Source organism: Ptiloglossa arizonensis, chromosome 12 (genome assembly GCF_051014685.1).
Source record: "Ptiloglossa arizonensis isolate GNS036 chromosome 12, iyPtiAriz1_principal, whole genome shotgun sequence".
NCBI classification, from domain to species: Eukaryota; Metazoa; Arthropoda; class Insecta; order Hymenoptera; family Colletidae; genus Ptiloglossa; species Ptiloglossa arizonensis.
Window position 1 is genome coordinate 6,702,405 of NC_135059.1, and position 244,795 is coordinate 6,947,199.

Consider the following 244,795-nt stretch of genomic DNA (forward strand, 5'->3'; position numbering starts at 1 on the left):
ATCGATAAAGACCTAATTACAATCCGTGCCAATCCGTAAAGTTCGCTAATAACAGACCCGCGTCTCGAAATTGATCGAATATTACGAACAATCCGTAATCGAATTTCCTCGATCGCGCAGCGTATAATTTCGGAAACACAATTCTCGCGTAAAGTTAAAGAAATTAACTCTAACGATATACTTGAGGCGTAAGAAGCATCGATTATTATACTCGACCTTATCGAAAACGTTATTAAATTTTTTACCGGAAGGGAAAGATAATACAAAATAATTCGAGTGAAAATTTTTAAAATCGAATCTTCGAAAACTCGGTCTGTAAAATTTACATTCCCTTGCCTCTCGAAAGAATATTTAGAATTTAAATATTCGTTTGCTTTACTCTATAAGAAATTCGAATCTTGTACCTATTCTTTTTGCACTATTTGAAGTTCAATTACTAAAAAGTTGCGTTCAAGATTGTTTTGATAAAAATTCCTTGCTCACAGAGAGAGATTTTTGCGTCGAAATATTCTACCTTTCTATCGAATTTTCCTTCGATAATTTTAATTCGACAATTGAAAGTGAGATTGTCACAACTTGGAATAAAATCGACGCATCGTTCCTTTCGAAATTCAGCTTCCGTAACCACTTTTCCGTAATCAACGTATCCTTGTCACAGCTAATGAGTATTTCGTGCCAATTAATAACTACCTTCGTGAAAAAGTTGCACCAATGGCGAATTAAGAAACAAAATATACTCGGTAGCCATTCGCATCGACGAATCTCTAGATCTTCGATTTCACCCGTATCAATAAGAAGCCAGAAAGGTAGCAAATATCCTCGCCGGTTGATACGATTAAATTAAAAGTGCACTCGAAACGATTTACCTAATTGCTAAAAAATTCGTTGCAGTTTAGTATCAACCGGGGCACGAGCAGGTGGTGCTTGGTATAATCTTTAGTGCATGCGCCCTCGTTCGGTCGATCTAATCGTCAACGCAACCCCCCACAAGCGCCTCTCGTTAATAACATTAAAATTCCACAAGCACTCGGGCCATAAACGCATTAATTCGACGCTTGTAACCGCAGAACGGGTTTACAGTAGTCGACAATGACAAGAAGATGCAGCTGCGACGTGCCAATTCGTCCCGCGTTAAAGCCCCTTCCTACGCGTCGAATAATCATTAACCGTTGAGCGTACTCGCGTCTCGGCGTCTCGGACTTAATCGAATTTATATTCTCGCGTACAGTGCAACGTCCCTCCCATTTGCGATAAAAGTGTAGAGTAAGCTCGCCGGGCCCCGTAACGTTAATAGCGGCATCCTCCATACTTTCTGACCGTGTTTCCACGTCTCTTTGTAATTTACGCCCGCCCGGCTGGCTGCCGCGAGAGGGGTCTCCCCCGTAAACGACCAATAACTAGAAACGAGCTGTCGTAGATCAGAGATATACATCAGCCGGCCGCGGTCCGAAAACGGCGAAATCAACGGGGCCGCGGCGGCGCGCTTAATTTCCAATTAATTTCACGGGACCGAAAAAATATGCGAACAAGGCGCGACTAACACCGCGTATGCGTGTCGCCATACATCACCGGCCCCGGCCTACACAGGCTCACCCATGAGGCATTAGCATTTATGTTTCACAAATGCGACAACTTTACGGGTGCTTAAATCAAGCGTCGCGGAACGCCGCGATCTGCGGACACGGTTTTCGATCGGTTACCCGATGGGAATTGCGAGACCTGGAAAGATAAACCCCTCGCGTTTCTACCACGGTCCGCACGAGTCCCAGAAACGACTCGGGAACATTAACTGGAAGTGAATCAGATTGCGAGTGGGTGATACGCAACGACGGGACTCTGAGGCCTGTTCCGATACTATCGACGCCTTTACATCGGTACTTTCGTACAGAAACGTTTCGAGCCGTTCTTACGGAGCGTTTCGTATTTACTTATTCGTGGCTATGATTTCGGCATCGATACGTATCAATTGGAGTTTCCAGGGCGCAATCGTCATCGAGAGGCGAATGTTCGACGACGTTTCAACGTCTCGCGACATCCTCGATCGAGTGTATCATCCTTGTCCCCAAAGAACCGAATAGCACCAATTGCTTACGCGTTTTATTTATTCGGAGATATTATCGTTCGTTTTAACAAATCGGATTATTTACGAACGAATTTTGCACATTGACGTAACAACCAGCTTCTGCTCCGATCTACAGTTATCGGTCTTTTTGTAGAGAAAACTGGATTGCGCGTTATTGGTCGAATGTGTTATCCTTGTCTCGAAAGAATTAAATAACACGAGTCGTTTTCGCGATCGTTACTCCGTTCGATATCTTAGTAACGCGCACAAACTGATATTTTGAAATTAAAAAGAAGTCCGTGGAATAATATTAAACGAAAATTCAAGGTCACTGGAAGATTAACCCCGCCCCTGTCCAATATGGCAATATGCAGCATTACCTTAAGAAGGGGGTAGTTTATGACAATACTCATGGTCAGATAGCCATTAAATTTACGTCCGGTGTCATGAATAATCGCTACGAAAGTTTCGTCGTTTCCTCGTTGATCTCCCAAAGATTCGGTAGACTATGCGCACCCTACCGATACCGTGGTGCGCAAAATTGATTTTTAAATTGAATTTTCACGAGGACGAAACTTCGTAAGAGAAAAATCTTATTCCACATTTACGGCCTACTTTTCGACGAAGTGTGCTTCTGGATCGTATCGCGAATTGTGTACACCGGGTGTAAGTTACGATTTCGGGTCCTCGATACCGTGTTTATTCGAATAATCGACGCGCCGGGTTCTTAAAAACCAACATTGTAAAGTAACAAGCGCGTACAAAATTCGAAGTATGGTTCCAACGGTCGAGCGAGAGAATTCGCGGCTCGAATTCGACGGCCATAAACGTAGATTTACGGTGCTGCACCACGGGGAAGATGGAAGAATGTGTATCGGCCTGGTCGCCATGCTTATTCCGCTTAATGGCCTTTAACGACATTCGAAATTACCCTCGTATTTCAAAGTGACCGAATAAACAATTATAAGCTACTGCTCCGCCGCCACGAGGCGAAAGAGTCGTTCCGGTTGCATGTGGAGGCGGCGATTTCTGCAGCCATTCGGATTGCCCTCCTTAATTGCAGTCGGACTGCACCACGGTCGAACATCTAGATACCCGAAACGATCCACAAGTTAGACGTCTATGCACGCAGAATATTCACTATCGTTGAATCTTATGGACCGCGAGGAATTTACCTAAAACACTTACGTAGAAAAATGATAACGACGGTGCAACACGCTGTCAAGATAATCGTGATTACGTCTACGCTTTAAGCGTGCAAGATCTACCGGAGTCTCGATTGCTTCTCGCTTCAACGTTAATTGTTTCTTTTTTTTTTTTACTCTAAACGGTATTGCTCGGACAACCGAGCTTAGCGATTAGAACGATAAAGAGTCAAATAAAAAGAGAACTACAATTTGTACATACTTCGAGTAGTTTTATATAGATTTTAGCAACCACCTCCAGATTCTTGACAAACGTACAAAGTTGCATTTTTCACGCCGACTACTGTAATACCGATATTTCGTACCGACTGTACCGATATATCACGATATTTCAGTTTTTACATATATTTGCGCAACTACCTTTAAACTCTTGAAAAATGTACAAAGTTACATTTTTTTCGGTGGACGTATCGTGTACGCGTTAAATCTGCACCGATAAAATTGAACGCGGTTGCGCCCAATACGGGACAATGTTACGCGATATTTCACGATTCGGTTGTTACCGATCTTTAATCCTCCCCGTAACAGAAACGACCGCATCCCGTACACGTGGAACCCTGTCTGGAACGTCTCTCGTTAAATCATACCCCGAAAAAAACTCGTTTCGCGACGAAACGGATATTAATTCGTTAAAAAGAGCAAACCTGGCGACGTCCACCCTCTTTAAAGTTTCCCACGCGTTCCCACCGTGGCATCGATAGTCATTACGATCGGTAGAATACGACAAACTGCAACGATCCGCGAATTTTAACGACTGGCTCCCTTGTTCGCGATATCGCGGCCACGAAACGGCAAGGAATTTGTTTAGAATCCGCATTAAGCCGACGCAGAAATAACACGGACGTCGTAGACCCACCGGACGGCCACCGAAGAAGATGCCTCGATAATAGCGCAAGTATGTTTATGGTTATTTCATTACGTTCGGATCGTTTTGCCTCATCTTACACGGCGTAGCGAACAGCCTCGCCTGTTGGGAGGTCGATTCCGAACCGACGAACGCGAACCTGGTGCCAGATAGGGATCGTGATCCAGCGCTTCGATATCGGTACCGAACGAAATCGATAATCTTCGGTCCCACGAGGAACTTAATGAAGTGGTGGGCAAAAATTGCTTGTTTCAATTACCCACGCAACTTGGATCATTCGGCGAGAGATTTCGTTTCCTGGTGTACCGGTGAGTTCGATGTTTCTCGATCGAGATTTTATAAAAGAAAGCACTCGTTCATTAAAATGTTCGAGAACAAGTTAACAGCGATCGATACAATAAACCTGCAACTAACGATAGATAACAATTTCCCGACGCTGTCCACATTCCCCTATAATACGATACTAGATTCCCTTCGATCCAGGAGTCGTCTTTCCAGCTCCACGCTGTACTCGATCAACTAGAACAATTTGAAACTATTCGCGGAACACCTGGTATTTTCGAGAGAGTACAGAACTCAATGTCGAGGCGTACGATAGCATGTGTCGAGATACGAGATGGACGCATCGAAAGTTTTCTTTAATCGTCCATAACTCGAAAACTAATGTTTTTTACTTACGGTGTGTAGATTTACTCTCTAAAGAACAGTATACGTAACACGTATTATTGAAAACACCCTACATACGTACGTGTACTTTACGTCTATCTGGTTACAATCTCTAATCGTGTGTTCCGTTTTTATTTTCACGTGGAAAGCATCGGTAAACCTTCTCAAACCTCGTCAAATTTCACGAATCTACTTTGCCCCACCACTGTTCTCGTTTTACAATTGAACCGTTTAGAATGAAATTCATCTCGTGATCTGATCAAACTCTTTGACCGATATTAACGTCGATCGTGTCAAGTACAATCGTCCCGTGTTGTTACTATCTTTACTCGCAACAGGTGATCGCGTAGACCTCGTAGATACTATCCAATGGAAACTCGTACGCTGATGATAGTAATGCGCGGAACCGGTGGACCGAAGTGTGGTAACGGGAAATAATGGCTCGATCCGATTTTTTTTTTTTCTCTCGTCCGATCGAAGATAGCGACGTAGCCGTGGGTCAGAAGCGTCTGCAAAAATGCCGACACGCGGCTGGAACAGCATCACCTGTTTGACGGGTCAATCTCAAGGAGCGTCGATCCCCGACGCGGCGTTTTTAGTACCGTCACCTTGGCTTGATCGGCAGTTTAATATAATGCGTTAATTAAAACGCTGTCTCCATTAAGCTTGCAGCATTAATTACGATCCGTTTCTTGAAACAACTTAACTCCTTTCAGAGGTGCCGCTTCGCGCCGCTGTTGGTCGGTGTTTCTGGCGATTCAAAAATCCGATGATCCACGATCCCATTAATCACGACTCGCTCGAGGCCGTTGGGCGGGGAATATTGAAAAACGCGTTGAAAATGTTGCAGCGCGCCACGGTACTCCGTAACAACTATGAAATCTGTTCTAAACTGTCCGCGTAGAGCTCCTAGACCTCGATTTCACATAGGCGAATGAAATATCTTTGCAGGTTCTGAAGTATTCGTCCTCTCTGTGTACGTCGACGACGATAACGATACGATCTCCGTTGTACGAAATTTCTCTAAATAATCTTTCGTATCGATCCGATTCAACCTGACACGACTCGAAGGTAAAAGTTCAGGATGCGATAAAATATTATAGAATAAGAAGAAAAGAGAATCGTCTATCGTTCAACTGTGAAAAAAGTCTGCCCGAAAAAATTGTATTAAAAATATGGAAAAACTGTTGAATACTCGGATCTCGATTGTATCCTCTCGAGAACATTTTTCGTCGAGAAAAATATTGTCATACGCGGCCCGGCATGCTTTACGTGCACACTTTCGTTAAAACCGGACCAGGTTGGGAGAATTTCCTTACAATATAGTGTACGAATACTTTATCGATCCACCGTAAATGGAATTCTGTACCGGATATCAAATATAAGAATAAAAATATTCACGAGCTCGCAGTGACGATAAAATTCCATCCAATACGGACGTACAGCCGTAAAGGAATCAAGTACTCGCGAACATCAATTTCGCACAGAAAGGTACACAAAATGTCCGCCTTCGGCGCGTATTTCGAGCGAAGAGCCCACGGTCGACGAAGGGCGTATACGCGAACGAAGCGGACCGATCAAAAATCGCCGACCGTATTTCAAGGCGAAATGAAATGATCGCCACGTTAAATATTTATACACGGCGGTACACAGGGCAGAAGGGCCGGCTGAATCGAATCTGAAATTCGGTAATGCCTCACTCAGAGCGGACCAGCATTCGCCCGGAAGCCGCGAATTATGCCGTGAGTCCGGCCCGAACCGACGCCGCGTTACGTATTACCCTGTATCACGTGCAAAACCAGGACTGCAGGTGGTTTCCTGTGTGGTCCGTCGTGTGTGTACTTTTCGCGAACGTCCCGGCCAATTTTGTCCCGCGCGCTACAACATTGATATCGTTCGCGCCGATTTTAATTTACATGCGCGGCTCTCTCCGTGCGCGACTTCGAGCCATGTAGTTACATCGATTTTTTCAAGGGTGCAGACGGGTATTTACGATCCGGCCAGACGATCGGAGCACGCGACTCGATTTCAATGCTGTGTAACGGAACCGCGAATTTATGCTCGATCGGCTGTCACGAACACTCCAAAACTCGAATTACTCGCTGACACGATGATTCCGTGAATGAGAGACGGTAACGGAAGTAATTTCTTGCCCACCGTACAACCCGTGTGTTTTCCTTTAATCGAAACCAAGACCAGGTTGACTTCTCCGGCTAACGAGAAACGTTCGTATATTTTTACTTCGCCCAGGGCGTAACCCACTTATACGAAGACGAAGATTTTCATCCTGTATGATACTTCCAAGAAGAAATGAAACGAAACAACTTCTCGCTGTCTTTATTCATTGAATTTAAATCAGGATACGAATAAAAAGTTAACTGTTCGATCGTAGAAATTTTACTCGCCGTCCTTTCTTCGAATCAAATTTTCTCCGTCTTTGAAGAAAGAGATCACTTTTGAAGAAAATTCTAGAGAAAATACACGCAAATTCGTACAGACTCGATGACGTGGGTTTCGGAGTGACGAAGATGATTAATTCGGGAAGATGAACTATTTGAAATTACTAAAGTGTTCAAAAACTATTTGAACACTCCAGAAATCGATGCTGTCTAAATACTTGTCTAGAAGAAAGATTCGTTCTGCAGTCGTTGCACCGTTGCATTTATTCTTCGTCGCTCGAAGGGCTCGTTTTCGAACGAAACTGTGAATTTATTTTCGAAAGGAACTGGATCGACGCGAAAATTCCAAAAGTAGATTTTTCCACGAGCGAACCGATTGGTCGTCGACGCAACGATCGAAACGAAACGTTTGGTAATAAAAGGAATAATTTCAGGTACACTGTACTCGCGTGTGTTTCCCTTATCGAGACGAGGCCGAAACCAGTTCAGTTTGAGCACGGATCGCGTAAATATGTTGCCGAGATTGCCGCTATCTTCGTCGTTATCGTCGAAAGGAACAGTCTTCGATTCGTCTTTCACGAAGGAACAGCAAGAAAGGCCGCGATAATGGCGGTCAAGTATTTTTCACTGAAATCGGACAAGTGGATCACGATCGTGCTCAAGATTACGCGAGAAATGCGTGCCTCTAAGTTCCAATTTCCTATTACTTTACCTTCGATATGCTTTTATTCGAAGTGAGTTTCGATTCTCGTTCATCTTTATTCCCCAAGATATTAATTTAGATTATCGAATATCGGTACAGAATAATGTTGTCTATAAGACGTTCTTTCGAGCTCTTGCCCGTACCATTACCTAAACTGCTCGATATACGAGTGACTCGAAGAATTGTTCGAATTTGACAGATTATCTCGTTCGAACGATATAGCCAAAGAATTTCAATAGTATCATAGAAAAACGGAAAATGCAGATACGGATTATTTCGAGAATCGTTTGTTCCTTCAAATTTTTCGTATTGCACTCCAAAGTTGCATACACGCTCGCATCGATCGCTCCTTGCCTACTGTTGAAATCTCCGAAATTTTTATCAGATTGTGCGTCAAGAGCAAAGAAAAAGGCGACACGGTGAAACGAAATTGCTGCAATAATTCTTAGTATCCCGAATCGTGCCAACAAATACCGAGTCGTTCTTTTTTCGCCAAATTTTTCACGGTCGGATCGGAATCTCGATTCGGATCTGGATTTTTTATCCGCGGATGGGTCGACGAGATAATTAATTCTAACGATATTGATAAAATTCGCCGTCCACATTCCGGCACTATCTAAAAAATTCCCCCGGGAACGAACCTGACAACACATCGCACGACTAATTACTAACGACCGTAGTAATTTAGAAAGTGCATCGTGTGTGGCACCGCGTGTTCGTCCTCCCGCTATCTCCGCTTTAAACTAGAAACTTACCGCTAATAACAGCTTTCGATGCGACGATAAATAAAATAATCGAAAAACGGCCTAAGCGCGGTCAATGTTCACCAGAAATTTGCAAATCTGAAGCGTAAAGGCCAAGCGTTACCGATTATTAAAATTAATACACGATTCGATTAATATGCAAATCTATACGGATACCATATTATTGAACACGATAGTTTGAACGTTCAAAATTCGATGATTTCAATTTCGCGCGTTAATTTAAAGTTATTCTTAATTGATTGGCAAAGTATTGCGGGTCGTTGTATAAACTTAAACGTACCTCGATTTCCACGAACGCTCGGAAAGTAACAGAAAGCGTATCTCAAGTACGTGAACCGTTAAGGTTCGAAAACATTGAAATTTTCCTACACCGATTCGGTAGTGGTTCGTTAAGGGGTGGTCTCGAAGAAGCAATCTGTAATGCGTTCGAAATGCTAACATCGGTGACCGAATCACTGTTAATCGAAGCTGGAAGCAAAAACGGGGGGAGAGAGAGGGTAATAAAAGGATTAAGACCTATATATAACCAGTTCCCAGAAGGTGGTACACGGAGGCCGGGGTTCACGTAAAATCTCACCCTGGGAGTTCATAAACCCCTCGGCCAGTCGAGATAAACCAATAAAGCAGCGCGATAGCCGGCGAAGCAGGTGCAACGTGGGCGGTGAGTTACCGTGCGGGTCGCAGGTCACCGCGAAGCCAGCATCTCCGGCAATCCTTCTCACACACTGCGCTCCCCTTTCACCTTCCACGGCCTCTCTCGTAACATCCTTCTAACGACGAGATCCTACAGGAAACACGGGTCGACTAGCGTACGCGTAGACCTCGACTCCCTAGCGATGGGAGCAAGTCGATGCAAGACTCGAGCCACCGCGCACAGACCTGACCTACGATCAATTTTGGACGTTGGTTTTATATCCGATAGAAGAAGATCGAGACTGGAATCTATTACGGACATTCGGTTCCAGTTACAGAAACGTTGCGTTCGTATCGAGCGAATTTTTTACTAATATTGCCTAGTAAATTTTGCTATCAGATTATACCATGATTAAATATCATTTTGACGTTCGAAGAAGAAAGTTAAAACAAACATGTTTCTTTTATATTGTGGTGCATTCTATGTTTCGATTCGTTCTTAATATTTTTCCGATAAGCTCGAAATTATCATCGTTATATTTCACGGAACAGCGCGACAATTCCCATTATTGTCAGCGATAAATTATGCTCCCGATACTTAAGACATCCGTGTTACGAAGCAGTGGGTACTTGAGCCGGGACAGCGACGCGCGAATCTATCCTTGAGTCAAGAAATAGTACACTATGATAAAGTAAACGCGAGGATAGTGTACAAGATATCGCGATCGAAGGTCACGGTAGATTTCAAGAAGATTCGAATTTCTGCAATTTCAGGATACCGAATCGTTGATAAAAATAACGAAGCAGGTGTGCCGGAGGAGATATCAAAAACATCGACGTTTATCTTTTCGAAAATCTACCGTATTCCTGTGCCTGTCGATATTTTATCGACCCTCGGGCGGTTATATAGCTTATCGAGAAATGCAATTGGAAATCCAGAGGAAAACGCACCGAATGCCCATCGCTAGATGCAACAAGATACGGGAAGGGTGGTGCCTCTTATAGCAAGTCCTAACCAGGACCTTTGGGCACGTGATATTTTATCGAGAAGTCTCGGTAAGTACCGCTGCGACTTGGGGACAATTTACGCTGCAAAATGTAATTTTTCGTGTACGAGGTAGTCTGCTAAACAGCAACAGATACAACTTGTTCTTTTTTCGGGAGGCTACGTCCGCGCGGTTATTAATAAAACTCGCGATATTTCCCGAATTCTTATTCGATATCGATAAATGCAAATAACCGTGCATTAAATTTCCCGTGTCCCGTAACTCCTCTCGTTTTCAGCTTGCCGGCCCGCAGAATCGCCCGAGACACCACACCGTGTTCCGTGAATTAAGCTTAGCAGAAGCGTATTAAACCTTTGCGGTTGACTTTATACGGTATAGATTGCCAGCAAATCTCAATTATTTATATATCTATTCAGAAGTAAACGGTAGTAAGACAACCGCGTATTATTTTATAGAATATCTATGAAGGTAAGTATACAAGAAAAAGTAAATGAGAATTTAATTACACGATTACGATAACGATAATTTCTTACAAGCTGCAACATTTAACGAGAAACGAGAAACAGGTGAAAATGAAGATCCAATCCATCCTCTCGATACAAATGTGTCCTTCAAAATATTTCTACGAATTTTGTGCAGATGCAACGAGTTCCCTAGTCGGTAAATAAAGTAATAACAATGTAATAATAATAATAATTATTATAATGATAATTTCTTACAAACTGTAACATTTAGCGAGAAAACTCTTTCTTGAAAGAAAACTGAATACTCCGTACTTCGCGATGCACGGTGCATAGTCTCGAACAATCGATACCAGAACCTTTCTCACCCCAGATGCAATTTCGATCACCGAACCTCTGTTTCGAGCAACGTGCCCCCTTTTGTACGTTGGAGCGATACTTTCTCGATCGAAACGGTACCGAACAATTTCAAAATTTCGTTTGTACGTCGACAAGAAAGGAATTTCTGCCCTCGGAACCTGCTTTCCAATTAACGTGAGCCTTAAGTACGGTCCGGCCGCTTAATGCAATTTTAACACAATTAACCCGACCGTATCGATTGAGACAGATGAAAGTAAATATCGTCGATAGCGATCTGGGAGATATAAATCGACCGTGACGATTCGATTGCCGGGGTAGGATCTCTTCTCTCGGTTCCCAGCAGATTAAATTAACTCGGAGAGGCGGCCGAGGGAAAGGATACGTAAATCGTAAGATTCCTAGATGCCAAAGATAACTTTACATCTGCCGGTCGATTGCGATAATTAGGCTGCCCGGAGATTGATCGAAAATCGCATTCAATTTCAATGGGTCGGATCATTACCTAATTAAGCGAGCGTACTCGATGTTTGCTCTTATTACGCGAATTAATTAACCAGCGAATCGACGTAGCGAAACCCTCTTCGTGTCTTCGCGAGCTGTTAGATACTTACAATATGGGGAGCAACGAGTCAGTATGAAAAAAATCCTAGCTCGAACAAAGATTCCTTTCTTCTCGTTACTTCTTACTCGTTAAAAGTTAAAAGTATTTACTCGATAAAAGAAAGTGAATCCGACAGCGCACAATGATATCAATCTTTCGAACATTGCACATTTATACTCATTCCAAGAAAGAATTCTATTTTATTCTTCCAAGACAATATTACTTTATCGAGAAACTAAGTTAATCGAAGTACTCCGACAAAGACAATCGCTCTTCGTGTCTATGATTATTTTGACTTCGATGATCTAAACCTGAACGAAGGAATAGTTTCGTGTTCGATAAATTTTTATTTGTCTTCTAAACCAGAAGAGCCGTTACAACATTCGAATACTATTTCCCATTGTACATCTCGCTCGATCACGCGTCATTGAATTTGTCGCCCAAAGTAGATAAGAGACGTCAGTCGTCAGACACTATAGTTTCATCGGTACGGTCCCTTTGCCTACAGAATATTATCGACAGCAACTACTCGATGTTGTCGATCGCGAGCATCTCGTTCGAAAGGGTTTTCTCGTACACGGTCAGCCTAAACGCAATGTACCATAGAAAGCTGGTAACTTGGCGAGTCTAAGGAATGCTGTCGGATTCACTTTTATCGAGACAAACTCTACATAATCACAGTTTCCAGAAACTATAATTTTTACGCACAGTTCCGAGAATTTGGAAAACTGTCTTCAGATCACAAAACCACCTCATAGATCTTAGAAAAGCGGAGTGGTCTGTACAAAAATTCGAGGCGACCGTTTGAAAGATATCTCGTTCCATTGTTAACTCCCAAGTTCGTACTTTCAAATAAGATAAAAAATATCAAGATCGCTCGAACCGTTCGAGTTTTATTCGAAAAGTAAATCGACCGGTGATGATTGGGACACCGTTTAGAATCGCGAGCGATCGTGAGAGCAAAGCCCGTACGAGTTTCGGGTAGCGTCCGCGCCACGGTCGGGAATCAATTAACTTCGAATCAACGAGCGAAAACCACGGGCTTAGCAAATGAGGCCGAAAATAAGGGAGGGCGCCGTAAATTTCACTCCGCGAGCCTGGAATTCCGCGCTTCTTTCGCGCGGGGCCGAGCTTCTTCGCGAAGATTACCGTCTCTCCTATCCGGCCGGGACGAATTACCAATTTCGGGCCGGTGCCGCGGCCTACTAAATTAAATTTTCACGTGACGGCGACGGTGGACCGATCATTAAAAGCGAATTTAGCCGAGATTGGCGTCCGGTGAAAAGCACCGTAATGGCGCGTGTGCCGGCCTACACACGATCGAAAAAAAACCGAGGGGCGAGGTCTTGACGAAAAAGCTGGCGAACGCGTAGACAGGGGACTCACTCGCCCCGGATCCGAGAATGAAATTTACATTTATGCAGACCGCGGCGAGTACGCGAACGCGCCCCGTAGCCTTGTCGTTCGTCGACGAATTGCCCCCGTAACGCTCGTCCCATGGTTTTTGTCCCCGTCGACTGCCCGTCCGAGAAAAACCCGTACGGTCATTTTAAATTCATTAGGCGATTCTGAACGCGACTTAAGCGCCAAAGCAGGCATGAAGGAGCCGGACCGATTTACCGCCGCTTTCCGGCCCGCCCGCCATGATTCTTTGTAATTATTTTCAGTCTTGTTCCTTCGGTGCCGGATCAAAGCGTGCACGGGTAGTGTGAAATCTCGAATGGCGGGCTGCATAATGGCTCTAAAATTCGCTGGTAATTACCAGCGGTCCACTCTGGAACCGGGTGAAAAAAATTTCAATTTACGAAACTCGGAAAGAGCTACGTTCAGGAGTAAATTGTTCCCAAGTACCGCTCCTGTCGGGAGTGTTTACCATTATCAAACCCTCTCGATCCGACGGCCGTACCGGTGAATGGATTGCACATTGAATCGGGGGACCGGTCGACGCTGAAACTCGATAGAAATATCACTTTGTTCCGTAATTAACATCGGGAAATAAACCGATCGCGGGTTCGCTCCTAAAGTTTATTAAACTCGGCAAATTGGATACTCAAAACGTGGCTGGTGTACATTGAATTGAAATTTACACAGAGACTCCACCGACACTGAAACCGGTACACGAACCGAACGAGCCGCAGCTGCGAACTGACGTTGGATATTAAATCTTTTCGAATGCAAGTTAAGGAGAATTTCGACCAAAGACGCGTGTACGAACGTCGATGTATAATACTTTCGATCAAATTTCAGCTTTCAAAAATAAGAGAAAGAGAAGACGTTCGAAGTAAATGTTGAAAGCTGAGAAAAATTTAAACCATTTCTTTAAGAATAGAAATCGAATTGAACTAGTCTCGCGAGCGATTCTCTTCCCTCGACTGTTTTCTTCCTAACCCACGATTGTTCGTTCGTCTCCGTTTTAACGTAATCGATATCGTTTCGATGGTTCCGTGTTGCAGGATCGTCGTCGTTGGAGCAGAGGACATTAATCGTACGAAAAACTAACGAGCAGTTATCAATTCCGCTGTACGCTCCTAGCAAAGGGTCTCCAAGAAACGATGCCTAAAAGTAACGACCGTAAAACATAAAGGCGCGTGGATGTAATTGATTTAATTCCTGCCCGAGGGGCAGCAGCTGTTACAACAAAGTTTTCATTTACCATCTGCATTCATGGACGCGCAATCTTCGAGGGGGGAACTTTAATCGGCCCGACCGAGAAGCAAAGTCGATCTTTCCGCCAAAGTTTTCAACATTTTCTCTTCTCTGCCGCGTCAGGACGAAGAAGCTTTAGCCAGAACGCAGACATTCCACCGGCCGGGTTTCTTTCGTGCGTAATTCGCACACTGAAATTGCCTGCTCTAATTCCAGGGTAATTGCTCTTTTCTGTTCCCTGAAAGCAACTGGGATTCCCTTTGCATTCCGCTAAAACTGCTCCATGCCCAATTAAACGCGGAGGGGGGCGAAGGGTGGGGTGGGGCACTAATTGAGACGTAGCTATTTGCGGGTATTCGGGCCAACCCATTATTACCCTGGCCAAATGCGTTTATAATCGGTCGATTTTAATTATCGCGTAGTAGACCAATCGCACGATATATCATCCGGCAACGTGTGATTCCGAACGGACGTATTCCGTCTCTCGCAGCCTCTAAACCTTTGCTCGGTTCCACCGGTTCGTTCGTCAGCCATTACGTGGATTTTCGTCGTTGATCAGCTCTCGACCGAAAGTTCGATCGAATACTTCCCACTTCGATAGCTACGAAATTTCGATAATCGATGTAACTCGCGACGAATGCCAAAAGTTTTAGACGAATTTGAAATACAGTGAATTCAGGTGCAGAAATTTTTAAATCGAATGTGCCAAATGGAAGTACGAATGACAAGAACTTGGTACGAGTCAGAGTATTTGGAAAGGGAGGGGAAGGATGATGGTTAAAGACCAGCGAGAGTAAGATGTGAACATGCAAAAGAGTATTGATCAGAAGAAGAGGATAAAGTGCACTATGCGAAAGATGCAACGCTGAAACATTGGATAGAAGCATGCGTGGAAACAGAGAGAGAAAGTATTTCGTAGGAGAAAATATTGAGTGGAGAAAGTTCGGGAAAAATGATAGATCGATCAGGGAAATTAGATATAAGAAAGAAAGAGAAAAATGAAGCTCGAATATTATAGACAAATACCAAAGAGAACTTCGCTAGCTTTAGCATTGTTTTCTTACATAGGCCCAAAGAATGCACCGATGAAAATTTCCCGTGAAACTGTGCCACACCCTGTACACGCTGCAGCTGTACGAGTAGTATTGATATATTTCTCCACCGACTCCACAAAAAGTAACAAACTATCCCAAGACTTCAGTGGCCACCATCTTCCTCAAAGAAGTCCCTTCGGGAGTCGATGCAACGCCTTCTAAAAGTTCTCTTCGCACTGTTCAGCGTAATCCTTGTCCCTTTCTGTATTTCATCGACCGTCAACTCCTTCGAGAGCTTCGTCTTCGTTCCGAAGAAGATGAAAAAATCGCACACACGTCTATGTTAAGAGACCACTATTCATTTCCCTAGAACAAGCAGCAGGACGGATGGAGATTCGGCACAGAGGGGATTGGGAAAGAAACCAGACTAGGTTGAATTCAACCATCTCTAATTCCACGTAACTATTATGACATGTAACGGCGAGTGTACAGTGATCGACCAGGTATTCTAAAATCTACTACCGTAGTGTCCCGGGAAATACTAGATTGTTCGATAAGTTTTATCGAACGAGTCGACGGATCTATACGAAACTTCGCACGTGTTCGTCGAACGGTAGTACCATCTTTAAAAAAATAAAACGACGAACCTATTGATATCTCCGTTTCTCATCGAACGACGAAACTCGTCGAGCAACTCATTATACTCGTGACTCAGACGCAACGCGTTCGAGACCGTCAGCTGCACGTATCGCGTGAAACTCATCGTTAGCCTTCGCAATGGCAGCGAGAGTTCCCAATTTCTCCGTAACGCGCATCGAGCTCGCATCATCACCCATGGTTGCCATGGTTGCGTAAAATTCGACCTCGTTCGCGAGCTCGGAGAGACGATCCACGCTGACATTGTAGCGGGATCCTTAAAGAATACTCCGAGCCGAGAGTCATTTATCCACGTAACTCATTTTGGCAACTTCCCTGTCGGGGTTACGGACTCCTCGTCGTGGAGGGGCTGGTATCGAAACGGAGTCGGACGTCTGGCGGAGCGGAATCCGCGCACAGGATCCGCGACCGTGGCAGAAATTATACGCTTTCGAGTCGCGGCGCGCGGTGAGCCAGAAGAAAAGACGAGGGGGAGGAGGGGGACAGTGATAAATCACAAATTGCACGAACTCGTTGCGGTCGAAGACAAATTGGCTCCGGAGTCATGAGCTACGCAGCGGGTAATAATATAATTATAGGACTGCCGGGCTCTTTCGACGTTTCGGTTTCAGCTTCTTGCCCCGATCTACGCGAGACGCCGGCTCGCGTAAGCGCGGCTGATTTACAGCCGGCATTTTTTTGCCGCGTCGCTGTTACGTAGATGGATTTCAATAATATCAGTAGTGCGAAGGTGACGGGGAAAGGCGACCGATTATAAAGAGGAACGAGCCGCGCGTGACATGCTTCTCGACTGCGTAACGACCAACGCGAGGAACGAGCACATGTAATTGTCGGTCCTCGTGGACTTTCATTACCTTTTATTAAACCACGCGTCACGAGCAACGCGCGATGTTTAGGAAAAGGAAACGTCTTCATCTCGAGGCTCACCGGACGACGATGCGATCGAAAAATAGAATCACGAGGAAGGAACGATTGCTCGATGCGACCGTTTAGGGCGGTAGGTGATTCGTTAATCGGTCATCGAAACCTTTCGGGGATCGAAGGGAATAGCGCGTTCGGCACTCTGCGATTTAGAATCTTTGGAATCTAAGATAAATCCGACTTCGAACAAACAAGTCCGTTGGAAGAATCGTTTCTATCGAATCAGCCATTTTGTAAAGGCTCAATCGCTACAGTCGACGCTCGCGCGTATCCTTTGTAAAACACGACCGATTCTCGTCGCGGAAAAATATTACTACGAATACTCTATGGAATCGAGATCGGTGAAACAGCTGGAAATATATTTTGAAAATTTCGACCCGAATGCATTCGACCTGGAATGTGAAAATCGTTTCGACGAACGAAATCGTTCGGTCAAAGAGAAGAAGAAAGAGAACCACGAACCGATACGTGAGCTTCATTTTGACCCAGAGTTCCACCCGGACTTCCAACGAAAAAGCAACCGTCGGTGGTCGTTAACGTCCACAATATCCGCATTCTAACTTCACCGTCTTTACACGGGTCAAATTACTAACGACTTCTTCGGCGAGCACCGCGCCAATTGCAACGACACTCGAATTGCGAGGTCCGTTACGATCGGAGTTGACGAAGAGGCCCGGCCACGAGACACCGAGCGTAATTTTTTGCCGGGTGTTCCGTGCCCTTGTAATTTCCATTCCCAACAAATGATTCGCGGCAAGAAATCGTCGTGCGGGGCGGCCGGGAATAAAGAAATGAAAAAACGTCGAGCCGTAATCGGGAAAGCAAGAAGAATCGACGCGGCTGCGAAGCGGACCGAGGAACGCGGAGCCGCCGAGTAACGCTGCTGAAGATTGCCACACAGGAGGCTGCGTAGATAAGCTCCGCATGCAAAAGTGGATCATTACACGGGCATAAAGGCGAGGCAACGAGGGTACAGGCAATAAATACTTCAATCAGTGGCCTCTAAGGCGTCAGTTAGCATCGCGGCGGTGCGTCGGGGACAGCGCTGCGGCGGCGACTCGCAAAGACCCCGAAGTCCTTCCACTTTCCGTTTCGTGGCTAAAGTATGCCCGCCCTCTCTGACAGCCAGCTGCGGCTGTTCTCCAAACGGTCACCCCTTTGTCGTCGATCTGCATAACTTTTGGTCGTCAGGTCCTAGCCAAATGCCACTTTTGACGGCACGGAAACGCAAACTGTTCCCTGCAACCGGAGTATCTTGCGGAAAGTGAGGGTAACTTGTCGGGGAATGGGGGAAACTTGTACGAAATGCAAGTTTGAAGATGACAAGACGGAGACCAATGTCCAGCGAAGGGACGTTCGTAGAAAATAGAACCGAATTGTTACCAGAGTTAACAATTTCGAAACTGTGTCTAACCAGAATCGATCGAATAGAGAAATTATCGAACGGTGTAAGTATATCGGTAATTTGTCTCCTGAAAGTAAAACGTCCTTATCTACTATTGGACCGGATGCAGCAACATTGGGAATTTGTTTCATCCTGGGAGTGGAAGATCCTTACCTACTATCGGACCGGACGTAACCGTTAATCAAAGTATCTACTTAGGTTTTCATATTTCGATCCGTAACGGTGCAATAACTGTATCGCCGATAATACGAACAATCTAACAACGATCTTGGGTATGTCAGTCAGATTCCGAACTATCGTACAATTTTTCCCAACTCCGACTATCCCATTCGTTAAAACTGGCGTGTATCTAATCGCGTACCGTTCACTCCCAATTAACTCTCGCATTATCGCCGCGTTACCAACAACATTAACGAACTAATTGAACATTACATGGCCGTCTCGCGTTCCCACGAACGCCTATAACTCACCCCGAACAACAACCGGCTTACCGTAATCATAGTTACGCGAAAGGTGGTTCGAGCGCAGCGGTAATCAAAGTATCGAACCGAGGAACCCCGAGAACCGGTCCTAGTTTCTCGATAAGGCGACGGCGATCGGTTCGAGAGCGTGGCCGCGAGCCGCGAGCCGCGAGCCGAGCGCAATCCGTTGATAAGGAATCGCTGGAAGTAGCCGGGGCATATCGGTTCGCGGGACGCCAATTCGACGCCGTTCGATGAACAGCACCGACGGGATAACCTATCGGCGTCGATCACTCGCGTGACCGCGAAGATAACACCGTTCGATGCCGATAAATCATGTCAATTATATATTGTTTATGATCCGTTCCCGGTTGAGCGGATCCGGAGATCCGATCGGATCGCGCGCGCGGCAGACTGGGCTCATAGCGGAAAGGAAGGCTTCCTCAGAAGCAGCGTGGAGGCTAAGGTCGTTGTCAGACCCGCTGATAATTGGGTGAGCAAAGCGACACGACACCCTTCGAGCGCGCCGGTGGATCTGCGCCGTTGTTGCGGGACCAGGACCATCGTAAAGAGTGGCTGCCACCATCGGGGCATCAGGAGCCCTCAGTCAGGGCCTCGTCCGGACAATAAATCTGGCCGTTCGGTGGGTAATTGGGTTCACTCGGTGAGATCAATCCGATACTGTCTGCCTCGTGTCCGTCTGTCCATCCATTCGCCGCTTGGCTCCTCTCTTTTCTCCGTCCCGTTGTCCCGTGGTCGCTCGGTTCTCCCTCTAGCCCGCTGCCCGCTGCCCGCTGCCCGCTGCCCGCTGCCCGAGAGCCACGTCCACGTTTACGTGAATGCTGAGAAGGAATTCCAACCGCCTGTCACCGCCCGTTCCTCGCGATTGTTTAATTATTTTTATTGCTTCCTATGGGCTCGCCGGGATTCTGGACTCTCCAGCGGTTTCGCCGCGATTAGAGAGGAACGTTCCACCGACTACGATTTAATGAACACGATGCTTTTTAACGATTCGGCCGCTACGTGGAAATACTGCTATCCGTACGAATTAAACGGAATCGACGACGATGACATCGTTTCTTTTTTTTTTTCGCGAACGCGGTGGAACAAGTATACGGGGTTATGAGATATCTGGAGTTGTTTGTTGCAAGATCTGGAACGCGTGTTCTGTAAAAGGCGGGCACAAAGCATCGACGAAACTCGCTTGTTATGCGCCGGTTTCATTCGAATCGAGCCAAGATCGTGTCGTATGCAAAACGTCGAATTTCCAAGGTTCTCTCTTCAAGGGCTCGCGGCCACTCGAGAGTTGCAAAGACCTGCCGATCTGTGGGAGTCAGTTGGAGTCTGGCTATAAATCTGAATAATAAATGAGTCCCGACGGCCTCTAAGAAGTCTCCGACTCAGTGAGAAGACGTTCCTGAGGGTTTAAAAGATGAATTTACGAGTATACCGTTCATGAAGCCCCGCTACGAAATAAAAAGCATCATTGACTCTCTCTTGCTACGAAAAGAAAAAAAAAAGAAGAAAAAAAAACGATACACGGATGAGGGGAATATACCTCCCTGCGATGCTCAACATCTTGGCCTATGCCTTCTCTCGTAGAAGGTTTCTTCTTCTTCTAGGAAAATTTAGATTTTAACGTCTTTCACGATCGCGACAAGTTAGCAATGGTTTTCGTCTTCGTATCCATTTTAACGTTAGAACAGGTCTTACTGTACAAGTAATAGGTAGTAGTAGTAACAGGTCGTTACTACACAAAGATTCATCGAGTAATATTTCTTTCTTCTTTCTTCCTTCTCTTCCCTTCGTCTCGAAACTGTCTTCGTGCACGCTATATTCAAAGTACTCTCATTTGGCCGCACATGGTTATTTTCTCCGCTGTGAATCGCATCAATCAAAACCACCACTTTTACGTCATGCTGGCTCCGTTCGAGAGACGAAGAGCGTGGCTCTGCGGATCACCGCGCAAAGGCGAGGGATAGAGCCTTGGATAGCCGGACCCTACGGTGGGGATAGCAACTCACAATCAACAACCTGTAGTCCGTCTCGTCTGCTCTTCGGTAGCTGTATCACTTTTCCTTCTGGCCTCTCTAACCCGTTACTGGCCGTTACATGTGCTCCTCGAACGACCCAGATTTTCCATTTCTATACTATACTACGTATGCACGTCTGGTCTCCTCTTTCTACCATTAACCACTGTCTTCCTCTTAATATCCGCACTAGACTTTTTCTCCTCTTCTATTAATCTTTTTACGTTTAAATAACAACGCAAACGTTACAATCTCAACGAGTTTTATAATAATTTAGAATATTTGTTGTCTACGATCGAATAAAACTCATCCTGCAAAGTCTATTACGGAAGGTCGGTGGCTCGAATAGATTTTCTTAATTATCGTTCGAAACTGACATCTATTCCTTTTTTATTATCTTTCGTTGTACTTCGAAAATTAATCTTTATTATATATATTTACAATCTGTAGATTTTCCACGTTCTCCTCTCACGAAACCTTAGTCGCGACTAGGGTTGCACGTCTCCGTGCACTAACCAGTCGAGAGTCGATTAATGTTTAACCAACGATTAATTTAAACGATACTTTAATTTTCTCTTTGAATGCTTCTCGAGTTCCTTAAATTTTTCTCAAGCTTACGAAATCTGAAATTTTCCAACAATCTTGCGTACTTTGTCGACGAAATAAACTCCTGGCTCCATCGTTGTCAAAGGACAGTTGTCTTCTATATAGGATCTATTGTTTCAACATCGTCCTTTCTCCTTTGTTTCATTATCTAAATTTCCAGCGCTCCTTGTGTTATCTCACCGTGTAACCGATGTCAAAGAATCAGAGGACTCATGTTTCCGAGAATTCCCCGAATTCCTACGAATCGACGAAAGGCTTCTCCCCTTCCGAAAGGTTTCCAAAATTCTAAATCCACCCTGGACCATCTCTCGGTTCGAAGAAATCGCGCCGACACCTGCCTTCGTCGAATTGGGCGTGGAAGAGTGTACGAATTTATTTATGTCCACGGACCTCCCTAATGAATTTCCATCCACGGTGTGAAATTTCGTCGATTCCATAATTGGCTCATCTATCTTCCCGGTTAAAATCGGCGAAGCTAAAAAGCGAGCTACGGTTATTATCTTCTATCCTCTTCACGACTCCCCTTGACCCTCGTAGATCGCAATTAACCCTTTGATAGAAGTGTAAAATTATTCGGCTCGCCCAGGAAAGAAATGGTATCCTCAAGCACGTGTAATTTGAAGAAACTTCTCGATCGAATCGACGAAAGATAGTCGTTCGAATTAAATCGTAGAGATCTGGTAATAACAAAGTCCAAATTGCGAAATACCCGACTTCTCTTTCCAATTCACATTCGCGTTAGTTCTTAAAGAATAAAAACGAACAAGTTCACGTGTAATCTATCCGTTCTCCAGAACCCTGATTCCCAGTGGTCGTAAATTTACAATTATCGTCGATAAGAGACATCGGTTAATCGTTCCGAACAGTGTCTTCGAAGCAGGTTGTCTTTCGTTGGTTTTCGACTGCGGCAAGAATGTGTTGATTAATCGAATACTTGGTAAATTATACGATCCACTTCTCTCTCGAGTCTTCCCTTCGAGTTTTTCTTGGAAATTAGAAAAATTGGAAAAATTCCAACGCATCGATCGGCGACCGTCTTGCCTCGTGAGTACAGGGTGTTCCAATCGTCACCGGTCGATTTACTTTGTGAATAAAATTCAAACGGTTCGACTAATCTCGATGTATTTTATTTTATTCCAAAGTAAAAACTTTGGAGTTAACAACGGAACGAGATATTTTCCAACGGTTGCGTAATTACGTCTGAATAATTTGCAGGCGTTCTTTCAGCGTGTACACACCCTCTTTGTCTTTCCGTTACAAAAGTACTTCTCGTTTTCGAAAAACTTTGCAAAGCACGTATACAAAGGGCGGACAGACGAGGCGAGTTCCTCCCGTGGGGAGCGTCGCAGCTATCGATTGAAATTCACCGATAGCGATCGTTCGAGGCTAAAATTCTCACGCGTAGAGCCCGGAGGCAATAAGTGTTCCAAGATGGTGAGGACGGTAGCGGTGCGGCGATGGCGCGGTGTTACGTGCCCGGCACGTAGACGACGCTTATGACGCGTATCGAAATGGAATCCACGCAACGCGTGAATGGAACGGCGCACGGAGCCGCGAACCATCAAACGGAGCGAAGGAAGCCGTGCTGCAAGGTGTATAAATATGATGGGGACGGCGATACGGTGGCCACGAGTGTTGCCGATCGTGCGGCATGGGGCTCCCGAAGCCGAGCATCACGAGTACTTTTGTCCCGCGCCGACAACGGTTACCCACGTAACTCACGTCACCGTGTCCCGCGATTAGATCTTCGCTGTTCTTTCATTTTTTCTCCCGTTACCGCCACCGCCACCGCCACCGCCACCGCCATCGCCATCGCCGCCACCGCGTCGTCCTCGTCGTCGTCGTCGTCGTCGTCGCGCGTCCTCTCCGCGCACGGGAAACAGCGACGTCGGTTTCGTATGCCGCGTCCATCGTTCGAGCTCGTAGATATTCATAACGACTCGTAACGCATCGTCAACGAGCACCTTATTATTCCCGCCTCCACGAAATTCGAGCTCATATTTCAGAGCCGCCGTTGGGAACACGAGGCGCGGGGCTTCCGTGAATGGGAATCCAATGACCCCCATCGACAGGGGAGGAATCACGAAAACTGATTAGACGAAGAAACGCACGCTCGGAGAAACGTAGTCTTGCGAGTAGACGCACACGCGGTGCGTTTAGAAAGTTTTTAACCAGCGCGTTACGAAATTTGATCAATAACTTTACAGAAGAGCCGAGCGAACAATTTGATTCTTTCTTGGTTTTCGATATCGATCTTCCGGATCACCCGGTGATCCCCACGTTCGCGAAGCTTTTGAATCACTTCGGAGGAGAGATTGTACGCAAAAATACTCTGTTCAACGAGTTCGTGAACAGAGTTCGTACCTTGAGAATATTTTTCCGCGTTGTCGTTCGTTCCGTTCACAATTGCACAAACGTCGTATTGTAAACGTCGATCATCCGTACATTCGATAATCGTCAAACTCCGGGATCATCCGGTGGGAGTACCGATAGAACGGTATTACCAACATCGAGAAACGAGAGTAAGGGAAGTTATCTCGACAGAGGCACAGGTGTAATTAGCCGTAGCTTGTATACCGATTGTAAAAATACATCTACCGCCGCGTACGCGTACCGTTGCAATACTAACTTAGTAAACCCAATTAGTTAATCGGGTATGGTGTGGCCGTATCGTAAAGGAGGGACCAACGATACGTCGAATCGTCTCGGCGCAAACGTACACCGGCGATTACCTACGGATACAAACCGAACGTGGCCGTACCGAAGTGTCCCCGCGCGCGCATTTTCGCATTAACAAGCAAATGCCTTGGCCCGCAAGTGTAACGATAACATTAACCGCGGTAATTGGCACAATTATCGCGGACGTTACCATTCTCATTAGTTTCTTGTTGGGTAAGAGCCCACGGCCGAGGCATTAACGCGACGACGTTTATCGCGTTTCGAGCGAGCGTCCCCGATGGAATCCACCGTAAGAAACACGAGTGAATTTCGTAGGCGTGCTTCCACTCTTTTCACGGTCCTTGCATACCGGTGAGGCGCTTTCTTGCGGAACGACGAATATCGCCGGCTCGTGCACCCCGCTCGGTGTTTTGCTCTTTAGGAATCATTAGCCTCGGCTTTCGCGGCTAATTCAAATTGCGATTCCCCGCCAATCCGGTGCCTCTCCTCATCAAAATACCGGACACATGGCGAACCGCACCGCGAAACCGGCAAAAACCACGAATTAACTTTTACTACGGGAAAAAGGAACTCGGCTCGTTTTGCGCGATGCGTGCCGCCTCTGTGAACCAGTTGCGGCCGCCCTCGGTACCCGGAGACCGCCCCCCTTTTTACGGATTTCCGCCAACACGTGAAACGGAATGTACCATTGCGATCCCGCTAACGGTGAAACGCGTAGGCACGATTTTGAATGTTAAATTAGCTCGTCGAGGGATCGGGTTGTCGGCTTGACGGTAACCCTCGGCTCGAAACGCGAGGTATCGAGGTACGGTGTATCGTCGATTGTCGCGACAGAAACGCGAATCGAGTTGCTTCGAAAAAGTTCTTCGAACCGCGAAATATCGAAGATGAGATAATAGTACGTCGGAAGTACGTATCCAGGGAGTGAAACTGAAATAAGTACGTTAAAATATATTACGATAAAATAGGTAAGACTATTTGTATACATGTGTAAGGGTTAACGAGGAACGATGCTCGAGTTCGGTGGAGACGTTGGGGCGATCTATTGTATCCGCTAAGTAAGCAGAGTTTAGGGTTCAGAGAAACTGTAAACAGTTTTTTGATAAGCGGACAAATCGTTTTTGGTGTGTAACGAGAACTATCGATAGAATAAAGCAGATATACGGATACAAACACCAAAACTGACCACAGTGAATCTATCTAGTATCCAGTATCTTCGAATTTTTTAAAATTTTTCACTCACAAAGAAGGATATTTCTGACAAATAACGGGAACTCGGAATTTCCGTTCTCTAGAAATAACTGAATAACTTCTCTGAAAATGATTGGACCTACAACTCTTATCGAAACCTGTAAACGCACTCGAAAGATCTTTTTCCCACCATTTCCATATCTCTTCGCCCAACTCGATGTATAAATTGCGGTGAAACAAATATCTCCGTTGGATATTAAACGTTTCAATTTTCCTACGCGAATAAGATTGCATTCGCGTAACATCGTGTCCCTATGCGAATCTAACGTATCGATAACGTTCGAAAAACAATGACCGATCGTAATAGCCCTCTGGTGGTTGCAGTCAGTCGAGACGGTATCGTTGCACCGGTGCAAAACCTTCTGGTAAAGGAAGCGTGGGACACGACGCGTTGCCCGTTTCGATCGATTTCCGTGAGAGGGCACCACAAGATTGCTCGAAGTCAATGGTGTTCAATGGAATGCACGTAACCCCTTACCACTTCCACCATTGCAGGCTACCCCCACTCGAGAACATCGGTACTCACGCGTGGCACGCTCTCCACACGTGGATCGCGCGTTTCTCTGGTCGTTGGAGCTCGGAGGGGCTCGGAACCGTTCGTGAACCGACGCCAACCACGTGCACGGTTTTAGCACGCGCGCGTCCCGTGCGATCCGTTCGAACGGTTAGGGTGAGGAGTCCCACAATGAGTATTTAGACATCGTCGTATCGTGCAATTAAGGCGAACTTCTCACACGCGCAACCGCTATGAATCGCATAATTACTTGTACTCTTCGCCGCACCTCTTCCCGTGTATCCGGCACGGTATTTCTCAATATTGGATCGTAACACGCGACGACACGTTCGTTGAAAGGGAATCTTGCGATAATCGAAAATGTTACGCGATTTTAATCGTTCTTATTAATACCTTTATAATTGATTCACTTGCTTGTATAATTTAATAACACGAGAACGTTATCTTCGAACATTAATTATTTTACCAAAAACATTAAAACGTATCTCGACTTGAAGATACATCAACCGTTTGACTCCGCACCGATAGCTTTCTCCGAAAAATTACGCAGAACGGATAAGACACGTAAAGGAAAAAAGAAGGATTTTACCAAGTATAAAATCCCATTTGCCAGCTCGTAATGCGGACCGTCAACGACAAAATAGCATTTTTTTCAAACTTTTCTCCGCAAATTACACGCGATACCACGGCATTTGTAATTTCGTTCGGTTATTACAATCAATTTCGGTGATTTTTGCGCGGGGAATTACGGCCCGCCATGGAATCGCAGTTCGTAAAACGCTACAGTTAATGTAATTAACCCGACCGCCACGGTTTTAGAGGATCGGAACTATAGCACCGTAATTGCTACGAAATTACGAAAAATAACGGTTTGCTGGGGTTAGATCGTAAAATTGAGCTAACGAGAAGTGCCGCGGCGAAAGAGCGTTCATCGCGCGCTATAAATGCGCGCGTTTAATTTTCGACCACACAGACGGTTGCCGCACTGTGTTTCTAAGAAACGAACGCGTTTAAAGTGAACGACTACGAACAACTCTGACAAAGGGATTACGATGGCTTTTAATTGTCGTCCACAATGTTCGAATACTATGTAACGAGTACATATGGACAATACCAGATACTGATAAAAATTTGTAAATAAATTATAGAATCTCTTCCTTTTAAGTATTTTACAATTTCTTTAGCGATTACGTACATTTGTATGATACCTAACATACGAAAGTTTTGATTTAAATTTTGTAATACAACGAGACTAGTTGCGATCGTTTGATCTGCACTAAAATAGAGCACGGGGAACTGTGGTTGTTCAAGCATCGAAATTTTGAAAAGGCGATTCAATGTACAGGGTCCCAATCGTCACCGGTCGATTTGAATTTCACGCTATTTTTAAAACGTCAAATCGATTAACTTGAAACTTGATATATGTCGTCTAGATGGATGGGAAATTAATCGTGGGAAAGTGCACGATGAAAGAACACGTGCAAATTATTTAGGTGTGTTACGAAAAATCGCGATCTCAAATGCTAACCATTCGGGAGATAAAGTAAATCGACCGGCGATGATTGGGACACCTACAATATTTTTTAACAGGGATCTGCCGATGTGAGTTTGGCCTGCCATCTACCGGAGTAGGCATGAAACAGGAAGCTACATCTCGTATGTTTGAATGATAATTTCAACCTAGAGCATATCAATGCTCTACATTACCGATAACCAGTTAAACGGTCTTTACTAAGAAGATAAAATTTTTCTATATTGAATTGTGTATCTACCTCAAACGTTATATGTTATACTTTATACTTTGTACTTTATACTTTATACTTTATAATTTATACATATGACGCTACACATAAAAAGTATAAGAATAACGAATAATGAATAACGAATTAGGAATGGCGAAAGACAAGTAACGAAAAAACGAATTACGAATTACGAATAACAATACATTAGAATTGCTATTACCCAGCTATTGCTCCCGGGGAAATCAAAATGATTACACCTACCGAAAAATTCGAGAGACTCGAGGAATCTTTTACCTATTGATATCTAATAACTCCTGATCGGTATTATTACTCTCTTCTGCTTCCTATCAGGACATTATCCAATTTCTATTTCTCATCGTCTATGCTATATCTCGCTTGATTTCTGAATATTGTAAAATAATTAATTATCATCACATTTAGTTGTGATTCTTACACCTAATATGTCTGAAATTTGATTCCAGTGAATGTCGATAACGTCAAAAGTAACACAGGATACAAACGAGGTATGCATGGAATACACGATTTATCTTACGCAAGACGAGTAACGCAATCTGAAATACCGACCTCGAATGGTATCAGAGGTTCGTAACGTAATCTGTATTCAAAGATGTTTGGTAGATATGAATTAGATACTAGAGGTATCTGCTGGCGTTCACTTATCATTTTAGTGTCACATCCATTTTTATCGATTCAGAAAAGTACAAAGCAGAAACCCTAAGAGCGTTAAGAATTGAAACTATGTATACCGACACTTCATTCAAATATGTATGATTGAAATTGGAATCAACTTATATTTGGCGGGGATTCTGAAAATCCATACGAAACTTTGCTAGGAACATATACACAAAAAGGAAAGTTTTCTTTGTTTGTTACGTCAGATAAATAACTTCGTAGATTGATAAATCGAAGACCCTACATTCCAATTCATCTTACAATAAAGTAAGATCGCAGCCATTCGCTCATATTATTTACTATGCAATTAACAATTGGATTACGTTAATAATACGATTGTTACTTACATACTGAATAATATAGATTGCCCAGGTTTCACCTCTTGGAGGTTGCTGCGGCTAGAAACCCACCCTACCTAACCACTTTTTACACTATGTTGGATCGATAATCAAAGAAACAACAACGAAGAAAGTTTGGAGACGAATCTACTCGATAATGGTTAACCATGACACAAGAACGATGCAGAATGGAACACCATTTTACAAGAATTAAAGAGAAATGTGAAATGAGACATACTTAAAAATTAATATCAATTATTCCTACCTAGACAAGTACTTGTACTTAATAGTAATAACCTTCTTACGTAAAGCTTAATGTATCTAGTTAAACACTGCAGTGTTCCTATAAAGGGAATTACCTGCCTAAGTGGCCACTACATAAAACTTTTAAATTATTTCATTTGCATTCTACCTATACACATATCTACAAAAATATAGAGAAACATTGTACATGTTTCCATGTTGCGCTGGTCATTGATACCACAAAGGTTTTCCTGAAACATAAATTGAAAAATATTAAAATCAATGGCACAAGGCATGACTTTCCATAAATGCTGAAATGCGAGATCCATTCGTAGATACTTTCACCACTTTTGTCCTAGATCTCTGCAACAAATACTTGTTTAATGGATTAGTAGACATACAAACACAAATTTTACAGCTGTAAAGAAAATTTGTTAGTAAACATAATAAATAATTATGCATCGACTGATTAGATATTTTTCATGAATAATAGTGAAACTGAAATCGAAATAATGAAATTGTAATATTCTTAGACAAAAATTCGTGAAACATCAAAGATTAATATATTATGCGAATGAAGTTTGTCTCAGTGCGAAAATAAAAGAAGAATAGATGAGAAAGTACTTCGTGATCAGTAGACAATATTTGAAAACTTTACCGATTCGTTAAAAAAATTTGTATTACTTACAATTTACATACTTTTCTCTCATCGATTTAATTATTTTATTTTACTTTTTCACATGCAACAAATAGAATTTGGAAAATTGAAAAGTATACTTTATTTTAAATATTACTTAGCTACGATATACCAACGTTACGCGAAAAGATTCTTAAAGTCATTGATATTGGAGTAATCATATTTTACCGTATTGAAATCTACATTATTTTCATTCAGAAAAGAATAAGAACGAGTAGACGGTAGAATCGATTCTGCTTGAAAATTTACTATCAATATAAAATATCGAATTGCAATTAGTATACTTTTTCAGTACAAGTTTCTTATTTTTCATTAAATTATACAACGATCGCGAACAAACTTTGATCGATGAAAAAAATTTCAAATATTCATAAAAATATACACTACTTTGTTATACCAAATTTTTTGCAAGACAACTACGGTTAAAAGAGATACTATATACCGTAACAACCATAATAACGAAGAGTCCCTACTCTAAAAGTTATAATAATTGATTGAATTTATCATTACAATTATTTCAGCGATAAAATAGTATTCTTTAAATACGTTAAAAATATTACAAAGATACATATATATGATTCAAAAAATTATGTAATCCGCCAGTAACTTATTAGCTGTATTTCCAGTAACAAACACTCGATTGGGAATATGACAATTACAACAAAATGTGTAATCGACTGACAATAACGTCAGGTTCGAGGCATCCACGAAGAACCTGAAACAAAAATCATCTGTGAGTGATCATTCATGAAAATCATCATACTTCCTCAGAAATGGAAACAAAACCGTGATCGGGTCATTCTGTCGCAACACTAATTTATTAAATAGAAAATGAAAAAATATTCCCGAGAGCAGCTAAACAGACTGCTTTCTTATTCGCAACACTAATTCATTAAATAGAAAATGAAAAAATACTCCCGAGAGCAGCCGCACAGACTGCTTCCTTATTCGCAACACTGATTTACTGAATAGAAAATGAAAAAATACTCCCGAGAGCAGTCGCATAAACTGCTTCCATATTCGCAAAGTTAATTTATTAATTGTGAAATGAAAAAATTGTCAATAAAAATCGCGGAAGGGACTGTATCATTCGCAACACTAATTTATAGGGATTGTATGCAAAAATTTCCAAGAGCACCCATGTAGAGGTGCTTCGTTCTTCGGACGCAATTAATATTCATAATTCGCAACGCTAATTTCAACCACGATCAATTTTCATTCGCGACACTAAGTTCAACCGCGATCAGTACTCATTCGTGACACTAATTTCAACCGCGATCAGTACTCATTCGCAGGATTAATCTCAACTGCGATCAGTACTTGTTCGCAACACTAATTTCAATCGCGATTAGTTCTCATTCGCCACACTAATATCAAACGCGTTCAGTTCTCATTCGCAATACTAATTCAAACCGTGATCAATTTTCATTCGCGACACTAATTTCAATCGCGATCAGTTCTCAATCGCGACACTAATTTCAACCGCGATCAGTACTCAATTCGCAGGATCAATATCAACTGCGATCAGTACTTGTTCGCAACACTAATATCAAACGCGTTCAGTTCTCATTCGCAACACTGATTCAAATCGCGATCAATTTTCATTCGCAACCCTAATTCAAACCGCGATCAGTATTCATTCGCAGGATTAATATCAACTGCGATAAATATTTGTTCGCAAAACTAATTCAAATCGCGATGCGTCACCAGGTTACTGGCTCGAAGGGCCAGCGTATATGTATGCACATGTATAATATGCTGTTATGTGCATATTCCAGCTGAAAAACACACTAACTACTACATAACTACACGCAAGTACAGTGACAAAGTAATAACAGGAATGACTATCCATCCTCGAACGAACATTCGAAAATGGAGAGTCATTTGTTGCAGCCCTCTCTTGAGACAGTTTGTCGAGGCCTCTTCGGCATATCAGCCTCTTCGGCATACCAGCCACTTCTTTCTTCGGGCGGCACTGCCCGATCTGAAACTCCTAGGCCCAAGATTCAGTGCAGCACGCGTGCGACCGTGCAAACGATTCCAGGAATCGTTGGTCGTACAATGCACGCGTGACGAATCTCGAGCAGAACGTTCGTTTCGACGCCTAATGTCGCGACCGCGTCCGCGAAAGCTAAGGGAAAGAAATCCGAAGAACAGAACGCAACGCCAGAAGAAACGGCATCTTCCGTTTCGACCAGCTTCGCGAACGATTCTTCGAATTCTCCTACAGGTGCAGGTACGTCACGCGAAAACGCGCCTACCCGAAATCAGAATGTGACGACCTGCCCTGGCCAATACCTACTTATATTTAACACACATACCAGACATCAGTTACCTACCTACCTAATCCTATATTTAAAACGTGGCAAAACATTCTCTCAAACACAATCACTCCACGATTCTCAAGTATACCACCCGGGTGCAATAAGCCTAACCTAGGGAGGCGTCCCCGGGACCCCTCCAACACCCGAGCTTATCAAATATCATTCACGCTCTAAGGTACGTACCAATTTCCTGAAATCGGTTGACAAAGGCTAGCGATCATTGCGTATATAGTACGTATCGCGTACGAAAACGTAGCATTTTAATGAATAATAGTTACCGACTCGTGTCGTGTATTCGTTCATTTTGTAAAATGTATAACATTATCGTTGTATATTGAAAAAAATATATATTTAGGTAAGAAGGTAAACAATTGTAATATAAATACAATAAATGGACATTTGATAAATTGACCATTGCGAATAATACGTCATTATAGAATATCATTTAATGTAACACTTTGATATATTTTCAAACCGACGCAATTCCACAGCCTAACCACACACACACATGTGGAAATTACGTCGTGCACGATACGCTAGCCAATGTCAACCGCTAACACAGATTATTATTATAAATCTTACAAACTAAGTCATCGTGCCCATTGCTTTCGCTCGGTCAAGTAACTCCTGGGCACTTGAACGAGTTCAGGCAATGGACACGGAAAAGTTATACTGAAAATCCTCAACTAGAAAAAGTTATTAGTAACTGTAGCGTACAACGAGATAGTATTCTTTCATTCGTTCTCATATTATTTTCCATTCAAATAACTTATTCTTTTATATGTAAAAATCAAAGAAACTTGGAAAATTGTATTCAAAAAGCAAATTACTTTAACGAAAATTGCGTTATATAGAAGAAAAAACTAATTAATTAATAGTAATTATTTTGCAAAGAATGTAGTATAAAAATTTACTTTATAAATCATGAAATTGAATTGATTAAATTATTTATTAAAGCATTGAATTTCCCTTGAGCGATTTCGTCGTCAAAGACAACTTTTTAAAATATGTAAATTGCGTGTAGAAAACATGTAACTTTGACTCAGAAATCTACTCGTCGCGAAATGTCTTCTTGTACATAAAATTCGACATCGTATTTCGTATAAGATAAACTATAATACAGAAATTTTCAAATACTCAAGAATATCATCATTGATATTTATGATAATGTCGGAGGGAATCCGACTTCTCCACTAATGAGACAAAAGTCAAAATATTTTTGCATTTACTTTATATTATAAATATTCATTTTTCGTATTCGCGATGTACAAGAAGACCCCTAACCTGAACTAAGAAATATACGGTGAAACGTTACTGCTCACGAGTATATTGTAAATATACCCGCGGTCACTGTACTTGCCAAGGATAAGAAACATAAATACAACCGGTCTCCCGTGTCGATTCGGACCTTTCGTCCTACGACATGTTTGGGGACCGGAGGAATACGAATGGCATGCGACTCACCGATCGCAGAACACGAACCAGGAAATACCCCTAGGGATGAACTCCAATGATGATGATTTACCAAGTCGTCGTGGATGTCCCGGCCAAATCTCGTCGGGGAAGTTGTCGAATCCATGGACGCAATCCCAAAATGCGGCAAATCTGTAAAAACTATCACAAAACGTTACAATCGGTACTCAAAGTTACGAAATGGTTTTAATTTTAACAGAGAAGCATTACACGACATAGCGAACATTGAAACTACAAAAGCTCAGATGCATGCATATACGAACAGAGATGATATATACTTACATTATGCTCTCGCGGAGCATCGCCCGGTACTCCTCTTCGGTGATGCACTGACTCTAATACCGGTCACGAATAATTTTGAAAATTCTAAAAAAAAAAAATGGAAAAATAAACGAATAGATATTAACGCGACCGTACATCGTAGTCGACGAACAATACTGATTCTATACTCGCGATTTAAAAAGTAAAAAGAGCCACGACGCTCTAGAAAAAATTTACATTGCACGAGAAACACTGAATCTAGATATGCGATTTAAAAAGTAAAAAGAGCCACGACGCTCTAGAAAAAATTTACATTGCACGAGAAACACTGAATCTAGATATGCGATTTAAAAAGTAAAAAGAGCCACGACGCTCTAGAAAAAATTTACATTGCACGAGAAACACTGAATCTAGATATGCGATTTAAAAAGTAAAAAGAGCCACGACGCTCTAGAAAAAATTTACATTGCACGAGAAACACTGAATCTAGATCGCGTATGCCTAAAATCTCATCGAAACTCTACTCGGAGCAGCTGTGCTCCGAAAAACAATAACAACTTTCTACGCAGTAAAATTTGACTCTATTGGCCGCATTGCGCGCGGCCATCAAAGTTTCTGAAAGAAAAAGTGGTTAATAAAAGGGGCGGGGGACATTTAGATCGAGTATTTGTTATGGAAATACTGCTCTTTCTCAATATTTAAATTCAATTAAAGTTCAAGTAATGTTCAATTAAGAAATATTATTACAAATGGACTTTCATCATTAGAATTGTAAACATTTTCATTCTTGACGAATTGTGAGTATATCCCGATTTTTATTAATATTTAGAAACTCATTGCAAAATTCAAAGTTCTTCATTTACTCAAGTTCAAATAACACATTAATATACGACCGCGTATTTGCTATATGTAATCAAACTCGTATCTAGAACTCGTATGCTAACGCAATTACAATGATTTCATAAAGGTAAATTTAAGAATAATCATTTTTATTGCGCATAAACAATACTAAAATATACTAAATCGCGAGCGAAATGCAATAATATATGAGTCACTCCAATATTTCATCCACGTCTTACGATAGGGCCAAAAGGTTAAAATTTAATTTTAAATTATTATACATATCAACGTCAAAATAGTTTAAATTAATCTTTTCTTATTTGCTCCTCGCACTGAACGACATTTAATTCACGGATACATATAGCAAACAACAATTAAATCAATGTAAATAGAAATAGAATGTTCACATACGTATCACCTGTTGATCGTACCACTTCGAAGATTTTTCCAATAGTCCGCCATTTCCGTTAGAACTGATCCTAAAGTGTCATGGCGCCGACGTCGCGACGCTAGCGACCTCAATTTAAATCAGGAATGTCTAAGCAATAAATTTGAGACACATTTATTAAAGTGAATAAGACCGTATTATAATTAAACAATATAAGAACTCAAAGTATCTTGCGCAAAATTGTAATTTAAACCGAAAATACAGATCGATAGTTATCGATTAGTACTAAATAAAATGTATAAAAAAAGCTACGAGTCGCGAATTTTGTTCGCGACGCAGATTGAATTTATAATCAAAAGTATATTAACATTGGATAATGCACGAATACATAACAAACGACAGTAATAATACCGATTAAGAACTATTGGATATCGATAGGTAAAAGATACGCACCTCGAGTGTCGCAGACTTCTCAAACCACTCGTGTCGTTCGGTAGTTGTTATCCTTTTGACTTCCCCGGGGCAAATGGCCGACCCTCGCGCCACGCGACGTCACGTAGACAAGTGGTGCGACACTAGCGCCACTGTTTCGTTCGTAAACCGCTAACCGAAGCAATATATTTTAAACACGTTTATTAAAGTAAAGAAGGTCGGATTATGATTAAACAACGTACGAAGTCGAAGTATTTTGCGCAAAATTGTAGTTTAAACGGAATGTACAGCTCGATACGTATAGATTAATAGTTGATAAAGAGTGTAAAAGAAGCTCTAAACCATGAATTTTATTCGCAACGCCGATTCAATTTCGCGAATTTCTAACGGAAAATAATACATTTTAAACATGGCTATTGAAGTAAATAAGGTTGTATTATAGTTAAACAATGTATGGTTTTCAAGTATTTTATGCAAAATTGTACTTTAGTCCAAAGATGCAAATCGATACGTATCGATTTATATTAGATAAAGTATGTAAAAGAAGCGCCATGATGAGAATTTTGTTCGCGACGCGGATTGAATTTATGATCAAAAATATGTTAATATTGGATAATACGCGGATAAAAAGCTAAAGAGAATTGTAATACCGATAAGAAGCTATCAGATATCAATATTTAAAGGACACATACCTCGATGGTCGCAGATTTTTTGAATGTAGAATATCTCGAATTTTTCGACGCGTCTTATCCTTTTGACATCTCCCGGGCAAATGGACGAGTCCTTGCATCATTTGGCGCCAAATAGCCGAGTGGGGGAGGGTGCTCTACCAACTGCAGAAATTTATATTTTAAAAATCGCAGTATAATCACCTATTACTTCGATTATCGATCAAAATTAATTTCTACTTATGAGATATATATTATTAATTTAACATTTGTTTACTTCTTGTAATTTATATAGTATGCGTAAAAATTAAATTTTTTATTTAGAAGAGACAAAACTCATACATTACTTTTCTAAATAGAAAAATCATCGCGGAGAACAATTGTGAATCGATAATCGATATGAGTTACTTCGACAATCTCTATTCGACTTTACCGATAAATTACTTCGCAAAGAAAGATTGTTACATAAATAAATGCGTATTATCAGAACAACATTTGGGTCATAAACGCTAATAAGAATGGTTATTTGGAATAAAAATTCATTGAAGTGGTCGACGACTACAGATTGGGTTATATTCGTCATTGGAGAGTTGTTTAAATAATTATACACAATATCCTAGCATAAATAATGGCTTAGACTATTATTTTGGTGAAATAGTCTTTCTTTGCGAAGGAATTTATCGGTGATGTCAAATAGAGATTGTCGAAGTAACTCATATCGATTATCGATTCACAATTGTTCTGCGCGATAATTTTTCTATTTAGAAAAGTAATATATGAGTTTTGTCTTTTCTAAATAAAAAATTTAACTTTTACGCATACTATATAAATTACAAGAAGTAAACAAATGTTAAATTAATAATATATATCTCATAAATAGAAATTAATTTTGATCGATAATCGAAGTAATAGCTGATTATACTATGATGTTTGAAATATAAATTTCTGCAGTTGGTAGAGCACCCTCCCCCACTCGGCTATTTGGCGCCAAACGATGCAAGGACTCGTCCATTTGCCCGGGAGATGTCAAAACGATAAGACGCGTCGAAAGATTCGAGATATTCTACATTCAAAAAATCTGCGACCATCGAGGTATGTGTCCTTTAAGTATTGATATCTGATAGCTTCTTATCGGTATTACAATTCCCTTTGACTTTCTATCCGCGTATTATCCAATATTAACATACTTTTGATCATAAATTCAATCCGCGTCGCGAACAAAATTCACGTCATAGCGCTTCTTTTACATACTTTATCTAGTATTAATCGATACGTAACGATCTGCATCTTTGGACTAAAGTACAATTTTGTATAAGATACTTCGAAATCATATATTGTTTAACTATAATACAACTTTATTTGCTTCAGTAGGCATGTTTAAAATGTATTATTTTCCGTTAGAAATTCGCGAAATTCAATCGGCATCGCGAATAAAATTCACGGTTTTGCGCTTCTTTTACACTCTTTATCAACTATTAATCGATACGTATCGATCTGTACATTCCGTTTAAACTACAATTTTGCGCAAAATATTTCGAGTTCGATGTTGTTTAATTATAATACGACCTTTTTTACTTTAATAAACGTGTTTAAAATATATTGCTTCGGTTAACGGTTTACGAATGAAACAGTGGCGCTAGTGTCGTGTCGCCAGTGGTATGATACTTCATGATCAGTTCGAATAGAATTCGTGAAATATTAGAAAAATCATTGAAGTGTTAAGATTAACAAGTGATACGAATGTGACTCTTCTATTTGTAGTGTTTTCGATTCAATTGTTACTCGTCGTATGCATAAGTGATTTTATTATCTGTCAGTGTGAAAATTAAATAAAGATAGATTAATGTAAACTGTGTTGTTGTCTATGTATCGAATAATTTCAAGTGAAAGTTTAACCTTAAAGTGGTATAATGATAAAATAGAATGACATTGTCTCGGTATCTTTGTGTTTTCTTTCTACTAACTTTCTACTTAAGTGTCACTTGACGATTGAGTGTGTCTCGCATGTAGATTGAAATACGATTTTAATAACCTTTATTTTCTTTTTCGGAAATATAAATTTCAGTGATTGGTAGGACTACCCCCACTGGAGTACTTGACTCCATGTGCCGCGAGATGTCGTCACATCACTCTTACCATGGCGCTTCAAGATCAGTTCGAACGGAATTCGCGGACTATTGGAAAAATCTTCAAAGAAGTAAATTTAACAGGTAATACGTGTATAATTATTGTCTTGTATTATCTTCGATTCAATTATTGTTTGCTGTAAGGCTAATGCGCAGAGCAAGTAAAGAAAGATTAATTTAAACTATTTTGGCATTGATATGTAAAACAATTTAAAATTCAACTTTAACCTCACAGCGGTATTGTAAACTGTCGATGGAATATTGGAGTGACTCTTATATTATTGTATATCGATCGCGGGTTAGTATGTTCTAGTATCGTTAATACCAAATGATTATGATTGTTCATAAATTTATCTTTTAAAAGTCGTTTTAATTATGTTCGCGTACATGTTTCAGATACGAGTTTGACTACACGTAGCAACTGTGCAGCCATATATTAACGTGGTACTCAAAGTAAGTAAGAAACTTTGAATTTTGCCATGAGTTTTCAAATATATTTATAATATATTTATACTCACGATTTCGTCAAGTACAAAAATGTTTACAACCCTAACTATAAAACTCCATTTGTAATAACACATTACAATTCAACCATTAATTGGTATTAACATTTCTTATCACAAAATGAAAAAACCTAAGGAAAACAGTACTTCTTTGACAAATATTTCGTGTTATAAATAAAAAGGAAGTATTTGCTTTACAAAAACTTTACTTTAGAAATAAAAAATCAATATTTTCTTTAAAAATATTCGATTAGAATGCTACCCTCCCCCACCCTGCCCCCTATAAATCGCCCTTTCTTTCAGAAACTTTGATGGCCGCGCGTAATGCGGTCAATAGAGTCAAATTTTACTGCGTAGAAAGTTGTTATTGTTTTTCGGAGCACACTTGCTCCGAGTAGAGTTTCGATGAGATTTTAGGCATACGCGATCTAGATTCAGTGTTTCTCGTGCAATGTAAATTTTTTCTAGAGCGTCGTGGCTCTTTTTACTTTTTAAATCGCGAGTATAGAATCAGTATTGTTCGTCGACTACGATGTACGGTCGCGTTAATATATATATTCGTTTATTTCTCCATTTTTTTTTTTACAATTTTCAAAATTATTCGTCACCGGTATTAGAGTCAGTGCATCATCGAAGAGGAGTACCGGGCGATGCTCCGCGAGCGAATAATGTAAGTATATATCACCTGTGTTCGTATATGCATGCATCTGAGCTTTTGTAGTTTCAATGTTCGCTATGTCGTGTAATGCTTCTCTGTTAAAATTAAAACCATTTTGTAACTTTGAGTACCGATTGTAACGTTTTGTGATAGTTTTTACAGATTTGCCGCATTTTGGGATTGCGTCCATGGATTCCACAACTTCCCCGATGAGATTTGGCCGGGACACCCACGACGACTTGGTAAATCATCATCATTGGAGTTAATCCCTAGGGGTATTTACTGGTTCGTGTTCTGCGATCGGTGAGTCGCATGCCATTTGTATTCCTCCGGTCCCCAAACATGTCGTAGGACGAAAGGTCCGAATCGACACGGGAGACCGGTGGTATTTATGTTTTTTATCCTTGGCAAGTACAGTGACCGCGGGTATATTTACAATATACTCGTGAGCAGTAACGTTTCACCGTATATTTCTTAGTTCAGGTTAGGGGTCTTCTTGTACATCGCGAATACGAAAAATGAATATTTATGATATAAATTAAATGCAAAAATATTTTGACTTTTGTCTCATTAGTGGAGAAGTTGGATACCCTCCGACATTATCATAAATATCAATGATGATATTTTTGAGTATTTGAAAATTTCTATATTATAGTTTATCCGATACGAAATACGATGTCGAATTTTATGTACAAGAAGACATTTCGCGACGAGTAGATTTCTGGGTCAAAGTTACATGTTTTCTACACGCAATTTACATATTTTAAAAAATTGTCTTTGACGACGAAATCGCTCAAGGGAAATTCAATGCTTTAATAAATAATTTAATCAATTCAATTTCATGATTTATAAAGTAAATTTTTATACTACATTCTTTGCAAAATAATTACTATTAATTAATTAGTTTTTTCTTCTATATAACGTAATTTTCGTTATAGTAATTTGCTTTCTGAATAGAATTTTCCAAATTTCTTTGATTTTTACATATAAAAGAATAAGTTATTTGAATGGAAAATAATATGAGAACGAATGAAGGAATACTATCTCGTTGTACGCTACAGTTACTAATAACTTTTTCTAGTTGAGGATTTTCAGTATAACTTTTCCGTGTCCATTGCCTGAACTCGTTCAAGTGCCCAGGAGTTACTTGACCGAGCGAAAGCAATGGGCACGATGACTTAGTTTGTAAGATTTATAATAATAATCTGTGTTAACGGTTGACATTGGCTAGCGTATCGTGCACGACGTAATTTCCACATGTGTGTGTGTGGTTAGGCTGTGGAATTGCGTCGGTTTGAAAATATATCAAAGTGTTACATTAAATGATATTCTATAATGACGTATTATTCGCAATGGTCAATTTATCAAATGTCCATTTATTGTATTTATATTACAATTGTTTACCTTCTTACCTAAATATATATTTTTTTCAATATACAATGATAATGTTATACATTTTACAAAATGAACGAATACACGACACGAGTCGGTAACTATGATTCATTAAAATGCTACGTTTTCGTACGCGATACGTACTATATACGCAATGATCGCTAGCCTTTGTCAACCGATTTCAGGAAATTGGTACGTACCTTAGAGCGTGAATGATATTTGATAAGCTCGGGTGTTGGAGGGGTCCCGGGGACGCCTCCCTAGGTTAGGCTTATTGCACCCGGGTGGTATACTTGAGAATCGTGGAGTGATTGTGTTTGAGAGAATGTTTTGCCATGTTTTAAATATAGGATTAGGTAGGTAGGTAACTGATGTCTGGTATGTGTGTTAAATATAAGTAGGTATTGGCCAGGGCAGGTCGTCACATTCTGATTTCGGGTAGGCGCGTTTTCGCGTGACGTACCTGCACCTGTAGGAGAATTCGAAGAATCGTTCGCGAAGCTGGTCGAAACGGAAGATGCCGTTTCTTCTGGCGTTGCGTTCTATTCTTCGGATTTCTTTCCCTTAGCTTTCGCGGACGCGGTCGCGACATTAGGCGTCGAAACGAACGTTCTGCTCGAGATTCGTCACGCGTGCATTGTACGACCAACGATTCCTGGAATCGTTTGCACGGTCGCACGCGTGCTGCACTGAATCTTGGGCCTAGGAGTTTCAGATCGGGCAGTGCCGCCCGAAGAAAGAAGTGGCTGGTATGCCGAAGAGGCTGATATGCCGAAGAGGCCTCGACAAACTGTCTCAAGAGAGGGCTGCAACAAATGGCTCTCCATTTTCGAATGTTCGTTCGAGGATGGATAGCCATTCCTGTTACTACTTTGTCACTGTACTTGCGTGTAGTTATGTAGTAGTTAGTGTGTTTTTTAGCTGGCATATGCACATAACAGCATATTATACATGTGCATATATATACGCTGGCTATTCGAGCCAGCAACTTGGTGACGCATCGCGATTTGAATTAATATTGCGAACAAATATTTATCGCAGTTGATATTAATCCTGCGAATGAGTACTGATCGCGGTTTGAATTAGTGTTGCGAATGAAAATTGATCACGGCTTGAATTAGTGTTACGAATGAGAACTTAACGCGTTTGATGTTAGTGTGGCGAATAAGTACTGATCGCGTGTTAAAGTATTATAACGAATGAGTAGTAATCGCGTTTTGAACTAGTGTTGCGAATATGTACTGATCGCGTTTTAGGTATTATAGCGAATGAATAATGATCGCGGTTTAAAGTAGTGTTGCGATCTATCTAAATGCGTAAAATTTACCACCAGGGACATTTTCAGGGTCACAAGGTAGGTGCCCAATATACGATTCTCTCGCAGCTTAAGAAGATTGCACCGTATTGTTAAAATTGTTATTCTTAATTTAATAAATGATGGGCTAAATTAGTGTTGCGAATAAGAAAGCGCCGCGTGTGGTCGCTGTCGGGATTATTTTTTACTTTTTGTTTACTAAGTTAATTATTCGAAAGAAAGAATGATCCAATTATAATTTTGTTTGCATCTTTGTATTTTCTTTCAGTATTCCCAGCGGATATTCTATGTAAACATTTCTTTATTATTGTCATATTACAAATTGAGCGACTTATATATTTCTGTGGTGGATACATATAGAGAATATTCTAAATTCGCAGCCAATTAGCTCGGTACTATCCGCGACGAAGAATTATTGTTCGTCGCGAGTAATACCGATTACCAGGTCTCACCACGTGGAGGTTGCTGCGAGTGGAGACCCGGAGAGAGATAGATGGAATCAATGTTCCATCGATCTCCCTCGATACGCGGTACAAACGAAATTACTAAACTCCAGAGATAGAAGGAAACAATGTTCCTTCGATCTCCTCGTTTAGTTCTGCCAAGCAATTAGATTATGGAAAAATTAGGCAAAATTGAGAAAGACGCGACACGAACCGTGCAGTTGGTCCTACTAGGTCTATCCCGTTTCCCCTCCGTGGTTCCGATTCCAGAGAAAACGAACGACGCCTACCACTCCCCTAGAGGAGTGCCCCGTTTCTCCATCTTTACGACGAGAGGGTCTTATTTTGGAGACTTTCGCAGGGACCGGCAAAAATGCCTGCTCCTGTGCTCGCAACATGCCCCCTCTGGAAGCGGACACACCGGAAGAGACGGCAATAGACCGTTCGGACTACTTACACGGCCGGCCACTTACTTGTACAAGAAGCAGTGGTGACCGGACCGAGGAACGAGGAAGCGAGCAAAATTAAGCTAAAGATTGGATAATTGCTTGGCAGATCACACCCTTAAAACTAACTTATTCTAACTGCAGAGATAGAAGGAATCAATGTTCCTTCGATCTCCTGGTTTAGTTCTGCCGAGCAATTACATTGTGGAAAAATGAGGCAAAGTTGGAGAATACGCGACGCGAACCGTGTAGTTGATCCTACTAGGTTGGTCCCGTTTCCCCTTAGTGGGCCCGATTCTCAAGGAAATGCGCGACGCCCGTCCACTCCGTGGAGTGCCCCGTTTCTCCCAACTCCGCGTCAGGAGCCACGCAGAGCGTGGACCTGACTCACGGAGGATGACGAAGAGAGGGTCTTGTGGCACAGGGGCTTCCACAGGGACCGGTGCGAACACCTGCCCCTGTGTTCGCAGCATGTTCTCTCAAAGCGAACCCACCAGAAGCGACGGCGATCAACCGTTCGGTCCACCTACACGGCCAGTCACTTGCTTATGCAACAAGCAGAGGTGGCCGGATTGAGAAACGAGCAAGCGAGCAAAAATAAGCTACAGATTGGATAATTACTCGGCAGAGCACAGATGTTCGTACATGGTGGCCTTAAAACTAACTTAGTCTAATTAAGCTAAGAATCCTATGGCGGATGCGACGAGGAGTCCTCTTCTACCTAAGTGAAACCTAAAGTCAAGGCGTGATAGAAAATAGAAATGAAGTTGGTTAGTGATTAAGTACAGTCATGTAGTAACAAAGAAAATAAACGAAGCAGTGAGAAAAGAATAAATATGGCAAAACAAGTACAAATTAAAATCAGAGAACAAATAAAAGAAATCAAACACAGAAAAGAAACAGAAAAAAAAAAAAAAGAAAGGATTAAGAGTATGGTCGCCAGTACTGACCACCGCCTATCAGCGGTCAGTACCGGTTACCAAGAGGGCAATCGGTGTCCAAGGCCGTCCGCGGAGGTCCAGGTACCTAAAATCGAGATGTCCGTCCACCTCGGAGGCTCCCCATGGAATGAAATTTAACAAAACCGTCGACTCCTTATATATCCATCACAAGGTCATTTACCGTTACTTCGATTGTTATTGTTCGATCTAATCGAATATTTCAAGAAATTGATGGCTTTTCAGCCATTCTTTATACTAGGACATTATTAATAATTGTTTAAACTATGGTCCAACGACGGTTGTTAATAATTATGATAAATAAACATCAAGATACTGTGATATCTGCGAAGGCGAACAGTTTCGGCGAATGTTTGTTCATTTCCACGATTGTTATTAACATTTACGCATGTTTCTAGTATTAATCGAACAACGTGCATCTTATTTATGCAATAAAAATGATTAAGTAACTCATAGAAATTGATTTAGATCGAGATTCAAAGTAAAACGTGTTTCGGAAAGTTTTAAAGCATAGACAGTTACAATTGTTTATTAGATACGTTAATTTAACATTTGTTTAATTCTTATAATTTACACAATACGCGTAGACGTTGCATTTTTTACTTAAAAGAGCCGAAATTCAATTAATCGCTTTTCTAGATAGAAAAATCATCGTGCTGAACACTTGTGAATCGATAATCGATACGTGTAGCCTTGACAATGTCAGTTGGATCTCAACGAAAAATTCCTTCGCGAACAAAGAATATTTCAACGAAATGATATTTTAAGCTATTATTTATACTAGAACATTGTTAACAATTGTTCAAACTATGGTCCTACGACAGTTGTTAACAATTACGATAAATAAACATCAAGGTATCGCGAAATCTGCGAAGGTGAACAGTTTCGGTGAATGTTTGTTCATTTCCGCGATTGTTATTAACATTTTTGCGTGTTTCGATTATTAATGTTGCAATATGCATCCTATCTGGGCATCATAAATGATTGATTTGCCTATAGATTCCTTAGGTGAAAAACTAAAGCTCGCTGGCGAGTCGCGAATGCGATGGATATTTATCTTCGTTTATTTTTTGCGTAGAAATTCGGATCGAGAAAGCGCAAACAGAACGAAGAAAGAGTTTTGTCAGCTTTCGGCTATAGAATCTACCTATCCCGTTCGAGGGAACGAGACTTGCGCGTTGGCTGGTCTTCTCTTTGGCTTGGCTGTCGGCGAGGTACACCTAGTTCCATCAGTCACGTGGAGAACTTCCGCGGCTACAGTTCGCCTATTCTATTATTCTCCCTTTTCTCCCGTGTTTTACGATTCTTTCGTGTTATGTTCCGCGATACGAAGTGATCGGTCGACCAAGAAGAGAAATAGCTGTGTTAACGATCAATTTGGCGAAGATTCTGGCAAACGTAAGCAGTTTTAAATTCATTGATATTTTTTCAAATATCGTTTTCCCGCCACGTTTTCAGACGAATTATCGATCTTCGATTCACAATGTCGTCTACAATAACGATCAAAAATACGTGTCGAGTAGATACAATTAGAGAAAATAATTGCTCGGTTGATTGTAAAACAAATTCTTTTCGTCAGTAATGATAACAGCAAAGTATTATTATCAATCGTTTGCAGTTTCCTATTCGTAGCGTAATACGTAAAATTATATTTGTAAAATAAATCGTAATGTTAGGTGGGTTCAGATTTCGAGGTTCAAAGTTTGCACTTTACCTTGTTGAGACATCGGGTTGCTTTCAATTATATCACAAAGGTTGCGAACCAATCTGTGTTGATTCAACCGGGTTTACCGCATACCTGAACGTTCGATTGTTCTATTAGTACTGGGTTGCAATGATAACACGGATGCAGTTAATCGAATACACACGTCTTACCATTAACGGTATAATAGCAATCAACTAATTAAACAGTTTTGTTGTTGAACACCATGCAACAAAACCATAATATCTTCTGTCAAACCCTTGATAAATGTAATCCTAAATTATCGTCGAAATTTCGTACAATTTCTACTTGGTTTTGAGATTAGGTTCGTACGAATAGTTTAAACGTATTTAATATTGAAAGTAATTTTTCGATAGGATTATACATTTTGTAGATAGGAACTATAGTCGGATCGAGTTTCAAAATTCACTTTGTACTCTGTTCTGTTTTGTTCTAAAAACTTTGTATTGCAGGATATTACAATACTGTATTAATCCAACGTATACGTACACTCATCCATCAGTCGTGTACAGTCAGTCGCACGAATCTACGTACATTCGTTTAATTTAAAAATAAAATAAACGAAGACCATATGCTGTTATGCGATTTTCATAATCGAAAATCGAATAAAATCTCACTGCAACGACAGGATCAATTTTTTTTGTAAACTTTGCTACACCCGTTGTTTGGGACAAATTTAATTACACAAAGTTTATCGTGCATACGTGACCATTTCGCTAGTTTTTATGTAATTTCATTTACGGATTTTAGCAATAACCTACAGTTTGCTAGTTCGTGACCAGGAAAACCTCCAAATTCTAATTAGGACTTGAAGTCTCGGAATTTCCTCCTGTTCCCAATATGCGATTCACGTATCGTAAATTCGTTTATAAGATTTCGCAGAACGTACTTGAATTTCAGGAAACAGTTCAGAAAATTACAGCCAGGAAATTATTATTTTGTTTGTTCAGTTTTTATGAAAGGAACACGAAATTATTTCATTCCTTAAATTTAAGTTGATGTAATTCAAACTTTTTCGTCGTTTACAATTTTTTTTTAAACATTAATTCTGCAAGTGGACAATTTGAGAAACTGTAGACTCTTTATTTTGGTCAACGTTCTGAAATCAGAAAGTTGTTACTAACAGTTGTTGTAACATTAGAAAATAGGTACAAAACGTTGCTTGCACAAATATTTCTAACTTCGAACGACAAAGAATTCAATACCTCTGGCAATCGATCGAAATTCTCGTGATTTTTAGAAAGTTGCAATTTTTTCGGTTGTACGCAGACTCTTGCGATCGACTGTATGCCCATGATGAGTTTGAATGATACAAAACAACGTGAAAAGAAAAGTGACGCGTAAAAGAGAATTTTATATTTCTTTCCGTCTGAAAACGTTTCCGTTCTCCTTTTCGGAGAATCTCATAGTATATGTGTGGTACTTCCCCGGGTCGTAATTTCCAGAAATGTTGTACTTAAGGAGGATTTCGTGATACTTATTCGGGAATCATACGTCAAGATCGCGTCCGACTCAGAGACAAAAAAACATTAAAACCATGGAAACATTTTTCTGGGAAGGAACAGTGTAGGAAATAAGACAGTAGAGAAATCTTTACGCAAATTGAAGTGTTTCGACGCAAAGAAAATAATTTTACAAGCAAAAGAGCCGTAATGACTTTAATTTGGTCTTCTCAGATTGTTCTCACTTTACATACTTAAGAAAGTTATATTTGAACTATAATCGAAATGCGTAACGTTTGTAAGAAGTCTTCGTTAACAAATTTTCGTTTCTATTAGTTCGAATAGTTGTTCCTTTGGTAGAAGTGTATCGATATCGTAATAACAGGAATGGAAAAAACGCAGCATCGCGAACAAAAACATTTTTCAAACGATAAATTTATATGAATCTTATTATTTCGTATCGATGCGAGAAAGTACATCTTTAATTAAATATAATTACGAATTGCAAGTTAAAATATTAATAAAGGGTAAATATTTTCAATTAAAGTGTCGCAAAGTAAACAAAGAATCGTCATCGGTAGCGAACGTACTTGTTGAGAATGAATAACTTCGTTTGAATGAAGCGCACTAAATTGCATTGGAAATCTATTTATATCGCGTTTACGATCTCTTTGACTTCCCATTTTTACTCTTCTCGTTTGATTGAAACTTCCATGGATTACGCATCGATGGCGAGGCGTTCATCAGCGCAGCCTATAAACCAGCACCGACACTTCAAAATTTTATTGCTACCGGATAATGGAGGTTTCGTTGAATACAAATAATGCTATAAAAACGAAATGCACAAGGGAATTTTAAACTTAGTAGTAAAATTGAAAGAAACAAATCACAATAAAGGAAAATAGAAATTCTAACAATTAACATATAAATGTACAATCAGAATCTTCGGAAGAAAGCTCTTTTTTCTTCTTATCTAGATCTTCGTCTACAATGTTTACCTTCGCTGTTATAAAAATGACAAAATTCTACTCGTATGTATTTAAATTAATCTTTAAGTTGCATTCCATGCAAGTACAAACACACTCGTTTCTTCTTTTTGTTCAAAATTGTCAATACATTGGACTCCCTTTGTTCTGGAAATTGTAAACTGTTTTCTAGGTTTCATTGTACTATTGATTATATCAATTATTGAAGAGGACCCAAAAGTAGAATCGAAACGTCTCAAGCGCTTATATCGACTATTTCATCTTTGTATTTATTCATGACTAGCAATGTCGCGTATTCTATTTATTGCATTCACTCCATAATAAATAAATGTTAATAATTTCGCGTTGATCTGAATCTGGTATCGCAATAATTATACGTATATCGTTAAATATTTGCTCACGCATTCACAATTAACGAATCGAATTACCACTTTCTTCGATAAATTCCAAAGTGCTTTCAAAGTTTGAGGAAACTGTTTGTATTTGACAAACAAAGACGCTGTTTCCAAGGGTGTCGCGTATAGCTGTTAAAACAATTCGAGCAGTGAAATTCGATAAAGCTCTATTAACGCTGTAAAGACTTGAAATGGGTACTCTATTAAATACATCTTTGAAATAAATTTCTCGAAACCAATGAATGCTATCGAGATTCCCTGATATAATTTAATTAAAACGAGTAATTTTCGAGAAAATAGAATTGCAATTAAATATAAAGAGGTATACAGAAATGGATAAAATTTTATTCGAATGAAAAACGATTAATACAAATAACGTACGATTTATTCGCAATGCTTATTCGATCGGACAATTATATTTTTATTTGTTCATTGTGAAATATTTCGAATTCTAATTTTCTTTCAACGAGTAACGCGTAAAAAATTGTTCATCTTTTATTTGCCACGAGAATTTTATCTAGATAAGAATTTTGTCTATATCCGAGGCGATGCAAAAAAATACAAATAATTTTCGTTTAAAATAAAATTTTCCCTACGTATAATTTGAATACTAAGAATCTCCTTCACACACTGATACTATGCACTTTCACCAACGTTGCTGCCACTTCTGAAAACATTGCAGGAAGCCTTCTAGTAAGAGGCTGTTAATCTCCTCTTACGCTGCGTTGCATTACGTTCTCTTTAACTATGTCAACATCATCAAATCTCCTCCCTCTTGGCTTCATTTTGATTCACGGAAGTAAGAAAATGTCACACGGTGTGTGATCTCAAAAATAGACAAAATTAGGCATCCTGGGAATTTTTTTTTCAAAAGTTGATCTCCATCCTTCGCTGCAATGAATCTTAGTTCGAACCAAAAGAGATACTTACCTTTTCGATCATTTCTACAATAATTAAACGGCTATTAATAGTCAATATTTTAATTATTGATTTTTATTTATTCGCTAAGAAATATTTCATTGTACAATTCGTATTCTAATTTTTATCCGTCGAGCAACGGGTAAAAAGTTCTTTAAATTTTCTATTTATTATTCAAATTTTCGTCTGAATGAAAATTTTACTCACTTCTGCCATTGAAGATGAATTTAATCGATCAGTCTAAATTAAAAATTAAATCACAACCTATATGATATTTAATTTATAATTAAATATATATTTAATTCATTACACTTTTACATACGCGTGCACCGTGAGTTAGAAATAATTTTCCTTTGTCTTCTTTCAAGCTTTTTTAATTACGATCAACGTATTCGTATTACGTGTGCAATGCTCAGCCGTCTCCCGTTTTTCGTATTCTGCTGTTCGTGTCGCTAGAAACAGAATAATGCCTTAGCTAACAAAGGTGTTTCTGTTACTTGCACAACGCACATAGAATGAACTATGAATGAATTGTGTTCGTTTCTCTTGGGGCGGTGTACCTCTCATTTATTGTCTCGAACCTCCAATAGCATTTAACAATACTCTTCCCTTATCTGTGGCAGGTGAACCAATATTCGATCCCAGACTAACGAATGCAACAAGTTCGAAAATGCATTAACGATTTATGTGTACACGACTCCTACATCGTAAATCTGCAGTCGTCTAAAAACAAGAGAAAATAGAGCACATTGGTTGTTCGACAAAAGGGAAAGAAATTGAAATTGAAAATAATCGCAAGCGTTGCTCAATAAAAATACATAGGTAACGTTTTAAATTTGTTAACAATAAATTAATGAAAATTTTTCGATATGGTAGTACAGTTTCTTTTCTTTTTTTTTTCTCTAATTTATGTAGATGTCTATTTTTCGATATACATGGTGCAGCAATGTGTAATAAATTTCGTGCCCAAACACCATCTGGTGTATCATACATCTTGTCCATACTTGAGCCATTGTTGCGCTGTCCATAATAGCCTTCCTGGTTCTTCGGGTGTTTTCAAAGCACATTGCGTGCATCCGAATAATCGAAATTTACTTTAAAAAAATTCACTTCCGATCGATTGAGAAGAATTGCCCGGTTCATCGCGTGTGTTGGTTAACTCGAAGTTTCGAAGCTTCGTTTCGAAAAACAATGGCAGCGTTTGCTTGCGTCAATTTGCCGCAGCGTTAATGGTACCGTAATCAATTTATCCGACAGAAAAAATTCATATTAATCGTTGCGGTGAAATAAATTACGCCAACGCGCGACATATTTTTTTGGAAAATCCAACAGAAATACGTTTCGTTATCATGATTGAAATAGACTTTTTCGATTGTAAAAATTTTAATAGCGAGCATGCACCGATTATTTACTATTTTTCGACTCGAGTGTCATTAACTCTTCAAAATTTACGCATTTATTTCAATTTTTACCTTTCCACCTAGAAACTCGAGAGACAAATGAAAACAAGAATTTACGACGACCGCATAGATCGACGAATTTGTAAAATTTGACGCAAATAACATAGAAACGTTCATTGACATTGAATAAGGTCCTTTATATCTGCCGAAACAGTGCATTGTGACAGAATGGAGTGATTTGTCAGGAAACAAAACTCATAAATTACACGAATCGCTTCCGATACGATCGTTCGAATATTGGCAACTCTGAAACCAGATTAAAATGTTTACGTACTACATTTATATTTATATTATTTAAGCTCGCTATCATTTTGTCACTTTTCATTTGTTGGGTCAATTCAAAAGCAGATTTTATTACCCTTCCAATGTAATACCTCGTCATTCGTAGTAATTAAAAAATAACAAATATGTCGAATGCTTGTTGGGTCGAATAAATAATGGTTGTAGGTAACAGCGATTACGTTGAAGTAATTGTATACATTTGGAGTCGTCCATTGTAATTTGAAATACAATCGGTTCTTCTTTCGTCTCTTTTTACATATGTAAAAGATTTTTACATATGTTTGTAGCAGAGTGTACGTGTGTATGTTTATGCAACAAAATCAACGTACAACTATTTATTCTTGACGTTTTCTCGATTGGACAGCCGAATTGTTATCGATCCATTGCGATATATTTCAATCTACAATTCAAATTCTAATTTTCGTCCAACGAGTACGGATAAAAAATTGTTTTTCTTTTATTTCGTTCGAAATTTTTATCCAGATAAATATTTCATCCATTCCCGATCGGACTCAACGAGCAAGGCTTTGTCTAGTAGAATCTGCTTCGAACGCAAGATTGGATATTGGGAAGATTTCCTTTATACGTAGGATATAACGTTTTCCTTAATGCACTTGGATCATTTTCTATAAAACGTCTAGATACCTCCAGTGGAAAAGTGTTTATTCTATGTCGTCGCGAAAACTTACCGCGAGAAAGTTTTTCTTCGTTAGTTCTCGAAGGTTCTTCGACGAATTCCAGTTGTTGATACAGTTTCCACAATCGATCTATTTCTTGCGTTGCGAATCTACGAGGAAGTAGCTACAGTTTTTTTAGTGCATTGAGCACTAATAAGGGTAAAATGAACACGTTCGAATACAATGTATTGTGTAATAAATGTCAGCCACAGAGGTTGACCAAGTTTTACGATGTGATCACGGAGCCTCTGTTATTTTCGGATCGATTGAATCGTTCAAGGATTTTAGATTACAATCAGCCCGTGTTTAGCAGAAATAGAAAACACAACGAGGCGAGAAAATTGGGGTTCATTAGAGTTTAGAAATTTTCGCTCTTCTTATTATCGATAGCTAGCGAACGTATCCCGGGAGCTTTCGAAGGACAAAATAGAGATAAGTTTAACAGTTCTTGAGAACCAATGTGTCTGGGGATTATGGGTCTGGAAGAAACTTTGTGTCGTTGTCAAAGTTCCGTCCACCCACCCGAACACGGGATAGATACTATAGCATATCGTTTTTAAAGATGCTGTTGCGTCTCGACGGTGGATTCATAAAGCCAATATCTTTAGAAACTCGAATTTTCACGAGAGTGACCGATAAATAGAAATTACCCAGCTCTACCTCTAATTAGACACCGAGACGTGTTTTCAAAACAATTGCAGTAGATTCGTAAAGCCAATATCTTTAGAATCTCGAATTTTCACGAGAGTGATCGATAAATAGAAATTTCTCAGCTTTACCTCTAATTAGGCACCGAGACGTGTTTTCAAAACAATTGCAGTATCGAGATCCATTACTTTTACAAAGTTCGAAACCCTTTTAATTGCATTTGTGACTCGTTAAAGCTAAAAGAAGCAATGATAATACTCGACGATCGATCCGAAGGTCAAATATAATTGGTAACTTTTTAAGATTGGATTGGGATGTATTTTCTATTCTCGATCGTGGTTTTTCTTCTCAAATCTAAGGTGAGGAAAGAAATACACCAAGTGTCATCGATCGCGCAAAATAACTACATTGATATAATGTTTCGTAAGCGAAAAGTAATTCGGTATTAATCACCAGAGTATATTTCCATTTGTAGTTTTTCTTTAACTTTGCCTCGAGTATTCTGGATAATAATTATCACCGCTATTTTGTCATCCAGTCGATTTTATTTTTCGTCAATATCGAATGCAATTGTACGATATTTAATGTTTCAATCGTATTGATACTACGAACATCGAAAAATACATAATGGCAACTTACTTCGTTACCTGGTTTTGTTAACGAGTATGCCGTTGGATCGGTCCCATTGCTATCTGTAACGATTCACTAACGCAGATGTGCGGATTCCTCGCTGAAAACCGGGGCAAATATTTTCTTTACACGGTGTAGAAATCGAACGTGAAATAAAGGTGTATCGAACCAGTTAGTAATTGGAGAACATTCGTGGATCAAGCGGCTGAAATTCAACGCGGTTCATTTTTCCGAATTCGTCGGGAAAAGCTTAAAGTTTGAGGAAAAACGAAGAATACGAGGTTTCACGTTTCCCGGCGTGTGATTTAACTTGAAACGACATCGCGCGCATTCGCGACAGAATTTCATAACGCAATCTCGTCACGCAACGTGTTCGTTCGCATGAGTATTTCATGCATACGGCCGTAATATCGTACATGAAAGTAAGTAGGGTATTATGATTCATGATTTTTCACACCGTGCCAATATTTTCACGAATCTACGGAAGTTACCATGCATCGGAACTACCGAGGCTGTCCAATAACCACGGCCATTTACCTCTAATAAGGTACAATATTCGAACGATGTCAAAATCACATGAATTTTTTACATAGCTCAAAAGTATGTGTTGAAAATTATTGATCTTCATTGTATAGAAATATATTAACAGATGAGTGATAGTAAGCTGTCGATAGATAACAATTAAAAAAAGTCATGATAATAATTAAGAATAATGGTAACGAATGATAAGAATGAGATCATAAATGAGAGTAATTATTTACCACATTGATGATGATTTTGTCGATAAGAGGGAATAAAAGGGTAATCGAAACAATAGTAATTTTCACAATGACTGCAGCGAGCGAGCAATGTTTCTTTCATACGATTCCTTTCTTTCTTCTCCCTTTTGTTGATGTCTCAAGGTTAAAACAACTTTCAGTAACATTTTTGTGCAATTTTGACATCAGTTGAATAGTGTTCTTTTAAAAGTCTTTATACGTTTTTCGAAACCGTTAATATATTAAAAAAAAATTCCTTTTTGAATAGACAATATTTTTGGTACACCCAGCAATCGCTGTTAGCTAACACCAAACAAAACAGGGCGCTTGAAGTTTCATAAATTGTACAAATTATTCTTTCGTTTTTAGTTTACGTCAGTTGTTTCCTGCTCGTTATTAATATTTGTAACATTTTTTTTCTTTTATTTATTCGTATGTTTATTTGTACAGTTTGTAATTGGTATTGGAGAAATTTGAATACATGATTCTACATGTTTGCAGAATGTTGTATAGAACTACATTGTATTTTGTGTATGATTTGTTGGTGTAGTTGTAGTTCTTTGATGTGCCTCTTCAGCTTTTTTGGGGCTATTGCTGTTATTATACATTATTTTTATTTTTACTGTATACGATTTATATTTTCTCATTTTAAGGTTGTATATTTCTTGTAAATTATCGGTTGAAATTACGACTCATTATTATTATTGTTGTTACTTTAATTATCGGCTAGTAAGCTATTTGAAATCTTACGAAAATAATATACATAATTTGCGCGTTGCGCGATTGCAATACGGTCGAATTTACGGTACAACCGAGGAAGGGGTGATTTTGTGTGTCAAAGTTAATTAAAAACGCGGAATAAAATTTCTCCTTACAAGGCTTCGTGTCCATGGAAATTAGTTTTGAAAGGTCGTTGAGCACGCACATGCTTAGCTAAGTTTGTTTCAAGTTTGTCGACAGACACTAACCGTTATCGCTATCATGTTTGTAATACAAACGTAGTGTGCAACGTCTGTACAATTTTCACAAGCGACCAGATATATCGACTAAAATTTGGTTCCCGGTGTGAAACGCCAGATCGCCACGTACGGTTTTCCAAAGTGTGATTATGATGAAAAAAATATGTACGGGTCCACTAACAAGGAAATTAATCGCGAGTGGCCAAGTTAGGTGGTTTCGTGTACAGACTACATAAATTATGCAAACGAAACCAAAGTGGGAGATAGATTTCAGTCTGTCGTGTACGTGTACAAAACATGAAATTACATTCCTCCGGAAGAAATACGATGATTAATTCGCAATCTGCCCTGTCGCATTACAATTAACGAGGATCATTATCCAAGTGTTCGGGGTGCTAAAATATACGAGATACGTATTGGTTCATCTGTGTCCAACCTCAAATTTAAGGGCTGTAACAGCCCCTCTAAGATGGAGAATTGTCGTTCTACGACTGATGAGTTCTACCTCCATAAACGTCAAATATCTCGCGGATGAAATATTATTTTAGGAGAAATAAAAAAAAAGTACTATTTCGTATAGAAAGTCGTATAAACAATACCCTTTAATGCTGGCGTATTTTTTTACTCGATTTAGCGAGCACTATACACCCTGTAAGCGTCTCGAAGCCATTTTTTCTTTTAACGCGCTGTAAATGTTATACACGTTGTTATACCGGTACGGTAATAATTGGAGATTAGATCTCACGAGACTTATACAATCTGTTTGTCGTGAAATTTTCTATCGCGTTAGGATTGAAATGTCACTTGACCGATGAGTGTAAACTAACGTATATATTCGACACTTTAGTGAACTTAATTGTAAGCGTTTAAGTGCCGTTACAGTATTTCGTGTATACCGAACTACGCATTATAATTACGTGCTTTCCCGTATACTGGCCAATTCGCTCCTTCATTCAATTACGCGACACTATCGCGTTAATATACATAGTATGGCGAGAAACCACGCTCTGCAAGTTCGAAGTGCATCATCAAAACCCAAACATTAATTTGTGGTAGAAAGTTCCGTTGTGCATGTAGCTTCGTAGCGGTTAAAATGGTACATGTGTATTTACGTCTGCATTGGATTCAAATGGCATTCAAACTTTTCGCGCGAATGGACAACTTATTTATGTTTAAATTTATAATATTCAAAGGTATGATTTGAACGTACATTTTTCTTATTCAGAAGTATTATTTAAACGTACGTTTCTCTATTCAAAAATATTATTTAGACGTACATTTTTCTATTACAACAACGATTAATCCACAAGGAAAACATAAATGAAAATGCATTAAGGAGGTATCGTCGAATATACTACATTTTTCTGTATACATTGTTTATGAGTATATATATAGAATGTTAGTATTTCCAGCTTTTCATCTTATTGTATCCTAAACATAGAATACATTTGAATTAGTTTGAAAGGATTTTCTCCAAGAGTTCAAAATGTATTTGGCTCGCTGATATTCTAAAATTTTTCAAAGCTTATCGTTCGGTAGGTATACGGCTGCTCGTTGAATCCCACGGTTAAATTTAACCCATCAATTTTACGACATATAGATGGGTTTATCCAATGATGGAAGAGAACTATGGTAACACTTTCATACTACGATTCAAGTTAGAAATATCCGCCTGCTTTATAATAAATATAATTATTCGTTATAATAATTTTACTAAACAATTTATTAGAACGTTTTCTTTTTATCTAGACTTAGTATTAGAAATAAAAGTATATAAACTATACAAAAATTACATGTTAATATGTAAACTCTATAAAAAAAATTGTTACAATGTTGTGTTTGAAAATTGTTAGTTTAACTACTGAAACGTGGTCATCTACTGCCCCGATTCTGTTAAAACTTTATCAGTTTTTAGAGCGGTCAAAAGTAAGGGATACGTATTTATTTTTAGTTGCGGCAACCTAAGTTTAAGGGATAAAAAAAAAACTTTGGGTAGGTAGTTTTACTTCGCCAATATTACCTTCAAAAGTACATGGGAATGTTAAAAAGTTTTTTAAACAAGTTCTTTTTAGTTTTCTACGGGAAATAAGATGCTTTGCACATTAGTGAATAAATGATTAAAGAAATCAAGAAGTTATTTTCTTCGCCTTCGTTCTTAGCATTCTTAAAATGTAATACAATGAACTGTATTTATTTTGAATTCGCAATTAGTCGCAAGTATCTTTACTTTGTAAATTTCCTTTAGAAACGATCTTTCTACTCGTTAATTTTTTCTTCCTGATATGTGAAACATTACTTAAAAATCATCACTGTACATCCAATAGTTTTCAAGATTGCATCGAAAAGCTTAAACTCTCGAGGATGGTTTCACCTTTTAAATTTGAGTTATCACAGCTACAAAATATACATATTCTTTATTCTTGCCTGCTTTAGGAACCACTAAAATTTTGTCGCAGGAGGGAATGGAGGACGAACACTTTGCAGATGTTTCTCGTTAGATGTACCATTTCGTACGAATTAGTATCTGACCACTACTCCGTCTATCCTAACCCAGTGCTCTGATTTTGTTTCATCGCTTGAGTAACTTTCAAAGCCCTTGTTCGAACAATGTATGCCACTTTGAACCGAAGAACTTGTTCGTTACTGCTTCTGAGCATTCTTTTCTATCACCAGAAGTAAACAAGTTGTGAAAATGGTCGTTCTTGAAGGTCCCACCCTGTTTATTCGGATAAATTGCTAAGTATTGTATGCATTCGGAGTATAAAAACATGCAGCTTGAAAAACTCTCGTCTAACCTCGGATTTTGCTCTTCTCTTTTTTTGCTCCTTTTCCCCTCTCTAACCTCTCCATCTATCTTTCCAGTGTCCATCCGTCATTGGGGATCTTCTTCACCCGCTTTCCCAGCAGTATCTCAGTCTCCATCTCATCACACCTATTTAACATATGTTCGTGGGTCTCCTGTTCCAACCTATTGTACATACACGTATCCTACACTTCCTCTTTTCTAGTTCCCCCGAAAACCTATTTTCTTTCGTTTTATTCCCTTCCAACCTTAATCTCGCTACCCCATTTGCTCCTTCCTTTTTTATCTCGCCTTCCAATACCTCTGCATCCTATAATTGACGATTGTATCGAGCGAACAAGGTAGCGATGACACGCGAGAAATTCGATACGAAGACATAATTTAGTACAAAGTATCGAGAGTTGTCGAAACATCTGGCATTTGGTATTAATTTCTGATACCGATACTCTAGTATTGTTTTACAATATTTGCAACTTCTCTTTCAAAATTATTGTACCGTGTAATTATTTCAGTATATTCGAAGGTAAGTGGCATACTTGCAGTTCGAACTCACTGTGAAAGAATAATGCTTAATGTTAAAAAATACTAACAATCGATGCATCTGTTTCTATTATTGCATCGTTCATCCGAATTTAACGATTGTTGAATTTGCCTTTTATCGTTTCAGATAAATGTCACCGTTGTTAAATTTTTTACTTGAAAAAAATTATACAAATACGGCAGTGCGGTAAATATCATTTATTCTTTAGTAGGACAATTTTTGCGAGCTTTTAATACGGTCCGGTAATTCTTCGTGAATAATTTTGTGTACTCAACGAATACAAAATTCATTCGCTCGAAATCAATGAAAACGACTGCGAAGTAACGAGGATAGAGATTTTTTTTTATTAGAAGGAGAAACGCCTTAGAAAATGTTTAGAGTCCGCTGCTCCATTTCTTTTGTACTTTGTAATTATTCTTTTCGTGGTATGTACATTACTTTCTAGTTACAGTGGGTATATCTTTTTATCGGGAACGTATCCAGCGCACGTGCGACTATGTATTCATCCGCTGCATTTCAGTGCCGCGGAAAATTCTGCAAACTGCTTCGAGGATCGCGATGTTAGCATAAGAATTCGAAAAGCTCTCGAGGGAGAAAGGATTGATGGGCAGTATTCAGCAACGCGCGCATATGGTAAAATCGCATTCTTGTCATAAACAGATCTTCTCGTCTTTTCTTTCACGCAACTACCAGGAATGTTTTATTTTCTATGTACACTAGTTTCGAGAATGCGTGTTCTACCATACGCTTAGATTTGGAGCAACACGATTAAAAGAAACTCTGCGCAAGAAGTAACTTGTACAATTCGATAGCACAATTTTGCGTCGTATTGTTTCTCTCATTACTTCACACGTTCCGATTCCTCTCTCAATCAGAAATATTTGCACGGTTGGAGATCACATGGATCGATCAACGAGGCATTTTTGCGGTTAAAAATAATAAATATATACTCCATAATTGTATGATAATACACTTTGCATAATTTGTTGCGAGATGAGACTGAAAACAGCGAATTATTTCTCTACGAAGAATTAAGAAACATGTGCAAGTTTAGAACGAACTTGTGAAAGAGCAGTTCGGTAATAAATAATAAAGATAAAAAAGGAAGAGTCGATCTTTTCTCATTCTTTCGAAATATACTTTAACCTATATTTCTGAAACACCCTGTACATTCTTCGAAGTAAAAAATATCGTAACAAAGTCAATATTAAAGGGATGTTTTTTTACGAATATACACTTACGTTAACTTTTTCATATCACCGGAACTAATTCTCCGCGATGTTCTTATCAAACTATTATAGTTAGCGATGATTGTCATCTGGGTCGGTAATTATGACGACAGAAATGAATGTTTCTCCTAGAAGAGGGATAAGGAAGAGTTTTTGGGATTTCGTTGGAGATCTACCGGTTAGACTCATCTGTAAGGATTACTTAACGGACCCTAGTTTTCGAGGCCAAGGTATACGTGAGCGGAAGGATTCTACTATTCAGGATGAGTCACGTAATTGGGATGGTCCGTAGTTTCGATTTCGTTCGAGATAGAAAAGAGTAATAGTGGGAGCATTTCTATAATAAGGTCCGCCTTCATACGACCCTACTTTCTTCCTAAGTGCAACTATGTACGTAGCGAAAATAGTACAATTGCGCCTTTTTCCTTTCAAATTACATCACGTGTATTTTATAGTACAAATCGATTTCTGTGTTCGTTCTACTATTTCTGCGAGATACTTTCAATTTCTTAAGGAGCGTATACACTGGTCTAGATATCTTCGAAGTAACTTTTGCAAATTAAACAAGACAATAATTATTAAACACAGATCATCGAGGTTTCGAGCAGATCCGAAATTCCCGATTAGAGTATTTTATTTCCATCTGTGTAATGTGTATATCGTTTGAACCAGAATAAATGAGATACGAATGATACGTATGTATTACACTAGAAGAATGTCGAAGCCATTCTAAATTTAATACGATAAATGTTGGCCTGCGTACATCAAAAATTAAATTATTACATAACCGAGGCAGAACGACAGTACACTTAAGATATGTGTATAAACAGACATTTAGTTCGAATTAGTGAACATAACATTTTCTTTGTTCAAATCTACAGAATCACTTTTAGTTTCTGTTACTCCGATCGATTTATTTAGCGGATATTACCTTAGGAGCGATTTATGCGATTCACAAATCGTTCTCGGTATAAATTATTGCAGGTTATTGTAACGCATTCTTTCGTTCGATGCAAATATTCGAAATGACTCCCATTTGCATTGATTTGAGGTCTTGGAAATTCGCTCGAATATCATTTTATTAGATTTAAATCCAGCGAGCATGCGCGTACATGCATTTTATTAATAATGCGAGGTTGTATCCGCATTAACGTCCGCATCAAGGAAGTGACCCCTGCGTTAACGTTGACGGAAATAAAAAAATTTGGCACAAAAATTGCAGGAATCTTCTAAATTTGGCAAAAACAGCAAACGAAACGCGGCATTCCGCGAAACTTTTTGGAATAAAATTCATGCAGCGTTAAAATTGTTTATAAGTATCTCCCAATTTAGAAAGATACATTTTTTCTATTCTATCCTTCCCAAAAGTGTACATTTCGCGGATTGTTTTTTCTCGCGAATATTATTATATTTTTGAATTCTTCGCGCACGGTTTTAAAAAGTTGCACATAATTTGTTACGAGGTTACAAGAAGAGGATCGAGGGGGGAAAAATATGAAAACTTGTTGCAACGCCTCTCGGATCCACTGCTAGAGGTTTCCTAGTTCCAGTTAATTAACGTAACTTCGTCAGTATCGAATTCATTTATACAGGGTGTATTACACAATTAAGGTGGCTCGTAGCTTCTGTTTTGTTGAAAATGTAAAAACTACTAGAAGGAAATTTTTTAAGGTAAAATAAAGTTTACTCTTCTACAGTCTCACTTTGTTTTTAGCTGCAACGGAAGTGGTATTACGATATTGCGCTTTTTTTTTCTTTTAAATTTCACCGTGTGAATTTTTTTCTACAATAATCGACTTTTCTGTTCGTTCTGAGTGTAAAAATATTCGGACCAAATGTACGAAAACGAAACGCTTTGCAAGCTGTACTCGCATCGATATAAAATATTCATTTTACAAGATACGGGAATTACTGAAAAATTCGGTAAACAATCTCGCTTAATTCCACCGTATTTCTTTCGAAGAATAACAGATGGCAAATAGGCTACTTGTTAATCTTTGATAAAGAGAGTTCGTTTCACCGATCGTGTAATATCTTACAATTAGTTGCGAAGCCTAAGTGCCTTTTTAGAACTAACTCTGACCAAACTAATTGCAGACTCTCGTGGTCGACAAGTGAACCGAAATAATACCTGAACTCTATTTAACAGTTGGAGTACTCCTATGTTCCAAACAATGTCCACGATATTTGTTCAAACCGTAGTGTAAAATGTAGAAACATTCGTATTTGTTATTTTATAATTTTACTAACGAGAGTAATGCTACTTAAAAGTTTACAAGTATTAAAGTTCGCGTCTTGTAAGCGCTTTAGAGAATCGTTGTAACTTTGAAGGGCCAGTTAGCAGTAATTGTCATGGTGTTCAACGTGTTAACCATCTGACCGTTTGTTTCTGTGCTCTTTTACCGATAATTGATTGGTAACGAGCGATTTGTGATTTCTGATCGTTTGACAAGTATTTTCGAAAGAAAATAAAAAGAATTGTAATCTCTCCTTCGCTGTGGTCTTCGCATACTCACTTTGGAGAGGTGCTACGATATTTGGCCGTGCATGATGCTGGACGAAACTTTGACGACGATACGGAATTCCCTTCAGGCTCTAAATTCTTTGTGTCGCAGTTCAAGAATTCTTAACCTTACCCTTCGATAACCCTAACTGCTCGACATTTGTACTAGCTGTTAACATTTGTAAGAAAAAGAGCGATATTAAATATTACAAGGTATTTTACTCTAAATAATTAAAAATGAACTTTATACTTTTAGTCTACTTTCAGTAGAAAACACCCAAGACCCCAGACTTGACCCAGACCTAACATCAACTTTTATATACGCATGGAAAGTTCTCACCTAAAGAGATTTGAATTACTAAACTTTTAACCCCGTGTCTAATTTTCACAGTAGTTTCTAATTTTTCTTGTCAGAAATGTTGTTCACGTTAGCTAACTGGTTCTTAAAAAAATTGGAAAGACGCAACTTCAACCCAAAAAGTAGCAGAAATTCTGTGACCGCATCATACACTCTGGTAACGGGTGACGTTAACGACGTTACTTTAAATGAATACACGGTAACGAAGAGATACATCGCCAGAGTACGTGTAACGATAATTTCGAATTTGTAAAGAACATTTTTTCGAGAAAAATAGTGTAGGTAATTAGTTAGTGCGCATTTTCAAATTTACGACATCAGAAACTTAAAGTTTTGGATAAATCTTTAAACAAAGAATGGTTTCTTGATAAAAATTTATATCGACCACTGTAGCGTTTTGTTTCAAACTGATTAATTATTTTACGAGTCGAATTACTTGGACGCGATTTTCTTTAAAGATACGGTAAACATTTTTCTACATTGTTCACATGGGACTACTAGAAGGATTTCGGCATAATAGAAATTTGAATATCGTTGCCCATATCAAAGCGCAAGGAGGAGGAAATTTGAATCCGCAATTTCCTTTCCGAGTATGAAACTTTATTTTACGCATCAGAAAACTCAGAAAAGGATTCTTCTGTTACAAAAATACCTATTTTAATATTTTATCAAATTTGTGCACACTGTTAAACGCAACATTGAACGCGCATCGTTATTGCATAACATTGAAGAAATTAAACAAATAAACACTCGCTTTAATTATACGACCGACGTTATATTGGGGGTTGCACTATTAGAAATAAAATAATCTCTTTTTCATTCATATACGGACTTAAAAATACAGAGAAAAATTTGATATTCCCTGTATTGTTTACTTCCGTCCACTCGTTTTACGATATTATTTTATGAAAATCCTACGCAGGATACCTAGTATGCATGGTTTGCGTTAATTGTATCGAATGAAAACCCTTTTACCATACTAAAATATCCTATTATTTTACAACCTTAAGTTCTACCGTGTAAGCAGTATCAAATAAATTTAAATTGAAAAATAACGTAACGTATAATACAGAATATTAATCCGTTAATACTATACCTATAATTAATAGGTATATACTATGTCTATTAATTATGGGTATAGTACTTATAAAATATAAAAAAACAAATGAAATAATTTACGTGCAATACTGATTTTGAAAACGAATTCAACGTCGTGTTAAATCGTCGAGTTGATGAAATGCTACTTCATACTTTCTCCTAGTTAAAAAATGCATTTACAATCAATTATTTCCGATTTATTCTGTTAGTTTATTATATACTATTTCCATTATATTTTTTTCAAACGAGTGTGTTCGCATCGAAAGAAAAATATATCTGTTGATTTATTTCTCGAGAAATTCAATCTTTGGTGTGGTATTTTTATCATTATTCGTGTACTTACATAACGGTTCCGAATTCCAATCGATGAGCCACAGACTCTTCTAAAATAATAAATACCATGCCCGGTTGTTTACATGACGTGATTCCATATGAGCCCGCATGATGGAACATGGCTTCGACCTTTATGACGGCACACGTAAGAAATTGATTTTATTTTTCGCAGAAACTCTTACTCCCCTAATCGAATCGCCAATGAACGTTGAAAATATTGCAGCGAAATTTGCTTCGAAGTGATACATTCTGAATTATTTTTAACCATCGATCAATTGTACGACGAACAAAGAAGGAACTATGTAACGATTCCGGTTAGGATTTATTATTTCTATACCTCGTGGGCATATTGTCTCTGTTACAGCTTTCGCAAAATCACGTATACCTATATTTTTTATTCGAACGAACCCGTTTTGAAAATTCACGACCAACTCGATCTCTTTTGTAATTATTGTACAAATCTCTCGTCCATACGATTTTCAGTTGTCGGACAGTTTTAAGTAACGATCGAGTTAAATGACAGCTAAGCAATTATTGGGACCTGTTTCGGTATTTGCAATATTTTAGAAATGTAAAATAAAAAACGGAAAACAAACATTATATTCGTATGGCTATCGTAAAGGCGAAATGTTTTGAATATTTTGAAATTTTTTCCATATTGTGTTTCGAAATGAATAGTGGCACTCGTGACCACGTGTTTAGCAACAAATTATACTTACACGTATGTGTGTATTGAATAACATGTTCAGAGCGTTCATCGATCTGATTTCTAATAAGAGATAAAAATAATAAATTTTCTCTTTCGAGGAACGGTAGTTTAGACATTATAAATGGTGCACGTGACACTTCCACTGTGTACAGATACAAAACAAACAATAATAGGTAGGAAGTAACATTCTTCTTTTTGTATCGACATTACATACATCGTAGATACAATTACAAGCAGCACAAAAATATTAATACTTTAAAATATGTACTATCAGATGACAAAGAATCGAAGCAATGTAAAACAGAGAATGATCGTTTCAATGTACATATATGTACATACATATATGTAACCCTTTAAGGGATCGTAAATGTTTCATCGGTATTAAAGCAGTTTTAATCAATCAAACGTCGACTCAGATAGTGACCAATCTCGACTGGCACGATTGTGAGAAATCGGACCGTTGTTAATTATTGTTGAGCCAGATTTATGTCGCGCAATTTCCCTTGGTAACTTAAGCAAAAGTTTTGTCACTAATATTTTTCCGTTAAAATGAGTCTCTCGATCGGAGAAATTATAGAACAATTCTGGAAAAGAAACATCGCGAGCTAATTAGGTTACACGTTTCTCGCGAAAAACGTATTGTCGAAAATCGTAATTCATTCGCGTTAAGGAAAGTTTGCATTTCTGCTTTTTCGCAGGACAAACGACGAGACACTTTTTCAGCCATTTAAAATAAATTCGAAACCGTAGACAATAGATACTCGTATAATGTTCGGCTATTTGATCGTGAGAACTTTCCAGTATGGAAGTTTCAAATGTCTACAATTCACAACGCAAATACCATTTCGAAGCTGACTGACAGCACAATGCCCGAACCGGTGAAAGAACAATATTAGTGTAGAAAGGATAGCGATACTCTATTCGTGCGTGCCGCAGTACTCGAGTTATCGTCGAAATTAAGCCTCATCGACGAACGGGAAATCCGGGAAATCGAACAAATTGAATCTTGGAAAGAAATTTCATGAATATCGAGTGAAATCCATTGCTTTTCTATAAGTCTGAGCGTGGAACGAATTGAAAATACAGCAAAATTGGCGATCGACGTAAAAAATTTTAAGATATCTATCGTTGAGCTATAAGTTTCTAATCAGCGTGTCGGACGATGTTTGTTTCACAGGATGACCAGTCGCAAATCCAACGAAACAGTTATCAACAATCGACCAAAGTGCGATAACATTGAGTCTACGAGGTATTAATGGTTACATTATCGGAGATTTACAACGGACAAACTGTTTATAGACGATAAACCCGAGCGATTATACGTGCACCAATTTCATGAAACGTTGCTGGATCTCCCGTAAGTTCCCGTGACTCGCAATTCGTTCGCGGAAATTCTCGCGCTATTGATTCTACTCTGTGCACCGATAGCTACTCCCTTGTTGCTGACAGAAGCGGAGATCTATCGATAAAGCAGGCTCGTTGACATTTTGTAGCTACTTTCTGCACCGAGCACTCTTCCAAGTGACAAGAAATGCAGACGATCAGTTTGAAAGTTATTCTCTCCTACCCCGAAGAGATTAAACGTCTTACGGATGATAAATGAAACGAATGAAACTCTATTCGTATAAACAGTTCTGGGAAAACAAACTAGACGGAGACTCGTTAGGTTGGATAGGAAGTTTCGAAAACAGTTAAATCACAAGGCGTGTATAACGATTAAAGCGCAACGTTTTCAAGGGCAGATTTATCTGCGAGTGATTTACACTTCGTAATATTTATTTTTGCGCGACGCAAGAGAGCCAGTACCGTGTTCAACGTTCCGAAACGGAATGATTATTTTCCAAATAGAACGAACAATAAATTTCCACGGTCGAACTCTCTTTGAACTATCTGTCGATTGACAGAGAAACATGTGTTGAGCGTCGTATGAAAATATGTAACATTGAATGACCTTGAACACCTCATCTTCTTTTACAATCAGCTTTTTCTACTCGCGATATCACGTGTTAACTTCCCAAATGTAATTTTTACCGACGCAACGTATTCATCGATGAAAAAAATTCCACGTATACATATTCGTTAACGGTGAAACGAATGAAACAAATAAAGTGGCCTAAATATTGAGTCGAAACCTTTGATAATTTAGTCCAACAATACGCGATTATTATCGATACGTTAAATTTAATTTGGCAAAAGTTGACAACATTTTCTAGTTATTGTATTATCGAAAGATTCCAATTTTATTATAGATTCGGTACCATTTTCTTGGTAAATAAATTCATAGTTTAGCGAAGTAATTAAAAAATCTTATAGTTTGCTTTGTTTCACGTATGTAAGAAATTCTTGTGGATAACCCTAGGCTACGTATCGAAACATTGTAAATACGATTTATCGAGGCAGAAAAATCCAACGGGACACAACAGTCCAATAATTCTCGTATGAGCGATCGTTTGTGGAATAAGTCACGGATGAAAAGTCGAAATCAAACATGACGGATACTGGGTTATTTCATCAACTCTAATACACCGAGTAAATATTTTCTCAGGACGCAAAAGGTATCGAATAAATCGATGCGTTGTTTCGAAACAACGAACAATATCGGGACCAGGTGTTGCTAAACGTTTCCGATGTCACGAACAATCCGACGAGAAAATCTGACGTTATTATATAATCGAAATGGATACTTTATTTCCAGTGTTTTCCGTTCAATGGATTGACATAATCGGAAGAGTTTCCCGCAGAATATTTTCGAACGAATTATCCACGATGTTACGTATCTCGTCTCTTCCACTGTGAAAACGAATTGAAATTTCGCACAAGCCGATGGAAAAGTTTCGATATAGATTTGCTGCGTCTCAACGTTTCCATTTTTCTTTTTTCGTCGGTAAAAACTGTTCTATAAACCATACGTGCACTTGTGCCTCGAATGGCACAGATGGAACTGAAAGGGGTGGTCACAAATCTCTTCCTAGTAGAACTTACCACCCTTCTCTGGCAACTGAAACGGGTGGCTACAAATCGGTTCTTACTTGAACTCTATAAGATATTTGGAAAGGGTGAAAGTGTAGAGTTCAACGACGCTATCAGCCCTCGTTAGGTTGCGTACAGTGGGTAGAAAAACCTCGGATTTGTAAACGACGGGAAACTTTTCAACTTCGACGCGAGAAACTTTTATGTTTCGACTTGTGTCGTCGTTTCGGGACCCTCTGCGTATTAAGGTAGCATTATTTCGCTCGCGTTCGACGTTTGTGTTTACGGTGCGCAATATTAGAGCGCGAATCTTAACGAAATAAACAACATTAGAATTTCAAAGGGAAACACGCCTCTTTTATTTTCATTACGTCCGTACCTGCTGCTCTATTAAAACAATTCCTCATACTCCATTGAATCCAGACAATACCGGTGTTGATTTCTTAAATTTCTTTCTCTTCCACCAGAGTTCCTTCTGCCCTTAAGTCGTAGACTATTCTCGGAATAAAAGTTTGGCTACGTGCCCGCTGAGAATGATTAATGCAGCAATTGTCATAAAAAAAAACGATGTTCGAAGCTCTAACTTCTGGAAAACTTTCTACATAAATATTCATATTATTGTTATATCAATTCCATGAGGGGAAACGTTTACCACTACTGATGTACAGAAGAAAAATGTAATTGAATTGGAAGAAATGAAACTATCGGTGAAGATTTCGAACGAAACGTTACTGCATCGGTAAATTACAATGTTGAGTTAATTCAAAGTTAACGGTAATTAATTAAATATTTAAATGCAAATTATGTACTTAAACCTAGATGAACGAGTTTTTTACCTAGAGGTTTTAAAAATAGTTGTTACGAATCGAAAAGAGATTTGTTCGCATCAAAATCGTTGGTTCGTGATTGAATTATGAATTGGAGTAGAATTCAAATTGATATAGATTTTGAATATTAGGTAGGTTTCTCTGCATTGCATACGATACGAGGGGACCTACTTCCTTGATAGGTCAGGCATGCCAGGGTAGGATCGTACTAGGGAATCCTAATTAAGGAAAAACCAGTCTGCAACTCCTCTAATCCGTTACGGTTGACCTTGTAACCGTCTATCCACCTGATCTTGAAACTGGGATTGATACATCACGGATGCAGCCAAATAATGGTTAAGAAATACTGATTAAACTTTTCATTTCTTCGGAGCATTGATCGGTCACTGTATGTTTCGAAACATGAACACCCTAGGTAACGAGGTTTTATCTAACATTTTAATTAAGATAAAACTCGGTAGTGAGTTTTTTCTTCTCGTACAGGGTAACCATTAATTTAATGAATGTTATACGATTCTTATACGAAGAAATACTAGGTAATCAGAACCACGAAATTAAGTAAATGGATTAACTAAATTGGGTGAAAAAAGACAACCGCTGATGAAAGTAATTTTAATATTAACTAACTCTTATATAAAGTTATTCTTGTAACGAGTACTTTTTATATTGGTAATGTCATTACAATTACGTTAATTAAAATTGTCCTTCCCTTCGTCATTATCTTACTTTAGTAATACCTTTAAAAAGTGTGCGAAGATATTCTCAGTTATCGAAGCCATTTAATCTTGAGATACAGGTATACAAAATGAACGAGTTAAGTAGATAAAAATAAACGATCTAGTAAGATAAAATCCTAACGTGCGATAACTCGAAACAGAAATTGTGACGAAATATACAGACAACGATTCGACGAACGGACGACACGATGCAACGTTGACAAAAAAAATGAACCAGTTGTGACGGTGGACTCATAAAACGAAAGGATACAGCTACTTGTGCTGCGGATATTCGAATTTTCGTTTGTAGTTCTCGACTCTCGTTGTCACAAGACCTAAATAGAGACAGTAATGCGCCAGCCTTATCCGCGTATCTTTCAGATTCACGTACCTCGTGACTTTACAACTTGCGACACCGTCTGCAAGCGACACGCAGAGTTTTCGCGAGCATCGCTCAAAGATACCTACCTGTACCTCAGGGTGCTTGTTAATTTAAAGCGGTCACTTAATTAAATACAGTGACCATTGACATTTCCAATCGACTTGTTGAAATTAACCGATCGGCGTGTTTCGCCGCGCAGCATCCCTACAATCCCCTTTTCTTGTTTTTATTCATGTCTAAGCTTACGTACAGCTATGATCATAGAACGACTAAAACCTGATAATCGTACAACGAGAATTTACCGTATAGTGGTATTTGCTCCTAAATGGCCTTGAGGGGTAAAAATATTTGTCTTCCACTTCGATCCTGAGTAGTGGAGAGGTACTGTGTAACCGAGGCTCCTTGTTGAATCTCGATACTTGCATTTTCAGCCAGATCTCGTTGCAGTTATCGAGGTTTTATCATTTCTATGTGAAAACAGTGCATACGGCGTGGATTGGGAAATTTATTAAAGTTCTCGACAATATTATTTCTGAACGTTCTTTTTCTGAAACTGGCTATACATTTCTATCGATCGAGGGAAACGTGTGAAACATATACAAATTCTTTAGGAACATTACAATTTGAACTCTGCAATAAATATTTCCTTGCACGGAATGCTGACACTTCTTTTCTTTAACTTTTCCACATTGCAGCTATTTCACGAGTGGAATGTAATTAAATTCTTTCGCCAGTGGCACAGGTTTTGGCGTAGGTTTCACGATTCTGATTCTCATTTACATGCATTTGGAACAATAATGGTAAATTTCTTTCGAAATTTGTCACGAAGGTTGTAGTTTGGGTAGATTCAATTTATGTACAAACTAATTAAGGGTCTGTGTTTGAATCCAATCAAACGTATTGACAGTTTGTGTACGTAGAAATTGAAAAATCTAAAAATACCGACACGGTGTAGAATGTAATTTATTATTATAAATTAATTACGCTGCGGTGCACGATGTTTCCGACATATTTCTGTAATAAATAAGTTGACTTACCAGCCGTACCATTACCGCATTCGCAAAGAAAAATACGGATCTCCCGTTGGCAGGTTTTCAATTTTCCAGTTTGCGACTTTTCAACTGCAGTGTGATATGCCGTAGAAATGTTTTTATACGCCGGCACGAATTGCTTTGTCAAAACGTTTCGTGTCTATTCGAATCGTTTGAGGCAACAGTTTCCTGTCTGGCACCATTTTTAGTATCATGAAATAGTATTTTCCTGTTTACCTAAACTTAAACGCCATATATCGTCGAACAAATAAGAAACGTGTTTTATCATAGGGATAAATTTCTATGGAATCATTTTACTAGAAAAATATTTATTTCGTCATATTTTCATACGACGTTGTTTTACAAAACTATTAGTTCTTACAGTAAACGTATGCCAATAGTATTATTGTAATACATTGAAGTACTGGAAATGTAATACTATAGAATGAAATAAAAAAGGAAAACGTAGATTAACTAATTTGTATTAGGACTTTTATAAACGATGAAGGAAATTTAAATAGCGTCGTCGAAGGTTGAAGAAATTTGTATAAAAATTAATATTTAATAATGTTTTAGTCTGGGGTGATTTTTGTCAAAATGAATGTTTGCAACTGATACTTAAGCTTGGGTTGGATACAGTTGCACGCATCAGCCTGTACTTGATAGATTTTCCTCTTCCGCTAGATTAACTCGCGTAACCGTATACCGTATTAAATTCGTTGTATCGTGTAACGTATTCGGAGAACCGCTGTAGGAATTTAACAGGAAATTCAATAATCAAGTGCAATTTTGTAAAATGAATGTAGAATACGGTAGAAAGATGTTTCGTATTTCTGACAGTATAGTGATTCAATTTGTCGGTGTATATGTATATACATGACTGGAAAATTGTATTTCTAAAAATCGATACCAGAAGAGTCTACTTACGATGAAGAGATCTTGATCCCTCGGAGAGCGGCGGTTTTAGATAATTCAAGCTTCACATACTAAATAACGGAAGGCGGTTCTTGAATGCTTGCAAATTGAGTGGTTACATTACAACGGTAGGAAAGTGTTTCAGTAAACCTAACTCACACGGGGATTCGAAAGTTAGCGGATCAGCGAGTTGAACGTAAAAGAGTAAAATTGGAGAACCGGTAACGACGAATTTAAAAGAAATTAAGAAATATAATGTAATAGTTATTCAATCATAGGAATAACAAGGATTATAGTCCAAATGCGTGAATACTTTGTACCACATGCTGCATTTCATATTGCATTAGATTCGTCTGCACTTGACCGTAAGACCTTTTGTCTATGACGATATCACAAAAACGATTCAGGGAAACACCTACTTCCCATCTGTACTCAACGATGTAATAAACCATATTTATTGAAGGTTTATGGATTCGTTAAAATGATATCACCAGCTGATTAATATTTTACGAGAAACGCTTTACCCGAGTAAAATTTATAATTCGACCAGTTTTATTATTGAAAGTAACCGCGACGGTGGTCATTCGATTTCATGAATATTTTACAGGTACAAGAAATTTACTGGTGGCGAGTAATTTATAAATTCGATGATTTCACAAACGATCCACGATAATGGTATTAAGTAGTAATTCTATTGTAATCATTTACGTTCTGAAAATATATAATTAAACCAATTTTAAGAACATAAGGATCTATAATCCTGATAGGAATTATTAATTTATGATTCAAAGAAGACCAAACTTTCATTCAAATTTATAGAACTTAGTTTCTCCTGTGAGATGGCAACCTTAGTTTCACGGCCGAGAGAAGGTCTAAGATTAGTGGCGATTTGTTTTAACGAGGAAGTTTACAGTAACTTTGAACGTTATAGCGGAACATGTTCAACACATCAGTGGACTGCTGAAAAATTTTACTCACTTCGTTTTCACCAAATTTTAATTCACGAAGTAAAGAGAACCTTCATCCTACGGTCAGATCTCTTAACTATTTAGTAAGGTGGATTGAAAAAAAAGAATAGATAGTGTCGACGACTCCTACTATCAGATCATTTCATAAATCTGCTCGTTTTGCTTTACGAACATTTACCGAAATCCCAAAACATATATAAAGATAGTTCTACACATTCAAATCGCAGAAAGTTCACCAGTTCTTTGTGTCGGACTTTCAATAGGACTGCGATATTTTATAATGAAAAATGAACGTAAGGAAAATTCACCTTTGGGATTGTCTACTTTGTGAATATAGCGATGAAGAGCAAACTCCACAAGTTACTGTGAATATCAGAAAAGTTTATGGCAACATTTATCCTGAAACGGAAACAACTTGAAGAGAAACAGAATTTGAACAATTTGTGCATATTGAAACAATTAATACTCGAAAATTAATTTAGAAGAAGGAATCGTATAAGAAAATAACCACATTCTAGATGATTAATGACCCTGATTGTGTATACTCTATTTTTATTCAAAAAGTGGAAAGACTCATGAAATGGTTTAATACCTTCCGGCAGAGAAGCTAATTGGTACGTGCAGAATCGTGCTGTTTGTTTTATAATCCAGAAGCTGCTGACCTCATCTTCGGCAATCTCAGCATTCGTGAGAGATCGCGTCCCCTAAAACATCCTCATGGCTGGAGGCACATTGATCCGACTTCAATTACATCGTGCTTAGATTTACAATTCCAAAAGTAGAAGGCCTTAAGCAATCAGTCAGTAATCTCGAAGCGTTTCAACATCGCGTATGTCAGGAAATGTTAAACGATCACCCACAAAACTTGAATGTATTTTTAAAAAATCAAAGTGTTCCGTAACTTGTAAAAGACTCGTGTTTATGATTCTTTAACGTTTGAAATTTTTAACAGCCTCGGTAAGGTATTTTTATTTTATTTTATTTCTTGCGTGTAACTATCAAATGTTCACTTGCATATTGATGCTCAATTAAGGGAGATAACGACGGTACGGAATCGAAACCTTTTTTTTTACACTTTTGAGAAATTTAATTATTTAAAAATTTATTCCTAAAATATTATTTTGAAGTTCAAAGAGATATATCGAATATATAGAATATTTTTGAGAGCGTGACAGATTCAATTTCACCACATGGCAGGTTTATCAGATATACTATTTATCATCCAATATGTGGCTTCTCATTTTTTTTTGTTCCCATATGTTTAAAAAAAAAACGAGAAATTTTATGTCAAAAATGAAATTTGTATGAAATTATTACCAAAAAAATATTATCTCGCTGATGCTTCAAGCAGCCAAAAACTTGACAAACGCAAAATAATGTTTATTTCAAAAGATTAATTTGGACGATAAATAGGTTTAAACGAATTTAATATTTTTTAATCATTATTATTCTTCCTTAATTGCTCGGAGATATAATATCTAATATTGAAAATTAAAAATTAGAATAAAAAATGAATTAACGAGCTCGAAGATAAATTGTAAAAAGGATCTACTTTTCACCCTGGCACTCTGGTTATCCCCCTTAATGGACTTCGCCTTAATTTAAATAAATGTCGCGATATGAGGTTTTATCACGGGAAACGTTTTGACACCTGATTGTACGATAAGTTAAGTGTGAAATTTTACATTGTTCTAATATTTAGGAATCGTCGTTTTCAAATTTCATTTATCTCGACCAAGTCATTCACTCGCTTTATACTATTCGAGAAACTGCAATTTACCGATGATTGGATGATTAATGCGAGAAGTAATTTTGCAAATGATACTCGAGTTACTCGAAGAAAAATGAAGAGATACGAAAAGATTAAAGATACGTCGCAGAGAGGAAACATCCATCCGAAGTGTGGCGTTCGAGCGAATTTACAGCACATCGATCGATATTGACAGATGCAAAGGAATTCCAAGCCCTTCGAGTCCTAATTAGAATTTGAAGTGTTTTACGGAACGAATGCATAGAAACATAAAATCTGGAAAATAACGAAGAAGTCACGTTCCTGCCATAAATCTCGTCCTTGTCACTGTTCTTAACACGTGTAGCACAGTAGAGATACATTCTGTAAAATGTAATTTACTTTTATAAAGTAAAAATTTTTAATTAAACGGTATAGACCTCTTGAAGTACTTTATTACGACGTAATACTTTACTGTTACGATAAAAATATTGATAAATTCGCAAGAAGAAAGTTTCACATTCGCGAACACGTCGTTGTATTTGTGTTTCTAATAATTAATTTCAAGGAAATCATTCTTATTGTGTAACAGGTTCGAGTTATTGTTCAGTATTACGATTTAATTATGATAAATATATAAATTCGCTAAAAAAACGGATTCGTTGAAGAAACAAACGAAAAAGTATGTGTGAAATATTTCAGCTTTCAAGGGAAGACACTTTAAAGGATCACCAATAAGAAAGACATCCTGCAGCGATAGCAGCAGCTTTCAAAGCTCAATCTTTTATCATTGCGTTATAAAATCTGACCTTTTCAAACCAAGTGCGTTTAAAGGGTGATTGCCAATTTCGAATTATGCGATTTTACTTCACGTTCTCCTAACTAGATATGTTTTACGTAGATAATACGAAGGTTGACATTTCAACGTATTCAAAATTAATATTTTGTCTTAAAAGAATTGGCATGTCCTTGAAAATGTAACACGAAACAATAGATTCAATAGATATTCTTATAATACAAACATTGAATGAATTGAATTGTATAAAAACTCCTACGTAATGGGTATACTTATTTACAGTGTTATGTCATTTAAGGTTTAGTTTCTAAAATGTTTATTGATGCTGAGCTCGTTCATTCGACTACCTTTCCATTAATTTCTCTGCGAAACGATCTTGTTCATAGTCTGTTACATAAGTAATATTACGTTAATAGCTTTTACGTAACGAACATTCCGTGATTATTCCGCGCGCTACGAATTTATTAACATTACCTTCACGGAAGACTCGTGCAATTTCATACACAATCTTTGTTAGATTTAAATTAGCGCAATTACGTTTCATGGATGAATTAAAAAGTTAATCAACTTAGCTTAATTGCTCCATTATAGAAATTGAAGAAGCGGAACGTAATTCTAGGGGGTGACACATTTTGGAACGTTAATTCCCTAAATCGCAACTAAACAAACAATAATTTCAAGCACGACGCTGTCATCGCTCTTAACAAAACGTACCTGTATTCGATTGATCATCTTCGATTTTTATCAAACTTGTTACACAAATGGAGCATTAAAGACCATTAATCGTGTACGATTTTTTTATCATTTGATATTTATATTTAAAGAGTGAAAACTATCCTCAAAGTTGCGCATTGAATTACCTATATTTGAACGTTTCAAAAACGACAAATATTTAGAAAGAAGTGATCTTACCAGCTGAAATTTGCATCCAGACCTCGTGAATTCTCGACAAAAATTATATTTATTTATCATGTTCAACATGTTTTTCTATGTGTTATTTTTAAAATGTTCAACCGAATAAAGTATTTCATCCATTACTTCGAGGATACTTTTATGGAAATATGTGTCTAAAATTTTTCAGAACTGTGTCCGTGTGCCAAGTTTCACAAAAATCGATGATCGTCATTTGGATGAAGTCCCTTGTTAGTTTCATTTCATCGATCGACTAGCACCTATCGCCCTGTATACAGCGCACGATTTTCAGTTAAAGCGTTCCGTAGCCAACCTTCAAACGACTTTGCTATCCGTGTGTGAGACATCTTGATCTCCATCCAATGCCAAATTGTAGGAAATGCAGTCAATAAATACCACTTAATCTGTTCCTGTAAATGGGCCGAGTGATTATCCCGCGAGAAGGATTAGAGTAAAACCTTCTTTCCCGTGAAACCAGGGCTCCTTGAATTACGAAGGAAATTGTGAAATACTTCAACGCGCCACGTTCACCTAGAAAATAGCACGTCGATGATTTTTATCGGTACTCTGCTTAATTGTTTCACGACAAATGCCAAATCTTTGTAAAGTTTCGGGCAAAATAATTTTTACCAAACGCACGAAAATCAATACTTTTTCAAACCGTGATCTTAGCTTGTTTGTGGGGGATCTGCACACTGTCAGAAGAGAAGAAGAAGGGTACGATACAGTGAAATAAAAAAGTGTTTTCCATTGTATTTTATTCTTATTAGAAGCATCAGCTGGAAAGTTTTCTCTTGTCAGTGGTGAAAATGTAAAAGAAGAAACCGAGTACTAAAAAGCTTAAAAGTTTCTAACGGCAGAAACTTTTTGTATACCTTTATCAACATGGTTTTACAGTTTTAACATTCTACTTTTGCTGAAAGTGACATACTTTGTTCGACTTTTTCTTTCCAATGTGGTTCCAATATATTCTTACCTACAAGGAAAGTAACACAAATTTTTTAATACAATTCAGTGAAACGAATTCGGTTATTAAATGATCCCACAGTAAATTTCGTGTAAATTCGTTAATTTTCTTCACATTTCTTTTGACGTATTGCACTAATACGCGCCAGTATAAACACATTAAATTAGAAAATACGAAACCATTGACATTAAATACAATTCTTCTAATCGAATACATCTCTAAGAAGATGTTTTTAAAATGTGTGAAAGAAATAGTAATTTAATTCTACTTTGAAAAACAATGTAGTCGCTGTTGCGATCGGGACACTTTTCATTCGATATTGGAAAAAATCATTGTAATTCTGTTCGTCAACAATACCAGTACTTCGCTGTGAAAAAATTCCAACATGCAAAAAGACATTTCTGCCTCGACGGAGAATAAAGAAGAATGTTGGGTGTAGTAGAAGAGACTGACGACGTCTTGATGTAATTATCTTCACTTCATTCTTCTTCCGCACAAATTTCCTCGCTCTTTATCCGCTGTCTACCGAGCTTTCAGTGGCAAAGCGTGCCACCGTCTTGGAAATACGAGACTTTCGGGTTTTGCTGGAGGCACTCTTTCTCACGGTTAAGTGCATTGTTTCGGACGTTTGCCGAAACGAAGAAATTACAATTCTTATAGCAACAGTGAAGAACCACAACATCAACGAACAATGTTTACACATTCGTCCATCAACACGCCGCGATGTACTCACCGATCCACGAATTTATGGAGACATTAATGAAAATTATCGAGTTGAAAATATTCAAAATATATACGTACACAAGATCGATAAAAAGGATGCCTAAGTAGGAAATATTAATTAAAGTATTCCGATTCGTTCCGATGAAGTAAATGCAATATCATCTGATTGAAAACGTGCATCACTAGCCATTGAAGACTTAATAATTGACGAAGATTGTTACGAAATTTCGTTAAAGTACCGATGGATTATACGGTTTGATGTTGAATAATTCATAAGAAACCATTCCAAAAAAGGAAACGAAACAAAAGAATTCTGAAGAGCAATTGGTACGATTCGTTTCGGGTTTGGAGCATCGAATTAAGAAAGGTTATAAAACTGAATTGGAGTTTCGTCCACGTTTTACGAGTGGATCATCAGTAACGCGGAGCCAGCAAACCTTGCCATAGATATGACTATAGTTTGACCGACTGTAGCTTTAGAGCCAAGTCTAAGTAGCGAGATAATAATTTTAACTAAAACTGTCTGGTAGCCAATACAAGATCCAGAAAATTTTCACGAAGACGAGGAGTAATTAATCGCCAAGAAATTAATTTCGATCACCTATATCGAAACTTTTTCAATTCGATGTTCTGGACGCGGAACAAAGCGTATTAAAAAATAATCCAGCGAAGGAGATCGATTCTTCTAACACGAATCTCTGCTCGTGTCGAAATTCCCCGACCCTTACCTCAAAATGAAACAACCGAAGAAACTCCAAGGAAACCAGCAACTCTATCAACATCCACACTACAACTTTACAACTCCTTTACGAGGCATACTGAAAACTTAATAAAGGAAAAATTGTACAATCAACGGAATGAGAGATAAACACGGCAAGCTACGCGACTGCAGGGATAAAGCAACCCTAAGTAAACTTGGTAAACGACTATACGAGGAAAGAGCGAGTGAAATGCAACCGAAAATCGGACACACCAATTTTTCTTACCGTCACTTTAATTTTGATTAACTGGAGTGGAACTCGAGTTCATTTCAGTTACCAGAATTAAACATTAATTTATTCTAGTTACGTTAAAATGAATGCACAACTGAAGAAATTGTAAGAAAATATAGGATGTAAATATAACAAAGACACTTTTCAACTATACTTTATTGGGTTATAATGTTAACAATTTGCATTTGTTGAAAGTTTCTTGTAAGAATTATTTACAGCAAAGTGAAGAACGTAACGAAGAAAGAGTAACGTATTCGAAGATAAATTCTTCGTAACTAGAAAAAGAAGCAGTAACCGTTCACAAGCTCAAAAATCGCTTTCACCTCGAACAAAGTTAACTTTTTCTATTCCTATTGACTTTTTCCCCAATTCATCGAGTAAAACATACTTTCTACATCCCGAATTCGTTTCCTTTAACACTGTACGTGTCTGGGGGGGAAAATTCTATTGACGTAGTGTTGCAAATCTCATTTGTACAGTAATGGTCCGGAAGCGACGATATTAGAACGAAGTATTCGATAAGAGGAGCGAAAACGAATTATAGACGCACTATGGCTTCGTTTAGAGAACGAAACTAGAAACGTAGTGTGGACTATACATCGACAGTGACTGACCGAGATTTTTAAATCATTTATGAATAATACGATGTTCCAATGAACCGAGTTTCTTTACTCTTGTTTGTACAGTACAGTATTATAATAATGTTACAATGTCAATGACCTCGAAAGCTTGTCGAAAACTGATTCCGATAAAAAAGAATCCTTTGTCGTAACCATAATATTTATCTTCTCGTTAAGATAACCAATATAAATGAAACTTCTGTGTACGTATATTGAAGATCAATTATTAACACGCAAGATTTCGTTCGCGAGAGCCATATTTAACATTTACATTAACGTATATGTTTGAAAGATAAAAGAAATATACGAACGCAAGTCCCGAAGTGTTTCTTTTTCATCGTCATAATAAACATGTTCTTAAAGTTCGTTCCTCTAACTTAAGCAGACGCCATAAAATCATATTTAAAAATATGAGATAATCTTCGTTTTCTCCCTCTGCGCTCAAAGAGGTGTTTTAATTGTGACAAAAATAATTTTGACGAATCACAAATACGTGAAAGCAATTATACTTTCACATTTGATAAATTGAGAGAGGTCATCTCGGAACATTTTGCGCGATCTAAATGTCATAACGACTACGCAGAGGTTTTATGGAGGTAATGAGATTTCAGTGAACTCATTTCGCTCAATTTACGTACTCTATAAAAATTTGTACGTCATACCTTCCTCGGCAGGAGAGCAGCGGGACTGTGTATTTTTAAAGAGAGTTCTCGTGTTTGTGTTCTCAGAGAAACGTGGGAGGTTTTTCGCTGTCAGTGTGGAGGGAAGAAATCGATCCAAAAGGCAGCATGTCACAATATCGCCGAACAAACATCAGGACGTCAATGACAGCGGTAGGTGCAATAACAGCACGCTGAACGTATAGGATAATTTACCAGAGATAGAACATCTAATTGTCTTTGTTTTCTCGTTAAAGGTAGGAAACAGTGTTGAAAGTACTAACTGAATAGGACAAGTTTTTCAAAAAAATCATTCGTCTTCGAAGCAACCGTGGTGATCGTATTTTAGTAAATAATTTTTTAATCGAACCATGTGACCTTTTCACGGACCACTAACAAATCGTTTAATTATTTCATAAATAATAAATTATCATATATATATATATTTAGTGTAATAAAATTAGTAACGAAAATCGTGACTGATTTAAAAACAAAGTACATGCATATGGCAGTTCAATGATTAATTTTTCTTTAAATTTCTAGTCCCATATGGAAAAGTACGTACGATTCCAATTTAAAAAATGTCGATAATCTTAAATAGCCATGAAACAAAAGACTCTTTGTATTCCCTTAAGCTTTGCCTTCTACACTTTTCAAACAAAATACTCGTCCAATTTATTTCTGGTGGATTATTCTGTGTTGGTGGGAAATAAATGGTCGATAAAATAAAATCGTGGTTTACTGTATTGGTATGGCCACAATTGTGGAACTTTTTCAATTGCTTTTCTATCGTAAAAATCGTATGACAATAAAGTTTCGAGACTAATCTATTTGCTGGCAGTGTGTTAACATTGCAACTCGTTCATGTATATACTCGGTGTAATGGAGACCCTCCTAGACATGTAAACACAACTTGATGGTCGTCGCGTGTCTACTTCGTTCTGTAGGTGAACGAACCTACTGAACCTCAGAAACAAATTCGATTGTATGTTTCTCAGAACATGTTGAATAGTTTTCAAGATGAATTATCACGTATTGCATAAAATAAGAACGTAAGTAGCAAAATACCAAGATTAGAGATCAAAGAAAAAGTAATAATCAGTGTGTAGAGTCATTGAAAGCATTTTATTGTTCAACGCTCTCGATCTTAATTTTTCAGTCACCTTTGAAATCATTTTAAAGTATCGAATAATTATGCGAAAACCCACGGACAAATGTACATGCACAATTAAAAATGAAAGTATCATAAAAGGAACAGCGCGAGAAAATAAAGTTGGAGAATAATAAGATCTTATCGGGAGTAATATTTAACAATGTCCGCACGCTTGCAGAAGTAGAATTATGATAAGACTGATAACAAAATTACGGTAATGCGCGGAAGAATAACCAAAAGATCACATTTTCGAAGTTTTCGAGCGTATTTTGAATTCAAAAAGAAAGAAAAACACCCGAAGAACATTCGTCACTTGTAAATTCGGAAACTTGTAAAATCAAGAATCAAAGTAAACATACAATTTGTACATTTAATTCTACAAAGACGAAGTAAATTATATACCGCATTCGATGCCGTTTAATATTAAATTACACAGGACAAAAGATTTTTTGTTATACTTGAAGCTTAGCGATGCACGTGACTGAATGACAAATGCGTTGAAAACTCTAAAAAGAACTTCTAGTTTTTGTCTCGCGAAGAATACTTAATGCCAGAACACGGTAGGTTATGTTTAAATTTTTATATGGGCGGGTGCGCGGTCAGCTGGCTGGAATTTAAACATCGTGCCCCGGAAGTCGAACATGTAAATTTTAACCATTTGTATCTGGGGAACGGAACTAATTATTACAAAATTGTAAGGCATATTATTCCTTATTTTAAATCTTGAAAAAATATTGCACAATTTGTACATTGACTTGTTTCGAACTTCTATTTAAAATTACTCGATTATTAACGGTGTCTTTGCCTGCAATATTCGTGGACAATTATCAAAGTAGACAACTAATGGTACTCGTACGTTAATTTACCATTTCCCCATCGAACTTCGAAGATACGTATACGGTCCGATACAAATAGTAATACGTTCGCTGTCGGTAGCTCTGGTGATAAGATTGATAAAAAATTAAACGTCAGAAAATTGTTTCCAATACCTCTTACAGGCTTCGTTCCGTGGGTAATGATATTTTGTACGGGTCTTGTTTGTTTAGGACACGTGACAAAAATCGAATTGGAGCTGGAGGAAGCTCCGGACGATGTTGTTGCCGACGGCTCGATGCCGTCAGAATTGGACGCTACCGCCGAAATCAATTCCACCTACCCGGACGGTGAGTTGAACATCTGACACTGACCCAGAGTCTGCGACACTCGTTCAAGATCTGAAACTTTACGCGGTCCGTAATTTTATCTGTCTCGACGATTGTGAATCGTGAAACGCCGATTAATCGACCAAACGAATGGCCCCTTTAAACCTTCCTGTGTTTTTCGTGCTTCAATGAGCCGCGTTCAATTAAGCAAACGCGGCGAAATTTGCATTTCTATGGGTATTCCATTGAAGTTTTTCGCTTGGAATGTTCCGAGACCCGTTTAATTACAAATTAATATACAATCCCAACAACAGGGACTAATTTCGAAAATAACTTTCTAATGGTAACAAGATGTTAATTCGATTATTTGTAATAATAGAATTATAAAATTCAGAACTTAGAGAGTGTAACAGTACTCAACGAACCGAGTAAGAATGCGGAATCAACGTACAGTTGCTCGCAGAAGTATCCATCCCATAAATATAACATAGTTTATATATTTGATAAATTTTAAAATTAAAATTACCAATTCTAATTCACTTTAGTAGAGACCTTAATTAATATCCTTTAGCCGAAGATACATACAATTGAGAAATTATTCACAATTTATTTAGCCCGATATCAATATTTATTTTGTAGAAACCTAATTAGAATAAATGAATATCCCTTTGACTTTATTATGAATTTTAATGCACTATGCATAAATTGAATTAATTTTCTTTCAATGAAATTCACGCCTATCTTGTTCCATTCAATTATAACTTTTTTCATATTTCTTTTGCGAATAATCTATGTATTTACATGTACCGTAACTTATCGTAGTATGTTAATCGAGGTTACTATTAAAGTAAATTAGAATTAGAAACTCTATGAAACTGGATAAATACGTAAAACGTGTTATACGTATGAAGTGGGCGGATACTTTTGCGAATAACTACAGTGGAACAATTAACCTTGTCAGAGTTAGGTAGGATTTTTGGTTTCGGAGATATTACTTGCAGAATTTGCTTCTTTGGTGGTACGAGTCGTATTATAATATTATAAAATAAAATAATAAATGTAACAAGTGTATTTAGTTAATTGTACAATCAATTATTCTTCAGTATTGCCATACGACTTGAACGAAGTCGGTAATTTGTTTGAAATATTGAACACGCGTTTCATTTTGAAATAACTGTGAAACATTTTGCATAATATGCGGAGAGCCTGCATCGCTGCTTACATTCGCGCGTTAATAACTCTTTGTCGCTTAATAACTTCATTGGTAAAACTGTTAAATTTAGAGCGTACTTGTGATCGAAGTATTGAACCAATAAAGTGAGCGGAGCAACGGTTATTTCTGGTTATCACATTAATCGAGTTTCTTCTCTTTAGAATGAACGCCTGCTTTTCATGCTAACTACGTAAACGAGCTTTGGTAGCGCATAACGTCTGACCCATGTGATTTGATTCTCCTTCACAGATACCACAGTATACGTGCACACAATGTGTTTATAATTGTTCAGTATGCGTTATGCAGTAACTACAGCTGCGTTTCCAAGGTCAAATTATCTTGCACATCCATATTAACGAAAAGAAAAGACTAAATTGCTCTATTCGATACAGTAATTAATTTAAGAGGTAGTAAATTAACAGTTTTTAAAACTGGGTGTATTTTCGCAGTAAGTCGAACGTGTCTCGATTAAAATGAGAATGTTTAGGCGATACGGACATTTATAATGTCTGGGTAGTCAGCTTGAAATAATCGTGAGCAAATTTTGTAATAGGCATTCCAGGGCCAGGAACAGTCGTGGTCAGAGCTGAAGAAGCTCTGATCGTTATTTTGGTCCTCTTCCTTTGGGCCGCGGCGATCGCTTTATTCTTCAATCGATGGGGAAAGATCAGAATGTTGGAACCGTATCAGCCAAAGTTTCAACAACAACACAGACCAAGCTGTACCACGATCGAGCAGAATCAACTTCAGGTAGGTTTACCGCTTCCCACGATTTCCGTTCGTGGATTTTATTTATTTAATACTTAGCTAAGAAGCGAGTGAAACTCCATCGACGAACGAAAAGATTAATGCGTGATAATGGAAAGTGAACGAAACTCGATGCCCAGGTGCGATAAGATTTTACGAAGTAATGAATATAAAATGAAAGAAACGAAGTAAATAAAAGGAAGAGATTTACAAAAGAAAGTTAGACGTTCGCGATTAACTGGCCGAAATGATAGCATCTGGAATGAGTTTTACTATTCAAAGTAATATTATTATTAAGAGTAATAGTATTGCTTACGTTGACCACGTACATTTGACCGTTTCTAACTTTCATTTACATAGTTGGTACTCGAGTCTCGTCAAACTTTAGTTTGATATACATAGGTATTTAACTATGTTATTAATTCTAAGCACCACGGTAGTTACATTACGCGAATAAGAGATTCATTTGTTTGAATATTCGAATCAAAGCACGACATCTATTCTAATATTTACATTTATTTTAAAACCGGAGTATGTTATGTAATCTTATCGTCGAAAGAACGTTGACAATTTATTAAAATATATATTTCCTTTGCTGTGCAACACATCCCAGAAGAACAATGTAATTTATTGTTATACGTTCATTAGTATCGCGCAATACTATAAATATTTCGCAAAAATGGTTGCAGACGTTAATGAATAGCAGTGTGGTAAATTATTTTTACAAAGGTGTGCCGGAAGTAAATTGACAAAGAATTTACACTTCGTACGAGTAGGTGTTTATACGTAAGTACACACACAGTTCTCGATTTTGTACAGTCTCTTTGACTTACTTTCTCAACCAATTATATTTTTGTTTATATCCGGCCAATCTTTCACTCGTGCTACTTGAAACGAGAAGATTTATCGGTTCTAAAACTGTCAGTTATATTTCCGTCCAAATTGGTCCATAATGTATTCAGTTAAATTAAGGTCAAGGCTTCGAAGTAATCACGAAAGCTGTTTAGTATCATTTTCATTGAAAAATCATTTTACATTTAACAGGAAGGTTTAAATGAAATCAAATTTTGTGTATTGCATCACGATATGTATTGTTCTCCCATTGAGTTGTTTTCGGTGCAACGTAAACTGCCCATCCCAGATACTAAAAAACCAATAATTTTCGTACGGTTTCTGCAAACAATGGGACCCTGCAGCAATGCAGTTTTTCGCGGTCGTCCTGATCGCGATAAGTTGTCTGCAATTCCAGATTTCTTTAACCGTGTCCATAATTCTTCCAACAGGGGACGTTAGAATGCACGTCGAATGCAAGTACAAATAAATAATGGTTAACGAATGGACACGTTAATCAAGTTGTACTTGAACGTATGCCCTCCAAAAAAAACTTCCAAAGTAGATTATCTCGAAAACGAGGCATTGCACGAACAAATTATATTGTACACTTTCAAATTATTGTTCTTATAGTCCACATTTATAAAAAAAAACAATAATATCGCAGTACGATCGTATTACAGTAGAATCTCCCGTACCCGTACCAATCAAAAAACAAATTTCAGTCGATTTAGGAAAATTTCGAATAATAAAATAATCGCTTCATTTTTTTGTTTTCTTGTTATATTAAAAATTCATTTATTCGAATAGAAATCGATAGAAGGGACAGTTTGTTTCGATAATACTTAAAGATCCCATATTCATTTCATTGCTAAATTGCATAGGTTTTTGAACGTAAGTAATCGTTTAGATAAACTTTGTCGTCGATTCTTTTTCTTTTTTATTTTCACACTACTAAATTTAGGTTCAAAATGAGTTATCGATTTCGATTCTTCGAATTGTGTACCGTTTTTCTACGAATTCGTTCGTTTTCACTCGAGGCATTTTTTTCGGTGACCTGGTAGTTTCGCCATTTTCCTTATCCTTCCTTTGATAGCAGTCGAGGAAAATGAACGAATGGGCTCCTGGAACAAATGGGAACGGAAATCGCCTCGTTCGATCCTGCGGTTTCGAAGACAGGACTTACGAGTTCGATCGGCAACTGGCCGAGAAATTATATAGGGGTCCACACGCTCGAAACCTCTAGTATCTTCAATCAAGGGTTCGTGGCAGCCTGGAAACCTTATCCAATACGATCCCGGTCGAAATGGCAGCGGACCGTTCGTGAAATTGGCGACTCGAAGAATCCGGATACCTTCGTTCCCATCGACGACAGGCATCGAAGCAACGGAAATGTGCGATCCTAAAATGGGATCTTCTCTCCCCCGTGCGTGCACTCGATGGTGTTCCGGTATCGATGCGTTTCCATTTTTTCTTTCTTTGAAATTTCGTTAAATTTCACAATTCAACGAAAACGAGTCCATTACGATGGCCGAGCGATCAATAATCCGCTTATTACGATTGTCGAGTAATCATAATGGAACACATTTATTAACCATTATTTACGAAATTATACTCATAAACGATCTATTTAACGGGTTAACGAAATATTGACAGAGGCACCGAACATTCCTGATTCGACGAACCGAACGAATTATTAATTGAAGAGGAGAAGGATATGGAAGAGAACTTTTGCAGTTCTTTGGAACGAGTTCAGAGATCTTTATACGTGTTTAACGATACGAAACAATTAATTTTTACCATTGAAGAATGTTTTCTAAAATACGGGTCGATTCGTTCCGAATTATTTCTACGCAATTACTCTCTGACGTTCAAATCGTATTAGTACAAGGTAACTGTTACCACGGCCGAGGCAATAATTAATGTAGACATAAGATAACTATCGAGCGTTCTGTTATCTCGACACGATCGATCTGCGTCCAGGTTGAGATTATTATTGTACATTGCAGCACGATCTCCACGATCGTCATCAAAAACTGAAAGACAGAAATCTATTTTCATATTCACCGCGAAACGTAACACAATTTCTGTTGTATAAACGAAGAAACATATTTTGCAAGACAAAGTGGATTCTACTGGATATCTACGGAAAGATATATTTTTGCTCGGGGAAACTACGGATTGAATGTTAAAAATTGGACGAGTGAAATCGTGCGGTGAGAGTATTGCGAGAACAAGGCCGACAAGGAGAAAAATTGGCGGAAAATTGTAAACAGTCCAATGGGATTCGGATAAGATGACAGCTACGTTGAGAAATACGAATCCAAGGGTCGAAACATTTATGCATCACTGACACACTTGTACAATTTCAATTGTTAAATATTTTTCTTTCATAGCGCAAGCAATTACGTTTAGTTTATTATTGACGCAGTTCGTGATGTATCCATTGTTAATTCTCCGTATTGTAACAAGATTATTTTGCAATTTTTCTTACAGTTACACGGTACAACCACTTGTAATATGAGAGTTCCAAGTTGTCCTTTCGTATAATATATTTTCAAACAATATTTCATTTTCCAGTTCTTGCTTCTATGTACATATAATTTCACAATGCAAAGGTTAGTTACATTTGGTTAACAATGTTGTCTTTGTGCGTTGCTCGTAATTCGATGAAAGTGAAGTGCTTTATCGCCATTGGTAAATCATTTCGAAATTGCCATAGATTAAACGTACAGTATCATTTGCATAGCAAATGGAACCGAGCGGTGCAATTTACGCGAAGAAATATTTTGTACGAAAATCACTATTCGTATTCACTCGTGAATATCAGAACAGAATTTAATACGATACTGAGCGTAATATGCGATCAATTTATCTTTTATGAGGTATTGTTTTATCGCGCCATTCCGTCAATACTTTTCGTTATTCCTACTGTTTCTCCGTTTTTAAATTTCGTTCCGCTATATTTGTTTCGACTTTAATTCACTTGTGTCGCAAAATATGCGAAATTTCAAAAAAAAATTCGATGGTTGCCTCTCGTTATTTAATTCACCTTAAACGACGACACACGAATTTAGAATATTAAAATATCATGTTTCATTCTGCTTTATACTTTTCAGATAATTCTGTGTACAGACAAAATTTTCGTTTATAGTGTACAATTGTGTTCGCAGTTTTAAAGAACATCCGATAAAAATGATGAAAACAATATTATAATCGGCAACCAAAAAATGGATTCCTGTCACCATGCGATATTCACTACTGTGTACAGTTTGTCCAGTCTTTTACAGAGTGATGAATAATGTGATTTATTGAAATCTAGTATGAATATCAGCTTTGCTCGATGTGACCGAGGAAATTTCCGGATTATACGCCCTATTCATGTTCACCGATGCTCGTATGGTGCATTGCGCGTATGGGCGTGTGTCATCCAAAGAGTTATGTAGCACACATCCTCGCTTTGACCGAATAGCTCGTAGAAACGAAAACGCAGTCCGATGCTCGAGATTTATAACTGAGCATAGTGCACCAGAACAAGTCTTTTTTCCCGTTGGTCTCGTCATAAAACATTTTCACATTAAGAGACCAAAGCGAGCTTTTTCATAATTTCTCGGTTTCCTAAGGAACTTTTTCTTTAAATAGGTTTTCTTTTAATAGGTTCCATTCGGATCCTTTTATTTAAAAAATTTTTAGAATTTCAACTTCGTTTAAACGAACAATACGAATTTACAAACGTAACGCGATCAGAACATTTTCTAAACCCTAATGCATTCCTGGAGTCTTCTTTGACGTTCGAAACATTCTTTGCTAAAAGATCTTAAGTGTACAGTCGAATGCTAGAACGTTAAAGATAAATATACTGTATTGTTTTATACATGCGGAATTAGGCCACCATCTGCTTCCGATACAGCTCCTATCCTTCTTGGATTAGATTCGTGGAACTTTGGAATAGTTTCCCGTGGTGTGTTACCCTATTCTTTTATTAAAACTTCTTCAAGTCCCTTTAAGGATATCAGTGGAAGGAATCTACTTCTCTAATCTGTTCTCTCGAAGTGTCCCATAGTGGTTTGATAATATTTAAATCAAGAAGAATGATCAAGTTTATCTTGATGCTCGAAAGCCATGACTGAACTTTTCTGGCTGCGAAAAATGGCATCGTGGGGTAACACTATCTAGATTATAATATAAACCTGATCATCCTAAAGGCGCGATAACTATCTGACAGTAATACGATCATTTGGGGCAATGATACCAACTGAATATCAAAATATGATCGTCAAAATCACACGTTCAACAGTTTCGAGCAAATAATCCCCAAGAATACTTAATTTGCAATGTAGAACTAATGTTCGTATTATTTATCTCAATCTCTGTATGTTAACATTCGCAAAATGATCGACTGTGTTGTTTTGAAATTTTCTTTCGAAACCGCCGCTGGTGTTAGAATATATTCACTCTTTGTTCTATTTCATTCCGGTAACTCGCTTTCAAACTATCGATTTTACAATGAAATTGTAATTTTGTTATCTACGAAACATATGGAACGGAACATTAACCACACGGCCGTGCTCATTACGTTCGAGAAGGACAATGTTATTTTTGAGATTGTCGCTAGCAGATCTCCGATTTGTTATGTTTCTCAAAGGACACTGATACGGCTGGAAATTATCTGCCCCCTTTCCCTACAAAAACCCGCATGCTCTCGATGGCAATTGACGCATCGTAAACCCGCACGCAACGACCCAAAGGGGATCCCTAATTTATGAGCCAACTTTTGAAAAACAAATCCGAACTCGTACGCAACATCTGTTTGCATGCAAAACGAACGCATAGGGCGCGTAAGCGTTGCTTGAAAATTAAAAAAAAACCCTCGAAAATTCGGGAGATCGCTATCTTCGTCTGGAAAACAATCTTTTTGATCATTTAAATCACCCTACGTCAAGTGTCCAATTTCTCCGATGAATCATCTTTCTTTCCAACCACGTCGAATCTTCGTAGATCCCTGAAAACAACCTTCCTATAATCCTCACTCCGGTGCAATTGTACGTAAGCAAATTCCGTGCAAGTACCTACGTACATTTAACGTGAATCAACCCACGAATCACTCCTTCCCTTGTTCGCAGAATCGTCACGAACCCTGAGAAAAACGTTCTCGCGATTCTCACTCTCGTGCAGGTACCTAGACTACGAAAATTTAACGTGAATCAGTCCGCAAATCACTCGTTCCCTTGTTCGCAGAATCGACGGACGTTCTCTAAATGTAATATCCTCTGCGGGGACGAATTAGTCTACGTGACGGGACAAACACGGCCGAGACAGAACAGCGTCTTCATCGGGTCCAGCGCTTCCCTGCTGCCAGGCTGTCAGGGTACACCGCGTCGCACGAAGAGTGCATTCGATCTGCAATCGTTGTTTCTGCCGGAGAGCATCGGGCAGGAGAACGGTGACGCGGGGACCTCGAGAAACATGAAATCGGCCGGCGAAACGACGAAATTGTTGCAATGCGATCGAAGGACCAGCGTCGGCCAATCGGAGAGGAACGACGCGGTCGTAAAGTCTTTCTCGCGGGACAGAGGGATGAGCGTGTGTTACTCGGACGCCTCCCAGAGGTCGTGGCATCGTGATCGCGGTATGAGCATCTGTCAGTTCGATAGGATGGACGTTCTCGCCAGACCGTTGCAGAGAGACCGCGGTGGAAGCATTTGCCACTTCGACAGGATGGACGTCCTCGCCAGACCGCTTCAACGGGATCGTACAGGTAGCGCTTATCACTTCGATAGAACGGACGTTCTGGCCAGACCGAATCTCTCCACGGTGAAGTCGTTGCTCAGAGAGAGACGCGTCAGTGTGTGCAACTTCGCCGAGAAGGACGAGGAATCCGCTCGAATGGATCGGCGCTCGAGCATCGGTAATATGGATAAAATCGAGAGGGATAAAACGTCGACGGAAAACCAAACGGAGAGACAAGGAGTGTTCGCTAAATGCACGCTCAAGGAGAAGAAAACCGTGTACCATCATCTCGATCAGCCATCCTGCAGCAAAACATCCGACATTGTGTTCGGGTACAAGGCTACCTGCGTGTAGCCGGGAATCGTATCTGTCGCAAGGAGACAATAAGTTGGACACTTTTGTTGCTTCCGTAACGAATCGACTGTTTCAGGGATGATGATTTATTCCAAACGATGCCGAACCACACCGTTTCTTCATCGTACGCAAGTCGAGACTCGATCGGTGGGTAAACATTTTATTTAAATACAGGGGGAATAATACGCCGTACTCGGCTACGCTCGTTCGTGTTTCGTATTCGTACGATCACCAGGGCTGATCACCGCTTTATTAATACTTCGCTTTTTATTCGTATACCTACGCTCGTAACAACGCGTTTCGATGAAGGGGAAAATAAACCGTCGAAAATCGGTAGGACGAGTGTTGTAAATTTTTGTTATCGATTAGGTATACCAGTCCACGAGTGTATATTTCTTTTATTCGATTCTTTTAACGAGCAATCGGGTCGAAAATTTATGAAAATATTCATGGGCGATGTACGGAGCGATTCATCGATTGAATTCAACTACAATAATTTGAATATTTCGACGGCTGCTGTTCGTTGAAAATTTTATGGAGATTACGATCACCGCCGAATGACGTATCGTGACCAGTTTTCTCGTCGAAAATACAAAACGCATCATGGTGCAAGCATAGAAACTCGTATTCGTTCGAACATCGTTTTATCGTCGAAGTAGTTGTGCTGCAGTCTAGAAATTATTCGAAGGTAATCGAAAATATAAACACGGAGAGTGCGAGAACAGGGCAAACGTTTACTCGATGTAATTATTATTCTTGTACGAAACTTGGGGGAAAATTTCACTTCGAGTCTCATTGAACCCGTATTGCGAACGAAGCGTTTCAAAAAATCCGTATCGCTTATCGTAAGATATCGATAACCATTTGTTTTTTTTTTCTTTTTAAATAAAAGCACGAAAAGTATCAGGCAACCCTAATCTCTCCTCGCTGCAAAAGACAGTGAAGAACATAATTCAGAAGAGAATTAATTATCGAACGATAATTTTGATTTGGATTTATTAGAAACGTCACGTGCGCAAAATGCATTTGACGAGTGAACTTGAAATGTTCCCTTAATTGTAATTAATCGAAACATTTTAGAGTACGATTTCTCACCATTTATTTTAAGATACGCTATTTACTCGTTCGTCGATTCGGCGACAATAACACGGCAATTCCTCGATAATTGATCGTTAATTAGTCCTGCTCCTGTTCAGTTACTGATGACAAGTAGCGATTTTATTTCAGAAATCTACATTTTTTTATCTCGAACTGAGACCAAGGTGGGTACACAAGCGATCCTTACATCTTTGTGTTTTTCATTGAATTTTTTAAGAATATTATCAATGCATCGGCTAGATCTTCCTGATAAAACCAAGTCCAAACATGGTCCCGTTTGAACCGTTTTTACCCCGTTAAATAAATGAATAATTAAATATACTTCGAACGAGATCCTGTGTAGACTGATTCGCCATTGGGGGAAAATCTCGTAAATTTATTGTTAATATTCTCGTGCGGGTATATTATCGGAAATATATAAAAAATTTGAATTTTCATTGGCGGATGAAATCTATCCCAAGCGTATGAATTATTGCTCTCGCCTACGGGCGTCAGAGCGCTGTATAAACATAAACAGTGATGAGTACGATTCCAATATCGAGGGAGAAATTTGATCGATTAACGAGGAGGTACTGTATCTATTTGAATGTAAATTTTTTACTTATTCCAGTTGCTAATTGCAATCGAAGGTGCTTGTAATAAATATAAGCGATCTACCCTACTGTTCAATCAACGCCAGTGAATTGAGAGACCGTTTATTTTACGTACATGTACGTTTAATTTCGATTGATAAATCTATTAAAAAATATTTAACTTCTTCTCAGTATTGAAACATTTCCACCGAATGTCTCGACTCATGTTTATGATCGATGTTAAAGGCTACACCGATTTACGGACATCTTTGGAAATGTTGAGATTCGTTACGAATATTGTAATAGCTGCAAATTGAATTTAAAATTTGATCCGTTAGCACGGAAGCCATCACCAATTATCGTAAATTGCATAGCGCAATACTCGGGAAGCTCTGGCGCATAGATTGCCATCATGCGCATTGGAACGATCGTATTGTACATTATGGTTACTTAAAAACGTAACAAAATATTGTTTTTGCTCGAAAATCTTTCAGTACGGACACGTTCTCTTTAAACGCTCGTGAAAAATATTTGAAAACAAATTTATTAAACGAGAAGAAATTTCTTTTCGCGAGGCAGCTGAAGCACGTTTTCCTAGAATTCGTAGAAAGGAATTTTTAAAAATGGATGGCACGGGAAGAAACACGGAATAATTTGAAAAACGATGCTCTTATTTTATTACCAAATGCGAGCAGAAGGAACGGACATAGTATTATGAGGCTAGTTTGCGTGCACGTACAGTGTGACCTAATGTTATAGGATGCATCGAAATATGCGTATCTCTCGTGCCAAAAGCAATCGAAAAGCTCCTTTACTATTTTGCAATACGAGGACTGGTTTCCGAGATACGGGCAATCAAAGTTTCAGGGTCCAACTTCCGGCACGCACAATTCAAATGTCGAGCAACCGAGCACGCAGCCGTACAAGCACTCGTATTTACATGAAAGCGGGCAAATATACGTTCGCGTCATTGCATCGTTAAGAGGCTGTTCAGACTTGCACCGAGGGCGGAGCCGAGTCACCAAAAGCCACATTTTCACCCGTGTGTTTCTGTCTCGATTGCTCACTTGTGCCACACGCTTTTTCTTTAAACAATACCGTAGACTGTTTTAATGATTCTCTTTATTCGTATACGTAGATTCGCATTCGACAGCCGTTAAAATTCTGTAATCTTCTAGTCCCTCGATTACGTTTAAACATATTTGATTAAAATTTCAATTCAATTTAATTAGTTAGAATAGAGGGGGAATGAGGATATGGCACAGGTATGGATTCTACACATCGAAATAAAAATGAAGTTCGTATAGACGATTATATTAGATTTGACTTTATTTTCAAGTTACAGATTATTTTGCGTTGCAAGAATTGTTCATCTATTCTCGGAGATACTGTTCGAAGCGACTACCACCAGTTTCTATACAGGCACGAATACGCTGTAGCATCGATTTCCGGTTATGTTCGAATAAGCCGGGTGTTGTATGGATTTGACAGCAGCCTTCATTAACAAATCGTAGTATTTCAATAATATTAACTGGAGTTTTGTAGACTACTGATTTTAAATGTCTCCATAGGTAAAAGTGAACTGGATTTAGGTCCGCAGAGCATGATTGCCAAGAAATTATCTATTCGTTTCCTAAAAATTCGTCCGAACTCGTGACGATATTGTGCCAACATTTATATTGTGTATATCTTATACACGGAAAGAATTATTACAACATAAAATAAGCTGTAACTTGGAAACAAAAGTCATATCGAGCACAAGATTATATAAACTTTTATTTTTATTTTTATAACTAGAATGTATACCTACGGTATTTCCAATATGCCAACAGACACCCTGTGTATAATGTATGTATCTTATTAATATATATTTCGACGTCATAGTTGGTTTATAGTATCACTGAGAGGTTTATAAAACTTTCTAAATTCAGTATTGCAAATATAATCGCGATATTCCAATATTGCAACATTCAGACAATATTTCTACAGTGTTACGTGCCAAATGGGTACTCGAAATTGAGGAAGCTTTATATCTTTGCATAAAATGTGAATTTGAAATGAAACTAACAAGTTGTTAATATCGGCGAAATTGTACGTTTTAAATCTGAAAAATATATTGGAACACTTGCTTTTCACGGTACTGGGTGTGTGTATTCCAGCGCTCGAATTATCTGACATTTCAACGGATTGAATCGTTAATTGAATATTGAAACTTTAATTGCCCAGAACTCGAAGATCGACCCTACGATTTTCAAAATATTAAATGGCTTTTAGATTTTGAAAGTTGCATATTTCGACTACCTGGCTCGGGATGCCCTGTATATTGTTCCTTGTACCATGCATATTGTATGGAAAGCATTTAAAAAGAAAAACCAAAATGTCGATTAAACGTTGACTCAGCAATGTCAGATTCAACGTAACATGGTTCCACGTTAATAAATATTTTGGTAATACGGCAATATTTAATAAACTCTTTCGGTCACGGAACTCTGTATCGATGCCATTTATTTCATATAATTACGAGTATGGTAGCAGATGCAAATATATATTTTTATAATCATTGAACATGAAACGAAATATCGATACGTTGCATTTTATCAGTTTCATTGAACTCCGCGAATGGAAAATTGTATCACTCGTTGAAATTAGTTCACTTTAATTTAAATATATTCCGTGCAGAACATATACGGAGGAGAATGAAATTTAAAAACAGAACAAACTATCGATACAACGTAAATTTCAGAAGGAGAATATCTCGCGATTTTATTACACCAAAAATGGTAAATATTTATTAACGCAAGTACCGAAAGGGTTAAAGATCACTTGTAACTTTGTAATAGTAGTAGATGGGACCTGTAAAAAGAGGATACTATTTTTCCAGGAATTGTATCGTTACGTGGTAATAGAGAAAAGATATATTTAATAATACGTATCAGTACTAATGGACTTATGCTGTTAACTATCGAAGAACGTTCTATCAAAAACGACGTTGACAAGAATTAATTGAAAATATCAGTTACTTCGATATTGACCAAGAAAATCGAAGCTGATACCTTAAGATATTTCGCTCTTAAATGCAAAGTGGTATCTCGACCTTAAGTGTGCATGTACTTACTATTGTCACTTCTTGCAATAGTACATTAAACGTTATGTAAGGAAAGCATCGTAATTTGCATGTTAACTGTGTTCTATGTTCAACAAGAAAAGACATCTGCATCGCCAAGTACGCTACCTAAGTACTAGCTAAGAATGGACCTTTTCCAAACAGAAATTAATGCAGTTTACGCTGTTATAATTCATATTAATCGGCCAGCAGTTTAATAATTTTCTTCATTTACTTTGCATACGTTAAATCTCGATTTAACTTTTCCTCCGACATCAGCAACCTCATGGGAGCAAGTTATAAATTCGAATAGAAAAGTAGCTTAAGATGAAAAAAGAAATAAATATTAAATCTAATACAAATACCAATTAACGCGCCGTGTGGATTTTTGTAGTCGAAGTTTTTACTTCATTTTTCACTAGAACTGAGATTGCTTTTCAATACATCTACGTGTACATTTGCTACTCATAATATTACAAGCAAACGTGTGTTATTACAGTTCTGTATTGCATTTGATATGATTTTTCGAAATGTCGAAAATTCACAGTTATTGTGGGATGAGATACAATTCAAATAAATAGCTTTATGGACTTTTTCACTTTCTATTTTATCTTTCGTTTAATGTACAACTCGTGGTTGTTCAATTCGTATATCATAGATTTGACAGTCGCGTCTTATAATAATAAATACATTATTCCAGCAATATAGTATTCCTTACTGAATATATTACTGAATATAACTGTTAAGTTAAACATACACCTGTTGCGTGCAACGACTATCATTATTATTGTGTATTGTTAATGGTACGTTCACTTTTTATGGTTATTAATTACATTGTATAATAAATAGATTTAAGAATACTCAGCCAATTGCACTTTACGATGAAATCTTTAATGCAAGCGGATGATATACAGAGGAGTAATGTTTGAGTATAGCCAGCCCAGTTTATTCTTAGGACGATTGGTATTCGAGTGCAACGGCCTCAGAAGATGCTATCGATCTAAAATTAGTGTCTTCTGAAACAAAAGTATAAGGTCTTCGTTTAATCGCAAAAACGATACGTGAACGACTTTACATAAATCGAACGCAGATGTACAGACTCCTTAAATTATTAGTATTTTACTGTCACGATCGAAATTTCATAGTGCAACAGAAAAATTACATCGTAATCTTCTTCGTGAAACATCATTTCTGAATAAATTCAAATGTCATTGATCATTTCGAAATCACATTGACTTATCGATAATTTAAAAATTGATTTCATAATTAAATTATGATTATTTCCATGTAGCGTAGATTCGAACGTAGCAACGTATTAATAGTTTTGTTATTATATATTATCATTCCCTCTTACGTATATTGGACTGTTGTTTCGCAATAAGGTTACTAAAAAGTATACTTTAATCGAAATACTAACGCAACATTTGATATGTAATAGTTTTTATACACCATAAGTACTATATATTAGTATTATATCGTACAATAATGTTTCTAATAAAATTGTATTCACGTTCCAAATAATAGAATGTTTTTTAACAATCATTTTCTCGCGAATGCATGCAGAAAGTGCCACACCATTTTACTTTTGCAACTAATTCATTGGTATTCGAGTTTTTTCAAATAAAGTCGAGTAAAATATTAATCAATTTGAATTGCAACTGATTAAAAAAACCATTTAATCGTTCGTTCTACATTGACTTTTTTATTTTAAAATAAATATATATTTACTATCATTTCTCTAATCTGTAAAATTACATCGATGAATCTATTCTCCATTGAATCGTTTTTTCAATTTAATTTCGCTTCAATTAAGTAGATACATTAAAAACAGTTTACGCAGAAAATAGAACGAACAACTTTATTGCAGAAATGTAATTAGACATTATGTGATAATGTACCTATTTTATTCGATAGAGTACGAAATATAAAAACACGTTCTTTAATAGCCTAAGAGAAAATCTTTGCAAATATGTTTCGCGGTTCATTGTACAGGGGCCTACTATTATTAAAAGAGGACCTTTTGTGTGAAAGGATGAACGACAATAATTATTTCCTTTTGGTACGTCGCTTTAGAGGCAGAAATGACAGGGTGGAAATTAATTCGGCTTTGCAGTAAAGTAAAATAAAGAAAAAGTCGTTTATCGATTCTCGATCATTCTTTCCACATTTGAAAGGGCGGAAACATAAAAGGAACGCGTATATGGTATGCTGGAATCCGTTGTGCGAGAACCTGAAAACAAAAAGAAAGAACTGTAAAAATATTCACCAAAGGTCACGTCGTTTTTGAAGAATGACTTCAGCATATGTATTTTTAATAGAGCGAAGTCTCATTGTTAAAAAGTGTCCAATCCTCTACCTCTCTTGTTAACTTTTCTCGACTCCTTTACTCTTTACTCTGATAGATTCATAGAAAGTTCAATTATTTCCCAATTTCTCTCTTTACCTCTCCAACCTCTTCTCTACGGTAGAGATAAATCGTAAATACGATTCTATTCTTCGAATACGACCAGTAACTCTTATAGTATAGTTTCTCGTAGATGTAAGAACACTTAAAAATTTCGATAAAGTACAATATAATATTATATACCACTTAAGGAGACCACTTGTTAACGCACTCGACTCGTTTAACTTCTATAAACATTGCCATCGGCATCGAGCAACGAATCGATAGTTACAATGAGACAGAAACAATGCATGCTCAGGGATTATTCGAAAATTTGTTCGTCGAGGCTCTATAGCACCCTTGTACAATATTATGTTCACACGTTACCTCCTTCGAGTACTAAAACATTTATAGATTAACTTACAAACGCCTGTACGAATAAAGGATACTACATATTTTGAAAGTGTACATAGTTTTTATTTGCTAACAATCCAAGACGATACGATCCAAGAATGGTTCATTTTACGATACCATAGTTCCTAACTCGTGACTAATAATTTTGATAAAGGTTCCCCTTTCTTCACATCTAATCTATTAATTTACACGACTGGAGGTTCTGACGAATTATTATTCGGCAGTAAATAATAATCTATTCGTAATCTACAATTTCTTTTGCAAATTTCACAAAGCTGCACAATCGAATATGTATGTGTTCCATATTAATGGACGCTCAAGTTTCAAACGAACCGCCATGACTCGATTCCATGAGGTGTATTGACTCCTGCATATACAGTCCTATTAGATAGGACCGACCAAAGGAATAATTTAGGAGTCTACTTTTGACAATAAAATTGTTATGATTTATGAAGGTTGAATATTACGGGCATCATGCCGGTGACGTGTCCTCCTTTTAAAGATTATTGAGGATAATGTGATTCAAGGGTACGGTGAGTTAACACCTTGACACCATTTCGAGCTTAAACAACCACGGAGGTTAGACATATTATTTCCTAATAATAACATACTCTTGTAAATAACAAATAACACGTGTCGTGGTATCCACTGTCGTCGTGTTCAGAATTGGTCGTTTACAATTTGAGAAAAGTTTCTCTCGTCTTGTATGACGTTAAGTGTATTTTTTTAAGAAATGTTTCAAATTTGAAAATAAACAATTATTCAACAGAACATTACTGCGCGTATTAACGCGCAATGTTGTTCGAAATTACTTCGTTTATTTGCTCCACTGAATGTCAGAAATTAGAATGTGTAATTTTAATAATCAAAGGTTAAAGGACAATTGCCGTGCCACTTAGGCATAATTAATGGGTATGTCACGGCAGAACGTCTATTTTGGTGGACAGTGTCCTAAAGTTATACCATTCATTAATTACACCACGTCGGTGCCTGCAATTAAGTCGTAACCGTATGACTAGGTGCACAGTTATTCGTAACTAGCGGAAAATGCTACACGGTTCTCGTTCGAAACCTCGAACAATTATAATTTAATTTGGAAATAATTGTTTAGCTTCGAATCGAAAAGCAACCGACAAAAATTTGGAAGCTTGTAGCGAATATTCACGCACACCTCTCGACTCTTTTTAAACGAAGTTGTTTCGTTTACTCAACGACGGTAAACAACTCGTAAACACTCGAATAGTGCTAGTTTTAAGCGGATAGTTGTTTCTTTGGACCTTGAAGGGTTACATTATACAAAATTCAATGTTATTGTGTCAGCCAACGAAGAGGGAATAGTTTCCACGCTGCTTTTACGCGTAATCATTGAAGATGCACTCAATTCGATTACTGATGCAGATCACCGTCCTGTCGAAGTGGTAACTATAATTGCATTTTGCATCCACGTTAACGTAAATCGTTACAAGCGATTAGAGTGTTGGAACGTTGGAAATATATTTCTTTCAAAGGTGATCCTATAGTATTATATTAATATTCCCTTCACAGATTTTTTGTCAATATAATGGAGTCTCTTTTATTTTCGGCTGATCTTTATTTTAATTACGACGTTGATACTCAGAACGAACGGAATCAAGGTATGAATGATTTCTGTCGCAATAGAAATCGATGCTTTCATCTCCCTGTTTCGTTTGTTCGTCGAAAAATTTGCAATCTCGTGACAGCGAGCTCTTCTCTGTAGGGGTGAGATTATTTTCGCGCTGTCATCGATTCCGTATTTACAATAAAGGAAATCTCCAAAGTTCAACATCTGTACTTCGTTAATATTACATCAAAGGTAACTCAATTGTAAGCTTTCGCTTCTCGAAGTTCTAAGACTTCTCGAACAATAAAGGGTAAAATTATAAATATACATATCGAACGATTGCAATCATCGGATAGTAATTTCTTCATCCTATGCGAAAAGATGCGAAGTAAACTTAAACATTGTAATATTTTCAGTCTCTATAAATCCTATTGCTATTGATACAATACATGTGTCATAGTTGATAACAATATATTATCTCTTTACTTAAATAAAAAGTAAGATAACTGTCACCTAAAAGCGGGAATTACTGTACTACTGTTAGTAAAACGCTTGCAGTAGATAGAAACAGAAACCAGTGTTCAATTGTTCCCACCGGAAGTCGGAGGTGACAGAAGTCTTCTCTCGCAAGGACCATTGCTGAACTTTCTGCTATCTTTTAGGTGTTCTCCTTCTTTCAATTCCTTGACACACGTGAACAGTGATCTTGCGCAAGTGAGAGGATTAAGGGGTCACGTTACTTAATTGGAAAGCCACAAAGGCTATTCGAACATCCGGTCACTTCCTTTACACTCCAGCGAGTCTGACTCGCTTCGTATCATGGTTCCTCGCTGGGTTCTTCGTCGATAACAGGCTGCTTCCTTAAACAACCCCGTAACACTCTACTTTCTAGGTTTGACTGACCCGAAGCCTTGCGTGAAAAATAAACAGAGTGAACGAAAATATTCCAATTCTAAAATACTGACGTCTTCAGAAAGCTCAAGTCCATCCCCGATACAAGGAAGAGAGTAGGCAAATATATACACAGAGCTGGTTGGAGAGGTCCGTACACGGTCTGGTTCCACTCTGAAGATCATACAGACCTGGTCGAAGTTCAAGAGGGTGGATAGTAAGCTACAAAGAGGATCTTGAACTAATTCCAAGCCGGTACGTACTAGTCAAGGAATTATATGCGCGATGTCCACCCGTTTATCCGAGAAGTGAAATTCAATTCCAACTCCGGTCCAAAGTGAAGAAAATTACCGAAATACGTAACTACAGACGATCAGATCTGATCACAAAATTGTCACACGAATCCAAACACTCTCGTCTTTTTGGAAAATCTGCAATCCAAGTTAAAACTGTCGTCTTTTTATAGATATTTTATCAATTACCTATCTTCTCGGTTCGCGAGCGATACGTTCTCAAACGATGTTTATTTTTATCAATTGTAATTTAAAAATAGTTACCATAACGATATCATTGTAATCACTGTTGCAACGAAACGCAATAATTGATCGGGTTAATAAAAGGTAGAAGCGATTCTACAAATTATTCTGCAGCCTGTACCAACTTGAATGCCGAAACTTTAATCGTACAGTACACACAATGCCGATATATAATTCTATAATTCGCGACAATTTTAATAATTTTCTTTTCGCAAAGTGTTGTGAATTTTTATCGGTTAGAATTATCCGTAAGACCGATGGAATCGCTGTTACAACGCCATCTCCGGATCGCACTAGCGAAACGGTCGATAAAAACGATCGATGGCGTCGCGGCACTTGACATCGGAGCGGGAGTCTAATTCCCGGAATTACTTTTTGGGGCTTCCTACCTGTTGGCACAACCGTCGGTGTGCTGGCGAGTACCAACAAACCAATAGCGCCAACGGTTTCTCTCTGCTTGCTTTTCAGATATTCCTTGTAAGCTTTCCTTGTTTTAATGCTGTTAGCTCGTCACTCGCTACTTCTGTGCTTAAACTTGAACACCACCTGACAAACTTAATTAATGCTACATTCTCGCGCTCGGTGTAACGCGACCATGTACGATAAGTTACAAAATTACGATCGACACGTTTCAACGACAATTATTATAGGGTCCAATGGACGATTTATTACAAATAGGTCAATAATCTAAGAGATTGGTTGGTTTTCACGTTCAACCGTAGACATTGAAAGCAACCGATACATTTGCAAAAGATACAAGTTTATTTAACGATAAATTAATTCGTTATTTAACGATAATTAATATTTAACACCGGTTGTAAGAAAGTAAATTTTATCTCATAAGCGTCAAAAATTGATTAATATTTCTATATCGTGCGTCAGAACCCCTCGTGCGAAGAACCATGGATAAGTTTGAACAGAGAGAAATGTCCAGTATTAACCGTCTTGTGATATTTTAAGATAAACAGTATCGGACGAAGTTTCATCCTTACTCTACGTAAGTGTTAGTTTTTTTAGGTGGGAGGGTGGCATTAGGAATATTTCTTCTAAACCGACGAGACTCATTTATCAGAACCATCTGCCAGGACCATACTTCGAATCCACGGTAACGCTGTCTGCTTGGTGTATTTCTTACGCCTTGGTAGTACGGCCGAATGATGGATGATCGTCGACACATACATATATGGTCACGAGGATCAGAGATCATTACGTTTTATCGACTTCGGCAAAGGGATGATCACTGTAGAGAAAAACTCCCCTATCCATTCAAGTCTCGTTACTTTTTTGATCGCGATCTTCCCACTGGGTTTCGCTAGGGTTAAAGTGGAACTCGATACTTCTATTTTTAGTCATATCTCGGTGTTAAAAACATGCTAAAAATTTTAATAGTTTTATCCGTAGAGAATAATCCAGAGAGTCTGTTGTTGAACAATTTACAATTGAACAACTTCACGTCGACGAATTTCTTGTGTCTTGCGATACTACGAAGTTGCATCATAATTCGGTTAATTATAGTTTCGAGTGCTCGTGAACCTTTAAAAATATTTCCGTTATAAATTACGAGAGCGTACGGTGTACACACGGCTCGTAAAAACTATGAGATCAAATGTTATTGCAAACATAAAAAATTGAGAACTTCTATTTCTTGGAAATTACTTTCCACGCATTGAAATCATCACGTGGAAAAATAAACAGTCGAAGGGATGATTAAAATTATGTTATTATCCTTCGACAAAATATTCGAAGCAATTGTAAACTGATCGCGTTCGATCCAAGTAGAGATTGATTTTCGCAGAATTATAATAAAGTTTTTGCATCGTAAAACGTATAAATAAATTGGTTGGTCTTGTACCGTTCGACTTGTTTTCTACACGACTATGAAAACGCTTGAACAAACTTTGACGCGTAAGTATGCGAAATTTATACGTTCAGATTGACTCTAGAAGCTATTGAAATTGTAGAAGTTCCGGAAGGCGATCCACAGATTAATTTTCGTCACCACAGTCTGGTCGCGAAAACGGATTACTTCCAGGTTCACTTTGTAATAACACCATCGATAGTTAACTAACTTGTTACGATGGCTATAAAGTACCTCCTTAAACCCTGAACGCAAACCAAAAGATACAAATTTCTTTCAACGATCGAAAGAAAAATTTTTATTAACGATTAAAAACAGGTAGGAGCGCATTCGTAAAGCTGAGATACAGGTTTTTAAATTTCGTTTGCCGTTGGACTAACTTTGTTTCTTTTCAAGATGCTGGAGATCTTCATCGATTAGTATCTCTTCAACGGCACACGGTCGAATTGAATAAATCTTAGACGATAAAAGAAGAAAGAAAATAAAAAACTTTGCAATTCTTCTTTAAGTTCAAAGTTTGAATTTTTTCGATCGAAATGACATTCGAATTTTTTTGATCAAATTGCTTCGCTTTCGACGTTTGAAGTTAAACGTTCCAGGATTATCGTTTCCTCGAGAAATTGGAGTTGAACGCATTTATAAAATTCTCTTCGTTTGAAGTCCGCTCTTCAAACAATTGCTTGCGCATCTTGAACGCTTATTTCCTCTTTCGCATCGTTTGAAGTTAAATTCGAAATCGATTCGTTGCTGATTTTTCTAAAACGATTTTCCAACCAATTTCAGTTATAAGCCCGATAACATTCTCTTTGTTAAAAATATTTTTTTTAAACAATTCTTACACATCTTGAATATTTGAAGTCTTTTTTGAAACAATTCTTGCGTCAAGATTTAAACGTTTATATCCTGAAATCGTTCAATATGTCGATGTTATACCGTGTTATGGAACAGTTGTGTATGTATGTACATTTTAATAACAAATATCGTGTAATATCCGCGTAAATAATTCCCTTCTATGCTTTTGTGTACCAATTGAACGTTGACGTTGTATTTTGTGCTTTCATACAAGTTGATTCAACGTTTAAACCGCAGGATAGTTACCCATATTATACCCTGCCTCAATGGCGCGATGATAATGTCAGGAAGGGATACTCGTACAACGATGCACCATTTAATATATAAAATAGTACATAGAGGGTAAACCACGTAACATGTCCACCCAATATATTTTTGTTACCAGCAGATTGATAAAACTTTTTCACCACGAATTTTATAGCTTGGATCTTTCAAGGTGATATCATTAGATATTTCACGCGCGACTTTTATTTTAAAATATTTAGGATCGAAATTCTTTTATGTTATGACGTAAATAGAATACTATGCGTTTTTTCTTTTTTACTCAACACTTACTGGCCATTGAAACAATTTTGAATATGAAAATTTTCTAACATTTTTCTACAAAGAGTACACGATAAAATGTGTATCCTCGATATATGTCAGATAACATCCTAACAGCTTCAAGTAAATGGGATGAAAAAATTCTTGCATGCATCATTGATTCTCATATTTTGGGAAATGGAACGTAAGAAGAGTCGAGATGAAATATAAGAAAACATCGCAAAAAGGCATTCGAGTATTCGAATTTACTAAGCTTCACTTTGAAATTCAATTTGTACGAAACTTTCATTTGTAACTCATTTTATTATACGACCGGTTTTACTTAAACCGAGAACCAAGAAAGGTTCGAAGTAAGAGATACCACCGGACAGATATACGTACGTAGAGAAACGGAAAGAGGAAGAGAGATTTTAAACTTTATACCGAAAATGCTCGATCATTGTCAGTGGAGCCAGTGTTATAATTTCTTCCACGCTAAAAGAACCAGGAAAAATCTGAATCGTCGAATTACCGATCAATCGACCAATTGAACAATTGTCGTTGAATTATCAACGATCGAATTATTTCCGCCAAAGAAACATTTTTCATGCCGTTTGTTACGCCCCTTACGATACTCCCGTACATTATGGATAAATGATTAATTGGTAGTAAATTTAAAGTGAAGTACATCGATGAATTTAATTAGAAAAGTATCTGAATTGGAAAAGTAAAATTTAGAAAGTTTCACTTTCTACGTATTATATTTAGTTTCGGGTAATTTAGGAAATAAATGCAATCTACGCGATAAACAAACGGGATAATTCTACTGAATGGAATAGGCGCAGGGGATTATTCCGATGCACTTTCACTACCTGTATTATGTAATCCCAGTAGTGATCGTTCTAGGTCGACTTCCACAGAAAACGATCGCTTCACGCAGCCGACCACGAGCGCAAAGTAGCCTCAATGTAATGGGTCAAGTTTAGTCGTCGGCCTTGCTGATCAGTTATCCAAATATCGGGTCAAGGTTATCGGACGTCAGACGAATGAACCCGGCTTCTTGTTTGGCTCACGTTTTTACTACCAATCCGGGTAACGCTTTATCGCTGAATGACTTGCGATTTCCCGGGTTCTCGATGACGTTACAAGATGCAACTCGAAGTCAACACGTGCACGCTATTTAAAACAACTCGATGGTAAACTCGCATCGTGACTTGTCGAAATAAAACGCGTATCACTCGAGGTGTTTTTCACGTTGTAAAGAAACGATTTTTACGTGCAACACGTTGACCAAACGCGTCCAAGTGGCAATGAATATTGTTCGATGAACACGAAGAAAACTCGCTCTCGTTGAGTTACAGAATACGTGAAACACGATTCGTCGTCGAATCCCTCAGTTGACACGAGATATTCCGCGGTTCAATATTAGACAAACTTCATACTGTCGTTCTTCCAACAGGGACTATTCAGACTGATGGAAATGTATTCCTCGTAATCATACAATTACCCAAGGTCTACAAAGTGATCTTCGCGATGCTATGGGACTTCTTCCTGTAACTCCACATTATTTCATCATCTTATTTCAAGTTACATCGAGTTTGAATCAAGATCGTATATTGGGTTGTTCGGAATCGACCGTGAAATTAATATTTCTGAGCATTTTTAAACACTTTTTGTTACCCTCCATACTCGACAGACTTTAAACAGTCCCGAAATAAAAGGACGATGGAGACACTTTGATGGTTTTCTTCGATCATCCGTAACTCGAAAACTAAGATATACAAAGCAAACGTTCTAGGGGTACTTCTCGTTCATCTTAGTGTGTAAGTTCCAAAATGGAGAATATATAATTTAATAAAGTGTTTATACACTCTAAAAAAATCGTGTTTCATTTTCACCAAAAAAAAAACGAAATGACTTTCCGAACGACTCAATAGTTAGGGTTAGACTGTAAGAAAACTGTTACTGAACTTTGTCAATCCACCACAGCACAATCGTCTTTCTGTATATTTTACGGTGAAATGAATACATTAGAAAAGATAAATTTATTTATCATTGAAACGAAGCATCGTGGAATAGAATGGCGAAATTTAATCGAGGATTTTAGGAATACTCCAAACGAGCCAGGATAAGTTACGTACGCGGGGTGAATGTTCCCTGTAACTTCTCTTTTTTTTTTAACAGAACGATGTATAAAGGTTTACATCTTCTCTTTTTATTTCAGAGCGAACATATAGACTCTCGTTAATAACGGCTGCGCGAGCTATTTCTCGAAACAGCGTACACTATTCGTTCCTGAATGTTACGTATCCGTATCCACTATTATTGCTATTCCTGTTGCTACGCCCAGGGTCATTTCTACCGTTACTGACAGTAACATCGACATTGGCATTATCATAGTCATTGCCTTTGCTACTTCCTTTGCTATTCCGAATACTATTACCATTGTTACAGCTATCGACCTCGCCGTTGTTCTTTGCAACATCTCGTTATGCGAAGACGCTTCTTCGAGTTCGGTAAACATAAATCGAAAGTGCACCTTCGAGAATTGAAAATCAAATGGCAGAAAATTTGTAGTAAAACTCTTCAAATTTTTTTCCAATCGAAACAAGACGTTTATTATTTTTTACGATATTATTTAATTTTCTACTAAATTTAGTTTCTCTAAATGATGGGTTATAATAATATTATATATTTGGCTTTATAAATTGTACTTAAACTAAATTTTTCTTCTCTGCTCTCACTCGTCACACACTCTCTTAAATTTGCTACTCTCACAATACAACGTATTCTTTCACTTACACAATACTGCCAACCCTCGATACACAAAAATCACTGATTCATTGTCAACTCGTTCTTTCCATCCTCATCACATCGATAAATATCATCGAACAGTTGAACAGAGCTTTTCACTTCGTGAGCAACTTTACAAACTTAAATGCATCTTTCTCCATTCCTGAATTGTTGTTTTTCATGATTTTTACATCATTTTAAATTTATTTCTACGTCGATGTTTTGTCAATAAGGTATTTAAATTTATAATATTTCTCGAATATTGTATTATTATTCGTCGTATAGAAATATTCTATTCCTCGTATCGGAACCTGTCGTTCTTGTAGTTCGAAATCCCAAGGTCCTTCTCCCATCCAAACAACGTGACTATGATATTCTTGAACAAAAAATTCCATACGTCGCACAACGAGCGACTGTTTCGTGATGCAACTGGGAGGATCAATCGCCAGTCGGTTACTTAAAAATCTGCCATCGGTGGCGAAAGTAACATATCGAAAAATTCGATCTGCGAGCGAGTGTCGTGTGATAGTTTTTTTTTATTTCGATCGTGATGTTCAAGTTGATAATTTTCCTCGATCGTATCGTTTGAGCGAAAGAAGGCCTCGAAGTCTCAGCCTAGAGAAAATGTCACGTGTCATTGTTGCAATTACATTTGTTAAGTACATAGGAGAAGGGTTTAAAAATTTCATGCGCCAATGACTGTGGGGTTTTTCGATCGCGTCGTTGCATAAAAGAGAGAGAAACTTCGAAGTACGCCGCACAGGCAAGTGTCAAGTGGTAGTTTCTTCGATCGTGTGATTTATGTAGAACACCAGCTGTAGAAGATTCAATCACTTTTTTTCGATCGCACCGTTTCTGCGTGGGAGAGACTTAAGGGCTCGGATTGCAGGCAAACGTCAAGTGGTATTTTCGTTGATCCTTACGCCATTTAACTAGAAAAATGCCCGAAAGGATCGACCTGCGAGCGATCGTCGAGCGATACCTTTTTGCGTCTAAATAAGTTTCTGATGACTGGCATTACTACCACGAAAAAGTAACCAATGAGCAAAAAGCACGGATTTCTCTCATCGAGAACACGACTCAGGGGGCACTCTTTACAACTCCCTACTGTGCATCTGTTAGCTTCGCGAGCTCGGTACAGCTACGTATTCTCCCGAAGGAAAATTTCGTTTCCAATGTGGGACAGCGTTCATTGCTCGACTATTGCACGACATTATTGCTATTTTACGATTCGATACAGATAATCCGATTCATCTAGACAATCTGATTTCTCAAATTCTTACTTTGAAAGAATCCTTGCACCGCTCCAAACGTGTTGGAAATGTCCTGTTTAAATCGACACGATGGAATATCTCGTAAATACTTGATTGAAAGAAAAAGAAAGCGAAACGTATCATTCACTGTACGTGTTGCGAACAATACTCGGTATATGTCCACGAACCAACATACTAAGCCTCGTTTGCTTTCCACTGTTGCAACTAGCGTGAATTAACATCTCTCGAAATCCATGACATGCTCAACACCAGGAATACCGAGGATAATTGTCTTTGTTCCCCACGGGACAACGAGACAATTTATCCCAGTTACGAGAGATTTCCTTAAATTCCTCACCTCTGCGTACGAACCGCGAATACATACAACCACGCGGAAATACGTGAACGTTTAAATAAAAATGTAAGCACGTTTTAATACTTTAATGACGTACCACAGCGATAACATATCGAGGCAGTATTTTTTAAATTGTCCTCGCAATCCGAGAGAACGATAATTTTATAAGAAAATGTACATAAGTTCGTCATCTCTTTCCTGTGAATACAGTAGAACGTCTATTATTATTGTAGAATTAATCGGAAGATTATATCCTTTTAGATATGCGGTCTGAATGACCCAAATTTGCGAATGTGTCGTAAAATGACCGAAATTTTATTAAATAATCGAGTTCTAAGTACAGAAATCGGTTCGGTGATAGTTTTGCCTACATTGTCTTAAACTTTTAACATTTCTTTTCTTTTAACACGTTCCCAAGAATTCTTTGCGAAACGATTCAATAATGGTAACAAGTATCTCTAAGTTAATTAAAACATTGATTTCTCGAAGAGAAGTGTATTATGTATGTAGCTAAAGCCTCGAAACTGGTTTTGATACCCATTTGTTGATTCGTTAGTTTTATTAAAGTCTAAATACAAAGACAGAGAAAACGTAGAACCGAGCCACCGCGTTTCAGTTACATCCGTCTCGTTTAAACTTAGGTTCGTCAAACTCTCTCTTCAGTTTCATTAACATTGTTCGATACTTTAAAAGGTCGGTCTCGAACGAATTATCGATTCATCGATGGAAGCGTCTGTACAGCTTGTTCGATACTGACAAGTCTCGATCCCATTCGGTAGAATTTATTTATTATTTCTCAAACATATTGTAACCGTACGAAACGTAAGAAATCGCTATAACAATATACTAAACCGTAGACGTACAAACATTTCGATTCACAGACGAATATTGGTTGAACGTTGGTTCGTGCTCAACGTCAATCGTTTGCCAGATCGTTGCTATTTCTACTCCAGGGAGTTCTTTAAAAGTTTCCTCTCATCAGTTTCGTGGAGATACGAAAAGCACTGTCTCGAACAACGTTCGAAGGTTGTTTTCACGAATCCTTGAAATATTCGACGAAATTAAATTTTCATTCCTCAAATCTGTATTCGAAACCATAGAAATACGAACGTTTCTATCCTCGAAGAAACATTGGTTCGTGATCGATATCAATGGTTCCTCGTTTACCGCATCGTTGCTACTTCCACTCCAGGGAGTTCTTTAAAAGTTTCCTCTCGTCGGTTTCGTGGAAATACGAAAAGCACTGTCTCGAACAACGTTCGAACATTGTTTGTAACCTTGAAAATACTCCGCTTTGCTCTACGAATAAAGAGAGATAGAGAGAGAGAGAGAAACAGGAACCAGTCGAAGTAACCCCTATCCGAGCTTCGCGATCTTGTTGCTCTTCGTCGAAACCGATCTTCGGGCATCTATGGTTGAAGGTGAACGAGTTACGAGCTATCGTGGGACCGCGATCTAGTACGTATGTACGCGATCAACGCTGAGAAAGGGACTTAATCGAAGTGAGCGGCTTATAAGAGCGCGGGCGGACGAATATTTCATTCAGTTCAGCCAACGTGATCTAAGTCAAACGTGTAACCGGCTCGCTTATCCGACCGTATCCTTATCTAACGCACGGAACTGTTTAACTGTTCCTCGGTTTCATCGAACGTCGAATGGAATTCCATTTCAGTGCAACCACGACCGGGCGGTGTTACATCGAGTTCGGCAAACAGTGAGAGTTTCGGATCGGGAGAGAGAGAGAGAGAGAGAGAGAGAGAGAGAGAGAGAGAGAGAGAGAGAGAGAGAGATTACGTTTCTCGCCAATGGTGGAAAATTGTTTCGTTCTGTTTCGTCGTGGTTGAACAATTTTCATACCACCGCGCGAACCTCCGCTACATTTCCAGACGCACGAGTCGCTTCGGTATAGACGAAAGAATAGGCGAATTCGAGCGAGAGGAATCGCGGCCCATTTTATTTCACCGGTTGTGCAAAATTCTTCCCGCCCGTTAGATCCTGCCGGGGAATCGCGTTTCCTGAAAACGGGGTAACGTATACGGGGAAAGTATAAATACACCGTGACACCAAAATCCGAATAAGCTCCAATCGAACACGTGGTAATTAATTTCGGTCTCCCGTTGCAACCACCACGGTATCGTTATATATATATATATATATATATATATATATATATATATATATATATATATATAAGTTTACTTTGCGCGACACCGGTGATGAACGTTAAAAGTTCCTAAATACTTCTAAACGAGTGTACCGTGTTCGGTTATTTCGAGACACTCGTGTTGTTCCAAGTACACATAAATATATATACTTATGTATATACCACATATGGTACAACCCGTTTAGAAATATTTAGGAACTTTTAACGTTCATCACCGGTGTCGCGCAAAGTAAACTTAATCGATAAACGGGCGACGGAAATCGAGACTGTTCGAATCGATAAACTCGGAGAGGTATTCTTTATTGGCTCGTGTTCGTCCGAACAAAACGAGTGGAAACGATGTCGCACACCGGCGAAACAATGCGTTAGAACCTTCCGGAATTTCGCGCAGTTATCGATCTCGTGTCGTGGTTTCGAAACAATATATATTTTTTAACGCGCCCCTCGGAAACGGTACACTCGTAACCGGTATTGCCGGCGGCCAATTTCGGGAGGAAGAAACCTCGAACGAAGGGTGTGGCGATATACTTTCGTGAATGTGTCCACTACGATTCGAGGAAAATTCGATAAGTTTATATCGAGTGTGGAGATAATCGAAAAGACACCGAGAATATAAAAGCGATAACGCGATTCGATGCGCGGGAAATAATTCATCATATCGGGGAATAGTGAAAGTAGCTTCTCGGGGTGGGACTAGTTTTGTAAGAATATCTTTTTTCCTAATATTAGGAAAATTGGAAAATTAAAAAAAAAAGAAGACAAAATTTACAAAATTAAAAAAGAAGGAAAAGGTACCGAAACGTAAGCCATCGATACAAGATATATACTTTGTTTACGAAATTGATAAAAGAGAAGAAAAAATATCGAAACGTAAGCGAGCTCGCTCGAAGGTTATCCGCTATGTTATATATACTTTGTTTACGAAATAGAAAAAATTACAAAATTAAAAAGAGAGGAAAAAGTACCGAAACGTAAGCAAATCCACTCGGTAGGCCTACCGAATGTAAGTTATATATACTTTGTTTACGAAATTGAAAAAATTGGAAATTAAAAAAGAAAAAAGAAGTACCAAAACGTAAGCGAACTCGCTCGAAGGCTATCCGCTATGTTATATATACTTTGTTTACGAAATTGAAAAAATTGGAAATCAAAAAAGAGAAAAAAAGTACCAAAACGTAAGCGAACTCGCTCGAAGGCTATCCGCTATGTTATATATACTTTATTTACGAAATAGGAAAAATTACAAAATTAAAAAAAGAGGAAAAAGTACCGAAACGTAAATGAACCCACTCGTAGGCTACCCGCAATAAGTTCAATACACGAAGAGAACGAATGGTAACGATTCGCGTGCGAAGCGGTAAGATCGTGCCATTTGTTTGCTCACGCGTCGACCGTCAAAATTAAAGTAACGACCCGGTGAAACGCGACGCGCGAAACGACCAACAGAGATTGCTGAACTCTTCGATCGCGCGAAATTATTCGACGGGAAGGAATGCGAATCAATTGTCTTTTTACGGAACGCGTTGAAAGACAGAGAGAGATTCTTATCGAATGAAATCATCCGGCGTTTAAAACCGTCATTAGCCATTGATTGCATTCCGCGCGAAATCCGTTTGCTCGGTTTTTCACCACCGAAAACGAAACCCTCGATCGCACGACTTAGGTTCACGGTGTCGTTAGAAACGGTCCCATTGATCGATCAAAATTCGAACGAAATCGATTCCACGAACGCTAGGAAATCTAATCTCGCGTGTTCGAAACTCTCCTATCGCGATTTGAAAATCTAAATGACAATTACAGACGAAATTAATCGTTTTTATCCTACCTGGTAGATCCCAGACGCATGGATACTGTATCCAATAGAGCGAGACTGTGTTAAACGAACCGAAATAAATTAGAATACGAGTGCACTGGTTTAGGAAGAATTCAATTCGGAACTATATCGATTCACGGATGAAACGGAATTTGTTCAATATACGGTAATAGAATTAAATAAAACGATCCGTTGTACATAGGTACTCGATAGGTACAGTTCCCTCGGAGGAACCGTGTTACCTGAAACCGATTTTAAAGAACGAGAAATGTTGGAACACGGCAAAAACGTGAAATTCGTGTAGAGTCGTTGAATCGTATGGTCGAGACGTTGGGAAGCATTGAGAAATTAATAAAGGCCACATCCGAAATATCGTCAGACCGGACTTTAACATGACACCAACGGAAAGGTAATTTTCATTAAAACGATAATTGCCCTTAAAGACACACTTTAATATTCCAAAGAAAGATGTTAACGTTCGATTCAAATTTTTCAATTCTCACGAATCGAATCGATATTAAAATCATCGCCCGTTCGAATTTCTCACGGCTCGTGCCTTAAAAGAACATAATCGATTCGTACTGACAATTTAGAACGTTTCCGTGCAATGCAATCTCTGTAATCGCGAAGATCGTTTGGTACGATATCCGTGAACGTTTCTAACGTATCTTGACTTTAGCGAAGAACGTCATTCTATGCTGAGCTACCATCCTATTGATTACGCGAAGGTGATCAAAGTGAAGAATGTCTGCGAGGACATTGAAAATAATAACACCGACAAGGAGAATACAGTTTTCGACGACAAGAACGTCCTGCGGCAATATTCTTCAAATTCGAAAGGAGTACTTGCACAGGTGAATGTGATATTAATAATTGTAACGTGTAGGTTTCTATTGAGCAATAGAACACCGGAGCAACAAAAGTAAACCATTTTTTAGTAATCTAATCTAGAAATTTTACTAATAACAAAAACATGCTCTCTCTAATAAAATGAGAAATCGTATCGATTCATCGAGTAGTTCGTCTTGAATAAATTCTTGAAAAAAATCATTTTTTCATATGGACCCCCTTAAAATGTACATTTAAAATATATACTTATGCTTCGAATAGTCTATTGTTCACAATAATCCACCACTTTCCGCACTGCTTTTAATATCTATATAACGTATCGATAATGTACTTCTAGTGTTTGGTATCTGGTGCAGTTTTGTTGTTGGCAGCTGGTGGTGGAATGCCAATTGGTTACAGTGCTATTCTCTTACCACAATTGGCAGAAGACAATGGCACAATGCACGCAGATCTAGAACTTAGATCTTGGATAGGTATGTACACATTTGAAAATCAATTTATTACGGTACAAATCGTTTCTCCGATAATATTTCAAATCGAAAGACACTTATAAAATTCAAATTTCGATTATTTCGAAAGTTATGTCAACGCAACTTCCGTCTTCTCAGTTACAATTTTTATTACTCGCAACGAACGAGAACTGTAACAAAATTTTGCTAGTAACTTATAACCTTCGATTATCTACACACGTTCCCTAAATACGGAAAATATAACAATTACGCGAACAATTATAAAAAAATTACAATCTGTACGAAGAACATATATATTTACAAAACGCAATTTTCGAGACTTTCTTTCACCGTTTGCATATATTTACAAATAGTATTTACCATTTAAAAGCAATGTGCGACCTTATCGATTCAATTTTCATAAACTGCCGATACATTCTCGGAATAAATTTAGACGAGAAACACATACACCACGCTAGCAAATCTACTTAAAGAAAATCGTAAAAAGTTTCGTATTTGCCGGCCGAAGGGTGTACCAGGTATAAATAAATCGCGGTTTGGCGTAGCCGAAGAAAGTTCAAGAACCAGCTCACAGGTTCAAGGGTGCTTTGCAATCAGCGTAGTGCAGATTACTACTGGTTAAACCGTCTAGCTATTTGGAGTCCGCCGCGTGTTGTGATTGACCTACATACCGTCGATTGGGTAATTTTTATCAATGAGAGTCTCGGCCAAGTGTAATCACCAAGGATTTCACCTTGTCATTGAGAGATCTTTTTTAAGTGGCATAACATCCTCGCGGGGCAATCGCGGGATATTACACGATTAAATTCCACGGGGAACGATGTTGCTTTTTATTCGTCCGCGATAGTGTACAAATACGTTGCCCGATGAAACGTAAATCCCGTTTAAACCGATTACCTTTGATAAATCTAGCCGCGGACCTCCATATTTATTTTACAGCCACGGTCCACAGACCTAACCCAGACCTAACCGAGACATAATCCAGACCTTCGTATTTATTTTACAGCCTCTGTTCACAGTCTAGCGACACCCATTGGATCGCTGTTATCCGGTCCGCTCGTGGACGGCATCGGTAGACGTTGTTCTTTACAGTTGTCGGCTGTACCGCTATGCGCTGGTTGGATCATTATGGGCTTCTCCAAAAACATAACTTCCCTTCTAATTGGAAGAATTGTATTAGGTTTCGCCGTTGGTCTAATGGCCGTGCCAGCTCAGGTACGGTATAACAGTTTGTTACTTAATCACGGTGATTTCATACTTGGGACAGATAACGAGAGAAATGGATTTTCCAGGAATTGAGCTACTGAGTACGTTTTGGCACGAGACTGAGAATCAATGGGAGCGAGTGAGATACGGTTAAAGTATGGTTGGAAGTAGCTACGCGACAAATGACAAGGCAGGAACCGTGACAGTTTAACGAGGCGTTACCGTACACGACCGTTATTACGACTTCCTCGACATTTTTATATTTTCATATCTATTACTTCGCGTACGACGAAGAAGCACGATAACGATTCTCGAAAGCAGGATCTTCGAATAAATGTCGAGTACGGTGGAACGTACGATCAAAGAAAAATAGAATATGCGATATAATAGAAAATAAAACGAGTGGTAGAATATTATTAATCGCAAGCTTGCGAAACGATGATATATTTTTCATACTGTAATTCAAAGAAATGGATCTTTCTAAAAATTGCTCACTTAATAAATACGTAAATTTTAATAGTTTGCTTAACCGTGGGAGTTGTTTTCGAAGAAACATGTGTGAAATATTTTCGTAAAAATTGCTTCGTTCGAGCATTTCGTAAAGATCAATTGTTATCATGTATAGGTACGTAAAACACATTCGTCGATCGGTTAACCGTATCTCATTCGCCCTCGCAGCGATCAAATTTGATCTACCTCCCTGTCAGGTTGTCATAGCTCGGTTCCTCGTTCTTCTTACATTCGTGGCGCAGAATCCGCTTGATAATTTTGCGAGACTGTTTTGGAAACACAGCCGTGTAAGTAATTACCTTCGAAACGTAAGCTATAAAACTGATCTCGATAGGTTTTGCTGGGCGAAATGGCTGACCCGGGACTCCGTGGATTTCTAACGGGCGGCTCGCTCGCGTTTTATTGTCTCGGTATCCTCCTGGTATACGCCTTGGGAGCCTCGTTTACTTGGGACACGGTAGCTTTCTGCGGTACTGTACTTCCTGTTATAGCGCTGATTGCGTTAACCCTGATCCCTGAAAGTCCTGCTTGGCTCGTGAGACAAAAGAAACGCGGGAAAGCCAAGAAAGCTCTACTCTGGCTGAGAGGAGGTAACATGGAGCAGGTACTGTATGTGTGCTGGTACCAATTACAGTTTCTATCGTTAGATAACTAAGCAGCGTAACGAATAATTTTTTATTTCCTTTCTGTTCTCCGAATCTATCGTGTCTCGACGACCAAATGTGCGTGTTTCGTTCGTAAACTGAAGAACTAGAAAAAAAAACACCCCCGAATGAAATTTAGATTCAGCGATTAGAATTTTTTTTTTTAACGCTTGTCTCACTTTGGATCAGAATTTTACGTCGCGTAAACCAACGACTAATAACGTTACTATCGTGAAAATGCACTTTACGAACGAAAGAACCGGATGCAGCTCGCATCGTGAACATCACTCAGGGGCATTCTTTATAGCTGCCTGCAGGACATAAACGGTTAACAGAAAACTTTTCAAAATTCAGTCTTTCGAGCTTTGTTGTAAATTCTGTTTGGAGGAACAAGTTAAAAATACAATATATAAGTATATATAATAAAAGTCGTACAAAGGTGAACAACGTATGGTATAATTGATACAATCTAAACAGGATAAATATTTAAGTAGAGAAAATTTGGGAATGGTTGTTAAATGAATTGAAAATCTTGATACCTCGCTCCTAGACTAAATTTTTCAGTTCATTTTGAAATAATTCCCTCACAATGAAAATTCATTTACTGTCACTAAATGACTCGTCTTAATTATGGAATGTTTCTCGTTTTATTTGCAATCGGGTACATCCAAGAAGAAATACTTAACAAACGGAATTGTTAATCGATAGAAAATTATATTTTGCGTCACTGTTCAATCGTAGAATGAACAATTCGTTACGAGAAATATTCCACCTTGTAGGTTAATACAGAAATAGCAACTTTAGAGGCTCGAGCAAAAACAGATTTAGCACAGAAGATCACGAGCATGTCGTGGCTCGAACAGGTTTCTTCAGCAATTTCCACGATCCTTGATCCAAGCATTCTAAAACCCCTGACAATCATCAACATCTTTAACCTTCTTCAACTAATCAGTGGAACGTATATTATCGTTTTCTACGCAGTAGACCTCGTCGAAGATATTGGTGAGGATAGTTTTTATGCACGAAACTAATACAGAGATGTACATTATTCCCTCGCTAATTGTTCTGCAGTTACGGAGAGTTGGTAGCAACTTTTTACCACGATTCGATCCTTTTCATCTCGGTTCGATATTGTCTCGGTGTACATGCAACGTTAATGAAACTGAGCAAGCATCTTTATATTTTCCATTGTGCCTACCTGAGAGTATTACCAATTAATTGACAATTGCTATTAATTGTAGCTAATTGAAAGTTTTTCAAAATGATTCGAATAATGTGAAATTAAAAACAGTCCAAACAAACTGTACTCGTTTTCGAATTCATTCTCGCAAAGAAAAATCTCGCTAATCCATTGACAAGATATTCATACGTATATCGTGAAATAATTGAACATTTTTATTTTCGTTGGTGAATGAAATTCGATTCACCGTTTATTAAAAATAATAACTTACCTGCTAATTTGTCTCTCGTGCTAACGAGTAAACAAAACCAGTGACTGGTAGGAACGATTTCGATTCAGTTACCTAAAGAACAATCATCAATCAATTAGCAAAGGAATACTGTACTCGAACAAATAGTTGCATAGTCGATCGCATCGTATCGTTTTCAGCATAAAATTCCATGTTTCTTTTTTCTGGTCATGTGCAGGCGGTGACACCATAAACAACTATTTAGCGGCCGTGATTACAGCAGTGATCAGACTTTTGTTCAGCTTTGTAGCGAGCGTTTTGTTACTAAAAGTGGGCAGAAGAAGCCTGGGAATGCTATCGGCCCTTGGAAGTGCCGCGGCCTCATTACTTCTCGCAGGATATATGTTATCGAAGAAAGAATCGTCCAGTCTCGATGTAAGTTACCTTTGAATGACAGTTTTTGTTCGAGTAACATCCTGACCACTGTTCGCAATAAATTTCTTCGAAAATAAAAATTTATATATTTTCCATTGTATCGTTAAATAGGATGGGCCAGATTTTTTCGATGAAAGTCCACTAATAATATTTCCGTAAAGATACAATGAAAAATATAAGAAACATTCGTTTGCATTAGTTGATTTCTATTTTTTCAAACGATAAATGAAGAATGATAAACATTTTCGATTCGCTCGTTAGAAATTGTTACACTTTGAGGAAATACCAAACACGGTTCACTTTAGGTATCTTTTACCCCACTATCTCGTACAAATTTGTTTCTGTATAATTTTTGTGGTATATTTCAGATCTACGTTGTCGGCATCTGTTTGCTGATATACGTGGGGGCTAATACTTTGGGGCTGATGGTACTTCCAATTTTAATGGTCGCTGAATTACTTCCACAAAGAGCTCGTGGTATCGGCGGTGGCTTCAATTTTTTCCTTTTCAATTTGCTCGTATTCGTGGTTACAAAAGTTTTCCCTACGGTACGATGACAATTACATATAATATAAAAACTAAGTCTGGCTCGTGTAAACTATCTGAAAATCTTGCAATTACTGTTATTTTTAGAAGTCCTTGTACCATTTTATGATTCTTTACCATTGGGTGTCTTCTAGTCGCTATTGTTCAAGGTTTCAGAGTGCAAATTCCCTTTAAGAAGCTATCGTATCAGTGATACTATTTCAATGTCTCCCAAGACGCATCTTTATCGCTTAAAGCCAACCACAACGTTGGTTAAGTAAATGTCGGACGCGTTTTCTCCAAAGGGACACATAATTTGCTCCTGAAAATCTCGAAACGGTATCCTTGCTTTCAACTGTTACCGTTTGTTTATTCTGTATACTCGTATATTAATTATTCATACTCACACAAGATAATTCATTTATCTTGACCATCTTAATATCGTGGTTGCTTTTAAAATTCGTTAAAGGTACGACAAAAGGGCAGTGAAGATGTTGTTTGTTTCAATACGATAAACTGGGCAATACTTGTCCTTTCAATTTATTATTCATCCACATATTTTCACGGAGATGATAAGATGCTTGAAATAAATGAAGCACCCTGCACTATCTCTATGAATATAAATTTTTAATTTTATTCTACAAATTTTTCAATAAATACATTGCGCAAGATAGTCATAAATTTATCACGAATTCTATCGATTTAAACGAAAGAGAATTTTGAAACATCGATGGAAAGTAGTTACGCGAGTAAAATGTTGTACATACGATGAAATAGATATGAGTTGTCTGATTTTTTATTTACGTGTGAAAAAGGTGAGCGAAGCAGTGGGTGTTACTGGAATTTTCACAATTTTTGGTGCTGCCGCACTTTTGGAAGCTGTATTTATCTACGTTGCTTTACCGGAAACAAAAGACCGCACTCTTCAAGAAATTGAAGATTATTTTCAGGTAAGTGTCCTAATAATAAATACTATTCATAATTTAAACATTTAATATCAGGTAAGATACCAAATGCCACGTTAAGTATTACAAATGTAAATTACATAGTTACATAAGATTTCTCTCTTTAACTTAAATTGTCACTTTAAATAAGGAAAAGAATATCCTGTTAGAAATTATAGTGAACTACGATTAAAACGAAGCTTGTTTAATTTTAAAATCCTTCAAGTAAGTATATACGAGCATAGAAATTAACTGTTTCGTTACAAATATATAATAATTTCATATATCAAAATTCATATATTTTTTTTCGTAGTTAAAAGAATATATTTTATTATATAATACTGTTAGCATTTAGTACACTTCGTTAGAACATTTATTTTTTTCTCAATTGTTGTTTAATTAAAAATCTTACATGTTTAATTTCTTATTACAGCAAGATAATTTACTTTGGGTGACGCGATTAAAAGAAAGTAGAAGAGGCGAACCGTTTATCATAAATAGTGCTTAAAGCTGTACGAAGTGTGAATAGAAGATTTATATGTGCATAATTGTGATCAAATGAATGTTATATAATTTTATATTTTTGTTTGTTTATCCAGTATATAATATTTGCTTATACCATCTAATTTAATTAAATAGGGCAACGATTAATTTATTTTAAAATAATTGAATTGTATAAAAGAACTGTATAAAGCTCTGTATGAAAACAACAGAATATATAGCGATTATCATAAATGTTATAATTCTCACCTTTACTCCACCTTGCTTGTTAATTCCCCAATAGTTGATACTACTTTCAAACGATTAACTATGTTCGACCAAACCTGAAGTAATTTTTCTAAATACTTCATGAAAATCTGAATCGTGTATTATATAATATATAATATATTTGTTTGTATTTCGGTACATAAATTTCTGTTTCTTAGAAACAATAGTAACGTGGTATCGGATTTTCCGTGTCCGTTTGGACCTGCTTTGAGCGCAGATTTAGAAGAGATATCGCGTGTGAACAGACCTGCGATAAAGTAAACACTTGACGCCGATCTATCGCTAGGTTTCGTGAAAGGCACGAGTGTCCCTTTACAGGTGGTCTTGCAAGACGACCGAGCGTGGAAATGCATGAGAACGAAAGGAAATACGTGTGGTTCGAAGAAAATGAAGAGTGTTTGGAAAAGACGAACGATTAGGATGAGCGAACGTGACCGAATGTCTGAAGTGAGAAGAATTGAGGATTAGAATGAAACGGTATGTAACAGTATGTATGAGTAAAAGTATGAGTAAAGACGTAGTAAGAAAGAAGAGTTGAAAAGACGTAAGCGACGAAGACGGTAAAGACACGTGCCAAGGGCATCAAAACGATTAGCTTAGTTTTATACATAGTCGATTTATCTTTGGTGAAAAGAGAAACCTATTACCAATACCACGTCTAATACTAATGACACTGTAACATATAATATACATAATATACATAAATATACACCAACACACCGCACGTGTACAACAAATTTTTGGAGGCTCGTACGGAGATCAACAGCACTGCAACACATAACACGGAAAATACAATTTTTTCCGAAGAAATCGATCTAATTGATCGTCACAGGCTGTAGTATTAAAATTTTACGGAAGTATGAAATAAAAAGAAATTGAAAAATATGGTGATCATCTTTTTATGTACATTTAACAAAAAAATAAATTCTCCAATTTACTTAGTTTAACTTTACAAAGGAAGAAGGAGAACATAAAGAAGCAGCTCGCTCGCTTTATTGTAAAACATTTTTGCATTTGCTTCTTTTGCTCCGTACAAATGTAATTACATTTGTTAAACTTTAATATCTACATAAATATACTGCGAACGTAATTTGGATGCACACTGGCGTGGAGATTGCAATAAACGCAAAATTCAACGCTTATAGATTTCTTTATATCAAATATAATTGTACAATCGTTCGAAATGCAAACAAAGGAGAAACATTATCATTTCTTGCATACCTACACACAGTATATATAGTATTTATATGTACAACTACTTCATGACTTCAACTTATTCGAAATTCGTGTTAGAACTTTCAAAGGCACATTCTTGTTCTGTTTTAACTTCATCGATTTATCTATGACTTTTCATCGAGAAAATCAAGTTGCATTAGGAAAGTTCTCTCCGTTTGAGCGACTTAAAAATTAATATGTACAAAATTGTATTTTAAAACAAGTTATTTCTGATTCTGTTCTCAATTAATTTTGTTCTCCTAGAATTGATAGAGAAAAACTGTACAGCAATAATTAAAAGTTACACTCACTTTTGAAAAGAATTATACAAATTATGTTTGTGACATCGATATGTAAATCATGTTCAATTACATGAACAGTAGTATTCAAATTATCTAGGTTCACATAAGACATAGAAATTATGCTATGTTGCTTGAAAATTATTATGCAAATTCACTCTTTATAGACATCGTAAATCACCTGAAATTTAACGAATAACATTAAATATATAACATCGAATATCATCTGTTGCATAAGTTACAGAAAATCCTAGCATCGGTCATTTCCTATACACTGAGAGTAAACGATTAGTAGACTGATTCGGGATTGAAAAATAACAACTTCTTTGTACATAAACCTGGCACGGTTCCTTTTATACAGGACTATTCTACAGTAAACGCAAAACAGGAATTCCTATACGCCAATGTTTGTGCGTAAGACTTCGTGTTGACACTCCATAAATAATTGGATTCAATCATTAACGGACTTTGAATCAAGTGGTTTATCAAGATTTCTAGGCCAGTACATTTCACTTTTTGTTTATCATCAAATATGAACACAGTTTGCCGGTTGGATAGTCGCGCATAAGTTCTATAGATAGTTGTATAGTCAAAAAAATTAATATACAACAATCACGTTACCTATATGAATGCTTTCGAGCTTTGCCGCAAGAACTAAACTTCTTTGCCCTGATAACGTTACATTAACTACTAAGTAAATGATCGACGCGATAAAATGACCTCGGCGAATGATTAAAATCGAATGAAATAAAAAATATACATTAGACGATGTCGTTAACAATCTTACAAAAACTGTTTTACCAAACTGATGTACAACGCGATGAAGTTTACAATGGGGTGTTCGTTGCGTTCATTTCTAATAAAAGATGTACGTTTACGCATAATTTTCTTCGTTTTTTAACAAAATTACGTCTTTGTTCGATCAAATAGCTTTTCGTGCTCTATATACATCCGCAAGGTAGTAAATCTGTCTTCAGTTTTCACGAAATAATTCTCAACTTGTTTTGTATTTCGATACTCTGGTATTTTAAAAGGCATTAAAAAATTGCTTAAAAATATATAAAAAAAGGTTCGATAAAACATCGATTCTTGGTTAAAGAGGAAATACCTATACTTTATATATAGTATTCTATATATATATATATATATATATATATATATATATATATATATATATATATATATATTAAGACGAGAAAAATCTAATTTTATGCAAGTAGTAATAGCATCGAGCTATTATCAATTAAACAAAACGTAATCTTGTTTCAAGAATGTATACAACGGCGTGACGTCGAAGACTTTTCAGTCTGAGATTGAAAATTCTATTCAAGGATCAAAATTAGATCCTCCCCTTCTAATCTCATTCCCTGAGAGACCTCTAACACCTTGATCTTTCCTGCTTTTGGCGCTTGTACCACCATTTCCATCTTCATGGCCGATAATACCACAAGTGGTGCCCCTTTTTCGACCGTGTCGCCCACTTTCACTCGAATGTCGATCACGGTGCCAGGCATAGGTGCTCCGACTTGACTTTGATCTCCTTTGGCAGCTTTCGGATGTACGTGAATTTCCTGATTGAGAACAACAAAAATATCTCATTTAATATATTACAAAACAGACGATAAAGTCCCTCGAGTGGGTACCACGCACCATTCACTTTTTGTAACGTTCTCTAACGACGAAAAGTAAACACTATAATTTTACCTTAACGGCTTCTTTGTCCTTAATGAACACAGATCTGAGCTGACCGTTCATCTCGAAGAACACTTCGCGTTCACCCTGCGGCGTGAGATCCTCAGCAACGGCTAGTGTCTTGAATGCCAAGGTTTTACCCTTTGCTATAGTTACATCGAATTCCTCGCCGACCTTTGGCCCCGTTAAGAAAATTCTGGTCTCGAGTTTATCCACCGGTCCGTACTGTTCCTTGAATATCAGATATTCGTTCGTAACTTCGGGATAGAGAGCCGCCGACATGACGTCCTTATCCGTAATGTGAGGATGAGATTCCTTCAGGGACGTCTTCAGGGCGTTGAAATCCATGGGCGCCAAAGTTGCACCGGGTCTTCCTTTTATTCGTGGCATATCTTTCAGCACCTTCGATCTGCAACACGAAATCACGTTAACACGAATCTCTTGTAAACGGAATGTTTACAATTATTTTGTAAGAGCACAGTTCTTTTTTCTCAATACGACTGTCTAATAATAGAGAGACAATACAAGAGAGAAAAATTTGAAAGATCGGACAAGTTCGAGGAAAGAATCTTAATATTCAGAAATAAATACCCGATGACAATCTGTGACACAAATTTGTTGATTTTTATCGACGAATATACTTTTTATATCTTCAAAACGGAACGAAGATTTCGATAAAATCCGAAGAGCTGCAAGACAGATTCTGCGGTGTAACGAGTGCCCAGAAATTAAAGATCGCGTTTAAACGTAACGATAGACGAAAAGAAGAATGTTTGATCGATTAACTGTGACGTCTACGGTGAAATTAAACTACCTAAGAGGTTCAGGGAATCCACCATACGGTTCACCGATGGCACCCTGTAGGAACTCGACAACCGATTTCGGGAAGGACAGTTCCTCGGCCTTGTTCAGGACATCCTCGGCCGAGAGCTTATTCTGGACCATAAATTGAGCCAAATCGCCGACAACCTTCGAGCTTGGTGTGACCTTGATGATGTCACCGAGCAACAAGTTGGCTTCTCTGTAAGCCTTCTTAACGTCCTCGAAGAATTCCCCCAAACCGAGAGAGTAGGCTTGGAATTGTAAGTTGGTGTACTGGCCGCCGGGAATTTCGTTCAAATATACATCCGCGTTTCCGGATTTCATCGTGGTGGTACACTCGAACGGAGCATACAGTGTTCTCGTTTGTTCCCAAAATGCGGAATACTCCGAGACATCGCTAAGATCAAATTTCGTGTCGTTCGGTGTTCCTGTAATTCGAGAAAATATCGTTAGACGTTACGTTCAAATTTAATCGATCGTGAAATTAATGTTTCTGATCATTTTTAAATACTTTACATTGCCCTCCATCGAATATTCGACAGACTTTAAACAGTCCCGAAATAAAAGGACGATGGGGACACTTTGAACGTTTCCTTCGATCATCCACAATTCGAAAACTAAGATATACAGAGCAAACGTTCTAGGGGCACTTCTCGTTCATCTTAGTGTGTAAATTCCAAAATGGAGAATATATAGTTTAATAAAATATTTATACATTCCTCTGTCTGTCGCAAGCTCGAGGACAAGTTACGACAATTGAAGAGGCAGCATTGTGTTTGTAAAATCAAAATTACGCAAATGCTCGAAAAATGACGAGAATACCTCAACACCGACAGGAATCTTACCAATGAGACACGCGACGATTGCGCCCATGGAAGGTTGACTGGTCATTCCGGACATGCTGTCAACAGCGACGTCGACGACGTCGGCTCCGCTCTCCGCGCAAGCCAACATTGACGCCACACCAGCTCCAGCAGTGTCGTGGGTGTGAATGTGTAACGGTATATCAGGATGCTTCTGTCTGATGGCGTCGATCAGCATTTTGGCAGCTTTCGGTTTCAAAAGTCCCGCCATATCCTTAATCGCCAGAACATGAGTACCAGCCTTCACCAACTCGTCCGCCAAATTGGTGTAATACTTTAAATTGTACTTAGTCTTGCTTGGATCGCTGACGTCCCCTGTGTACGAAATCGCAGCCTCGACGATACCGCCCGCTTTGCCAGCTGCCTCCATTCCTAAAATGGGTCCACGATTCGATTTAATTCCACTTTCGATGTTTCAATCTAAATGAAAATATCTTGACCAAGCTTTATATATCGGGCTATGTACAGTGTCTCTCGCATTTCCACGAAACTAACGAGAGGAAACTGTCGAAGGGGTTAGTTTGACTTGTTTCGAACTTCCATTCAAAATTACTCAATTATTAACTATGTTCTTGCTTACAATATTCGTGAACAATTATCAGAATAGTTAATGCTCTCGATCACTCTATTCGATGTTTCTGTGCAAAACTTCCTGCCAATCGACACTACAACTAAAGGGGTCCATTTGACCTGTTTAAAATTTCACGTTGAAATTACCCGATTATTGGCCCAATTGCCTATTCGAAACCGTATACAAAAATCATGTCTTGTACGATAATGCAAACTTTTCCAAATAATTTAATCATTCGAGATTTCGCACACAAAGTTTCTCACCATAAATTATCGGTAATTAAATCGATTTGCGACTCGAAATGAAGATCACTCACCGATAATCAAATTCGGTAGATAATTCAACGAGTCGAACACTCGAAATACATCCATCCCGGTCTGCACAGCCAGTTCGCAGAACTTGAAAACCACGTTATCCGGATAATTAGTGTAACCGACAGCATTGGCACCTCTGAGAAGCATCTGGAAGGGAATGTTCGGTATGGCTTTCCTCATGTCCTCCAATCGTTCCCACGGGCACTCGTGTAGGAACCTTAGGGCGACATCGAAGGTGGCACCTCCCCAATTTTCCAGAGAATAAAGATTATTGAACTTCTGGGCGACGAAGGGAGAGATCGTGAGAAGATCATGGGATCTGACGCGTGTTGCCAAAAGCGATTGATGGGCGTCACGGAAAGTGGTGTCCATCAGAAGTAGACCTTTGTGTTGTCTGATTGCCTTGGCGAAGGCTTCCGGTCCCTTCTCCTTGTAGATGTGACGGAAACCTTTCGGCGGTTCCACGGGTTCTGAAAAATTTTTGGATGTTTGTTTAAACGTTTGAAGCATCGCGAAACTGTATATAGTTTCCACGTGCAGTTATTATATATGGTAGTAAGCTTGCATGCGCGGTCTCTGAAAGAAGTATCGAAAAAGTTTCTCTTTCCGTTTCGGAAGGAATAGATACCTACGATATGAGCAGTGACGATTACGGTTAAAGCGTTTTTTGATTGTTATTTTACATTACCCCCGACAAGTGCACGAAAAAAAGCACCGTGAACGTAAGTCACGCTAATTCTAACTACGGCCGCGGGTAACACTGCCTCGTAGGATTTTCCATCTCGTTTGTTCGATTGCAAACATAACCGATCTCTTTCGATAAACGACGACGGAACGATTCGTGGAAGTAGCGTGCGTGTACCGAAATCACGCTGACATTTATAAGGGAAACCGACAATTAGAAATATCGTTGCTCCGTAACGAACAAAAGAACTAACGTTGAAACGTGTGTCGAATTTATATATAAGATAGAAACAAGATTTTACTGTTGAAAATAGTTAAGGTATTTTCTGTCCGTTTTTTTTCTTTTATCAAAATTTGGTGAACGACCTGTTTTGGTAAGTGAAGCGATACAGCGTAAAAATTAGTTTTCGGCAGTCTCTACTTTTACTACATTTACGTGTACTATTTGAAAAAAAAATAGTAACCAAATAAGTATTAAATTTGCTTTAGATCAGCTTTAGAAAGCTGCTATATAGACAGGCAATATTCATAGGAAAGACCCAGCATCTTCTAGAAATTGGTGTCACATCAGGTGAAGTAACAACCTGTGAAATACTTTGGAGACCCATATTTTATATTTAACCACCGAAATCGATCAATTTAGAAAATCTTAAAAACACTTAGAGTATAAGATATTGTAGAGCACAGACTGGGAATAAACTTGAAAAATGTTAGTAAGTTGCTAAGAGAGCTGTAACTTTGAAAATATTTTCAATTGCGTATACTCTAACAGCTTGTTAAAGTACATTTTTTAAATTCCATCTGTTCTGTTTTCGCAACGAGCGTTAAGAATGGATGGAATTTATTCCTGGAATGTTTGTCGATACTGATGGGATATCTGGAACGCATAATATTTTCTAGAATTGTTTTAATTAACGTTTACCGTTAATAGCGCTAATGTATTACTTCATTCTGAATTTATAACATTGAATTTGACAGCAAAATGGAAAGAAGGCTCTAGAACCTTTTTCGAGTCACGCGACACATGTTTCCATTGGATACTAGGTCTCTACCTCATTCGTGACAATATATTAATATTTTATTCCTGAAAAATATTATCACCTACCGGATATATATTTTTAAAAAACGTTAATTTTTACTTTTGAAATTTCGATTTAAAGCACTCGTTGAATCTTTATATTTTTCTCGGTCTTAATTTACTAGTAAATATTTTACCCATTTAAATAATACTGTACTTAGCTCTACACAATATGATACCTCAAAATAATATAGTTTTTCACTAAATAACGTGGTAAACTAGACATACAATTCCGAAGAGTTCAATTGAGATATTTTTAATTGCTTCTTTACTCTAAGACTAATTTTAATTGTTACTGTTTCGGAACGTATGTTTAGTCAACTTTATCATTAACTATTGAGTGAATCAGCCATATGATCAGTTTGAAATTGAAGTACATTCCCTGAAAGGTTGTATAGGAAGCTAATTTGTTCTATTTTCTAAAGATTCCCAGAAGTTAATTATTTTCGACTGGGAATGATTGTAAGTTACGCTTAATTTTTTTTTTTGTTAAAGACGTTCACAAAAATGGATCGACTTCACTTCAAAACTACTCATATAGCAAACAATATTCTAGTTTGTACCCCGACGAAGTTGCTCTCGGTCTTATAAACTAAATATCAATCATGAATTATGAATTTACAAGAAAGTCCAATTGTAACCAATTAAAAACCTTTAAAATGGCGAATTTAGTTCATAATCCATGCCCCGACTTTTGTTGGATTTTGAATTGTGTAAAGTAAAAATATAATGTCTTAAAGCAAAATAAAAGTGAAACGGTAATACAGTGTAAGCGTACCTGGTACGTCTGCATCATTGTTCTCTCCTGCAGCTGCAAGCTTAGCAAAGTCTAAAAAAATTGCCAAACGAAAAGATAAAAGCATGCGATAAACAATGAGATATAATTACGAGAGGTAATTAATGTCTAAAAAATACATAAAGAAAGTTATTTAACAAAAGGAAAATAGTGATGGAAAGATTAAGATTTTGAGCTAGTACCCTATAGTCGAGTAGGTGTTACGAATTAATGAACACAAAAAAAGAGATTTTAAATTACAAATACTCGATCGAACTGTGCCCGAATAAAAACATAAAATTACACTATCTAAAAACGTAAAATACCATGCCGTGTTAAAAAATAATGAATTTTGCGTGTTCGTGTACATACATATATGAATTGTGTGCGTTCAGTGCAGTAACGCTATCTCGAATTTTGAAAATATAAAGAGTGATGTAACGTGAAATTTCTAATGATGTGAACCCACCGCAATTGTTTCTAAACCCAGGAAAGAAGCACGAAAAACTGTTTTACTACTAATAAGCCAACAGAAGATGTTCCGTAATTTGTATTGGCAATACTTAAAGTTAGTAATATATCATTTTTGCTTTACTGTAAAATAAAACTTCATTACTGTAATAGTAAACTTATTTTCTATAATTTACGAGAAAAAAATGTGCAAACTCTCAATAACGAAACTCAAATTTTTAAATAATTTCCGATAGCAGCACAAATTCAAATTGAGAATTAAATTTAAGACAAAAATATAAGTAAATAATTTGAATGATATTCGATCGATATCTAACAATAAGATTAGAAAACTGCTTGAAATGATTATTCGATAAGATGAATGAATGTATTAAATGTGATTATTTAAAGGTTTCCATGATGTAATATTATTATATTTTACGATATTTCTCGAAATTTGACGTAATGTTTTAGTAATAAAAAATTTGGGGTCGGTTCAGACTTGAACAACCTAAAGCCACATTTCTGTTTGCAATACAAACTTACTTGAAACAATTCTTAAATACATTACAACTGAAAATTAATTATGGGTGGTAAAAATAATACAATTCGTGTAAAATTCAACAAATATATACCCGTTAACCCGTCTTACTGAACTCTGATTGTTCTCGTATCATTAACTAACTTTGCAACATTTTATTATAGATAAAATCTTTTATTATGAATAAGATCGTCTTGTACTTCCTGTTCTTCTAACATACGATTCTTCGCACGAATTCTCGGTAATGTTACAAGAATAAATAACACAAGTAGGAGTGTGGCTTTAAGTGGCTGTGCTCGATGCTTGTCACAAGTATGAACGAAATCTTACGAAGAGGATTTATTTAAGGAATCGTGCTAGTTAACGATTTCTCTTCGATACATAATAATCGGGTCAAAGAAAGATATGTATCTGTATTAAACAAAATATTTGTACAAGCCGTACCTTACTGTATGAAACTGAGTTTAACCTTTTGAGATCCTTCAATAAGTACTGGTCCGAGATATTTTGTTGCTTTTTTCTACTTTTCCAAATGCTCCCAATACTAAATGTTAATAAAACAATTCTATTAAGATAATACGTACAATAACTTGGACAAGTTATTGTTGCTTTCGCTAGAATTTTGAACATCATTGTCCAATTTCGCGCTATTTCTCCTTGAAGAGAATCGCACAAGTATTTACTAACGCATAAAAAGAGTCAAGTTTTTCTGCAAACACAACTTAAAGAGTAGAACGTAATTCATGATAAAACTGAAAAGGTGATGATTCCCTATAAAAAAAAAAGTTAATCGAGAGCGTGGAATAATGTTTTTCTAAACGAGATCTGAACAATGCGAGAGATTTCGCAAGTGATCCAATAATATGTTGTATTTTGAACCACAAAAGGTTAAAATGTTTTAAACCGATGTTTCTAAAACTATGTGTCCTATGGAATACTGACATTTCGCGAAAATCTCGTAAATTATTACGATCAATTCGATAGATCGTACGTGAATCGAAGTAAGTCCTGCGATGTTCGATTACAAAAAAGAGAGTTGCTCCTTTCTAAATTTACGTAATTTCTTCATTAAGCTTACGCGACTCTCTGCTTGTAAATACGCTGACCATTGTCAATAACGAAACTCGATTACTCTTTCGTTATCGATGACCCTATTTCTTTCTGTCAAGATTCGATAACTCGTTAAAAAAAAAGAAAAACTTTCGTCTCGGCGTAAAAGTTGAAACGATCTTAAAAATTGAATACTGTTACTCTTGTACTCTCGGTTTCTTCCGTTAGTCCCGATAAACGGAGGAGAGTAGACGATCGGTCGGTGTTCCATGGGTGCAATAATTTCGAGAAACACGGTGCTACGCAGCCATCAGTAGTAGCGACACCCCATACACACGACGAGTGAAGGAAAAAATCGGACCCATCGATATCCTAATAAATCTTGCATAAAAGGCGGGGATCCTCTGTGTGCCTCCGATATCCCAATCATGTGTGCACGTCGCGGAAACCAACGTTAGAAGATGTTCGAAACTCGACTTCAATGTCGCGGATAAATGCGAATCGATAAATATTGCTCACGGTCGGAGCTTGAATACTATACCTAGAGCAATTTGGGGTATGTGCGGCTTTATTTCCGCCGGTTTCGCTTCCGTTGCCAGCGGTGTGCTCGGCCCGTTCACAAGGACGGAGCCGAGATAATTCAACAGTTTCTGGGCACGATTCTGACTACGCTGGAACTGGAAGAGCTGTGGATTCTCGTCGATGAAATACGTGTCGACGTTTCCGTTGAGGAACTTTTGGTTCTCCAACACGTTCAAGAGGAACGGAATATTCGTTTTCACACCACGGACGCGAAACTCGCGTAGAGCGCGGTTCATTTTCGCGCACGATGACTGCAAGTCAGCTGCGTGGGCGATCACCTGAGAACGAACGAAATCCTCCGTATTAAATTCCGTACGGGACAATTGCACTGCTTTTTACACAAGTTTAATTTTCTTACGTTACCTTAACGAGAAGCGAATCGTAATAAGGCGAAATTATGGCTCCAGCGAACGCGGATGCACTGTCCAACCGAATACCCATACCTTCGCCGGAACGGAAGACTTCGATTCTTCCGGTGTCCGGCTGGAAGTTCTTCGCTGGATCCTCCGTGGTTACACGGCATTGTATGGCGAAACCTTGAGGAACGATCTTCTCTTGGGTCATGCCCAACTCGGGTAACGTCATACCCTCGGCAATACGAATTTGAGATTGCACCAAGTCGATCCTGAAAGAGTTATCTCGAATTAATCGGACGCAAGCATTCGATCGGCTAGATAAATAAATGTATTTTAAATCACGAGACCTTTCCAATACCACAATACCGTTCTAAATTTACTCACTTTATTTTAACGATAAATTCATTTCCCGCGAAATCTATTACCTTTCCGATTTATTATTGTACATTGTACCGATAAATTATTGGGTTGTTCGGAAAGTCATTTCGTTCTCCAAAACGGAGAATATATAATTTAATAAAACGTTTATGCACTCTAAAAAAATCGTGTTTCATTTTCACAAAAAAAAAAAAAAAACGAAATGACTTTCCGAACAACCCAATATTTTTACACACATTTGTACAAACTGTACAAGTCCAAAGTCTACGAGTATATTGTTACAAAACATGTAACGGTCCACAAAGGATTCGAAAAAAGTATACGATTACGTTTAAAAAGTAACCAATCGTAAAAATTTCATATATCCACGAGCAATATAGAAATATTTAGAGTCATTTAAAGTGTTCCTATTTAAATGGTCGCCGCTCTGTATGCGTTTACGCGTTTCGATAATACTTGAAAATTGTATCAGTGCGTTCTTAAACTCTTGCGATTACAAGGGACAGTACTTTCGATTCATTTGTTTTCATAATTTTCTTGTTTCTTTCTCGATTCAATTACCCAGTAATTTCTTCTGTTACTGTGTGCTCCACTTGAAGTCTAGCATTGACCTCAATGAAGTAGAAGTTTCCGGATTCATCGGCCAAAAATTCGACGGTACCAGCGTTCGAATAACCGACATACTTCGCCAATTTCACAGCATAGTCAGTCATCTTATTCCTAGTTACGGGATCTAACTTTGGCGCAGGAGCAATTTCAACGACCTAAAAATTGCATTACAATCGTCAATGTTCTTAGAATACATTTCACGGTCGGCTATTTGCCGCGACGGAAAGGAGGTCGTTGTTCTAAATGATTTTTGCAGACCCATTTTCTCCGCACAACGTTTGCCGGTAATTCGACGAGTGGGTTTTTCTTTCTGGAATTTTTTAATTACTACGCAATTTCTACGTAGCGTGTTACGTACATTTACAACGCTGACCTCGTTTTGCGAAAAATACATACATATGGACGCGAAAACGGCTCGAGCGATCGCGAAGCAAGTTTAAACGCCGACAACTAATCGAAAAAGGTGTGCGAAGAATGAGAATAGAGACGTTTGTTCGTTCACTTCGAAGCGAGAATAATTTCATTGATGAAATTCGCGCGTAACGAGGAAAGTTTCGCGCAAATCCTTGAGAAGTTGATTATTCGTGAAAAGACGCTTGACTCGGAATTGTTCAATTTTCCGCGTTAATAACGAAAGACGCAACGTTGGAAAATAATATACGCGAAGAGTGCCTCGTGTTGAAACTTATTCATCCGTGTTTATTTTAAAATCTTAAAAACTCGAAACGCTGAAACAGAGTGGTAAGAAGAGAATTGCCTCAATATTGATATTCTTATTTATTTTCATTCCCGGTGTCAAGTTTGGTGAATAATCAAGAGACGCGCGAAGCAAAAGTGGTGTAAATAAAAGAATGTTTGTGAATGACTTTAATGAAAGGATACTTAGCCCTCATCGCGTACTGACCTTTTGATGACGACGTTGTACGGAACAATCACGTTCGTAAAGATGAACGACGTTGCCAGCTTTGTCCCCCAATAATTGAACCTCGATATGCCTCGGTCTCTCGATGAATTTTTCAATGAACATGGCTCCGTTCCCGAAAGCGGCCGCAGCTTCCGACATTGCGCGTTCGAACATTTCTCGTACTTCTTCCATTTGTCTCACGACTCTCATGCCTGGAAAAATATATGGAGTAGCGTGCAGATCTCGGCAAAATTGCCTAGATTAAAGAAATTTACATGTTACAGAGTTCTTAAGTGGTGCTCGTTGAAGCTTTTGCGAGCGAGTGTCTTCAATTTACAAGGTTCGAACTTTACGAAGTTTGATGATTTTCTGAACCCTTTGGAACAAAAAAGTAACAGTAGTGCTGTACCATATTAAAACGTCATCACAATTTTCAATTGTTTTCAACCGTGACGTTGTTAAATAATAAATCCTCGTCACAATTTGCGTCGCAGTGTCAAGGTTTTGAATTCGTTACGAGTTCAGTAGTTATTGCGGGAATTTAAACGCTTCTGTAGAAACGTGTAACGAAATTGTTTATAGTAGATTGTAGAGATTATATTAGCTTAGTAACTTATTTTACGGTAAACTCTTTTCGCGAAAGAATGGTTCTTTGTAACATCTATCCGCACGGAAGATAAAAATCGAAGAGAAACAAGCGTGTTCGACATTATAAATCTAACGCGTTAACCTAGTTTTCATTTAGAGATAAAATATAAATATAAGATGAAACATCCACTGATAACATAAGACGAAGTTCGAGAAATTGGACCGTAGTAAATACAGGTACGGGCAAAAATCATCGCGTAAATATAAAATATATTGTATGCGTTCAATTCCGTGGATATTATATGTCTTTCCGCGTAAACAACTGTAAAATATTAAAGAATAATTTCACGATGAATTTATATGTGTATACTTATTATTTAACGACGTAAAGGTTGTTCAATTCTAACGATCGCGCTTCAAATTCGGTATTCGTTGACAAAAATATTGTGCAACTCTCTTGATAGTTAAGCAGATTGCACAAAATTCTTCACCGTGTTTTACGAATAAATTATTGATCGTTTCGATTATGTTTCAATTTCAATACTTTGTCTCGACTGCAAAATTCGATACATTGTCGCTAAAATTTCGAAAACGTTACCTCTTCCACCTCCTCCGTAAGCGGCCTTAAAAATAACCGGAAGTCCATGTTTCATACAAAACTCTACCGCTTCGTCGGACGAGGTCACTGGTCCATCTGTTCCCGGAACGATCGGTACTCCAGCTCCTATTGCAGCTTGCCTCGCGGCTACCTGTTTATTTATTACGAAAAAGATATAATTTTTTGTCAAATAATCTGTTCGATGAAGTAAAATGAACGCGAATGTTCGTATAGGAACACAAGACGTACGTATGTCACCTTACGTTACAATTCATTGATTCGATAATCGCTGTTTGGTACAAAGAGAGTTGAACGTATTAAAAATAATCTTCAGTGTGAAATTATACTGATAAATGAAACGAACAAAAATTGAATTCGGTTGTACGTTGAAAAAAGTAATCAATGAATTTACTTCATTTGAAATACAATATACACCATGCGCTCTAGAAAAATATCGATGGTGATGGAACTGTTTAAACAGAAAGAATCAGTGAACAAATAGCAAATGATTCTTACTCCATTTTTTCAAAATTGTCGAACAATCGTAGATATATTTTACACGTGTCTACATATCGACGGCGCAGGACGAAATTTTCAATTTCGAATGGAAAACAATTTGAACTCTTCGAACTCTTGTTTAATTTTAAATTTCTTACGATTCCGATCACGGTGAGTCGACTTTCGTCGCATCGAAAGACACATTGAAACTCAATTTTTCACGTATCTATGAAATAAATATCCAATTGCTTGCACCGTAGATCACTGAAAGATTACTCGTTAAGAAGTTAAAGGAACTTAAAAAGTTACAACTTTTCTTGTACCTTGTCGCCCATTTGTTGAACAACTTTTGGACTGGGACCAATGAATCTGATTCCGGCATCGATTATGGCTTGCGCGAAATCCGATCGTTCGGACAGAAAACCGTAACCTGGATGAATAGCGTCGACGTCGTTTTCCTTTGCGATTTTTATAATTTCGGGAATATTTAAGTAAGCTTGAACAGGTGGGAGGCCTTTGCCGACCACGTAGCCCTCGTCGGCTTTCTGCCTGTGCATTTGCATTTTGTCCTGCTCCGAATAAATCGCCACCGCACGGATTCCAAGTTCGTTGCATGCTCGAAACACACGAATTGCGATTTCACCTGTAAAATATTAAATTGTACTCTTTCTTTATAATTTTCGGATAGTAGTGTCACCGTACGAATACATTTTTATTGCAATATTATTGCATCAATTCAATGTACGCGCAGTAGGTGATCCCACACGTAACGTGACAATATTTCCAAAAACAATTCGAACTCTTTGATGACATAAATAAATGTTACCGAACAAAGTTGAAACGTTTTATGGATCTCACCCTTTAACTCAACCCTGAACTTTCTTTTTTGTATACAAAGGTGTCGAGAACGTTTCAAGGTTAATAATATTGTTTTTTTTTTAATTGAACAATGTACATATATTTTTCAATATACATATATGTACAGATCACACTTGAACGTATTCAATGACTACAATTACTCAAGGTCGATCAAGGTTGCAGATAAAGAAAACGTAATGCTATCCTTCCTATCGGATTTATTTCTAACATTCTGATATTATCTGCCTATTATCACTCGAGGAAATGTTCGAAATTCACGTGATACTCGTAAATATTTCGCGAACCACATTAATCAATGGCGAAAAGATAATCGTGTCGCTTTAGCAAGAAGATTGATATACCCTAATTTTCATTTCGCACCTGTGTGAATATATCACTCATCATTTGCCATGTGTTTAAATTACATTAAGTATTATTAATACGAATAAATGTCGAATTTATTCCAATACAAAATATTCTCGTAAAAATTAATCAAGGAGAGTTAAATCGAGGCCTATCCATTTCTCAGGAAATACATATTTCGTTCATTATCTTCTCTAGTAACGAAGCAGAAATTTTAAAAATTCAACACTATTAATTTGATTATCTACCAATACAAGCAACGTTGTAAAATACAAGAACTTTGTCAAGCAAGGAAACAACATCCAAATGTTTATAAGTTTGAAACTAACACAACGAACGACTCGTCGACTGATAAGAAATAGATAATATCAAAATGTTAAAAATAATTGCGATTACAGAGATACAACCAGCTTGTCTCTGTCTGCAGTCTCGATTGAATTTGAGTATTTATAATCACACAATTCGACTATGCGTATTAAAAAACAAACGGTTTCGGTTTAAAAGTTGGCGACCTCGAAATCTTTTTGACACCTTCTTGTGAAACCAAAGCAAATTAAGTTGAACGTTGAGTTATTTAAAGCGCTCACAAGGGGATCGAAAACATTTTTTTACATCACCAATATTTATTATCGATAAGCCAAACCAATACGCTTGAAAGTATTCAATTGCCAAGATTATATGTTGCTCACCCCGCATACGATTATAATATATAGTATATAAATATATAACTATATTAACATCTGCTATTCGATCCTGTCCTATAATTTACACATTATTGAAATCGTATTTCATCCATTGATTTCAGTTAACAGCTCGAGACTGTTAATTAAAATGTATATTCTGCTTATCAATAATGAATATGAATAAAATCTTGTCGAAATTTTCAAATTAATTAGCAATATCGGAATGAACATCTTTATGCGCGTTATTGTTTATATTTTTATCTTTCGTCGTTTGATAAAAACATACGTGATAAAAAAAAAATTACCTCGTAATTGATAATGCATCGTTCGAAGTGCAACGGAGCAATTATCGCATTATCCGTTCAATATGCTTTTATAATGAGATTACGCACATATTCCGCAGGACGATAGAGAGTTTAAAATATTCTAAACTAATGGTAGTGAGATATAACTTTTTCCTCGTATAACGAACTTTTATCAATTTAACTGTATGGTTTATAAGACGTAGAAAATTATTAAATTTGTATTCCTGCCAATTTTTATTTTACCTCCTTTGAGAAATAAACCTTAAGAGGTGTTTTTATCCTGAAGAATCTAGTTGTATTCGATAAAAAGAATTGAGGTCTCCTACAAACCAGAATAGTTGAAAAAAATTCGAAATTTTATGGAATTCTCTTGTGGATGAAATTTATTATAGTAGACATTACATTTTTTTTAAGCAACGACATTGATAAGACGTTGTAGGACAATTATTTTGTAGAAAAGGTAGTGTATAGTTACACGTTCTTTTTCCAAGTACTAGTGCAAATAGAACGCGAGTTTATTATAGTTATAGTCGATTGTCACTGCAACTATTTACTAGTTGTTACATTCTATGAACCCAATGTGTCTTATCTTTTATTTCAAATTTCTACCACATTGGCGTAAGCATTGCTAAATTTTGTTTGACGCGTTAACAATTATGTAATGTAATTGTTCACGAACGTTTGGTGTAATGTTACATCAACTCTGTACACTGGCTTGTATCTTTGAAGGCCACTTCATATTCTGCGTGTGATTTTATTATGATAGCAATAAAACTTTGGCCTATTGCAGTTATATAAGTACTTGGAATAAGCTCCATGTTCACACGACATTTTTCCCTAAAACGTCCTTCACGAGAAATTATCAGGGTCTTTTACGCTTGTCATGAATAAGTATTCATATTGTTTACAAACCGGTAAAAAGTCGATTCGAAATACATATATATATGCACGAATTGACTTTACAGGTTATAATGTTAAAAAATCACATTAGGAGTCACGTAATTCATACATAATTTTACGTACCGTGTTATAAAATTTCGAATGAAAACACTGTTTTATAAACAAAATGAAACGAATTATGGCAAAACCTAAAGGATCTTTGAAGGAAACTTTTTATAAACTATTTTACAATTATAATGACGATCCCGTAAATAGAATGTGCAACCTTACAAACTTGTATTCCAATTGCATAGATTTCTTCTTTGGTTCGTGTGAATCGTTTAAAATAGCCTTGCTTGGCTACCTACATCTAAATACGGTATTACTTTCGAACAATTAATTTGTAATAAATTTCGGTTACAGGTGAACAAATTGATTCAGAAGGAAACAATTATTTCAACTCCTACAAATAATTGTCAGCATCGCAGTATTGCCCGTCGTCTTGCGATAAGACGACAAATATCTGTACAAGTGCAGCAATTCAAACATTCATTTACAGAATCGGAAAGTACACTGACAATCTGACAGATATCACTAGAGTTAAATATACTACAAGAATACACACGATTACATCGTGTTAAGGAATACGGTGTAATTAAGGAGAGTGCTCGCTCGAGTGCCTCATCCTAAAGTAGAAAAGCCGCAGTTTGATTAATCGTGCGGCCTTGTTCCATAAAATGTTACAGTGCTTTTGAAGGTAGAACCTGTATAATTTATGGACATGAATTCATTCGAACGTTTTTCGCGATATCTGTTACTATAATCAAAATTACAATTTCTGAATCGATTATAATACATATTCTATTATGTGATTATCGATACATTACAGAAAATATATTTTTAAGGTATTAAACCGAATGTTTGCAAACAAAATAAGTTCAAAGATGTCGATTAAATATTTTTGAACGGCAGTGTACATATAGTAAATTTTATTACGCACATTTTTTCCAAAAATGACCTTAGTAAAAAACGATCGAAACATTGTACATGTCCGTATCCTCGAAAAAAAAAGGAAAAAGAAAACAAAAATTTAGATTAGCTACACTGCAATGTCGCTAACTCGCTAATCGTTGCTGTTTCTATCTCGTTAACTGTCGTTCAGTTGTTCTACCAATTAACTGTATTGCCATTCTACTTTGTTGTTTCCATGCTTATCACTGTCATTCTCAAGAACATTTTCAGAACACCTCCTATTCTCGATAATTATACAGGAAACATTTCCACTCCTTGTTCGAATACTTTTCAGAGGTTAAAATATAAAGTGACATGTAATTTATATATAACATAAACTTACATCGATTATAATTTGTTACAATGTTACATTGGTATCAACACGAAAAGACGTTGTTATTCTATTGATTGAATATCAATGAACATAGTTATCGGAGGCAGACATAAGTAATTGAGCACGTATTGCATCATTTTGTGTTATCATTCGTCTCAGCTCGACAAGTCAGTCTGCTTCTTGTGATTTACTCCTTTTACGTACGTGTGAGCTGCCAAAGGTCATGAGCTGAATAACTATACTCTGTATAATGGTGCTAACCGCTTTGCGAGGTCAATGTCACCTGATATTGTGATACTACATTTTCAGAATTTGTTTCAATCGTTGCACGATGCATTGTGTCTACGTACACGAAATTACATTTCCAAAGATAAAATATAGTATACGCGTGAAACGTCATTTCAAATCAATCGTATTCAATGAGTATTTGTAATCAATCGTTACGTCCAAGAACGCCTGACTCTGAACTCCGATAAAAAGTAATTCTGTCTTTAATTATCGATAAATATATTATCTAAATTTTGATCTTCAAGTAACATGTATAAATTTACATATTACTGTCTCTGTATTAGCGTGCAATACCTAAACATTTTTATTACTCACGTGTCACCCACCCCCTCCCCAAGATTTAAAGTAAAGACTCCCATAATGTCTCGGTTATTTTTTCATAGAACTTCTATGCCAAAAGAGACATCCAACAGTCTATTAACAATTAAATAAACACGACTTAATATTTAAAATAACTACTTATTCCGAAGCAGATGGTCGTACGATTATCGAATAAAATTTTTCGATATTTATAGATGTGGTGTGTCTCCCTAAGAGAGATAAACCTAAAATATCTCGTGGCGCGCAACTTGGGGGAGCACTGATCTAATGGATGAATCATGTTCTAGACTACCCCATTAAATTTCACAATAGTGCCACTGAAGGGAACAGTTTTTCTCAAAACGTCCTACTCGATAAAATATTGTCAAAATTTTCTATACCGGTTACGAAGTCGTACATTACCGTCTCGCGTAACTTTACAATTTCTATCCGATTCTTAAGTATTATTAAGAGCATTGTTCAGGTATAATTTAAAATAAAAATCGTAATCGTATTCGGTTTTACACATTTAATCGTGTTACGTTACGAACCATTTGTGACTATTTCTCTCCCGCTCTCACTGCGTCTCTACTCTCGTTACGAGTCTATACAACATCAATCGAATTTCACCTGGCTCCCTCTCATCGTGTCACGATTCGTGTCTATTACGCGAGGCGGTACCGCGAACCGTATAACTTCGACAAACGAAAAATAAACAATAAAACTTACCTCGATTCGCAACGAGCACACTCCTGATCGGCTTGTACTTGACATCGGTACTAAACAATTTTGTTGAAACTTTGTACACTTGGAGTACATTTCTGTGCCTGATCAGCGCAACCCTGGCTCGCGAGGCGTGCATTTTTATCAATTTTATCGCAACGCACCGTCACCGAACGCGTCGATTGCACCGCGCTCGGGGTGTTTTTTTTTTTTTTTTTCGAAAAAAGAAACGTTTAAATGAACGATTTATTTAAACGAACGAACTTCGTTAAAAATATTTTCACGTCCGTATAAGGGAACTGCTCCCCTTGTGTTATAAATATCCGACTTGTGTAAAGAAACGTGCTTCAAATATATATGAGATGCCTCGAAATGTTCACGTAGAATGTTTATCTACGAGCGGCGCGAAATTATTCTGTATCTTGTTACAAAAATATCTCTCCGTCCCCCCTTGTCGGGCAATTTATCGCTTCGTACAGGGAACGACTTTTGTTAATCAACAAACGCTATCTCTTGGCAAACTTGTTCCTAATGCCGCGCAGAGTTTACTGTTTCCCAATGGTTTCGCTAAAGCTTCAATTCGTTCCTTATCGGTAGTCCGGCACGGTGCGATTGTTGGATTTCTGAAACAAACAATTTGAATATTTCAGGCAGGTGGAACAAAATTTTCACAACGAATTTTAGTATTCGAAACACTAACGTTCGACACGATTGTTCGAACATCTACGTATTGATGGCTGTATTGTGAACCACGATTATTTCACATAATTTTTCATTAATTACATCGTATCTAATACATCAAATTTCTTCCATATATGAATGAAAGCATATACGATATTAATAAAAAGTTAAATATCTTGAAAAGTATTAATTTTATCGACATTACAACCTTTCTATACAGGATTACAGGGTGAATCGAGTTCTATTTAAAACACAAGTGCAATTGCACATTACAAATGCACCGATGTACTCGTGAAAAAAGTTTCTATCTTCGAATTTTTTCTATCTCCAATAGAAACAGAGGCGTACACGATGTATATGTATATGCAATACACGTGTGTGTGTGTATGCATATGTTTATGTAATGTACGTATTGTACTTCCTTGCTAACTGACCCCAGACAATGTTTTGCTTACTCATTTTAAGTGCGAGCAAATCTATCGACTCACGTGTCTGTCTGCTGCAAGTAATGACAGTGATATACTTGCATACACGTGAGATCTAATTTCATTCGCTGCGAAACGTGTTGATAATAACCTAACAATTACCATTGACCCGATACAGTAAGTCCTGAAATGATGCGGTTTCCTAGATACACACGTGTGTGCCCCCACTTTGCCCTTATACGCAATACGTATGTGCGTATGTGGCGAGTAGTTGGGTAAAACGAGATACTTAACATTGTAGATTAGAAACGTGCTTCTATCTCGCGTAAAACGATATCAATATTTGTTATAATATGTAGTAAAAGATATCGAAAACGAATAAAGATCATTCTGTGCGTAAAATAAACGCGTAGTTAGCCAATGTATGTAAAACAACATCGAGCGAATTTCTTTAACGAATTTTCGGTGAGTTTTATTGATTTCTTAGAGTTTTCGACAATTGAAGGTGAAACCGAAAGTATCGTATTCCAATCAGCTTTTATTTGCCTTTTCAGATTTATTTTTACGTTTTCAATATTTTGCTTGTTTACAAAATGTCGTGCATTTTTCGACCGATGCACAATCTATCAATTGATCGCAATCCATCGAGTCTTCCTTATTTTAATACAAATTACACAATGAATGGTTGTAATGGAAATTGAATTTATACAATCAAGGTAAACGCATTTAGGTAAAGTTTTTGTACAACCAACGTTGAATGATTCAATTTCAAATTCGAAAATTCAATTTTATCGTTTGAAAAAATTGTGTCGCTAATTAATAATATAAACATCGAAAATAAATGTCCTTCTTGTCGAAGTGTGTCATCGTTCCAGATGGTGTTTTCATCCAACCATTATGCAACAACGGTACCGTATGTTGCGAAATATTTCGAAGAATAAGTGCCTGATGCATTATTGTGAATTTCAAAAAACGAATAAAATTAATTTTATTCATTACAATTAATCTTACGACGTAAATAAAACTCAATACTTTGTTTAAGTCGATTCAAGCGGTCATTTAGATATTGAATATTTATTCAAATCGTTCTCGACCATACCTTTCGATCATCTTCGGTAATTACGTAACATCTAGAATTATTAGTTAATATAATCATTTAATAATTCAACTTAACTTACGAATATTAACTTACGTGAGTTAAATTAAATTAAAAAGAAACTCTCGTTATACATTTTGATGGCCTAATCGGATTGTTAAATTTTTTGTGAACGTTGGCTCAGTAGCACGTGAGAAATATTCGTTCGCTACCGTAACATTTGTATCGGTTTCCTTATCACGGAAATCGTTCCGAGTGTGTTGACAAAAACATAATTTTAAGAAACGTGATTCCTACCTCTGCAACGGTTACAAGATTAGAAATTTTGCACACTTCTGTTATCGCGAGATTAGAAATCTTTTCTACGTTAAATACCAAGGTGAGAACAAAAATAGTTGAAACACAATCGGTAGAATCGTTTCGTCAACCATGATTGGAATGTTACTAAACTGATTTGGCCCTGCGTCTAGTTAATGACACGAAGATACAGTCAAGGACAAAATTAAACAGACTGGTGATAACAATAACGAATGTGTGATAACCACGGTTTTTATACTCATTATCATAGATTATAGACGTACTTGCGTTCAAATTTTTAAATAATTTCGTCGAGTGATTCGACGTATTTCGAGCAAGGGCATTTGCAAACCGAAGACGAATAAAACACTGCGAACGAAACTAAACGGACTTTGGTCTTCGGGTGAGGCTGTTAAGCGTGGGCGACAAATCGTAAATTCAAACGACACCCGCAGCCTATCGCAAGAGCAGGGCCACTTTGTACAGGCGAACAGGTGTGCAGGTTAATCGCCACACAAGGGCGGCTAATCGTTAGGACATTATCGAGATCGAATAATCGATCGTTAATATTCTCTTCTTAATGTTCAAATTTTCGTTCGAAATGTTTTCTCGGAACTATTCGGTTGTTCGGAAAGTCATTTCGTTCTCCAAAATGGAGAGCAGATAATTTAATAAAATGTCCATACACTGAAAAAATCGTGTCTCGTTTTCACCGAAAAAAAAAACGAAATGACTTTCCGAACAACCTAATAAAAATAATTAAAAATTATTTACGATCCATCATATCGCAGAAACATTCGACAGATTTATCTACATTGCGTACAGACAGTGATACGAATAGTTTGAAATTCAATGAATATAATTAAGCCTTCGATAAGAGAAAAAAATCAAAAGATAAAATTTATAACCAGATATGATTGAATACCGGATCTTGAATCTTTAGGCGACGAATCAAATTTTGTAACTTTGAAACTGTATATTTAACAGAAAAACGGAGTCATGTGATTACAAAATATTGTTATATTGCTCTCTTTAACCTAGAGGTCTATTTTAATACAGATCGATAAAAGTGGCAGTAGTAAATAACGTATAATCTAGTCGATAAAAGTATGATGATTCAGTTAAAATGTTTAGATAACTATTATCATTTCTTTAATAAAAATTCGTACTCTTAATCTTCCAAACGTGTCTCGAAATTCTTCTCAATTGAGAATCTTTGAAACAGCAACACTACAATGAATCGTAATAAAAAAATAAAACGGTTCAAATATTATTCAATTGTTACAAGCACATCGATAATGAAATGCTTTCAATACATTTAACATAAAATATTAAGAAGATAACCGTAGAAGAGATCGCAAAAGAGTTAACTGTATTTAAATGTTCAATCTGAAAGACTTTTAACGTGCATATGTACGCATCGACATTTATGCGAGTAAAAATGTTTTAAAATTCAAACTCTAACGAAGAGAAATATTTACAGAAGCTTCACCAAACGAAAGTCTGATCCCATCCGTATTATAAGTCGTAATACAAACGTCATACATTTTGAGTCATAGATCGTTTAAATAGATCATCGTGATACCGATCGGTAAATGTTATTTGTAACCAAATAATCTTATCTGTGTGGAAAAATATTTTGGACTTACGGCGTTCGATTGATTTGCAAGTTAAACACAATGACGGAACAGATCTGAATACGAAGCAACTCGTTTCTCGACCTTCGGCAGCGTACTTTGAATCAGTGATTCGTCTTAGTAGTTAACATTCTTATCCAATACCCGACTCTTATAAATAAATAAAGCATGGTTAAAGTCTCCTAAAATATACCGTGTCTGTTGCTCGAGAAACGCCGAAAGCGTTCATTGTGCAATGTTCATTGCACAAATCGAAACGACGAAATATTTATAACGAAAGTACGATGCGGTACACACAACCAGGTTTTATTTACCAATTATAGTTGAGCTCAATAGGAAACTTTTGCAGAATACACGAACTCCTCTTTTCGTTTTAGGCTTTTTCAAAATACACTTCTAAACTTTTTATTTTTAATTTGAAAGAATAACGAGGTTCTAGAATATTTACAATGTGTCGAATCGTAATATATTCGAAGCTGTTACAAATTACAAAATGAATTCGAATTGTAATATTTCAAGTATTTTTACATCTCGTTTCAACTTCCACTCGAAGTAATGTATTATCTCGGATTAACTCGTGTAAACCGTATTGTAGAACATTTTTTTGAGCTTAGAACGCCAACGATTTAACCGAAGTCCATCAAGAAAGATATTTGATATTGGAACCTTAGTAACAACTTAAAGATCGTTATGCAACCCTCTTAGAGAACGTCTGCGTTAAAATTCGTTGAGGTCTTTAATAACTTAACTTTTTCGCGTAAAATTTTCTGTACACTTCAACCGAGAAGATCGACACAGAATGTATGTCCAGTGTACACAGATTAACGACATATTTTGAACTACATTACACACATCTTACAATCCAGCAAACTGATAAGTATGCTCGAGGTTATTGAAACACCAGATATTCACTAAATACATATCTAGTTTCTGTGTTATTAACTTTGAAAATATTAGATACTCTGCTTGGCGATAAAGTCACTTGAATAAGTGATTGTCGGTCTGGTCGAGCTAATTTTTCATTGTAATGTAGTTGGAAATAGGCTAACAATTTTTAGTCGTACTGAATGATAACAATTTACATACACGTATTATAGCCGTACAATGTATATTATTATACATGTACATTCTGAAAACTTATTAATCACTTCGGTGCAATTGATACGATATTAAACGTATACGTAAAAAAAAGGAAAAGTATTGTAAACGTGATTATCGATAGACAAATTAAATAGCATTATTTGAAAAAATTAATTTTACATTGTATTCGTATATTTATGATATAGTAATGTTTCGCTAAAGTTATACTACGATTTCAATTCGCAATTATGTAATTAAACGTGCAATAAAGTTGTTACAGTACTTCGAAGCTTTGACTTTCGTTGCATTTTGTTAACCGATAAGAAGTCATTTACACCAATGATCGTATCTAATGTGCAACTAAACTTCAATGAACCGATAAGAGAAAACTTGTATCCTTTCATCCTTTAAGGTCGATGTCAATTAATGACAGCGATGATTTTTATCGTTCTTTGACATCGTGCATTTTCTGGAGCGCTTTTCTTATGTAACACGTAGACTATGAACATCGTGCGAGAATCATTTGCAATTTTATTGCATTAGACTACGCACAAGTCCATGTTCTTCTTACGGAGAAAAAAAAAAACATCAAACTGTAATGAGTTTGCATAATTCTTTTCGCTAAAAATAAAACCGAATTCGATGACAAAATTTGACGCGCGTCCATCTAAAATTAAACAAACAAATTCACGCAAACAGTTTTGATTGTTTTTAAATAACATTGAAATAGTGTGCAGTAGTATTGCACGTAATCGGTATTTCAATATTATTGAAGTCAAATTAAAGAACATTATAATATTAACAAAATTAATTAATTAATCGAAACTACATTTAATGGAATAATTGTTTCATTGTTGTGCTTTCGTATCATAATTATCTTATCAAAGAATGTTGTATTTTACCTTCTACATTGTAATGAATCAGATTAGCATTTCTGAAATAGAGTCAGATACTTCTGCCAAAATACACAGATGCGCAGAGTTGCGTTGTGAGATTGAATTTTCTAGTTTGCCAAACAATAATATTACAAAGAAATAATTCGGATCATTACCCTAAACGAAAATACAATGCTGACTGTATCATATTTCGACTAGAATTATTACATAAGCAATCGTTAAATCTTTTAAAATGTTGGTAAATTAATCATTCAATATTACGTAACATGTTAAAAAATAAATGAGTATTTTTAGATCTACAAAATCATTGACAATTTGCAAAAAAATTCTACGTAGTTTATCAACCCCTTGTAATTCTTTAGACCAACTCAAAATTATACATACATAAAAAAATGTTGTAAATATAAATATTTAGAACATTTGTAAATAAGATAAACTACACTTAGTGTAATTTTTGAATAATTTTTATTCAAAAGTGTACTTTCAGTCAAAAGGCTGTCTTTGAACTGAAAAAGGAAAAAGGCTCTATGGGATACTGACCAATTGATGTACGATATCTCGCTTATCGTTATTGTTACTGCAAAATTGTACAGAACAAAAGTCGTTGAAAACTATATTTGGAAACTTTTTCGTTGTACTATATGTAAATTTTCGATTCAATCGACAGCAACCGAGATATCAGTTCTTTTCGTCTTTGGTTCAATCCTAAATAATGAAACCGAGAACGCGTTTTATATTGGGAAATGCTAAAATAATCATTCCTATCGAACAAGATTTTTTATCCCGGTTAACGCTAAGTAATTGAAACATATAAATCACATCTAAGATGTAAATTGTATTATTATACAAAGTGAGCCGTTCAAACCTGTCGTTAGCCGGCCTTGAACGCGTGTCACAAAACTGATTAAATAAGTCTGACACAATACACAGTATCGACTTCTACGTTTGGGCAGAGATCCAAATTTCGTCACAATTCTATTCGATGCATACGCCATGACGAAACCTGAGTTCGATTATTATTTCATAATAATCCAAATTACCTCGTGGAAGCTTCAAGGTTCAATGCACAATCATTCTCGAACTTATGGAAACGATAGAAAAAATGTTCAAAGAAAAACGCGGCAAGGTTGCGTTTCAATTCACGTGCATATTCTGCGATCAAAAAAAGTATCCTCACTCGATGTTTAAAATCATAGATTTCTATATGCAATTTGAAAAGAGATCGTTTCTTACGAAGTACGAGTCATTAATATAACATTATTCTCTTCTACGTTTTAATTTTGTGAGGTTACAATATGTTGTTATTGTACTATTTAGTATAATCAGTCAGTGTATCATATGCATTGCAGTTATAAACGAGCGACAGACTTTTCGTGCCTGGTAGAAATTTGTTCCCCACGTTTTCCACGTTATCGAGGTTACATAACGTAAAAAATGGAGAAAATATTATTGAGAGAAGTGAATGATGAAGGAATAAATTTTTTCACTTTTTCTTTCAACGTGCTTGAGGATCGAAGGTCGTACGACTATTGGTTATCGTGGCATAATTGTGCATAATCATGGAGAATGTATTTATTGGTCGGTTATTCAATAAGCCATCAAATAACTGTTGAAAACGTCACGAACAAACATTAGTAAAAATTAAACAATTTTCTTCTTTGTTTCATTACAACTCTCTTGCAAGTGCAAAATATAATTGCACGCTAAAATTATGATCGATAACTTCGCCTGCCAAAGGTTACCAATATTAATTACTTTACAAACTGCATAAAAATCGTGTAAGAATGTAAAGTGTGTCCATTGAGTTTCTTTCTTTAACTCGTGGTTGTAGAATATCGAAATAATGTTTGAAAAATAAAAGTGATTTCATTTGAGTTTCCTAAAGGCGACAAACGATGGAATTAAATTTTCCGCTCCCTACAACTCATCGAAAGAAAGAACTCCGCCGCGAAGCTCCACGTCTGCAATTGGTTATTCACAATGGCTTCAAAATCTTCGATCAGAATAAGAAATTACGACGTGTACTTGTACACTGTGCGTAATATCATAAAACGATCGATAAAAGATTAGATCATTGCATACGAGAGATTCAGTGCACCATCGTGACGTTGTATAACAATTCGAATGTGAAGATTAACGTTTTAATCTGAAAAATTATTTTAAAATCCGTTCAAAGGTCTACGATCACCTACAATTGTTTAACAACTTTACAAACGGTTAACGGATGACAGAAACTACGAGTTTTAAGTAATTTAAATGTTACAAAACTGTACGTATTAAATTTATACGCAAAACGCCTTCTACCAGTTAACAAAATTTCAGGTCAGTGAAAATTAAGGATGAATGAACGTGTGTATTGTTCAAGTTATCTGTTCAACGACCTAGAAAATAGATAATAGCAAGTCGTCCAATGAGCATCGTACTTACACGTAGAAAATAACGTTGAAATAAAATCGATTGCACAAAATTAATTTTAAGGGGCAATGGTTACTAATGCACTGAATATTTAACTGCTAAAAATTTGATATTTTTAAATGCGATACTGTGAATCTCTATCTGCGGAATTTCCCAAAGTATTCAGCTTTCTTACAGTTCGCCAGAGCCAATGGAAAAACCTGAGAGCAATTTCGATCAACCTAAAAATCGTACGATCGATATGAAAAAAATCTCTACATCAATTACGCAATTGCTGAACGTCTGCCGGATAATCTTTCGAACTACTGACCTTTGAACTTCGCTGTAAACACTGACCTCTTTCCGTTTTAATTGTCAAGAAAGAATACGGCACAACGACGCAAATACGATCGTTGCGAATGCTATAACGCGGCGAACCATCGTTCATTTGCGTCGAACGCCCCCAGGCGTTCGATTCGTATATCAGAGAAACGTAACTATCGGATTTCCGCACGTGGTGCGTGCCAAACGTACGAATCGCAGCCGTCGAAACGGTTCAAAGAACGAGGTAATCCGTAAATTTAATATCGTCGATTTTTAGTCGAGTGATTATCGTTTCTTCTCTTACGTTTAAATTCTTCAATGGCTCTTTGTTCAAAGAGACGTTTTCGGTCTGTGAGATATGTACTGGTATCGAATTCTTCCATTTATAATCGAACATTAATTAAACATTATAATTAACGAAATAAGTGAATTAAAGTATATAAATGTATTTTCCCGTTCTATAGTTAATTACCAGTTAGCACCGCTTAAGAATAGAGGATAAACTGCACAAATTTTTCTAGACTTCGTTATTGCTCAATATTACAACTTTCGTGTCAGATTTTACGTCAATCGATCTCCTAATTTACAGAATCGCTATGTTATTTATTGCTATTTATTGAAACAAACTACATTAGCATCGCTAAGGATAAACCACACATGTGTAACGCGTAATCGTCTCATGGAAAAATGAATCTACATTTCAAATCTACATAATTGCGAAACATGCGGAACAAAGGTCTATTTTCGGACCAAACCGAAGCACAATGGTACTACTAGCTGCACTAAATTCCTCAAAAATAGGAGACTGTTAAATGAACTCTAGCAGGAGTAAAATGCAATGTTACGAAGGAAACTTATACTAGTGATTTTATACAAATATCTACTTCAAATGGTTTATCTTACCGACGCTGTAATTACTGTCATAGTTACCAGAATTGTTAACAGCTTATGTGATAACATTTATCATTTACCAGTATTCGTTCTATGGGAAATATAAATTTCAACAATCCATGTTTTCCTTAGATTGGAACAGTAATTTCCCAGAATTTATAAGATATCAGAAATAAATGAAAAGAAATTCGATTTTTCATTTTTTTTTTTACTCTTTTATTACTTATATATAAAAATATTTCCTGTATCTCAATATTCCAAGATAGCATTAGTGGTGTGACAAACTTTAAAGGTTACTTTCATCCCTTTACATTCAAGATCCTGCAATTAAAAATTATACATGGCTCTTTCTTTTTCTTTTTTTTTTTTTTTTTTTGGTAGCTCTACAATCCTATAGAGTTTCAACTTGGAGGATGTTCCTCGTTAATGGAGGACGTGATGATTTTTCGTACGATGATTCATACAATTATCGATTGATACAATTGTTTGAACGATACTTGTAAAGTGTGCAGAGTTGTTGATTAGACTGTCGCACGATGTGACTGCCTTGAATGACAGTACGACATTGACATACAACTATAGTTGCAACTCGACGTACGACACATTGTAAGATAAATCGTTACGTCTGTGCCCCCTATTAAGTATATTCCTTCGTAATACACCATACACGTTTCGTGATCACTTGTTAGACAGTAGATATGTACTAGTAGTCCGCGCGCACGCATTGTTGTGCTTACTCAGCGGTGATCGATAATTGTTCAACGACTGTTATTACTCAACAGATTTCAGACATATGTTCGATACATGACGTTATTTCGAAGCTGACACCTAAACGAAAATGTATCACGAATCCGAAAAAAAGAAATTAATTCTCGATCCACAATTAATTTAAATTTTTGTGTTCATTTTAATGGGCAATATACATTCCCATTAGTCGTGACTGTAAAAAGAAGTTATAAAATGCATTAATATGCATAATAATTAAAAAAAAGAAAAATATATATGCGGCACGGTAAGTAGTCACGCAGACAAATTGTTTTCCTTGAAAACTTGAAATCCCCTACGGCGTATAGTTTCGAAACCATTGATTTATGTGGGATATACTTGCTACTAAACATCTGAGTAAGTAGGGCACACACAACCCCACTCTTTTAAGTATAGTGGTACAGAAATTGTTGTAATCTCGAATAAGCCTTTTTAAAATCAACATTTGTTTGAAACGCATTTTCATGTTTCACGTAGCAGAGGTAGTGTACGATCACTGTGATTCAACTATTTGAAAATTGTTATTGTCGTATTCATAAATGTTCGAAATGATGCTCATACACGTATAAGCATCTTTCAGTTCTTTTAACGATATTATTTTATTCAACGAATAATACAGTTTAAGCCACTGTCGCTTGAAATGTTTCAAAAAATGTTTCTCTATACACCAGTAAATCGAATAGAAATTATCGTCAGAGTAAATTCAGATACACTGAAAAAGAATTTTCTGAAAATTCTTATTCATAGTTTCTAAAAAAAAAAAAACAAATAACTTGTAACACTTCACATGATCCTCCCTATATATCCGTCTCTCTCAAATTTCTTTATCGATAAAACAAGTATTATTATTTGAAAATTGAATCATTGAATTATATCTGGACAACAATAATTATAACAATAGTGATAGAATTGGTCAGATACAAGCATTGTTTGAACTACGTATGTATGTATTTAAATGTTTCGGTATTTAAAGCTTTCAGTCCTCTTCAAAGGAAAGACATTTATAAAAATTAAAAAGAAAAATTCTACCGAAGAGAATCTAACATTTTAGAATCGAAACGTTTCAATCGTTATTTGTATCTAACCGATTATTATTTGTATTTAAAAAGTGTACAGTAAGAATAGCCACGTGAAATACTATTTGAACGCAATGAACATTAATTATGAGATTATGCTTGATGCACCGACGCGTATGCGCGTGCGCATCGTGTCGTGTTCGTGTGCGGGTGTACATCTACATGCATATACATCACTTATTACGCGAGTCCATTTGTTATGTCAATGTAATACACGTTATTTACATAACCTGTTCCATGACAAACGCCGGCGTGGTTTTGTTTTCGTCGGGTGCAGATCGATTCTACGTTTTCGTTTCTTATCAAACGACTTCGACTTTGCCATCTATCCGTATACCTACACGTAACGATGTACCAGTATTGTGGTACTAAAAAATTCTCTGATTCTATCCTCTAAGCTTATAGTACACGATAGCTAATTTTTCTAAGCTTACAGTACACGATACCTAATTTTTCTAAGCTTACGGTACACGATAGCTAATTTCTCTAAGCTCATTGTACACGACAGTTAATTTCTCTGAGCTTGTAATACTGAGCATAAATTCTTTGAAAACTCTAAGCTTGTATTCTTGTTAAAAATCTTGCCTTGATTCAGTTGAAGTCTAGGCGCGAAAAAAAAATTGAAGTACTCGATTCGTTCAAAAATGTGAGAAAATAAGAATGGTTTAATTATTTGAAATAAATATTAATAAATTTATCGTCGAGGAAGTAGAGCCTACCACTTCGACAAGAGCAACGATACACCTTGATATACGTATCAAAAATCGAAGCTATTCTCGACCGATCGACATCAAAGATCACGATCTTTAACCTCATATCGCGGCATCGTAAGATCAATGACTATAGCGATACACCGGGTTATTATATAATTGTCCTAAACGTGATTTGAAGGAGACCGTTTTGGCAGCATTTCGTTCATAAACCACACTTGTTATTTTGTAATTCGAGGTGCACGTTAATGAGCATATCCCTTTCATTGAAAAAAACATCTCGAGAACACTTAGGTTCGGAACGATGAAAAAAATTCATTATAGTACGGGTCCTTGGAAACTGAGTTCACTAAGAAATTCAAATTTTTGATCAAAAATTTGTCGATACGATGGTTCAGATTCTTCAAACACGGTGCAATTCGAAACACATTCGTCCAAACTCGAAAATCGAGAAACGTGTTGGTAGTACTGACTACAAATTTCACACCTGCGCAATCAAATCCAATTTTGTGACAAAAAATGTTGCAATTGCACTTTTGCATTTTCTTACAGATTGTCTTTGAAATATGTTCCTAACACTATTAATGAAAATTTGTGAAAAAAAAAACGAAAAACGTCGAATGAATCGAAATTTCGAAATGCAAAAAATATCACGAAACTAGAGGAAAACGATTTAGTATAAAGACGTCTCCGTACATACGTACAAAATAACAAACGTTTAACTAAATATTTAATACGATTTTGCTATTAAAAAACCAACAACTTTTTAACACGATAAAATAGAACAAAGCTCCCCAAAGATAAAAGAATTTGGCAATACGAAAATTTTGATGAAAAGAAATTATACAGCCCTGATATTGTTAATTAAAAATAGGAGTTGGAAAAATTCTGTTGTATGTGTTCAAAACTTCAAACGCATTTTTCTTGAATTCAGATTTTCAAAACGGTTGACATTATCTTATCAAAATTAAGGGGCGATTTAAAATGTTGTGTAGATCGATCAGACGCCTCGCCTTCTTCAGAACTACGGAAAATGCGGTATCTTCATATAAGTTCGTCTTTAAGTACGAACTAAGTAATATTGATAAATAAATCATTATGTCGTCTTTAAAGCGTCATTATTCTACTACTTCGTACTTTTAATTTTGTCCAGTTCAAGCCACGACTGTACTCGTACGGGTTAATAATATGATTTTTATTTCTCGACCCAGTGGGAATGTCGGAATCGTGTTATCGTCGGGGCACTTTTTTGTTTACAGTTGGATGCTCAAGTGACAAATTTCTTTGGATGAAAAAATTTACGTAACTTGATGAAATTTGTTACAGAGAAGGGTGCAAAATTTGATTCGTAAATTCGTGATTCTCGTATTATAAAATTTCCAATGCTCTATTTTTTCACGTCTGGACTAGGGTGTCCCTTTAAGTAACAAAAATTTGTCGATACAATGATAGGTCAATAACTCGTAGGTCAATTTTGTCGCAGGTGCACAGTTAGTAAGAAGTTACGACACACGTTCGCACGCAGTACTACGAAAAAATCCATTTATATTTCGTAGTGCAGCCAGAAACAAATAGATTCGGGTTTTTCGGCCAATTTCGTCTGTCACTTTGCACAGTCACCGAATATTGTCAATAATTTATTGACGCGCCGGGGAACGACGCGAAAAGGTAATTAAGTTTAATAACACAGTTTAATAAGACGTCACCGCGTGCACGACGTGACACGACGTAATGACACGAAAATTTGACAAATTTCAGTCAGTAATTCGAGTACTTACGTTATCACACACCAAAGACAAACTAGACCAGACCCCGTCCGGCTGAAGTCTAAGCCGTACTAAAATCTTGGAGAACGTCGGACTGATCCCACTGCTACACGCGTTCGACCTCTACAAAAATAGAGGCAAACGCGATTGGTCTACTAACCTACGTATAAACGAATGATAATGCGTGTTCTATCAGACGATCGATGGTATTGCCATCTAGTGGTTAACGAGGTAAAATTTGATCGAACACCAGAGACAACAAACGGAACATAGAATAGATCTCACGCAACAGACCAGACGTGAAATAGATCCAACATCAAAGTTGATCTTGTATCGAGGGTAGTACCGATCTTGCGAAAAAAAAACCATGCTCCTAGATTCTACTCTACGTCAGAGTACACGGGAGTACTTTACAGAGTACGAGAAGTTGGTAAAGTAGAAAACGTCGAAATCATCCTCTCTATGTCTCGTCTGCAGTTCTATGAATTCTATTGCCTCGGAGAATATCCTAAAATAAGTACCATTTGTTCTCGTTCGTTTATGTTAAAATACACGAAGATCGAAAAATGTCATCGATACGAGAACAATCGAAACTTGAAATATTTGATCGCATTTTCAAAGTTACAACTTTCCTGAAAATATTATCAGAGGAACGGTTAGCAAGGGGTTAGCACAAGGGGTTAACACAAGGGGTTAGCAAAGGGTGGAACAGGCAGTAAGGACCTCCAAAACGAGAGATTCGTCTAGCTTCGTGACTCAAATTAAACTGAAAATATTGTCCTTGTATTCGTTGTAACGCACTCATAAGAACAGAAAATGTAATGTATAATTGTAAAGCTTTGGAAAATGCTCGTGAATACGTCCGGTGACTAGCATTTTGAAGTATTTGGCACCATTTGGTTACCAGTAATCGACCTTTTTTATCTCAGACTCGAGCCAAGGCTCGCATATATGTATGTATATATGTATTGTTCGAGGAAAAGTAGCGAACGAGATACATACATCAAAACTAAACGAGAGGACTACAAACTGTTCGCGATCGACAGCGAGCAACTGAGGCGATCCTTATCGCACGTGAGAAATGGGTTAACAATTTAAATTTGTACATTTTTCTTATATCTTCGTGAGAATATTATCGTTAAATTGGCCAAGTTTGCTCGATGAAAATAAATTATAGTCATTCAAGATACAATGTATAGTGAGCTTTAACATTTTTTAGAAATACAAATTTCAGTACCGAGGTTTGGTCTTCCCCCACGCATTACATAATTCGCTACTGTATATTTCGTTAAACACGAGCGTATTTATAACTCTAATGTCGATAGTTTCTAATACAGTATATTTCGATTAAAGAATTATTTTACAATCACTGTATTTCTGAATAATATTTTATCTACTACGTACTGCAATGGGTGACAAAGAGGACAGGGACTGGTAGAGAAGGATAAACAGTTTGTAAGACATATGTATGTGATACTTAAGATTAATTATATGTGGTAACCTAATGTAAAAAGATAAGGTATAAATGTAAGAAATTGTAACACAAAAGTAAAACAATAAACATATTATATATTATTTGTATAATAATCACTCAACAGTCTCACATACGGGATTGACATAATTACTCACAAGCATTCTCCATGCCTCAAGCAACGCGAATGAACTCGTAACATTTCACAACTATTAACTATGTACTCTTAATGCAGAGGAACTCGGGACGCGATAAAAAAACGTAAAACATAACTATGTTCGTACGATACTAACTGCTTACTTGCCCGTGAGTTACACGTGGAATCAATAATTAATGTTTAAATGGGAAAAAACAAAGATTTTGCATTTCATTTTTAAGTCTGTTGGCCAGACTTATCGCTAAAGCTTTCCTAACAGATTCGCCTCAAACGCGGGAAGATTTTGGAACATTTGGATAAAGCATGATATTACCTAACGATTAGCAAGAATTGATAATAATTTGTACATTTTTAATCTCCATTAAAATGTTACAAACGATTATCAATTTAAAATTACCAAATATCAACAGTCGGTTACAAACAATTATTTACGAGTAATTATTTGGACATATTTATTCATATTTTAAACGTCACGATTTCTTTTTGGAACTATATTCAGTAATAACATCGTTTTATAAAGGTTTTCGAGGTAATTTTGTTATCGAATAAGATTCAAAAAAGAGGTCAAAACGTTTAAAATGCAAATAAAAATATTTAAATAATTGTTTGCAACAGATATTAATTGTTAGTTTGGTTTTACATTTTATAAGCAATTATCATCGATATCAAACTTCCTTTCATTCTTTCTCCACTCTTAACCAGTAATTACAGTTACCACTCGCTGTTCATTGGCACGCCGCCATTTGGTATGCATTGTTAGATCTTCTTAGGTGATATGTATAACTCGACAACTTAGAAAAGATCCCTGCGATGGGAAAACGGTGTTCCCGCCCCCTTCTCCCACCAAACCCAACTCCGCATTGAATCTGTTTATCTCTTAGGTTCTTAAGAATAATATTTTATACACTATTCGAGTTCAAATACTAACCTAGGTTTTAAAATATTGTTTTTATTTAAATAATCTACAAGTGACGGTGAAAAACTAAATACCGAAAAATTTCAGTTTCCGACCTCAATGAGTTTTCAAGATATTAAATGTTAAAATTTTAAAGAATTGGAAAAACTAATTTCACAACTTTAACATTTATCATTTTGAAAACCGTGTACATTATGAAATTCTTATATTGCAAAAATTAATTTTTCAATGTTATTTTCAAATACCGTATATCTAAAAAGGTATGAACGTTAACTATCATATCTGAAATAAATCGTAGAAGTACTACACAGAATTTGCGAAACTGCACTTCGCAGCCCCCCCACTCCTTGTTCGTGCCAATCTTTCAGGGAGTCTATAAATGGTCGAGCTATAGGTATCTCTTATAAAATAATAAAATATTTATGTTTATGTTTTACAATTCGTTACATTTTCATCGATTTATTAATGTCTACCCTCTCGTTTCAATAAAACTAATATTTCAGCAACTGACTTTTCGAAAAGCGTTATTTAGAGTGGAAACTGAATAAAATAATCCAGAAAAGTACTGAGTATGATTGTACCACGAGTAACAGACTACCCGTTTATAAATACTGATATAAAAAGTTTTGAGTTTCGATTCTTATTGTCATGTGTATTGCTGTATAAACAGTATCACATTTGAAATTAGCAGTAACTCAAATAAGATTCAAACTTATATTATATAGCCTGAGGAAATATATATTGTAGAAAATACTGCTTCGTTCGAACGTTAAATTTAGAACTGTTATATTTTTCGAGTATACATATTTAGGGAAGCAAAATTATGCATAAAAATATTTCTTATGTAGTTAATATATATATAAGAAATACCTAACCTATCTTGCTACAAAGCTTTGAAAAATTTGAGTAATATTTTGTTTATTAAACGACATCTAAATAACAAATAACATCGACAGTTACAGTACTTTTTATTATCTAATACGTATGAACCATAAATTAGATCTTCAACTTAACTTTACTATGCATGTATTCGAATTGAATATAATGGAAAAAGTATAGAAAAATCAGAGCAGATTATTGAACAGTATACACAAGGTATTAAATATATTAAAATAATTAAATATAATAAAGGTCAAACACAATTTTTCTACATTTATTTTTAATTTAAAAAAAAATAAGCTTCTATTATATTTACCAATGTATTTAACTTTATCTAAAAAATTCAGCATATAACTATATAGTGTATATATAAAAAATTGTTTACAAAATACTCTATTGAAAATTGTCTTGTGTATAATCTTAGTCTGGTATTATGGTTTCTACTTTTTCAAAAATTTGCATTATAATAATTTTGATTCTATTATATTTTCTTTGCCATCAGTTTATATTTATTTTAACAATTTTATCATTAAGCCAATCTGTATAAATTTAATTCTTTATATAAGATATAAATACACAAAAAGTAGTATATTGCAAATTAAGTGCAGTAGTTTTTAAATGTTTCTCAACACATTAAACACCACATTAGTTTTCTATACTTAACGATATCCCTGATATTTGTTCAAAACATAATGTAAAAAGTTGAAATATTTAATAATTTGTTGATATAGTTATTTTATAATATTACTAATGAGAATAATGCTATTTAAAAATTTACAAGTATTGGAGCTTGTCTTGTAAGTGCTTTAGAGAATTATTATAATGGTGTTTAACGTGTTAATATACTGGAGAGTTTACATATGCTATTCATATTTTTTAATTAGATGAACTCAGTGATTATAATTCATACTATATTGATCCTTATATAACTCCAGTTGATAAATATGTTTCATTTTTCTAAGTTCTATTTTGCAGTATAAACTTGATGCAAATGAAATAAATAAATGAAAATAAATGAATACAAATGCAACTTAAATACAAAATAAAATTTTTAGGACAGGGACATTTACATTTGCAAATGTAAAATGTCTAAAAGTAAATAATAAACAAATATTTGCAAAGAAATTTTTGTTATCAAATATCTTTAAAACTACTAAAAGCTTTTGTACTATATTTAACCGATCACAATGAAGAAGGACATTTTAAAGTATAATTAAATGTCATTCTCTCTATAGAATTAAATTGTATAGTACAAAATCTGCCATTAGTCAAATACACATTTAACTAAACGTGCATCTGAAGGATACACTCGTACGTCATACTGTTTCGTATTGTATGCGCTCGTGCATGCTATTGTATGTTGTAGCTTTTGAGCACCGAAATAACAATATCAATGTCTTAAATATTTAATAATTTAATATTATAAATTACACCAATTTGTCATTCAACATATCTTCATTTATCCTAGACCTAACACATACTTAGGTAAATTGTATGCAAATCGTGGAATTGCCATGAAAATGGACATTCTGTAAAGAAATAAAAAATTATTATTTCCTGCAATTAAAAAACTTTAACAACAATGTTAAGAAAATATACTCCCGCATACTTAGAGTCACCTAAACAAAAACACAGAATAGAAATAAATGCAACTTTTGGAAAGAGTCGATTTTAAAAAACTGCGTTTCGAAGGTAGGTCGAATTTTCATTTCAGGAATTAACTTCTGTACGCATAAACAGCAAAGATACACCACGAGTGAATGTAACAATAAGCGCGTCTCGTATTACATGCGCTGAATTGTATTTTCAGGAAATTATTATCAATGGAATTGTAAGACTTTCCTAATGGAAACATATTTAGACACGATCTTATTCGGACTATTTTTGAAAATTTTTCAGAAGTTATTCAAACAACATATTATTAAAAACAGTCCGAATACAGTCGTGTTTGATCTAATTTTCTTCGAGAAAACTTTTTCACTCCATTGATAATACTTTCACGAAGATTCAATGACAAATACAAAACTTTTTAATTTGCATCAATTTCGTTTAAATTATTCGAAGTTGCATGGTTTTAGGTATTCTATCATTGTTGTACTGTGAGCGTATTAAATTAAATGTTTAAACCGTTCTATTATGCGATTGAGAGCATAGTGATTCTGCGCACCTACGTCACGCCGTTGTAGTAATACCACTTAGTGCTTCATCAATGCAACTAGAAGCGTATTGTGAAGAAAGAGACGCGTTTAGCGTACCAAATTCCTTTTAAACGGGACGAATTCATGCGGCCAACTGTACACTGCTTAAAATAATTAGGGGATCAGAGTTGTCTCATACAATTATTCGACTGAACAATTTTTTAGACTGCAACAAATCAGAAATAGCAAAAATCCTGTTTATGTTTCTGAATGCTAAACTTATGCAGGATAATAAATCAAAAACGAAATGATTAACTGACTCTTATTTTAGAAACAAAATATATTTTAAACATAACACAAAGTGTTTTTAGAAACAAATATAATACATATAGTATTTTATAGAGTTATTGTTTTCAATATTTTTAAAAACATTATGTTTCCTTAATTAATTATACTTGGAAGTATATTTTCAATTTTTCACTGTTTAACAATCGACTAAACAATAAGGTGGTTTGGATAAATACACATCTCTAATTATTTTAAACATTATATTAAACAATTGATATACATTTGTACACTAATTATTATAAGCATATTCTGAATCCAAAAAAATTGTGTTAATTCGTAATTTCCAGCACCTCTGAAAAAATAAAAGTATTAATAGTATGTACAGGAATAATAGATCAGAGAAAAAATAAATATTAGAGAATTTGTATTTTATTGAAAGAAATATTTACAATACTACCACCTTATGTATCTACAAATTTTGTAATAATATCCTTCTCCGTGTTATATTTATACAATACTTAGACGTGTGACAGTTTTAAAGTTAGTGCCTACAATAAAAATAGAGCATAGCGATGATATACTACAGTTTTATGCTGAAAAATTATGATGCTAAATGTTTTGCTAGGAAACCTCTGAAACATACGAATAATGTATGCACCTTACATTTAACAATTTTATATATAAACGGCACTTTGCATGCATGTGTTAAATAAAATTAGTATTTTCAATTAAAGGAAATAAATATGCGATCAAATAATTTAAGCAAGTGAAAATGTGACAATAGCATAAATCAATGTGCAGAAGTTTAAATATTTACTATGTAAAAGTTGGATACGGCATAACTGCTGCGATTCGTACCGCCTGTGGGGATTCCCCTCGACATAAATATGTATACATCTTGAAATTCAACAACCAAGCAATATAATCCGAACCGAGTGCAAATATTGAAAACTCTAATAAAAAAAATGAAACTTCTATCGCTGTATTTATGAGGGTTTTCTGATTAAAATAAGCAAACTTCGAAGAATAATTCGAGCCATATTAGGTCTAAAAATCAATACCTTGGTTGGATAAGTGTCTGACTTGGATCTCAGTTTTCATGCAGTTATCCAACTTTTACTGTAGTCGTTTATTAATATGCGGTGCTGCTTTTTGCAAAGGAGCTTATAATTAGTATATATTCTTAAAATGAAACTAGATAAACTTCCACCACCTGTTAGGTTATTATTTGTATAACTGCTCAGCATCTTCACTTCACATAAAAGCATTCATTATTTGAAAGTGATTAAAAAATTCTCTACTAGCGAATGTTATTAATAATTGAAAAACAATTATAATTAAATCATCTGTATATAAAATCATTATAATGCCTTATTTGATAGAACTGTTGAAATAATGTAATGTAATAATAACAATTATATTATAGAAAAATCATGAACTACAATGAATGTACAAGCTTATTAGGAAATTTGTATACATACCAATTTCAATAGTGATGATATATGCATCCATGACACGCATATACTTTGATCGTGTTATTTTTAATTTACACTTTTATTAAATATTAACAGTAAAATAACACTACTAATAAAATTTGTATATGTACAAATATATTAATAAGTGTATATATTGATTAAGTTTATGAATTTACTGCAACAATTATGAGAAAATATTGCAGGAATAATATAAAATATGATGGAATAACTGATAGAAATAATATTTGCTTATTTTGAAATAAGTTATTTGCTATTGGTAATCGACAACTTTTTTTTATAAACAAAGAATATATATAATGTAGGATTTAATTATAAATATTTGTAAGTAATATTAATGAAAGAGATGTTACTATTTCACAAGTTTTCAAAGGCAAACAATATGCACAATACATAGAAAAACTATTTGTTCTAAATAAGGTAAATGTTCTTCTTAAAAGTTTATGAAGAATTATTTGTAAAGCACAACAGCTTGCACGCTAAATTTCTCTATAAAATTACATATCAATTCAATTATTTATAAATTTCAAATAAAGTATTTTGTACATACGACAAAGCTAGTCCATTATAAATCCAAGCTCTCCATCCTATTCTTGTTTCATTATCTATTCTGGATTCAAGACTCTGGCACAGTGCTTTGCGGTCATGACTTCTTCCACTTCGCAAATCACAAAGTAATCTTTTTCTACACTCGTCATTGCACAATGGCCTTACAGGAGAATTCTTATTGTAGTGTCTGAAAGATTAATTAAACTTATAGTAACTGTATATTTATAATGATACATAGAAAAAGAAATTATAGATGTTTTGAAAAGTCTCAAAACATTTTGCCAATAATTTAATTATTGGAGAATATTTGTGTGGATTTCTATTCATACAAAATTTTAATTTGTCTTTAAAACGTTAAAACGTTAAAACGTTAAAACTATGTTTATACATTACTACTTCATCTAATAATTTATAACTGATATGGAAAAAACTTGTCATAATAAATTTCAATAAGTTATAATGTATGTGTATACAAAAGTTTTGTTGTACAATAGTTACATTATGTCATGGCGAACATATGTATGTTATTGTAATTACTTTTCCCCCACTAGTTTTAACAAGTTTTCAAGTTTAGCCCGAATGTTTTAAGTGGTATTAGTATGAACAAAATTGAAAAAAGATACTTACTTGTAATAAAGATCAAAAAGTGACGGTTCATTACTCATTTTATCTATTAAAGAATCCCAATCTTTAGGTAAGAGGGATGACATTTGGTATGCTTGTCGGGCGCTGTACATTTTGTGCCAAAATGGATAATCGTACAAATTTGCTTCTTTTAAATTCATAATCCAGCTTTCATGATCCACAACTAACTAAAGCAAAATTTTTATATTAGTTATTAATAATTACTTATTGAAACATAGTTTTAAATAATAATTAACTTCTTCCTATACTTGCGTGTCATGCATAATGATTACATTTTTCCAAAAATCATTTTGCATTTCAAAAGCAGCTTTTTGTACAAAAAGTAAATAATATTTGACGTTAAACCACTCGCTATTTAAGAAATTTTTAATTGCATTCAAGCTACAAACACTTCTCTACTCATGAAAAGACCTAAACATTTGTAATCTAATTGAATATTAATATCGTTCACTTCTATAAAACATGGAATAAAATATAGAAATTGTCTAAATACAATAAAGAGACACATATTTCATTCAATGTATCATTTCATAGTAATTGTCTCGCTAACTGTCGTAGGCTTGAAACTGAGCCGAGACAGTTAGTAAGGGAGATTGATGTTGCAGATATTGTGCATCTCCAACTTGTTCATTTTCGAGAACATCGAATACGAGATAAAATAAGCGAGATGAGATAAGTGGGGATAAATATGTAATAAGTAACGAGGTAGAAACCTCAACAGTTGGCAAGGTATTGTTGCGTTACACTCTCCGCGATTAAAATCTTAAAAATTAGAATTGAATCTTTAAGAATTTTATAATTCTGTAAGCTAATACGTTGCATTTTTTAGCTATAGTGGAAAACTTTTAATAAAACTTACTCTAGTAGTTTTTGCATGATCGCCGTCAATGTAATATATTCTATATCCTGGATTAAGATCATTGTAAGGTGTAACTGATGGTCCAACATAAGCTATACTAACAGCTCTTCCAAGATCCGTGGTATCATAAAAGAGCTGAAATTCGTCGTAATGAGTGTGTCCGAAAAACTGTGCTGTGATTGTTGATTCATACCTGGTTTAAAGTGTTTTTTTAAATTTTAATGAGATCTCAATTTTAGTATTAACATTTCTAATATTCTATAATAATAGCTCAATAATTTAATCAAATCGATACATCATTGACAATGTTATTATGATCTATGAGGACGGTAGACCGCGACTTCATAGAAACCATGACTTGATGTTAGCTTACTAACCGATTGATGATGTGATAATAATTGCGAGACCACACCTTCAAACAGTCCGAGTGACCAGGTGGTATATGTCCAATAATATGAACTTTTTCACCATTCATTTCAGCTCCATGTAACTCATAGATAAGCCATTGTAATTCACTTACTGGGTCTGTACTATTAATTAACAGCCACCAATTTTTGTTATTGCAATAATTCATGTTTATGGAAATAATTCTGAAACCTGGACGAACGAGGACCGAATAAAAGGCACCTCTGCGAACAGTACGTGAAACGCCTGCTGGTAACCAGCGTCTCCAATGCTTATCAAGTGCATCATATAACCAGGATATGTCATTTTCCTTTGGAACAAATGGTGGTGGAAAACTGAAATAAACAAATTTAACATCGTTTAAAAATTAGAATTTTTAACTTACGTATCATTTCTTTCTCAATAAATAATAGATTGAATCGGAATAAATGTTAAGTAATATATGTTATTCTTTTAATAAATTATTTTTCAAAAGGCAATACCTTAAAAAATGTTTACTGCTGGTCCTAAGCAACGAACATCTTTCAAGGAATTACTGTGCTAAAGAAAGTCTTTAAGTTTTTCTTATTCGTTGGTGGTTATTTTTATATTGATAATGCAATATTAAATTTAAAAAAAAGGTCTCGGAAATTAAGGGAAAAAGTACCTGTTAACGGGAGAAGTTTCATGATTTCCTAGAGCTGGAAAGATTGGTATTCCAGGAAACGTTTCAATGAGTTGTGTTACAGTATCCTGCAAAATTTTTAAATTTTCTTCCTTCGTTTGGTTCCATACATCGTGAGGTGGTAAATCACCAGTCCATAGTATGTAATCTATATCCTAAAGTAAAATTGGAAATTTACAAAATTGTACCACTTGCATATTTTATGTACAAATCGTAATCGTGATACCAAGGAATGCAGTACGTGTTCAGTAATTGCACTTTTCCCTCTAATATAATTCTGATATTTATTACGAGGTTTAAACGATAAACATGTACACAAGCAATAACGCATGCTCTCTAATTTCAGCAATTAATTTCCTTTCCACGTTTACCATGTTAACCGAACAAAATTTATTATTAGGAGCCATTTTTGGATGAATTTATCTGAAATGTTGGTGCAAGTTGTACAAAACTATGAGTAACTTTCGCACATATCTCTGTACACGTAGAATCAATTAGTACGTGAAAATACATAAAATGTTACAGTCCTTAATTAACTGCAAAAAGTGATACGAAAAATAATACGAATCTATTTATACGTAAGACAATAATGTGGAACATATCAAGAGAATTTGTTAAAAATGCAAGTTTATGTGAATTTTCTTTGCGGTCACGTTGTGTACAATAAATCGTAAAGGAAACTCTGCTTTATTTTACAATACAGTAGAACCTCGATAATTGCAGGAAAACGCGGCTGAAGATTCACGAAACGATAATAGTAATTAATCCAAGTAGAAGTCCATGTTATACAGTATATCTCCACTATTTATGGTCACTACCTGCTCCTTTCGTTTCCAACTCCATCCGTTGCTAATTGTATGTAAACTACCATTTCTACTCGCCAACAGTGGTTACATTTATCGAGGGTGCACCGTACATAAGTATATATATATATCAGGTTGTTCGGAAAGTCATTTCGTTTTTTTCGATGAAAATGAAACATTTTTTTTCGTTTTGGAAAACGAAATTACATTCCGAACAACCCAATAGATACAGAATAGAATATTTCGTAGCCCTTTTATGGTGTCTTTAGCATAATGAAGGGCGTATTCGAAAATTTCCACTAATTGTCTCGAGAATATATATTCATCTACGCGTAATCTACACAAAGAAGCGACACGATAAATCTTTTTAATTCAAGTCCATTACTCACGGAATGTGTGTCGGCGATATGTTTCAGCATATGTTCGATGGTTCTTTTTGGCGTGTCGCATTTTCTGTAGTCACCCCATCGGCCAGCACCTGCGGCTGGAGTCTGGGGTGCTCCGTTAGTCAATCTGCAGCATAATGGTTCGTTACATTCCGCGTTTGTGCCCTCTTGGTAGTAAGGATCGAAGTGGGTATCAGAGATATGAAGGACTTTGAAGGTCGGCGCACCTTCTTGAGGTGGTACAGGAGGTTTAACAGGTGGTTTGTTTACTGGTGGGAAGGCTACTTCCCACTCGTGCAGAGGATTGTACGCGTCCTCGCAAGCGTCACCAATTACGAAACTACAGATTTGCGCTGGCCCCATATCCACTTGTTTTAGAACGTAAATGACTTCTTTCTGGGCAGAAACACGGCGATACAAAAAGTTAATTTGGCATTGCAGTAAATATTTTAGAGTAAATGAAAAGTATTCCAATCAGAGCTCGATCATGAAAAAATCATTGATCGTTCTCTTTTATTTTCTCGATAATACGTCCATTGCTGTTAATAATTCTCTAGTAACTTAGTGTATACAATGTGTGTACAACTTACACCGAAGAAAGGACAACTAAGAAGATATCCGCGTATTTAAATGTTAATTATGCATTAATTTCGCAAATACTTGAAACTGTTTTATTTTTGTTTTCAACGAATAGAAAAAAAGAGAAGCGAGAGGAAAGAAATAGAAAGTAAAACTTACCGCAAAAAGTAACGTTACTCCTTGACAAACTCGAGGACTTTGGATTTTAAGCGAAACACAAAATTGGTAAATACTCTGCATAACTTCTTCGTCGCTCTTGCCGGACTTTATGTAATGTTGAAGAAGTCCCGCACCTATTTTACACGCTGAACAAGACACTTTCGACATTACCGACGTCTCAACTTCCATCATGACTTGCCTCAAGTCTAGCAGCTTTAAAGCTTTGTCCACAAATCCTGATAGATGTCCGCTCGGCTGTACAGTCTCCATATCCCATAGCATTCGAGAATAATTATACTGGAAAATTCACACGTTTTCTTTAAAACTCGTACTAGGTTGTTCAATAAGTTTCGTCGTTCGATAAAACTTATTGAACAACCTGTTATATATATTATATATATATATTTTTTTTTCTCCTTTATTCTCTTAGCATAGTTAATCGCAAATATATCGAGAATACGGAAAGGATGGTGAAATATTGTTTCAATCTGTTACAAGAAGAAAATAGACTTTGGTTAATCTATTTTAATAGATTCTATTCGTGCTAGAATACCGATATTTTGTGTCTCGATCACAAGTACATATATGTCCTTGGTTACCGAATGACATTTACATTGAGATGAAAAAATTGTATCGATCATCGTGAAACTTTCGCGGGGGAAAGTCACTGACATTGGATTGTACGTATCCGTGTAAACACGGATAGGAAGGATACGCTATATGTTGGTATCCTCGTCGATCAAGTTGGTGAAAGTATTTTGGCATTAAAAGTGAGAGTCGGCGACATCGTCTCGTTAGACATGAAAAAAGCCAGAGAAATACGGAAGAACCAAAAGACAAGTTGCAGATATTACACTTCTAGAATTTAATCGACAGAACACTGCAATCTATGCACTTGTGCACATTCTGTGCGCGTGTGATTCGATAGCGAGCACCAGTTTAATTAGATACCTTACGTTGCACAATTTCAACTGAAAAATTACAATTAAAATTTCCAAGTTCTCTCTTGGCAAAAAACTTAAAGTGAAACAATGCATACAAGAATTCCAGTGTGATATCTACACTAGTGAATTACACCAGTGTAATATCTACATTGGCAAAATTACACCAGTGCAATATCACAACGTGTACAACTTTTTCTGGATCCAATGAAAGAGTTCCAGTGCAATATAAAGAACTAAACGAATTAACAGACAATAGTCCAAGGCTTCTTGAGAAATGATCGCAGCAGTTACGTTGCAGATTTCGACCAAAGCTTTTCTAATAAATCTAGAGCGGAAAGCAGCAGATGGACGAGCTCTGAAACCAAGAGTTTCGAAAAAAAAAAACGTTCGCAGAGAGACATTAAACTTTTGATGCGTCGAAGAACCATCGTGATTACTCGAAGTGAAAAACTTTATATCGAATGTAAAATTGTTGGAGCGAGCGGTGTACTTAATTTTAGAATCTCGAACTCGAAATGACGCAAATCAAAGACACGTAAGTCCGTAGCATTCGAATCTCTGTCTTGAGTACGTTTTCTTTCACGCGTCTACCCAAAGACAAGGAAAAATTATTAACAACTCAATTTTCCTGATTCTTCCGCGTCTTTACATGCGCTAATCGTCTAGTTAAAAGTGGACGAGTTATTTTTCTTTAAAAAAAAGTGTCCGACTTGAAAACGGAAGAGAGAGTTGCTCTTTAATGTGGAACATATTTCGATTGTAAAATTCAACAATTTCTTCAAAAAGTGAAACTACGCACGAAAACCTTTACTGTAATATACTTAAATACACGTAGCCATGTGACGTAAAAATGATTTTTCGTTACAATTTTTTTAATGGAATTCTATATACACGGTGCTCCAGGATTTAACGGTCAACCGATGCTAGTATATTCTAGAAGTAGAAATAAGAAAAGAAAGTTCTATGAACATAGTCGGATAAATACTTTATTAAAGTTGTAACAAAAATATGAAACCATGACGAACTTCCTTTTGGTAGATTGTAGCGTATAAATAAGTTGACAATATTTCTGCAATACGTTTACGCGCGTTGTATGCCCTATGTAAAATCGCTGAAGGCGATCCATATCGCTTCTACTTAGCACTGGGAACTATTGGTTAATTGTACACCTAACTTTTGTCGAGGAACATTATTCTCGAAAATCGGTACGTCGAGAAAGATCAGGTCCGTGACCTCCAAGATTGCCAGACATCGTATCGCAAACTTTTGTTTACGAGCAACCTCGAAACAAAAAGTTCACTGAATCGAAATTAAAACACGTCGTGAACTAACACACAAAAAACGAATATTACATTCCCTGAAATGAACTTCACTTTTCAACGATACGTCTCGATGTGCATAGGTTCCGTTTTTTTTTTGATAAAAATTTCTCATTCTTTCGAAAGACTAATTTCTTCCATTTGATCGGTAATCTTAGATTGTGTAACAGTTGAAGGAAAACACAATACCGTTGCTAAATGATAGCTACTTTAAAATAACGTCAATTATGATACCCGTGCAAGTTGGTCAGGACTCGTGCCATTAATGACAACTGCTTCTGCGGTCGGTGGTAAATCTCTGAGTTTGTCAGTTAGTGGTAGAATGGTAACGATGTCCACGTTTACTTCTCTCATTTTTGCTCTGGCTGTGAGCCATTCATCTGCAAGTTGCGTCCAATTGGTTGCAGCAGCCCTCTCCAATTTGTCTGGGATGGGATTTCCTGTGGTGTAAACAAAAGAGGCATAGACGAGAGACGTGGCGATGATGTACAGTCAAATAATTATCTATCGGTTAAATATACTCTTATTTGACGAATAGAAGAGACACGTATATTACGAAATTTTGAAATTTCTAGCGAAAATTAATGGTATAAACGTTAACGAAACGAAGATAACTTAAACTCAGCAACAAGATCTACAAGTTGTACGTTTGGTTAATTACGTGTATAGAAAAGGCTAATTAGTTTCTGAAATTAGTAAGGTATTAATTTTCAAGCAACATTCTTATCAATTCGCGAAAATCGAATTTCATTTATTGTCCACGAATTTATCTCTTTAATGTGCTTACTAAAGATGGATACTGATCGTTTAATCGACGACACGAAAAGTGATACAGTGGAATCAACAAGTAGAACATAAACAAGATTTTACTGCCAGGACTATAATGTGAGACTGTGTATACTGTGTTTCAAAATTTATCACGCGCGATATGCTTATTAACGTCAAAAACAAGATAACTGTAAGCGAATATGTTTTTTAATCTTTCTCATCGCGAACGAAAGCAATGTAAAATATAAATAAAATAAAAAATTTTTTTAAACGCTTTCTTATCCTTCCAGTCCACTGCAAAATCATTTATAAGTCTATATCAATGTGATTTACGAGTAGATATTTATAGTACGTATCAGAATAAATTACATAATTGCTCCTCATTACCCTCGAAATATACCATAATAAGCGTGTCTCGAAGAATCGCGTAATACACAGTCATACATCGAAATCATCGGACCGAATGCTAATCCCAAGTACTTTCTCTAAAAAAAGAGGTTACGCGGTTGCAAGTGTTTCGCTCCGTTTTCAACATAAATGATTACTTATTACTAATATAAATAATGGTGTAATACAACCTCTTTTACAATACTGTAACATACGATAAAGAAAAACAACGATCATCGATGCTGTCACGGTTGAAATATTACTTTTGTTACAAATTTTTGTAATTTTCTAAAAAAAACCCCCACCAAAAGTAAATTAATAATAAAATTCTTCGTAAATTGTATATTTGTAGGAATAACTTGATAATCGTATGAATGAAAATACAAAATAATGGGTGAAATACTAGCAAATAAATCGCGTCCGTCTATAAATTACTTTTAAATAATTTATGAGTAAAGTACGTACCAACTGTAATATTTAGTGTGCCAATAAGGAGAAAGAGAAAGATGCTCATTGCGATCCATTTGTGTTTTGGCATGCTATCTACGTCCTTTTGGTATTGTTAACTGTAACAAAAAAGACGATACATCCTTCAGATTGAATATTTTACTTAACATTTTATTATTTTCGTAGGTTCGTTTTACTCGATTCAAATTTAAGTATCTATATTCTTTCCTCGGTGTACAAAAATTATACAAGGAAATACATTATAAATATTATATAGTGCGCATTACTAGTTTACACAATAGTTACTACCAAACACATTTGTCGCTAATTTTAGAATTGTTTTAACAATTATGTATGTTGAAACAAAGCTACGTAAAAATGTGGCAATGAACGAAGATTACAATATGAAATAAAATATCAATGGATTAAAACCTTGCGAGATATTCGATACGTTAACAAATACTTTCGTAAATACGTTGCTGTTGTAAGAAGGTGTTTTAAATTTTGGACAGCGTCCGTAATTACTGTTACTCGTATGTAGGTCACAGATAAATACCTACCCGGAATTGTCATTCAAGCAACAACTTTGATTGTTGCAGCAATGTGTACTCGATGAGAGAAATGAGATAAGTCCGTAAAGTCACTCCTGGATAAGAATTGTTACGCCCTATCCTTATCACGGAGACAGTAGCGTCACTTAGCCTATGCGATAAATAAAAAAAAAAAGAATATTTCTTAATGGGCCAGAATTTTCAAAAAAATTCTAAATTCTCGAAAAGAGTACGAGTGGTCCCCAAGTCTGACGTTCACGTTCATGTATTATCTCTAACACATTTCTGATAGATATTTGAGCAATGATAAATATTTTAGGATACACCATAGAAACAACTTGAAAGACACGTAAAAGATTTTGGCTACACCGTAGAAATATCTCGAAAGGTATACAAAAGATCATGAGTACACCGTAGAAATGGTTCTATATTTTATAGCTTTAGAAAAGCTTCCAATTTAATTATACAAGACGATATTTATTCAATCAAAACTGTCCTGACCCACTCACGCGTCAGTGAACTCTGAACGTGTTAAGGGTCACGGTACACCAAGAACATTAGTATTGCGACGGGACAAACTTCAATCTGTCACTTATTGGTGAAGGATTCGAGTCACACTCGAATCGTGATTCGTCCAAGTTAAATATAGTGAGGATTGGTGAGAGTCCAAACTAAGAACTTTTACTTGAAATTATTTTGGAATCGAGAAACAGTGGATCAAAACGGATAGCATACCGACGTGGCGACAGATGAACTTCACAATGCAGATTGCTTTACTCGAGAGCTTGGTGGGTTTATATACATACTGTTATATTAAGGAACGTTCTATGGCGCTGTGCGAAATACAAGCTGAAAAGTTTCAAACAGCTAGTTTTCAGAGTAAGTCTTATCGGGAGAGTGTTCTTCGAAGTCGAGCTTGGTAATCGGAATGCACTGGTGGTGTTCCGGGTAATCGGAGCAGATGAAGCCATTCGTAGAAATTAAATATCGAGAGTCGTCACAGTATCGATGTTCTGTGTGGCTCGATAACGAATAACAAAAACAAAAACACACACTCGGTATCGTTCTATGTACAACTCGAGTGTGCTTCTAATCGCCTCAACAATGTATCGATACCATGTATTTGTGTGCGTACACGTTACGCTTTCGTCGCAAATTAATGACAATAAACAGTGTGGTGGGTGGGAAATTGAATGTTCACCTAAATGGCACAAGTACTACCGCGACTCGTGAACTAGAATTGTTAAATTGGCACAGAATCGGTTTATGTTAATTGGAGTGACAGGGGTCGACTGTCCGAAGGAAGGGACGTTTCACCCTCTCCTGATCATATTCGTTGTTTAAATAATGAGTCCGTACGAATTGAAAATTGCGCGGGACTTGTACGTTTTTATATCGATATCTTAAATAGCTTTGAAATTAACATTTGACACGTTTTCAAAGTAACTGTGCCTCTCGTATCAAAGTAAAACGTACGAGAGTATCAAGAATATTATTATTGAGAAATATAGTAAATAAAATCCTATAATAAGGAAAAAAGAACCTGACTAAACGAAAGAAATAACGAAAATAAAACTATATCTAAGCAAGCGTTAGTTTAGCGAATAGTGGACATAACGGCCCTCATGATAAATGTACAATATAAGAAAAAATAAATCTAATAAACACCAGATAAGTTTAGCGAATAGTGGACATAGCGGTTTAAAGAGTAAAATTGCTTATACGTAAATAACACATACTAGTAGTGGGCTGTAACTGTTGGCCAACGAAGTCACGTGTCGGAGAGTTGAAAAGAACGCCTCTAAGTGAAACTCGAATTTAGCGAACAGAATTTTTGGAGAAGGTTATTTCGCCATTGGTTAGGACTTTGTATCGCGTAAAGTAACGAGTAATAGTATCGCTATTACGAATATCGAACAGGGACATTCTTCGTAACACTTGTATCATAATTGTTAGCTAGTAGTGGTCGTAAAATTGTTACCAGTTCGTAAACTTGGTCGATAAAGTCGTCCCTGTTGCATAATTTTATGAAACTTGAAAATTAATTTCCTATATCCGAGCAATCCCTTCAAAATCGTTTCGCTCGCTGTATATCGAATCGAGAACGATTCTCACTTTTATCCCGTGTCAGCTTTTTTCTCTGTTTGAGAAACAGGGAATCAACGCTCAAGGCCATTGTACGGTAATTTTGTCACCAAGCCATTTGGTTATGCTACCGCTTTATGTGCTCCTCGTTTCTTCGTTCCGCCAGCCGTCTGTTTCAAACGACAAAAAGCGCAAACGTACCAGCATATAGAGCTCTTCGTTTCTTATAATCAAAGGCAAGTTTCGTTTATGAAAATTTAATTTCAATTACATTTACTCAACATTTTGTCGTTCGATCAAACTTATCGAACAACCTAGTACTGTTAGTAGAAGCAGTATAAGATATAATACTAGTATCGAAGTACTGTGAGATATAGTACTAGTACAGAATGTAATGTAAAGTATAGTACTGATGTAGAAGTAGTATGGAATACTGTACTACTATAGAAGTAGTGTGAGATATAGTACTAGTATAGAAGTAGTACGAGTATAGTACTAATATAGAATGTAGTGTAAGGCATAGTTCTAGTGCAGAATAAGAAGAAACAAGGGACGTAGAAAGATACAGAGAAAAAAGTGTAATATTCGAGAAACACTGCATTCAGATCCATACTGGTCTGGTTACAAAGTGTGTGCCAACTGTACTGTTATGCAGGAGGGAAGGGTTGAAGGAACACTTGTGTAGAATTCAACGATCCCTTGGCACTATACCGAGGTTTTATTAAAATAGACCGATTGACAAGAATTTCGCGGACGTACTTAGCACTTATTGATATCTTAGAGAAGAGTGACCCTCGTATCATGATTACAGTTTCGGTATAACAGTACGATACCGACCAAACTCGAACGCATCCTTGAAAAAGTTTAACGAAGGGACGATGAAGCAATGAACGTCAACAGGAGCTGAAAAAGTGAAAGCTTTAAAATACAGCGGAAGGGAAGAGGTAATAGATGAGTAATGGCAACGTCGCGATGGCAGTGCCGTAACTGTCACAAAAATCGTGCAAAGATTCGCAAGTATTTTCCAGTGTGTAAAGGCCTTAGAAAGTGCACCACTCGTCAACATCGTGTCACGTCGCGAACAACGTTACGAAACAAAGGGAGCTGCAAGAAAACGATGGAAAGAAACGAGAAGAGACACGATCTACGAAAGAAAGTGACGTTACGCTATCGAGACGCAATTCCGCGGGAATGCGGCACGCAAGATTTCAAAAACACGAGTCTTTTTGCACCGAGAGAACCATCGAAATGCATAGTTATTTATTTACCAATGCGTGCTGATAACTTCTGCGCGAAATGATCCTGGGTACCGAGGCGCGATGAAAAGGTTTAGGTGAATTTTACTGTAATGTGCAGTGTCCTATAATTATCACGAGCACTTGAAATATTCCCGTTGCTATCGAAGATAATGGAGAAACAACGAAGAGAAAATTGATAATAAATGACAAACGAAGAAAATTACCAAGGTCGTTTCAAGGTCCTCAACCTTTGTTTTCTCGTACTCGTTTCTGTTCACACGGGATCACAATTCGATAACTTACATGACCTTGAAAACGAAAAATCAATGTTTAAACATTTCACAATTCTAGGTTAAAATTAGCGCAAGCTTTCTACTGTTTCTCTACAGTTTGTCAACACACTTAAGAGTATTAATCGACATTCAATGGCTGGTACCATCTGCTTCGTTTATTAGGATCAATTGAATCGACGATTAATTTATCGGGACGAGAGACATTACAAAATTCTTAGAAAGTTTATTTATTGTTGAAAGATACGCATTTGATAAGAAACAAGTGGGCACGAAGGTATGTGCTCGCGTTACATTTCAACGGATTCTAGACTTAATTCGAGGAAACCACCTAAGCGCAACTGGAAAGACAAAAGGTTAATGCAAGCACAACGATTCGTGTTGAAGATACATTCTAACACGTGACTAGGTATGTAGATTTTTGCAAATTAGAAACGTTCAGCGCAATGACTCGATCACACGAGACACTAAAACTTCCCAAAACCAAAGTTGAATCGAAAAATGATGTAAACCGATATGGTGGTACACAGTCAGGAACCACATAAACCACGCTCGTATTACGTTGAATGGAATCTTCTATTCGTAGCTACTCGGATCTCGTACAGACACATAATGGTAAATATTTGTAATACCTTTATCCTTCGATATTTTACGTTACATGAAAATTGATTGATTAAAAACATCCGAAATTTCATCGTTTTGTAAGTATTCGTATTCGCGAGATTTCTGCACTTTCCATGATAATCGACAGAAACAGGTTAGCGAATTCAGACATAAATAGCAAGTGCATACCGCTCCATTTTCCACTCGGCCATTCATCATTCGCTACAACGTTGGGTGATCATTTTACGTATGCACGATTTGCTCGTCTAGACACTACGAGAACTCTTCGATCGAATCCCGTCAATAAAATAACGGTGCGCCGAACCTATTTTGAATTTTCTAGCACGGAAGAATTCCAAAGGTCCGGCTGATGAATCCAACGGTAGGAACGAGTAAAACAGCCAAGTGGAATAAACGGTTAACCGTTATTCGACCCACCCAGGGACCTTGCTGTTGAAAGAAGACACTTCGGCTATGCTCGTATTTCGCGCCCATTGAAAACAAAATTGTCGCGCGAGATATCTTTCGAAGTCTCTACCGAGTCCAACTACGAGACTGTACTTTTTAGACTACACTTCGGAACGAGACGCGACGCGACGCGACGCGACGCGATGCAGCGCGATGCAACGCGGTGCAACGCGATGCAACGCGACTTCGCAACAGGATACAAAAATTCAAGAACACCGACGACTCTGGGACTGTCAAGTTTATTGTTATTATACTGAACTCTTCGCGAATGAAATGCCAAACATTTTGATGATAAATATTGATATCTTAGAAGGTGCTAGATGCAGGTTAAAATGCATTGAGCTTTGCATTGTGTTTCTTTTTTGCGCCACTTCGACGAAACAATAATAACTTATTGCATGCATCGAATGGTACCGTACGTACAATTTATCGCCGATAATAATGATTCCAGTTATTAAACTGTAGATCTTGCTGCACGTTAAATTATCCAGTATACATATGTATTCGTATGTTAATTAATGTTTCCGAATTGTAAGTTCGGAGAATGAACGTGAAACAATGACTGGAAATACTTGTAGAAAGTGGTGAGGATAACCGCGCGAATGTTAAGACAAAAACCGTGACAACTCGAAGGACAGTATTCAGTTGTCCAGTCGGGATCAAAGAATGGATCTTTTTAAACAGCTTCTTATGTATTTACCATATGTAAGAAACAAAAAAAATATAAGCCGGAGCTTCGATCGTTTTACTACTGCTTGAATATTTATGACAGCATTATTCACTGTTAGTTTTTTCCACGTTGCGGTCATAAAATCTGGTTTTCAATTCATTCGTTGATAATGTACTGGGTCATTTCTAATGACTCCCGTTTGAAGTATACAATTATACTTACTCTGCCCCTTTCTCGTTATTGTCACTAGTAAAATGATGGGTAATGGTTTGAAAGTTATCAGTGACAGTACATATCTACGTATTATCTGTCGTAATACAGATATTAGCGACTTCGACAATTTCCTCTTTAACGTGAAGTTTTTCCTTCAATATGTCTCGTTGATTGTACTTAAGCACTTAATCCCTTTGAACCCCCTTGTACTCACGAATAAATGTCGTTCGAAACCTGTACATTTAAAAATATTTATACTTGTGATAAGGCATATTTATCGTGTACGAGTTTATTAGTCTTACATTTACCGTATATTAGCCTTGATTGGTTATTCGAAAGTGTAATACCGATGTTAAAGTGTCAACTGCGTAATTAAATTATACATGACAACGATGTCAGTAACGAGGTATCCTTGTACATTTCAAACGGTATTGCATATATTTTTTTTAACACTGCGTTGCAATCGATAAAAAACGAATACAATTATTGATAACAGAGTAATCTCAAAGTGACTTTCACTTTCAAAAAATGTTAAAAATTAAAATTCTTAGTCAATTAAGGTAGTAGATCGACATATAGTAGCACTTTAAACGTGCTTCAACGTTACGAAAGTCTCGCGAAGCACGAGATAGTGCTATGAAAACTTATGAGAACAAAGATCTCGGTCAACGTTTACGTCGTTTAATACAATTATTATATCAGCCACGTATATATATACCTACATGAGATTATGTGCACAGCGCGTCAACTGGCAGGTACAAAGAAACTTTTCCACGACGTGCGTTTTACAACGTTGATGTTAAGTAGATCATCTCGAGACCATGAAATTATGGCATTTCAGTGTTTAAATATACAACTGATTAACGAAATTGGAAAATCAAATGCAATACAAACGAACCTAAGAGGTATTGGTTACAACAGAAGAATCGGCGTTTGTGATAAAAACACAGGAATAAAAACAGAAAGGCAAACATAAACTGTAAAAAATAAAAGATTAGTCTTGTATTGAGAAAATTGTGGTCTCACGAGTAAGGAAAATATGAGCAGTGTTGAGTAACCTTTGCTTAATCCCAAGTCTCGAGAAGGCGAACTAAAACGTGACTAAACGTGACTAAACGTGACCAATCGTAACTCACAATTTGATCTTTCTTTCTCCCTAGAATACCGACCATGAGAACAAGGACCGTGGTGAAATTCCTATTTCATAAAAAAAAAAAATTATAATATATATTATACATTATCACTAATAGTTTTGGAGATATTCACAAATCGAACGATGTAAATTCTTTATTTAAAAAAAAATCGTACGAACCTTTACCATTTTGGTTAAACGAGGTTAAGATTTTGAAATATAAGCAGGTAAAATTTAGAGGTCCGGTTTCCTGAGAGCACAATTGAAATTCTGAGCTCCGCATATGCGCGGTGCATGCATGCACGGTGCATACATGCACCCGCGCGTAGGAAATACGCGTAGGCACACGTTCATGTGCCTCGTACCGTTGACAGTACTCGGAATGTATAAATCGACGAGTTTGAAAAGATCTCTGCGGTGGGAGAACTGTTATTGGCCCGTTCTCCTCTCAGGTGTCCCAATACATGCGGTATACCATTCGGTTTCTTTTAGCATTTTACACGGTATTTTAATTCTATTTAAAAAAAAGCGAGTTCATTCTACTTTATCGGTTCTGTGTACGTAATGTACAACATAGAAGTCTAAGCATCATCGAAATAAGTATTTTCAATAATATCGAATAAAGATAATGTGGAATTCACGGTCAACAGACGTAATTTTTTATCGTCAATTGTAGGCAACAGAATACAGCCACGCCTATATTTATACGAATTAAATAAATTTTAATTAACGATTACAAACATCCCACACCCCGTCCTCTGTAAATGAAATAACCGAACTATCGTATCACTTTAAAATTAAGTTTTACCGTATACGTACTGTATGCATTCCGTATTTCCAAATTCGAGATGCAAGATCGATCGAATCAGAAAATATTTTAGACGGTTTAACGATATCGCTACTGGTTGTATCTCGCATGAATGTTTTCTCCGTTATAAAAAAAAAAAAAAAGAAAAACACTTCAATAATGCAAGAGTTGTGAATATTAGTAATGTGACATTTTTTTTTTTACTGAAAACCAGTTTTACATCAGGCATCCATTCAACGAATCGTCCATGACCATGTTTCGTGGCCAACAGGCGATCGTCCCATGTCCGAAGCACCTAACCTACTTAATTCTCGCTCTCTCTCACCGTGACGTCATTCACTGCCGCCGTGAGTAACTTCACGGAGAACCCCGGATTCACTTTGGATGCGTATTCAAAACTTGCTCAGAGATATTTTACATTAGAAACAGGCCGCGGAAGTGATCTTCATCGAGTATACTTTCTCGTGCAAACATTTCACAACGGATATCAATGCTGCGCAATTGTCTCAAATGTTTCCTTCCCCCCCAATTCTTAATTCGTTGAACAATTTCCCGTGTGCACAAATGTCACGTTACTTTACATAAATAATTAAAGAGATAATTATTTACAATTTCTTAAATTCCCCGATTATTATGCGACATTATACGGTAGTAGTAGAAATAATAACAGTAATAATAATAATTACAATTAGGATGATATTATGGTATTTTAAAACATTATGATAACTTCGTTTGCTCTGCACGCGATTGTCATTACGGTTTTGAGGTTTCCAAAGAAAATTTTAACTGAAATTAAAATTTAATCGAATTTGTAAAAGAACACTCCTGTAAAATTGATCGATAATAGATATAGGGGACAAAAAAATACATGAAAAATATTAATGCGCAATTCAGTCAACATATTTACGATTCGTATTGCTTTCTATAATATTACGTTCCTTTCTTTTCTTGCAGGTGAACTCTCTAACACGATCATGACATATCGATTTTCTCCTGATGCATTTTGAACAACGCAAAACGCTCAACGTTGTATATTAATATTGTATTGTAGAAGAGTGTAAGAGCATGGTTTTAAAACTGATTATTGCAAATTGATATTAACATTAATTGTACATAATATCTCTTTAAACGATTATATTATTATAGCTCAAAATATGTGTTTGAGGCAAGTTATCGATAAAAAAGAAAAACTCTGGGGAAAACGTTTATCGTATAATGCATGCACCGTACAAATGCATAGTTGGTGAAAGAGATATTGCCAACTCGTAAAGCAATGAGAGACACGAAGGCAGGTGCAAAGAACCCAGAGACAACGATATCTGTACACTTCTGAACACTAAGGTTGGACAAATGAAAGAATCGCCTTTAGAAATCTCCCCTGGTAGTTCTCTATGGGGTACCCTTCCAACTCTCACTTGGCCAGCAGTTTGGATGCTTCGAGTTCGATAGCATTCGATGAAAGTGACGATAGTATCGATCGTCTTGCAACAAATTCTTCTTTTGTTCTTTCAATGTTATTTTGACGAAATGAATCTCGGGCAACCAGAATCATTTATTTAAACAAAAAAGAAAGTTTTTACTTAAGAAATGCTTCGAGTTCGTCAGCATTCGATGAAAGTAAGTATTATGGATTTCCTTTGATAATAAAATATTTATTATACAGAGTGGTCCAAGATTTCATAGCCAGTATATTCTACATATAAGTAGAAATAAGAAAAGAAAGTTGTGTAAACATAATCGACAAACAAGTTATAACAAAAATATGAAATCATGACAAAATTCATCTTCGTTCATTATAATGTAAGAATAAGTCGACGATACTTGTGAAATGTGTTGGATTTACTATTTGAAATCGCTTATGATAGATGTGACTTCTATTAATCTCTTACCGTTATTATTCCATTTCAAAATACTCGCTATACCTATCGATACAAGACCAATGTCATTGAAAAGTAGAGTTAGGTTGTACAGCAATTAACTGATATAATTTGTATAAATAACTGATAATCACCACTACTAACGGAAGCAACATGGACTATTTCGGCATAAGTGACGATTACATTCGATGATCAGAAGTTAGTTTCGATCATTGACATCGTTGTACAGTTCATTCCATGGTACAAAGGTTAATGATGTTCCACAGTACAAGGGAATACATGTAAAACCAACTTGGCGTACCACTTGTGGATATTGTGCGTAGATCACTGTACCCTTTCAATCTATTGCAATCAAGTACTGCTAGCAAATTAATAATCGTTCATGTAAGATTATATTGAAGGTGGAGTCCTCGAAGATCCTGACAGACTCTTTATTTAATTTTATTCTTTAGAATAGATAGCACGTCCGATTTTGACGGGAGACAGACTCGAAATAAGCGAGGACGATTACACGGGTTTTTTTTTTTTAATTCTGACAACCTTGAGACCATTATTTAAAAAGATGTTCTTTGAAAAACGAATTAGTACGGAATGTGTTTTTGTTTCGATTGAGTAAATATGTGTTTCTTCGAAACAATATCTAATGGTAGATATGAAGTTCTTATATGAAGAGCATTGTTATTCTATAGTAATTCGTGTGACTTATCGCACATCGGTCAGTCACTTTTCGATTAGATGTTTCATAAGGTTAAAGAAGCTCTGTCGTGCGGTTAACGACATAATGATGCTGCGTATTTATGTCGCGCAGCAGTGTTGAGCACAATGTAATCCGATCGTATCGATTAACCGATTAATAAGTATTAATATCATCAAGATTGCTATTATTGATCAGTTGCAAAATTAATCGAGCAAAGGCATCTGTGAAATTTGAGAAAGGAATTAAAGTTATGGAATAAAGTTAAAGAAATGAAATTAAATGGTAAATAAGTCTCATGTATCGACCCAAAAGAATTAGTTAAAAATCTTTCGCGTTGTTAACGAAATATCCTTGGTTCGCAAACGATACTTTCGGATCTTTGCTTCTCGTATTTTTGTTTATCTGTCAAATACGACGCAATTATTTTAACGAAAATCTGGCTGCATTATAGCATATCTGGCTCTAAACTGTATTTTTCAGACTATAATAATACTTTTTGTCTAAATAGAAACGTTTCTACGAGCAATCTTTAGAATTCTACATCTTTTTAGAAATGGCCGAGTGTCAATTCTAGTGAAGAATATTTAAATAAGAACATTAAATAGAGTGTATTTCAACACGATGGGTGTTTAGTTTATTGCATTCAAGATACGGGAACAGTTTCAAACGAGAAATGTCTTGTACGTTGATTAAAACGAAAAGAGAGTTTACAACCAGCACGTGCAGAAGATCTTCCTGGTTAGATTATTTTCTGTGAGAAATGTTGAAATATGATATCAGAAGCGATCTACCACACTAGATAACACACAACGTCCCACCATTGCCACGTACGTTCCAATTAAAATAAATGTCTCCAAAACGGCATATTGTTGTAGGTTATTGTATTTATTTTTTCATGCTCCAAACGAATGCAAAAAAAAAACGTAGACTACTATTAAAAAGAATCGATAACCTTCCAATGACAAAATGAATGACCACAAATACACATGTAGATATGTATATGCAATATTTATGTCTGCAAGTATATTCGAAGCACGCATTACTCTTGCTATTTGTATAGTACGACTTGTGCAATATACAGAGTGTGCCTTAAAAACCTCTAGACATTTATTATTTCTCTGATAGTTATTCGTTGAAATTTATTATATATAACATTGTGACCTCGAAGGTTTAGGAATTTAAAATATAGCGATACAAACTTCAAAATGTATAATTACTTTAACATTTTGTAGAAAAATCGTACAATGTTACGTAAAAATAGATATCTGATTCCATTAAAAAATAATTAAGGTAATGTCTAAAATTTGAGATCCATAAAAGAAATTCTGTATACCCGCTATGTATAATATTTCCATCCAAATATTTCACTCGTCTTGTGAAAATGTTTGCAATATTTATTGGGTTGTTCGGAAAGTAATTTCGTTTTTTTTTAGTGAAAATGAAACACGATTTTTTTAGAGTGTATAAACATTTCATTAAATTATATATTCTCCATTTTGGAAAACGAAATGACTTTCCGAATAACCCAATATATAGATTCGAAATCTTGTACGTGTATGGTGTAGAAAACAAAAGGCCTATAAAGGAAAATTGCCCGTGAGTTCGTAAAACAAATCCCAGCAAGCGATTTCTTTATTTGTATTTTTTATAAAAGATTATTTCGTAACAAAAAATATATACAGAGTGAGTCCACTAACTATTTATCTGCATACATGATGTACTCTCAAAAATTATATGTTTATTCGGCTTATATACTTGAAATCCATTCTCAAAATGTTAAGAAATCTTGAGAACTAAATGAACTTATCGAGTTTGAATATCTGAAACATTTTGAAAATCTTGAATGTTAATATCAGTGTTTTATCATATTACGCAGATAATTGAATACAAATTTTACGTTAACGGAAATAAACATACTTATCTCCTGTAATTGGCTACAAATTAAACTTTACAAACTTTTACAATTAAACTTTAAAAGGGGAGGTGTAAATTGCGTGATATTTTAAACAAATAAAACAAAGAATTATGACGATAAAGAAATTTTAATTTCTTATCGCGCCCAAAATATAAAAATGTATTTATTTTATAAATTTTGTATGTTTATTTTGAAAACGCATTCTATACGTATTTTCCTTTTTAAAAGGACAAGTGTCACGTAAACTGGATTGCATACTTCTACCATTTTGGACGCTGGTTAGGAAATTCTTGAAAAACTCGTTGCCAACAAATGCATAACAATTGTATTTCCATAATACGTACATTGAATAAAGTAATTTGTACATATGTATATATATATATATATATATATATACATATTCGTTTCATGAGTTTTTAAGATACAATCAACATGCTAGAACTTTTACTTTATCGTAGCGAAACGCTTTACTTATTTGGTCTCTGATAAATTCGAAGTCGAAGCATTCCCGACTTTCAAAACGGTTAAACTGTGAAATTTCAGTCTTTCAACGTTCTGAAAATTTTCAAATTTTGAACAATACTCGAGGCAACGTACGATTCTTCGTACGAGTGACTTGTTTGGAAACTTGTAAGCCGGACAATTAAGAGAAACCGATACTGTTTACCATTACGCGTTATTCTCTCCAAAAGGTAAACTTGAAAATTTTACTTTCGGTCGCAGGATCGTTCGAAAAACTATCAACAAACGCGACGAAGTCGAACGAAAACGAACGTTCGAGAAGACGAAAATAATCTTCAACCGAACCAACGATGGAGAATCGAACGCGTGAGTCGTTACGCGGAAACGTATTACAACAATACTTACGAATTTTGAAATCCGGTGAAGCGACACGCCGCGCATAAAGGAACTCTCAGATACGTGTGGAGAGGTGTGCGAACCGTACGAAAACTTTGGGAGAGATTTCGAAGAAATTTGATTCGTGTCAAAATAATTTTGTGACTCGAGATCCTCCCGGACGTTCCGCACGTTTTCTAGAGCACTTGGCATAAGACGCGCACGCACACGTGATTGCTGCACAACACACTACTGACCGAAAGCCGACTCTTTCTCTCTCCCCCCTCTTTTCGTGTTTCGCGCGCGCGCCTACTTCTCAACGACCGTATCCGTCCACTCCATCCGACCGCGGTGACGACTCAGCGTACACTGAGCGATGCGAGACGTCGTTCGCTGTGATATCCTCCAACTACAATTTCATTTCCCCCACTATTCGAGGGAACCGAACCCGATCGAAGTTCGAGCGCGTCATTTTTTCGCGCGATCCTACCCAAACTCTTAAACGAGGAAACCCTTTTTGAAACAAATCGCGACTATACTGTTTTCGCAGCAGGTTCACTTTTTTATATTCGTTTCGAGCATCGCGGAAAAATATGTAGCAACGAAATGTGACACGACTGAACGTCATTGACGAGGAAACACCGATACTTTTTTTCGCGACTCTGTTCGACACTTCAACGACTAAATCACGATACTGTTATAAGTGATTGGAGAAATTTTGGTAACACTATCGTTACGTAACGCTGTTGCACTTCATCCTGGATCACTTTATCCCAAAGGTCACGTGAAGACATTTTGACGAAATTCAAATAATTAATTATCAGATATTTTTTATCGAATACGGTTGGAATTTAATTTAAATTGAATTCATTTAAATAGATTAACTCGTTTTCGGTGTAGGCGTTCGGTGTCGATTGTGATCTTTACGAATGTTGAAAACATCTTTAATACTTATCAAGGATATCGTGTTCGTCTGATTCTAAAAACAAAAGTTATGAAAAATGAAAACAATGGTTTGATTCGATACGCATCATTTATCTGCAATTAATGTGCCTTTTGCAGAACCCTGTAAGTGTTGTGCAAATACTTTAAGCTTCCTTACGACAACTGTCTTGATTGCAGTAATCGAAAAATTCGATGTGTCGTCATTAATTCACGACCAAATATTATTGAAATGGGATTGATTATATCACTGCACGTTTTAAATCTGCTGAAATTTTGTAAATTATATGTAAATGCTTTTCGAGCAGGTATTCCGGTTTGTTTAAAAGAAATTAAAATCATGGGTTTAAATAAAATAAAAACAATCATAGGTTATTTAATGTATCGATCAAAAGTTATAAACAATAATATTAAATTCATAGGGAACAGACACGGTAGCTGCGACACAATGATGTGTTTACTATCTGGGGTTGTTAAAACTATCGATATTAATTTCTACCAATACCATTAGTAAATATATAGACATCTGGACACGACAACGTCATTTAAATTACTTTCTAAAGAAAACCAGTTTAACGCAGCTATGCGGCAATGAAATCGTTCCTCAAGAATATTAAATTTCTTTAACATTATCCTTACTAACTTGATGACTACTCATAGTGAACACAGCTCACATAAAGCTACATGTAAATGTTACTATACTTAACTGTTCCCTTCGAATTTCGTATTTTTGTTCATAACTTTTTGATAAAGCGTTAAGTAACCTATGTTTATACAACCTTTTTTCCGTATTGAGATCCATTGAATATAGTGATAAAGTTTGGCATCTTAAACCTGGAACACCCTGTATATCTAGTACATAAACACAAAAACATTTGCGTTGTTACTCGAAGCATTTACAAATACGCTTTTAACGTTGTAATATTTGTACCTTTGCATTCCTTTACAAAATTCTTTGAGATTGCGTAATTTTTAACGTTCCAAACTAGAATGCCCCTTAAGCGTAGCAATTACACGATGAAATTCCTTGCACGGTTCGCTACAACGAAACTATAAAACCCTAGACGTTTTTTATACATCGAAGATTACTAATCGTAAGAATACTTGACATCAATAGCAAGAAGTATAGATTGAGAAGAAAAGAAAATATTTCACGGTATCGTATTTCTTTGTACTCTATCCAACAGAACTTGAACATTTTAGTAATTAAAGAACGAAAGTACTATAACTCGTTGACTTTTGTTCTAAGTACACTCTCGTTTCAACTTTAAAATACAATGCTTCGATCACAGCGAAGAAGATTGCCATTTAAGTTTTCACGCGCTGTATTCGAGTAAAATTTATTTAAAAATTGTATTCGATTTATACTTATCGAGAATAAATCGCCAATTTTGAAAGTAATTAGTGTTGAAGACGACAATAACAATTTATTCCCCTTTGGATAATGAACTTTAAGATGTAACGATCCAATTTCAGATACCACAGAATTGGGAATTACCAAAGATACAATAATCCTCGTACACAAGTGAAAGATTACTTGATCATGCGTCGATGACAATCACACAAAAAAACAAGTAACTCTTTGACAAAACACTTGAAATTATATATATACAGTGCTGGACGAAAGTATTGGCACAGCATCATTGTTCTGATACAAGTGCTTATAACTATGAAACAAATTGATAAAAAGGAGACATTTTTTAATACATTTATTTATTTATTATTCTAGATTATTATTTAACAGAAACAGTAATATAAATAAAGTGATATGCGAAATAATAACAAAAACATATTTATTGAGCGTTTTAAGCGTGGACAAAAGTATTGGCACATTATACAAAATTTAGTGTAGTTGTATCTCTCGGAAAAAAATCCGATTGTCACTTGATGGTATAGGTAGGGGATTCCCTGATAGTCATTTTTTCTAACAGTCATCCTTAAGTTCAGTCGATTAGCAACATAGGAAATATAACAAGCAACAATGTCAAGAAGAGGGAAAGAAACTACAAGTGAAGAGAGAAAAATAATATTAAATTTGCACAAAATGCGAAAATCTTATAGTGAAATAGCAAAAAGTGTTAATAGAAGTCGATTCACTATTAGAAGTGTCGTAAAACGATTTGAGAATCAATCAGATTTCAAAAGTAGGAATCGAAGTGGACGTCCCTCAAAGTTAACAGTTAGAGAAAAACGGAAAATTGTAAAGGAAGTGAAAATAAATTGTAAATTAAACTCATCGCAACTTAGAGCAAAGTTAAATGAAGAAAATCAAAAAGAAGTAAGTTCGAAAACTATACTGAGAGTGTTAAAAGATGCGGGATATTCTGCGTGTGTCGCAAGAAGGAAACCATACATATCCAAGAAGAATCGGAAAATGAGAAAAGAATTTGCAAAAGAATTTATAAAAAAGGATCCCACATTCTGGAATAACGTATTATTTTCAGATGAAAGTAAATTTAATATATTTAAATCAGATGGCAGAGTATTAGTTTGGAGAAAGCCAAATACGGAAATGGATCCACAACATTTACAAGCCACTGTGAAACATGGAGGAGGTGGAGTCATGGTATGGGGTTCCATTGCAGCGTCTGGGGTTGGCGAATTAGTATTCATAGATGAGATTATGGACAAATATGTATATTTAAATATATTAAAGGAAAACTTATTTAAAAGTGCTAATAAATTAAATCTCCCGCGTGATTTTTATTTTCAACAAGACCATGATCCAAAACATACTGCCTATATTGTACGACAATGGATCGTTTACAATACCGCACACACGTTAAATACCCCACCCCAGAGTCCAGACATGAATCCCATCGAACATGTTTGGAATGAATTAGAAAAAAGAATTAGAAAATATAATATAACAAACAAAAACCAATTAAAAGCTATTATTTTACAAGAATGGAACAATATAGAGCCGGATTTTACAAAAAAATTGGTAACTTCAATGCCAAAACGATTGAAGGAAGTTATCATGAGGAATGGAGGGCCAACCAAATATTAATTTTTAATTTCTAAGTACTTTCAATCATTTGTGCCAATACTTTTGTCCACGCTTAAAACGCTCAATAAATATGTTTTTGTTATTATTTCGCATATCACTTTATTTATATTACTGTTTCTGTTAAATAATAATCTAGAATAATAAATAAATAAATGTATTAAAAAATTTCTCCTTTTTATCAATTTGTTTCATAGTTATAAGCACTTGTATCAGAACAATGATGCTGTGCCAATACTTTTGTCCAGCACTGTATATATATATATATATATATATACATATATATAAGTGTTGAAGGTTAAGAGTTCACACTACATGAAAACAATACCTGATAAACTACATACTGCTGTTCAAATAATCAAGCTGATATTGGACAAGTTAAATTACAAGAATAACACGAAATGCAAACAACCGATCGGAGTCAAAACTAGTCGTCGTTGGATACATTCGTTTTAAATAAACATTCAAATACAGACTCGTTAGAATGTTTCTTAAAGTTTACGAATAAAGTGGATATAATTTACAAACAATAATTTTCTATTCGAACAAATTTTCTTTAAATTTATAAACAAACTGAATACCATATTACGTTAAGGCTTCTTTACTTGTGCTTTCTCAGTCAGATCACTGTGAAGCATTCATAATAAAACATCACAAACCTCGTAACACACTGCATTTACACTATTAAACAAATGCGACAAACGACACACAACACACGACACACGACACACGACACACGACACACGACACACGACACACGACACACATACACACACAGAGAACAACCATAACATTATCTTTCCTGCTGGAGCGTGACTCGATAATTCATACCACTGTGGAAAAGTCCTTAATCGAGCGTAATTTCAACCTACAATGTTAATAAGTAGCTCTCTTTTCATCTTCCAACGTGTGTTCGCGTCGTTAGTGTACCACATTCCTTCTCTACCATCAGTGTCACGTTATACTTTGGTGACCGACGTCGCGTTTGAAATTAATCAGTATCCCGTATTGTTGAAACGACCTCGTCATCTGTTTCATTTGTACACTTCGCAAGTTTCGTTTGTACACTTTACAATGCCTCTTACTTTCGATTCGATTTTAACATTCCCGGTCGTCAATTGTCGAGAAACGTTTTCCATGCGACAATGGACTCGTTCGTCCAGTAAATTTTAATAAACGAGATGGATCGTTTAAATCCATACATGTCAAGTTTTCCTAATGTTTGCCTCTAAAATTGGAAATTCTCCTCCAAGAAGTTTATTTACTGCTCGTTTACCTTTAGACAAAGACACTTTTACCTGTAAAAAGAGAGAGGATATCTCACCTGTCAAAGAGAAAGACACATTTTAGCCGTGACCAGAAAAATAAACTAAATACCATGTGTAAAGAGTGAGTGGTAAAATAATATGGGCGGAGTGGGAGAAGTAACGGGTGTTCATGTTGCATTGTAGTCAGGTATACCGTTATACCTTACACCTGATGTACCAATACAATAGGTACACCCGTTACTTCTACCACTCTACCACACAGCGATTCTTCACTCCTTGAATACGAGATACGGTTTATTTTTCTGGCTACACTGCTCACACCTTTCTAACTTTCCCAAATTCTAAGAATCGATCACGGTAGCATCGACTGAACTGCATTCTGCTTACATGCATAAACGTTCCTGACAGTGTACGACATAACAGTGTATTCTATTGAAGTATTGGGTTGTTCGGAAAGTGATTTCGTTTTCCAAAATGGAGAATATATAATTGAATAAAATGTTTATACACTCGAAAAAAATCGTGTTTCATTTTCACAAAAAGAAAATAAAATGACTTTCCGAATAGAATTCATTTATGAACGATTTATAAATTGCGATTCGAGTCGGGGAATATGACCTATAAACTTTCCGTGGAAATTTTGCTAGTCGAAAGATCGCGGATAAAAAGCAATTTTTGAAATAAACGTGAAGACGTCGCTTACAAAGTGTCGTTTTTGAGAAAGGTGGTCATTTTTTATAATAATGCTATTTTTTCCTTCGTTGGTGGAAGTTCCTCCCTCTAAGGACTTTACTGTAAATTTGATAGAATTCGGTTTCAAAAGGGATTAGAATACACAGAATATGAAGTATCTCCGTGAAAATTGTCACTTAAATATCCGAGGTAAACGCAAACGAACGACTTGCTTGCATTGTGATGTTTTACGTAACACAATCGTCCAGCTCGGTCATAATGAGTACGGATGTAGCACGATCGCGGCAGTAACCGGCGAAAAAAGCCATGATTTTAATTCATTCATGTCCTCATACAATTGTTCACTTCTATAACGAGCGCATTACAGGAATATACCGTACGAATGTTGGGAACCTTGAAGATATTAAATCGAAATCTATGAAACACTCATCGATTTTCATATTTGTAATAAAAACTCTAATTAAAATCGTGTTTATTATTAATCGAGATAATTTTGTAGGTTAAAGACTTTATCCCTGATCGTCGTATTTTTTTTTTTCAAAAACTATTGTATTTTAACGCGAAAAAGAAGTACAGATCGGACGAGATCGACAAAATAATGAGCTTTTGTTAGATTTGAAATAAAAATATAATTTGAAAAAACAGCAGTATGCGTGGGACGTTCTCGATGATTTTTTAATATGGTATAGCGGACAAGATTTAGTACAACTTTTTATGAAACGCACAGATTTGCAATAAATAAATATAAAACAGTGATTTCCTAGTGCTTCGAAAACGTAAAGAAATCGTTAACTTAATCTTACTTAATCGATGGATTAGATTAGGTCCAGGTTAGACAAGAGTAATCCCGTGTAGTGACTGACCATGCAAGCTGCGATACAAAAATTCTTAAAATGAATGAAATTTAATCGAACGTTTTTTTTTCATTCGTTATTTACGTAATCTAGTTGTGCAGTTCAGAAACAATGGACGATGAAACGCTCTCGCATCATCGTCACGGTCCACGCGTTTGCTTGATCAGTGGTTAATAACAATAGTTTTTAATAAATATCTCGGAAACTAAGCCCAAACAATGGTTATATATGCAGGAAAAAATTATTTCAAATCTCATCCTTTGTAATATACTAAAAAATCATCGTGTTTGCCCCACACATTCCGCAGTTATTTCGAATTATGTTTTTTGTTAAAAATAATAAAAGTACATTGTTTTATCACCCACCCCTCTCGATTGTACAAGTTTACGTCGAAATATAACATTTTTTGAAAAAAAAAGAAACCAAAATATATTAATTTAAAGCAAAATCACTAAGCTGTAACTTTACTTCGATTAATATCGCTTGTAAGTGTACGTAATTTAAAATTTACGGATAAATAAATTGTGTTCAATATCAAGTACATCGTAGTTCGTGCAAGCATCTTAAAACGAATCAAATTTATTCCTTTTTTATCACAATATTTTTCTAATAGTTCCTTTGTTCTTTGAATTCGTTTTTTTTTTTTTTACCGAGTCATTGAAAATTAAAATCAATAAGAGACGTGTTTCACCGACAATTAATATAGAAAATGGTTATTACAATGAGGAAATTTTCTCGGTCACCTGGTCCACGTTATGACCGAGTTCGTACTGTACTTGTTCCTATTGAAATTTTGCATTACGCGATGTATTTTCTAATGTAGCAGCACGAATAGAGTCTTAATTAATCGCATGTTTCATTTATGTATGTATGCATGCATCTACACGAAGTACTTCACAGTTCGTATGTGCACTGTTCCTCCACAGAAACATACCAATTATTACCGGCAAATTCAATGTTCCTGAACAGATATACGTCTGATCGTGGGTGTACCTGAACAGTTCAGTAATCGTGAACTGATCTTTAGAAGTCTCCAGACAATGCGTAACAAAAATCAAACAAAATTACAGATTAAGAAACGGTCGTCCAATTCAAATCTATTCTACACTTACATATTCGTTTATGAAGAATCACTCTTCTCAGTTGTACCTATCGCCAACGTACGTACACTGTATATTATATTAGATCAAAGAATTAATTTGTATTCGCTTACGAATATCCCCTGCACAAACGACGCACAATATGAAAAACTGATTAAAACAAATGAATATTGGCGTGTTAATTCAACGATAGCGTGACAATCGACATTTACAATCAAAGAATTGGTCATTAATTGTTTACCAATCGTCAACCTACGTACATTGTATATTATATTAGATCAAAAACCGAATTTTTACTCACTTAGAAATATCCCCTGCACACGCGACGCACAATATGGAAAATCGTTTAAAACAAATGAACATTGGCGTTTTAGTTCAGCACGTCCCAAATGATAGCGTGACAATCGACATTTACCATCAAAGAGTTGGTCATCAATTGGTAGACCAATCTCCCTATTCAGTACCGAGTAGTATTTTTCAACACATTCAACAACTTATATAAGCTGTACAAAGTCATTGTCGTATGCATATACGTCATTACATATATATCGTGATATATATGTAAAATAGACTATAGCGAATGATGGAACCCAAGGTAAGTGTCGGTTGAAATAATACCAAATTACTGATTAGATACTACAATAGTTCATCGGTATGTATATGAAAAAGTATATTTCCACCATGTAATACAGTACTGTATGTATAGATTAAACCTCATTTATATGACCACACTGTCCATTACTTCGGTATTATTATGAACTATAATATTCTTTAATTCTTAATACTGCGGAATGTGTATATTTACGTTGTATCAGAACTATTAATATATACATATACAAGAGGCTTACACGTATGTACTTTCTCACAAGATTCACTAAATATATACAAAATATATACGATCACTAATATGTACATATACACAAAAAGCGTAATATATACGATCAATAAATTTGTCAAACTAAAGCACGTTTATTGCTCGACGAAACTGGTACAGCATTTATCGTTATATCTGACACAAGAGCCGATTTAGGGCAACCGATGCAAACGTTAAATTTGCTTCGATACGATTCTATGTCTGTCTTCGTTGTTTTCATTTGGAAGAATAAACAAATGCAGTTCCTCGTCTGCACCGAACCGATTATTCTCTTAATTAAAAATAACTGAAAACAACGAGGACAGATATACGAGAATCGGTCCCAATTGTGCGAACATCGCAACGAACAATGTCGATGGTTCCGAGTTAGAGTGCGCTGCATCTCTTACAGGGTTAAATCATCTGGAATATGGAATTCGAAGTATTGGTTGTATACTTTACGAAGTATTGGGTTCGTCCATGAGTTTTCACTCGCGTTAACTCAATCGCAAGCTGTTTCGCGCGCATGCGCGACCGATTTCCAGGTTCGATCGTCTTTACGAATCATTGTTACTAGAAATTTCTCGTCGTCCACAAATGGCGCAAGAGTGATTGGAACACGATCGCTGGCGGCGATTTCTAAAAAGGTCGCGAAAGTTTTATTTAAATGTTTGGACTGTATTACGAAACATTTATCGAATCGCACACTGTTACGTGCACCAATCGCGTACATACGTATCTTAACCCTCAGAATTTTATATTATTTTAAAAGTCCAATTGCAGAGATTTTGCCAATGCACAACGAATAACGGGTACTATTATTTAAACGAAACTACGTGCAATTATCGTATTTTCATATGTCATACGAATATCGAAGGCAAAGTCGAACGATATTGAATAGTATCTTAGATTGAATTTTAGCTTTCGTGTCTTTATTCATAACTACTGTGTTTCGAATTATCGAGTTTAATTACATACGAAATTTTATTTAAAAAGAGAAGTGCATCGACTGTAACAGGGGATCAGTTGACTGATGCATTCAACACTGTGTAAGTTTTCCGCATTGCAACTCTCGCTCACCTTGCCGAATACGACATGCAGGTACACTGTGCAGAAGGTTGCGGAAGAACTAGATACAAGTTTTCTTTGTTAACATTGTCTGTGAGTAATTGTTTTCTAGGAATGCGCATTGCACTGTCTACAGCCTAATAAAGTCGTTTATATGAGAAAAGAATATTAAATTCTCTATTATTCCGGATATCGCATTTTTAATTGTATAGATAGTCGATTAAAATCACTTGTAGTTCGCAAGCTACATATTAACGAGATAGTTAGTACCTCGCACAGAAAATATTTGGTTGTTCGGAAAGTCGTTTTGTTTTCCAAAATGGGGAATATGTAATTTAATAAAATGTTTGTACACTCTAAAAAAATCGTTTTTCATTTTCACGAAAAAAATAAAACGAAACGACTTTCCGAACGACCCAATAACTGCGAGGTAAAAGTTTAAAAAACTTCTATTTTGCTTCGGTTCGAGAAATAGGTTCTGTCATTGAGTAGAGTGTTACTACATATCGTGAACGTTATTTCTCTGAAGATATATCTGTTGATGGATATGCCACAGATTTCATAACAAATGAATATCTCAAGGACTTCGAAGAAGATACGACGCGTTAATATATTATACGATGCGATGTACACATGTTTTAACAGAACTGAATATGTTTAAACAATAACAACGAATGTGACGTGGTCTGTACAAGGTGTACTGAAAATAATGTTGGGATTAACAGTGAGAGGTTTTTATTGGTGTTGAAGAGGTAGATATTGAAGCAGGAGAGTTTCTGGCTTTCTCATCAGCGTTATGTTTCATGGGATTCTTAGAAATCATAATTATTGAAATAACGCATGTTCGAGCTTACATAAATACATGACTTTAAGAAGAAAATTTCGGCATTCGGTGAGTTTATATATATCTCACACACGATGACTCACCATTACTATGATTGCTCTGTTCGATCTAATCGAATATTTCAACAAATTGATGGCTTTTAAGTCATTATTTATAGTAGAATATTGTTAATGTAATGTATAAACTATGGTCTTATACCAACTGTTAATAATTACGATAAACAAGCATCAAATATCATCAGGTTTAAACTTCGAATCTTGATTGTAATCAATTTCTATAGGTTTAGAAAGATTGTTACAACCTTAGGGTCAAAAATAATAAATTTGTTTTAACTACAGAAGAAAAATTACAGCTTTACAGGTAAGACTTACGCACAACATACTAATTTTTTATTCTTAACTCTGTGCAGAAGCACAAATACAAAAATTATTTAATTGTTAATTTGAAATTTAAATAATCCGAAAATTATATGTGGTGCCATCTACGGAAAAATGTCCAAGTTTGTCGAGAAACAGTTTGGCAGCGAAGCGCTAGATGGAGACATACGTGCTGTTAGACCGTGTATTAGAATCTAGGTGTCATAATACAAATTTTTCGTAAAAAAATAAAGATAAATAACGCGTTTGGACGTTTAAATAGAATTAGCGATGTATATGTAAGAGTCAAATAAAAATTATACATAAAATCTTATATAAAAAGCGTTTTGTAAGTTTTATTTCAACCTTACATTTTAATCCACGTTACAAGTTTCCCGACACACAGTGCTTTACGTCTAAATCATATTTTGTACTTAGATTCTCACAGACATTCCATGTGCACCTCTAAACCCGTTATTTATTCCTTTATTTCATGAACAATTTACTGTTTGCAAGCTACATTGCAGCGCTTTAACAGTTGTACTCAGAATGCTTGTTAGAATGATGGAATTGAGAATTCTAAATTATTTTTAAGTAAGAATGAAAAATGATATATTAATAAATTAATTGTATATCGTGCGTAAATTTTGATCATACGAATGAAAAATGATGTATTCATGTATTAATTGTTTATTCTAATCTCTGTGCAGTACCACAATTCCAATAATTGTTTAATTTTTAATTTAAAATTTAAATAATCCGAAAAAAGTACAGCTGATGCCATCTACGGAAAAACGTCCAAGTTTGTCGAGAAACAGTTTGGCAGCGAAGAGCTAGATGGAGACATACGTGCAGTTACACCGTGTATTCGAATCTAGCTGTCATAATATAAATTTTTCGTAAAAAATAAAGATAAATAACGCGTTTGGACGTTTAAATAGAATTAGCGATGTATATGTAAGAGTCAAATAAAAATTATACATAAAATCTTATATAAAAGGCGTCATGTGAGTTTTATTTCAACCTTACATTTTAATACATGTTACAATGTTACAGACACACAATGCTTTACGTATAAATCATGTTTTGTACTTAGATTCTAACAGACATTCCATGTACACCTCTAAACCCGTTGTTTATTCCTTTATTTTATGAACAATTTACTATTTGGAAGCTACATTGATGCGCTTTAACAATTGTACTCAGACTGCTTGTTAGAATGATGGAATCGAGAATTCTAAATTATTAATAAGTAAGAACGAAAAATTATGTATTAACAAATTAATTGTTTATCGTGCGTAAATTTTGATCATACGAATGAAAAATTATGTATTCATGTATTAATTGTTTATTCTAAACTCTGTGCAGTACCACAATTCCAATAATTGTTTAATTTTTAATTTAAAATTTAAATAATCCGAAAAAAGTATAGGTGGTGCCATCTACGGAAAAACGTCCAAGTTTGTCGAGAAATAGTTTGGCAGCGAAGCGCTAGATGGAGACATACGTGCTGTTAGATCGTGTATTAGAATCTAGCTGTCATAATATAAATTTTTCGTAAAACAATAAAGATAAATAACGCGTTTGGACGTTTAAATAGAATTAGCGATGTATATGTAAGAGTCAAATAAAAATTATGCATAAAATCTTATATAAAAGGCGTCATGTGAGTTTTATTTCAACCTTACATTTTAATACATGTTACAATGTTACAGACACACAATGCTTTACGAATAAATCATGTTTTGTACTTAGATTCTAACAGACATTCCATGTACACCACTAAACCCGTTGTTTATTCCTTTATTTTATGAACAATTTACTATTTGGAAGCTACATTGCAGCGCTTTAACAATTGTACTCAGAATGCTTGTTAGAATGATGGAATCGAGAATTCTAAATTATTTATAAGTAAGAATGAAAAATTATGTATGAACAAAGAATTGTTTATCGTGCGTAAATTTTGATCATACGAATGAAAAATTATGTATTCATGTATTAATTGTTTATTCTAAACTCTGTGCAGTACCACAATTCCAATAATTGTTTAATTTTTAATTTAAAATTTAAATAATCCGAAAAAAGTATAGGTGGTGCCATCTACGGAAAAACGTCCAAGTTTGTCGAGAAATAGTTTGGCAGCGAAGCGCTAGATGGAGACATACGTGCTGTTAGATCGTGTATTAGAATCTAGCTGTCATAATATAAATTTTTCGTAAAACAATAAAGATAAATAACGCGTTTGGACGTTTAAATAGAATTAGCGATGTATATGTAAGAGTCAAATAAAAATTATGCATAAAATCTTATATAAAAGGCGTCGTGTGAGTTTTATTTCAACCTTACATTTTAATACATGTTACAATGTTACAGACACACAATGCTTTACGAATAAATCATGTTTTGTACTTAGATTCTAACAGACATTCCATGTACACCACTAAACCCGTTGTTTATTCCTTTATTTTATGAACAATTTACTATTTGGAAGCTACATTGCAGCGCTTTAACAATTGTACTCAGAATGCTTGTTAGAATGATGGAATCGAGAATTCTAAATTATTTATAAGTAAGAATGAAAAATTATGTATGAACAAAGAATTGTTTATCGTGCGTAAATTTTGATCATACGAATGAAAAATTATGTATTCATGTATTAATTGTTTATTCTAAACTCTGTGCAGTACCACAATTCCAATAATTGTTTAATTTCTAATTTAAAATTTAAATAATCCGAAAAAAGTACAGGTGGTGCCATCTACGGAAAAACGTCCAAGTTTGTCAAGAAATAGTTTGGCAGCGAAGCGCTAGATGGAGACATACGTGCTGTTAGATCGTGTATTAGAATCTAGCTGTCATAATATAAATTTTTCGTAAAAAAATAAAGATAAATAACGCGTTTGGACGTTTAAATAGAATTAACGATGTATATGTAAGAGTCAAATAAAAATTATGCATAAAATCTTATATAAAAGGCGTCATGTGAGTTTTATTTCAACCTTACATTTTAATACATGTTACAATGTTACAGACACACAATGCTTTACGTATAAATCAAGTTTTGTACTTAGATTCTAACAGACATTCCATGTACACCTCTAAACCCGTTGTTTATTCCTTTATTTTATGAACAATTTACTATTTGGAAGCTACATTGCTGCGCTTTAACGGTTGTACTTACAATGCTTGTTAGAATGATGGGATCGAGAATTCTAAATTATTAATAAGTAAGAACGAAAAATTATGTATTAACAAATTAATTGTTTATCGTGCGTAAATTTTGATCATACGAATGAAAAATGATGTATTCATGTATTAATTGTTTATTCTAAACTCTGTGCAGTACCACAATTCCAATAATTGTTTAATTTTTAATTTAAAATTTAAATAATCCGAAAAAAGTACAGGTGGTGCCATCTACGGAAAAACGTCCAAGTTTGTCGAGAAATAGTTTGGCAGCGAAGCGCTAGATGGAGACATACGTGCTGTTACACCGTGTATTGGAATCAAGCTGTCATAATATAAATTTTTCGTAAAAAATAAAGATAAATAACGCGTTTGGACGTTTAAATAGAATTAGCGATGTATATGTAAGAGTCAAATAAAAATTATACATAAAATCTTATATAAAAGGCGTCATGTGAGTTTTATTTCAACCTTACATTTTAATACATGTTACAATGTTACAGACACACAATGCTTTACGTATAAATCATGTTTTGTACTTAGATTCTAACAGACATTCCATGTACACCTCTAAACCCGTTGTTTATTCCTTTATTTTATGAACAATTTACTATTTGGAAGCTACATTGCTGCGCTTTAACGGTTGTACTTACAATGCTTGTTAGAATGATGGGATCGAGAATTCTAAATTATTAATAAGTAAGAACGAAAAATTATGTATTAACAAATTAATTGTTTATCGTGCGTAAATTTTGATCATACGAATGAAAAATGATGTATTCATGTATTAATTGTTTATTCTAAACTCTGTGCAGTACCACAATTCCAATAATTGTTTAATTTTTAATTTAAAATTTAAATAATCCGAAAAAAGTACAGGTGGTGCCATCTACGGAAAAACGTCCAAGTTTGTCGAGAAATAGTTTGGCAGCGAAGCGCTAGATGGAGACATACGTGCTGTTACACCGTGTATTGGAATCAAGCTGTCATAATATAAATTTTTCGTAAAAAATAAAGATAAATAACGCGTTTGGACGTTTAAATAGAATTAGCGATGTATATGTAAGAGTCAAATAAAAATTATACATAAAATCTTATATAAAAGGCGTCATGTGAGTTTTATTTCAACCTTACATTTTAATACATGTTACAATGTTACAGACACACAATGCTTTACGTATAAATCATGTTTTGTACTTAGATTCTAACAGACATTCCATGTACACCTCTAAACCCGTTGTTTATTCCTTTATTTTATGAACAATTTACTATTTGGAAGCTACATTGCTGCGCTTTAACGGTTGTACTTACAATGCTTGTTAGAATGATGGGATCGAGAATTCTAAATTATTAATAAGTAAGAACGAAAAATTATGTATTAACAAATTAATTGTTTATCGTGCGTAAATTTTGATCATACGAATGAAAAATGATGTATTCATGTATTAATTGTTTATTCTAAACTCTGTGCAGTACCACAATTCCAATAATTGTTTAATTTTTAATTTAAAATTTAAATAATCCGAAAAAAGTACAGGTGGTGCCATCTACGGAAAAACGTCCAAGTTTGTCGAGAAATAGTTTGGCAGCGAAGCGCTAGATGGAGACATACGTGCTGTTACACCGTGTATTGGAATCTAGCTGTCATAATATAAATTTTTCGTAAAAAATAAAGATAAATAACGCGTTTGGACGTTTAAATAGAATTAGCGATGTATATGTAAGAGTCAAATAAAAATTATACATAAAATCTTATATAAAAGGCGTCATGTGAGTTTTATTTCAACCTTACATTTTAATACATGTTACAATGTTACAGACTCACAAAGCTTTACGAATAAATCATGTTTTGTACTTAGATTCTAACAGACATTCCATGTACACCTCTAAACCCGTTGTTTATTCCTTTATTTTATGAACAGTTTACTATTTGGAAGCTACATTGCTGCGCTTTAACGGTTATACTTACAATGCTTGTTAGAATGATGGGATCGAGAATTCTAAATTATTTTTAAATAAGAATGAAAAATGTTATATTAATTAATTAATTGTTTATCGTGCATAAATTCTTATCATAAGAATGAAAAATGATGTATTCATGTATTAATTGTTTATTCTAAACTCTGTGCAGAACCACAACTCCAAAAATTGTTTAATTTTTAATTTAAAATTTAAATAATCCTAAATAGTACAGGTGCTGCCATCTACGGAAAAACGTCCAAGTTTGTCGAGAAATAGTTTGGTAGCGAAACGCTAGATGGCGACATATGTGCTGTTAGACCGTGTATTAGAATCTATCCAGTTATTATATGAGGGTCAAATAAAAATTGTACATAAAATCTTATATATTTTTTTTTATCTTCACGATCGGAAGTTTGTGGTATTAAAGAACTGTAGTTGATGGCAGACGCTAAAGATGGCCACATTGTGCTTTAAATTACGTCTGTGGCAGAAAGTGCGAATTGTCAAGGTCTCTTACACTCAGTGTGAAGTTCGTATTACAAAAGACGACAAACCATAAGTTTGTTCTAGCTTGCTCAGGCGTCAATCGTTTATATTTTTTTATGTCCAGTAACTCATTTCGTAGGCCTGAGTATAATGTCGATTTTTCTTTATATATATATTTAAGGTATGTATGAAGGGATGTATATATGAATGTATGTATGCATACTCAGTATAAAACAATACAATTCCAAGTTACTATTAAACATAATTATCCATCACGTATAATAGCCATATCGAAAAAATTTTAAACTTCAGTATCTATTCAATTTAAAACTGAAGTACGGATAAACAAAATCATTATATTGCGACATAACCGTCTTGGTAAGAAACTATTCCCTGAATGGATACGGATACAATAAAGTTTATACAAGTATTATTTATCTATATTGTTCGTTTCGTTTGAAGCTTCAAGTGTGTGAATATGTTGTACAAAGCAATATTTTGAACAACTTTTCTCTGTAATTATCAATAATTTTTTAATGGAAACTCTGTCATCAATTATCAAACCTTTATCGCGTGTTTTCATGTTACGATTAAATGTGCGTTATATTTATAATACACCACGTCAGAAGGGTGTGTTCGATAGAGCGGACCAATAGAATTCCGGTTCCGTAACGATATTGTTTACACGCACTTCGTCTTTGAATCGAACGAATAATAGTTATAATTACAAAGAGCAACGAAACAGAGAGACTCGACTGTATATGTACTTGTGATAAATAACATTGTTAAGACAAATTTAACACGAAAATTTGAAATAAAAAGAATTAAACGCAATAACAAATTTATACTGCGAGTTCAGATTAATAACTATTTTCAAGTATCTGATTTAAGGTTAACATGAAATGATCTGAAATCTAAGAACCGCTATTACTACTACTATTTTTGTTGATTGGAGTTTTCGTCTAGTTCTTTGAAAAAAGGTATACTTGTCCATAATAAAGTTCTATTTTCATACTATCGATTTTACCGGCTAAGTAGACATGCGTTTAACGCTTTAGCGTCACAATGTCAAATGTTTCGGTCGGGAAAGTTGCTATTAAATGTTTGACGTTACATGCATTTCATTGTTTTCAGTACATTATGTGATGTGCATCGAATGAACGTATATCGATAACTACACGCTGTACTTATGCAGTTCGTCGAATATGCAGAACATGTGTCTTTCCATAACATAAGTACGTACGTCACTTTTCCCTTTTTTCGTTTTTAACGACTTCCTATTTGCGGGCATTCACGATTGTGTCGATCGATACAAATTGAAAGTTTGTACTTTAAATGTACACATCGTGAAATGTCAATATTTAAATGTGTATTAAATCTAAGTGAAACTTCGTTGCCCAATTTCTTTTATACGCAATTGTTTGATAACACGAAACCAATAAATGTTACAGAATTTCTAATTGAATAAGTAAAACGATTTCTTTATGCCTACGAACTCAAAGCACGGACAAAAAGAACGTTAATTCTGTCTTTCCATTCCTCGTTTTCATCAGTTGGTAAAAATGGCGCGCGATGGTAATCTGCGATTAAGTTCGCCAAAGATAAATTTTTCATTACGTTTCACCGGAACGACAGTAACAACTGTGTGCAAAACAAAAAGTTTCCTTGCGATACCATCAGGCGTAAACTGCCCTGTACTATAGAGCCACGTTTCCTGAACACGTGCATTAATCAATGCCAAGGCCTCGAGTTTTCTGCACTTCTTTAAACTACGTTCTTTCTCTATTCCTAACGTGTTTGACAACAGGTACGGCACGCGATGCGCGTACTCTTGGAAATGCTTCACACCGATACCATTCGTGTTGTTTGCGATTGAAATTTATCAACGTATACAAGAATTCGCGTTAAAATGGTGTGAAGAAAAAAAAAAACGAAAGCGCGGTAGATTTCTAGTTTTTCCCGTGGATCGAAAAAGTGATCGAATACGTATGTATTATCAAAGAAAACAACGAACACGGTTCCAGTATTTGACTTCGTATCATTTTTTTCTTGTTTTTAGTGCCACGAGTAGTACGCAACCGAGCGAATACAAAAAAGTCTTAATATCGGATTTCATCGAACGATACTATTTTCAAGTATGACTGCTGCCATAACAGATGACGTACGCGTTCTGCAAACTTTAACGGTTCACACGAGTGATGTAACAACCGTTGATTTTGCTGGTGATTGCGTATTGGTGACAGGATCAGGGTAAGAAATTAACTATAAACGAATCGTCGATATTTTCCAAAGTAGGAAAAGGCAATTCTTCAATTATGTTTATTCGAAGTAAAATGATGTTAGAAGCGTAGAAAAAATGTTTTAAGTTTTAAATTACTTTCATTGGTAGCGAATGCAGTAATTCCTCGTTATAACGATACGGATCAGCCGCGCCACTGTTTATTTTTAATTATCGCGATTGAGTTATCGACTCGCTCGGCTGACGACGGAGTAAACAAAACGCAGTCGGTTACCCAGTTAACGATCATGAAAATAAACATTTTTGTAAACACCTTTCGATCTATCTTTACCAGAGTATTATCGATCGATCGATCGATGAAGTTTTCCCAATGAAAATGACTACAAGCGTGCCTTTGTTCGGACTACTTTAATTACACGTAATTGAAAATTTTTTTTTAAATTATTCAAATTCCGTATTTTTAAAAATAATTAGAATAGGCTCGAACGTTTGGACTCATTTTCACGGGAAATGCATCACAAATCTATTAATACGCTCACTTTTGCTCACCAATAGATTAAATTAAACGTGATAATTTTCGATATACAAGAGTCGCGGATGAAAATGATTGATTCTTGGAAAAACGTTTTTACCCGTTCTCGATATAAGGACACGGTGGATCCGACGATGTTTTTATACACAGGAATTACTGTATCAATTCGTATATGTAAAATCGAGTTAAAATCTTTAGAGTTAAAATTGTAAGAGTATACACTTTTCTCCATTGTTTTTAGAGACAAACGTGTTCGAGTCTGGCAATGGAGGGCAAGCAGAGGATACGTGGAAGCGTATTTTTCACCTTTGCTAGGGCACAAGTACGGTGTCACATCGGTAAAAGTAAGCCCACGATCGACAATGTTAGCTTCGGCCAGCATAGACGGTACAACGTTGCTATGGAACTTACGGGTAGGTCGTTAACTCGCAGAGAGAAATAAACTCGTGCTTGTCTATCATTATCGATTTTTTTGTCACGTTGAGCGCTATATAGAATGAATATAATATACATATATATATACACAATATGAAGTATGATATATACAGGGTGTCCCAACCATCACCGGTCGATTTGAATTTTGCCCTGTTTTTGAAACGTCAAACCGATTAACCCGAAACTCGACAGATGTCGTCTAGACAGATGGGAAATTAATCGTGGAAAAGTACACGGTGAAGGAACGCGTGAAAATTATTCAGGCGTATTACGAAAAATCGCGATCTTTAACGATTCAGGAAACAAAATTAATCGACCGGTGTTGATCGAGACACCCTCTAGAAATGTTGAACGTGTATCACATGATTATTGTTGCTCGACAGACAGGATCGAAAATTCACACCATGGTTCAAGTGGGTGGAGAAGCTGTAAGAGTCTGTAGATTTTCGTTAGACTCGACTCTGCTCGTAACTGCTGGAGATAATGGCCAAGTTTGCCTCTGGGATTTGGTTCGACGAAATTTAATCAGGCAAGAAACCTGCGGTACCGCTGAAAACGTAAAGTAGCTTTTGGAAAGCTTATAGCTTTTGAAATATCAACAAAGATATATTATAATTACTACCCTACGTTTTGTCTATATATTTGTGTGAGATATAAGAAACGTTTTCCTCTTTCGATAAATGCGATTCTTCGGTCCCAAGAAAGCACATTATCGCAGGTATATTGTAGTATTCAATTTATATTCTCTGTCTGTATTTAGATGTTTTCAAAAACACGACGGTGCTGTGCAGAGCGTATGCTTCTCTCCGGATTCCAACTGGTTGGTTACAACTTGCACCCTTGGTGTCATGAAACTATTCTCCGTTGCCGAAATCATCGACTCGTGCGTTTCCGATAATCAAGCAATCCCCGAGTATGCCTGGATAGATGATGCTCACGATCTAGGTGTCATCTCTTGCGACATTTCGAATTCTCAAGAGATCACTAGTACGTAAAGTTACTATTGTATGCGACAAAATTATTACATAGGATAATTCTAAACTAGGACAAATTCTTTTTCAAGCGCAGAAACGAAAAATCGATAGAGAAAAGTGTCGAATGCTGCAAAGGAGAACAAAAATGACGTTATGGAAAAATAGACCCTATTACGGCGTTTAACTTTCACCTTTATCGATTTTTCGTATCTTCGCTTACAAAAAAAGTTTCAGCTATCGAAATTCATGAATGGTACCCGTTTGAAAACAGTTATCGCACACGTATGATATTTAACGTCAGATGTTTCGTACGTAGATAACGAACCATTCACAAAGCTATATCAACTGGTCACTTGTGGTAATGACCATTGCGTGAAACTATGGGAGGTAACCGTGATACATATAAAGTCCAAGGTTCAATCGTTCACTGCCAAAATAGATATATGCAGGATCATGGAGAAGCACAGTAGTGCCTTAACTTGTGTACGCTTTAGTTCGAATGGATTATACATCGTTAGCAGTGGACTCGATAAAACAGCAGTGATCTGGGAAACGGTACGATAAAAACGGAGCGGCGAGTACTTTTTGAAATACATTTCTCCTATTTCTGATCCGTGTGTTAAATTCTAATTTCATCCTCGGGTGATTTCGACAATTTTTAGAACTCAGGAAGAATAATGGCGACAATGTCGGGGCACAGCAGATACGTAGCCTGTTGCGCGTTCTCCAGAGACGGAAACTTATTAGCGACTGGTAATTCTGCAATATATCATAGAATAATGCACGGTTGACTTTCGTTAGATTTGGATCCCAGCAGTGATGGAAGTTTCGCGTGTAGGGTAACGTATTTTGTGTAAAATCAATCTCGACAAAAAAAGAGAATGATGGCTAAGACTAGGCGTATCAAAAAAATGCCATTACGACAAAAAAAAAACATCATACAATATACCAAATTTTACTTTCCATAGTTTTCATATTATCTTTCTAAAAATGGACCAAACACGACATAAATCTGACTACTTTTAATAATATTACACGATATATGTGTCTTTTTTTTTAGTGAGTGGAAAGGAACATTATGATGAAGTTACGATGAATCGTGGAAAGTTAACCGTGCATTACTGTAGATACTATAGAAGCTCGATATTCATTTTTCGATATCTGACGATCCGTTTTCAACTATGTTTCAGGATCCAACGACAAATCTGTTATTGTTTGGGATTTGACGGGAAGCTTGTCCCTGGATTCGGAACTCGTGCGACACGCCGCGCCTACGTTATACTTGGACGAAGAGGTAGAAACAATTTGAAACGCAATCGCGTGCAAATAAACTCACGCGGTCGAACATAGCAAATCCTATTTCTTTCGTAGAGCGCTAAACATGAACGAGATTTAATGAGAAACGCGGAGACGTCGATTAACGACGTGAGATTAATTCAAAGACTAGAGGATCAGACCGGTGTAATAAACAGCGTGGCTTTTTACGGAAATAGTCTTATTGCTTCTGGATCTAGGTTAGTCGACATTGATTTATTTAAATTTTCCATCGAGAAGGTGTTGCGTAGATGTTCTATTCGGAGGAGAACGAGTTCAACGATCTACAATTAAAGATAAATCAAGATCAAATTGTAAGACTTTACTAGCTAAATACCTAAATGACTCCCGAAAAGTATCAACTCTACAATAGTTGTATTTTAATATCTTTCTCTTTCCAGTATTTGAAATAACGAAAATATTAAAGCGGTCTGTTTCTAGTGGATCATTCTATACAACAAGAAACTTTTATTCCACAACTTTGATGTATTCTTATTATTGAATTTTCATTTTTTATTTTTTCTGACCGCAGATAATTTTCATACATAGATAATTCATATTTTTACATAACTGATTCTTCTTGTAACACTCCTTCTTCGGAGAGTTTAGATTACGGTCGAAACGTTTAAACATGTAATTATTTCAATTATCCTCGAGCTAACCGTTATCGTTATCGTACTGAATTTAGGGATAAGTTGGTGCGCGTTTGGAGCATTGAGACCGACGAAGAAGAAGATTCCGACATTACTATGTCGTTTCAAGAAAAATTTTACAGTCCACTTGATGGTCATACGTATAGTATAAACTATGTGGAATTTAGTCCCTGCGGTAACATGCTTGCGTCTTGCTCTTTAGACGGCACAGCCATCATTTGGAATACCGAGGTAACGTACTAACGTCTGACATAAACTACTACCAATGATTCAGATCACTTGACCTAAACGTTATTACGTAAACATTAAAACGTCACGGGTATCTTCATTTTTGTTTCGTTGTTCTCTTGCAGAATGGATCTCAAGTAAAATCTTCTTTCGTAAATTCGGGATCTGGGGTTCGCGTTTGCCGATGGTCACCGGATGGCACTAGAATTGCCACAGCTGGGGATGATGAAAGAACGACGTTATGGGATGTCCATAATATGTCGGAATTTCGGTACGTCAACAATATTTGTTTGAATATTTACTACTTGTCAAATTTGTCTGCATTGAATTATTCTAAAACTTGGGTGAATCGAATATATTCAATAAGTATCATTCGTATCATTTAAATACCTGATTATACAAATATTATTCGATTACTATCCGATTACTGTTCGACTACTTGAGTGTTTAAATAAATATTTTACTGATCAAATATCTGAATAATCGTTGTATTTGAATAACGTAATGTGGATTATGAAATAAGTTCTTTAAGTTCATCGTTCTTTTTTAAATTTTATTTTCATTCAATACTAGGACAATGATATAGGAGTACTCAAATATTCAAAGTTTATTCGTAGCATTCGAACACCTATAAGATATTCAGGCATTAAATTATTCGAGTAGTCTCAACTTTAGTAGCAACAGACAAATTAAAGGAAAAATGCCAAAGTCTCGTACAATGTGACCAAAAAGATATTGGGTCATTAAACGATACTGTAGTGTTTTCAGAGGGCATTCCGATGCGGTAAATGCGATCTCATTTACCCACGATTCCCGTTATTTGGTCACTGCTTGCAACGAAGGAACCTGGAGATTATTCGACACCGCTAATGATAAATCTTGCGTTGCATTGATGATCTGCGAAGAAGCGCATGACTTGGGCGTCCAAGGGTGTGATTTCAGCCCAACAGTCAATTTCACGCTCGCTGGTAAACAGTAGAACAACCGTATAACAATTTATCTATACCGGCGACAAAAAACATTGCCCGTACTACCACAACTGCAAGCTTGATTGTAATAGTACGCGCAAGTTTTTTCGAAACCAATTTACAGTGGATCATGAAAATATTCCAACCTATTCGAAATAAACGTTTAATAGCCGAGTCAACGAAACTACGTTACGAGCCTTACAAAATACTTTTATTACAGCTGTAACATAAAAATGTCAAGATTGCGCGAGTTAAGGTCGAAGACTATACGACGCTGTAAACGATGTTTAGAAGGCATTTTTTTTTCGAATCATCGATCGTACAAACATCGCGAAAGTATTCGAAAATCGTAAAAAATGCTTTCGTGATCCATTTTATGTACTTATTGTAGTTTGATGACTCAGAAAAAATTGCCAAGAGAATAGCCTGACCGTGAGGGGAGATTGGTTGCTATAAATTAAACAAATAGAAGATTGTGAGATTTAAAATAGGACATGAAAATGCCACCGGTCAAACTAACTCTATGGAGATGCCTAAAGGGACATAAGACTGAGCCAGTGTTCTCTCACGACATGACGCATTTCTAAGTCATCGAGTTCTATATAGTAATAGCGTCATTAATTGCGTTATTTTGAAATACAGGGAAAAAATCGGATAAAAGTAAGGAAAAACAGTCCTATCTACTAGCGACCAGCGGTAACGACTCCTTGGTCAAGTTATGGCAAATAACAGTTTACAAGGAAGCTGAGGTAAGGACAGGTGGCACGAAAAGCTGCGATGGTGATGTACGGTACGAAGAAAAAAAGATCTTAACTGGACATGGAGGTAATGTGACGTGTGTCCGATTCTCGCCGATTCAAGGCGAAATCCTAGGAAGCGTAGCTACCGATAGAACAGCTCGCATTTGGAGTGTGGTATGTAGGATGATCTCTTCTTATATCTCTTTCCCTTTCTGAAAAGGAAACAGAACTATTATTCGAAGAAAACTACTATTCATCGTTGTCGTTTATACGCAGTTATTACTGTTTTGTATTAACACGTTTCATAACAAAGAAAATAATGTGATTTTAGTACTCTGGGACTTGCTTGTATGTACTAGAAGAGCACGAAAATCTTGTAACCAGCTGTGCTTTTTCCAAAGATACATCTCTTTTCATTACAGGTTCTGATCAATTATTACTATCTACTACTACCCAATAAGCTACATATGCATATGTCTAGATCGGTGTTTCTAAAACTTTAAATTCCCGCGAACCGCATAAGAGTGAATCTTCAGCGGACCCCCTACAGTAGAATTACATTATGATGTTGTTAATATATTTTAATCTACCAAAACCACGTTTGTTTCGTTGAAAATTATTGCGACGTATTCGCCTCGGTTAATTTTCTTTCAAGATTTCGCAACCCCCGGAGACCCGCGGACCACAGTTTGAGGAACACTACTTTAGATCGTTTCTTTATTTCATTAACAACAATTATTCCGAACGAGCACAGGTGGACTGGATAAAAACATTTTAATCTGGACGATACCTCAACGACTGATTTCGCAGAATACCCTAATTGATAACTTAAGGTATCACAGGAACAAGGTAAATCGATGAAGAACGATACTACATGAGATTATTGTATGTTCCGCATAAGAATGTGTCCTAATGAGTATCGTATAGCGACAAAATCATTCGTTAAACTAATGATTAAGAATAATGGGTTTTAAACATACCTTTGTCGAAGTCAGAGTTATTTTTCCTTTTTAAAAATACACGTTATTTAAAAGAATCTAGTCAACAAATACGACATTGTCACATATCGTCCGCTGTCAATCTGGTCACGACCATAGATTATCCTTTGTACCTCTTTTATCGTGTTGATCGATCGATCAAATTTGTCACAGTAAGACGTTCAGTTAAGACACAGTCTACGGATAGGACATTAGACACATTCCTTATACGTAAAACTTGTTACCTATCAGGTTGCGTACTGGAAGGTTGAGGATACCTTAAAGTGGCTAAACGAAGTAGGATTATCATCGTTAACAACAAAAGCTTATGCGGCTGCTCTAACCGGACAGCAATTACTTACTCTAACGGAAGATAAGTTAATCAAAAATCTACAAATTGAAGAAGACGAAGAAGTGCGTCTTATTGGACTATTGCAATTAACCGCTTAACTGCCGCGCTTCAATTAACTCGGGTAACATAATCACCCGATAGTCGAGCGAAACTACGCTCAATGACTAACATAACAAAGAATAAATTGAAAGAGGAAATAAAAAGTTTAGATCAAAAATGTTTAATTATACTTTTGTGACTGTCTTTAAATATTTCAAAAATGAATTAAGAAAACGTTGCGTTTTTTAGATCGACAACTGCAAAAAGAACCGGCAAGGAAGTGATTAATTCGTACTATTTTGTAACGTTGATGCACTTTTTATAATCATCAATATGATTTCAGACAGAGGAAGTGTTCAAGACCCAATTGTATTGGTTAAAATGCGAAGATAGCATTAGTGCAAAAGTACCTATAGATGATACTGAAGTACCTCATGAATTCCTATGTCCTATTACCCATGAGATAATGAAAGAACCTGTACAGTGCTCTGGTAAGAAACGTAGACAAAAATTGCTAATACAATTGTATAGTCGTAATTGTGTTCAAATATTTTTCTTTTGTTTCCAGATGGATTTACGTACGAAAGAGCAGCTATTAACGAATGGTTTTTATGTGGCAAATATACTAGCCCAATGACAAATAAATCTTTTCAAGACACTTCGTTCTTACCAAACGTTGCGCTAAGAAATACGATATACACTTTTCTTTATGGAAAGCGGCCGCAGTCTTGAACAATAGTCTTGTTTTGTCGATTATAATGTAAAACGTAATATGAATTTTCACACAAACTCGCATGGGACATAGTTCCTCTTATTGCGATGCATATTTACTTTTTGATGATTTTGTCCACCTTTTGCACTTTTTAAACTTGAGTAGTTTCGCGTATGAAGAAACCTTATTAGTCGTACTTTATATATTTTTCCTTTGTTTGTATATTCTATAATCGTGCCCTATAATAAATAAAAATAATAACTGATTCTACAACTAATTTTGGAGCCTCAGCCGTGATACGAATTATATCGTCGAGCCATATTAAATGTACAGTGAAAAAAATATTCATGATGTTCAAAAAAGAATAACAGAACTATTATTAACGCGAGTGAATTAAACATTGAAGATGAAAAGTTGCAAAATGTCGATCAAATTAAAATAACCAAGTTGAAAAAAAGAATTGCAAGTATCACTAAAAGCAGCAGTCACATTTGAGACTACTGTGATAGGAAAGAAAGAAGAAGAAAATAATGATGCGGGTGAATATGACGAATGAGAGAAATTCGAATAATCTTGCTGGTGATATTCGTCATAAGATAAAAGTGTTGACACTTATAGTTCTTATGTGATGGTAAATCCAATCTGTCAAAGCATGTATGTGATCTCGATAACCATGTGTCCTTTTTTATTTAGGATATAAGTAAAAGAGATACAAAATTGTCATAGGAGAACACTTGTGAAAGTTAAACAGATATTCTTCTTTAGAATGAATTACTTTATATGAATGCTATACCAGGTCACTAAGAATCTCTATATCAATACTGTTTATAACTGAAGATATTATTATTAAAAAAAACTAGTCATAAAATTACAAGCGAATGAATATGAATGAATATGGATTTTTCTTTTTTGTAACATACGTTTATTAAAGCCTATAAATATACGCAACAAGTTAAAAACAGTATAACAAAAAAAAAATCCTTAAATGTATAAAATAGGCTAAAGATGTTTAACGTCGTTTAAACTGTACACTATAATGAAAATTGCACTTAGTACTATAATACAATATAAAGAGATAAAATAAAGAACTTAATCCATTGTTTAAGAAATTAATATAAAAAAAGCGAAAAGAATTATACTATATTTTTTAAAAGTTAAGAGAGGAAACGTAAGAGGAAAAGGTAACTATACATATAAAAATAACAATATAAAATAATAAAGTTTCAAAAAAAAAGTAAATTCTTCCCGACAGGGAATGGAACGCCGGTCTTTCCCTTGTCCATCCAAATAAGAATTTATGTAATTAATGCGTTTTTTAAAGATTGCAAAATGCATTATAAAGATTGTTAATAATAATCTAATATATTCTTGTAAACACTTAAATGAGCTTAGACCTATTTAAAACCCAAGGTTTTTTTTACTAATGAGTAATTTTTCGAATACTTACTTCGTCGTTCAGTGTATATACTCTAGATGTCGCCACTAGGTTGAAATCAAACCATATAATAGAAAATATTTTAAATCATTCTCCGCTAAGTGACGACATTTAAACTAAAAATATAGCTCCTATTATTAGCTTGATTTCGTATCAGATGAAATATCGATATTGTTGTTACGTTCCGAACAAAATTCTTTTTTTTTCGCTGATCTGTTACTGTATTTAAAATTAACACTCCGTTTGTACACCGTCGACCACCAATCGTTATCGACGAGATCCGTGCAGTTTTGCTGCGATGTTAATGTTCTAAGTTTATGTCTATGCCAATATCATTCACTTTTGGTATATTTCACTCTGTCGTATTTTATTTCATTCGCATTCTCTGTTACGTGATAAGCAAAAGCGTGTTCGACTTAATCAATAATAGCCAGGAATCTGAAAAGTGGAAGGGGCTAGATGGAGCAGGCAACCAATTCCCCTTGCCCCTTGTGTCTAACTTGAGGTAGTCTTTCATTTTGTCTGCTACTGTCCGACATCCGGTATAATAGTATGTACACTACGTAACATTGACTATAGATTTATTGAAGGCCTAAAGTTTTATTAATAAATAATTTTCTTTGTTCATAAATAAATTATCAATTCAAGAATGAAGCTGTTATATATTATATATGTATTATTGCGTTTGGAGAACGCCTGTTTGTTGTACCCATACGCCTGATCTACACAGTTCCACGACATTTTATATTTATTATAGATTACAATTCAATAGACAAATTTTCATAAAATACATTATATGTACATTATTTTAAAAATATAAAAGTATTTAGCATATTCTATTTAAATTACATATACACACATTAAATTACAATAACGCGTATTTAATAAATAATGATTTATATATTGAATTGATAACCTATTATAATGTTTAAATAAAACAATTATTTTATCCAGTTTAATCAACACGACATTAAAACCTTACCTAAAGAAGAATGTGTATGGCTTACTATATTCTACACTGCAAAATTAATGACACTTGAGTATGAATACATATGCGCTCAATTTAAACGATGTCACAGTCATACAAGCATGCAGAAACACATAAGGCGTGAGCACCATTCGAATTCCTGATTGGTAGAACGCGTGTATGCACCAGCTCATTCTATCAATCCAAAGCCTTGCCTCTATGCAAATAATATGGTGACAGTTATTTGAACCAGTATATGTCAATTACTCATCTCGTCATGATGTCAGGTATTGATAAACCTACGATAAGTTATTAATTAATGGGTTAATTTAACAGACCCACGTTCTTAATATCGATTTATTAAGAATTTTTATAAGAAACATTAATTTTCTTTGAAGAAATACTTTGTATTATTACTTAATATGGATCAAAAACATCGAGACGCGATAAATTCGTGTTATGAAGACATTGTACCCAAAATAAATTTAATTAGGTTATGGCCCAAATTATTAGAAAACAATGTTTTTAATAGAGATGACGTAAATATTCTACGTTGGAAGGTAAAAATACTTTGTTTCTATGTTTAACACTTGTATATAATTGCTAATTCTATAGAACAAATTATATGACTGAATTTTATTTCTTTTTCTTTTAGAAGAATATTAAGGATGAAGCGACTGTACGAGACATATACTTAACTATAGAAACACGAGGACCATTGGCATTTGTTCGTTTCCTTACATGTCTTAGACAAAGTGGTCACGAGAATTTAGCTGACATTTTAGAAGGAAAGAACATTATATTTCATAATAATGAAATTGACACAAATATTAATGAAAGTACTGTCATAAATAATAACACCACTGAGGAAGCAAGTTTTATTCCAATCATAGAAGGGTATTATTCAAAATATTCAAAACTATTTTGAAGTTGTTCTGTGATGTTGTTTTACTGAAAGATATTATATTTTTTTCTTTAAAAAACAGGCAAGACAATTTTTTTCATAATATGCAACTATCCGATGTACCTTTACAAATTCAAGTACGAAAAGCTACAAAATTTTTAGATGGCCCTGTTTATGAGAATATTCAAACATATCCAATGCGCAGTAAACCCCGTGGATTGGTTTTAATAATTACTAATATACATTATAAATACTCAAGTAAAGTACCTAGAAGTTCAGCAACACACGATGCTGAAAATTTAAAACAATTATTTGAACAAATGGGTTTTAAGGTTATTTCTTATCTTGATTTAACAGGGGAGGTAAATGATTTCATATTTTTTGGTGGGTTGAAGAGATTGAAAATCTTTAACTGCAACAGTTTGTATTTTACTAGGAATTGATTGAAAAGATAAAAGAATTTTCTAAGTGTGAAGATCTACGGAAAGTTGATTCATGCTTTGTTATCATCAGCAGTCATGGTAGTATAGATGCCGATTGTGAAATCACGAAAATAGAAGGTGTGGATTATAATCCAGAGAGTAAAGTACAGAATTCTAAAACCGTTTCGTGCATGGATATTTTGGGCCTTTTTACTGCAAAAGTTTGTTCCGATCTTGCAGGAAAACCAAAGATTTTTATTTTTCAATTATGTAGGCAAGTACCAAAATGCTTGAAGTGTTATTTTTCCCCAAAGCAATCTAAGAAACTGTATACGCTATAAATCTGCTTTTTGACTTTGACAAAAACATTATATATTAAATTTTCTAAATTAAAACAGAGATTACTGATCTTAGGGTATTTGAAAAATTATCTTTCAGAGGAAATAAAACGCAAAATTCGATCAAAGTACCAAGACACACAACTGATACGAATAATTTTAATTCGTCGAATGAAACGGTCAATCGTAACATGAATGACGAAGAGACAATGAGAAATTACGCGGATATGTTTGTTGCGCATGCTACTGTTCTAGGACATGTTGCATTTCGAGATATTATAACTGGTAGTTGGTTTCTACAAATTTTGTGCGAAGTATTTATGAACCATGCACATAACATTCATCTTCAGGACTTATTAAATATGGTGAACAACTTTTAGTATAATATATTGTCACCTAATTCGATTAAAATATTTATAAGTAATTAATTTCTTGTAGGTTGACGAGCGATTAAGTAAACAGAGAACACTGAAAAAAGAATGTCAAACTTTAACAGTTACATCGATAGGATTTAATCGACATTGTTATCTCAACCCCGGCCTTTTTGAAGAAACATAGTTAACATAATTGTTGATAAAATAACCTTTAATACGTTGATTGCTATGACGAACACCAGTGTCTATTGCTAGATAAATATTTCAAACGTACAATGCTTTCTTGAAATTTTTCCCATAACTGAACTCCAATTGTAAACTTCTACATAAAATTATTATGATTAGTACTACTATAAAATAATAAGTACACCATTAAAGTATTAAATGTTTCTAGGTTTTTCATAGTAATTTGAACAAATAGAAAGACATGAGAAAATCGCTTAGCATTTAACGTGTTAAAATATTTATCAAAGCTGTTACTTTATATTTACTTATCATGAATTATCAAAGGAATCGGATGAACTTTATTCATCGGATGGACTCGGATTGTTTTATACTTTTTATTACATTTTATAAAATTAATTAAGAAATATATAAATTTATACGTAATTTACGTATAATTTATCCACATGCAAGAAATTCTTCAACTATTTCAAACCATTAGTATAATCCTACATGTTCCGGGAATATGACAAGGAAAAAGCAATGATTAAAAGAATAAGTGAAATTTTGCGAGAGAAGGGGGGCGAAGATGAAGAAGTGGTTGGCTACGTAAGAATGGCATAAGGGTGACGAAAGCAGATTGACATTTACTCGTGTATACCAGGTACTGAAAGCTATTTCAACACGTATTTCTACCAAATTTGTGGGATAAATGCAACGTCTGTAAACGATGCATGTTCCTGAATACATTTTACAGGTCTTTTTTTTTGTAGTTTAAGCGTTTCATGTTTCGTACAGCTGACTTGCGTTAAAAATTTGAATTTCGTCGTATTGATAACTTGTATCAGTTTTTCGTATATATCACATTTAAAGAAAAAATGGCGCTTTAAGTTAATACCATCTACAAAAACCGTTTGTTATATCTTGATTTATGTTCTAACGATCATTACAGCTGTAAATTACAAATTACATGCTTAACTATATTCTAGATTCAAATAGATGAAAGGATAGATATCCCAACACTTTTACATCTATTAAAGTTTTCCATTAAGTACGCTACACGTACAGTTCGTGTAATCGAACAGCTGAATTTTCGAAAGAAAGAACAATGGAAATTCGGTTTATAAAAAAAAAAATGATACAGTCATATTTTTGACAAACTTTAATCATGAGTGTAGAAGTTTTGTTTGAAGGTTCTGAAATGATGTAAGAATTAAATAGCTGCAATTCAGGATTGACTCAAGTTTTTGATACAAAAGGAAAACTATTTACTTCTACAAATGAATAAATTAAATGTATTTTGTATTGTGGGTCTAATGTTGTTTTTTAAAAAATTGATTATAACTATGAATTTAGTTTGTGGCGTCGCTCTGAACATCACTGAAGCATATGAGTCAACGTCAAGATTAGTGGATCAAAAATAAAGAAAAAAGGTAATTCTAGTTTTCCATTGAAAGTGTCGAGAATAACGCTCTCCTCGTCGCGCATGTTTTTTTTTTGTTTTCCTTTCGTTATCATCCTGTACATTACCAGGTATAAGTAGTATATATAGCGTTTAATACAAGGATTGCGCATTGGAAGAGCGTGGTTTTTTGATTTTTTCCAAATTCTTGATTACCAAATCGTGTAGAGAACAATAGCGATTACGAACTTCGCACATAACCAGCCACAAACTCACGTACTCTTTTTCATCTAATTCTTGGACTGCTCTTCTGTAATCACTGATGTGTGGATACTTTGCAACTTTACTAACGATCTTTCCTCTAGAAATAAAATACCTGCAGAACGAAAAATATTTTTACTAAACTTCATTTTTTATTTCATTGAAAAATAACATTCTAGAAGACTGTCATTCCTGTTACCTAGATATTTGATCAAAAAATGCGGCAGCCTCACTTTCAACAGATTGTATTTCTGCAAGTGTATCTTCCTGAATTGACACACCAAAATTATTTCCATCTTCAATTTTTGGAATTAAAAAAGAAATCCACATCTTCAACTAAAAATACAAAATTTAATGTAAACAAAGAGAAAATTTCTACTATTTTATGTTTTAAGCTGGTTTCCTATTATTTTCTAAATGTACCAAGTTAGAGTCTTCCAATAGTTGACGAATATATGGTTTGACTATGCAAATAAGATCGCATAGAGGCTTGTTACAAGGCACGGGTCCATTTGGCAGTACCATTACTTTGGTTCCAGCAGTAGGGTCTACGCTATTATCTGTTTTTCGTTTCTTCGGAGTAACTCCATCTTCGGAATGATTGAGAATTATTGGATCTGGAATGGGCACGTTTAAATCTTGATGAACATCCGACAGTTTTCTATTACAGAAAACACGTGTCTCCAATAATTCATTCAACTTCACAATTTTCTCAGGAAATCCTTTTAACAGTAGTTGTTCAGCCTAAACAATTCATAATTCTGGTCTAGTTATTAAACATGTATTTTATATATATATATATATATTTTTGTATATATATCTATATATATATATATGTATGTATGTATGTATGTACAATGCATGTCTATATGCTGTTACAATGAAACAGCATTTAAATGATTACCTTAGTTTTAATGGAATCCTTGTATTCTTGTACCTGTAAGATAAACTTAGGTTGTAAATATATTACGTAGCATGACCACATTAAATTGAAATGATATCTTAATTTGATTATCAAATCAATAGAGATATATTTTGAATCTATAAATGAAATGAAATTAAATATGAAGCAATTTATTATTACATAGTAAGTCATAACAAATTTTATATATAAATTTATAGGTTTTGTCTACAAAGACATAATACTGCTTAAAACAACAAATGAATATAAAAGTTCACATAATAGTTCAAAAGGGGAATTAATAAGTAACACTGATACAACAATATTGTTCACATGTGTAGTTTTTGTGTAAGCGCCCAGATAAGAATATTAATTAACTGCACGGATATCAGATACAAATAAATTAACAAATGATAGATATAAATATTAATTGTAAGATAAGAAATCTTTGGAAAATATTGGTGAGGAAAAGAGCATTATCTCGGTCATAATGATGCCGGCCTGGGTCAAACGTTACATTAACCTAAACATTCCTACTTGTAATTTGTGGAGCGGACAACGTAAACCACCTTGCCTGATATTTCAATTGATTACGATTGAAATCGTAACACAAAATATTTTACCTTCTGTGCCGTGATATCCGCCATTATACACTTCATAAAAAAAAAAAACTTTATAAAATATAACCACACTGTCTCTTTGTTGTAACGTACAACTTCAAACAGGAAGTCGTGATGCATATTCCTACTACGCCATCAAATCAGAATCTGTAACGTTAAAGCAGTTACGGTAATTTTATCATAATTTGAACTTTTCGTTATTCGTTAGAAGAACTATTCCTTTCTTTTTTTTTCTCCGAGATTAAGTTCATAATTATAGATCTATGATAGGTTTTGAAAATATTTTGTAACAAATGATAGTTGTACTAAATGTCACATCAATTACGTTTTTTGTGCATCGAACAACAACTATTGTACTGAATTAATGCCTTATAAAAAAATCTTTTATTCTAAAAGAATTATGTACAAATGAAATACCTGATAGAAGTATAAAATTACCGGGTTAAATAAATTATAATTATAATTATAATCATCATGGCTTAAGTCAGTAGAACATCTATTCAAAACGATATTTTAGTTTCAATCGATAATATTATAAGGAAGAAATCGATTTTTGCATGCATAATAATCCACGATAATATATTCACTATAAAAAATAAAATTAAAGGAATAAAAGAATTAATGTTTGGCCAAATTTTAAGTAAACTTTGTAGATAAACGTAATTCTTTTAAGATAAATAGGACAAAATTTGGCGATTGTTTAATTTCTTTTCGGTACCTTGAAGAGGATAAATAAGTGAGTAAAATGAATCATTTCGCATCATAGCACTGTATTTCGTATTTTGCACATCACGTTGTCATCTTTTCAATCTGTTTCTGAAGAAAAAGTTGACCAACAAAAATACTACTGTGTATAAGATTCACCACCGTATGCATGTGTCAATGTATGTGTATAATCAAAAGAAGAAAAGAATTGAGCGTATGTGTAATATATGAGAATGTGTGTACGCGCACGCGATATGCGGTGCAAATGTACGAAAGCATATTGGTGTTTTCAATCAAATTACCTAAATTTCACATATCGAAACAAATGATACTATCAAATTTATACTGTTATAAAGAAAATAGAAATGTTCGAGATAGGAACGTGTTTTAAATTATATAATATTTGCGAGAGCTTCTTATGTAATGAACATCGGAAAATGTTATTTAATTTGATTTTTAATGACACGAAATGGTAGTTAATGGTAATAATAATTATAACAAATTTTGCTGGTAGAAATATATATTAAATATGGCTAAGTGAGTTTTTTCGCTTTTTGATAAAGTGTATCGACGACCTTCCCCATGCTGTGTATCGTATCCAATGCAAGTTCGTAAGTCTTGTCACGCGGAGTGTCTTCAAAAACGATTAGAACACCTTCACCCTGATCAAGAACACCCCTTAGTTTTTTATCCAATATCATTTGTGATAGCTTCTTTTCCACTTGAGCGAGCGGTAATGATATGCAGGTCGCAATATGACTGACCTAAATTGAAAGGTACAAGAGAGAATAAGACGCGATAACGGAAGTAGATCGAATCAATTCAATAAAATCAGAGTAATAAAAATAAAATAAACGACATATACCTGTACACGCGAATAAGGTTCGACTAAGCGACACAAGTTTTGTTCAAGCATTGCATCATATAGAGAGCCGAGATGAGCGCGTACAATTACATCGTCTTCTAGTTCTTCACGATACTTTTTTACGGCTGTCTGAAAATCAGCTAATGAACGTCGATGACTTGCTTCGGCAACTGCTCGCATTGCATCTAAATCTCGCCCAGCATATTTAACGGCTAACTTCCCAGACATAATTGATTGAACATCTTCAGGTGTACGTAACATAATCTTTGACAGTAACATATATTTCAAAGCTGTTAAAGCTCTTGGACCTTCAACACTGTCATATCTGTTAACAAAAGCAGACCAATGAAAAGATATAAGTAAAAACTTATATTGTAATATTAATAAGAGTATTATTCAAAGGGATAATAACTTACCCTTCAAATGCTTCATAAAAATAAGAATATGCTGTTTTAAAATCTCGCTCATCAGCAGCATGTAAAATTCCAGATTGTAAATCTAGAGCAGCCTGCATTTTGGGTGGACAATAAATTGCATTAGCTGTTGTCCTAGCACTAGTAAGAGCTGCTCTTGCTTTGGCCAAATTACTCAATGCATGATAAGTTTTACTCTCCAACAATTGAACTTCTACTAATAGTTGTTTATCATCCAGTTTCTTAAGTTCCTTGAGCAATGCTGATCCTAATTGCAATGCTTCACTATACATGCCAGTATCGAAATATAATGCTATCAGACGTGTTTCCAATGATTGCCTTAAAAACGTTCTATGTTCTTGCTTTGCCCATTCTATACATTCTTTACACAGCTGGACCTATAGAGAAAGAAAATTAAGACAAATACTAAACCATCTACTAGGATTTAATATTAAGTATCTGTGGTAGTACCTCTATACCAATACCAGCTTCTAAATCCAAGAAAAAGTCTACTAACGATCGTACAAGCTTAGCAGCTTTGGCTTTGCTAATTAAACTAAGGAACGGTCTGGTAGCTTTGATCAGTTCGGCCAATTCTTTTGCCTTGCCTTCTTTCTTGTAAAGTTCACCAAGATGTAAAATACCTTGCTCCTTCACCCGAATGTTATCTTCATCATCGTCAGTGACACCGATGTTTGGATCAGAGACGATTTCATTGAGAAGCGAAATACCTTCACTACGATTTGTCACTGAAACTGCTTGTGCCCGCTCGAACAACATCGCACCAGCCATTTCCACAGTTTCTTCCGTTTTGAAAAGATGAAAATCAAAAAACGGATAACCTCTTTTCTCCTCCTAAGACTGTACAGATTATTCTCGGAATCAATAATCAAATTTTTTAGAAATACTTTAACGTTCAATCTGATGCCAAGAACAATCTATTAATGCGTTAAATATCGCATGCGCTTATACACACAGCTGCAATCAGACTTTGCGAACGTTTTCTGTGTTGTCACTTTCTTTGCTGACCGCTTGATCCTCGAAATCACAAAACTCATGTCACGCTGCTACGTGAGTCAATTTAGTTACCAACTTTTTAAATTCTCAAATTAATCTATTTTGTTTCAAAAATTATTTTCTTGTGTTATTCCCAATTATAGATCACATAATTATATTTATGCGTTATAAAACATTAAATTGCATATTTTTCGATATGTTAAAAATTTTCAGATTCTCGTGCTTTCATTTCCATTGGTAATTCCATTATGAGTAAGCAACTAAGAAGTAACAGAACATACGAGAAGGAAAGATGAATCGCAGAAGAAATATTTCTAAAAATTCGAAATACAAGTTGCATTTACAACTGAGTTAAACACGAATGCAGTACGCAGTCATGTATCAAGCAGTAATATAGTATCAAACACTATTTACTTTTACATTTTTCCTTTATTCTTCTTTATAATTGAAAAATTTAGACCTATTTCAGTTGAATATTATGGTAAATTTTAGTTGAATGTGGTAACACTGATTTGAACAGGGATTTTAGTTTTCTTGGTTGAACTTAATGTCATATTATTATAACCAAAATCAATTTAAAATTTATACTGTTTGCTGGACGTATTAATTACATAAAACGTGAAAATATCTTCGATCAAACATTCTCTAGGTTAATGTGGTGTGATAATGAGCTACAGTTTACACAATTATCTACCCTCGCTTAAAAAAATTAATCTTTCGTCTAAAATAAAATGAAATTAATTACAGGAAATAAAACAAAATCCAATTTGCCTTTTCAAATGGCTTTGTATGTTAACTTATGGCTTTTCCCAATTTGGTTAATGATCGGTATTATAAACTTAGATGCCAAAGTAAATACAATGTTACTTATTGCTATATAATAATCTTTAATTATATACAAATATTAAAAAATTATTTTCTTATCTTACAGTATAATAGCTTGACAAATATTTATAAATTTGTAACGCTAGCAGTATTCTTAATATTTTTGATATCTGAAAGTTTAAAATTATATTTGGGATATCTTGGAAATCTTGGTGGCAAGGTAATCATATTCTATACATATTACGATTTTTAGCTACTTGTTATACAAGAAAGTTGTTGCTAGATTCCAGAATTGACCAGTTGTTGGTTGATATTGATACTGATACAGCTTCCTCTGGAGGTGTTCCTTATCTTCGATCGAGGAACATTGCTACACGATAATGAAATATTTATCAATTCTTTTATGATTTGTCTTCTCCTAATTGAAATCATCACAAGTACAATTGCTCTGAAAAATTTGGCAGATCAACGTGCTAAAACATTTTACTTGGCACAACTATGTAACACATACTACGAACATTAATTTAGCCATACTTTTACGATATTAGATATACTTTTTACCATTGCTATTAATAAAATTTTATTTCCAAATGGTATCTAAATATTTAGATTGATGCAGAAATTACAAATCTTACATGCTTTGTAATTGGTTTTATAATACATACATATTCTATTATATATTTATGACAAATTATCAATCGATATTCTGTTCTATATAATGTCTAATTGTACATTTTTCATAAATTTTCTATAATAAATTGTACAATCTATATGCTCAGTAATACCATTAGTACTACCCAGTATGTTTTATGTTACATTTTCAAGGAAAACGACGATATATCTTATTTATATAACTAACGAATATTAGTTATATAAAATAATTGTAATGCTACAACGTTTTTCCGCAAATTCAATAAGTAGATTTCCAAGTGGTTTATCATAAAGTCATTCTTCTCAGCTTGTTCATTAACTAGTATTCGTAAAAGTTGAGAGCGTGTGGGAATCATGCGCGAAAGGAGCTGTTGGTAAAAGTCAATTAAAAATCATAATATAACGATATTTATTTAATTATATTGTTTCTCAACAAAGAATGGAAATTATGCAATACACGAGTAAGAAGAATTATAAATGCTATCTGTATATCTTTTAGATATAGTATGCTTTTACCATACGTTTGTTTGAAATTTGGTTAATAAACTATGGTTTTCTACCATAAAACAAATATCAAAGATCTATACTAAGAATATTACGAAACAAATATTCCATAAAATATGGATAGAATTTATTATATTTTGGGTGTACGTGGTCGATAAATATGCACTTACATCGAAAAGTTGTTGTGCCATCCAACTATGATGCGGTTCCAAAGCTTCTTTGTAAGACTGTTTTAGAAATGCTACCAAGTCTTCCGTTGGTACACTCGCTTTAGTATCTTCGACGATTTTCTCGAAAAATAGTAAGATCATAAACAATCCTCTATAGTAGGTACATTTGAATTTTTATTCAAGAAAAATGTGAAAACGAAGAATGGATAAGCCTAAAAACAAAATATATAGCTCGATGCACATACCTAGTTAACCACAGTAAAGCGTCTGTAGCGATTAAATTGGTTTCGGTGTTTTTTTCAATTAAAATCATGTCTTGCAGGGTTGCATTTGCTTGTTTGTTTGTCACGTATCTGGTAGAGAGTTTCTGCAATTAGACTCGAATGAATAAATTAGAAAGAGAAATTAGAAATTAAACGATCTTCTTGGAAAACTTACGTTAATGTTACCCTGTATGTCGTATTTAACTGGAGCAAAAACTTTGCCGAATTTATCTGCAAGATCGGTTGACGTTTCGTAGTTTTGGTGCAATCGATTCGTGTTTTTTTGTACATAGGTTTTGCTTTACTAAACGCGAATGTTGTACGTACCTAGGATTCGTACAATGCCACGTGCTGCAGTCAGAAACTCTTCGGTATTTATTTTTCCTTGAACGATTTCTGGAAATAGAACTTCAATTTCACTTTTGGGCACACTGTTGTTCCCGTCTTTGCTCAAAGCGGAAGAGAGCATAGTTAATTTTTCACATGGAAACGAACATAACCCCAATTACACTTAGTAATCGATATATGTAACAAAAATGTTTTGGATTTTAGATACTTAAAAATACAAGTAATTGCGTTGTTAATCGTGTATTACATTGAGTTTTTCTGTGTTTATTATTGGTGTGTTTCGTAAAGCGGTACTGGTTGGCAAAGGTATTCAACTGTAATATTATTGACAAATACTTTGTTATCTCGACAAAACTGATTACGATGGCAATTGTCAAAATTTTATACTACAGCGACAACCACCAAATATATTATTACGTGTTTTATCTCAAACGAATGAATATCATATATTAGATAATGATAACCGTAGTAATAGTCGCGATATCATTGTATGTTTATACGTACAGCGAGGGTGGCATGTTTTATCTTTATGTGTATTTCGATAGGAACGTTTTAAGTATGCCGTTTTAATTAACTGTATGGTTTTCTTTCGTGCAGTAGTAGGTACATCATAGTGTGAAGTTTTCGCATTTATTAGTTAACTTGTACTTTTGACTATGCCTACATGTTATTATCACCAATAAGGCATTCTAGTTATTTCAAGTCCTCGTTTTTATATTCGTAAATTACTTTGTAAACAATATATTTATCGACTGGAAACTTTACCAAAGTAATTCTATGATACCTAAACTGTACATACTGGTGTACGTGGAAGTTGCATTGTTATATAATTTTATCGCATTTTTACAAGTCGTTAATAACAAATCACGATGCTAGAGCTGCAGCGTTTGTCCCGACATGTCTATACCTACATGTACGTTAACACATATGTCCGTTCATACACGCAAATTCAGTCAAGTATCATCCGGTTGTCCACGGAAAGCTACGATTGGGATGATATTTACAAAAAGATATTGTAATAATAACAATAGTCTCTGAAATGTAGGATTAATAAGATTGTATAAAATTCTGATTAGTTTACGATGTTTTGCACGTATCTCCCTTTTCGATACACTCGGTCAGACGCATACCCATACACACACACACACACACGCACACACACACACACATACGCATACGTACACGAATACGTATACGCATACAGAGTTTCGTATTGTATCATTGCAAAGGACTTGTTTAGACCCGACGCTTTTCGCACCCGGTGTAGAAAGCACTACTGTAGCAGTTTCCGTAGGAACTGGTAAAAATTGGAAAACTTGTTTCTTTGCGCAGCGCTTTCGTGAAATATCGACAATTACGAGGCAAATACAATATTGGGTTTCGAGTTTGGTTTCGTTCGCGCTGAAACCTTATCCAATGTTCCACGGACGATGTACGCGGAGATCGCGAAGGGGGGCGTGTGATTGGTGCACTGTTATCGATTTGCATCGGTTGGCACTGGTTGCGTATCCGTCCGATGTTTCAAAACCATGCCAAGATACGACGAAGCATGGAAGTTCAAAATGCCGTGGGAAGAGGATACTTGAGTACGTTGCCGGCCGAATCTTCAGCGACGAGAGTCAGAGCGACGAGACAATGGGGCGGAGCTGGGGGAACCAACGCTTCCAAAGGTGGTCGGGATCCCGGAAACTGTCGAGAACCAACCACCATACCGCCGGATGTTTCTCTAAGTTCTAGTACTCGTACTCCGAAACGCGATCTGACGACGTTCCTGCCATTGAAAAGATATTGTTACCAGAATACTATACGGATCCGAGTGTATCGCTACATGTATACACGGATCAAGAACGAGAGGGAATCTAACAAAGATTTCAAGACGTTTTACCTTTTACCGTCGTACTCGATGTCGTGATACTGCCGAGTGGGAATGTTGTCCATCTCGCTGTTGAACCAACGATGATAAGCGAGAAACGCCGCGCAGGAAGGTGTCCAGAACGTCCGGTCGGTTTGCAAATTGGTCTGTTCCGTCGCGGATTGTAGAAGACTCTTGGTGAAGGATCTGTTGAGTTCCGGACTGGCAGGCGCGGACACTCTACCGAGTAATCGGGGAGGGCTTTGAGAGGGCGAGGGTCGCGAAGTTTCGGAGAGCAGACGATTCCTACGCGGGCTGTTCAAGAGAGGGAACGGTTCTTGCACCGTGACCGTCACGCTGAGGGGTCTGCTCAACGCGACCGTGGTGTGCTGCGGATCCCTTCGTAGAACGGGATTACGGTTGAAGTCGATTCCAGATGCCCCGATGAATACCCGGTCGACGTAGTCGAATCCACGTCCCATGATTCCCTCGCGGGTGTGACCCAGATCGAACGTGTGACCCAATTCGTGGAGAACCGAGCCGAGGGTGGTGGCGAGACATCCACCGTGGGTGCCACGGTAATTGCTGTCGTCCATCAGTTGTTCCGTATCGACGACCGTCGCGTCGAGGAATCTCGGTAGTATTTGAGCCATGCATGTAGGCCACGTGTGAAGACAAGCCGAGCCGAACAGGGCCAATCCACCGCCACCGAGGGCAGCGTGTCCCTGCGTCCTCGCCAGAGTGTCCTCGTGTGTGCGCGGATTTGGCGCCCCCCGATATCTCGTGCAGGAGAGAAACGCGAGGTATTTACGATCCTTGGACGCCAACGGGCCGGTCATCAGTTCCCGCGCGATCAATTCCCAAAGTTCCCGTTGATTCATCGCCCGTGCTCGATCGACGTCGAGCATACTGTGCATCACCAAGCATTCCGGACCGTCCAAGTCGCGCTCCAGTTGAAACGTTTTTCTACCGTAGCCCGTCTCGCGTAATTTCTCGGCGGCGAGGGCCTGCAGGAGACGCGCACCGAGACCTATCCTGGTCGCGGCGCTCTCCGGCGAACGATCCTCACCCCGTGGGCCTTGGAAGTAACCATCGTGGCCGGCGCAGATCACGTAGACCGGCGTCACGCGTAATCTGGTGGTTCTCGGTTCGTGGACGAGCAGCAGTTTCTTTCTTTGTCCGGCCGCTTCCAGTTCCAACTTGTTCGGTCCACGTGCCAGTTCCACCACCGCGCGAAACTCGCCCGCAACGATCGGCCATTCGGACGTTTGGTTCTTCTGGTTACGCACCACGATGAAACTGCACGGTGTCGACGTACGGCCCCGTATCAATGCCAAACTGTAGCTCAAACTCTCCCCGTCCACTAAATTCAACACCGTGATCTCTTCCGGATTGCCATTTCGCGCGGATCTGCATTGTCGATTGTCCCCTCGCTCCTGCGAGAATTGTCTCCCACCTTCGTACCGATACCTGTGTTGTTGTTGCTGCTGCTGTTGCTGCTGCTCGCGACGAAGATTTGGCAGATTCGTGTCTGCAAGTACCTGCGGAATTTGCGAGTTTTTACATACGATTTCAGAGATTTGTTTTTTTTTATTTTATTTTGTAAGACGACGACGACGGCGATGTGCGGCGACAGAGACGGCGACGGCGACGGTGACGATGACCACGTTGAGAACAATGATGATATCGCTGATCGGCGATAACCTCGATCGGTTTTCATCGTGCGTGATGTTGGTTTTGATGGTATACGAACAACGAAAAAGTAATGAACGATTCGCGCGACCGTGACCGCGTCGATGCGAGCGACGATTCCAAGAGGTGCTGCGATCTCGTGGTGATTTACAAAAACTCCAAACCGAGTGAAGTCTTCGAAGTTTTGCTTCCTTTCCGTCGTGTTTTTCGTCGTTTCAGTCGCGCGGGTATATCGTCATGCAAAATACCGTAAGGGACGATTACGGTCGATAACTCGGAGCAATTGGTCGATCCATGTTGAATCAGCGATGGAACTCGTGCGGTATTTCGAACATCCGTCGGAGTAAATTGATCGCAGTTAGGAAAACACGTACGTAGGTACTTGTGTTGTATCACAATGGGCTACGTGGCGAGCAGTGGGGGAACAAACTATCAACAAAATCGGCTAAACTTCAAGAATGGAGGATATTTCGCGGTTGACATTGGAAGCGAAGCAAAGAGTTCGGGAACCGTAAGCGACGTGTCGTCGATAACGGACGATTTAAATTCGCGTTCTACCGTCAAGGATGTGCGTGTACCGAGACGAGTACAGCCGGAACAGGTCGAAACGGTGGAAGGCTCGCAGTTTCGGCTCTCGACTTACCATTTTATAGAAGCGTGCCGAAACGGTAGGTGCACACGTTAGGAGGAAAAGAAGAAAGGAAAGAGCTAAACGATGCTTCAGCCGGCTCCGTACACGCGGAGAGAGAGACTGTGGCGCCGAGACGACGACGAACGATGGACGGCGGGTTGCGGTACTACGGCGTCGCTGCAGCGGCGCATGCAGTCGCGCACCCGCATTCGGGCTTTTCTCGCCTCTCTGTTTAACCATTTTCCGCTATCTCACCCTTTATATAAAAGGGTGTCTCCTCTATCCCCATCCCTGTACTCTCTCGTTAACGCGTTAGCTGCCACATGTGTAAGTACCATCGACGGTCTAAGACGCTTTCGTTTCCACCTACGTTTTTCATTGTCAGCATTTTCTAACGACTAAATCGATGACTCCAGGTTCAGACACCAAACCGACCGCGGTACGATTCTCGATGCGGGAATCAGTTTCTCTGCGTTGGCAGCCAACGCGTTAACGACGTCATCTACTCTCCGCACCCTTCGACAAAAGTCTCGAATAGCACACCGGCAGCCAGTACTACGATTCGTAACGACGATACGCGCGTTGAACGTAGATACCTACATACGTACATACGCGTTACGCGTTAGTACGCGGTGGACACCGCGCTCGTTCGTTACGATCAATCCACGATGGCGTACGGTGGCTCGTTGAAATTTAATTATCCAATTGTAGGGACGAACGCTCGCGGCCGCTTCGAGTCGATTTCTTCTCGAGAATCTGGGAAACGCTCGAAGTCTACGTAGAAAGGGTTGGAGATCGGGCAACGAAAGAGGGAAAAGACTTTTCGTGTCAATTTCTACGATCCACCCAATTGTATCTGCGCGCTGGACGCAAATTTACTATTTACGAGTGTGGGTTCGTCACTGAATGGGAAAACCGTCGCCAACAGCCCCAGTGACCTACTTGTTTGCGAAGGTTACTCGAGAAACGGTTTGCATGTTTATAAGTTTGTAATGCGATATGGCGATTTGCGTTCCGCAGTTAACGTTAGCATCGCCGCCAACGATTCCATTCGAACTATTCGAATGGAACACGACTTGCAAGAGGCTAGAGAGGAAAGTGGAGAGGGTGAAAGATAAACCGCCGCAGAGTGGCCCGGATCGAAGAATTTAGTAACATTTTTTTATAACTTTTCTAGAATTACAAATGATACCGGAACGAAATTCGTATCGGTAACATTTTCGAAATAATGTTGTCCCACTTACGTACAATACACTGTAATTGGTGTTTGTTTAATAGCTGTTTCCTTAATATTTTTAAATCGATTTTCTCCGAAAAAACATCGATTAAACTTTCTTCGATGCTTGTTCGATGTTTTCGTAAAGAATCGTAAAGAAAAATCAAATAGTATTATTGCAAATTGCGATCGAGTCTATAATTGAACAAAGTAGGGGGTACGTTGTGAATGAAAAGTAATGATAAATTATATACAAAACTTAAATATATAACTTGCACTTGACCAAATAACGGGTAAATATACACAATACGGTAAGAACAAATATATAATTTGTCTCGAATAATTTTTAATCGAATGTGTGCACATTTAACGCAAAGGTGTGCTGTTTGTTTAAAAAAAAGAACTCTCGTTAGATTTCTATTAATTTCTTTAGTCTTGGAACGAATGAATATTTAAAAAGCGATACACACTCGAGAGATATTCTCATTCGAGAAAGTGGACTTTACGACAAAATATCGCTAAATTTTTTATTTAAATTCGGCTCACTGTGAGCCGGTAAATTTTTATCCAAAAATAATTGCAATTAGCTTCATCCTTCTGCTCCGAATCGTACGGTCACGTTCGTTCAAGAATCGAAAGCAAAGGGATCGATCGATGGTTTTGAACAAGAATATCGTTCGAGTTCGCGCGTTGTTGTTGATCCCATGGCAACCTTTTCTCCGCTAGATAGGTATCGTTGCTGTTGTTGCTTCGATCGAACGATTACCTTTGTCGAAATCGTATTTATCGCGACTACGAAGACATCGTGACGATGCGAAACTATTTCAGTCGATATTGCAACGTCTCTGTTGCGAGAGTATTAGAACGATGGCATTCGATCGACTAATCGTATAGGCGTGTGTTCGCGAGAAAAGTAAATTCGTAAACCGTGTCAAGGTTGGGTAACAACGATACTTCAATGTTTTCCTGAGACGCATGCGGTGATTCTAATATCGTTCCAAGATATTGGCAGCCAAACGTATGTCGTTCGTCAAATTTTCAATGTATTTCGCTCTTCTTCGTATCTAATCGCGACCAGCCGCCATTCGGAAGCTAAGAAAGCGAAGTTAGGCGAGCCCGAAAACACTTAGGACATGGAATACACTTGGATACTCGACTTCGTGCTTCTTGTGTACACTCTGGGACGCTTTCATGGGGAACACCGTCTCGAAAGCCTGGAAAAATGGCCGATCTTTGACGTTCTTAACGATACGAGATGCTTAAAATGTCTTTCGGCGGTATGTTAGAAGTATACGTCTCGAATGAATTTTTTCAGAGATTTTTCGTAACGAAATTTCAGTAGAAATAGAAAATACGAGTCTCTTAATTTCGTCGCTTCGATTTGTCGCACTGTGTATTTCTTTTCCTTTTTTTTTAAATTTCTTTCGTTATGGCTATTGTAAAATATTCACAAATATTTGTTTCGTGATTAATAGCATTTGACTTCCGTTACTTTAAACGGCAAGAACTGTAAGTAGCACGACGAACTGTCGCACTGTGCGTTTCGTTTACTTTTTCTTTTAAATTCCTTTTATTACTCGTGCTTGTTGTAAAATATTCACAAATATCTGTACTGTGATCGATAGCACGTGAGTTTTGTTACTTTAAACGACAAGTGAGTAACACGATGACGCATATCGTGCTCGAGTTGTTACGATTCTAGTAGGTTTGCGAATTTCTGGTTCAAATAACGTGGAAACTGTACGATGGTATCTAGCGTTGCACGAAAGGGCTTTTAAATATATTCGATTTTTAAAAAAAGGCAAGTGTTCGAAGGAAACCGTGTAAATTTCTCAAAAAGTATCGGAGAAACGAAAAAGTAAGCACGTGCAATTATGTCGTTACGAATGTAAAGTCCAAATTTCAGCGATTTTGTGTATCGGTTCGAAATAATCAATTTGGAGATAAACGTGGTCAAAGTTTAAGCATCGATTACATATTTTTTTAATAATAATAAAATTTGCCAACTTATCATCGTTTGTCTGCTACAGGATTATATAATGAACCTTTTACGGTAGATGTAAATAGCTCTCTCGACGGTAATTCTTTCTTTTCTTTTGTAAACATTTCGCCTCGTGTATCGATGTTTGCGTTTTTGAAAAATTGGCTACGGTGATGTAGCGGAGATCTTGGTCGTGGTATTCTATAGCGATTGGTCCTATTTTAACGATCGATCTTTACACGATAAATACCAAATCTTCGTTCATCACGATGTTTACAAAAATTTACGAGTTAGAAACATTTAAGTAGCAAAAGAGAAAGAATGTTTGTCATTAGCGAGATGATCTGCAATTTTCTGGATAGACGTACTACTTGACATTGTTTTTTTTTCGCAGCGAAACAGACGATCAAATTTTTGTTACTGTTCCGAGTAAAACCGTCTGAACGATGTTTCAATAAATTTTCTTTGCTCGTATCTTCGTAGGTTCGATTTAATATATCGTTAATCGATCGAGAAACAGACTCGCGATTATATTTGCAAAGTTCTCACCAGTAACGTGTCCTCTTTTTCGAGTACACCGTGAATTTTCACTTTTACAATGGAGAGTCGTCGACATCGCGTTTTCTTCGTATTTTCAATGGATCTTTGCGAGGAGCAAGTTAAAAATAAACACTCGAATCGACGGTCAATTTCGTAGTAAGTTTTCTTTTATCACCAAGGTCTGCAGTTTTCTACTTGCATTTACGTAGCCTCGAATGCACTCACCTCTGAACGATTAATGTCTTCTTTTTCTACTACATTTATATTTTATCCATACGGCGGGGATTCGACAATACGAAACGGTCGAACACGTTCCGTGAAAGATTCCTTTGTATTCGTTTCTTGTACAGTTTATACGAGTTACAAAAATTTAAGTAGCAAAAGAGAAAGAATACCAGCGGAATCTGAAACGAAATTTAGGGATGTCTCAAGTGTTATATATGCCTATAGTGTTACGTATCTGATCGTATGGTATCTAGACGACGTACTTTAGATCTAAAAAAGGTCGGCATAAATAATGGTATAGGATAAAAATTGATTTTCTCAGTGTGAATATTCGATACGACCATCGATGATTCTACAAAGAAAGATACAATAAGTACGTACGTAGCAGTGAAAAGCCAACTCTGTACACGTATCGTACAGTATAATATCATCAGTAGTGTACTATCAAGAGTATTATCTATAGAATCGTTCGTTTGTACCGTAAATAAATTTCTATTAGGTTCTTCGGAAAGTCATTTCATTTTTTGAATCGTACATTCCCCATTTTGGAAAATGAAACGACTTTCCGCACAACCCAATGGAACGATAACGTGTAAGATTTACAGAGAACGCGATCCGATGTGGAAAATCGTTTCTGGATGCGTAGAAAGGAACGGTACCTCTCGGGTCGTATCGGACCCGGTATCGGTCGCGCGCGTCATTCGTTGTTCGAGGGTTAACACGAGCGACCGGTTGCACGGTTGCGCTCTACGGAGCGCATAGAGCGTGAAACTGCAAGCCGTGGAAAGGATCGAATCGCCTCTAACCGAGAATCCCCCGTTCGGACGAAGTCGTCGCGAAAAATGTTGACCGTAAGTAGGTATCGACGGGCGATCGATGAACGACGATCGGTCCTTTTATATATATTTTCGTATCGGGTACTTTTTATTCACGTGGTACGTTTTTCGTAGGAAACAAGGATCGAACCGAGACGAGAGCAAGGGCAATCGCAACGGTTACAATGGTTGCGTTCGCGGAGAGAAAAGGTGATAGCCGTGACCGGTACGACGCATTGCTCCCTCTTTTCTCCCTTTCTCCTTCCTCGTGCGCACTAGTGAGAAAGTCACAGAACCGAGAGACACGATCGCGAGGCACAGCACAAATCAAGGAAATGGAAGAGGCAGGCAAGAAAAGATGAGTGGGTGGGTAGGAAGGAGAAGGATTCCATGGGTGCGCGGCGCGGTTATTATTGCGACCGAGGAGATAGTAGGCCAACTTTCAGGATGAACATTTTTTTGCGGAGCACGATAAGTGTAAAAGTGCGAACCGATCGATCGAGGAACGGAGCTCTTCCGTACCGATCGACCTGAATCTCGCGATCGAAATCACGATCGAGCTTCGTCGTTCGTTGTTCTGCGTTGCGATCTACGCGCGCGCGCGCGGAACCAGCCGTCTTTCTTTATGTATATATATATATTTTTTTTTTCTCTTAGAAAACGAAGCGATATCCGTTATCGGTGGGGGGCAAAAGTCGAGCGAAATCTGTTTCGGGGAAACCGCGGTTGTATTTTCGATCGTCGAGCGGAACGCGGCAGCTGCATTTCGCAGGCCCGATACGTGTACGTATATGCACGTATTGTGGTGCAAGACGACGCAAAGTACACGGTAAGATTCGTTGCCGTGGGGTTAGCGACCGTGAAAGTGCTTCCATGTAAAAGTAGAACGACAGTTTTTCAAAATCGTTGCGACGATTGCGTGCGCCCACAACCGACCTACTTGATGGCCGGTCGTTGCACCGCACCTCGGGTTCCTCGATCGTCTTGGACCCTTGGTCTCGTCCACGAACCGAAGATACTCGTGAAAGAAAGTGCGATTCCGTTCTAACGAGCGGGGCGCCCGACCAATTTTCCTTTTGAACCGTTTTCGCGCGGCGGGTTGTCGCGCGTGCGCGTACACGCCCGGTGGCACGCGAATCGCTTCCGCGAGTATCGTACGATCTCGGTGGCGATCTCGCGAATCTAGGTTCGTTCGAGCGCGTTCGTTTCGCGCTCCACTTGCGATTCGGCACTTTTCTAACGTGGGACCCGTGGGTGACGAGATCCACGGCCGCGAGATCGAATGGAAAGATTCCTCGGCCGGCACCGGAGATGCGACCACCGCGATGGAGAGAATCGGATCGCTTTCGCGTTTAGATTGCGAGTAATCGTACGCGGGTCGCGCTACCAGCTCGCGTGTTTGTACGCCCATCCGACAGGTCGTCGTTCCGCTCGTATACTCGCGTGCTAAGATCCAGTGTGTTCGCGTGCCTTTCGACTCGGGAACGAACCAACCAACGAATAAACCAACCAACCAACGAACAAGAAACGGACGACTTTTCCCGTCGAGAACTAGGTCGTACGAAAAAGCGGGGCTTCGTTGGTTATCCTCCTCCTCGTCTTCTCTTCGCGTACCCTCCCTCCGAGGGCTTCTACCTACGTACGTACGTACGTACGATACACGATCGCAATTTCGTTTCGATTCGAACGGACAGATTGTCGATCACCGTTCAATTTCCTCAATTGTTCTCACTGTTTCGTCGTGGCTCCCTACGGTTTACTTCCGGCGGGTTTCGTCTCCGTTTAGCCGCAGCGGCCACGTATATACGACGCGGTGGCGCGAGGAATTTCAATTTCGATTCGTATCGGAATTTCTCGCGGCTATCGGAACAGAAGGGAGACCGTCGAGACGATAAGGCGAAAAGATACGAAAGAAAGCGAGACTACGAAGGTAAGCCGGGAGAACGAACCACACCGGAGAGAGTAGGCCAATGCCAGTGTCAGCGACACGGCTAGTAAGTGTCTGTCGGCAAACCTGATCGTGAAAACAGAGAAACGAGTTGCACCGATTACATTTGTCTCCTCGCGGTTTCGTTTCGATTTGTCGCGCTCGCTACGTTTCTACGTGTTACCGATCCGCCGGAGATTCACGGAGATTCCCGAATTCGTCGCACGCGGTCTCGTCGTCAGGGTTGTTTCCTCGACCGGTTCCGTTCGTTCGCGAGCAACGCGCAAACAAGAACGATGACACGATGGGAGTGGATTATGTGGATCATTGCCACGCGCGATTGACGATAAATATGCAACGACAGAATCGCGGGATGACGACGTCCTATCGATGTTGCATAGAGGTTGCTACTCGGCACCGAGCATCCAGTACGTAGACGGAATGGAAAAATTAACAAGCGAAACGGAGCGAGCGGGTTTCGTTCTCTCTCGTTCAGCTTATCCTCGAAAACGACTAAGGTGCTGCGCACCGTTCGCGTGACATCGCTCGAAATTATCTCGAAGAGTTCCTACTGGAACCGTTTGCTCGGATGCGATCGCGAAGCTGGATCGCACGATCGCGAAGATTCGAACAAGAAAAATACACGACATTTCTGTGTTCGTTCGGGTCCTCCTGGACTCGTATACTCCGATGCGATCGCGAAGATCCAAATGATAAAAAAACACGGCATTTCTGTGCGCGTTCGGGTCATCCTGGACCCGTCTACTTCGACACGATCGCAAAGATGGATCGGAAGATCGTCGAGATCGAAATGGTAAAATAATCCGAGATTTCTGTATTCGTTCGGGTGATTTCTCGCAACGTAAACGAAAATGGTTCTCGTCGAAATCGATCCTCTTCTGTCCGCGTTGAACGAGCACGCGTTTATTCTCCGCATCGTCATTCGTTGACCATCAATGTGTAACTATCGGTACCAATCTGCCCGCGGCAGCTGTTTTTCAGATACATATATATATATACCGTAGGGAAATACTAAGGAGTCAGGTTTAGTTTTAGTCGAGGACGAGGCTAGTCGAAAGTTCGTAGGAGCGATAGGGCGAGCCGATTAACCGATATTTGCGTCAGCTTGTTCGTCGATAGTCTCGAAACGGAATCGAGGAGGGAAATTGTTCGGTTGCGACTTGTCGTCGCGTCGCGTCGGTTGGCTCGCGCGCGTTGAACGCGCACGCTTCGTAAATCGGTAACGAGTAAAAGGAAGAAAATCGGCTCGCACACGAGAACGTCGTGTGTGGAATTCGAGATCGAGAAGTTACGCGGCTTGCGACACGTGAACAAATGGTTTTGAAACGATTTTGGCATTGAATCGCGCGACACGTAGCCTCGATGAAGAAACACGTTATTCACAAGAGGATTCGACGCGATCGCGGATGAAGGCTCTTTAAACGCGTACACGGGAGAACTCGAGCAAAAAGTTCATCGAACTCGGCGATTCGCGCGACCTATGAACGCGCGCGCCAAGATAGGGCAACTGACTCGCACGAGTTGCGCGCAATCTTTCGCTTTCACGGCGAATAACCGACGAATAGATAACACGTTTACGCGCGTTACGATCGAACGTGTCGTTTGTTACTGCGCACGACGAATCGGAATTCGTCGAATTCGGTTGCCGTACCCCCGGACCGATCGCGACGCCGAGTAACCAGTGATAACGAAAACTCGAAATTACAAAACGAGTCATCGTCCCTCGTTTCAAAAGGTACACGAGTTTTGCGCAACTCCGAAACTTTCCTATTCGCGTATCGTTCGATCGATTATAAATTCGTTTCCGCGTGTAACGATGCAACAGGTCGGTGGTAAAGTTCGATCGATTACACACGGTGACGGTTTGTACTTGTCCTCTTGCGTTTCTCGTCGACGCTCGCTTTTCCAATTCGTAAACAATTGCGAAAGCAACGAAAGCAACGGAACGAGAGAGGTGGCAAATGGAGGGGAAGTAGCGTCGTCGAATATACCGAAATGAAAATGCTTCTCCGGTCGTCGTACAGATTGACCAATAAATTATTCGACCAAAAACTTCCAGTCACGTTGTCTCTAAATAGCCCGTGTTTCACTTTCGGCGCCCGAAGAGTAAAATTCTTTCGACTGCTCGAGACGACGGCGACGACGACGTGTTTGCGTCGTGTCAAGGACAACGCGTCTATCATCGCGTACTTTCCTGAGAGCCAAGAAAATCGCCTGTTCTTCTGACATATGTGATACGCGAATGTTGTGAGAGACAACGTTGCGAACAAACACACACTCGCACGCGTACTCTCTCTCTCTCTCTCTGTTTTTTGCAGCGCGTACACGCGTTCGTCTCTCCTCGTTCTGAAAATAGGTAAAAATGGATCTCGTGTTCCGGATCACCCTATTGGACGTTTCTGTGCGAAATACTGGAACCGAGTTTTATCTGTACGAAACCTCTTTTCGAAATTACCCGATGTTTATCAACGGTGACTTTGCCTACAATATTCGTGGACGATTATCAAAATGGATCGATACTCGTAAATTGATTCCGATAGAAATGGTAATGGGTATTTATCGGTGGGTAATTCTAACGTTCACTTGTTCCTCGTGCGGTCTCAGGAAAACCGATGATCGAGGAAAAAGAGGAACTTGTGAAATTGATTGTATTTATAGAACAGAGGTCGTAAAATACGCTATGGAATTTGAAGTAAATTTCTTCGTAGAACGCAGTTGGTATCATTTTCGCTGACTGGTAAGTCTAGCGTTAATATTTTCAGAAGCGATATTCCCAACGACACTGATCCATCGATACCTCTTCCACTCTTGAAATCGTTAATCGTTGTCTCGGAATAAAGAGATTTACGCTTTGATTAGAATTCCATTTCTCTATCCAGGACCAATTTCTGTTAATACAATTACACACAATAGACAGCCATTCGTTTCGTTTACATTTATCCGCGGACAATTGTTCTTGTAAAATGTAAGTAATTGTAACGTAATTGTGGTCCGATGGTAATCCAGTGTCAATTCGTTAGTCGAAATACGATAGAAAGACCGGTGATATTCGGTACCGAGAATGTGGAAGCGTCGAGGGTGGATCGCGGGGGGAGGTGTAGACGAAGAGTGTTAGGGTGTGGGACAGGTGGGTGTATCGAGCATCGACCATCGACGAGATATTTAATGTCCGTTCGTCCTGGTAGCGATCGCGCGGAATTAGGCCGACGGGGTCTGTCGCCGATGTCCTTGACACGCTGAAAGTGAGACCCAGCCCGCGCGTGCTAACTTTAATGTCTTACGCAATCGGTCGTAGGTGTATCATCGCGAGCGCCAAAACTCGCATCAGCATCGGTACCGGTATTCGGCGGTGATATCGGCGGCGGCAGCAATGGTATCGATTATCGAGCCACCGACGTCGACGTCGAGCTTGGTACAGGGAGTCCTCCTGACGGAGCGGGTAACTCTTATGCACGCGCATCGACGTAAATTAGATCGATTCGCGAACAAACCCTCGCCGACCCTGACTTTATCGCTGCGTGGTAGAGACGTTCGTGCTCGGCCTTTGGCTCGATTCGTAGAAGAAATCGAACAACTTTCCTGAGAAACGCGGCGCCATACCATTTTCCCCCCTTTTCTATTCCATTCTACTCGTCTTCCGTACTGGAATACATCCTGCATTTTCGCGAATTTCACACTCTTTCGAACTATCGAGTTTCCCCTGTATTCTCTTCGCCTCGGCCGGTTCAGAGTTCTCGTCCTTTTCTCGTCCTTTTTGCTCGGTTTCCCTTAATTTTTCCTTTCTTCCAACCTTTGTATCTTCCCTCCTTTTATACTTTATTCTTTTCTTCTTCATCTACGTACTCGGTGTCCCGTGATGTATTTTTTTAAATTTTCCCAACTCTTCCTAACTCTTACGCTTCCCCTCTGTTTCTCTCTCTCGTATTTCGCCCTCTTTTTTACTCTACATTTTTCCAAACGTACCACTCCTTCTAACCTTCGAACTTTCACTCTATTTCTATTCCATTTTCTCCTTCTCGTTCTCCATACACGGTCTCTAGCGCCCTGCGTTTTCTAAATTTTCCATTTCTCCCAACTTTTGCATTTCCCTCTCTTCGTTACTCTATTCTCTCTGCGTTTTTCCAAATTTTCCACTCTTCCTGTTCTCCCTTAATTACCGTTCCACTTTCTCCGACTGGTTCCCCGCACCCGTTCCCCGAAATTTCCCGCATCTCCCGACTCACCGATTTTCCTCGGTACGAGGAAAACGCTCCACGGTCTAGTTTGCGCGTTCGCGTGCGCTCGCCGCGATTATTGCGTTTCTATAAACGGAAAACCGATACGACGGCATCAACGATACACCTCCGCGCTGCACCGTTAAAAACGGCGGATCGGTAGAAACGGAGAAAACCGAGCGATGCGCTTTTGAATATTACCACCGAATAACCTTGACCGAGATGAAATCGAATCGTTGGCGTGCGCGCACGAGGAAAAAATGTCTCGGTAGTGCGATGAATGCATTACGGAGAGAAATGAGAATCGTGGTTCGAATCGAGCGACTGTAATGGCATCGCGTCGTGAATAAAATCGCGCCTCCTCGTGAATTACGCGTGAAAACAATTGCTTTTCGACCATCGAGATATCGCGCGTCCACGAACGCGAAATCGCCCCGAGTAACGCGCCAGGGAATTCGTCGGTGAAAAATTTTTTTTCGTACGCCCGAAACTTTCCTACGGACGAAACGCAACCGCGTCTGGCTACGTGCCCGTGTTTCTAAGGATACGGACGCGGCACAGGGTCCAGCCGTTCGATACGTAGGCGCCAGACGTCTTGACGCTGCTGTTGCAGGTATTTCCACCCATCTCTCGTTCAGTCTCTATCCGAAAACACGCTCGTTCGTCCCGATTATCGGCTCGATGGAATGGATAGTCCTCTCGAGGACGTTCGTAATTACCGGCTTCTCTCGAAGCGCATTTCCGCTGCAGCGACATTTTTCCCGCGAAATTTTCCCATACGGAGATTCGTTCGTGTCTGGATAAAAATATCGAGTTGTTCGAAAAGTTCGCGGATTTCCACCACGGGAATGACGATGGTATTTAAATTTGATTTACGCGTCTTAAAGTTTCATCTTCTTTATACGTAACTTTATGTTCTTGTTCATTGACGAAACAAAAGCACATAAAAGAAAAAACAAAACGACTTTCCGAACAACCCAAGAGAATATCTTTTCTAACAGTAGAAAAAGTCAGACTAGATTTCGCAAATCGATTATCGACCTCTCAATTTTACCCACGCGTGCATTAATCACGTGGACGATATGAAAATTAATCAATTATTCGTAGAAACGCGTGAAAACGAATTATTTTCGTAAAGATATTTTTCGTAATTGAAAAGTGGATACACTCGAGACGCTGTGTACGCCAGTCTCCACAGTTATCGATTACAGCTTGACACCGTCTAGGCACACTTTCCGATCAATTTTTCCGCATGTGCGGCAGGGAAAGGCCTCTATATTTCTCGCACGCTGCGAACAGTGCGGTATTTCGTGCTCGAAATACGTTTTTCTCGATGTTTTGTGTTTCACGACCACTGCAACGTAGTCTACCGTACAGGCAACGACTGTTAAAAATTGAGACCAGCACGTAACTGTAGCCGGTTCGTTTAAACGTCGATATTGTTTCTCGGTCCAGCGGTGAGAGTCATCCTGTATCATAGAACACACGGTGGCGAACGAAAGCGTTACATCTCTCGCCACAAAGGGCTCTCGCAATATCTGTTGAACAGGTTTAACGCACATTTCCGAAATAATTTCTCGATTAGTTATGAATCGCTACCGATGAGCTCGTCGGGTTAATGATGAAAAAGCCCGCCGGGCGTGAAAGCGGACTCTCTAGGCGCAAAACGGCCAGTTAGATTTTTGGTAGAATCCTGGTAGTCGAATTAATGTCGAGGGACGAGATAGACGCGAGATAAGCGAATTACATATTCCGTATGCCTAGGTAAATACGTTTCCATGCCGCTTGTCCTCAAGGACGGTGGATGGTTCATCGGCCGATCTGATCCCGCGTTATCGTTCTTCTCTTCCTCGAACGTTCGTTTCGATATTTCGAGAAAGCAGAGAAACGCACGCGAGGACGTACCGAGGGGAACCAGAGTTTTACCAATCCGAGTAAGAACGAGTCTCCGAAAGAACGATATCGATCGATGTGTCCAAATCCTTTATTCCGTAACGCTTGGTTTCTATCCGAATACGATTTAGAGTACAAAGTTGCGAGTACGATGGGTATTCGTTGATCGATCGTGTGTAGTTCAAAAATGTTGCTATCGATCTGTTTGGTTGTTAAGGAATATGTATATTATATATAAGAAATATGTGTAGGAAAATACTAGGGAGTTATCTTTAGGCTTGGGTTTAGTCAAGGATGAGGCAGCGAGTTCGAAGTTTGGATGAGTAATAGGGCGAGGTCATAGATTTGAGGAAGGATTTTCGATCGGTTAGGAAAGAAAATTTGGGACGAGGTTATCGAAAATGTCGGTACACAACACTGCATGGAAACTAGCCTCTCCTCTTTTCTCTTTCTTTTCGGACATCTCTCGCTCGAACCCTCTGTAATTCCTATCCACGATGTCACCAACTGCGTGAAAACTTTCCCTTCTCGCTTTTTCTCTCTTTTCTCTCGATGTCTCTCACTCGGGTTTTCGGTAATTTTTATCCACGGAAGAGACACAGAATCCTTCGATATTTCGAGAAAGCAAAAAAGAGAGAGAAAGAGAAACTCTTCGAAGGAAAATCGATGTGTTCAATCGCGTGAAAACTCACTTCTCCACCTCGCACTTCTTCCCGTCTTCTTTTCCTTTTCTCTCACTCTTTGTAATTTTTACTCGCGGAGAAAGCAGATATCGGGTCGCTCGGAGAGTCATCTCGTTCTCCAAAATGGAGAATATATAATCTAATAAAATGTTTGTACACTCTAAAAGAATCGTGTTTCATTTTCGCCAAAAAAAAACCAAGCCTAAATGACTTTCCAAACGACCCAATACATCGATTACGCCAACAATCGAATCACGACCTTATCAATATTCACACGTACAAACGCGAACGCAAAGAAAACAACGGGTAAACTCGACGACCCAATAATTCTCCGAGAGAAGAGAAAAACGCAACGAACGGAACGCACGCGCGAGAGGAATCGCAGAGAGTTCTGTGAATCGAAGGGAGAACGAATCACCGAACGAACCCTGTCGATCGATGTGTCCACTTGCGTGAAAACTTGCCACCCTCCGTTTTTCCCCTATTTTTTCACATCTCGATGTTTCCGGCTCTTCCGTAATTTCTCTCCGGGGAACAAGCGTAGTACCTTCCTTGTAACAATTGAATCGAGATAGGGCTGCGTGTCGTATATTGGACGCATTTGTAAATCGTCAAAGTGGCCGATCGATCGATCGATCGTTCACCAATTTCCCCTTTCTTCTGGATTTTTCGGTACGCGCCGCTCACGGATCCTCTCGCGATCTCACGAGCGTACTCGACGCGAAACAATTTCCATCCCGCGATCGACGCGCCCCGTATCTCGGCTCGCGAATCCCGTCGAAAAGAAATATGGCGATAAATTATAGCCGGGAAGGCTTCCGCGTGGTGCTTCCGCACTTACTAAGCGACAGAAAATACGAGGTTGAGGAAAGGGAAAGTGGTTTGTCGAGGTTGACGAGAGAGCATCGTCTCTCGTTTCTTCCCTTATTGTTCACCGGATCAAAAGCCGTATTTCTTTGGTATACGGCCCGGAGAAAACGACCGGACGGTTTTCGTTGAGAAATCGTTCGAAACGATATCGGTTACGAAAGAGAATTTCTTCGCGCGTATGAAGCTTTCGACGAAATGGAGACGATAACGACCAAAGATCGTTAATACTAACGACCGATAAACGCGTTACTATTTCCAACGGGTTACGTTAGTTGTCCACTTTGAGAATTGTCCACGAATATTGTAGGTAATAAGAAAAAAGAAGTTCGATTTAAATAATTTTAACATTGGATCTACCGACGGAGAACCTATTATTATTTGTACCAGATCGCATACGTGTCTTTGATACTCTTAACGAGTATTGGTCGTTACCGAATACCGTGGACAAAGATATCGTTAATAATTGAGTAATTTTAAAACGTTCGAAACCAATCCGAATCGATCGCCTCGGAGTTCCAGTGTCGAACACAAGGATTATTGTATCTAATCGTCGTTACGTTGCCATTGACCCCGCGTGAAACGGCACATATTAACGAATTGAGACGATTCGTAGACGCGCGTGTCTCATCTGCGTGTACAGATCCGTATGGATTCGTGACCCCTGGCTTATCAGTCGGTGCATCCGCGTCTGCGCTGCGCTGCGTGCGTTGCACGCGTCTGCGTTTATCAGTCGGTCGGTAGGATAGAGGAAAAAACGTTTCGTGTGTCGATTAAACTCGATCTTCCCGACGATTTACAAGATATAATAGTCGCGTCTCGCGTCTCCATTTTCACGAAGATAGTACCTCCGACACGTGGTGGCGTTGATTCGTTTTCGAAGCGTCCGTTGTATCCGACGATCGAATAAAATTTTAACGACACCGACCGAGACGGGGGTCTACGAGCATTCAAAGTACTCGCTAACTACG

General features: G+C 36.8%; 12 protein-coding genes and 2 long non-coding RNA genes across 39 annotated transcripts; 6 read left to right on the forward strand and 8 right to left on the reverse strand.

Moving 5' to 3' along the window:
* Positions 1-39,548: 39,548 nt before the first annotated feature.
* On the forward strand, positions 39,549-91,709 carry LOC143153237 (uncharacterized). Of its 3 annotated transcripts, none has more exons than XM_076324214.1 (5): positions 39,549-39,619; positions 79,600-79,704; positions 81,730-81,846; positions 83,592-83,788; positions 89,855-91,709. In XM_076324214.1, exons 3-5 carry the CDS (start codon positions 81,795-81,797, stop codon positions 90,698-90,700), a joined length of 1,095 nt encoding a protein of 364 aa, XP_076180329.1. In that variant the 5' UTR covers positions 39,549-39,619; positions 79,600-79,704; positions 81,730-81,794; the 3' UTR covers positions 90,701-91,709. The 3 variants fall into 3 exon arrangements, with proteins under 3 accessions (XP_076180329.1, XP_076180331.1, XP_076180330.1); XM_076324216.1 differs by lacking the exon at positions 39,549-39,619 and adding an exon at positions 45,127-45,269; XM_076324215.1 differs by lacking the exon at positions 39,549-39,619 and having other exon boundaries at positions 79,700-79,787.
* Positions 91,710-107,792: 16,083 nt separating this feature from the next.
* Positions 107,793-120,610, forward strand: LOC143153012 (trehalose transporter 1-like protein). 6 transcript variants are annotated; one of them, XM_076323734.1, is made up of 11 exons: positions 107,793-108,067; positions 112,909-113,298; positions 113,569-113,743; positions 114,076-114,211; positions 115,215-115,423; positions 116,259-116,528; positions 117,348-117,570; positions 118,216-118,412; positions 118,781-118,960; positions 119,753-119,887; positions 120,315-120,610. In XM_076323734.1, the coding sequence occupies exons 2-11, from the start codon at positions 113,282-113,284 to the stop codon at positions 120,387-120,389; spliced, it is 1,617 nt and encodes a 538-aa protein (XP_076179849.1). In that variant the 5' UTR covers positions 107,793-108,067; positions 112,909-113,281; the 3' UTR covers positions 120,390-120,610. The 6 variants fall into 6 exon arrangements, with proteins under 6 accessions (XP_076179849.1, XP_076179850.1, XP_076179852.1 ...); XM_076323735.1 differs by lacking the exon at positions 107,793-108,067 and adding an exon at positions 108,095-108,207; XM_076323737.1 differs by lacking the exon at positions 107,793-108,067 and adding an exon at positions 108,689-108,978.
* A 2,719-nt stretch (positions 120,611-123,329) lies between these two features.
* Pcb (Pyruvate carboxylase) lies at positions 123,330-155,412 on the reverse strand. 3 transcript variants are annotated; one of them, XM_076323739.1, is made up of 14 exons: positions 155,311-155,412; positions 141,267-141,883; positions 135,840-136,159; positions 135,019-135,169; positions 133,833-134,044; positions 132,881-133,083; positions 131,949-132,210; positions 131,545-131,863; positions 128,966-129,016; positions 126,428-126,895; positions 125,523-125,912; positions 124,670-125,105; positions 123,868-124,264; positions 123,330-123,734 (listed from the first exon to the last, which is right to left on the reverse strand). In XM_076323739.1, exons 2-14 carry the CDS (start codon positions 141,397-141,399, stop codon positions 123,486-123,488), a joined length of 3,591 nt encoding a protein of 1,196 aa, XP_076179854.1. In that variant the 5' UTR covers positions 141,400-141,883; positions 155,311-155,412; the 3' UTR covers positions 123,330-123,485. The 3 variants fall into 3 exon arrangements, with proteins under 3 accessions (XP_076179854.1, XP_076179855.1, XP_076179856.1); XM_076323740.1 differs by lacking the exon at positions 128,966-129,016; XM_076323741.1 differs by lacking the exons at positions 135,840-136,159; positions 141,267-141,883; positions 155,311-155,412 and adding an exon at positions 135,535-135,716.
* Positions 155,413-161,341: 5,929 nt separating this feature from the next.
* LOC143153213 (sphingomyelin phosphodiesterase) lies at positions 161,342-193,213 on the reverse strand. Of its 6 annotated transcripts, none has more exons than XR_012993735.1 (12): positions 184,969-185,305; positions 171,573-171,673; positions 170,187-170,392; positions 167,690-167,986; positions 166,955-167,347; positions 165,745-165,917; positions 165,071-165,433; positions 164,694-164,886; positions 163,817-164,001; positions 163,191-163,376; positions 162,629-162,797; positions 161,559-161,779 (listed from the first exon to the last, which is right to left on the reverse strand). XR_012993735.1 is itself a non-coding variant. In XM_076324165.1 (11 exons), exons 2-11 carry the CDS (start codon positions 171,643-171,645, stop codon positions 161,406-161,408), a joined length of 2,163 nt encoding a protein of 720 aa, XP_076180280.1. In that variant the 5' UTR covers positions 171,646-171,673; positions 193,104-193,213; the 3' UTR covers positions 161,342-161,405. The 6 variants fall into 6 exon arrangements, 4 of the variants coding, with proteins under 4 accessions (XP_076180280.1, XP_076180279.1, XP_076180282.1 ...); XR_012993734.1 differs by having other exon boundaries at positions 161,559-162,531; XM_076324165.1 differs by lacking the exons at positions 161,559-161,779; positions 162,629-162,797; positions 184,969-185,305 and adding exons at positions 161,342-161,499; positions 193,104-193,213.
* On the reverse strand, positions 172,196-173,274 carry LOC143153502 (uncharacterized). The gene is made up of 2 exons (XR_012993837.1): positions 172,912-173,274; positions 172,196-172,256 (listed from the first exon to the last, which is right to left on the reverse strand). It is a non-coding gene; the product is annotated as an uncharacterized LOC143153502 (long non-coding RNA).
* Positions 193,214-201,582: 8,369 nt separating the features above from the next.
* Positions 201,583-211,985, forward strand: LOC143153331 (WD repeat, SAM and U-box domain-containing protein 1). 9 transcript variants are annotated; one of them, XM_076324395.1, is made up of 20 exons: positions 201,583-201,738; positions 202,692-202,792; positions 203,365-203,543; positions 203,617-203,807; positions 204,570-204,741; positions 205,147-205,292; positions 205,524-205,750; positions 206,054-206,292; positions 206,400-206,490; positions 206,928-207,031; positions 207,109-207,251; positions 207,740-207,935; positions 208,058-208,203; positions 208,692-208,900; positions 209,543-209,814; positions 209,972-210,062; positions 210,395-210,489; positions 210,870-211,031; positions 211,352-211,499; positions 211,577-211,985. In XM_076324395.1, the coding sequence occupies exons 4-20, from the start codon at positions 203,695-203,697 to the stop codon at positions 211,738-211,740; spliced, it is 2,718 nt and encodes a 905-aa protein (XP_076180510.1). In that variant the 5' UTR covers positions 201,583-201,738; positions 202,692-202,792; positions 203,365-203,543; positions 203,617-203,694; the 3' UTR covers positions 211,741-211,985. The 9 variants fall into 9 exon arrangements, 8 of the variants coding, with proteins under 8 accessions (XP_076180510.1, XP_076180513.1, XP_076180514.1 ...); XM_076324396.1 differs by lacking the exon at positions 201,583-201,738 and adding an exon at positions 202,350-202,537; XM_076324398.1 differs by lacking the exon at positions 203,365-203,543.
* On the reverse strand, positions 203,840-213,134 carry LOC143153339 (uncharacterized). The gene is made up of 3 exons (XR_012993771.1): positions 210,621-213,134; positions 209,715-209,852; positions 203,840-208,897 (listed from the first exon to the last, which is right to left on the reverse strand). It is a non-coding gene; the product is annotated as an uncharacterized LOC143153339 (long non-coding RNA).
* A 212-nt stretch (positions 213,135-213,346) lies between these two features.
* Dronc (Death regulator Nedd2-like caspase) lies at positions 213,347-218,050 on the forward strand. 3 transcript variants are annotated; one of them, XM_076324404.1, is made up of 8 exons: positions 213,347-213,705; positions 214,110-214,409; positions 214,521-214,682; positions 214,778-215,019; positions 215,109-215,388; positions 215,463-215,722; positions 215,863-216,151; positions 216,225-218,050. In XM_076324404.1, the coding sequence occupies exons 3-8, from the start codon at positions 214,545-214,547 to the stop codon at positions 216,342-216,344; spliced, it is 1,329 nt and encodes a 442-aa protein (XP_076180519.1). In that variant the 5' UTR covers positions 213,347-213,705; positions 214,110-214,409; positions 214,521-214,544; the 3' UTR covers positions 216,345-218,050. The 3 variants fall into 3 exon arrangements, with proteins under 3 accessions (XP_076180519.1, XP_076180520.1, XP_076180521.1); XM_076324405.1 differs by having other exon boundaries at positions 213,347-213,660; XM_076324406.1 differs by having other exon boundaries at positions 213,361-213,705; positions 215,887-216,151; positions 216,225-218,047.
* Reg (proteasome regulator gamma) lies at positions 215,066-219,641 on the reverse strand. The gene is made up of 5 exons (XM_076324408.1): positions 219,510-219,641; positions 218,890-218,922; positions 218,409-218,729; positions 218,185-218,321; positions 215,066-218,100 (listed from the first exon to the last, which is right to left on the reverse strand). The coding sequence occupies exons 1-5, from the start codon at positions 219,624-219,626 to the stop codon at positions 217,878-217,880; spliced, it is 831 nt and encodes a 276-aa protein (XP_076180523.1). The 5' UTR covers positions 219,627-219,641; the 3' UTR covers positions 215,066-217,877.
* A 618-nt stretch (positions 219,642-220,259) lies between these two features.
* Positions 220,260-222,677, reverse strand: Rpn6 (regulatory particle non-ATPase 6). The gene is made up of 4 exons (XM_076324407.1): positions 221,961-222,677; positions 221,493-221,887; positions 221,077-221,401; positions 220,260-220,975 (listed from the first exon to the last, which is right to left on the reverse strand). The coding sequence occupies exons 1-4, from the start codon at positions 222,279-222,281 to the stop codon at positions 220,745-220,747; spliced, it is 1,272 nt and encodes a 423-aa protein (XP_076180522.1). The 5' UTR covers positions 222,282-222,677; the 3' UTR covers positions 220,260-220,744.
* Positions 222,678-222,754: 77 nt separating this feature from the next.
* On the forward strand, positions 222,755-224,102 carry LOC143153036 (transmembrane protein 17). Its single transcript, XM_076323784.1, has 5 exons — positions 222,755-222,773; positions 222,826-222,987; positions 223,254-223,357; positions 223,438-223,551; positions 223,615-224,102. The coding sequence occupies exons 1-5, from the start codon at positions 222,755-222,757 to the stop codon at positions 223,852-223,854; spliced, it is 639 nt and encodes a 212-aa protein (XP_076179899.1). The 3' UTR covers positions 223,855-224,102.
* Positions 223,380-225,725, reverse strand: LOC143153337 (pleckstrin homology domain-containing family A member 8). Of its 2 annotated transcripts, XM_076324411.1 has the most exons (6): positions 225,515-225,725; positions 225,247-225,429; positions 225,095-225,150; positions 224,902-225,023; positions 224,657-224,807; positions 223,380-224,350 (listed from the first exon to the last, which is right to left on the reverse strand). In XM_076324411.1, exons 2-6 carry the CDS (start codon positions 225,386-225,388, stop codon positions 224,186-224,188), a joined length of 636 nt encoding a protein of 211 aa, XP_076180526.1. In that variant the 5' UTR covers positions 225,389-225,429; positions 225,515-225,725; the 3' UTR covers positions 223,380-224,185. The 2 variants fall into 2 exon arrangements, with proteins under 2 accessions (XP_076180526.1, XP_076180524.1); XM_076324409.1 differs by having other exon boundaries at positions 225,247-225,724.
* Positions 225,101-229,556, reverse strand: LOC143153332 (uncharacterized). Its single transcript, XM_076324403.1, has 4 exons — positions 229,455-229,556; positions 227,153-228,660; positions 225,772-227,038; positions 225,101-225,315 (listed from the first exon to the last, which is right to left on the reverse strand). The coding sequence occupies exons 1-3, from the start codon at positions 229,455-229,457 to the stop codon at positions 226,825-226,827; spliced, it is 1,725 nt and encodes a 574-aa protein (XP_076180518.1). The 5' UTR covers positions 229,458-229,556; the 3' UTR covers positions 225,101-225,315; positions 225,772-226,824.
* Positions 229,364-230,732, forward strand: LOC143153338 (uncharacterized). Its single transcript, XM_076324412.1, has 3 exons — positions 229,364-229,769; positions 229,859-230,063; positions 230,154-230,732. Exons 1-3 carry the CDS (start codon positions 229,527-229,529, stop codon positions 230,222-230,224), a joined length of 519 nt encoding a protein of 172 aa, XP_076180527.1. The 5' UTR covers positions 229,364-229,526; the 3' UTR covers positions 230,225-230,732.
* Positions 230,733-244,795: the final 14,063 nt, after the last annotated feature.

Excerpts from the sequence above, each read along its gene's own strand:
- LOC143153237 (XM_076324214.1), top strand. The coding sequence starts at position 81,795 with ATGCCGTCAGAATTGGACGCTACCGCCGAAATCAATTCCACCTACCCG. Across the intron at positions 81,847-83,591 it reads CAATTCCACCTACCCGGACG|GCATTCCAGGGCCAGGAACA; the intron begins GTGAGTTGAACA and ends ATTTTGTAATAG. Across the intron at positions 83,789-89,854 it reads TCGAGCAGAATCAACTTCAG|AATCGACGGACGTTCTCTAA; the intron begins GTAGGTTTACCG and ends CCTTGTTCGCAG.
- LOC143153012 (XM_076323734.1), top strand. Across the intron at positions 116,529-117,347 it reads GAGGAGGTAACATGGAGCAG|GTTAATACAGAAATAGCAAC; the intron begins GTACTGTATGTG and ends TCCACCTTGTAG. Across the intron at positions 118,413-118,780 it reads AAGAATCGTCCAGTCTCGAT|ATCTACGTTGTCGGCATCTG; the intron begins GTAAGTTACCTT and ends GGTATATTTCAG.
- Pcb (XM_076323739.1), bottom strand. The coding sequence starts at position 141,399 with ATGCACGCCTCGCGAGCCAGGGTTGCGCTGATCAGGCACAGAAATGTA. Across the intron at positions 133,084-133,832 it reads TACAACGTCGTCATCAAAAG|GTCGTTGAAATTGCTCCTGC; the intron begins GTCAGTACGCGA and ends TGCAATTTTTAG. Across the intron at positions 126,896-128,965 it reads CAATGATGCAGACGTACCAG|AACCCGTGGAACCGCCGAAA; the intron begins GTACGCTTACAC and ends AAAATTTTTCAG.
- LOC143153213 (XM_076324165.1), bottom strand. The coding sequence starts at position 171,645 with ATGCCAAAACACAAATGGATCGCAATGAGCATCTTTCTCTTTCTCCTT. Across the intron at positions 167,987-170,186 it reads GTCCTGACCAACTTGCACGG|TATAATTATTCTCGAATGCT; the intron begins GTATCATAATTG and ends TGAATTTTCCAG. Across the intron at positions 165,434-165,744 it reads GAAACTTCTCCCGTTAACAG|TTTTCCACCACCATTTGTTC; the intron begins GTACTTTTTCCC and ends TGTTTATTTCAG.
- LOC143153331 (XM_076324395.1), top strand. The coding sequence starts at position 203,695 with ATGACTGCTGCCATAACAGATGACGTACGCGTTCTGCAAACTTTAACG. Across the intron at positions 206,293-206,399 it reads CAGCAGTGATCTGGGAAACG|AACTCAGGAAGAATAATGGC; the intron begins GTACGATAAAAA and ends GACAATTTTTAG. Across the intron at positions 208,204-208,691 it reads CATAATATGTCGGAATTTCG|TGTTTTCAGAGGGCATTCCG; the intron begins GTACGTCAACAA and ends ACGATACTGTAG.
- Dronc (XM_076324404.1), top strand. The coding sequence starts at position 214,545 with ATGGATCAAAAACATCGAGACGCGATAAATTCGTGTTATGAAGACATT. Across the intron at positions 215,020-215,108 it reads TTTATTCCAATCATAGAAGG|GCAAGACAATTTTTTTCATA; the intron begins GTATTATTCAAA and ends TTTAAAAAACAG. Across the intron at positions 215,723-215,862 it reads TTTATTTTTCAATTATGTAG|GGTATTTGAAAAATTATCTT; the intron begins GCAAGTACCAAA and ends TACTGATCTTAG.
- Reg (XM_076324408.1), bottom strand. The coding sequence starts at position 219,626 with ATGCATCACGACTTCCTGTTTGAAGTTGTACGTTACAACAAAGAGACA. Across the intron at positions 218,923-219,509 it reads CGGATATCACGGCACAGAAG|GTACAAGAATACAAGGATTC; the intron begins GTAAAATATTTT and ends TTTATCTTACAG. Across the intron at positions 218,101-218,184 it reads TTTTTTGATCAAATATCTAG|GTATTTTATTTCTAGAGGAA; the intron begins GTAACAGGAATG and ends TTCGTTCTGCAG.
- Rpn6 (XM_076324407.1), bottom strand. The coding sequence starts at position 222,281 with ATGGCTGGTGCGATGTTGTTCGAGCGGGCACAAGCAGTTTCAGTGACA. Across the intron at positions 221,402-221,492 it reads TTTTATGAAGCATTTGAAGG|ATATGACAGTGTTGAAGGTC; the intron begins GTAAGTTATTAT and ends TTTTGTTAACAG. Across the intron at positions 220,976-221,076 it reads AACCTTATTCGCGTGTACAG|GTCAGTCATATTGCGACCTG; the intron begins GTATATGTCGTT and ends CTTTCAATTTAG.
- LOC143153036 (XM_076323784.1), top strand. Across the intron at positions 222,988-223,253 it reads TATTTCAGTTGAATATTATG|GAAATAAAACAAAATCCAAT; the intron begins GTAAATTTTAGT and ends AATTAATTACAG. Across the intron at positions 223,358-223,437 it reads TTATAAACTTAGATGCCAAA|TATAATAGCTTGACAAATAT; the intron begins GTAAATACAATG and ends CTTATCTTACAG.
- LOC143153337 (XM_076324411.1), bottom strand. The coding sequence starts at position 225,388 with ATGCTCTCTTCCGCTTTGAGCAAAGACGGGAACAACAGTGTGCCCAAA. Across the intron at positions 225,151-225,246 it reads TGGCATTGTACGAATCCTAG|ATAAATTCGGCAAAGTTTTT; the intron begins GTACGTACAACA and ends CCGATCTTGCAG. Across the intron at positions 225,024-225,094 it reads ACATACAGGGTAACATTAAC|AAACTCTCTACCAGATACGT; the intron begins GTAAGTTTTCCA and ends GTCTAATTGCAG.
- LOC143153332 (XM_076324403.1), bottom strand. Across the intron at positions 227,039-227,152 it reads ATCGAGTACGACGGTAAAAG|GAACGTCGTCAGATCGCGTT; the intron begins GTAAAACGTCTT and ends TTTCAATGGCAG.
- LOC143153338 (XM_076324412.1), top strand. The coding sequence starts at position 229,527 with ATGCTTCAGCCGGCTCCGTACACGCGGAGAGAGAGACTGTGGCGCCGA. Across the intron at positions 229,770-229,858 it reads ACGCGTTAGCTGCCACATGT|GTTCAGACACCAAACCGACC; the intron begins GTAAGTACCATC and ends CGATGACTCCAG. Across the intron at positions 230,064-230,153 it reads TACGTACATACGCGTTACGC|GGACGAACGCTCGCGGCCGC; the intron begins GTTAGTACGCGG and ends ATCCAATTGTAG.